Source organism: Haemorhous mexicanus, chromosome 8 (genome assembly GCF_027477595.1).
Source record: "Haemorhous mexicanus isolate bHaeMex1 chromosome 8, bHaeMex1.pri, whole genome shotgun sequence".
Taxonomy (NCBI): Eukaryota; Metazoa; Chordata; class Aves; order Passeriformes; family Fringillidae; genus Haemorhous; species Haemorhous mexicanus.
The window spans coordinates 30,320,017-30,554,221 of NC_082348.1; the positions used below are offsets into that span (position 1 = coordinate 30,320,017).

The 234,205-nt window shown below is 42.2% G+C and overlaps 6 protein-coding genes and 2 long non-coding RNA genes across 21 annotated transcripts; 4 read left to right on the plus strand and 4 right to left on the minus strand.

Annotated features, from left to right (window-relative positions):
* Positions 1 to 13,207: 13,207 nt before the first annotated feature.
* On the minus strand, positions 13,208 to 42,212 carry NAB1 (NGFI-A binding protein 1). Of its 6 annotated transcripts, none has more exons than XM_059853429.1 (9): positions 41,911 to 42,208; positions 39,432 to 39,557; positions 35,920 to 36,750; positions 27,487 to 27,620; positions 26,348 to 26,399; positions 20,855 to 20,965; positions 18,374 to 18,515; positions 17,002 to 17,151; positions 13,208 to 15,882 (listed from the first exon to the last, which is right to left on the minus strand). In XM_059853429.1, exons 3-9 carry the CDS (start codon positions 36,733 to 36,735, stop codon positions 15,791 to 15,793), a joined length of 1,497 nt encoding a protein of 498 aa, XP_059709412.1. In that variant the 5' UTR covers positions 36,736 to 36,750; positions 39,432 to 39,557; positions 41,911 to 42,208; the 3' UTR covers positions 13,208 to 15,790. The 6 variants fall into 6 exon arrangements, with proteins under 6 accessions (XP_059709412.1, XP_059709411.1, XP_059709414.1 ...); XM_059853428.1 differs by lacking the exon at positions 41,911 to 42,208 and adding an exon at positions 40,480 to 40,562; XM_059853431.1 differs by lacking the exon at positions 39,432 to 39,557 and having other exon boundaries at positions 17,026 to 17,151; positions 41,911 to 42,212.
* A 1,609-nt stretch (positions 42,213 to 43,821) lies between these two features.
* On the minus strand, positions 43,822 to 64,893 carry LOC132330732 (uncharacterized). The gene is made up of 5 exons (XR_009487406.1): positions 64,693 to 64,893; positions 60,226 to 60,324; positions 58,596 to 58,742; positions 52,079 to 52,255; positions 43,822 to 45,520 (listed from the first exon to the last, which is right to left on the minus strand). It is a non-coding gene; the product is annotated as an uncharacterized LOC132330732 (long non-coding RNA).
* On the plus strand, positions 64,810 to 80,185 carry NEMP2 (nuclear envelope integral membrane protein 2). Its single transcript, XM_059853433.1, has 9 exons — positions 64,810 to 65,065; positions 67,491 to 67,606; positions 69,067 to 69,295; positions 69,469 to 69,541; positions 70,546 to 70,639; positions 71,347 to 71,461; positions 72,111 to 72,336; positions 74,523 to 74,699; positions 76,726 to 80,185. The coding sequence occupies exons 1-9, from the start codon at positions 64,936 to 64,938 to the stop codon at positions 76,949 to 76,951; spliced, it is 1,386 nt and encodes a 461-aa protein (XP_059709416.1). The 5' UTR covers positions 64,810 to 64,935; the 3' UTR covers positions 76,952 to 80,185.
* Positions 80,186 to 123,802, minus strand: MFSD6 (major facilitator superfamily domain containing 6). 2 transcript variants are annotated; one of them, XM_059853424.1, is made up of 8 exons: positions 123,710 to 123,802; positions 115,046 to 115,100; positions 98,899 to 100,495; positions 93,751 to 93,848; positions 87,506 to 87,667; positions 86,841 to 86,939; positions 84,778 to 85,058; positions 80,186 to 82,388 (listed from the first exon to the last, which is right to left on the minus strand). In XM_059853424.1, the coding sequence occupies exons 3-8, from the start codon at positions 100,440 to 100,442 to the stop codon at positions 82,206 to 82,208; spliced, it is 2,367 nt and encodes a 788-aa protein (XP_059709407.1). In that variant the 5' UTR covers positions 100,443 to 100,495; positions 115,046 to 115,100; positions 123,710 to 123,802; the 3' UTR covers positions 80,186 to 82,205. The 2 variants fall into 2 exon arrangements, with proteins under 2 accessions (XP_059709407.1, XP_059709408.1); XM_059853425.1 differs by lacking the exons at positions 115,046 to 115,100; positions 123,710 to 123,802 and adding an exon at positions 108,494 to 108,634.
* LOC132330733 (uncharacterized) lies at positions 118,336 to 123,785 on the plus strand. The gene is made up of 3 exons (XR_009487407.1): positions 118,336 to 118,684; positions 122,754 to 122,869; positions 123,652 to 123,785. It is a non-coding gene; the product is annotated as an uncharacterized LOC132330733 (long non-coding RNA).
* Positions 123,803 to 127,250: 3,448 nt separating the features above from the next.
* On the plus strand, positions 127,251 to 162,833 carry HIBCH (3-hydroxyisobutyryl-CoA hydrolase). 3 transcript variants are annotated; one of them, XM_059853435.1, is made up of 14 exons: positions 127,251 to 127,510; positions 128,558 to 128,600; positions 129,401 to 129,541; positions 130,528 to 130,612; positions 131,528 to 131,608; positions 133,609 to 133,661; positions 143,799 to 143,877; positions 148,066 to 148,193; positions 148,865 to 148,951; positions 150,115 to 150,173; positions 150,859 to 150,940; positions 155,426 to 155,545; positions 156,701 to 156,734; positions 160,848 to 162,833. In XM_059853435.1, exons 1-14 carry the CDS (start codon positions 127,392 to 127,394, stop codon positions 160,961 to 160,963), a joined length of 1,227 nt encoding a protein of 408 aa, XP_059709418.1. In that variant the 5' UTR covers positions 127,251 to 127,391; the 3' UTR covers positions 160,964 to 162,833. The 3 variants fall into 3 exon arrangements, with proteins under 3 accessions (XP_059709418.1, XP_059709417.1, XP_059709419.1); XM_059853434.1 differs by having other exon boundaries at positions 127,265 to 127,510; positions 148,048 to 148,193; XM_059853436.1 differs by lacking the exon at positions 127,251 to 127,510 and adding an exon at positions 127,616 to 127,690 and having other exon boundaries at positions 148,048 to 148,193.
* A 2-nt stretch (positions 162,834 to 162,835) lies between these two features.
* Positions 162,836 to 176,014, minus strand: C8H2orf88 (chromosome 8 C2orf88 homolog). 6 transcript variants are annotated; one of them, XM_059853438.1, is made up of 3 exons: positions 175,877 to 176,008; positions 170,516 to 170,588; positions 162,836 to 166,550 (listed from the first exon to the last, which is right to left on the minus strand). In XM_059853438.1, exon 3 carries the CDS (start codon positions 166,389 to 166,391, stop codon positions 166,128 to 166,130), a length of 264 nt encoding a protein of 87 aa, XP_059709421.1. In that variant the 5' UTR covers positions 166,392 to 166,550; positions 170,516 to 170,588; positions 175,877 to 176,008; the 3' UTR covers positions 162,836 to 166,127. The 6 variants fall into 6 exon arrangements, with proteins under 6 accessions (XP_059709421.1, XP_059709422.1, XP_059709423.1 ...); XM_059853439.1 differs by lacking the exon at positions 175,877 to 176,008 and adding an exon at positions 175,703 to 175,865; XM_059853440.1 differs by lacking the exon at positions 175,877 to 176,008 and adding an exon at positions 174,583 to 174,604.
* Positions 176,015 to 201,186: 25,172 nt separating this feature from the next.
* MSTN (myostatin) lies at positions 201,187 to 207,820 on the plus strand. Its single transcript, XM_059853443.1, has 3 exons — positions 201,187 to 201,666; positions 203,486 to 203,859; positions 205,933 to 207,820. The coding sequence occupies exons 1-3, from the start codon at positions 201,294 to 201,296 to the stop codon at positions 206,311 to 206,313; spliced, it is 1,128 nt and encodes a 375-aa protein (XP_059709426.1). The 5' UTR covers positions 201,187 to 201,293; the 3' UTR covers positions 206,314 to 207,820.
* Positions 207,821 to 234,205: the final 26,385 nt, after the last annotated feature.

Genomic DNA, 234,205 nt, shown 5'->3' on the forward strand with positions numbered 1-234,205 from the left:
AAGTCAATGCAATGGCATATAAGGCTTTAAAATATGCATTGGGTTTTCCTGAGTAAATCAGCATTTACATGATGAGAGCACAGGGGGAAATCCTCTAGACACCACTGAGGAATTTGTTCATTTGTCATTACTGAGTTTTGATAAATGCTCCTTAATGTGTTTCCTACACTCCTGGAAGTTGCCATCGTTTTACACGGACTGGGTGTGCCCCAGCCTCAGGAGAGATGTGCTGTAGCAGGCAGCCCCAGCAAAGAGCTGTCACTCCTGTGGGTAACAGTCAGAGCATCCTGTTCCCCCCTCCTCCTCACAGCCCAGTCATCAGCACAACATCCCTAGACGTGCCAGCAATACAGAGGCAAGGATTGTTTCCACTGCATCCCAGTGTGAGGACGAGCCATGGAGCACCCTGACCCTCATGTTTTGCTCTCTTTGCACTGCTGAAGAAAAGGAGAGCATTTGGGGGATGCAGAGCCTGGCTCTGCCACAGCAGCTGTCTCACAAACCAGGCAGTTCTTACTGCAGGAACCCCCTGCATTTTGTCTGTTGGAGTAATTTGTGTAGGAATGATGACACTGTCATTAAGGGTAGATGTTAATAGCGATATCTACACAAAGAGTGTAATTTCAGCTGCTCTGTTCAGGCTGTAGCCCACAAACATCAATAAGCAGGGTGAATAAATCCACACATGTCCCTGTGGGATCACTCCCCTGACTTGCTTTTCATCCTAAACCCTGCTGAACTAAAAGCTACAGTCACCTCCACTGCAACCTGGTATTTAGGCTTGTGGAAACACAATAAATCTTTACATTCAGAGAAAGGGCTCCAGCACTCCGTGACCTCAGGCACAGCCACTGCTCCCATCCTCTTTGTGGCCAAGAGCCCAGGGTTCCCCAGCCAGCCATGCCAAACCTGCCAGGCACTGCAAGGGCACCGAGGGCTATCAGCGTTTCTGCTTTGCTTTTCACCTGAGCTTCTCTGTTCAGGGGCTCTGTAACAGCCATTAATAACTACTCTGAGCAGTGTGGTGGTTTGGGATGGGTTTGGGCTTTGGAGGGAGAGTGGAGCACAGCAGTTCAGTGGGATCCAGCTTTCTCCATGCCTGCATCTCTTCCCCTCGCTCAGGCGGAAAACAACAGCTGTGATAAGAGGGGGAGCAGCATCGCCCAGTCCCTACTCCCACTCACACCGGGAAGAAAACAGCCTGCTTTCAGTTCCTCTCACTTCTGTCGGCTTCCAGCAGTGCCGGGCTGCCAGCGAGGCAAGAAGTCATGTCAGCAGAGCGGGTGCAACCCTAGAGCTAAGGGGAGGTCACTGGTTAAACATCTCATTGATTCTCTTCCAAGGACAGGAATTACAGAGTGCCTGTGGCGCTTGTAAATTGTCATTGCTGAGGGATGAAGTTCACCTGTAGTAGCCAGCCATGAGCAGAGACTTTGTCAGAGTCAATGATTAGTTATTTATTTCCCCGGATTTCTACAATACTAAGGTGCCACCCATGCAAAAAGCTCTGGGCTCAGTGCCATGATTTAAAACATGCACATCCACCCCCTGTCAGCCTCACCCCCAGCAACACCCAGCTGTGAGCCTTGGGTGGGGAGAAAGAGAAGGAGGGGAAAAAAATAAAAGGAGAAAAGCAAAATGCAATCCCCTTGGCCAGCCCACCCTTCTCTGGGAAGAACAGGGCCTCCTTCTAATGCTCAGTTACCTATATCCTCTCAGGACACAGGGCAACCCCAGCAGCCTGGTGCTAGCTAACAGCACTGCCACAGCCTTACCCTTTCAGCCAGGCTTGGCCAGGGCCTCCTCACATCCCTGCAGGTCACAGGAATGCAGGTGGTGGGGCCAAGAACAAGGATCTCTAAATCCTGATTTGTGAGCAGCTAAACCAGGATGGGAGACCGTCTGCAAGGCGAGGGAGAGCTTCTTCTCAAGCCAGGAAAGGGAACAGTGCCTCTTAATATAGCAAGGGGAGTAATATAAAAAGAGTCTTCCCTATCTCCCACCTCCCATCCCTCCTACATCCTGACTAATTTTAGTGCCTGGATACACCCCGGCATGTAGAAAACCATTAGGGTTGCCAAACGCCTGTTTCAGGAGACAATTTACATATACAAAATAATTTTGGTTTTGTTTGCTGCTCCTCACTGGAGCACCTGTGGCTAAGGCTGGCCAGCAACCCTGCTGAGAGCTCCTGAAGTTCCAGCAAACTTTGCCTGTTGGCTGGGAGCAGACTGGGCGTCCTGGCCCCAAATCCCAGGAGGCCTCTCTGGTCCTGGCCATGCCTCCAGGTGTGCTGGTGGCCAGGCTGCAGGGACATAGGGAAGGGCCCTATCGGGTCCCTGCCTGCCCTGGTACCTGCCAGGGGACAAAGGGGGGATGTTTAATGGGTCATGGCCGCACAACACCACGGCTGGCAGCAACGCAGAGTCTTTGATTTTGGAGTGAGGACAGCGAGACCCCAGCTGTGGTGGGCTGAGGAAACCTCCCCTCCCACACCAGCTCTGTGTCCCAGGGAGAGACATTAGTCAGAGCCACAAGGTGAGGTCACAGAGTCACATACTGAGACCACAGGGCCTGTTTACATGCAGCTCTGGAAAAAGCCTGAGCAAAGAAAACCCTTCTTTTTGGAAGAAATCCTGCAGCTTCCCCACTTTTCAGTGGTGGCCAGCATCCCCCTCCTAGTCCCAGTGGAGCAAAGCTCTTGACCTGTCCCCTGGTACAGGGCACATCTGCCAGAGCATCTCTCCATCCCAAGAGGCTGCGCACTGAGGACCCCAAGCTAAGGACTGCTGTTCCTTAATTTTTGGTCAAACTAGGTATTTTCTGTCACAAAGGCACTCACAACAGAATTCAGCTGTTGGTGAAACATGCATACTGATGAAAGCTGCCACTTTATAAATGAAGGCTCCTCCATTAAAAAAAAAATCTTATTTTATGGAGTTTCATTCTAATAATATTATTTTTACCTATTAAATTGCATGTCAGAAGTAGTTACTCTATCATGTCATATTATGACAGGAATAATAGTTGAAATATTCTCCTTTTACTTGCCATTACAATCACAAAGAGCAGCTGTTATCTGGTGCTGTTCAAGACATCTTTTCTTTGTTCTAGATCAAAGTGGCTCTTGTTTGTGCCCCAGCAAAGTCGTCAAACCATTTCGTTACAACATGAACATGAGCCACTTTGATCTAGAAACAAAGGCAAGGGAGATTAATCAGTATCTAGCCAAACCACTCTTAATTAAAAAATTAAAAATAAGGATAGCTGAAGCTCTTACATCATACTATGATGTGTAGGTAATTGTAAGGCATGTAATGCACTGCCTTTACAGGGATGACACAGAAATTGGAATGGCAAAACATCCACACACACTAAGCCGATTTTCCTCAAGCATTCTAAAATTTAAAAAAAATTTAGAATAAAATAATTTTTAAAATAATAATTAGAAAAATATTTCCCCAAAATTCCAGTTTATGAAAAACTGAAAATATTTGGGTTTGTTCTAATTCAGCAGCTACAGATTATTTTCCTTTGTGACATTTTGTAAGAATCCTGAAATCCAACCCCAAACTTTATCTCTCTATCATATGTTGGGTTTATAGAACACCATCTTCACATAATGTCTGCTGAAGCCTGATTTGGTTGGTGATGTGTTATTACAGAAGTTTGCTGAATTCTTTCTGAACCAGCTGATCTCCAAGGACAAAAAGAAATATCAGATTTAGTAAATCCAGAATATTTCAAAGGCATGTTTCTGTCTCATCAAGAAGGTCCTAGATAATCTCAGATTTTTCTTCAAATTTACAATACATTTATAAATTAAAATCGCAAAACAAATTATCATAATACTTTGATAAAAATATTTGTGCATTATTTTATTAGGTTTTTAAAAGGTAAAAAGACATTCCTGAATCCTCAATTTCTAGATCAAAAGATTGCAGGTTTAGGGATGAAGTAATTTTTCCTTGTTTTTCTCATCAGCTACTGGCCACCTCTTTTGCTGAGTAGGAGAAAGAAGAGCCCCAGCAGTTCCACTGTGCAGAAGCCTTGCTGGAGGCTGCCGTGGCAGCAGGAAAAGTCTGAAGGACCAGGGGTTTGTGTTTTCCTCTGGTGGTCCTTAATAAACTCTGTCTGCTGCCCCTCTGCTTTCCCTTTGATTTGCTGTCCCTCAGCCTTGATCACTGCTTTTATTTATGTGAACCCAAAGCCACATATTTTAAAGGACTGCCTCAGCACTCCAGCAGATGCAAAGCACAACAGCTGGATATTAATGCAGCTTGGCATCACAACCATTTGGGGCCTTTTTTTCCCCTGAATTAATGTTCTACCATATTACAACAAGGAAACAGTTTCTCTTCTTTTATTACCATCCTATCCCTGAGCCAAGTATTAAATAAGACTTAATTTAATTAGTTCTTATATTTTCTCCCCTTGCAAGATTATTCAGTAACACGAGGTTCCTACCCAGCTCCCTTTCTTGCAGGCAGATAGAAATCCTGCTGATGGTGGTGGGAACACTCCAGACACCTAATTTACATGCAAGACGGATTAGTGGGTTATGAAAAGTAGAGATATTTTCAACCAGTCCTGTGGTTCACCTTTTGCTTTGCCACACATTCCCAAGCTGCTCTGCTCTCCCTGCCCTTCTGCAGTGTGTGGGGATGCCCCCAGCTTCAGACCTCACTCCCAGCACCACCAGACTTGTCCCACCTTTGGGACAGCTCCAGAAAAATGAAAGCTGTGAACGGTAGATTCAAGGGTTATATCCTGGCATCCCCTTATCCTGCTGGCATTGCTTCTTTCCCTCACTCCCAGCTTTTCTCCGCAGACTAGATGAGCCAGTTTTCCTCAAACTGGTGTTTTGAAGGGAGGAAATGCCTCTGGTCTCCACTCCTAAGCACATTCCTCTTTAGAGGGGACCACGGGTGTTCTCAGACTCCCTGGACATTTGGATCTAGGTGACATCCTGCTAGCTCCTTTGTCAGTCTGCCCACCAAACCCCTGGCTGGACATCAGGACTGGAGCATCTACTGCATTCCCATACTCCACCACTAAAATACCCAATTGCTGCCCCAACAGATCAACTCTCATTCCATCAAGGGGAGGCTTCTGCTGGGATTTGAAGTCACAGAGTCACTGCTGTATGTGCCCAAGGTAGGACCTGACCAAGGGGGACCTAGAGGGATGGGACTGCTGGAACAGAGATCTCCAAGGGGCACAAGCTGCATCAACATGGGTTGGAGCAAGCCTGAGTCTCATCCCAAATCTCATCTTGAGTGGTAACAGCAGTGAAACAGGGCTGTGCCTCCAAGTGAGCCCTACACTGTCCCTGGCACTTGCTCTGGGCAGTGAGCTGTAACAGCAGCTGCCGAGGTTGCTGCTGAAGGGTTTGACACCACTCACATTTGAACACTGCTGATCTTGGCTCACCACCTTGATCCAGCCCTTGGGTGACCAGGAGCAGCAACACATGCCTGGCAGCCTAGAGAAGATCTGGCTTTTGAAATCCTGCAGATGTTTTGACTTAGGAGTGCACATCTCATCCTTTTTAGGCACAATAAATAAGTGACACGTTGTGATTAGTCACTCAATATCAATTGATGTTCACAGCCAGCTTGGATGGAGCACAGAAAGAAAAGCCCTTGCAAGGAGCCCTCGGGAAGGGGATGCACAGTGTTATGTCACACAGGTCATCTTTAAGGAAGAAAAAACCTGTCCCAGGCTTATTAGCTAGGCAGTGCCTGCTCCATGAAGCACAGGCTTTCAGCCAAAAATGGGGAACATCACCTTGAAGCAACAAATTACAGCAAAACCCAGAGCCTCAGGACAAACGCAACCAAGAGAATGAGCAGGTCCCAGCTCTGAGGGTTTCATTCAGTCCAGAGCAGAAAACCCATGGGCTGAGTCAGGCTGTGAGTCACATCCATCGATTTCCCAGCACTCTTGCCACCAGGCTTGCCTGAGCAGGGGCTACAGCCTGCCTGCTGCTTGCTCAGCCCCCAGCACCCACCTCAGCTCTGCCTCTGAGCACTCTGCCTGCAGGAGACTGAGAGCAACACTCCCACAGAGGAGCAAGAATTCTGGCCATGGGCAGTGTCAGGAGGAGACATCAAATGGCAGCAGCACTATAAGGGGAAGGGAGAGATTGATGGGAAGGGTGAAGAGGCAGAAGAAGCCTGGGCAGGAGTGGGTGTCTGGTCCAGGTACTGGTGACAGCGCACCAGGAGGCTTTGGAGTCTGAGAAAAGCACTCTGCAAAAGGAAAAACACATTCGAGCAGCGAGGTGAAAGGTCTGGAAAAAGCGGCGAGCGAGAGAGAAGGAGTAGGAGGAAACGTGGGCGTAGAAGTAGGTGGTGCCACATAGCAAGTTTCTGATGTAGCCGGGAAAGGCATCCAGAGCTCCCAATTTCCAGGCCCACACCTTCACCAGGAGACCATCTGTGCTCTCCCAGGGGGAAGGAGCCCCTGGGTCAGGCAAGAGCGTTTTCCTCATTCTGCAAAAAATAGCAGGCAGTGCCGAGGCGCGGAACAGCGCCGCTTCCCAGGGTTCCTGCGCTGGCAGTGACGCTCCCAGCTGGGTCTGTGCCTGCAGAACCCACTCTGGGAGAACTGCATCACTGCTCTGGGACCTGCCATACTCACCTGCCTCCTGAAATGGCGTCCCTGCTGATGTTTTAAAAGCACTAGATGATAGCTTGGCGTTTTTTCTCCCAGTGCACAGCCATAGGTAATCCAATTCCTTCCTTTGGAGCACTTCAATCAGGATTTTAGGTTGGACTTTTTTTCTGTTTTAAGATTGTCTTTCAATAAGAGAGTCATTCCTCCAGATTCTGTTGAATGCAGACTAGAGCAAAGCAACGAAACAGTACAGTGGTGGCTCTCTTTCCATTTTTTCTTTTTCCCTCCAGCCTTAATTGAAAGGAAAATTCTAACAATTCTGAATAGAGCTTCCTTTTTCTGGTATCATTTGTGTTTGTGAAAGCAGGCAGAACACTCACCTGTTTCCCCAAGTCCTGATGCTGGGGTACCATGGGGAGGACTCACAGGCAGAGTCAGGAATGCCTTCAGTGCAGTGCTCAGCTGCAGTGAGGGCACATCACCATTGCATTGGCCTCACTCCCTGCAGGGCCCCATCCAGCACAGCCTTGAACACTTCCAGGGATGGGACACTCTCATCTTCTCTGGGCAGCCTATGACAGAGCCTCATGGGGAGCAATTCCTTCCTAATAACTAATCTTAACCTGCCCTCTGTCAGTCTGAAGCCATTACCCCTTGTCCTGTCACTACCTACCCTTTCCAACAGTCCCTCTTTAGCTCTCCTGTAGGTCCTCTTTAGGTATTGAAAGGCTGCTATAAGGGTCCTCAAAGCTTCCTCTCTTCCAGGCTGAACTATCTCAGCCCATCTTCATTGGAGAGGTGGCCCAGCCCTTTGACCACATTTGTGGCTGTCCTCTGAACTCATTCCATCAGGTGCATGTCCTGAGGTTTAGGTGTGCGAGATCAGGAGACTGAAATAAGGTGCAGTGGTTATGAAAGTTGAGATGTAGCTCATCTACAAAAAACAAGGCACCTCTGGCAGGCACTTCATTGCACCCCATGGGGTTGGGAGCTGGGTCAGCAGCAGATGAGACACATCCAACCCCTTTCCCAGCATGGCTGCAGAACTGCCCAGAACCCCTAACAATGCACACATCAAAGTGCTTTGCAAATACCACAACCCATGAGAAGCAAAACATGTCCCATTACTTTAACAAAGAGTGTGTAGAGCAGGGGGAGTGATGGCTGAGCCAGCCTCGCTGCCAGGCAGGGGCAGGACACAAGGAACCCAGGCAGTGTCAGTCCCTCAGTGTCCCCTGCCAGCAGCACACACCTCCTGGGTGCACAGGGCTGCCAGAAGCTCCAGCACAGCCACAGCAAGGAGCAGACCAAATCAGCCTCTCGCCACCCCATGGGAACGCAAACTTTTGACACCATTGCAGAGCACCCTTCAATGTGAGCTGTGTATTTGCATGTCTCTGCCCTCTCCCTGTGAAATGCAGGGGCCAGTTTTTGCTGTGTTACCTGTAATAAACATTTAATGCCATGCATTCAGGATCCCTTGTTTGCCCTGTAGAAAGTTTCTCTTCATGCATCAGACTTGGAGAACAAAGCCTGGACTGTTTAGCCGCAGGATTTAACCACCTGTTGTAATACCTTGTTGATCTAATCTTTTGTTTTAATTAAAAGGCTTTCAGTTGGGTTTGAAGGATTTTTTCCACCATGTACCCAATGCCAGCTTGCCACCTGCTTCACTGGCTCTGTCTTGGCTGTGGAGTTCTCATCGATCCTTTCATTGCCTCCAAAGGCATGGAAATGGATAGAAAACAAACAAATCCACCTCAGCAAGCGTTCAGCCTGACACCCAGCACTGTCTGGCCACTGCTGGGCACAGCAAAGGGTGAAATGAAACAGCTGCCACAAGTGGGGAGCCAACAAAGCAATATGCAGAGTGTCTGCTGCTCTCCAGGCCAGCTCATCTCTATTTGAGGGAAGAAACCTTTGGACAGCGAGATGGGATCCCAGTCCACCAACACCCAGGAGATTGCTTTGGTCACCAAGAGAAAGATGTTTGTGTGAGGTTGAGATGTAAACTTGGTTTCAAGCTCTGACATGAATTCTCCTCTATCTCATAATTAAAACATACACAGCTACTCAGGAATCTCCTGCAGTGGATGCGTACTTTAAGATGACCACTTTGAATATAATTTTGACTTTTTTCCTCCACAGATTTAAATAAAATCCAGACTCCACCAACCAGCAGAATTAGTTTTAGGCTTTTGAGTAGGTCACTTCAGAAGAGGAAAATCAGCAAATCAAAAAACAATATTTCAGAAAATGCCCCCCCCCCCCCACCCCACCCACTCCCTGCACCTGCAGCCATGCAGCGGTGCTGCCTTCCCCAGCCAGCCACAGCAGCTCCTTGGTAAGGTACACTCCATTCTCCTTCCCATTCACAATTCTTTGTTCCTATCAAGCTTCAAAAGCTTTTCTTGTCCTACTGAGGAGCACAGTGACAAGCCCTTCAAAACTGGCCACATGCCTAACACACCAAAATCATTTGAAAACTCTGTATTCACACTGTTTCTGGCACTTCACTTCTGCCAGTGCTACCAATACAGCAGGGAATCCAGCATGGGCCCAACCATCCCTATGGAGGCACCTTCAGCTCACACAGCCACCACCACCTGTGAGAATGAAACTTTATCCAAGAAGAGAGCAAGCAAGGCTTTGGGAACATCGAGTGGCTGCATTTTTCCTTGCCTTTCCTCTGCTTTGGCAAAGAGGCACGTCAAAAGCCAAAACACCTTCAGTGCCATCACCACCCATAGGATCCAACACTCTCCTCTGCTTCCCCGGAGGTGGCTGCTACTGGGAAGCAGTAGGTCTGGCCAGTGGGAAAAGAGGACACAGGGAGGTGGCAGCTCCGAGCCCGGCACGCCGCGCCGCCGAGACCTGTCAGGATGTGTCACAACACGCAGCGTGTCGTGCCTCACCGCTCTGTCGAGCAACAAGCCGGAAAAAAAGGGAACAAAAAAAAAAGGATTCGGATCTAATACATGAGTGGGCCGGTATGTGCAAGAGAGATGAATATGAAGTAAAACATGCTGGATGCTACAGTAATAACCGGGCGCACTCGGAGAGGCTGGAAGGGAGCCAGGGAGGGGAGATACGAGAGGGATGCTCTGAGCTCAGTCTGTGCGTGGCAGAGAAGCTGCAGCTCCTGAATGAGTGCAAGGCGGATCCCGAGGCTGCTGTGTGGGCGTCAGGCTGACACCGCTCCACCAAAACCAGTGGGAGCCCATGTCAACCCCAGGCTGGGGCTGTGCCCCCTGCCAGGCTCAGCAGTTGGTTCACCAGACACCCAGAGTGTGGGGGGAAAGCTGGATATTGTCCTTTAAAAATAAGGTGGTTCTTGTGCATGTGTCAAGTCCAGTGAACTGGGGCGCCAAGCACAGAGATGGGTGACCTCAACAGGTCCCTGCGAAACACAAGAATGTGTCCCCCAATATTTCTATAGTAAGGGTGGGACCAGCTCACACTTCTTTTTATGGCAATGCTGAACCTAAGGGTCCCTCTGGTAGCAGCTTTGTGTCCATGCAAATCCCATTTTGGTGACCAGTGGGAGGAGAACAGAGGTCGCAGCCAGGCACCCATTGCCAAGCAGCATCCCTGCCTGCTGGGAGGAAGGGCTGCCTTGCCCAGGTCCCGTGGGCGTTCACATGGCCCCTTCGCAGCAGCCAAGCACACATTTACGAAGAGCAGACTTCTAACGGCATGGGGATGAGTCATTACGGGGTTTCAAAATGCGTAAATATGGTCACATCCTAATTCAGTGTGTCACAACGAGCTACCCTGCATCTGCGGGTTACTCGGCTCCACAGAAACCTCGGAAATTCCTGCCCAACCTTATGATGCAAAAATTCATCTAAATTCGTGTCACTGCATGCAGAGAGTTAATGCGGTTTTTTTTTTTTTTTTTTTAAATTTTGGCACTGGATTTCAATGGAGGCTTATCTGCAGTGTTACAACCCGGTACTGCTATGTTTTGCATCACAAATTTACAACCGAGTAATAAGTAAACACAAGAATTTTTGGCTTGGATTTTCCAAGGTGATTAAATAATTTTCTAAATAGCTTTGAGAATGAAGCTGTCTGAAATCCCCAAGGTAATAGGAAATTGACTGCATCCCCATACGCTCCATAGACTTAGGAGGAATTCAAATTTACTGAGAAGTAATATAAAATATTTAAGAAAGCAAATAGAATTGAATAAAACCTCTTACAATGTAAATTAAATCTGCCCAAACCAGCAGTGATTACCTTTGCTGCCATGGCTCCTCCAGAAACTCAGTATGTGCCCTGGGCTCCACACGGCCCCTGCCTCACCAGCACCCATCACAGACGGTGTGCACCTCAAACAAATATGATTTGACGACTTCCAAATATTTTTTTTAGTGGTCAAAAGCAGTATTTGTTGCACACTTACCCAAAGAACAGGAAGACAGGAGCATCAGGACTCAGGCTGAGTGGTGGTTTTGGAGTCAGCAGGTGTCTGGAACACCATCTGATGACCCAAAGATTTGGCAGTAGCCTACGTTAGGGCTTCCCAAGCTTTCCCACAGTGGGAACCACCTCCAGCATCCCCCTCAGCCCTGAAGCACTGCCAGCTCACCCAGGCACGGCCAGTCAGCTGGAGCCCTGTCCTCGGCTGAGAGCCACAGCCCAAAACCACGTGTGGAGCGGCCTCGCCCGTGCCCGGGGCTGCAGGTGCAGGTGAGGGGCAGGGCAAGCCGCCCCACCTGGGGCCATCATCCCGGCTCAGCCAGGCAGGGGGAGCCCAGAGCCACCAGGGGAAGGGCTCTGGGAAGCCATCCCTCCTGAGCAGCTCGAGGAAATTCATATTTCATGTTCTGCTCCTTCTCTGCCCACGGAGTTCTTTCTCGTGGTGGTGCGTAGGTGTATGTGAGGGATTTATCCTTTCCCCACTGAATCACTGCAGCACAACATCTTTTCAACCCTTCTGTACAGCACAAAAGAGCCTCTCGGCATTTCTCCTCATTTTCCTGCTTAAGGAGACAGCCAGCAAGCTCCACTGTGCGACCCGCTTGCACCCCAGCTCCAGGCTGGGAACAACACGAGTCCTGCTAGCTCTGGCTGGGGGCAGACACCCCTCCTTCTGCCAGCCGACACCCCAGAGCCACATCCTGATGCCAGCATGAAGGTGCCTGGAATGATGCTGCTTGTTCAGCTGGAAAACAGCTCCACACTGAAGGGAAGGAGCAGAGCAGGGTGCACGGAGCGTGCTGTGCTCCCCTCACAGCCTCAGGGGCCCAGATCCAAACCAGAGCTCCCAAATCCCAATTGCCACAGTTACAAGCCTTCCTGCTTTAACCAGGACGCTTCCATCAGGTCTGATACTGGTGCTGTGCATGAGTTCTCTGCATTTTGAAAGGAAAATGGGGAGGAAATGAGTTCTGCAGTTGTTACTCATTGCCGTGAGTGAGGCCCAGCCACAGACGAGGGCCTTCCTAGCTGACCCTCATATCAACTGCTTCTTTAGGAAAAGAGAAGAGCTTTGGCAGGGAGCCAGCAATAAAATCTAGATTTTGGCTGTACCTCCTGAAGCTTCAAGTGAGCATTAATGACCCCTCTATCCAACAGTGCTTTCCAGCCAAGGATGTCACAGCTTTGTAGGACACTGACTCTGTGGGCAGGCCTCAAGCAAACCTGTGGGCTCCAGCAGCACGGTACCCTTCCAGAACCACTGGCATCTTACTGAACTTGGGCAGCCACTGCTCAGCCACCAGCAAATTAGAAAAAATAGACATCTAAAGGTTTTCCAGTCATACTTGTGTGCAGCTTGACAGACCAATAAAATGGCTGTTCCCCCCCATCCTTGTACCTTCAACACAAGAGTGTGTAGCTGCTCCCTCCTCTTTCCCAGAACAGGGCAAGATTGCACTGAAGTGCAAGGTAAAAGCCAGCAAACACTGAGCCACTGGTGCAGAATTCCCATGTTTACCCTCCCCTGGACCTGGAGAAGGCAGGGAGATTGCACCTACTCTGACCCCATCTCTGCTTCACACCACTCCTGACTTCCATGCCATCTCAGCAGTCTGGATGTTTTGAAGGTTTATGCAGGGGCTGTCCCTCCTGCCCCCTGACTTCTCTTTGAAGTTTTTGCAGCTTTTCCCTTTTTGAACCTCACCTCCCCTCCAGTTTCTGCACCCTAACAACCTCCCAGCAGAAAGCAAGTTGGGACAGGGTGGATCACCAAGGCTCCCTGATTCCCAAAGAGCACTCACACACGCCTGCCATCCCATCCTAGCAGCTCTGTGCTGATTGCAACCCCGCGCAAACTGGAGCGCACACAAAAGCAGGAGCGCAGGAGGTGGGAAGGGAACTCAGCACCTCAGTGCTGAAGACCCTGCCCAGGTTTTAGTTCCTCCCTCCTGCCTGGCCCACTGAGCCCTGCAGGCTGTGCACATAATGAGGCCACCCTTAAATGAGGATTCAACCACAAGAGCAGGAAAAGGCTTCCTCCACTGAGAGCTGCAGTTCGAGGTACTCCCTCCTCCCCTACCCCACCCGCCCTGCCAAAATTAACATCTTTTAGAAAACACAATTAAAAAAACCAAAAAGGACAAACCCTGGGGAAACTAAAGAGTTCTCACGGTGAATTTTATTTTGTAAGCAACAATATAAACATGTGAATAAAACAGGCATCATTTGCAGGGCTGGATTTTGATCCAGAGTATCCTGGATCTAGCAACCCTTCCCGAGCAGACGAAGGCAAGCCTTTACCTGCGACTCCAGAGGCTGGCCAGGATGCAGTCCACCAAGACCTTTGTCATGGAAAGACCAATGCTTGAGTATTTGCTGTTACCAAACGTATGTGCAATCTTGGAATGTACCTCCCACCTCCCCCACCCGAGGATAAAAATAAAAATAAAAATCATACAGCTGCAAACCAGTAAAAAAAATTGCTTCCAGCTTATTGAGACTGAAATGGCCTGTTGGACTATGAACTGAAATATCATTCGGGAGATAACCAACTGGTCGTGACACAAAGTACTGTATTTACAACTCAAAAATATAACTGTTATAGACTTTAATTTATAGCAAATTTAATACATTAGTGTTTACAAAATAAATTCTGGACTGGACTGAAACAGTGTGCTGCTTAGCAAGTTCTTTTTCCTTCCTCTCACTTTAACTGAAGAGACCAGCAAGCTTAAGAGCTTCTTCCGTGACCCACACACAACTTTTGATGGTGTCAGATGTTGGAGAAAACCAAATGTTTCCTGCATCTCTAAAGGTTTGCTGCTTGGTACCTTCTATTGCTCAAGCTGTACAGTTCAAACCTTAAACTGTCCTTTAACAAGTTCCATACACGTCTCAGGAAAACTACTCAGGTACTAACCAGGGCACTGGTTAATGTTACAAACTAAAGAAACGTCCGTGCTACTAACTCACACAACAGGAAAGAGGAAATATAACTACACATTCAATCTCTTATGCCTAAACAGCAAAGCTGCGAACTCCATTGCTTAAAGAAAGATACTTCAGTAAGTGAAACAGTACCATACAGTTCAAGAAACATTTTTTTTTTAAAAAAACCAAACATTTTAATAGTATAAAAAGTTGTTTTACTGGTGTTTCTACTATAAAGCTTTGTTCCACAAATCAAGTGATAAAATAATTAGATATGTTTACAGTGATAAGAGACTGCAGTGTAGACATTTCAGTTCACGTTTTGCTGAGCGTTTCAGTACAACAGAGACTGACTGGTTTGTTAATACACACCTAGGACACAGAGCAAACTGCAGACATGGAGTGCACACCTGAATAGGGAAGTTTTACCCTCTGACATGGTAACTCACTTTCTTCAGCTCTCCCTTTCCCCTCCAGAACACGTCGTAAGCACAAACTGTGTTGGGAAATGGAGGCATATAACTGTCCTGACTGCAGAGCAGCACAGAGGAAAGATGGATGCACACAAACACACCATGGAAAATTCCAAAGTTATATGCCAACTACTCCTCCTTAGATAAAATGACATCTTCAAAAGTGAACATGTACAAAAAATAAAAAATGTCAAATAAATAAAGAATACAGATGTTAATTAATCACATACATAAAGAAACATATTGGCATACTGTATGCAGTATACAGTATATTCATAGAATCATGTGGGCTGGACAGCACTTAGTAAGGAGTTTCGTGCTGAAGACAACTCCTGTCTCTCCTCCAAAAAATCTTATGGTTTCTGGATATGAAGTGCAACCTTTTACACTGATGCATAAATGCTGCACCGTTTCTCATCTTTGCCACACTTGGGATGCCTTTTTTTTTTTTTTTTTTTAAGATCCACAGAGAAGTCCAAGAAGTTATAATGGTCTGTCTGAATGACAATTTTTGCAGCCCTGTCCATACTACTTGGTCTCTCGAGTTTCCTACCAAATGAAATTTAGTAATTGTATGGTACCTCAATCCCCAGTTTTTCCTGAGGAAATGGGAGCCAATCATATGGACTCTTCCATCCTCTAACTGGCATTTCCCACACTCCTGAGCTGTGTGTAGGTATTATGCTGTGAGTGTGTTACACAAAGGCTGCTGGAACCATTGGAAGTGATGTAGCCATAGTTAAGTGTCAAGTACATCTGCTATGATACAGAATCAGGGTCTAGGTCTATCAAATGCTATATCCACATAACATTTTAAACCATGAAAATATTGTATGCATTTTCCTTTTTCTACAAATATTGTTGCAAACTTGCTGTTAATTGTGTCACGAGGTTTGCATTCCTAATTCTCCAATGATTTTTAATTCAAATGTTTAACAACCATATCTACGCTAGGTACACTGAAAGTAGACATTGAAATTTCAAGTAAAATGAACTGTAGCCACATCTACTGGACTCAATACACGTCCCGACATCTAGATTTACTTTGATAAGTTATACAAATACATAATACATTCTTAAATAATGAAGACCCACAATATTAATTTGTGAATCTTCCCACGTTATAAAACCACTTTTACAGGAATGTTTATCCACCTGTATTACTGTTTTAGTTGCAGTGTCTCTTGCTTTCCTGTTTCCACAGATTACTGTACCAGTTCTTAGGCTTTGGCTATTGAAATCTCTTATTTGAATGAGGCAACACTGGTTATTAAGGCTGTTTTTTTTTCTCTTGTGAAGTTTCATTCTTTACTATGACACTGTTTTCCAGAGCAGAATGACTATCTTGTGTCTTCAGGTTCTGTTTTTATGACCTTCCTTTCAATGTTGTTAAAAGCTGAATGAGGAAAATCCTTTAATATACCAAGGCCTTCTGCATTGAGAAAAGAAAGAAAGAAGGAAAGAAATAAAGATGTTAAAATACTGTTTGGAAACAAGTATGTTTTGTTCTTAAATCAACAAAAAGGTCCAAGAACCACATGGACACAAACAGATGAAGCAATAAATTCTGCCTCCTCCTCCTGGTCTTTAACCCAGCTGGGTTAGAACCACCTCAGTTACACTGCAGTTGATGACAGAGGAGCATCACAGATTCACTTCAACCCCTCTGGCAGCAGGGGTTAATGGAGATGCACTCTGCACTTGCATTTTGAGAAGGAACAGGTAAAAATCCCCTACTGGAGATTTCACTAAGTGAATTAGCACTGGGATTGGGACAAATCTGCAAAAGAGGTGAGCCAAGACTGCAGTATCCCAAAGTGAAACGGACAAGATTCCGCCTGGTTTTCAAAACACCTACTTTTGCACCTTGTCTTTCAAATAACCTCTTCCCCACTGCATCTTTCAAAGTCAGGTGGGATTATATTATTGCTCCTAAAGTTGCAAGAGTCTCAAGAACTCCTGGCTTTAGCTCAGTGCACTGAGTATTACACTGAAGCTACCCAAAGAGAGTTCACAAAGGTTTTTTGCTCTCTTCTATCAAACTTAGAGTGGGTTTCTCCCAATGACAGAGGTAAATTACAAGGCTGGCAGTGAGCAGAGGTCAGTGAATGAGAAACCCAGGTGGCAAAGACTTACTGCATGATTTGTATGATTTCAAAGCAGAGAAACAGTGCTAGGTCCTTAGAAATCAAAATAAAGACATCTTCTTTATAAAAAGCCTGATTCTATTATCAGAATGAAGCCATGTCATAATCATGTTGCTGTCACTGTGATGCAGTTTAAGTATTTAATAGCAGTAATTTGGGTCAATACCAAGGACAGACACATGCCAGGACTTGATTATGTGATTGCAGCTACTGCATCCCCTGAACTTTTCCCAAATAATACTCAATCTGACTCTAGATTAGCAAGTAACACTCCTCTTGGAGTTTCCTCCAAAGCCTTGGCATGGTTACACACACTGCATGCCAGCCTGCCTTCCTGGCTGCTTCACTCAGAGACATCAGAGAAAATAAGGAGTGGTGGGTAATTTCTCAGGGGCAGCACTAACCCGAGGACTGGGACTTTGCCTCACCGCTGGGGTAAAGCCGGATCAAGTCACTGCACAGAGATTTCCCAACGTGCTGCTCTCCATCAAGTGAAATGTGCTGCATCTGTCTGCTTGGCAGGCTGGGCATCCGGAGGTTCAGTGGTCTTTCACCTACAAGTTGTTCACAGTGAGACATTGATGCATTAAAAGAAAATCAGTACGAAAAAACAGAGACTTAAACACATGGTAATTCTATCAGCAAAAATGCATCCTAGATTCCAGCTGCTCAGGGAAGTTTTCTAGCAAAACAGAGCTTATGTAAATATATTGCTTGCAGACTACTTCACAGGCACTGCTAGGAAGGGACACTCAGCCAGACCAAAAAATAAAAAAAAAAAAATTTTAAAACCCTTTATTTTGCTCAAAAATCCTCTTGAGATACAAAAATTTTCCTCTCCCACTGCACAACCCCTCCGAGATCAAAAAAATTTCCAGTTCCCCTGCACAATGGCCAAATGGCACAAAGAAGCTTGCTGGGCCAAGGAAAGCTGGATCCACAAACCTATTCTTCATGATTACTTCTGTACCTCATTGCTTGACTAATTCATACAAATGAAAATCTGGTTTTTAACACTTAATTGTCTTGATTCCCTTAGTTGTCCCTCTACTGCTTCTTTTCAACCCCCTTAGAAAAACTAGAATTTAAAAAACAGACAAAAGAACTTCTGGTTGTATTTCTTGTTTGCAACATTTTGTCTCAATTCACAACAGTAAAAAAAGTGATCTAAACAGAAATGCTCAGGCAAAACAAACATTCCTAAAATTAATTCAAGACAAGGAATAGCCCGTTGGTAAATCAAAGAGAACCACAGAACTGTAAGCTTTTTGAAGAATAACAAGCCACTAAGAACATCATCAGAACATGCTTAGTGCTAAGTAATTTACATAGCCAGCTCCTCAGGTTTTGTTCCTAGACTGCACAAACAGGTAAACAAAAAGGGGTACCAACTATATTACCTCCTTTATTTTCAATTTCTCAAAGCAAGAACACAAATGAAATGCAACACTCTGCTCTGTTTTCAAAACTGAGGATAAAGCTAGAGCAACGTCCTGCTCTCAGTAACAGCAGTGCACCCAACCTCCTGCCCTCCCCACGTTATCCCTGGGGAAGGCAGTTTGCCCAGATGCACAACAGGAACAGAACAGAACCCAAGCATGCATCTGATTGCATTATTTACACAGAAAGCACTTCAGGGCAGAGAGAGATCTTGTCTTGTCCATTCAGCGCTCAGGGCTCTACATGAGATAAACACCACCACTGACAGAGGTTGCATAACATCAAATGTCTCTGCTGGCAGCACTGTGTGCCTGGGAGCTATGGGAGCTACCATACCTTGTCCATCAGCATTATCTAATGACATGCCATTGGGGCTGTGCTCTTCAGAGTTCTGCCTGTAACACCCTGTGGAAAGACGTCTCTCTAACGCTGCCTGGTTGCAGAGAAACTCCATCTGTTTTGCCATCACCTTTTCCGACTGCAATTGAAACAAAAAAAGATTTCTCTCTATATACATACATAGAGCAAGTCAAAACACAGGGGGAAAAACAGGATCAGATGAAAAGACTAACAGCCTAGATAGTGGTTTTTGTTGACTCATATGTACAGATGTGTGTTTTACGGTTTCTTCAAAACTATGAAGCAAACAAAATATTTTTGCACCCATAGAGATTTTCATAATGTACATCTGAGTCACTCAAGAATACTTAAAATCCAAGCTGTTGTAGTTCATCTACTCAGAAATGCAACATTAAATTCTGTTCTTCAAAAACACACAAAAAACGCTTCCTGCACTTTAGGACTGCGGGTTACGTGAAGAGAATCTCAAGAAAAGCAAAAAAGAAATGTCTTAATTATCCAGTTAGCTCTGTTAGCTCAAATATATGCCTTCACAAAGTATTCCAGAAAGTATTCCAAAAGCAATGGCAACATCTGCTAAAAACTTATGCCAAGATTTCACCAGACATCTTGGAATCTTTATTTTAGGAAACAGCACTACACAAGCTTAAAAATCTGCCATTCTGAAAGTGTAGGATGACAGTATGTTTGTGGGGGATAAAGGTGTGAAATGTCTGTCTAGAAGAAGAACAAGACCTATACACCTCTAGAGAGTGGAGCTAAACAATCCAGTGCAACGTGGGAGGAAATGGCGTCTGAATGTTTGTCATTGACTTTAATGCCAAGAAAATTCTAACTTTCACTATAATCTTGTTCTTGAGAGAATGTAAATAAGCATCTTGCAAAAATAAGAAGAAAATCACAAGTCAAGAAAGTTGATTTAGAAGAGCCACAATGAACATAAGAACAGAAAGTACACGAACTTAACATGTACAATTGATAGGAAAAATTGATTTCTCTTCCAGGTAATGCTGTAATTGTTTCAACTGCTGCAGAGATCTACTCATTGCAGAGCATTTCACTTTTCATGGGAGATGCTGAAAGCCCTGACTTCCCACAAAAGGCTGCTTGCTCAGCATAGCTCAATAATTTGAACAGGTACAATGACAGCCTAACAGACCAGCAAACCCTGGGCTTCTCCAGCCTGTGGTGACCCTGACAGCAGGGCAATGGCACGGCCAGCATTTACATACTCTGGCTCAGAGCTCATCAGGGTCTGCAAAAGAACACTGACAACTCCAGCCCTGTCTTGGGAGGAAGGTAAAAGGAGAAACTGTTTTCAAACAGTTTACTTACAAGTGTAGTTTAACTTTGCTATTCAGTCACTCCTGTTACCAACTTTTGAACTACACAGTAATTTTTAAAAAGAATAAAACATTTCTCATTCATGCCATCTTTGTTGTTTGCTTGGGATAAAACCAGAATTTTAAACTTCAATTATGCTTCTGATCACCACAGAAAAACCTGTAGAGTTGCAGATACATTTAAGCGTGAATTAAATCTGTAGTCCATTGTTATATGGCAACGACCAACAAAATCTTTGAAGCATATACAAAACAAGCTCATGTAATTATTCTGTGACATCAGAATATGTGGTGTAACTGCATTTGATGTATCCCAGATTTGTGTGACTGAGCACTACTTTGCAATAGAAGAAGGTAAATGAAAGGGTAACACATCCATTCTCAGAAAACAGGAAGGTTTTCCTAAACGTTTTTCCTAAACGTAATCTTACGTGCAAATTTGGTGATTACATTTGCCCAAATCAGCTACACAAAACAAATTTGTTGCAACTTAGCATGAAATCCCTCCTTGGCAAGAACTGGCGGTAGGAGATGGGTATTTTGCCTCGAGGCTGGGATACACTACAGAAAAGACAAAGAAAAAATTGGCAACCTGTCTTCATTTATACAAAGCTTTCTGTCTGCTCAAGAACACTGCACTTCCACCAGGCTAGGTGCTGTTTAGGAAGCCAATTTATCCTCTCAGATCCAGAGGTTTGCTTATCTCCTAAACACATTGGCCCTTCTCCTTGTAAGACATGTCAGCAGAGAGGACTCCAAGATCGCCTACTCTATTCCTCTCGGCTCAGAAACTTGAGCTTTCCATTTATAGCGGGGAACGCAAGGAACACAGCACAGCCTGTACCAATACTACCCTACTTGCTCCCAACAGGCAACCACAGATTTTCAAGCCTACTATGCTGCATCTTACCTCCTTGGAACTAACAAGGGCAAAGCTGTAGTACTGTGACAGAACAGTTTCGGGAGGTAAACCCAAATTAAGAGTGATGCAATCACAGCTACGCTAGGTAGCCTTTTAAAACGGATGGGAATTAATTTAGTCATCAAAACAACATCAAAATCAGTGTACAAATACATAGCCTGTATTATTCACAATGCAGCGTAGCTGGTTTACCTGGGAATTAAGAGCTGTTGGGTCTTCACTCTTTCCTTTAGCCAAAGCAAGTGGCATTTTGTCTTGCTGGTAGAGCGTCTGGACTGTGTCCTGGAAATCAGGATAACCATCCTATTGAGCATAAAGAGAAACCAAACCAAGAGGGACATATTACTATTCTTTCTTTACTGTCTATGTACACATAGAAGAAAAAAAAAAAAACCAACCTAAAAATCACATTCCTGAACTTCTGTGAAAATTCTGGACTGCAATTTACATGTTTGTGCTATCCATTTCATTTAAGTTTGTGCATAAAACACACCCAGCCCCTCCACAGCAACTGCTATATACCTAATATGGCACAGAAAATCTCATCTCTCTCAAGTTTCAGCTGAATCCAGACTACCCTTGTTACTCACACTAAACTAGCTTACATTCAGCCTTGACAGGCAGATTTAGGCCTATGGTTTCTGTCACTTTTCAGGAATCAAGTTTATATGTAGGCAAGGATATATACTAACCTTGTGAAACTGAGAAAAGCCTCCTGAAATTCAACATATTTCACACAGAACCTACACTTGTATCACAAAATGAAATATCACCATTTCAGAAGTACAGTGAAAAATTTACAGACTATGAGAAAGCATGATTCAATAATTCTTCCAGTCTGAAATTCTTATGACATGCAAATCTCTTCTGCAGCTTGCATATGTATCAATAAAGCAAATAAAGTTCCTGTGAAAGCCTGCCAGACTCCATTAAGACAATCACTGAAGCAAAGGTTCAAAATGAAGGGTTTATCTATCTCGGTGTTATAAAACGAAAGCTCATGTGCACTAGAGGAACATCCAGAAATGTTTACAAAAGCACAGTACAGGTAACTCTGGTAAAATGGGAGAGGAAGCCAGAGATCTTAAGACAGACCCAAACCTGAGAATAATGACATCTGTCACTGAGGTTCTACAGACCTCGGTCTCAAAACCACACTAAATTAGATATATTTGCCCTGCAGATTCCAAAGACACATACATGTCAATAATTACATTTTCAACAATAGATGGACAAAAGGGTTACTGCCCAAGGAAAATAGAAGTGATCTTTCAGAAAAAATACAGGGGAAGTACTATGAGGTTCCCTCCACTAGCAGGCTCCCCACTGACCTGCAGAGCAGGGGTCTGACCCAAGGCAGATGGCCAGGACCTCAGTGCAAAGAATAATAATATTCTTTATGCTCAGGGAAACACCTTAAAATCTGTCAGAATGCTGCATATTGCTTTTAAACACCCAACATACTCCCTCAAAGAACAAATAAACACAACAGCTATGCAAAAACCTCACAGCCAGGTTAACTGCCACAAAGCTCCAGCCTAAGCTGGAAACAAAGGCTTTGCAGCACATTTCCATGAGAACTGACCACTTCTGTAGTTAAGACCTGAATCTGTTTGGGAGAGAATGATTGTGTGTAGGAAGATGAGAAGCTCAACACACAAAACCCTTTCACTCAGGATCCTATTTTTGCAACAAAACAGGTAACACATTTCTTCACCACACATTTGTGATCGCCTGCCTATCCCAAACCAGGCTGTTTCCCAAAGGCACCTCTGGCTGCCTGCTGCTGTGCCAGCCCCCCCTCAGTCAGGCAGGTAACTCCTGGAGGATGACACGTTCTGGATCACCCTCCCAGAGCCCTTCCCACTGCTGCCTGTCCCCAGTGCCCTGTGGGATAAGGAGCAGGCTGCTCCAAGCACCAACCTGCTCTGCCCCATGGTTGCCTGGAGGCCCTCCTGCATGCACTGCAGCATTTTTGTTTTCCCATGCTGCTGCTTAGTTGTTTTCCAAGCGGTTTTGTGCAGCAGATGTTCCCAGTCCCACATGTGCTTTTTCGCTCCCTCTAATGACATTTTTCCTATGAAAACAGTACCTTCTACTGCTTTTGCTGTTTTTGTGAAAAAAACAAATCCCACACTTTGGTTTTCTTTTTCAGCCTTCTCAGAAATAGCGGAGGTGGGGCTTTTCTCTCCTCTTCCTCCACCCATACTGGCAGCAAGGGAAGACATTTCCTTGCAGCCTCTGCTCAGGTCTCCCTGCCTGTGCCCCCTGACTCCCACTGAGCTTCGGGAAATGAGTTTTTGAAAGCTCTTCCCACCCCTCTTGTTCATATAAATGAAGACACAGACACACAAAGTAATTTCTTCAGACGACAGACAGCAAGAATATTTTTAAAAACTCTCATTTTTTCCTCTCTAGGCTGTTCATGCAGACTCTGAAGGGGAACTTTGTCAACCCCAATAGTGATGAAGAGCCTCTTCCTCCACTTCTGCCTGATGTATCTGTGACTTGTTTTGGTTTCTAGGCTGGTGCCACAACAGCTCACTGCTCTGAGTGGTGCTGGAACTGAGTCAGGGAAGATGACAAAATAAGGGGTGCCCCAGCCACACAACACCTAAGCAGGATTGATCCTTGCTCTGCAGGAGGATGTGCCATTTCCACCCCTATTTGCCTGTCCTGCTCTTTGTCAAGAGCAGATTTAGGAACTACAACTCTTTTTTTATAATCTGCTCCCAAATACCAATTCACTCCACTCCTTTTTTCACTCCCTCCACACCTTTAGTCTGTCATTTGCCTGGAATTTTTTCCCCTTCTCCTCTTTACACTTCACTCCCACAGCTCACCCACCCACTCAACGAATAAGAGGGGGAGAGCTCACAGGGGAAGAGAAAGGCTTTTACAGGTAATTTAATGTAATTCATGGCACATTGTTTCTTTGTAATGCTTGTGCAAGTTTCATATTCATGAAAGGGATACATTTACAATGTGGCTGCAGATTGACAGAGCTGCAGCATGCACACACAGCTCTGCTGGCTCTGCTCAAGGATGACCTTCAGAGCCTCTCTGGAGGCTTTTTTAAGTGTTATTACATTTCAGGAAATTAACTCATCTTTTTTTTAAGTAATCTTTTACACTATGCAAACAGGCTGTGAAGTCTTTTCAAATTGAAGCCCCAGTAATTTTAGGCCATGCTTCACAGAGACATTAATGATTAATAGTTAAAGGAATGGTGAATCAAAATACAGAGTTCAGCCTTAAAACAGAAAGGCAAAAAAAAAATTTCTTCTCAAATAAAAAAAAAAAAGAAAAAAAAAAAAGAAAAAGAAAACCAGAAAAGAGCTAGTTATAACAACAAAAAATATACCCCATGTTCAGATCTTTTCTGTATTTTCATCATGGTGAACAAACAGATCCACAATGAAGCATTACAACTCCAAAAACAGTGTAAGGAATTCTTACCCAGAACAGAAGGAAAAATCTGCATTTGCTACCATTTTCCTTTTTACTTTCACCTTTCCAAAAATAACCAAACCAAAACATAACCAAAAAGATCCCTGAACTGATTACTGAAAAAAGGACTTTTTACTTTAAAAAAAAAAAAAAAATGCAAGCACCAGGAACCCAAAACAGCAGTGATCTACTGTGTCATACTGCATCTTTTTTACATTTCATTGAAGTAAAGCCCAAAATTCACAGTGCACCTCAAATCCAAAATGCACTGAAACAATGCTTTACTCCTCCTTAGAACACTCCCAAAGTTGTGAAGAAAAAAGACATTTCTACTGATAACAATATGGGTAATTTCAAAATTAATAATGCTATGCTATCAGATTGAAGATTCAATTCGATTTAATTTTCAATTTCTTATTTTGGAAAAATGACCTATTTCTGAAACAGTCATTTGTACAGTTAGGACATGAAATTTTCACAGGCATTTTAAAATATAACTGGCGATTTTAGATAAAACAAGAACCAAGTAAATATCCTTTCTCAGAATTATTGAACTATAAAGTATATAAAAGAAGCAGGCCTTTCAGACTTTTAAGATTTCACCACGCAGAAAATAGGAGAATACACATCCCCTAAGGCTGTCCAGATTTCCTGCTCTCCAGAAGACCCTGAGTTTCAGCTTGTATTTTTCAGGGTTTTAATTTTACACTTTCTTTCAATGAAGATCCTGTAAAAAACAGCACCTCCCTTGCAGTGTGTCATTTTAGACACTTGCTCATCATCAGTTATTACTGAATGAAGGAAAAACTTTCTAATGCTGAAATCCAAGTCACTGAAATACTATTTCAAGCAGACGAGTGGCAGCTCCCCACCAACTCCTACAAATTAGGGCTGGACTGAACAAAAGAGAGGAGACTCAAGCAACCATCCTACAGCATGGTGGTCAAGGCTGTTGATAAAGGTGAAGCTGGATAAAATCATGTAATGCAGCTTTTCCCTGCTCTTTTTTGTGGATCAAAGAACAAGCAGAGGTCAAAAGCAAACCCTGACACACAAAAACGACATTGCTGACTTATCCAAGCTACCAGTGAATCCTCATTGCACATGTGTATTTTGCACTACATAAACTCAAAACTACAGCTGTATATGGACTGATGGAACTTCACAAGTAAGATGAACTCTTCTATACCTGTTCAAAACTGCCTTTTCGAAACTAACTGCTCTCACCAGGGTTTGCCTCACAGCAAAAAGCCTTTGTACAGGTGAAAGCACTGCAGCACTGAAAAAAAACTTAAAGCCTTACCACATAGAGTGCATCATTTATCACAGAATGCATTGCATATGAGAAACACATTTCAGAATGTGTTGCAATTTTCCTCTACAGTTAGAGAATACATCACCTATCTGTGTCACATACAAATCTAGCTCATATTCTAACACACATTGAACCTACACCTTTTTGAGTAGATAGTACAATAAAAAACACCCACATTGCTAGAGATAAATTAGATACCCACGTAACAGTGAAACAGTAATTTGTTTAAAATACAAATTGTAAAGAAAGGTCTGCTATTCACTCTTTACAAGAAATTCCCATCATCTCCCTAAGCAACATCTTGTGCAAGTGTATACATGAGCCATGTATGTCTGCATTTGACACAAAACTCATTACAAAAAGCTGTAATTTAATATCTACAGGCACAACCTCTTGTGTTGAGATATATACCTTTTAGTTAGTTTTTGACATTTCAATATGATCTGTGTCCTAATTTATGGCTCAGCCAGAGATGGCTAATATTCTGCCATCAGTCCTTATCCAGAACTCTGTATTTTGGACATGATCAACAGCTGACTCCAGTGAATTAGGCAAGCCCCACCTGATGCTGACTGAAAAGCAGCAGGCCTTATGGGAAGACATCTCCTACAGTGCTTGAGCTTATTCCACCACAGGAAGTCAGTCAGTCCCATTCCTCCCCTCCTACTCACTCTGAGTGCAAAACACAGAGTATCTTTACCATTAAACAAATCCTACTCTTTACCCCTGCTCCTACAGGTTTCTCCATCAAACACTTACACTTACAGAGACACTGGTGATGTTTTCCCACCCTCTCTCTCTCATACCCATCAACTGTCTATCAAATGTTTTTCTGACAAATTTCCTTAAGACAGATCCCTTCAAAACAAAGCTGAATTTCAGCACACACAGGTCAAAATACAGAAGTCACATTACTGTACCTCTATCTTGATTCTCTTTGGTGACAGCTCATCCCTTTCTCCACATTTAGATCTACAAGAGAAGATACATTCATGATCAGTAAACAGCACATTAACCCCGATCACCAGAAATAATGAAAAGGAGTCATGGAAAAAAAACCAGATCAGGGAAGAACAAGATGCACAAAAAAGCCTCCAGTTCAATTTGACATGGTAGTGAAAGTCATTCAAGTATAGGAACACAAGTATTTTGTGCTGCTTTCAGAAGCATCAAGAGATTAATGGATTCTTCCTTCCAAAGAGGAAGGAAAGCACAGAAAATTACATAAATGCCCTTGGCATTGCTTACCCAGGATGGTTGTATATTTATATGAATCTCTATGGAAGAAAGGGGAGCAAAGGAAAACTTTCTAGAAGGGTAGCAAAATGTATTTTGAAAGGACATTACATTACAGGCAAGGGAATCAGCATTTAAAAATCTAAGAAAAGTATCAAGATATTCAGTCATACTTACTAATGCTAAGGTTTTAATTGTATTTAAAAGCTGTTAAGCCTCTGTCACCATTTCATAACAGCAGTTCATCTGACAGAACAGTAACAAGTGAAATTAGGACTCAGCTTCAGTTCCTTTAAAGGAAGCTTGTAAGCCACTCCCCTTAACCTTATCTTTTTGGCTAACAAGACAAATCTGTATATGGAAAAAAGGAAATTGATGCATTGAGCATCTCTGGCTACTCTGCCAACATACATTATCCTCAAAACACACTAATGCTTCAAATGCTTGAAATACCAGCCTCTCAAATGCCTCTTAATAGGCACTAGCCTCAAAATACTTGCAAAACTAGAGAGCAAATAAAAAGGTAATTCAAGACAGTTGAATCCTATCAGTCTATAAACTTCAGGACTCGAATAGCCTTTCCCTCTTTCCTCAGGAGAACCCATTGCTAACTGAAGAGCAAGAAGGAAGTGTCTCTAGTGCTTCAAAAGAAATGGTATCAGCCTGCTTAATTCCTGAAAGAAAAGACCCTCTGAATTAACAAAAGCCTTACTTGGTGGTCCTGTAGGTCAAGAAGGAAGTGTCTCTAGTGCTTCAGAAGAAATGCTACCAGCCTGCTTAGTTCCCCAAAAGTGAAGACCCTGTGAGCTAAGGAAAGCCTTACTTGGTGGTCCTGTAGGTGTACTTGTAGGTGACCTCCCGAGAGATCTGCCGGGCCAGTGCGAAGAGCTCATCCCTCCTGGTCAGCAAGGCGTTATCTTTCACACACAGCTGGGCAGCTGCTTCATTAACTGTGAGCTGCAAACCAAACACACAGCCACTCAGGATCTTCATACTTTCACCTACTGTGATTGTAAAAGTACCTCTTCTGAAATAATAATAAATTTTGATCACAAGTAAGATTACCTATAATTTTACACTAAACTCTGGAGAGTTTCTTCAGTTTATTTATACCCCTTACTAAACCAGGTAACCTCTTTGGGAAGAGGAAAGATATGAATGTAGTTGGTTCATAAAGTAAAACATTATTGTAAGACTGTCTCAATGTGCACTGCTTTTGCTTCATCCCAGCACTAATTAAATCTCAGTATAAAACAGTAGCTCTGAACGTTCACAGTGTTTGGCTCCCAAAGCCTGGCTTACAGGGAATACTATTTTTATAAACGCAATATGCCCAGGACTTGGGGGAAAAAAAAAAAAAAACAACCACCCTGACAGTGTGGGTACAGATGGCTTTCCCTTGTGAATACAGAATAAATTCTGTAGAAGGTGATGGTTTAAGAAACGATTAAACTTTTTTTAGCTATGTTTCTCACCCTCGTGTTTGTGAGGACTATCTTCAGACATGAATCAAATGTAACTTGTTTCAAGGATGTTTTCCTGAGCCTGCCAGGACACATTTCTAGTGCCTCTGCTGCTGGCAAAAGATTCATAAAAAAGTGGGGGGGGGAGGAAAAGCCTGAAATTGAGGCTCAAAATGGTTTTGCAATGCTCTTCAGAAGCCTATAGGAAGTTGTGATTCTGTCATGAATTATATCAGCTTAAAAATACTGCTGTCCAAGAAGCCTATGGTCAGCAGTATGGACACAACATTATTAATGCCATGAGACACAAATCGAGATGCTGGACAGGCTATTCCAAGCTCCTTCTACAGCAAGCAGGGCTTGAAGAGGCTTTCTCACTTTCTCCTCAGCTGAAGAACAGCCAGAATGTGTAATGAGGCATTAACAGCAAGAGGCCAAGAGAATACTACAGGTGTTTTTACCAAGTGCCCACAGCTCTTTCTACCATTTTACTTTTAGAAATTAACCTGCTTTGAACAGGCTTGGCTTCTGGCAAAGGAGCACAGCTGCTTGGGAGCTACTGTCAACAGTATAGCCTGTATCTGTCCCAGGCTGGTGATACTGCAGAGCAGCTTGATTTCCACAGCACACTCAGCACATCCATGATGGATGGAGACGTGCCATCCTGACCCTGCACCTGGCAGCAGCGGGAGCGGCTGTGCAGGTGGCACAGCACCCGTGTGACCTCACACCCAACTGCTGCTCCCGCAGACCAGCAGCTCTGCACTGACAGGTGTCCCTGGGAGAAGGACAGGAACTCCTTCCTTCACTTCCCCCTCACCCTGCTGTCTGCCACCCTGCAGGGTCACCTGTCAATTAAAGCAGAGGCCAGCAGCTCAGCCGCACCGCTGCACGCTCCATCCCTGAAGGATGGAAACTGTCACAGGATGTGAACCACACACAGCCACACTGTCCCCTGTCACAGGACATGAACCACACACAGCCACGCTGTCCACTGTCACAGGGTGTGAACCACACACAGCCACACTGTCCCCTGTCACAGGGTGTGAACCACACACAGCCACGCTGTCCACTGTCACAGGACATGAACCACACACAGCCACACTGTCCACTGTCACAGGACATGAACCACACACAGCCACACTGTCCCCTGTCACAGGACATGAACCACACACAGCCACGCTGTCCCCTGTCACAGGACATGAACACACAGCCACGCTGTCCACTGTCACAGGGTGTGAACCACACACAGCCACGCTGTCCACTGTCACAGGGTGTGAACCACACACAGCCACGCTGTCCACTGTCATAGGACATGAACACAGCCACGCTGTCCACTGTCACAGGGTGTGAACCACACACAGCCACGCTGTCCACTGTCACAGGGTGTGAACCACACACAGCCACGCTGTCCACTGTCACAGGACATGAACAACACACAGCCACACTGTCCACTGTCACAGGACATGAACCACACACAGCCACACTGTCCCCTGTCACAGGACATGAACCACACACAGCCACGCTGTCCACTGTCACAGGGTGTGAACCACACACAGCCACGCTGTCCACTGTCACAGGACATGAACACAGCCACTCTGTCCACTGTCACAGCACATGAACCACACACAGCCATGCTGTCCACTGTCACAGGACATGAACAACACACAGCCACGCTGTCCACTGTCACAGGACATGAACCACACACAGCCACGCTGTCCCCTGTCACAGGACATGAACCACACACAGCCACGCTGTCCACTGTCACAGGACATGAACACACAGCCACACTGTCCACTGTCACAGGACATGAACCACACACAGCCACACTGTCCACTGTCACAGGACATGAACACACAGCCACGCTGTCCACTGTCACAGGGTGTGAACCACACACAGCCACGCTGTCCACTGTCACAGGACATGAACCACACACAGCCACACTGTCCACTGTCACAGGACATGAACACACAGCCACGCTGTCCACTGTCACAGGGTGTGAACCACACACAGCCACGCTGTCCACTGTCACAGGGTGTGAACCACACACAGCCACGCTGTCCACTGTCACAGGACATGAACCACACACAGCCACACTGTCCCCTGTCACAGGACATGAACCACACACAGCCACGCTGTCCACTGTCACAGGACATGAACCACACACAGCCACGCTGTCCACTGTCACAGGGCGTGAACCACACACAGCCACGCTGTCCACTGTCACAGGACATGAACCACACACAGCCACACTGTCCCCTGTCACAGGACATGAACCACACACAGCCACACTGTCCACTGTCACAGGACATGAACACACAGCCACGCTGTCCACTGTCACAGGACACGAACACACAGCCACGCTGTCCACTGTCACAGGACATGAATGCACAGCCATGCTGTCCACTGTCACAGGACATGAACACACAGCCATGCTGTCCACTGTCACAGGACATGAACCACACACAGCCATGCTGTCCACTGTCACAGGACATGAACCACACACAGCCACGCTGTCCCCTGTCACAGGACATGAACCACACACAGCCACGCTGTCCACTGTCACAGGACATGAACCACACACAGCCACGCTGTTCCACTGTCACAGGACATGAACCACACACAGCCACGCTGTCCCCTGTCACAGGACATGAACCACACACAGCCACGCTGTCCACTGTCACAGGACATGAACCACACACAGCCACGCTGTTCCACTGTCACAGGGTGTGAACCACACACAGCCACGCTGTCCACTGTCACAGGACATGAACCACACACAGCCACACTGTCCACTGTCACAGGGTGTGAACCACACACAGCCACGCTGTCCCCTGTCACAGGACATGAACCACACACAGCCACGCTGTCCACTGTCACAGGACATGAACCACACACAGCCATGCTGTCCCCTGTCACAGGACATGAACCACACACAGCCACGCTGTCCACTGTCACAGGACATGAACCACACACAGCCATGCTGTCCCCTGTCACAGGACATGAACCACACACAGCCATGCTGTCCACTGTCACAGGACATGAACCACACACAGCCATGCTGTCCACTGTCACAGGGCGTGAACCACACACAGCCACGCTGTCCACTGTCACAGGACATGAACCACACACAGCCACACTGTCCACTGTCACAGGACATGAACCACACACAGCCACGCTGTCCACTGTCACAGGACATGAACCACACACAGCCACACTGTCCACTGTCACAGGACATGAACCACACACAGCCATGCTGTCCACTGTCACAGGACATGAACCACACACAGCCACACTGTCCACTGTCACAGGACATGAATGCACAGCCATGCTGTCCACTGTCACAGGACATGAACACACAGCCATGCTGTCCACTGTCACAGGACATGAACCACACACAGCCACGCTGTCCCCTGTCACAGGACATGAACACACAGCCACGCTGTCCACTGTCACAGGACATGAACCACACACAGCCACGCTGTCCCCTGTCACAGGACATGAACCACACACAGCCACGCTGTCCACTGTCACAGGACATGAACCACACACAGCCACGCTGTCCCCTGTCACAGGGCGTGAACCACACACAGCCACGCTGTCCACTGTCACAGGGTGTGAACCACACACAGCCACGCTGTCCACTGTCACAGGACATGAACACACAGCCACGCTGTCCACTGTCACAGGACATGAACCATACACAGCCACACTGTCCCCTGTCACAGGACATGAACACACAGCCACGCTGTCCACTGTCACAAGGCTTGGCGGCATCCAAACTATCAAAAACTTATTTTGCCCAACACAACACCTGTTCTCCAGGAAGGTTGAGAAAACAAAAAACATGTATTAAGAAGAGCTGAGATTCTTCTCTCAGTGGCTTGTGCAGTATTTCTAGTAAAACCTCACACAGAACTGCTGCTCCTAATTCAGAAGCAATTTTTCCTGTGTTTAGCCTAAAAGCCTCTGATCTCAGTAGGGCACCTCCTAAATGCTAGTCAGAGCACAAACTTGTATTTAACAGGTGAACTAGGTATGTTGCCTGATCCTTTGGTCTCTGTACAGATAAAAACCCCAAATCTCACAGAGATCAGATGTACAAGGGCTTAACCTGAACATGTTACTATGTTTGTACAATACTAGCTACTAAAAAACCCAAACTATTGCCCCTTAGACAGGAGCAGCTGTTCCACAATGTCTGTCTTTCCAGAAAAAAAAAACAATGGGGAGAAAGATACAGTATAAGATTAATACAACACCGATTAAAATAATTACCATCCAAAGCAGGCATTAATTTCTGTAACACTGATAGCTATTACTTTGCCAAGGATGAATAATACAGCTAATGCTTACAAAATAATTTGAGATATTTTTTATCCCTCCAAGTGTTGAAAGGTTGCAAAGAGCTAAAATGACTGAAAATGCTTTGGGTATTTGTAGGCAAATGCTGTTTATCCTAATATGTGAGAAAAGCCAAATGTTTATTTGCTTGTTTTTCCTGGTTTCTCTTTCAGGTCACATTCAGATTTACTGAATTGAAGTGCATCATGAATTTCTGCCTTTTCAGGAGGCATAATACTGCAGATACAAAGCATTGCATGCCTAAAAATAAAGAATGTGTTTGCTGGAAGCCTTAAGGACATGGAGCAGCACAGAACCATACAGGAGAGGGATGGGTATATTTCCATCTGATGGGGTTCACAGACTCCTCCACTAGAAACCACATAACTAAATACCAAACCCTACTGTTTTGGTGAGTCAGCAAAAGAAAAGGAAGAAACCAAGCTAGACAAAATTCATTGCTTGTTTTTCTAATTCCACTGAACGGGATTTTTTTTTTTTTTCCTTTTATAGGTACTGAGACAAAGACTGAAATATTAAAATGCAAATTACAAACTTGACTCAATTTTGCAGGGGTCATCGAGTTCAGGGGCATGCCTTGTACTCACCCCTGCTCCAGTCCAGCTTTCAGCATTAAGTGCTCTCTGTGTTTGAAAAGCTGTGTAACACTGAAACAATGGGATGGATTAAGGACAATGTGTTTATTACTTTTGGAACGCCTTTGGAAGATTTTATGTCAGGTTAATGCTTTATGCAAATACTCCTACCAGGAGCACACACCTCCAAACCAGCCCAGTGTCTGCAGCTCTCACAGGCCTCTAATGGCTGCTCCAGCCCTCTGAGACACTTCAGTGCTCATTCTGAAACAAAACATTCTCACTAATTCACCACTGATAATTCTACCGTGTTTGATCTTAATTTGTACCCAACTCCCCCCTGCTTGAGGAGCCAGAGATACCCTAATTTTACATTAAAAAGCTAACCATTACTTAAGCTTTCTAAATTCACAGTGAAGTTTATTCAGCTGTTCCTTGCCAGCTGCAAGGAGAAACCTTGAACTGTGAAGCAGAATGACAGCTCTGGAATGTATTAACATGTGCAGAAAAACAGTCTCTGGACCTGCAGGAACTTACCTCCCTGGTTGTTTAAGGTCCTTCCCTCTGAGCAGCAAATTCCTTAAGCCATCAGAACCAAAAACACACCAAGGCTGAGTTTATGAAAAGCAAACTCTGGTTTAGCAGATTTTAAACCAAAAAAATTTGATCTCATTGCTGCTATTTATTTTCTGCCTTAAACAGAAAATGAAGGCAAAACAGTTCAAGGCAAAACTTTGTGAAATGCAGCCTCTTTAAGCCAAGAGTAAACTAATTACAAGCAAATTCTTCTTGCTTGCATGTGTGCAGTTCCCATCAAGTTCAGTGAGGCCCCACATGCGTAAGTGAGGCATAAGTCAACCACAGACTCCTTTGATCTTGTGCCCTTAATCACAATAGCGATAGAAATATTTCCTAAAGCCAAACCATGCTCTCATTCCATTTTTAAACGTGGTTTTACAATGATGTAGTAAAGATCTGTAGTGCAATACTAAAAAAAATGAACAAGGTAGAGCAGTTGTCCTTTCTCCCAGTTCACTGCTATCCCACCCCTTCAATTACCACTCCAGTGTTCATCCCCCCAGTTCTGCAGAGCCACTTCTGAGCCTACACAAAAGGTGCTCCTGGAGCCCACCTTCCAGTACACTGCTGGATGCCAGAAAATTATCCTACAAGTAGTCTGCGCAGATTTCAGAGCATTTTCTGCATTCTGCAGCTGCTACCCCAGAGAGAGGTTGTGAAAGCACACAGCCACACGTTGTTGTACACCTCAACTGCCTCCATCCTCAGGTGAGGAGAACCCCCTTTCTCTGAATCCTGAATCTGCAGCCATGTATACAGGGCATCTACACAATTAATCCTTTCAAATACTGCCTCCATCTCACACACAACTTGTTCTTTTATGAGGGAGACTTCCACAAGGTCAGGGGAGTAAGATGAGATCTCGTCTTGTACAGTGGATGAATTCATAGATTCTAAGTGTTTGACATAAAGCCACAGAGCACATAAGTGTAAGCTGCACAGCTAGAACTGTGTGGTAGGAATGTGGCTGACTATGTGGAAGTGTCTCCCCAGTCTGCAGTAAAAGCCCTTGTCAAGTCACTGCCGGTGATGTGCAGTTGCCTTATAAATGTAAATATGTAAACAAAAATGTAAAGAAATACGCCTTGTTTCCTTCTGCCCTTCTACTCAGAAACATAAAGACAACTCAGTCTTATGCTATGGATCACACACCTACAAAACTTCTTCTTGAAGCAAAAAAAGGCTAAAACCAGTACAGTTTTTTGGCACTCCTGTAACATAAACACTGCCTTTCCTTTTGGGAGCTAAGCCTTACATGCCAAATTTTAAATCCAACTGAAATTTTGCAATCACCGTTAACTGTGAAAATGCTGATGCAGCATTCATATCAACAGTGTTTTGGCAGAGCTCTGAATTAATGTTTGTTCTCCTCTTGTACAGTACTTTGGCACTAGGAAACAACTCCCCACACAGACACACCTATTGCGTTACAACACATGCAGTGTGAGCCTCAGGAATGCCACCGGAGGAGCAAGGGAGGCCCTCAGGAACTTTCAAAGGCAAGAGGGAAGAGATGCTTCTCAGGGATGAATAGACAAACATTCATGTTACAACCAACCATCAATACTGGAGACATCCTTTCCTTTCCTTTCCTCCTCACGCAGTCCACACCTCACCTGACAGGCTTAAGGCCACTAAGCCCAAAAAAGCCCACAGGTTGTATAATTGAGCTTCATCCCAATTCAAACAAACAAACAAAAAAACCAATCCATGCCACTGGGTGTAGGGACCTCATTGACAGAATCCTTTGCATCTCAAGTGCACAAGCTACAGGGCAGAGTCTTGAGGTGAGGGAAGACAGCAGAGGGTAGTAATCACATCAGACACAAGGAAGTTACTGATCTTCCAAACAAGTCTCTCAAAGCTGTAAGGAAATACCATGACAGACCATCTTTAAGAATGTACCAAATCCTTAGAATCTCCAAGGCCATGCTCAGGGTGATACTGGTTGCTATTTGGGTGCCAAACTCTCTAAACCTTCTGTCTGACAGGCCACACCAGCAAGCAAGCAGTCTGATGACACCAAATCACCACGAGCACACACACACACCTCCATGTGCACACACACACACCTCTCCACAAAAGGAGACCTGGACTGCACTTGAGATTTCCATGTCAGGCCAGGCCTGCCTACAGCACTCAATGCACAACTTTCAGACACACAACTCTCATCACTCAGCAAGAAGTGCCCACAGAAGAAGTGGACCCTGTAAACACATCTTGTCAAGGGTGTAGGAATGGGGAGGAAGCCCAGTTCCACTCAAGCTGTTTTACCTCGTGGAGGGTGAGATGCTTGCCATCCTTTCTTTTCGAGTCAAATCTGCCATATATTGCACTGTACTTCCTGATCTCCTCCTCTTTGTGAGGGTCATCGTCACTCATCTCAAAGATGTGACCAATCATCTTTGCCAGTTTCTTATTTGTTTTCAGTAACTCCTTGACTTCATTGGAGTCGCTTTTGGGCAGGGAGGGAACCATACGTTCTACACACTCAGCAACTGACAGAGCAGCAGCAGCATCCAAGGTCTCGCTGTTTTCCTTTGGTGAGGCTGGAGAGCCAAGGTCAGCCGGGGAAAGGCTGTGCTCACTCTCTGTGGTGTGGTGTCCTTGCCAGAGCCTGGGCTCGCTGCTGCTCTGCAGTGATAAGCTCCCCACATCAGATTTGCTCGTGCCCACGCTCTGCACGCACGTCGTGGCAGCGCATTTCGGAATCTTCAGGTGAGGCTCTCTGGTGCTGCTGTTCCTCTCGTAACTGCTGCAGGATATCCCCAGCCACGCAGGAGACCCTTCTGGCAGCTTATAGATTGGAATGCTGCTGACTGGTAAGGAGGTGAGAGGCTGGTTAAAAAGGCCAGGGTTTGTCACCCAGTCCCTCAAAGCCTTCTGCAGCCTTCGGACATGAAGTGGCTTGCTAGCCATGCCCACGAGAGCCATTATCTCCAAAAACTCCTCTTCACCTGCTTCACAGAGCTGCTGGACATCATCACCACCCTGCTGAATGAAGGCATCAAAGTAGAATAAGAGATTTGCTTTTTGTAGTATTCGATACAGCTGCAGTTCTCCAAGGGTTCTGGGCAGAGCTGACGCCATCACGGACGACAGAACCTGCAAATAGCAAGAACAGAGAGAGATGAGCACCAAAGCACCAACACCAGATGTGCTGTCCCACCGCCCAGCTTTCCACAGGGCTGTCAACTCAGAGGACAGCATCTCTTTCTCTCATTACAAGAACACCCACAGAAATGAATAAGGGGCAAAAGCTCTATTTTTTGACTTGTTAACTTAATGGAAACATTTTTGAAAGAGACCAAATCAGCAGATAGTTGTGATGCACCTACGAAAAGATGATTCAAACACAAAGCCGGCTTGTTTTCAACATTCCTACTTCATGTTTGTTCCCAAGAATGTCAGCCAATATCACTCACACAGATTCTACCCAATTCTCTTTTATATCTTAAGGTCAAAATGATCACAAAACACATTCTGAAGAATTACAGAATAGTCGATTCCCTGAAGAAAAAAAATCTCATCAGTTTCAATTCTTCTTAACTGTCGCATCATTTTCCCCCACAGAAAGTGTGGAGGACTGTAAAAGGAAAACAAAGAAGAAGAGTGCTTCACAGAAGCCCAGAGGATTAATGGAGCTGGGTCACTAAAGGAGTGTTCAAGAACCAAGTATTTCTACAGTTTTACCTGTTTCATGTAAAAAGGATCTAATGCCGCTGCCGATCTTAATTATGGCAGCAACAGCTGCAGACAAAGCTAAAATACTGATGGACTCCAACACATACAGTTTAAAAACCTTAGTTTGAATTCACCTGCCCGTTTCATTTGCTAACAAGGCTGCCTGTCATTGACACTTGAGAAATGAAACACCACTCAGCAAAACAGCAATTGTGCTCAAAGGCTCCCACCAGACAGATCTCTGCAGTGTTCAGCTCTTACAGCGGCAGGAAAAACCATGTGCACAAGTTTCAACTTCATAAACCCCTTATCCAGTTATAGCACAACTAATAAACTCCTCAGAGAATTCTAGGATCTCACACACACACCTCTTCACTCTGTGGTGGCTTTCACGGAAACAAGCAGATAATTTCCAGTATTACTGTATTACACTAAACCACCAATCAATAAGGTCTAAAGCATGTAATTTATAGTTGGTTGAGAAAGTAACAGAACTAAAACACTGAGCAGTTCTGCTAACATTGCTCTGGCTCTACTATCACACTGGACTTGAAAAAACACACAGCAGTAACCTAAAAAACAACACCTACATAAAGATTTGCACACACCAGGGAAAAAGTATTTTAATACTGTGCAACTCCCCTTCCTCCAAAACTGCAAAGCAAGCAAATACGTTTGCTATGGGGCATTAGGAGATTGGTTATCAAAAGTAAAAGTGAGAAATTATATTCACAGTACGTGCTTTTGCATATTGTAAAACATGAAAAAAATTGTAAAAAAAATGGTTTGGGTACTTTTGTAGATCTTTCACAATATAAGCCTTTTCTTCAGCAAGTCAAACATACACATAAAACAAGCAGAGCCCAACTTCTATTCAGGAGGCATCTGAAGACCAGGCTTTTGCCGCAAAATTCTGATTTAATTCTACTAGAGAAAAATAAAATCAGGAGGCCAAGAGAAACTTCCCAGAAATGTATGTAGCAGCAACGGGATACTGACAGTCAATCTCTTCAGGAAGATGAAGCCCAGGGGAAATAAAAAAAAAGACTCAAAACATACAAAACCCCCAAACCACCAGCTGAACATATCATTCCGGATATGTGTGCCAGTATGTGTAAAGCAGAAGGGCAGTAATAGCAGTTCAGATTCAAACAGCTACCTCAAGGAGCTGCTAGTGAGCTTAAGAGCTAATAAACTACCCACTTTGGAACTCAGGGTGAAACTGTAAATACTTAAGAGCTACATATTTTAGAAACACAGTTTGGCTTGCAGAAAGAATAGTTAACTGCAGGATATCAACCAAGTACTGCCAACACTCAAAGATTCAAGAAACAAGGAAAATTAAGAAAATCACTTAAAGGTAACCCCCTTTACAGGCACAGAATTCACTGTTTTTAAAATTAATTTCACTGAATTTCTTAGAAAAATCCTCCTATTCTTAACAAAATTTGTGAAGATAACCAAAAGTAACAGCTTATGGTTTAGTGGCATTCCAGTAAACTATTCCTACCCTCCCATTTCAAATGATGCTGACTTTTTACCATCAATACCACAAATTAACTTATATAACTTTTAAAAGAAGGCCCATTTCCTCTGGAAGTTATTCATCTTTGCACAAAATCTACATAAATCTACATAAATGGACTTTGTGCAGAGAGCTAAATTGAATTTTGGGAGGACGGTGGCAGTGAAATTACACACAGCCCAAGAGCTCCAGGCAAGCCAAGGAACTGAACTCATTTTTCCAGCCCACAGGCTGGAAGAGCAGCACCAGTCCACGAGCAGCCTTTACCTAGAGGCTTCTAATCAACAAATCTCCTCATGACAGATAAAACTGGATTAATATGTACTATGGAGGCATCAGCAGAGAGTCCACGGTTCAGACTGTGTTGAGATTTGCATTTAAAGCAAGCCTGAAATCCCTTTGTTTTGTACTTTAAAGACCCATTCTGTTTTTCAATTTCAGTGCAGTAACTCCTGAGAGGGCCGAGCAATTTTTCCATGTACGACTGCTACCGATTTCTGCAGAGAAGGCATTTTCAAACACTCCACCCTTTAACCTCTTTTCTCCTTGCATTAAACAGAGTTCCTCCAGCACTCACCTCAATGCCATCCCAAGTTATTTCTAAGCTGTGCCAAGGGGAAGGCTCCCTGCCCTTTCCGAGACGGCCTCTCCCAGCTACTCTGCTTCTCCAGACACGAGCGCTCCGGTCCCTATGCTAGACCACCTGCAGGAGTGAGACGAGGCTTAGGAAGGGGACAAGCAACAAGCAAGGACTGCTGAGAAAGCAGCACAGCACTGCCTGAGCCAGAGGAGATTGTCAACCCAAAGGACACCTGGTGCTGCTGCTGCTGGCTCTGCTCACCCGGCTGGCCACACAAAGCCTTAGCACACCCACTCAAGTCTCAGCGCCCCACATCTTTCAGGTGACCTTTAAGCTGTATCTAAGAGACCTGAAATACTGCTTTCCACCACTGTTCTCGTTTCTTAGTGCACTGGGGACTGTGCTTTTGGGGCAAAGGGTGAGCACAAGAAGAGGTTACACAATGAGAAGACACAGGGAGAGCTCACAGCCAGGACACTTGTGTCTGCTCCTCACCAGGAAGAGCATCTTGGATAAGACCCTGGGGCACCATGTGTGATCCTCCTCTCCTGCAGCCTACTCAATAAGTCTTAGGCCATCTAATCTGTGATCCCAAACCAACCTGGTTCAGGAGTAACAGCCTGGTCATGTCCTCTGGCAAATCCTAAGAAGCCAGCCGGAACGATCTGCTGCCTGAGGAGTGAGCAGGTACATCTAACACAACTGCAAACCCTTTCTCCAGCAAGAGGCAGGAATGCAAAGCTGGCACGGGGAGGTCTACAGGAATAAATGAACACAGCCACAGCACTTCAGCTACTTCTCCCTCTTCTTTGCTTGCTGTCCATACCAGTGAGAAGTGTCAGAACACACAGGGAAGAGCAACCATCTCTTACATTTTTCACATATAGAACAAAGAAGCCAGAAAACTCCCCACAGCAGACAAAACTGTTTAAAATAAACACAAGGCTGCATACGGTTATAGCCACGGGAGAACCAGGAAATCACAAGTTAGATTTTCACTCAGCCTTTGCAACCCACAACCATGCATTCTGATTTTCCACATTACCTCATTCACATGCACAGCCCATCACCCCACACGCCATGCCCTCCTCTCCAAACGCTGGCTGTCACCTTAACTCTGACCACAAACATAACTCCTGGGAAAAAGGAAAACAAAAACCACAGAGCCACCACAGAGCACTCTTAAATATTTGCAAACAGCTAGCACAGGAATCACAACCTATTCCTGCTCCCTCTGTCAAGACAGCGGGGCAGCGGCAGCCCCGCTCAGCTCAGCACCCTGAACCATGGGAAAGCACCGGCTCCTTCCCCGCCGTGCCCGCTCCGAGCCCGGAGCCGCACACTTCCCGGAGGGGGCAGGAAGATGCGCGGCTGAAGTAGGCAGGTGCTGGATGTGGGTGAAGCACAGGGAGAAGGAAAACTAGGGAGCTGTGGGATGTACGTATGGGACAAGGGTTTCCTGAGCAGCTTTTCTGCTTTTTAAGGCTGCACGGGAAGTAAAAGCAACCGAGCAACTCGAACCGATTGTAGAGATTTTATTTCAGGTGAATTCTAATTGAGCTGTCACCAATTAAATTAGGAATACAAGGAGAAAATGTGAAACATCACATCCCCGTATTTTAGGCAAAAGTGATTATTTCATAATGTATCTTGATCACTTTGGGCGTTTTGAAAAGTCTCTGAAGACAAACTGGGTTTGGGTTTGAGAGCTGGCTGCTTTGCATATTCATTACATTTCTGCAGCATTTCCAAAGGACTTTTAGCAGGAGGAGAAAATTACATGTAGCTGCAGAAGAGAGACTTCGCAAATTAAATAGTCTTGTCTAGCTCTGAGATGTGCCAAAATACAGCCGATGAGTGAGCTCCGCGTTTACGTACAAACCCATACCTCGCCTCTAATGAGAAACTCGAAACGTGCAGACACCCTCCGCGTAAGGACGAGACCAGCGCACAAATACCTCCAGAGCAGGGTCCCGGGTCCCGCACCGAGGGATGAAGCTCCCGGGAAGGAAACCCCCACGGCGGGCACGGACGGGCAGCTGCGGTCCCGCACAAAGTTCGCGGCCACGGAGCCCGGTGACAGGAACCTTCCCGGGGCTCCTTCTCCGTCGGGGCTGCCCCGCGGGGCGCCGCCGCGCCCGCACAACCGCTCCCGTCCGCGCCGGGGAGAGGCGCGGCCCCGCAGAGCCCGGGGGGCGCCCGGTGCCCCGCCGCCCCTGGCCGGGACCCCGCCGGAGCGGCCGCCGCCGGGGCGCCGCCTCCGCCCGGCCCGGCCGCGCCGTCCCGCCCGCCGCCCCCGCCCCGCGGCCCCCCCGCCCCGCGGCGCACACGGCGGGGACGCTTCTGCACTTTCCTCCCACTTCCCCGTCCCCCCCGCGCCAGATTTCTCCGGGAATCACCCACGCCCGCTCCTTCCGGCCGTGCCCCGCGGCGCCGGCGCCGCGCTGCCCGCGTCCCCCGGCCGCCCCGCACGTACTCTGCAGTTGGCCGCCGCCGCCGGCTGCCCGGGGCTCCCCTCGGTGCCGTCCCGGGGCCGCAGACTCAGCCCCGCCGAAGTTCCTGCCCGCGCCCCCCCCGCCCAGGCTCCTCCTTTCCCATCGACGGGGCGGGTGGGCGAGCCTGTCCCCGTCCCCGCCACCGCCGGGGGGGCGCGCGGCCGCCCCGCCGAACCTCGCCTCGTCGCGGCCGCGCCTTCGCCGTGCGCGGGGGCCGAGCGGGCGGCAGGGAGGGAAGGAAGGAGGGGAAGGGAGGGGAGGGAAGGAGGGGAAGGGAAGGGAAGGGAAGGCAGGGAGGGAGGGAGCGGCCCCCGCCCCCCCCGTTCGCCGCCCCCTCCCGCGCGGTCACATGGGGAGAGCCCGCGCGCGCTCCGCCGCCCGCCCACGCGCGGCCGCCGCGTGACGCAGCGCCCGGCGGGGGCGGCACCGGCAGCGGCAGCGCCCCCCCGCGGCCGGAGCGCGCCGGGGCCGCGACCCCCCCCGCCGGTGCCGCCCCCGCGGGAATCGCGCGGCTCCCGACGGCCCTGCCTTGGGAAAAACGCCCGGGAACCGCGCGGGGCCGCCCTGCCGGGGCGGGCACACCGCCCCCGGGACGGCCGGGGGGCAGAAAGGGCCGGCCTGGGGTGCGACACGCAGAAACTGGTGCGAAAGTACCGAGTGTCAATTGGAGCAAGAAGAAATGGGAGCGTGTAGAGAATTGGTTAAACTATGAGTTTTTAAGTAAGTAATGTTTCAGTGATAAAATTAAGTAATAATAAATTAAGTAACTCATAATTAGTGCCGATAACAATAGAAAAAAAACATTACATGTGTGGAAAAAAATAGCAAGTGGGGGGGAAAAAAGCCAATAAAATAGGCTTGTCTTGTAGGCAATGTCCAGCTCTGCCTAGAGCTGGGAATACCTTTCACACAGGGTTTCTTTTCCTTTTCCCTTCCCTTCTGATCCATACTTTGGCTGTTTGGCTGAGCAGGGTCAGGGAAGGCAGGAGGCAAACAGCTTGGTAAACAGCTCCAAACAAAACCAAATTTCTCCTTCAGTTTTTCCAATAGAAGGCTGAGGCTTTGAAGCACTTCTGTCAAATCACATAAAAACGTCTAAAAATTAAAAAATTATCTAGGAACAAAGTTTTAAAAAGTTCTAAGCACGCAGGATGCATTCTGGAGCTGGGGAAACACATGTGCCCTTTTTCCATAGCCTTTTCCTTTTGCAACACCCGAGCTCTCAGAACTTGCATTCCTGCACGGTGTATTTCCCAGTTTCCCGGTGAGCTGTGACCCGGGATGGTGTCGGGCCTGCTGGCGCTGGTGGGTGTCACACAGGAGCCCTCTGTGTGTCCCTGGGCTGCCCACGCGGGCACGGCGCGCACGGGGGGCGGCTGGCGGCAGCTCCGTCTGCATTGCACACCCTGACCTGGGCCAGGCACGCTGCTCCCCAGCCTGCTGGCAGGGCCGTGCCCCAAAGCAGCGCTTGCCCAACCCGAAATCACCCCGCGGGTGAAGCTGCCGGCACGGAAGGGATGATGCCTGAGGGAAAATAGCCTGGAGGAACAGGCAGCACCTGCCCCAGGAGCCCCTCTGCAGAGCAGAGTGTCGGTCAGCCCAGCTTTTCCCCAGAACTGGGGTGACTGGGGCTGTCCCATCGTCCTTGGAGTGTGATCCCAAAGATCCCAGTATCCCAGTGGGGCAGATGAGGAGGCAGAGGCAGATTTTCTCCATGGCATGCTGAGGTTCCCATGAGAAAACTCCATTGCGCATTGCCCAGCAAAACCACAAAAATGTTCACAGCACTGCCTCCCCTCCACCCACTCAAAATGTTTTTGCATATGCCTCTAGGCACTACAATCATGGTAATTAAAGCTGTAAAATATTATTAGTATCACACTTCTAGAGACTTTTCGTCCTAAATGCTTTATATACCATGCTACAGAAATTCAGCCACTCCCATGGAAAAAAAAAGGAGCAGGAACAATGCACACCAAGGTGGAAAGACAAATTTTAACCAGGGGTGCCCAACACCAATCCCTTCTACCAGAAGTTGTTCCTGGAACGTTGCTGAAGTCCACCCAGGACAATGCTGTGATGCAGGGGTAGTGCATGCCTGGAGCTGTGAGTGTGTCCTAGGGACAGGGAGACAAACACCACTGCTCTAGGAGCAGTCCAATGGATTTGTGGAGATTCTCACACCACTTAGCTCTGCTTCCATGGGCTGCCAGTGAGTGAGGTGCAACTCAGCCCTGCACTGGGCTACTGAATATATCAAGGCAAGTGTAGGAAAGGGTTGAAGAGACTCTAGTCTCCACTGCAGTGTGTCCTTAGGAACATATCTGCTCCAGTCTGGCATCTCACTCTGGGGAAGAGGAATAGAACAAACGTGCTCTGCCGTCTCCCTTCACCAGCAGATCTGAGAATGCTGGGCAAAAAGCCAGTGGCAGCCAACAAATTGAGATTTCCCCAGCAAAAAAAAAAAAACAAAAAAACCCACAAAAAACCAGGGAAGTGTTTCTAAAGCGCTTTTAGCACTGTCCTATCATTAACACTCAAACACTTTCCTGTCTAGGTACTGTTTCTGCTTACATCCCACAGAGGACACACAAGCTCTGAGTCTGCTCCCTCTCCCACATGTCCTGACATCTGGAGGTAAAAGTGTCCTTCAGATGTTGCCCTGCACAAATGGGAAGGGAGGGATGGATAGAGTTGGGTTACTTTTATAGCCATTCAATTCAGTATTGAAATGGTTGTAGTGTACTGAGAGTACAGGTAGGTAAAAGCAAAAAATTGTAACACTAAGTGAATAAAACACTAAAAAAAGATGAAGGTGATAGAACTTCACTTCTATTTCAGATCTCATTTCCTTCCAAAAATGCTTACAAGCTAGGGAATAAGTGCCAAAATTTAATGTCCTTACCTAGTGTGGACTACCTAGTCTGATCTTCATGACAGAGGCCCTGCAGAGTGCTGGAAAGCTTGTGATGAACCATTCCAGTGTAATGTATAAAGAGCACACACACCCTTGCACCCACATAAACCCACCCAACCTTCTACCCATGCTTTTTCTACCACCATGCCAAGGTACCTGAGTGGAAATCATTACAATTCTGGCCAATTCTACGGAGTGATTTGGTCCCTGGGGACCTCCAAAGAGTGAGGAACGGGTTCACCTGTGGCACACGCAGACTTCCAGGCAGACGCGTTCTGCCACTCCTCGAGGGCTCCCCGCAGCCAGTGCTGCCCCAGCGGGCTCGGCCAGGGGCAGAACATGCCCTGCCATGGAACATTTGCAAGGCTGAGCTGAGCAGGGTGGGGAGGTGGAAGGGTTAGAGAGGGGGAAGCCAGAGATGTGCCGTCGCCTCCAGGCAGCTGGGAGCGCCTCCGCAGAAGCGGCTCCGTCCTTCCCCGCCCGGCACACAGACCTGGCTGGTGCAGTCTGACACACTGATGTTCTGTCTGATTAAAGGAAAAGGAGATTGGAATCACACATGGCACAGGGACACTTTCATAATGTACAGAAGAAGTCAGCAGATGATCAGTTCTCTATTTCCTCCGATTCCCCAGATTGTGAGATTGATGAGGAATCTGAGTAGGGTAGGAGCGCTGCAGAATCAAAGGGAAAGGAAAAAAAAAATCAGCAGTGAGCAATTATATTCAAGGAGACAAGACAGTAAGTCAGACCCAGAGGCAACTCCAAGGCTGCTAACACAGCAGCTGGTGTTGCAGAACATCTCCATGGTCAGTCCCAACCTCCCTGACTGCCACTGGAGGAGTGGAGGGGTGCTGGAGCACAGGAGCACAGTGCAGGGGCGTAGGTGCAGCCTTGCCCCAGTTTGCCTCCTCCTAGCAGGTCACAGCTGCTGGCTGGGGCACAACACACACAAGTACTGCTGAAAATGCATGTTGAAGCATATTTCTCAGGGAGGCTATTAATACCTGTGTAGAAAACACTGGAATTGCTTGCTGTTAATAGAGAAGAATGCATTGCATAAAAGGCAAATTTCCTGAGCTGTCATTGAGAAGGCTGCAGGGTCTAGTGGCTGTACCACGTAGCTGGGGACAGAGACAGCTGCATTCTCTTTCTAGCTCTCCTTTGCTGACATTGGACAAGTTATTTCACCTTGCAGCACCTCAGTTTCCCCATCTGGATATTAGGATAATGATTTGACTGCTTCCTCAGTGAAGCAATGCTAGATCTGCTGATGAAGAGGGTCAGAGGCAAGTATTATTATTTAGCATCATAAATATTCATACCATTGTGCAATGGGCAGGACTTGCTGAACAGACGACAGCCCTTGTTAAAGATCAGAAAGTTTACAGTGTCTAACACACTGCACCTATAAATTCATCCAATGCAACAAAGAACAAATATGGAGCTGCATATATTTTTGGCAGCTACACCATCTGACTGAATGCATGCTTGGGAAAAGAGTTTTGAAGAAGAGCTTGCATGCTTGGAGCATATAAATCCAAAAGTGGCTTCAAATTAAAAGGAGAGTACCCCAGACACACAGAAGGGCTGCGCAGGATCAGGTGGAGCAGAGCTTCCACGAGAAAAAAAAAGGTATCCAAACTTGATAGGATGGTGCAAGCTCGGAGAGTAGGGTCAGGGCTGAGTAGCAGAGGAAGTTATCTCATCAACATGGCAAGGGATATCTTTCTATTGATTTTCAAATGAATAGATTTTATGGCCAGGAGCAACTGTTTAAAATCGTAAATCATCATAATCTCACCTCTTGTACCCTGGAGATCAAAGAATTTCATCTAGTCATTTGAATTACATTAATCCTATGTAAATAAAACAGTGCACTAATTATAATCAGTTGGAAGATACAGATGCATCACAAAGACCTGAGCATACAGTTAATACAAAAAGACTTTTAATAAAATTTAGCCTTTAGTCTTCATGAAAACAGGCAGAAACATGGAAATTACTCCATTTTAGGGTTGTGCCTGTGTGATATTTTGGTTATGGCCATTTCAGCAGCTTGGCAAACACAGGTCCTGCTGCCATTCTCCCTGGAGGCACAGGTCCCAGTGCTTCCTCAGCTGGAGGCAGGGCAGGGCTGCACAACAGGCAGCTCATGGCACTCAGGCACTGCTTGTTGGCCACCACACAGCCCCACAGCCTTTGTTGTGAGGGTCAGAAGGTGCTGGCACACACTGTACTTTGGTGTCACCTCAGCACTTGGGAAGCAGAGCTGGGACATGCGCTGAAACAGGGAACTCCAGAACTGAACATCTTCACAGCTTCAGCCTGTGTCTGACAAAGAGCTTCGTCTGAAAAGCACAGGGAGGAGAAGGAGGAACAACTCCTGAGAAGCCAAAATATACTATTTCAACACTTTCAAAATAGCAGGGCTGAACTTTTTGCTTTGAAACGACCTGTTTCTCATTTAAAAAGCACTCAAAAATATAAAAACAATAATAACAGAAAAAAAATTGCTTTTGAGAGCTCAGCATGCTGAGTATTGTGGTGATGCTGGAATCATCATTTTGGCTTGGACTCACTGCTTTAGTCAAACAAAAATTACAGACAGAAACACAGTAATAGTGCATGTGACAGTTTGACTTCTGTGCCTTTCAGCCATAAACCCAAAAAGGCAATTATTTGCCCAGTCCTAATAGAGATCAAGTGGGAGGAAAAAAAAAAAAAAAAGGAGAAAATAACACTGTCTGTGTGCACACACCTAGTGGTAGTTTTGCTAGGGTGAGGCTTGTAAGAGACCTCTAAGAAACGACCAGAAGGCACCAAAGGACTCAAGACCCTCCCTGCTGCTGACCGCCACCCCTCCCTCTCCAGCCCCATCCCGCATCCCAAGCAAAGCAATCCAGCCACCACAACACAAGCAAGCCAGGTGTCAGTGAAAGCTACCAACCTCAAAACTCAGGTGTGCAATGAGGGGAGCATAAAGCCACCCCCTGAGCCGCTGGGTTATTGCCAAGGCATCACTCAGGACCCTCCTTCAGGGCAAAACTGGTTTGTTATTTAATTCTTGGTCCATAAATCCAGCGAGGGGAAGCCAGGAGCCAGGGGCTGCAGCGTGAGCGACAGCGCACACGGCTCTGCACCCCCTGAGTGGGAGTTTGGCCTCACAGCAGGCACTCAGATCTCATCAGGAGCCCAAGGGGCTTTGCAGTTTGGGACTTTAATCTTTTAATCTGGCTCTCTCCTGCTGCTCGTGGGCGTGGAGCGCGCGGTGGTGGGAGAGGCATCCCTCCGGTGCCTCTCCCTCACTTGCTGTGGATCCCTCCATGCAGGGGATCCGTGTTTAGGACAAGAAATGGAAACCAAGACTGTGAGGTGGCAAGAGGCCAAGGCATCACCCCAGGGAAAGGGCTTTCAGCACATGGGGTGACAAGGCAGCCCAGTTTTCCTGAGATGAGGCAAGTCAAGGCCAGCTACCAGAGGTCTCCATAATGTGAAGGTGGAGACATGAGCACCAGGCAATAATTAAAAAATTGTAACCTGGAAATAAAAATACATAAGTGCAAATGGGGGTGTGTGCTTGCAGCTGAGACCAGGTAGCTGTTGGTGCCCTCTGAAATTCCTCCCCTCACTCCCAGAGCAACATTCCTAACTCCTCACAGGTGAGCCTGCTGCATGCTTGCTCTGCAGCTTGGTACCAGCCTTTCGCCACTGACATTTAGAGCCAGAGGGCAAAATCCTGATGTTGCAGAGGTCAGGAAGCCATTCACCACTTTGCCATGGCTAAGTAGACATCTGAATCCATGCTGAAGCCTCTCAGAAAAAGAAACTGGCTTTCAAACATGCTGTGCATTTGTATATACATACCCAAATACCTAAATGTTAGATGCAAGAATTTAAATACTCTGTGCCTCAGTTTATCCATCTCTCACTGGTGGCTGAGGGTTGTTCATATCACAGCATTTTAGGAAGCCAAGCACTGACAAAGAATCCCAAAGTCTACAGGTGAAAGCCTGCAGGAGAGGGGAGTGATGACTACCCTCCTTTTTCAAGTAAGGAGAAGGCTTCTGTGCCTTCCAGCTCCTCTCTTGGCAGAGATCTGTGTGTAGGCAGTGGTCATAATCAGGAAGTGCCTCCTCCAATTTACAGCTGGTGGTACCACCTGTGCCTCTCCAATTCCAGCCAAAACAACCACCTCCTCAAACCCACTTGTAAGGAAGGGCAGAGGATCCAGCTCTGACAGCTCAGAGGGAAAAGCAAGGCTCAGGTTTAAGTGCTGACATTTTCCCTAGATGTGTACCACTGCCTACCAGCATTTTCTTCTTGTGAAAAACAATTACAGTGCCTGCTGAGAGAAGGTGGTCCCACTGTGCCATAACAGCAAGCAGCTGATAAGTGATAGGGTAGACAGGGGACAACAAGAGAAGGGGAAGACATTCAAATTTTGCTGGGTCAATGAGCAACCAACTCATTGCCTGTATGGCAGCTGGAATGCAAGAAAGTGGAGTCATTACTCATCATTTCAAGTCTGTCAAGGATTTACTTTCTGGAAGAAAACCAGTGGGTTAGTGACTGCTGGGGAGGCAGGGAACATTTCTGTACAACTGAGACAGAGCTGTGTATATGGGATATGCCTCACTGGTATTATCCTTCTGTCTCCTGTGCTGGTCTTTGTTTGCCAGGTCCCTCCTGGCCTTCATCATGGTTGGAGCCATCTCCCTGCCAGTGCAGCGTCTCAAAAACCAGTTCTGGATTAGCACTCATGGCTTTAATCCACTCTGCACCTCGAATGGTGCTCTTTTACTTTGGAAACTGGAAACCCGAGGAGATTATAAATAACAGAAATCTGTAAGAACTACACCTCTGGCCAGCCAAAACTAATACAGAAAGGGAAATCTCACTGTTCCCATCAATGGAACTAACAGCAGGGCTTCCCACACTTCCATTGCTGAGATGGTCTGGACAAAAAAGAATGGAGGCCACTACCTTATGAGATGGCATTCATCCTGGGGGCCCTAATTTTTCTAAAAATGCATCCCTTGTGTGAAATATACTGTGTTCCTGCTCTGGTCTCTCTCACAGAACTCCAGTTGACTTCTCTGAAGTGCACAGGACCAAGAGGCACTTATTTTCAGATTTACTAAATGCCTACATTTCCAGTTAATCTGGAGCTGTGGGTGCCAAAACCTCAAGAGAGTCACTTACCCTTATTGCAAATATCATCTCAGCCTCTCTAATGCCACTGGAAGAGTAATAACCTTTTAGAGAAGACTTAAGGGCACTCTAAAAGCTATATACAGAAAAAAAGATCAGAATGAAAGCCAACAGCTTCTGACATCAAATGTTTCCTTTCAGTATTTTCTCCTTTTGATTAGCTATTTCTTTTCATTTACATCCCATAGTCTCAAAAAGTTATTTTTGAGTTATCTGTTTGCTGCAGATTTCCTGTAGAGGCCCAACTATCTACTCAGCTTTGAGAAAATACCCTGCTGCTGCTTGGTCCTGCAATTGCTTCCATATGAACCTAAGGCAGGCAGGTTCTCATCTTCCATTTAGAATTTTTTTTTTTTTAATGGATGATGAAAGCAGAAACAATTGAGCCATACAGCTCCCTAAAGCTTTTGATGTTCAGCTTCCCCAGTCCAGCACCATGGTGACACACCAGCTCAGGGAACATCACTGCACAACAACAAAGAAACATACACTTTGCATTTTACAGAAAGTGCTCTTCACATGGCAAAACATCTGTCCAAACCTCTAAAGCAGGCAGTTTGCTGTCTTTTCAGGCAGCCCTGATGCAATGCCTACAAGTCACTCTCTTTGGAAAAGAGGCAGTGTTATTTTTTCTGCTAAACTCTCTATCTGTTCATCAAAGCCCCTGTACAGGCCATGCATTGAAGAGGTGGATGTGGGCCCCTTCCAGCTTAGACAATACTGTGATTCTGTCCCTGCTGAATTCACACATTCACACCCAATCCCCTGAAACTGGGGTTGTCTTGTCACTGGGATCCAGCACCAGGGGGTTCTGACCCATCCTTGTCAGATATCCTGGTGCTACTGACACACAGAACATTTATGGTTTATTTATGGTTTATTTTTCTCTAATCCATCAAGACATGTGTGATCACCTCAGATCCTTGCATCAAAGCAACACCCCCTGGGACAGCTGGAAGCACACAACACACATCACCAGCTCCAACAGCTGTCCCCAGTGCCACCAGTGGTCACTCCGTGGGATCTAGAGTTAGGAGTCCCACTGCTTTCTTCCTGTAGCTGCTTCCTGGAGGCAGACCAGCAAACTTTGCCTTTTCCTGACACACAGCCCAGGTGGTGGTGCCTTAGAGAGCACCAGTGACAGCTGGAGGACAGGGAGCAAAGACTAGCCTTGTGATCTGTCACAAAGTGACTGCTGGCCAACACAGACATGTGAGACCTGGGCTTTAGCAACAAGCAAGCAAAAACCAAGCCTGCAGCTTTGCTTTCCTCTGTGCATCACTGAGAAGGGTCACATACAAATAAAACCCCACTGAATACACTGAAATACAGCTGAAATACACACAGAACAGAACCTCTTCCAAAGGGTTTGCTAAGAAAACAAATCAGAAAAGACATGGTCACCTTTGTGTGAATGGCTGCAAAATTGACTCCAATAATGGCTTTATAGGCCTTTCTCTTTCCAAAATTCACTGCCATCTTTTCAAAGACAGAACAATATATGATCTGGTTAAGGTGCTGATCCATCCCAAGGTGATGAATACTACCAGGGCTGGGAGCTTCATCCCTTACCTAACATTTCCTGTAATGAAACTTTCTGGCTAAACTTTGACATGGAAAATTTAAATCCAAATAATTAGGCTGAGTTACCTTGAGTTGTTGCATCTACTTACCTGTTCTGAGAAGTCTTGTGTCACCATCCTCACTGTGGAAGACATTAAAATTGTACACCCACTACCTTCAGGAGGAGGGATAAGTTGGTCTGGTGTTACCCAAAAGAAACAGAGAGCTGGAGATCTAACATGATCAAGTGTTTTTGACAACAGATGAAATTTTTTTTTGGTAATGAGCAATTTTGCTCATTCTGTAAGCCTTTTCTTCACTGAAACTTATTTTTAGCACTGGCAGGACCTAGCTCATTAGCATACACAGAAGATTTTACAGTAAATTAGTACCACTGCTCGTTACAACATGTGTGATTTTGCCACCTTCTAAAAGTAGGACAGCTTTAATTTTACCTGTTTTGAGGTTGTTACTGACACTTCACATGTTCTGTTAGGGGGAAGATCAGATGGCAGATCCTACACCATGCTGGGTGTAGAAGGAATAAGCTGAATGGCCAAAGGTTGCTGCTGCATTTCTCTTTTCCATTGTCTTTCCTCCAGAGGGAACTGGTTAGAGAGAGGATGAAATGACTGGGGGAAAAAAAAATGTGTGAAAAAGGGAACCTGAAAAAAGGTAGCAATGAGAGATCATTAGAAAACTCTTGAACAGTGAGAATGTTTCAGATTTGTTGAGAAACAGAACTATTCATCTCTGTGCCACGTGCAAAGTCACTGAACTACACTGTTTTCCTCAGCTAAACACCAGCTTAATCATACATATTTCAGTCATGTAAGCAATTAAAAATAATTGTTTTCCCTCAGCTGGTTGTTTTTTTCCCCACAAAATACTGTCAAAAATGGCACATGTTTCTCCTCTTGCTTGAATTTACTTTATTTGTGCCAAAATTAATTTCTGACCTCTAATATATGCTCCAAAAAGTGGTGACTGAAATAGAAAGCAAGACTTTCCATCTGATTAAATGTTTTTATGGTTTTTGGTCACACAAGACCCACTGCCTAGCGCTTTCCTGCAATTCCTTCTCAGCGTTCAGAAATTCCTGATCAACAAGAAGCACATCTGGGAAGCCCAACCACAGCATTTCAGGGAAAAGAAACTAAAAGGAGAAGGATTTCAGAAGTGACAGCGGCATAAGAGATAAATACGGAAAAAAAAGTTGGAAGGCCAGCCTAGCACTTACCTACAGATCCCAGCAGTAGTTCCAGGCAGGATTTATTCTAGCAATAAAAATACCTGGGGGATATCTTAACAGGACAGAAGTGGCAGCACTGGCAGAGCTGAGTTACACAAACACAGTGTCACCTTCTCCCTGCCTGCCTGGATCTCTCTGGGTACAGGCACGGAACAGGTTCTGTGGGATCACAAATGGCCAATTTTGTTAGCAGAAGATTTGGGAGCAGATGAAAGCTTGGGTCCACCATCCCCCAACATACCTGCCAGAGAAGCTGAGCTGGTACAGGGTGGGGAAATTAACTGTGCTAGATAAAGGAGTGGTTTTAAAATCTCCTTTTGCCTGGAGCACTGAAGAAACCAAGAGAAGGAATAGCAGCTCTGCAAGGGATGCAGCTGCATGCCACTCCTTTTTGAGGGTTAGCTGTGCTTCTCCACTCTTGCCTCTTGAATTCTTCCCCAGGGAATTAGAAGCTGGAGGAAAATTAGGGGGTTTTATTTATTTATTTTCCCCAACCCATTGTGCAGCATTCTTTATCTGTGATCTAATAACTCTTCTAGCATTCGTAACTTGTGTGATTTCAACCAGAGGAAAAATGCGATAGGATTTTGCATGACTCATGGGTCTTGTGAAATGCTTTCAAACAGCTCATCTTTCAAGCTTTTTACTCTGATTGAAACAGGGTAAAAACCCAAACTCTGTAAAATGGTCTGCACACAAAGTTTCTGCAAAGCATGCTGATTTTTAAAGGTGATTTTCATCTGAATATACAAACTATTCTGGAAAATCTGACAAATATCTACCTAGTTAAGCCCACAAAGGTGTGTTTGTACATTCTTGGGTACATTCTTACATACCTGCCCAGAGCTTCAGGCTTTTATCTTTTTTTTTTTCCTTCCCCTTCTTTAAAATCAAGGCCAAATTTTCAACTGGCAAAGCAGATCTGCAGATTGGGCTTTGCTGAGCCAATGGGAACTGTTACCTGAAGCTTGCACAGAGTTACACTGCTCTCAGTTCTGCTGCCACTCTCAGTGGTGTGAACCCACACAGGGCCACCAGAAATCTGATTGCCAAAAATCATTCAGCTTTGCTACCAGTGAGCAACTGCCATATGGATTTCCCTTTCCACTGAGCTCTGATGTGCCTGAATCCCTTCTCCTACTCCCTTACCTCATTAGAGCTTATGACAGAAAGGCAGGTCATTGCCTGGAGCTCCTTGAGAAGCAAAGCACAGCTGCAAGCTCCTCATGCCTTTCCATCAGCATTTTTGTGGCACAGCAGCAATGCTCTGAGCATCACAGGCACTGAGCCTGACTGCTGCTTGCTTCCAAAACCCACTGCACCCTCCCAAGTTGTATGTCCTCTTCTTTGATCTTTCCATCCATCCCTTTGGTCACCAGAACAGGAGCTTTGAGCTCTTTAGTTTTCAAATGCCTGCATTGTTTATGGCATTGCCAACCTCAGCCAAGGGCTTGGCAGCTTTCCCTGGGACAGAGAGGCTCTGTGGGGAGGCGATGGACTCGGGAGGCACAGGAGGGAGCAGAGGCATGTCCCTGAAAGTCATCCTTCAGTGCATCTTGGAGAAAGGAAAGCTGAGACCAACACACGGAGTGACATCTGAAAACCCTCTCCCACGCTGGGGAGAGTTGTTGTGCTGCTGTTCCAAGTTACTCCTCTTACAAGGCTTACTAATAACAACAATTAGAAGTAGTAATAATAATAATAATGGAACAAATTTGGGGTTCTGATGATCATTCAGCAGGGAGTGAAACATATCACAACTGTCTCTCTTAGAAGTGCTGGGAAAACTTGTCATAGTTAAGGATTAAAGTACCAGGCAGATGTGACATTTGATATCTGAACTGCCATCAGACAGGAAATTGCATGTTAAGTTGCATTGTTATCCATGTTAATAATAATACTAACGAAAGAAAAAAAGAAAAAAATAAGACAGATCTAACAGTAAGCACTGTGTGCTGTAGCCCTTGACACCCAGGGATGATTCCTGTAGCACAGCATCCCTTTGGAGCCAGCTCTGTGGCTGGGGATGTGAGCAGGCTTCACGTGGGCCTCCTGTACCACTGCAAGTGGTAGTTCCAGGCAGGAGTTTCCAGGCCACACCACGAACCAAGGAAAACCTCAGACACTTTTCAAAACAAATGAAAGTCATCTCTTCCTTCATTTCCCCTAAATGCTTGTCTCTGAAATGTTTTGCTGCATTTGCCTCAGCCTTTCAATGCTGGAAAGGCTGTAGCACAGCAGTAGCAAGCTGTGTGGACTGAGTTCTGGCAGAGTTAGATGGAGCAGGAAGGAAGTTAAAGGGGAAAAAGTTTCACATTTCATTAGACAAGTATTTCCTATAATGCGGAAACAGGATTTGACAGAATTTTTTGTGTTTTAAGCTTTTTATACCTCTCTTAATAAAAACTAAGCTCCTTTTCTCCTCCTGCCACAGTGTATCATGCCTCAGATAAAATCCCTTCAAAGAACAACATGCACACACAGTATAATCTGACATTATTCCAGTGCTACAGGGAACATCTTGAACATAATTACACCACATGGAAGTTGACTGGCTATGAGAAAAACACACAAAAAAGCTTTCAAAACAAATCTGTAAACACATTTATGCTCCCAATAGCCATGATAAATCCAATTAAACAGCCAGGAAACAAACTGTCACTGAAGAAGTTAATTCAGTTTCTGTGGCAGCGAATATTCCATCTTTAAGGAACAAATCCTAGTTCCAAACTGCCTGAGGGTCATGATTTTATAGTCAAGCCTCACTTGAGAGGACCAATAGCCAAACCAAGACTCTTTAAGCCCAGCTCACCCATATCCCATCCATGCTGGCACTGCATTGCCTGACCCTCACTCTGCCTAGCCCTGGCATCACCTTCTCTCTGGGCCATTTAGGGCTTTCAGGATCTCTCCTTGCCTCTAATACAAAAAGGTCCTGCAGATCCACATGCCATGCTCCACACAATACCAGTTTGACATTCTGCTCCCAATTCACTGAAAACATAAAGTGAAAATAACTGAGAAGAAATTATTTCAGCCTAAAAGTGAATTTCCTGCTAATACCAGCAGTGAACAAGGGAGGAATGCTGCCTTTGGACTGGGAAGGGCATGGTGTTTTGCAGCATTAGGGAACAAGAGACCCTGACTGAAGAACATCTGCTCCTGAGGAACACCAAACAATCCACAGCAAGGTTTGCACTGGCTACCTGTTAGCCACACTGGAAATATAAATCCTACTCAATCAGAAACAGCACAGTAGCTGTAACACCATTGCTTTGCATCAAAACAATTTAAATGTCATCGATATTTCTCATGAGGGGGCAAATTCCATTTGTGAGTGCTCAGAACAAGAGCAGCAGCAGCTGGTCTGGTTCCCCACTGGAAGATGGTCCCAGCTGCAGCACATCAGTGGAGACCCAGAGGGTTGTGTTCCACAACAGTGGAGACCCAGTGTGGAACATCTCAGCACTCAGCCCCACTGCTGGGCATCCTAATCACTCATTAACCACCTAGGTAAGACCTCAAAGCTCAACAGCTAACTATCCTTCAAATGAAGGGAGTCGGTGGACCCAAAAGTGTTCTACCTTTCTGCTGGGAAGAGCTGAGGAACACCCCAGCCATTGCTCCCCCACAGTTTCCCTGTTCCTGTTTCACCCTGTTTTTAAGTCCTGTGCACATGATGGGTCACCCTTCCACAACCTTCCCATTTTTCTTCTTCAAAGGTTTGAAGCCCCCATTTTCAGTGGTTGTAGCAATGGTCTCTCCCAGGGCTGTGGTGCTATGACTCACAGCAAAAGAAAATAATATAGCACCTGGCTTGGATGCACAGCTTGGAAGCAAAACCAACAACAGGGAACATTTGCAGGGCAACACATGCCTACAGAACATTGGACAGTGATTTAGAGCACTGCAAGTTTTGGCCACTTAGAGATGTTTTAGAAGTTTCTTAATACTCAGCAAGTGGCAATACTCTGTCTTAAGGCATCCTGTGGCCACACATGATCAGCTTAGTGAACATGGGTGTTTTGGGCTGGAAGGAAGATGCTCTTGCTGACAGCAGGCAGTGTGGATTGGAAGGGCAAGAGCAGAGCTGTGACCACCTGCCTGTGGAGTAGGATGTTTCTGCCCTGGCCTGATGCCAGCAGGAGCTGCTTTTTCCCTGCTGTCTTTGAACACAGCTGTGGATATTTTTATCCCTGTCCTTTCTACGTGTGGAAAAGCATCTGCTAGCATCCTACCTCCCTACAAGGATTATAGACACTTAGATAACAACAAATTAAGAAACGGACAAGCATTAGCTGTGTGATTCCAGCCTGCTGAGTTTATTTGGGCATACAGGCTGCTGAAGCCACACCTGCCTGGCTCAGACACCATCTGAATGTTTGCAGAGCTGCTGGACACCTTGAGCAATAATGACGGGCCCAAGGGCTTTATGAGTATTTCCAGGTGTGTCTAAGTTGTTTCTGACCTCCTCAGACTGCAGCCTGTTTGGCTTACAGAGCTGGCAGGATCCCTGGTGTGTTTGCTACTGGAGCTCCTTTGAAGCAGGGAACGGTGTTTGCAAGCTCACTCTGGCATGTCTCCACACCGAGGAAGCTTGCTCGGAGCTGGGAGGTGCCAAAGGTCCAAGTCAGCTGGCAAATAACACCTGCCTAGGGATGCTTTCCTTTGGACATGCAGTTCTGGGAACAGACTTAAAGTTTAATGACACAGAAGAAAAGCTCTTTTTTCCAGACCATGCTGGTTTTGAAATTAACAGTTTAAATTTTTTTTTTTTCTTTCCAGGAGTGAAAGAAGAAATCCAAGCCAGAAGTTCAGTCCTCAGTTAACTTTAACACTTTGACATAAATATTTTATATCTTTGTGCATTCATATCCATAGTATAGAACTGGAAAGGCCAGAGGAATGCTGTGCAATTAAAAAAGCTGGAGTGCTTGGAAAGGAGTTTTGACTTTCAGCCTGGAGTCACGCTTGTGCCTGCATCTCTTGTGTATTTTCAGCATTATATACATACATAATCCAGCATCCTAATCCTGAGCCAGATTCCTCCAGTCACCTGTGCCTCAGAGGAGCCTGGTACTGATGCCACAACCTTTGGCAGATTTATAACAACACTGAACGTGGCTCCACATCCAGAGGAAATTGGAACATGAGACAAGGCTGGTCGTGAGTAGATGGTAGGAACCACCATCTACTCACCACCCAGGTGAGGACCAGCCCAGCATCAGCCCTCACTTTCAGAAGGTGTTCTCACCCCACACTGTGGTAAACTGGACAGCAGATAAACCAGGCTGTCTCCCTGCTCAGCAGGAAGGACGTGTCCTTCCCCCTTCCCAAACAGCCAAGGAGAACTTACAGCTCTCACTAACACCTTGCCCTGCTAATGACATGAACTGGACTCTCCCACCCTTTCACACTCTGGTGATGTGCCTACAGCCAGGAAAAGCCAGATTTTCACACAGGCTCAGCACCAGAGGAATCCACTCACTCCAACAGAGTCAGGACACAGAGAGAGAAAAGTGCAAAGCTGTAAAGCTCCTGGACAAGTCCTACTGCAAGGGCATTTGGCAAGTACCTTTGTTGCATTTGGCACCAGATCAGAAAACTAAACCCTGCTAATACTTTGAAGAGAAAGGCTCTCTCCTCACCTTGCCACACTATTTCTTTAAGTTATCCCTTCTCATCCTGTCAGAATAGATGCCAGAGCTGGAAATACTCACTTTGTGAAGAGGATGAATCAGGGAAAAGCGCTTGTTTTCTTCTGTGACTTTCTTGAAGATTCTCTGGCCACTGTCAGAGGCAGGAGCCCAGGCTTGTTCAACCTTTCCTCTGAGTCAGCATAGCAAGTCTTTACCTTCACTTGCTGTCTGGCACGAAAGGAGAAGAAAAGCATTTGTTCTCTGCTGTAGTCACCGTCACAAAGATCCTGTTGCTGTCAGCAAGAGCTAGTACAGATGTCAGGAGAGGCCAAAATGACTCCATCAGGGAATATTTGTTAAAATCTATTTGGGGCACATCCTGCATTCCTCAAGTACCTGCAGGAATTGCTGTGACTAGCAGGGGCAAAATGACTCTACATCCTATCCTGGCTCTCCCTGCCCAGACATCCATACATGCACCAAGTATGGCTCGCTTATCAGCATTTTACAAAAAGAGAGCCCTTTAAACAAATTACCTTGTTTTACAGAAAGACACTGGAAAGCTGCCTGTGAGTAATGTACAATGTAAATCCATTAACCAGGCAAAGCACCTGGCATATCTCTGCCTAATCATTCCATAGCATTTATTTCTTTGTCTCTCCCATGTTTGTACTCAAATAGAACAAATGCAGCAGTCAAAAAATACTGAGCTGGTGAGGGGGAAAAAAAGTCATTAAGCATCCTGTTCAGAAGTGCACAGAAAATGTGTAATGACAGAGGACTGTACTGAAAGCAGGAAAAGTAGGAATTTAAGAAGGCCAGGCATCCTGGGAAGGGAGGGGAGCATGCCAAGGCAGTGTGCTCTGCCAGCCACAGGAATTGTGCACCAGTGGATTCCATGTGGGTGCAGGCGCTCAGCGGTGCGGCCGTAAGGAACAGCGAGCTGTGCAAAGAAATCATCAACCTGACCAGGCAGGCTCTGAGAGAGCAAGGAGCTATTTCAGTAGGTTGGATGTGCCTGGTTATGGCCGTGCCAGTGGCCACCTGCCTGAGCTGGACCTGGCAGAGCTCACACAAAGAAAATAGGAAGCAGCAAGACACTCAAAAACTTAACAGGTCAAGCAGCAGTGGAGAGCCACAGGTTGCCTTTGTGTTGTACCCAAGAGCTGGAAAACATCATCAGAACCTTCTTAATAAAAAACAGCCTCCTTTCATTTAAAAGGGCTTGACAAGCTCCTTTGACAATACAGAGATTAATCCTGAAGGTAGTTGAGCACACCAGGGCTAAAATTTAATTTCAAGAAATGCTGTAAAGAGAATAATTCTTTTTACGTTTGTTTAACAGTATAAGCAATTCATTCTTCCAAGAGTGATTGGTCAAATCCCAGGATAATTACTAAAGGCTACTGTATAAATGTGGAAACAACAGTCAGTATAAAGATAAATCTGAAGGCACAAGACAGACAGACATGCACTTATCCATAAATAAAACATTGCTCTCATGGCCTCCTTACAAAACCATACCACCTTCTGTTTCTCATAGCAAACACAGGGGGTTGACTACGTCTGTTAGTTTTCTTTCCTTCCCAGGCTCTCAAGGTTTGTTTTTAAATGAAATACAGAAGGATGCTTTGAATTTCATGACAGTGGGCAAGCCCTCTTTCTCCACAGGAGGGATGCAGCAATAAAACTGGTCCTGCCAGGTGCTGACCTGCCTGTCTGTATGGGGTGAGGGTTGTTCAGCTGCAGTGAAGCCCAGGAGTCTGAGATTCAGTCAGGATGTCAACATCAGGGGTAGATTCCAAAGCATCTGGAATCAAAAGGAAACAACAGATTTAGGTAACTACTAAGCTGAGCCACGCATCAGCCAGTGGCCCAAGAGCCAAAAGTGCTGATTTCTGAGTCAGCACATACTACTGGCATGCTCTCTTCTGGCATCTCCATCCACCAGCCTAGTTTTGCTTTCCAGAGGGAATGTCCCTCCCCAGCACACTGGCACAGACACAGGCTCACTCACAGCAACACCCCCATCCATCCATCCCACATCCAGCACAGTTTTCCATAGGACAACACATTCCATTCTGGGGTTTTATGGGTAAGCAGTGACCCACCATAACTCTGTTTTCTCTTGGGACCATTCCCCACAGAAAAATCCATGTAAGGTATTAGTGCTGCACAGCAGCACAGGGCACTCTCACAGCTGCTCTTAGGCTGCATCAAGGCTCCTTTACAGGTGCAACAAGATCCCTTATGCTTGTAAGCAGGGGTTCAGAGGCTCTTGAAAAATTAAGCCTTTAACCTATTAATCAGTGCAAATTTAAGATAATAAATAAGAGCCTGTGGTCAAAAAGCCCCAAATGCTTCTCTCTCACAGATTCACAGCAAAGAAGGAATCCAGTCAGATTTGTATCACTGCTTCCTTGCTCTATAAATAGCTGCAACTGCCATTCTAAAAATAAACCAGATAAATATTTAAGGCCCACTGCTACTTAACTTACTGTTATGCTTACATACTGCTTACTGTTGTGTAAGTCAGGAGAAATATCAATGAGATCCATAATTTCACACCCAAAGCTTTGCTGAAGTCAGAGGGAAGGACTGGTTTTGCAGTGATTACAGAAAAGTCCTTCCATGAACACTTCACCATCAGCTTTCCTTCCTCTGACCTACAGATCCCTTTGACAGCCATGGGAAAATGAGCATAAGGGGAAATGCCAAGAAAGCTGCTACAGTCCTTTTGCCTAATGCATAAGATGGATAAATATTTTTTTTTAAAGGGCACCTCTGTCCTATTTAATTTTTAAGCTTAGCCTGAACAAGGACTGCAAGAGATACCTGCTCCCTAGAGCAGTTTAGGAGAAAGCACTCTGCTGGAATTTTCTATCTAGCTTGGTATCTATACTTGTCAAATAAAACAGTGATTACTATAAAACTACTGTAAAAATAAGCAGCTATACTTTTCTTTTGTAGACAATTCGTCTGTCCCCAAAATAACTCAGTATTTTGCCCATGAAATACTTCAGACTAATGCACTTCTGAAAAAAACAGCTGGAGATGAACAAAATAGTCTCAAATAGCTCTTCTATCTAAATTTAACTCCAAGACACCATTTTACATCAAATAAAAAGACAACATAATGTACCTGATAATGAATCGCATTATTTGTGAGGGCACTAACAGAACACAAATTATTTGTGTTACTAGAATAAACATTCAACAGAATCCACCAAAACATGTGAAACTATTTCAAGGAAAATACAGTCATTCTCCATCCTGAATAAACCAAAGGGAAAAAAACAACCCAACCCAACCAAAACCAACCCAAACTGTTCTTGAGCACGCACAGGTATTGTGTTAATCTGATTACATGGGAAAACTAAAGACTCAAAGGCTGCCTATTTTGCTATTTTCCCTTGCTTTTCCAGGAAACCAAATATTAAGTACCTGGCTTACAAACCTCCAGCAGTTGATCCCGCTTCCTCTGACGTTCACCTCCTACGAATGACACAATCCAACACCCACATACCAGCTCTAAGAAATCAGGAGTGCTGTTGCTTCAACAAACCCCCATGCACTTGGGGCTAGCCAAAGAAAGATGAAACACCCTGGAACTCTGCAAACAAATTATACCCACTGCTGACGTAAGGAGGGGGAAGGGAGGGCAAAGGGGAAAAAAGAAAAATTGAATAATCCAGAGGAAGCATCCTTAGTCATCCAGAGCAACGTGTTGAGATTTTAACAGCACACCTGGAAATTGAAAGCCTCTATTAGCTCTAGCTAGAAAGCAAAGAGCAGGCTGCAAGTGGGCAATGAGCATTACCTCGTGGGGTGGGAAGGGGACTCGAGTGCCTTCTCCCCAGCCTGGTTTGCAGGTGCTGCAGGGAAGTGGGGCTGCCTCCAACAGCATGAGAGCCTAAGGCAGGCAGGGCTTTGGGGAGCACAGAGGAGCTCCCTCCTCACCCTACACAGCTGTTGCCTATTTCTGCTGCACAGGCCACATAAAGCATCAGCAGGGAGCACCTGGGGCCTTTGTGGAAAAACATGGATTAACAGCACGGAGAGGATTTGGTATCCCATCTAATACTGCAGACAGCTTTTACACACCTAGATGAGGGCATTGTGCATGATGTTGAGTGTTTTAGGGGTCAGAGTGTATGGGGTGGCAGGACTCCAAAAGCCTGGGAGGAAAACACATGCTGTGGACATGGCCTCTGCACTGCTCCCCTTCCTCCTTCCCCATTACTAAAGTGTCAATTTGTCATGCATGGAGCTTGAGAGCTCTGCATGCTGCATCCCAGGAATGTCCCCCATCGCTGGGACCAACAGCATTGCTGCCTGCCACAGCCAAGTCTTCCCTTGAGTGCTCCCAGCCTCAAGGAAGTTCTCACTCAATTTTCCACAGCTGGGAAGGGCAGAGCTGGCCTGCACCTATAAATGACCTCGCCCTTCTCCCACTATCTTGAATTATATTTGTGAGCAAACAGGTAAAAATATGGCCTTTAAGCTCAGAACCCCAGCTTTGGCCTAAGCACCACCACCACCATTTAGGAAACCGGGCAAACAAATGGGAAGAAAGGAAAATGCTGCATAATTACTCAGAGCCACCCTGAAAGGAGGGCTGTTACCAAAACCACTGAGGTTCTTTTATTGAGGATTTCTTACTGCAGTAGAACAGTGCCTAATAGCTGCTATATCCTGCTTGAGCGAGTATATTCTCCTCGGAAATCAAGCAAAGGTTTCTAATAGTTTTTGACAGAGTGTGGTCCCCTAAAGCTACATTTTCTGTCTGATTCATGCTGACTAACTGTAACCCTACGACAGTTATTGAAAGTTAATTAGCAGTGAAGTGCTAAGAGCTCTAAAAATGAAAATACAAGCGAGAACTGAATGCAGAGTGTCTCCCTTCCCAGAAAAAATACTGTCAAGAAGGTTAACCTAACCGAAAAAACATTGCAAGTTGAAAATGTGAGAGGGATTCCTCTAATAACTTGGCTGTGATGGTCCCTTGCTATGTAGACACACTGCTGAGAGGTAACACATTCCTAAGGGTTTATCAGGGACGTAAGGAACAAACCCCAGTATTTCTTTCTTAATTAACTTTGCTAGAGGAAGTGCCTGGAAAGTTACATAGAGACAACACCCAAGTTACATAAAGACAAAGATATAAATCAATTACTGCTTCCTCTGGGGACTCAAGTTTGTCAGATGTTGCACACGCTATCAAATCCCAACTATTTTTGCCCTTACCCTTCACTTCCTCAGTGTTTGCAAGGAAAAATCCACAGTTAGATGTGAGCCCAGCCAGCACCGAGCGGGCGTAGGAGGTGAGGCGAGGAGAGCCACAGCCCTGCACCACCCACTCCCTGCAGATGTAAGCGCCGAGACAAGGTGTGAGGCAGTGGGCAGCACCCTTCAGGTGTTAAAAAAGCCCATCCTGGCACCCCCAGAAGTTGGATACAGCCCTAAACAATAAAAAAATAAAACTAAAAGCAACCTTCACACAGAGAAGGGGCATTGTTTTAAGAACAAGGAAAAGAACGCTTTGGAGCAAAGCAAGTAGGTTGGAAAAGCCAAATGTAGGGCTCAGTATAAAAATAGACAACAGTGATGCCAGAATGCCTTGGCAAAACTGTGTTTATTGATTTTCATAGAATAGGAAAAAAGCTCCAGCCCTTTCCACCCCTGACTGGTGACTGTGACTCACTAACAATCTAAAATGACTGCAGTGAGCAAGCGGGGACTGAGCTGAGCCGGACCTCGCTCACGTCTTCACAGGGTTGACAGGGGAACAGCGTCCTGCTCCTGGCTCTCCCTTGTGGCTGCCCAGAATAGCTGCGGATGTTCACCTCTATCACAACAGCTAACATCACCTCGTTCAGGCAGGTCCTCTGGGCGGACAGTGGGGCTGATTACTGTGAGGTTCAGTGTCTGGCTCAGGCACCGCTGCCTGCCGGCACTGCTGACCTGGGGACCTTTCCGTGGGGCTGGGAACTGGGTGTGTAAGGAGGACAACATCCACCGTCCCCGTTCAGCTGGCTGACCGCCTGGGTTGAGGCCTGCAAGTGTCACAAGCTGTCCACCTTTGGTTTAGGAGAGATTTTATACCTTTGCTGGGCAGCCAACGCTCTCACTCTAAAGGGGATCACAATGCAAGGACACGCTTGGGCTCAGCTGTTACCTTCGCTGATTTTCCTCCTCCATTCCAAGCGCACCTTCTCAACCCCAGGGAGGCGGAAGAGGAGCGGAGGGCGGGGTGTCACCCTCCAGACGGGTCCCTCGGCCCCCGCACAAGCTCTGGGTGCTGCGGGTGGAGCCCCGGGCCGCCGGCGGCCCCGCGGGGGGAGCGGGCAGCGGGGCCGCACCGCCCCTGCCCCGCCCTTCGCCGGCCGCGAGGGCCGAGCCTGGAGCCGGCGGCGGCCGCATGGCTCCGGCGTGGCCGCCCCGCCGCTGGCAGCGCCCACGGGCCCGCCCGGGGCCGGGGCTGTTCCTGCTGCTTGTCCGGCTGGCGCTGCCCGGGGCGGCCGCGGGCAGCGGGGAGGCTCCGCCAGCAGGTACTGCCCGTTCCCTCCCGGCCCCGGGGCAGGGCGGGTGCTCACAGGCCGGGGGTTCCTCAGCCCATCCCTACGGGAGCGGGGACTCGCTCCGCTCCCGCTGTCCCTGGGCCCCGCGGCCCCCGCTGCCGCCCAACATGGCGCTGCCCGGCTGACGGGCCGGGGCCCCTCGTCCCGCCGGCAGCTGCAGCGGAGCCGGGGCAGCCGCGGCCTGAGGCGCTTTGCCATGTCCCCCTGTTCTCGCTCGCAGTTCGGGTCCAGCAGGACGACTCCGCGCCGTGGCCGGCGGGCTAGGGGCGCTGGAACCGGCCCGGACGAGCCCGCACACGGACAAAGGGACCGCGGCGCGCAGAGGGCGGGCGCGTCCCGCCCGCTCCAGCGGCGGGGCCGGGAGCTGCCTCTGGCTCTGCGACTCCCTCTGGTTTCCTCAGGAGCTCGGGACAGGGGAATCGGGTGCCGAACAGATCTTTTATTAACATATTTGAGGGCAGGCAAACCCCTGAAGGCTGTGCTCAGTTGTAGTAGCAATAAGGAACTCGATAACCGGCTTCCTCCTTCCTTTGACGTTCTCGAGTCTTAGGCATCCTCCGGGTTCTGCAGCACAAGCTGATGGCTCATAATTTCGAATTTCTTTGCTTGCAGTCTCAGAATTTGAGATTTACTCTATGTGTGTGTCCTCCCAATAGCCTAACCCAGCACCACCTCAGAGATACCTGTTCAGAGGCATCTCTCCTTTTGGAACACCATTGTTTCACTCTGTGGAGCTGATGCAATATCTCAAGCAGCTGTTTTTTCTCAAGAAAATTGTCTTAAAACTATGGGTAGTAAGAAAATACTCGCCAGCCTTGCACGTGGATGACATTGCTGTTGACACGGATGGATACTTTTTATCCTTAGCAGCAGGAAATCCTAAGGTGTTCATCTTCAGGGGAGGTGTGGACACTCTGGGCTGTGTTCTGGCCCTGCCTGGTGCTGGATTATCCTGGTTTTACACCTGGGTAGTGCCCAGCCTCACCTCCCTGCTGCTTCAGTGAGAAATAATCCTTCTGCAGCATCGTGCGAGGACTTTTGTGAAAGTGCCTGTCTAGAGGTACAGCCAGTGCTTGTCTGAGTGGCTGTGCTCCCTCCCACTGGATTTGCCACGGATGAAAATTAATCTGATGGGTAATTTTTCCACAAGAAAAAAATGCCCAAATTTTAAGGTTAAACCAGTTTAGTAGGATCACGTGTGGACAATAATTCTGTAATGCTATAATAAATCTAAGCAAGAACTATAATAAACCTGAGTAAGAACATCCACACAGTATTTTTCATTGGCTTAACTAAATTTGTTAAAATATAATTTAGCCTAATTTCATCATCCTTATAGAGACACAGCAAGTTTTTACCTGCAAACAGCATCTCCTTGTCTGGGTTGAGATTGCACATACCCATTTTGTTGCTCTGAGTGCATGACAGTGTGTTAGCAGTTATTACTGAGCTTGGCTGAGACCTACATTTTCTATTCAGTAAGCTATATGAGTCCCTCTGTTCGGATGTGTAATTATTTCCTCTATGCTTCTCTTTAATTATGTTCTTGAAACACGTTGGTAATGCACTGTAGGGTATACTTTACACATGTATATAGATCAGAATGTATCTAAAACTTTGCTCCATTAATCTTTTTGGTCCATTTCTGCTCAAAAGTGCAATCTTAATTCCGAAGATCATAGGGGCTTATGAGGTTTCAGGAGGGTTAGAACAATTCACATCTCTAATTCAACAATTTATAGTGAGCTGTCAGTGTAGTTCCCTTATTACATGCCATGGCTGGACTGGGACAGGAGAAAAAATGTTCTAAAAAGAAGAGTTGAGTGATTTAACATCAGAAACATTTCTGAGGAGTATGACTTTTGTGATCAGCAGCCGTGTCATGTGCTAAATGACTGTGTTAATATGTAAGTCTGTTTACCTGCTCAGACTCCCACAGTTGCATTCACCACTGGTACAGGGAACTCTGGTGGAGTTACACCCACTCATGCCAGCAGTGAATTTGGCCCAGAGGCCCTATTCCAGTGCCATCAGAACACTGAAGCCAAGCTTTTCTGGATTACATTTTGTAAAAATACCACCCTGTTTTGGGGTTTTTTTTGGTTTTTTTTTTGTTTTGTTTGTTTTTTGGTTTTGTGGGTTTTTTTGTTTTTGTTTTTGTGTTGTTTTTTTTTGTGGGGGTTTTTTTTTTTGTTTGTTTGTTTTGTTTTTTTTTTTTTTCCAAAGGTGTTGCAGTTTACTTTGGAGCCTAAATGACTTGATTAAAAGTCCAATTTGAATTTCCATCTAAATCATACTGAACATGTTTCTGTCAGCATTTCCAACAATGAAATGGACTATAATTAGACATTTGTATTTGACACATGCCTAAAATTAACTTTTTTGTTCCCCCCAGGTAAAAACTGCAGCTTATTGCAGGAACTGGATGTCATCCAGAAGCAGGATGAAAACTGTTACTGCTATGTGCAAAACAGAACCTTTCACTTACAGTACCTGTGGTCAACTATCCAGGTGAGAGGCTGTTCTGGGGGTCAGTCAGTACATTTCATGTGAGCTTTCCCAGCCAGTTAGCAGGATCAGGGCAGCGTCTCTATGGAATTAAATAGCTGGGGCCATGATAAAGTGCAGCATTATGATTCTCCAGTTGGAATGCAGTGAGGTTTGGTCTCTGCCTTAGAGTACGATGGTGCCACAAAATTAATTTACAATTGTGTATTATTTTCTTGCACACATTTTCTGTTGATGGATCACTGTTAGCCTCTGAAACAAATGCTTCTGCCTATCACAGCTGCCTTTATGGAACTTCTAAATCTGAGGCCTGTATGCAGTTCTGGGTCTCTCTCACCACAGCACACCCACGTGTAGGAACCAAAGGCTTGTTAGGTTGTGACTGATGAACAAACAGCAGCAGCAGCGTGTTCTCCTGAGTAGCAGAGGGTCATCTTACAAGACACACACTTAGAGATTAGTTTGAAGCAAATACAAATCCCTTCAAGAGTGGAAGCAGTAACAGCTAAAGGAGTGAGCTAACCACCTCTCTGGCTCCTTTTCTTTCCTGAGAAGTACGTCTCCAGACAAAGGAGGGAAACTGTTTTGTTTTGTCTCTGTTGGAGGACTTTTCTCTCAGGTATAAGAAAGTGGAACATCTCTTTGTCTGTTCCCAGGACTGTTTTCCTCAGGAACATGTTGCAGGTGCTTTTATGAATGGTAGCATCCTCCAGGTGGTAAAACCCTCCATCAGTCACACAGACTTTCCTGGAGTCAGTGTTTAAAAGCAGGAAGTTCAGATTTTTTCCACAACAAACTGCTTGCTGACACATTGTCTCCTTTCCCAGTACAAACCTGGTTTATTACCCATTGCATCACTTTTTTGCAGATAGGTCTTTGTTGTCTAGTAGGCCCTAAAGAATGTTGTATCAGAGTCCTCAGGAAAATCACCTCAACTTAGAGGATGGACAAGATCTTTTACCAGTTTGGTGGAGAAGGGCACTGGGAACCAGCAAAAAAAACCCAAAATACCCAACAGGAATGTGCTTCTATTTAAATTTCTGGTTAGGCTATCTTTCATGTTCCTCATCCCTCTTATGTCTCCAACATGAAGATTGCATTATAAAGAAAAGCAAGTCAAGTTTAGGAGGGGAAGGACGAGGGGTATGAACAACTCAAAAAACTAACTGTGGTCAGTCAGCTATTACTAGCTTTGTTAGAAATTTGTGTGTGGGCAAGTGTCACAGTAAAACCAAATCCACTGTGCTTTTGGATGGATTGAGGCCCCTCCACTGAACTTCACTGCTGGTGAGTTCTCTGAATTACCCTGTAAGGTATTAATTGTAAACAATTAATCTTTGCATAATATAAATAACCAATACTAAACAATTAAGATTGATTTTCGTTACCACATGCAGTATAGTTCACAGAAGCCCACAGTGATTCTGAGCTGCTTCTCTGTGTATTCTGTTCTTTGTTTCCAGATCAAAGTTAACAGCAGAGAAAGGTTCCGGTTTGAGCCTATTTCAGAAAAAAACAACTGTCAGAATTCAGAAACTGTTTTTGAGTTTGTTGCATGTGCTGTTCAGATCCTCTGGAAGCCAGAGACATGTACAGAAACTTTCCTGAGCATAAAACAATATGGAGAGGACATTTGTTTCAAAATACAGCCCTTCAAAATTGAACCATACGTTGTGCGGGTGAAAAGAGAAAGTAAGTACCAAATCTTTGAGTTCTGATTACAGATGGCTGGGTATTGCCAGTGCTACTGAATGTACCATCTTTTCTGTAAGAAGCTTGGGACTTTTCTGTTGATATTTTATATAATCAGCATTTCAGATTGAATTAGTCTAAAGTCAATTTCTATTTCTTTCCCCCTTTTTTAGTGCTAGATGGAAAGCTCTTGTTTTTGTTTGTAGCTGGAATTTTTCTGTTCCATTTTGCAAACAGCCTGAGCAGGTGAGTACTGGCTGCTTTTGACCTTCTTTCCCAAAGCCTGTGCATCTTTGGTCTGTTTTCTAAGCTGAAGAGGCAGTTCTTTGGGAAAGTGAAATAAGGAACTGAATATATATTTAAAACTTCCTCATACCATTTGTGTTTGGACAGATTGTGACATATCTTGGAGTGCCTAACTCTGTTTATCAATCAGCTGTGTTTGGGTTTTTATATCCAAACTCCCTGCACTGGGGGACACCAAGACAATCAATCCTCAGTGGGCAAGTGTGTGGATCAGAAAAGCCCTTTTTCCCTTTTGTAGACCACTGAGGATAGCTGAATGCTAAATAATGCTTATTATTAATGATGCCTTTCCTTGGGGGGAAATATTTAGGACAAAGTCATCAGGGGCCTCTTCTGCCTCCACCTTTGTGCCAGCCTTTCTTCTGATGCACAGTTTTCATAGCACGTAAGGGAGGATACCCACTTGTTACAGCAAAATATATACCCACAACTTCAAAGCAAAGTGAGTCACAAAATAATTGTCAGGAGGCACCTCTAAAACAAGCAGGGCAGCAATAGGTTTTATAGCATTAACTCTGAATTAAGATGATGGAATTTATAAATGCATATGCTTAGGAAAAAAAAACTTGTAGGTTTGTGGAGGGTTTTCTGCATTTTAAATTAAAATAAAACTTCTCTTGCAGTGCAGAACCATATTGGTTATTTCATTTTCTTCTGTGTACTAGAGACTGGAAGGTCAATGCAATCAGAAGTAGCGTGAGCTTTAAAAAACCCCAGCATAGTCTCTTAACCTCTAACAACTCCAGTGACCTTAAGTATCTGCTGGGAATTTTTCCTTACACAGATTTAATAGCTGAACTGGGCCTGCTTACCATATAACTACAACTCTAACTTACAGCTGGTTTAAGTTCTTATTGAACATTACTGCTGTTTTTACAAATGTTGGCATCTTAACCAATTACAAATTATACATCTCACTATATTCTCTCTTGTTCTCTTCACAGGAGTGCCAAGTTCTTTTACCTTTCTGGAGTAATTCTGGGTATTCTTGCTCTGCTAGTCTTTGTCCTGTTGACACTTAAAAGGTTTATTCCAAGGGTAAATCTACATTTATAAAATAAAATAATAAAATAATATTTTATAAATACATTTATAAAATAAAATCATAAAACAAGAAGTGACAGTACAGAGCCAGATTCTGACCTTGTTCTGGTTTTGTGGCCAGGAAACTGCACTGAAATGACTGCAGGATTGCTTGAATCAAGTAATTAGAGTTAGGTCAGAGTTAAGTTCTATTTAGCTTCCTCCTGAGTTTAAACTGAACAGGCATTGGTGATGTACTAGAAGAGTTCATTCTGAAACATAAATTATTTTCATTGAACTGGAGCTAAGCTTACCTTTGAACCTGTGAATCAATCTAAATAAAAACACAGTGGCAACTGAGATTCTCTTCCATTCACCAAAGACAATTCATTGTAAGGCAGATGGGAATTTTTCCTTTAGTTTTATAAAGCCTGTGCATTCCCATAATATTGCTGAGATATGTTAATTGGGAACACATGTCAGTAGGGTTATACTTTGACATTAGGACATGATACACAAATACAGGGATGCAGTTGCTCTCCTTGGAATTGATACTGTGTTGTAGCATGCAGAGGACTGTGCAGTTGAAGTCTCAAACCCTTTAGGTCTAAAGAATTTCACATTGTTTTTTGCCTGTGAGTTCCTTTGGAAACAATGGTCCTGATTCTGGCTTGAATTTTTTTATGAAGCTCTTTTTACTTCTTTTTTTTTTTAATTTCTAGCACAGTACCTTCTGGATTTTAATGAGTGGCTCCTTGATGGTCTCTCTCTATTTTATTTATTGCTTCAAAGAGAATATCCAGTGGTTGTGGTCTGAACATAAAAACTACCTGTTGGGTAAGAAAATTACCAAGAAATGTGCTGCAGATTTTGGTTTAATTTAGTGGTCAGATGAATACCTGCCCATATAAAAAGAAAGGCAAGTGACTCATATAGAGTTCTATTTTCTCCTAAGCCATAGATGTTGAAATATTCTAAAGGTTCCTAACCTACTCAAACGAGTGTTTACTCACATTGTATCATTATATAAAGAGTTTGATGTAGAGGACTAGTTCTGAGAGCAGCTTTTGCTTGCATTATTTGTTCATTTATTTGCTGTTGTTCCGTACTTTCCCTGCAAGAGCAAAAGGGCAGCTCCTCTGCTTTGCAGTTTGCTGGATGTGGGAAATGGATGCACCCATTGGGAATGGGATGTGGCTGCAGGGGCTGCCAAACCTATTGATCTGGCACCTGCCTCAGCATGGTCATGTGGACAGCATTCATGTGCAGCCCACAGCACTGGCTAACAGCTGTTCAGAGACAACCTTGTGAGCTCTTGGCACACTTTGGAAATAGAAAGCACATCATAAAACATCATGCAGTTGCCTGTAAGACAACACAAGAACCAGCAGGCTGCACTTCTCAGCAGCTGCCAGCTTTGTGAAGCAAAGTAAAGTTTATAGGGGTAGTTTGCATCTTTTCTCCATGTCCTTTTCTGTTCCTGCAGGGTATTTTCTGGCTGTTGGGATTACCAGCTTTGCCATTTGCTATCAGCATGGGCCGCTGACCACGGAGCTCAGCATAACCTTGTTCACATGGACACTCCAGTTAACAGCCTTTGTCCTGATCTACTTTGGTGTCACCATCCCTCAAGTTGCATATGCAGTCATAGCAGTCAGCCTCTGCTCCAAAGGCCTGTGTTACCCCCTGGGTGCTGCCTGTCATGTTGCCAGGTCTGTGTCTGTTTGTGAATGTTCAAGTCCTGGGAGAATCAGGAAATACTGGAAGCTGATCATAAAAAAAACCCTACACTTCAATAATGGTGTAGGAATTTCTAGTACTAGTTCAGAATTTTGCCAAATGTAAAACTGCCTTAGGAAAGGTTTAAGGTGCAGAGACACAGAAATTATTTTCCAGTCGGCAGTTTTAAGCACGAGTTTTGTTCTGTGGATAATGGAGAAGTGTGATTGTGTTCTTAAGGACAAATGTAGCACCTTCTAGTCCACAGCATATGGCAACCAGAACATTTCTGTTTGATTGATGAGACTGCAGCAATACTGCCTTGGTTTGACGTGTAGTGAGAGAAGCTGCAGGGAACCCATATGGAATCTTAGGGATAAAACACTGTACCATCACCAAGGATGCAGCTGTTCAAAAGTGACAGTCCTTGGAGGTTGAAGAGAGTGCAGAAACTAAAATCACATGTCCACAAAATAGCATTCTCCATTATTTTAGTTTTTTCCCTGTCATTCATAGAAGCAATCTATCAGAACCATGGAGATATTCCTCAGTATTCCTAGAGGCCCATTTTCATTGTGGAATTGCACAGGAGCTGTTTGCAGTGGGTAGACCTTGCTGAGTGTTTGCAGTAGTAATACAGGAACAACGTCTTTGCTCATCCTTGAATCTGAAGTACGTTGTAGCACAAGTGCAATGCTCAAATGAAGATTCTAAAAAGCCCTGCCAATTGACATCTGTTTTTTACCTTCAGTCATGGATGGCATCCAGCTTCAGAGTCTTTAGTACAGACTGTTCCATAGCTGTGGACTCTGCAGAACTGCAGAGAAGTAGGAAGAGGCAAAGGCTAGAACTGGCATAACCAGAAGAATAAAAAACAAATAATCTGGGGTTGGTTTTTTTTTATACACTGTTCTTATACCGTTTACTTTTTAAGAACATACTGCTTTAGTCTTGTCTTCTCTTTTTACACGCTGAAGTATGAAGTGGCCTGAGTTGAAGCTTTTTTATTTTAGGTAGAATTTGTCATTTGTTGTAGACCAATTTTTGCCTGCAGCTGAAGAGCAACAGCTGTTTCAAAAGCAACATGTAAGATCAGCACCTGTTGTAAACAGGTTCAGAACACTCTGGAATCAGTATGATGTGGCCACAAATTTTACTTTTACTTTCAAGTTTTACTCTGAAACACTGTAGTTTATTCTTTATGTAGTTCTTTCTTTTTGGTTTTCATGAACTGATGTGTCTATAAAAAATACACCTCTGAAAGTAATCTCTCTTAGGAGAATGATAAGGACTTCCAAATTTTTCTGTTTCAAAATCCTTAAGCCACAGCACCAAACTGTGAGGCCACAATGCCAGATATACAGTTAGAGCAGCAAATATATCAAAATAATTTAGAGTCTTGCGTGGATCTCACTGAGCCAGCAAGACCCGTCACCATTTGACCTAAACAATGACTACAGTTCTCTGCTTTAAAGAGATACAAGGAGGAAAGTTAAATGCTGCTGATGTTGGAGCAGGTGTTTTTATACAGAGCTGAAAGTTTTATGGGCATCCAGCCCTTGCTTATCTTAACTCATCACAACATTTAAATTGAAAGCAGTCGACAGAAGGAAACAGAACATGGCACACTTTCTAATTTATATCTAATTATATTATACATCGCTATGCAGCTGCTAAAAAACCATCAGATTGTAAGCATTTTGGCCTCAGACTACTCAGTTTTGTAATTCAGAGCAAGATTTAAGAGAAGCTAGCTAGTAAACAACATGAACAACTCACAACAGGCTTAGAGCATTGCTTATCTTTGAAGTACTATGTGCAGACTGAGTTTTGATTCAGCCCATGTCACTGCACAGACACATTTTGCATTTTGCACCTAAAAATGGCTGAGCAAGCAGCCATCTCTTTTAATTCTGTGAGATTTTAGTCTGTGCATACACAATAAGGACCTGATCTAATGCTTATTACACATAATGTGAAATTCTACAGCTTTGGTTAAGACCTAGGGTAAGCAGGCTAGCAAACATTACATACCTTGCCCTCAAATGTAAGAATGCAGCTTGTTCTCTTAAAAGGGTAGAGGTGACTAATGCATGTTAATAGCAGGTATAGAGAAAAAGGGCAGATAATTACATGGCAGAAGACTTTATAAATACTGGTTATTTTAATTTTGTTCTAGAAAAATGAAGCATCATTTCAAATCAAAAAAATTGGTGTTTAAATACCTTACTGAAGAGGAGTACCGAGAACAAGGTGAGAGTGAAACGATCAGAGCTCTGGAGGAGCTGCGCTCCTTCTGCAGGAGCCCTGACTTCCCATCATGGATAGCTGTATCCAAACTCCAGGCTCCACACAGGTAAGAAAACTTGGCTTCTCTAAAACAGGAAATACATTGCACACCTAAACACATTACAGACCTAAATGCCACTTCAGGCACTGTTCCAGGTGTGTTTATCTTGCATATCCCACTCAGGACCACAGCCACACCTCTCAAGGGTATTGCTCGCTGGTGGCATTAAATTTCTGTTTGTTCCTCCCTGACCACAAATTACTCTTAGGAATTTGCAGACCTTCACAGCTGATTCATGGTCATAGAACTTAAAGGCTTCCTACTGTGCCTCTGTAAGCTCTTGCAGTGACCCTGGTGGCTCTCTAACCAGTGAAATTGCCCTGCTTCAGGTTTTAGAGCAATGCATTTTTCTGTGGTGTAAAACTGGGGCACGGTGAAGATACATACTCAAACATTACTATATTAAGCTCTCCAACTGCAAATCTGCACAGTCAGGGAATCCTATTATTGAAGTATCACTATCTAAGTCTATATACAGAGAAAGAAATCAATACCTGCAACGAGCAAGAAGAACAGGTAGAAGAGCTGTGCCATGTATAGCTTAAGACATAAACCTAAGACAAATATAGTTCAGGAAGGGTCAAGCAAGCAAAGCCAGAAAACCCTGCAGAATATAAAATTAATCATAACAGTGTATTCCCATCAAAACAAAAACTTGAAGAGATCAGAAGCAAAGTTTCATATATTAGCCAGCCACAAAGACTTAGTCCTTGCCACAGAACCAAGTGTCATGATTTTAAAGGAACCCCAGTCAGCTAGGAATTTATTCAGTAACAAGTTAAACCCAGTTTCAGAACCTACATCTTCCTTGGACTGGCATGCAGAGAGTCTCTCTGCCAGGTTTTATAGATTTACTGTTAAACAGTCTTACTTTCTAAGCTGCTTGCCTTCCTTAGAATGATGGAGAGATAAAAAAGTGAAAGCTTACTGTTGTATTGTAAAACTAAATACCACCATATGTACAAAACAACTTGAGACACACATTTTCTAGCCATCATTTCATTAATAGAGGTGTTATAGACTGTTCTCTGGTTGTGAAAAGGGAAATGAAAAGGAGAACCAACAGCAATCAGATTTGGAGAACCCCTCCCAGCTCCCATTAAGCATCAGACTGTGGTTCATCCCAAGGCAAACCCGTTCCCATTTAGACTAACAGAGCTTCCAAGAACAGTGAGGTGACGACATTCATCTCACAGAAATGTTAAGTCTGAAATGTAAATTATTGATCAGTTTACCAGAACTCCAGAATGTAGTTGCATTTCCTTTTTCATACATTTCTCTGATGCTGTCGACACTTACCCAGGTGTCAGAACTGCCGTCTGTTCCCACACTCTTGCCAGAAACCTCCAGCTTTGTTCTCTCTCCTCAATGGAGTTGCCCACTGAAAGGAAGATTTGTGGGGGATTGCAGTATAGGGACAGTGCTAAGTTCTGCTTTGTTCTGGCATTCACTTGTAGCAGCTGCAGAATTCCCAGTCTGCAGCTCCAGCTGCACTAGAGGCAGGAATTCTTCGGGAAGACTTGAGCTCAGCTTGCCCACAGGGCATGCACAGCACCAGCAACAAGGTGACTACATACAACGTAGGAGTGCAGAATTCTTGCCATTTTTTTCCTTTCATTAGCAATATCAACACACCTGAATTCTTACAGCCTTTGTCTCAAATATGCTACAGCTCTAATTTATTTTTAGAAGCTAAAGTACCAACTACCCCACTGTACAAATGCTTAGTCTGGATTACCCTGCAAGTACTGACAAGATGTGAAAACGAAGTTAGATCTTCTTGCTTAGTCACAAGACCTTGCAGATGGTTTCCAGAAGAGCAGAAATTACTTCTACAGAAAATACTGAAAAGATGAGCTGGGAAAACCAATCTTTGCGTTGTTGCCATCCGTTATTGGAACTTCCCCTCATCTGCACTGCCTGTGGGGATGTCCTTACAACACTCCCTCCTAAATAGCAATACCCTAGGAATTTACAGTATTGCTTCTTTGAATTTCTCAGTTGATAACTTCTCCCTTTCAAAATGTGTCAGGTTTGCAGCTTTTGTTCTGGGCTCTCCCCACGTCTCACCTGCAGAAACAAAGGCGCATGATGAGCAGTATGGCATTGGGAGCTTCTTCCTGGAAGAGCAGCTCTTTGAGACCAGGGCACAGTTTGAGCAAGAGGAGCCAGCTAATTCTGTCCACGAAGAAGATGAGGAGAACGAAAATGAAATGCATACACAAATTCCATTTCCATATGCTACTGAGCTGCTTTGAGAAATAACAACAACAAAAGAGACAGAAAACACACTTCTCCTAGAAAGGGAGGATACAGAATGAGAACTCACACTTGGCCTTTTCTTGTGGTTGCTGGTGGACAAAGAAGGATTTTTGAAAAAAACTCTTTTCTGTATCACCAATGTTACCTGATTACCATAGGGGCTGTTCAAGTGAAGAGCAATCTCATGCTATGGCTATTTTCACTAGGGAAACAAACATTGTGTATTTCCAAGGCAAGTACTGGAGACAGCCTGTCCACCAGGATGCCTTCTTTTACCAAGAACACTACCTCTAGTAAACAGAGAATCTGTTCTGGCCCTTTCCATCATCAAGTCCTCTGTGCTGAGCACTAGAGGGAGGAAAAGCCATTTTTAATACTCCCTTTTACTAAGTACCCTCTGTGTCAAGACTTCTGATAATGCTTTTAGAGTGTTGATAAACTGTGTTCGTTGTTTGTGAGACTTTTATAGAGAGTTGATGCAGCTGAACGAGGTTTGTTTCCTCTTCTGGCTGGGCTGGTCTGTTAGCTTCATCCTGCCTCTGCCTTCAGTTTTGCTCCTTGCTCCTCAGAATGCTGCCTGATTTTTCACCCTCTGCCCATATTATTCCATTCTTGACCTCTGCTGTAGTTACACTGCATTTTGTTCTTTCCAAGTCTTTGTTTATTTACATACTTTCTTCCCTCTTGTACAGATCTTCTGCTAACCTTTCTCTAGCCCTCTGCTTCTCCACCTCTGACAAGGGTTTAGGAGAGGTTTTCCATCCCTAAACATTTTTGCTATTGCCTTCAGTTTCAGTGTCAGCTTACCTCAGGCAGGTGCTGCTGTCTATTCCAGGCCTCTGCAGAGCTCCAGAAAGGCCACAAAGGCTGAGGCTGTTTCAGCTGCTTGGAGAAACTGCTATTAGTAGAGCCAGAGTGCTGCTGTGAGCCTGAACTGGGAATGCAGATAACCCACACAGAGCTCCACTGGCCTCAGAGTACTCAGTAGTTTGTTCACTGAGTTAAGAAGCAGAAAATCATTCCTGGCAAAATAGTGAGGGAAGATACCTGACTTTTACCTTCCCCTTCTCAGCTGTCTGTGGGACTTCTCACAGGAGAAGTGGAGAGGACCAGAGAGAAATTCAGGCAGTCACGTGTCTGAATTAGGTAGTACACAGTCCTAGGCTAAGGAGTAGTGGGTGTACAGATGTAATTGCTTTCTTTTGTTCTTTAGACTATCCCTCCCTGTATTCTTCTGTTCTCACTTTGCTGTTTTCCTTTCCTGTCTTACAAACTGCAGAAAACAAGAGACCATGAATTCTGATTCATTTGCCATCTGATCTCACAAACCCACCGGGAACTGTAAGCAATGGGGAGCAGTTGGTGCTCAAGAAAGGCATGTCAGACTGGGATCTATCTGTTTAAAAGGGCTGTTTGTTCTTTGTAACATGCCTGGTGGTGCAGCATAACTTCAGCAGTGCAGGTGCTGTCCTGGGTGCTCCCTGTCCATCACTGCAGCAGGGACAAAACCCGTTACCTCCAATGGTGCTAAGAAGTGTGGCCATACCATAATCCAAGAGCTCTGTGTCACAAAGGACTCCGAGTTGGTGCTTGAAAGCCTTAAAGCCTTACTGATGTGGTCTTTTCTCCTTTATATTGCTTCAGCTTTGCTTAAGTTTAAAAGAAGCACTTCCATTTGACAGAACAGAGACACTTAACACCCTTTAGTGCCATAAAATTTTAAGTACCTATGCAGAATCTAAAGCATGTTAGCAGAGAAAAGCCATGTCAAGCAGGTGATCCAAAATGCACATGCTGTTAAGTCAAGAACACCCAAAAACAGAGCAAGGGTTCTGTTTAGGAAGGCTACTAGCAGCAAGACTCACCCTTAAGAGAGGCTGGTGCTACCAAATCCACAGCTAAATTGCCACCCACACTTGGGAAGTCAGGTTTGGCTTGGGGGGCTCTGGCAATAGCAACAGCCAGTTGTGAAAACAGAGGAAGGCTCATTGTCTTGGCTGGTTTGGGAGAAGGGGGGAAACTCCCCCCTGAACAATGACCATAGACCAAATCAGATTTATTTTATCTTTGTGTCACCATCATGAAAATAGAGGACTTAAAATCATTACAGATTAGGCAAAGGATACTCAAAGAGATGTCTTAATGTTTTTTGCATGTTCTGAAGTACAGAGGTTTTTTTCAGTGTACTTTATAGTTAGCCAAGAGCTCCCATCCAAGCAATTTGAGGCCAAGGAAAAGAATCAGATTTGTCTGAGCTTAAATATAGTTTTCCTGGATGTCCTCTCTTTAGTGAGGTAGTGATGATCACCCTTCTATAATATGGAGGCATATCAATACATGACATGTATTTACATACAATAGCCCAGATTATACATTAAGGTAGTATTTTACCTAAGCAATATGTTAAATGGAAAAGCCTTCACCCCCCCCCTTAGTTTAGGTAAATACATGTTTTAAAAGAATTCCAGGTACACCTACTTCAACAAGGAAAAAAGTTAAAAAGCAATAAAAATTAAATAAAAATCAACTCACGCCGTATGTAGCTGTGAGATCCATTGTTGGCAGGGATGGGTAAATACTACCCCAAAGCAGAGCAGGAAATTATTAAATGCATGAAAAACAGAATGGCAGCAACAGGAGAAAGATGATGGCTACCTTAGTGGGTAGCTAACAGTGACATTAAAAATCCTCCCAAGCCTGTTCCAACACTGAAAGGGTTTCATAAACAAAACCCACCCAAACCAGCTGCTGTCACTGGAGCCCTGTTCACTTGCACAGTGCTCCTGTGATATGTGGAGATGACACAGCCTTACTGAAACACAATTGTTACGTACTGTTGTTTTGGTTTTCAGCTAGAAAATCTAGGAACAGAATCTAGGCATTAATCCATTGCCCTCTTACAAAAGCCTTTATCCCTTAACAAAGGATGTTACATTTTTCTCTGGTCTCTGCAGTGTTCACAGTGATGCCCTGCACTCCTTCACACATTGGTTTGTGTCCCTCACAGTCCCCGCACCCCACAGAAGGGAACTGGTGCCCAAGTCAGATTTTATTATCAAACACTATTTTAACACAGTGCAAGAGTAGTTCCCAGGCTCTTGGTTCAGCATCCTCCAGTGACTTTAGTAAAAGGTCATTACCACTGAATTATTTTCACTTCAGGTTGGTTATGTTCACTGCTGACGCTAATATAAACAAATAAAATAAAAGTTCATGTTGATACTATTAAATATGTTATGGATATTTTATATTTCTTACCACAGTTTTTACAGTTTCACAAATATCAAAATCCAGGTGTACATGTCCATTTTGCAACATAGAATGACCATACAATTCCAAAAAGAGCAGGCATTTCAAATACACAATTCTGAAGTGTAAACACAGTGTACAAGCTCTTCACTTCACAATCCAGGTGCTATGCAGTAGCAGCTGAGGTAACACCATACAGCATGAACTCAACAAATGGTTGGTTAGCCTCAAGATGATTTTTAGCATCCTTCTGTCCCGTCACCTGTTCAGTCTTTAGTTCTCCCCCAAGTTATACAAACATACAATAAATACATTTCTGATTTTAAAGGACACTTAGACAAGTCATGAGGATTTATGTGAGTACAGTACATTTAAGTTCAAGTGCAAAAAAAGTAACTAGTGGCTAGTCATCGATGTTTCTTTTTGTTGTCTATGGTGTTGGTCCCAGGCACTGCCAGAACGTGGGTTGTTCTAAAAGCACAGCTAAAGCACAGCTATGGGACACCCCTTCAGTCAAGCTAACAGATGTCAAAGTGGGTAAACCTGTGCACCCCCCTTCCTGCTCAGCTATTGCCACCTTCCTCTCCCTGACTCTGGGCTCCTGCTGGCCTTGCCTCTGGCTCAGCTCAGTCCCCCAGACCTTGCCCATGGAAGGCCTCACACCCCACACACATCTCACTTCCAGGAGGGCAGCTGAGCAGTGCTCCCTCAGTCCCATGGGAGCAGAGTGCTCAGGATTTCCTGGGAACAAGCTGCTAGTCTAAGAACATGGGCCAAAACACTCCTGACTAACCCCCCCCGACTCTTCCCTGAGCCCCAGGATTTCCCTCCAGCAGCAATTTTCACTATGCACCAGACGAGCTGGCTGCAGACAGTATTAAGAAGCATAACAAAACATAATCCAAAGTCCTCCAGTGTCTTGACATTGGGCAAAGTAACTTCCTAAACATACTGCAGCTGAGTTACATTTGCTTCCTCCTGAGAATCTCTCACTCTACTTGATTTCTGCATCCACTACTTTGCCCCTATAATCCTAAACATTGAAGATTTTTAGGTGATTCCTCCCTACTCCCCCACCTTCCCTAGGCACTTAAAGCTTACTGTTTTCTTAATAAATAACCATAATAACTACACTGCATTAAATAAACCCCTGTATAGATGATGAAATAAAAAACCCAAAAAGATCACTAATCAATCTCAGGCTGTGCAATCTGGATCAAAGATTCTTGTCTCAATATAACATCAAACCATAAATTACCCAGATGCACACAACCTTGTGCCCACCTGCAGGGCAACAAGCACAGAGGGTAACTTCTTCAGAAGCCTTCCTCCAACTTTTGTGTTGCACTAAAACGCCAGTTCAAAACCTTTGCTTTGCAGAACTAAACTTCTATCTCAAACAACAAAACATTAGCTTCAAAAACATATTCTGTGAATATGCATGTGGTTTACTTCATCCCTCACCATAATATTAAGATACACTTTCTTAAGCTATTCTGTTTCTGAGAAATCTTTCCAGAGACACTTTCATGACATTGCTAGAATTATTAGATCTGGTATTTTCTGATAGACTATTCAGGGAAATTCAGTGTCTCTCTTAAAAAGCCATTTAATTTTGATTTGGGAATAAATTTAAAGGAAAAAAAAAAAGATCCAATCGAGTCAGACACACTGTGCCTCAACAAATGAGTAGTGAACTCCCTTTCTTCCACAGATGACAAAGAAATTTCATAGCACTTGACTCAGCTTTAGCAAAGCAGCTGAGAATCCTTCCTACCATTATATCTGGCCACATCACTTCCCTCGAGAATCCGACCTTTTGGCTTCCCTGCTCATGTTGCTCTGTGTAGTCATATGAATATTCTTTATATAGTTAAAAGCTTGCACTGCATCACGTTATGACTGTTAAGATGAAGAAGTCCTACTTTTGAGCTCCTACTCCAGCGTTTCCCAGGTGAGAAGCAGAGTTCCATGCACTGGATTTGGTAAGATGAGCACATCTCAGGGCCCTGCAGCAGCAGGCTGAGCATCATGACCCGACACCACATGGCTGCCATCTGCTTGGGAACCTGATGGTGCTGCAGGGGTTGGTGCCAAACAACTTCTGGACTGCTCAGAATCTGCTGGATTTTGGGGTTGTCTTGCTGAGCTGGCTGATGAAGCACTGCGATTCTCATTGGTTTTCTACAAAAAGGGGAAAGGATTGCATGCCAGAAGTCAACATAAATCCTCAGGACACTGTCCCCACTGGCACCCCCCAGATGCATTCAGGCACTGCTGGAACGTCACAAGGCACTTGCTTTGAATGCCCACAACATAACGAGTCAAATTTAAAGCAGCAAAGCAAAAGTACTACATTTAAATCCAGATGACACTAATAGCAGGCAGACAGCAGCTTACCTTCCAGATCTTTTCCTAACTGCACTTTCCCAAGAAGCATGCAAAAAACAAACTTGTGTTTCAAGGGGAAAAAAACAATTAACTAGTCTTCAAAGTGTTTAGACAAGATAATTCTTATGACTAAGCAAGTCTGTAACTTTTTTTCATGCTTCTCAACTACAGTTTTTCTCAGTTGATCCCCACCCTCCCCAAGACATTGCTCAGACTCTCTGACTGGCAGAATTTTTGCTGTGTTGACGTACAAATCTATGCAGTCTTCTCAAACAAGCCTTATCAGGGAACATAAGAGCACATTTAAACACCAGTTACATTCCCAGGGCTGAAAGAGCAAATCTCCACACTAACACATTTCAATAGAAGGTGATGCACTGCCTATGACTATTGTTTTGCACTGAAGCATAGAGAGTAAGGCTAGTATGTCCTTTTGTTTGAAGGACCATGAGCAAGCAGAAGCAAAACTAATCCAGAATCTTAATGAAATAGGAAGGAATCATTTTTGTCACTAATTCTCTGTGCACTGATTCTCCTTCCAAATGATCTATTTTCATTTTAAGGAGGCTATTTAACAAATTTGGTAAGAGAGCTTGACAGCCTTTTCCTGGTTTCAGTATTTTAATATCATCAGCCTAAAATAAATGACTGAGCACAAAACCTGAAATATTTTGAAGCAAGTTTGTCCTCTTGGAGCACTGAAGAAGGGATGAGAAATTTTGGAGAATACACATGATGAAGAAAATGATACCATTTTCTTGGTGCACTGAATTTTGGCAGATTAACAAGAAGTACTTTTTTATCAGCACTGTATTTTTAAAGGAATAAAAGCATTGTGAAGAGAACATGTGCCATAGAGAACAGGCACAAAAGCCCTCCTGGCACTGCACAGTGCTCAGGGAAGCAGCTGGGTTGTGTCTGGCAGTGCTGGACAAGTCACTCTCAGACACCACAGACCTGCAAAACATTATTTTCTTGCCATGCCCATTGCCTGAGCTCTGTGTAACTTCTTTGCTCCAATTTAACAGAGGGCAGCTTACACTCATCAAGACCCTGAGTACATCTGCAATGGGAAACTGAGCAGTTTGTTTGGACACATTACTTTGATGTAATATGTAGGAGACCTTGTGATATCTTCAGCTCACATTCTTTGACTCTGGAAAGGTCAAAACCAATCAAAAACCCCAGCCAACCTAAAGCACGCCTCTAATGCATTTCCAAGAATAAAGTCAAGTAAGAAAGGCAGGAGGTCACTGACCAGGTGAAATTCCTACACCCAGCTCTGCTGATTCACACTCATATCCCAAATTACCCATTTCTAAAGACAGCACTTGTGGAAAAAGCATTTCTGTGTTTACGCCTACTGGGTGCAAGAAGGAACCTCACCCACCCTGAACTTCAGACAGGTAAACACAGGGCTGAGACTGACCAGGCTGTTCCAAACCCTGACTGACAGCACCTCCCTACTTGGCTTTGCAGTGTGCTCCAGCTCCAGTTGGAAAGGCATGGCCAGAGCATTACAAGTTCAAGATCCAAGCCCATCCAAGCACTGAGGCAGCTGTTACAAGCTGCTCTGTGGAGAAACTGAACAGAAGGGTAATGGTGCACAGTAAGCACCTGCCACCAGATATTTTAAGTCCAAGGATAGCTCTTATCTGGTCTAACTCTAGGTAAAAAAGAGATTAACTTCACTTGAAAAGAAGGTTTTGTATCAAATCAGCAGCTGTCTGGCACGCAGCAGCCACATACATGTCTGACAGCATCATCTAAGGAAGCAAAACTAAATGAAATTAATTTTACAGTCTGTTAAGCAGCTGTGCATCTTCATGTTCAATTATCACCTTGTAAGTTTTACAAAACCCATGACCTGCAGATTCCAACTAATAGGAAAAGAAATGTAAACTTAAAGGGAATACAAATATATCCAAGTCTGTAAAAAAGAGTCCCTTTCTATGTCCCTTCTCCTACCATCTTTAGGAAGATTCTACTTGCAAAGTTATTCCTGCTACATTATACATAGAAAACAACTCTATTTCATGCAGTATTTCAACTACTGTGTCACAAGTCCAGTTTTACTACAAGCTGACAGAAAATACCTACCAGGTACTAACAGATTTACAGAGCTATAAAGGTCTTAAAGCAGCTAAATTACATAAGAGCTTCCTGAACATTAGAAGATTACCTGTAAAGGCTGATTCTCAGGAGTGGGATTGGTTTTGGATAGTTTAACCATCTCTTTTATCTGGTAGACAGCATAAGCTAAGGTGACCCATGGAGAAGAACTGATGCCCCAGGCAGGCTTGTTCACATCCTCTTGCTCTTCCTGGTGTTTAGTTTTCTTTGGAGGGAGTCTGGGCTCAGCCCGAGGCATGATATCTTCCGACTGCTGCTGCACAAGGTCAATGGTTGCTATGGGAACAGGACTGGAAGGCACTGGGATCCTTTCCGCCAGCATTGTCTTCTCTGAAGTTGAAAACAAAATCATCACTGGCAAAGCCAACAAGCTTAAAAAAGAACAACCCTGAGGCAGACAATGAGCATGAAGTGTTCCTTGCTTTCACACTGTGGTTATCAGTGCCCTGGAAGCAGAGCACTGGCACAGCCACCAGGAGCCAGACACGGCACAGGCTGGTTAGGGCAACGTGGCTGCTGTGCTGCTGCACGGGGGCTGAGGAGCATGAAAAACTCCAGCTGGTCCCAGCAAAGAGTTCCTATGGAGTTAGGCACTTAGTGAGACAAGAATTAAGGATGGTGACACACTGGAAGACACAAAGGATCTGTCAAAGAGTTTCAGGTAAAGGAAGAAATCCTCCCAAAAGACCTTTACATCTCAGGTCTTCCAATAAACTGTAATAGTTTTTGTAACTATCTTGAAATAGTCATCCATAAAATGACTGCCATGACCCAACCCAGCACGCCTTACAATCCTGAACAGCCAGAGTATTCATACAAAAAAATAATTTAAAATATTTTTAGTAACTGGGAGTTATTTTCAGTAATACCTCTGTGCTTTCTGTAAAAAACACGTTCTGTAAATTTTGAAAAAATTTTTTTTTCCAAAGAAAATATTTTACAGATTAACAAGATCTTTCTTTCAAAATTATAAAATTACTTTAACACATTTGGTTTACAAACTCCTAGACAGTACTGGATATTTTAAGCAAGGGCTGGATGTTCTCAAGGAGTGAAGAAACGAGGAGACTAATCCTGCACACACTTGACCACATGCTTCATTTTACTCATCCAACTGGTCTGCCTGAAAGCAGCCTAATTACTGTCATGTTTAAATTAACATACACACTGTTAAATGTGTAGTGTGTATTAAATGCAAACCAAAGACAGAAACAAAGAGAACAAGGCCACTATGAACAAACTGGCCTTTTGTAGATTTGTGTGTAATTAACTGAATGCTGATGGGAAAGTGAAGCAGCAAACAGCCTTTTCACCTTTCCATTTTTTGCTATTATCATTTGAACACAGGTGAAGAAAATACTAGCAAAATATATATTTGAACACTTCAGTATAGGCAGCTTGATAACTAGTTTATTTAATATTCCAGCTAAAGAAAACTAACTTTCATTTCATATTCAAAACTCATACTGGAAAGTATGTGGGTATGAAGCAGCTCAAAAATTCATGACTTTTCACAGTTAGCCAGAGTTTTATTGTCTTTGTAAAAATTATAGTCACAGTAAACCCCTAACTTTGCTCCAAGTATTCAGTTTCTGGTTAACCTTTATATTGACAAAGATAGAGATTAAAAAGTTCAAGTTGCTCCAGAGAGGAGATATCTCAGGTTAAAAAAAAAAAACTATAAAATTTTTTGTCCTCTGAAGCCACTTCTATAATTTCTAGCAGGTGTCTTTGACTGGCAGAATATGAGAGCACAAAGTGGGATTGAGGTGACCTTAACAAATTGATGCAACTGAGATGACTCACTACAGCTGTGAGGACTAACCTAAGGATTCTCAGAACTCAGAGGACATACAGGCAGCAAAATTGATCATGCTTTCCTTCTGTGGACACTCAAGAGCTCAATGCTGCCTTTCCTGCAGCAGCATCCCACTTCAATTTCTTCATTGCTCAGGACAAAAACTTCCCACTTGAAAATGAACTGTTTTGTCAAAATCCAAGACACCAAACATACAAAAGTAAAGGTGCAGGAGCAGCTACAGAGAGATCTTTATTCCACTGCTTCTAATTCTGTAGTGTCTCTGTGACATGAATATTTACATGAATATTTACCTTCTTCTTCATCAGGAACCAACATCCACTGGATCAGTGCAAACAGAAGCAGAATCACTAAACAAGCCATCCCTATTCCTCTGAATGTGGCAGCAGGACCTGTAATGAGATTTTTTTTTTTCCTAAATTGAGAACCTACTTACTTAATAAAATAAAATGAGTCAGCATTATGTGCTTCTTGGCTATGTATTGCCCATGCAGACTCTTATTAGCTTGTTTCATTACATTTTCCTCCCCCATCACTTCTTCAACAGGCTTTGTAAAGGATTTTTAAGCAAGTAATTAGATTCTCATTTGTTCATGAAGAGGCTTTATAGTATCAACCTATTCTCTCCCAAAGGATTCATTCATCGAACAGATGAGGTCAGGTATTCGACACAAGAATGGAAATATCTAGGTGTAACATACTGAATCAATCTGGACACTGACAGAACAAAGCCATGAGCAATTTGGTCTGAATGCAGTGCTGACCCTGCTTTGATCAGGGGCCAGGACTGGAGATCTTAGGGCCCTCCCCAGCCTGAGAAGTTCTATGATCCTGTGATCCATACAAAGTGCATAACTCTTTAACATGTAACAATACCTACAGCATAAATAAGTTTAAAGCAGTATTCGGTAAAACCAGAATAAATAAAACTAAAAATTTCAATATTACTTTTGCTTACCAAAGTAATTGACCAAAACCCCTCCAACCATGGCTCCACATCCTCTGCCCAGCCCCAGGTGCAGACCTTGCAGGATTCCCTGTGCCGACGTCCTCAGCTCCGGAGGCACAGCCGCGCTCAGGTACGAGATGCAGGCTGCCCAGATAGCTGCATGGGTGACACCTGCAGAAACAGACAGCACAGGAGCACCAGGGCCACAGGGTGCCAACACAACATCTGAGCAACTGCACTCACCAGCTGGAGCACAGGGAGAGAAAAACAACAAAAACTCTCCAGTGACAAATGTCTGTGAAGTACAAATCGGCTTTTGGTAATGTGATACTGGCAACCAAGCCACAAAGAGACAGGAGTTGTCCTGTCTCCCTCTCAGCTCTTTCTCCCTCCAAGATGACCTCAGCTCTCTTCTGGAGACACAGTCCCCAGGGAGACAAGTCTCCCTGCCAGATTCACTGTGCCTTCCTAGTGACCCAGGGCCTTTGGAATACAGTCCCAATTTCACAAGCTGCAGGCAATTAAAGCATTGATGCCTCTCAGCAGTCTCCTTACCACCACAGTGAAGGCAGCACAAAGGTCATAAAATCCAGACACTATCAGAGATATCCATGCCTTTTCAGAAGCAAGGATTCATCCCCTCCTGCCCTTCTCACAGGGCAGGAAAAAACACAGCACCTCCCAAGCAAACTCTTGCTGAACTCAATACCAACACACTCTGCATTTAGCACAGAATGGTCCAGATGAGAACAGCACACAAGCTCCTCGGGGTAAGCCTAAGACATCACTTTCCATGGCTGCTGAGAGGCAGTGCCTCCCTCCTGCTGCAGCTGCATCCTGCCCTGTGCCTGATCCTGCGTGGGTGCTGCCACCACTTCACCCACTCCTGCAGCAGCCATCCTCAGTGCCACCAACCACGGCCCCACGACAGCCCCAGTCCTCAGTGCCACCAACCACAGCCCCACAACAGCCCCAGTCCTCAGTGCCACCACCCACAGCCCCATGACAGCCCCAGTCCTCAGTGCCACCAACCACGGCCCCACAACAGCCCCAGTCCTCAGTGCCACCACCCACAGCCCCATGACAGCCCCAGTCCTCAGTGCCACCAACCATGGCCCCACGACAGCCCCAGTCCTCAGTGCCACCAACCATGGCCCCACAACAGCCCCAGTCCTCAGTGCCACCACCCACAGCCCCACAACAGCCCCAGTCCTCAGTGCCACCACCCACAGCCCCACAACAGCCCCAGTCCTCAGTGCCATCACCCACAGCCCCACGACAGCCCCAGTCCTCAGTGCCACCAACCATGGCCCCACGACAGCCCCAGTCCTCAGTGCCACCACCCACAGCCCCACGACAGCCCCAGTCCTCAGTGCCACCAACCACGGCCCCACAACAGCCCCAGTCCTCAGTGCCACCAACCACGGCCCCACAACAGCCCCAGTCCTCAGTGCCACCACCCACAGCCCCACGACAGCCCCAGTCCTCAGTGCCACCAACCATGGCCCCACAACAGCCCCAGTCCTCAGTGCCACCACCCACAGCCCCACAACAGCCCCAGTCCTCAGTGCCACCAACCATGGCCCCATGACAGCCCCAGTCCTCAGTGCCACCACCCACAGCCCCACAACAGCCCCAGTCCTCAGTGCCACCACCCACGGCCCCATGGCCACCCCAGCCCCCAGCAGAGACCATGCCAGTGTCTATCCAGCACATGGCCAGCAGATTTGGGGTTGGGAACACTTTTTCCTCCTCCAGGAGAGCTAAGGGACAGCCAGCACATGACCCTCAGCTGGGAGGCTGGTTGCAGGTGGAGCCCTCTCCTTGGAGCACCTGCCTGAGGGCCTGTGTGGAGTGGGAAAGGACAGGAAAAGGCAGGGTTGTAGAGAAGTTAGAAAAACAAAACAGTTTTGTACTGCATCACACATTAAATAAGACTGAACTATTTTGCCACCCTCAGATTGAGTGGGAATTTTTTTCCCTTATTTCAGAGGTATTAAAAATAGTCATCACAGTTTACCAATTCCTAAGCTCTACTGCCTCAGTTTTAAACAAATATTGGCACAACTGATGATTCAGTCAACATGCTTCTGTCCTCTACACTTGACTTAGTAATGAACAGTTGGACAATCAATAATTACTTAGACATTTAGGCTGAAGACTCCTAAGAGCAAGAAAACACATTTTCATAACATAAGGAAGAATGTGGATTTTGCTTAGGTAAAAAGAGCAATAGCACTATATGACATTGACATAGTGCAGGTACACACATATTAGATGTCTACCAGGCTATCCAGGTCAAATTCACTCAAAATCAAACCCAGAACTCCTCAAGCTTTGTGTGTTAACATATGTAATATGTGCATGTATCTCTCTCTCAAGGTTTTGGTACTAGTACATCTCCAGTACTGAAAAACAAAAAGCTTGCATTAAAATGAGTCTGTATTACCTTACCATTAAGAGTTTAAGGCTTTAAAACTCACAGATTTTCTATGCAAAAAGCTTAAGAGTTTTAAAACTCACTGAGTCTCTGCCTTCTTTAATGCAGATCCATGGACACATTGCAAATAGCAACCAAGAGCTGTCCCAATAAGAAAGCAGAGCTAATTTAAAATAGGTAAAGTGGTTTTGGTTTAGAAAATACATCAATTAACATAAAACATGCACTTTCACTGGCTGTTAGGAACAAGTCAATTCTTAAAGCCAGACAAATAAAAAACACATCAGAAATTATTTGAACTGAGTTTGTTTGAACACAAAAGGCCATAACTTAACCAACAGGTTATTGGATGTTTTCATCCTCAGCAGAGCAAGCCCCACTAGAACACAGTGTTCTCAGTTTCTCTGAAAACAAATCCATACCTTTTAATCAGCTCACTACACTTGCCTTTAAAGGCACAGCCTTTTTATTTTAGTATGTGTACATTATTAATGTGATTTTTATTATTTATACAACAATAAGTATTTGAAACAGTTTTTACCACAACTCACATAAGAAGTCTGGTCTGGATTACTGTTACTGCTAACCACAACTCTTTTTAAAAGAAGTTGCTCACTATATATATTGTGACATTATTTGCTAAAACCACTAACCACCATTTCATCATCTGCACAACAGTTCCAACAAGTGCAGCAACCCTAGAGTGATGCTTGTAATTTTAGTGAATTTAGGATAATTCATATGTAAACCGTGAGCTGAAGATTTGGCGATCCAAATTTATTTCAAGAGAAATATGCATCATAATTATTGTCAGCCAAAGGTCAAACTCTTTGCTCTCTAGACAGAACTGTGTTGCTGGAACATCAGTAGGAGTCACTTCTTAGAATAGTACTTGTTTTGGAGTTTGCTGAGTAACTGCCAAGCGAAAACAGCTCATTTTCAGGTTAACAAGATGGTTTTGTAATTTAGAAAAAATTCCTGTCATGCAAATTGGTGAGCTAGCATGGCTGTTAACAGAGAACCTGGACCAGTGCCCTGGAACAATAAATTGCAGCTAACTAGCATAGCAAAACTTTATCTGCTAAGTGCCAAATGAACAAGATTGCTTGTGTGCAATATATAGATATATATGCTTTACAAGGATGTCTTGAAATCTTCAGTTAGTACAGATTCAGCCTCAACTCTTATTTTCATACATTGCTTGTGCAAGTCAATACAGCATAGTGGTTGAAAACTTTGGATTGAGAAGTGAGTTTAAATCTCCTCATTTACTTCTTTGAGAGTGCAATGCAATGAGAGCTGTCCTCATCCCATCTACAAACAGCAGCTGGAACACAGCATGGTTCTTATTACAATCAATAGATGCAGTCTGCAGAGTCATCTTCCAGAAAGGTCTCCATGCCCTTCAGCAACAGCACATGGGGATAATCCTGCTTGTATTGCAGAAACATATTAAACAGAAAAATAAATTTTTTACAGAAGTCAACTAAAACTTCTGTTAGCCTTAAAGCCCTCAAGCTGAGGGGTTTACATGGAATGTGACAGCTTCCTGGGAAAAAGTTCTGCACAATCAGAGCAAGGACTTCACCGAGGGGTTTCAAAGACCCACAACTTGATGGCCCACATGGTGCCCACATGTTGTACACAATCTACTCAGTTTTTGGTTTTCAAAATTTCTAATCCTTACATAGAGATAACAGCTACAACTCTTGCTTCCCCTCTGTCAACAAGCTCACTTAAAAATAAGAGCTTCCACTTCACCTAATTTCATTAGGGTATCACTTCTTACTGCCACTGATAATACAGTGATTATGTAGGAGAGAAAGCAGAGCCCAAAGAAACAGGACTTGGAACTGCTGCAGAAAAAACCCAGAACTCCAGAAAAGATGAAAACTGGTAAGAGCAGGAAGGGAATGAATAAAGGACGGGGGTGGGGGGGAGTCAGCAGTACTTCTAAAAAGACAACCTTGATCCCCCATTTAGCAACACTGAATGGGATGACTGGAATCCCACAAATGCAGTGGCAGTGGTTAGGCCCACACGGGGCACCCATGGACATCAGGGACCAACAAATGACATCTGGAAAGGGCCCACAGAACACAGACACCTGGGGCTGGCTGGGGGAGCTGTGCGTGGGCTTGGTTTGGGTTCAGCGCTCTCATTTGCTGACTATAAATAACTGCAAATAGCCAGATGAACCAAGGAGCCCATGATTCAGCAGTGGCTAGACATGGTAACATCTGGCAGATACATTTATGACAAAGTAGTATTTTGAAGGTCCTTGTTTTTTCTTCAAATCTCAATTCCTGAGGATTTGTGTACTGTGTACTCTTGCTGTATGCAAAGGCAAACCTATGTATTGTGCAATTCATACTGAAATTTCAGCAGAATAAAAACTACATTCAAAGTACAAGACACTTCCTTTTCAGCCATGACTTATAGGATGCTTCCAGGCACAAACTTATGGCTGTACAGGTGAAACCAAAAGGGTTTTTTCCTGTATTTTGATATGGGATATCTTTAAAACAGGATTACCTAAAAAGCAACATCCAAAACTTTCTATTCATCATTTGTTTTCCCTAGATGTTTGAGCAGGTGGGAGTATAACACATACTCATTCTTCAGGTTCTTTCTAACACATTCCTATTTTAACACTTGGTATGAACAATGAAGAATTAATTCAGTAGTTGTGGTTTGGGGGCTTTTTTTTAATATCAAAATTCAGAAGCTTGCTGTTGTGGCAATTATAATACGATAAACTGGTTTTGTTAGCTTGGAACATTAAGCAGCCAGGACACAAATGGATCTCTCTGTGTGTATATAGAGATCCACACAGTGCTCTCTAATGGCATTTTGTAACTCGAAGTCTACCCTACAAAGATTTCTGTAAGTATAGCAGAAAAAGTTAATTTAAATTCAAGTTATGCTGCATACAGAATAATAAAACTTCTAAGTATAATCTGAGGAAAAAAAATTGAAATATTATTGTATAAAACCAAAATACTGGCTTTAAAAAGATGGTAAGAAACGGTTCTCTTCAAATACTGAAGAAATAGAAAGTAAAACAGTTCCACTTTTTCATGGCTTTGAGAAGTGGTGCCCACCACAAAAAAAGGTCACAAAAAGACAACAAAAAGGTCATAAAAACTAAGCTAGAGCAATGTATACTTTAACATTGCAATGAAGTTCTTACAGGCTTCTACAACAGGATTTGAAAACAGGACTCCAGTTACTTGTCAATAGACCACACCTCTGTCCTTGTAAATAAGTTTGTGAAAGGGCATAGCTCTTCAAGAAGTTCTCTTAGCATTGAGAAAGCATTGAGAGAATTTCTGCTCTAGCTATTAAAACAAAAATTCTATCATCTAAAAGTACTGATGGAAGTGAAAAACTGAAATATTTAACAGAGACAGAATGACCCAGGCTATGTTTGGAGGTTTTCTGCGGCATCCTTTCAAGGACTGCAACCTCTGGCATTTAATGACGTTCCCATTTATCACCAAACAGGATTTGCAGTAGGTGTGTACCCTTGCAGCTCATGCTTCTGTCTCTTTGTTTATTTAGAGGGTGTGTTGGTCTCACACAGTTCTGTTTGAATAAATAGAGAACTGTGCACAATCAAATGCACACCCACCCTTTTGACGTCAAATATTCCCCAGGATAAACAGTAATGGTTTATGTGTTTTATGAACCTGCATCTTCTGGGGTATTTGTGGTCAAAACAACAGAGAAATACCAGATTTTTTTACTTAATCACAGCTCACTTGAAAACAAGAGAAATGGGAGCACCTGATCTCGTGCTGGAAGCTCTTACCTTGGAGCACTTCCATCGGAAGAACGGTCCAGGCATTTTCCAGGTACGAGATGTAGATGTATCGTGCTGTGTTACAGGCAAGGCCAATATAAAGCACTCTAAAGGAAACAGAGGAAGGAGAAGTCAGCACAGTCTGCACTTTCCCTTTCTGGTATGTTATAATTCAGCTTACTGATTTAGAAGTTGTTTGCATGCATACTGTTTACCAGTCTAAAGCATTTGCTCAACAGAAAATATATCCTTCAAGTCCTACACCCAAACATAAACCCTCCTCCTGCCCATTCAATACATTCAAAATCCTAAAAGGAAAAAAATAAATCAAAGAGACAGCAAACCCACTGAGCTTTTAATTGAGCTCTGTAGTTCTATGCCACACTCTAAATGGGATTGTGTTCCAGAGAGAGAATTTCTGAGTGCATTCAACATCCTTTCCAAACAACCTGCTTTTCTAATCATCCAGAGATTCATTCTGCCATTTCAATGAAAGCCTGGAGCAGGTTTGTATTAAAGGAATTAATTTTAACCCAATTAATATAAGTTTATAGTCCCAGTATCTGCAAACTGCTCAGAACTACTCTAAAACACATCCCACAGAAGCAATATGGTTTATAACAACATGCCTCAGGATAAAACTTAGCCATCCTGCTGAAAAGCAGCAGATGCTGCATCTCAGAATTTAGAGGAAAAAAAAAAACCCAAAAACCCTTACAACAGCTTTTAAACAATGAAATACAAAGACTATTTGTGAAGTGCATTTCCCATTGCACATTTAACCTGATGACTCTTCCCTTCCAGTTTTTAGATTTAACATAGCTTCCCTCTGGGGTGCTCATTCATCCAGCTATCTTCCTCTTATTTTTAGATGGATCTTGGGAAACAAAGACTTAATTGAAAACATGTTTACAGCTTGAAAAAGGGTGCTATTGCAACCTTTAAAGATTTTTTTCAGGGATGAGGATAATTTGTTGTCCCAACAGGGCTTGTTGTTTGAACCCTGGTTTGGCATAAGTGAAATAAATGCAATTGATAATTAAGGTGAAGCACTGACCTGGTGAAAGGGCTCTTTATTCTTTGCGCTGCTTTTTCAGTTAGTTTTTCTACAAATGCACACTGAGAATTAATTAAATAGTACAGAGCCACTGGAAAATCTAGAGTGAGACACTATCACAAAAACACAGCATCTTGTCAACATCTGAGGTCTCCAAACACACATGTTGACAGTAAAAAATCCAGTACCAGAGTTTTTATCATGTCAGTGATATCAAAAAAGGCCCGTGCATTTCACAACAACATGAATTTACTTTCAACAAGTAGGGCAAGCTGGCAGGAAGTCATCCCCCCTCAGTCATAGATCAAACCAAGCTGTGCTGCTTCCAGATACATGTGAGGTCCATGAATAGCTGGTTTAAGCTGCCTTTAGGCAACAAAAGCCCAAGCATTCAAGCAAGAAAACATGGGAAGCCATGAAAAAGTTCACTGTTATACAATAATGAGAACAAACTTGTTCTTTGTGCTGTGAATCATAAATTTCATCTCATCCTTTAATTAATGCCTTCTGTTCCAAACAAATAACTTGGTTCCTTTCATAGCCACAACTTAATGTAGCTCTTATGTACAAGCACATTTCTGAAATGTATTAGGACACATCAGCCTCAAAAGGTAACCAAAGTCACAAGGTCTGCAGGCTCCTGTCTCCATTCCCCTACTAGAGAGGCCCAGGGTGATGCATGCTCTCAGGAATACAATGGAATGGCCTTACCCTATGTATTTTTTTTTTCCCCAGCTGCAGTACAGATGCATCTCTGTGTTTAGGATGAGCTCTACACAGCTTAATTTCACTTTTGTCTAGCAAAAACTTTGTCTGTTCACCAAGAACTGTCTTCCTATCTTAGCTGTTCCCTAATACAGCCAGACCAGAGACATGACCTCCTGCTGCTTCACAGTTCTTCCATCATCACTAACCACTCACCTACCTGTGTTTTTCCAGCATGTTACATTTGCAGAAAGATTTGGATTTGGAGTTTAGGAGCAGCAATTTAGTCAGGTTCTACCTCTTAATTTGTTAGAATATATGTACAGAATTTTAGGTAAATTACAGTTTATGAAGATTTCTATAAATATGGTTTTGGAGGGGTACGTCACACAATAACTTTTGTATATTTACAGAGATTTTTCAAAAATGCATATATAAAAATCATTTAGGTTCCTTATCAGACCTAAATGGAAAATGTAAACAGATGTTCCTTATGAACCCTACATGCAGCACCCACACTGACACCATACTCACTTCACAGGTTAAACATTTAAAGCACTGAATCTATATTTGTGACAAGGAGTCTAAGCTGTTTACAGCCATGACTACCAGCCTCTGCTTCCCATAAAAGCTCACACGCTGGAACTGTGGTCAGACAAACACATTCTAGCTGAACCTCAAGTAGGAAGTTATTTTCAGAGCTTGACATCATCTTCTTAAGTGACTAGCAGTTCTGACTGCTTCTACACCAGGTGGGGTCTAAATATTTCATAGCCAGTTTTGGACATTTTTTTGCTCATAGTATCATAGGATGGTTTGGGTTGGAAGGGACCTTAAAGATCATCTTGTTCCAAGCCCTCTGCCATAGGCAGGGACACCATTCATTAGGCCAGGTTGTTCAAAGCCCATCCAGCCTGGTCTTGAACACTCTCAGGGATGGGGCAGCCACAGCTTCTGTGGGCAGCCTGTGCCAGGGCCTCACCCCTCACAGCAAAGAACTTCTTCCTAATATCCTCTCAAAGAAACACTAGAAGCACTGCACAAGTGTATGAATTGTAGAGCTAATGAAGTCAGAAGTTGGGCATTTTAATCAGCAGATATTTAATATGGTAATGTGCAAAACACTTGGACAATAATTTGAACATTAGTTTTAAAAAACTGGGAAAACACAAGAGGTTTCAAACTGTTGTAAGGGTTTTCTATGCCTCCACATACAATGGTAGAAACAGAAAGATTTTTAAGACTTGAAAAGGGAAACTGAACTTCTGTCTGACAAGGTGTAAAGCCTATTTCCTTGCAGTTCTGCTAAGGACATTTAATAGCATTTTTTCCTGCGACTGTGACAATGCATGCAATTCTGGTACTCATGCCTGCCTTCAAACACTGAGCACAGAAAGAAAAATTGATTGATAATATTCAAATACTGCAGAAAGAATGTCTACTACATCTAGAAGTCAAACAACCCATTAGAAAGGAATTTTGAGCTATTAAAAATAGATAAAACATCATCACCAAATGATTCTGGCTAAGGATATGGAGTTGGAGGCTATTGGAATTTTATTCCTAATAGGAAAATTATTATCTGCACTAGAAGGCAGCAGACAACACATATACAGAACTCTAAAAGATGGTCAGCTATGAACTCCTATCCATATTTCTTTGGGGAAGAAAAAACAAAGGTTGCTCCTCTCAAACACACAAAGTTCAGAAAGCACAAGGCGGCAGGCCACCAGGAGGAGTCATCTCAAACTGTGATGACTAAACACAAGCAAGCATTAGATAACACTAAAATATGACTAATGTGCATTTCCCAGGTGTAGGAATGTAGAATGCTGTTTCATAGCAAACAGGGACTAGTGTTTAAACAATTCAATCTTGATCCAATCTTGGCTTCACAGATTTAGCAGTGCCAAAAAGAAGAAAAAAAAAAAAAAAGGGGGAGCTAATCCCCTATACCATCCTTCCTTTCACTGGCCAATGCTCCCATCCCCTCCATTTAATCTTATTCACAATCCTACCACTCTTTTGGTTTTCATTCTTTAGTTGAAGTCTAAGCCTGAATTTTGTACTATAATATACATTGAAAGAGCATACCCAAGCTATCTTTAGCTATGAAGACTGTGATCTGTTCTCACCACTCCTCCATCATCACATCCTTCCTCCAGGCTTTGCATGCAAGGTGTCATTTTCTCTTACTAATTATTGTCAAATTCAGAGATTAAGACTGACTCTAAGTAAAGAGACCCTCCTCAGTTTCAAGTAAGAAAGAACTTCATCTTCTAAGTAATCTCTCAAATTATTGTGCTAAACATCTCAAACATTTTTAGTAGAGGGCAAATGAATAAAAATATTCATCCCAATAAAAGCAAAACAAAGAGCAAGACCTTAGAACAGAATACACAAGAAGAACAGTGCAAACATCTTAAAAATACTTACATCTCAATGACTGTGTAATTATAAACTGGGTGTTTGGACAGGATATGATGCTAACAACACACAGCTCTGAACTTACATGCACAGAATACCTGAGTAAATATTAAAAAAAACACCTTTGCAGCTTCATTAACTCAGGTTTTCCCCATCTTTCCTCCCCTGTGCTTTCTTTAAAGAGTAGAAGAGGGATTTAGAACATGTGGCTATTAAGTCAATTTAGTGAATTTACTGGAAACCAATGTTAACTAACATGCTGGAAGCAGTCGCTTTCACTTACACAAGGCAAAACCAACAGGACAAGCCCTGCAGCCATCTCACTTCATAGCTGACACACACTGCTGCAACTGAAGGAGGAGAGCAAGCCCTGAACTAGTAAATGACACTGCCAGGCTGCAACCTCATTCTGCCAACACCCAGAGTCTGATTACAAGGCCATGTACACAGGAGGTGCTCACCTCATTTCCTCAGCTCAGCTTCTCCCCACTCAGCCTGCAGCTGACACCTTTCCAGGCTACTGTGGGGGCAACAGACTGCCCTGCAAGGGGAACCAGGCTAAAGCAGGAGGTTTGCAGAATGCTGCTACTCACAGGAAAAAAACTGAAAAACTAATGGTATTTGTATGTCAAAACAGACAACCCCTGAGTGGGTGGCAATTTGTAAAGATCTCAGAGCGATGCATCAGGGAACAAGAATATCTTCTGGAACCTTCTGCAAAAGGCATGTTAGTATGTGCTTTATGCCAGGCATAAAGCACATACTAACATGCAATTCAAATGCAAAGCAAGCATTTCAGAGCATTTTCAACTCTAGAAATAACAAAAAAAATCCATCATGTGAGCCACGTAACTGAGGAAGAATCAAAAAAAAAAAAAGATTAGCTTGAGTTTCACTTTGTAGCACAAGGGCTGAGCCTGAGAGTCACCATTTTTTGTACAGCTCTTTAATGATTGCTGCCATCTTACCTGATGTGACCAACCAATTCAATGAGTTTGTGGCTGAAGAAATAGGCAGTCAGCTCAGACACGTGACTGAGCACAGAACAAACTCCAAAGAGAGTGGTGGTGCCATTCAGGTCTTCCAAGTGCCAGTACAGAAAGGTGAACACAAAGCCATATCCAAAGCCCATGAACCAGGCCACAAAGAGCACGGAGCCATACTGGATACTGCACAGCAGTTTAATTAGGTCCCAAAAACTGAAAGACTGTGACTGGCTCAAACTGGTAGGAGTGTTATCTGAAGATTCATTGGAGGCATTTCTGTCCACCTGTGAGATCTCGACCTCTTTTCTCTTATTTTCATCTTGCTTGAAGTGTGCATAATGAAATCGGAACTGGGTGGCCACGATTAGAGCCATTGTCATGAGGACACCAAAAACAATGAAAACGATCCTGTAGTTCTTGTACTCTGGAGCTTTACATCCTTGGCCTTCAATGGCAACTTCTGTGTGAGTATAGTCAATGCCAATTCCCACAGAGAGCATGGCCAGCCCCCAGCCCAGAGACCCCCACATCCGCTGCAATCCATAGCGGTCCCTGTGTTTGCCAAGGTACTGCAGAGTTATGGTGTCCACAATGGTAACAGAGGAAGCACTGAAAAATTCTCCTATTATGACAACCAGCAGAATGAGTAGAAAGATGGCCTCTACTTCTTGTTGATCATAAACGAGCACAGCTTGGTCAGAAGGCATCGGCTTTGTGCTGATAGAAGCTGGGGTGGTGCTCAGAGTTGTGTTCCCTAGTGAGGCTGGGCTAGTGGTGGTGCTTTGCAAAATCAAATGGGTACTGTTCTCCAAGGTAAAATCCTCACCGTTGCTCTGTGTGGGTACTAGGAATGTTATTTCAGGATTAGGCGTCCCTGTTGTTTCCAAAGTGACTGAACTGGAAGTGACCAGGTCTCTCCTCCCACGAACTTTCGGGGATGCAGCACTCACCGTGGTTAGTGAAGGAGACATGGAGGAGTTTTGCAGGATTGTTGTTAAAAGGCTGCTTGCGTTAGTGGGATGTGCAGGGGGAAGGCCCTTTGGTACACACCTTAAGGTGGCTGGTCTCACAAACCCAATGCCCAGGTTGAACAAAACCCAGCATAAAAGCGAAAACAGGAGGACAATCTTGCCTTTCTTGAAGCGATCTGCCACCACTCCCCAGAAGGGAGCACTGCAAAACTCAATAAAGTACCTGATGCCCACCAGAAGTCCACTCTGACTGGGGGTCATACCCAGCTGCTTGTAGTACACGGGCAGCAAGGGGTAGAGAGAGCCATATGCAGAATAGAAGAAAAAATAAAAGACCTTTGAGATCAGAAGATCATTGTTTATTTTGACACAGTGCTTTTCTAACCAATCCAGCTCTTCATCGGGGGCAGTGGTTGTCTCTGTCGAAGGGGATTCATTATTGGGTGGCAAGTCCTGATCCTTGGAAATGCCATTGAAAGGATCAGCAAGCACATACTTTCTCTTCTGTTCTTCTTCATCATCGGTTAGAATGGCCACCTTATCATCAGCTGCCATGGTTTACCACAAGCATCCAGGATCTGGTGGACTCTCAAGGAACTAGGGCTACCCTGTGAACAAATAAAACAGGGTGGTTAAGGTACACAGGGGAGCAGACCTGCAATGCCAGCTATCAAGGACAAAGACAGTTTCTTTCTTGTAAGTAACATTCCTGAGCAATAAATGCAGTATGCAGGGTGGAGAAGGCCATTTGTCTAGACTAGTGGTACATGGTAGCACCAATAAAAATGTGTTTTATGACCAATTCTGTGAAGTTCTCCCAGCATCGGTTTTTATACTGTGCAACAAAACATCTTTCACGTTTAGGACAGGGAATAACTTATATATTCAGAGTTATTGTGGCAATTAAGTGCTAGCATTTGCAAGTTCTCCTCTTTCAAGTTGGCTTTTCTCCTCCAAGGCTAACTGCTTTATTTCCAGTATTCCCTCCTATGCCAAAGGATAGTCATGATTTTGTAATTAAGCAATACAGCCATATATACCCAGGTTATTTTGATTATCAAAACATATTTTCCCATGCCTCATGATGGCCTGCAAAAGGCTCATCACTCTCTTGAAAAACATTTTTCCAAGCACTCCACAACTACAGCAGAAATTGATGGGAGGCTTGAGCTTCTACGCTGAATGGGAAGAGGTGGGAATTAGGATGGGGCTTTAAGATCAAAATTAGGGTAACAATCTCAAAGACATCAAAGACCTGGGAGCAAATAAACAGACACAGGCCCTGTAAAGGTATCTTCAAGTCAAATTCTGAAATGGAAAAGAGGTGGACCAGGAGGTAACAGCACTGCAGCTGCCTGCACTTATCTTCTGCAGAAGTGCCTGCAAAATTTATAAGCAACACTAAAAAATAAACACTCCTCAGACTTTGAGTGACCAGCCAGCTTTCACATTTAAAACCAACCCATTCCAATAAAGTAGCCTAGCTAAGAAAAGCTTCCTTTCCAAAGATCAAAAACCAGCTCTGCCAGTAGGCTATCAGCTCCAAATCATTATTAAAAAACTAGTTTTGCTCTACTGGTACCTTTAAAGTTAACCTAATAAGATTAGTTCATGTTCACTGGGAGAAAATTAAACACTTTATATATTTTGGGTTTGTAATCCTTTGCTGTTTGGATTAGTATTACTATCACAGAGGAACTTTTTCAAGGACCAATATTTGAAAGGAGAACCAGAAGAACCTGAAATTTCTTGAAGAGCACTCTTGATCTTGACCTGCTCAAGGAATCTGAAGTTGTACAGGATGATCCTGCTGAGTTCCTTCTAACTCATGATATTATATCATTCTATGATATTCTGTACTTTATTTCAAGTAGAAGAGGACAATGAAATAAGTCTTCCATTACTCATCTGAAAGCACAATATCATCCCCTTAAAATTAGTCATGCAGCAGTATGTTCAGTGCCTTTAAATTAATTATAATTCATCATTATTTAGTACTGACAATGGATTTGGAATGGATTATTTAATACTGACAAAGGCTAATAAAAGAGAAGAGACTAACATTCACTAGTATGTTAAATTAATTGTTCCCTATTGATTCAACATATGTGTAACAGTTGACAACAAGCCATGGGTATTTCTAAAAACAACAGTTCATGAGAATCATCTAAACCTTACACAGTTCAGTGAAAGACATGTCTAAAAATACCATCATTAAAATCCCAAACACTCATAAGGTTTGATTATGTTTTTTACTTTCAAATGTCATTTCTATGGGATACTATCTATGAGGATCTCTGGTTTCACTTAGGGAGAAAAGGCCACATACAATCTTGGAACCTTAAATATTCATGTATTCAAGGTCAGAAGTAAATGAAAACCATGCCAGCATATACACAGAGATTCAAGTTTTTTCTTCCAGTTTCTTCAGAGACAATTCCAATTAAATTTAAAAAAAAGTATTTCAACTGTCAAAAGATTAGACAGTCCCAATTAAGTTGTTAGAACAGTCAAATATGAAAGCACATTTTCTTGCTCTTACCTGTTACCATCAAAACCCACATGAATCAAAACCCAGCAGCTGTCTAGTGAGATCCTGCAATTTTTGGTTCAGCCAACCACATCCACCTGACAGGTGGAAGAACTGTGGGGTTTTTGCTCATATCTATATCCCTAAAACAAGCCCTTCTAATGAGTAAATTAGATCAGTCATCATCTGTGCTCTTATTTTCTCTATGCCTTCTCTTTCTTTGACAACAAAGACTCCAGATCTTGTGCAGGGCCCCACTTATGTCAAGGGGATGTAGCTGAGCTTTCAGTATATGCTCATCTGTTTACAGCAACTCGCTTGCTTGCTGCATCAGAGCTTTACAGCATTTACTTCTGAAGAATAGATTTCCTGTTCCCCAGACATGACAAGACAGAACTCACATTTTAATCACGTGGATATTTTAGGACAACTTCTTTGTAAGTACAGCTTAAAATCATCCTCATTTAAACAAGTTTATTCCTGTATATGAGCTCTGAACCATCTGGTTTCATATAAATACTGAAGGCTTTTGGAGCAATTACTATTAATTTTGTTTCCCTTTTCTCTTGAAGTGGAATTTCAATTCTTTATGTTGTATGAATAGTGAGTACATATCAAATTATGATACTGTTAATCTTTAAACTCTTCAGTGGCTGCATATTCTCCTCCCCTCCGTAATTTATATCAGCCTCAGCATCCATCTTCTAATGCATTGCATTGGCATAATCCAAAAGATCTACTCCTGCTCTTCTGACCAGAACATCCTGGGTTAGAATGCTATGAAAGTGTATTCCAGAATAATTTCAGTAAATATTTTTCCACACTAAGAGCTTCATTGAATGTTATTAATAATACAAAATATACTCTTCAGAAATGTAACAGCATCAAAAGTGGTAGGAGCCATATGGCATTCTTTATTGTTTTGATCACTAGTTTGTTTAGGAGTCAGGTTTTTGAAAGTCATATTAAGCAATGTTTTAAATTCTAAAAATAAATTACTGAGAACAAGAAAATGAACAGAGTATTGTTACTGAAAAAAATCTACAAAAACCCTGAACCAATGGGGATTTCCTTCTATGACAAAATCCTGTGCCAATCAGGGACTGAACGTGCAGCAAATGAGACAGATGGAAAAACCAATATACTTCTCATTGATAAGAGACTATTTATCTATTGGTTATTTTAACCATTGCCTTCAAATACTGTATCTTTACTTTGCAAATACTTTTCTAGTGTACAAGACAGTAAGAAGACAAGCACAACTGAGAACGAACAACAGAGAACAGGAGTAAGGAAGAAAGGTTAAAATAGTTAACAGATGGACTTTAGAGTGAGTATAAATTTGAAACTCGTTTGAGGTTGAAGAGAACACAACATTTTGGTAGAGGCCTACTGAATGTAATCAGCTCTGCCAGGACAAAAGAGATCAGAGAGGCTGCAGAGTGGTACCCTCCCTCTAAAAGCAGGAATAATGGTTTGGAGGTGTTGCCCCCAAACTTAGGGTTCAGAAACACACAAGAAAGCCCTAAGATGTAAACTGGAAAGAACTCCTCCAAGAATCCTGAGAAAGCCCTGCAAAGGGCAAAGGAAGAGGCGTAGCAAGGGCACAGCACAGCAGCACGTGTGTCACAAGACAGCACTTCGGTCCTCCAACTAACAGAGAGCTTTTATCCTGACAGAGGTTTACATTTCCAAACCACTACAGAACTCAGAACTGCGAACCAAGCCCTTGTTTCCCAGCCATCCCATCAGCCCTCCAGGGCTACAATGGGAAGAGAGCTCAGTGAGCCCTGAAGTGCCGATTGCCCCCCAGCCGCGATCCCAGCGTGCCGGGCTGGGAGCGCACACCCCTCGCTCGCAGCCGCACGGGAAGCGCGGCAGACCCAGCGCGCTCAGAGCGGGGATTATCTGTGAGATCACCCCTCCTCTGAACCTCTTTGGGCACAAACAAGTGCGTGTGCTTCTCCTCACATACCAAGAATGCACTTGTTAACCACAAGGCTCTTCTCCCTTCAAGATTTGCACAGATAGGATTTTTTTTAATGTAAGTCGAGACGATTATTTTTTCTGAGTTTCCTGATGCAGACCGCTGTCACCTGCTTTAATACCTATTCCTCCAGCAAGTCAAAATCCACTTTTAAACCCTTACATCTAGAACGTGTTTTTTATCCAGTCACCTCCTGCAAACAGATACAACTTCCCTGCAGACTTGCACCTTTAAGCAGATATCTTGGGAATGGAGGAAGAACTATTTGTCCCAAGAAATTCAGTGATGACAGCGCAGTGGTCATTTTAAAAACTGTAATAAGTCTTTTTGGCAGGTAGGTAGAAAGAGGGTATTCTACATTTAGTTAAGTATCTTCTTGGCATTCTTGCTTTTATTCCTTAAATCGATCCTCATTTAGTCTGTCTCTCCTAATAATTAACAGGATTTCAAGATCAGAAAGGATAAAAAGCTAATCTACTCAAGACAACCTGACATTAAAAAAATAAAAACAAAACAAAAGAAAAACAAAGAAAAATAATAATACAGTATACTAAAAACTCAGCTCTCCCCTTGGAGTCACTCTTCCCAAAACTTTGGACAAAAAAACCCCGTCGCTTTGAACTATATCTCAAATTAAAAAAAAAAGGAAAAAAAAAAGTCAGTCAAGAGATCAGCCTGGGGTAGCAAATCCCTAAACCTCTCGGGGAAAATACCATGGTACTTACAGAACCAGGCATTGAAACTTCATTTGCAGACCAAGAGAAAGTTAGATTTGAGGTGAAAGCGTACTGTTGTTCTAAAATAAAGTCTAATTCAGCATAAATATCCCATTCACTAGGCTTTGAGAATTAAAATATAATTAAGACTCACAAAGCTGAGACTCAAAATCTGGGTTTGAACGTATGTGAATGTTAAAAGACAAACCACCAAAATAACCTGTGACAGTTCGCGAGAAGACAGTGCAAATGATCAAGAGAGGCTTAACCCATAAATACCTAAAAAAATTACTCACTGTAGAAGATTTCTATTTATACAGCCTCAGAAAACATACTCAGAACAGGAATGATCAATTAATCTCTGAAACAACGCAGCTGTAGGAACAGAGCAGGCCAGCTATCTGCTTGCACTGTGCAGATAAATCAAAGCCAGCCAGAATGGCATCACATTTTAGTTGACCCCTTCCAGCCTTTCACTGACTAGAAAACTCATTTTGTAGCAAATACATTAAAGTCCACATGAAGTTTTCATATAAACATTTTAAAATCTGTTAATAAAAAACACGTTTCTTCAAAACACTTTAAGTCACTAAGTATTGTTTGATCAAGAACAGGTCTGCTTGAGAAGGAGACTTGAAAACTACACAAAGGCTCACTTGACTCATCCCCCAGCTAGTGAAACTGCCACGAGTGCATCCATCACACAGCTCATGCACACCACCTCCTCCTCAGCCCCCCTGCCCCATCAATGCAAGCTCCAACCTTTGGGTCAAATACTTTCTGCTCCACTATCTGTGCAGCAGCTCCAGAAGGAAGCCCTGCACACAGCAGGCCTACAAGGCACCGCTGCAGTAGCCATAAATAATAGACCATGCTTTCCATTTTCAAGCAAGTTTCACCCCTAAGGAGCAGCCTGGTGCTGTCGCCTGCATCCACGCCAAAAAGGAGGAGAATGTTATGCAAACAACTTCCATCATGACAGAGAAGTGCCTAGACTTCATTCACTCTTGCATCACCAAGAGTTCCCAAGCCTCTCCCAGACAAGCCAACCTCCAGGCGGAGCCCTTAGATGGGCTGTTCCCTGCCAAGCCATCCAGAACAACGCCCACAGGTTGCCCCACCTGCCCCACATCATCCCCTGCACTCTAAAGGTAAGCAGTTCCTCCTGTGAGGCCCCAGCATGAGCACCTGACTGAATTTATAAAATCAGAATTAAGTCACATAGAGTGAATTTGTGCTGTGAAATGTGCTTGTTTCAACTGCAAAGCAAGACAAAAGTGTTGTAACATTAACCAACATAATTAAGGTTTCCATGAAAGTGAAACCACCTTGTCCTACAGCACTTCAAACTGCTTTATTTTGTGTTGCTGATATGCACTTACTTAATGTGTTGGGCTGTAGGTTTTTCTGCTTCTTCAAAATGGATATAAAAACTCTACACATGGAGACATTTAGCCAATTAGATTGGGAGATAACAGTATGTCTGAAATATGTCAAGATCAGATTTATAATAGGTTTAATGCACTTAAGATAGGTCTGAAGTTGCTACAATAGTGCTAGTATTAACATTAAACTGAAGAATACTATGAATCCTCATATATTAAAGAAAAGCCATTAAAATCACATCTTAGGACTCCTGCATTCCAATCTTATTTTCCATTTAATACGCACATCAAGATCTCTGAGTAGACTCTATTTGTTAAAGAGCTTGTTTATAGCTGGTATCAGCCTCCAGTTTTTTTAACCAGTTTTCCAGTTGTCAACTGCCTCCAAGGTTTTCACTTGATTAATGATGGTAATTTCCAAGTGTGCTTTCAGCTCCAAACCAGGCAAGTGCCCAGGGCATTCCAGGAGCACAGTGCTGCCAGTGCTGGGGAGGGACAAGGGCACCCAGCTGCCCCACCAAGCCTGGCAGCAGCAGCAGTCCTGGTCTGCTGCAGGACAGCAAGGCCTTCCTGGCCATTCCTGCCTCTGGCACCAATCTGCAGATGGATCATGCCACCAGCTCACACACCATTATATAAACTCAGGCCTACTGTGGCGTAGCTGAAGATTAAGATGAATTTTAGACTGCATTCAAGCTGTGCCCTAGTACCAGCTATGTTACTGATAAATCACAGCTTCCTCCCATGAGCTCCTCACTTCGTCTGCTTCTACTCTCATTTTCACTCCTGTTTGATATTTAAGTCTTCTTATGATTTTTAGTGGACTTATGACTACTACCACAAATACTACCCTTAAAGGGATGATTGTTTTCTTTTCTCCTACTCCTTGGGGGGTCTTCAGAGAACACAAACAACAAAATACATCTCACCTTTGTCCACTATTTCTACCCAGTGAAATGAAAAACACACACAAAATAACCAAGCTAGGAAACTAGCATTTTGTAATCTCTTTCCTTGGACATTACCAACTAGTGGACAACAAGACCTAATATATCTTAGTAATGTAATAATGTTTGGAGAAGTTTTTACTGAAATACTTCAGCACTATGTTTATTCAGCTGTTATCTTCTGAGCTAGTTTATCCAACCAAGTTAATCACTCCTCAACACTGCACTTTTTCACTAACACAACATTTAAAAAGAGCCTGCTGCTAAAACTTTAGAGCCGCTGAACAGACACGGATTTAAAACTCCATCTAACTTAGAACATCGCAGGCATCCGTAGCAGCTATGGCACCTTCAGCGCTGACTTCCTAAATAAGTATCTGTTCCTACGCTTGTTCAATAAACAGACGAGCAACCGACAACTCGCTTACTAAACCCCACGGTATTTTAAGGATGTGAGGGCTCTGGATCCGAGTGATAGCCACACGTAACGCCACGCCTGGATGCTGGCGGCAAGGAGAAGTGCGGGGATGCCTGTGCAGCAGCTCCCGTGGGACACGGCCCGGCCACCGGCCACCTCCGGGACTGCGACTCTGTCACCGGGGAGGGCAAGGGGTATTACACGGTTCGCTTCAACCACGATGCTGAGCTTCAGGAGAAGCGAGCCGGCACCCCACCGAGGTCGGCACCCACCACAGCGGCCGTCAAGGCTGACACAACCGGCCGGCTCCGGGGAGGCGCAGCTGACCGGCCCCGGCGCGGCAGGAAACGCCGCTGGGGAAAAGCTGCGGCGCGGGCCCATGGGCAGCATCCCGGGCGGCTGCGGGGACGAGGCCCGCCGCCCCGGTGGGAGGGCACCGGAGCCGGTGCCGGGGCAGACGCCGGGGGGGAACGGCCTCCCCATCCCGGTGCGCCACAGCCGGCCCCGGCCGCCCCGCGGGGCCGGTCCCCGCGGAGCGCGGGCAGAGGAGGCGGCGGCGCCCTGCCGGGCGGCCCTGGCTGCCGGCCCGGCCCCCCGCGCACCGCGGGGCCGCGCTGACTCACCTCGCCCGGGGGCGGCTCCGGGGGGGCGCTCGGCCGGGAGCATCGCAGCCCCTTCCCTGCCGCCACGGCTGCTGCGGGCGGCGGCTCCGCGCACCTCCCGCTCCCCCGGCCACGCCGCCGCCGCCGCCGCGCAGGGGCGCTGCGGGGAGGGACGGAGCCGCCCCCCGCCCCGCCGCGGGGGGGCCGCGCAGCGCCCGGCAACGCCTCCGCGGGGCCCGCGGCCCGGCCCGGCCCGGCCCTCCCTGCGCGGGCACGGGCGCTGCGCTCACGCGCCGCGGACGGCTGCCGGCTCCGCACCTCTGCTGGGACACGGCAGGGCCTTGGGCTTAGAAACACTGCTTGGGCAGCGTCCTGGGCCCCAAGAGCCGAATGACATTGACAGCGCTTCCTGCTCGTCACAAGTTCCAAACGCGTATTACAGCATAAAGAATTAATTACCATAGTGCCTTTCACAGCCACTAGCATCACCTCTTCAGTAATACTGCCTCTGGATTTGCACACAAATAAAATTCCCTAAATGTTTAAAATAACAACAACATAAACTTCCCCACACGTTAATTACTGAGGCAGAAAATGGGAAGGGAGGGTAACTCCTGAGCAACAGCTGAGTCGTGCTGCAATATTAAAAGGTCAGCGATGTTAAACTAAAGTAGGGGAATAGTCACGAAGTGAAAGGCCAGCCAGAGATTTGGGGTGTTTATCATCCCTGAACCGAGCAGGAGATCCTGAAGCTGTTTGAGGATTAAGCGCAAATGATGGTGTTCTTTACACAAGAGTTCACTTTGGGCCCTAGTCCAAGCAGGTTGATAAAATGAAGAAGCTCCACTGGCCAGCTCTCCCAGTGGCACAGCACTGTGCCACTTCTACCCAGGATAGTGACATGATTGCACACGTTGTTAACTGGGATACCACAGAACAAACACATCACTACTTGCATCTTATTTTGCACCTCCCTTTTCTGAGGGAGGATCCCCCTTTTTTCAAAGAATCAAACATAATTTGCATTATTTTGCCCAAGGGAAGAAATTGAGAGAAAACTACAAGCTTGCATGATTGAGGCAGATGAACAGGAACAGAGGCCCGACAGGCATTCGACCCACTTAATTTAGTTCTCTCCGAAGTGCAAGGGATTCCAGGTGGAAGGCAATGCTCTCTCCAGTTGTTCCCCTGCCACGGCGACACACCAAAGGGGCACGGACTCTGTGTGGATTCCCCTGCCACAGTGGACAGCGTCCCAGTAACATCCTGCCTACCTCTACACTAAAGGCTTCTCCTGAAGGAGGCAGGAGACAAACGCTGAATTTCCTACGGGACCTGACCTGGGGCAGAAGAAGGCTTGTTTATCATCTGTCTCTGGAAGGATTTTCAGAACTCATCATCTCTGAGAATCTCCCCCACGGCTAATTAACCACAAAGAGAAACCATGTCTGGGACCAGGAGTGCAGGCCTCCTGTAATCTTGCAGAATTCAGCGACAGACAATTATCAGCTCATGTAGTGGGGCTTTTACTACAAAATGGCACTGTAAATAAACCAGATCTAAGCTCCAAACAAAATTATTTCATCTTGATGGAGACTATTCTGGCAAATGACTAGAAAAGCTTTTAGGGAGAACATGTAATTCAAATAATTTGTAGCACTCATTGTTTGTCAACTGAAAAGGAAAAGCAGATCTTTGTAGTCACAGACTACATTTACTGAAGTCTTAAAAGCAGTTTTTCTCTAATCTCTGATAACTTCACTGTTGCCCATCACACTAGGAATGTGACCATCTTCTGCAGCCTTGTTTGCAGCTGTTTTTCCTTGTAGCTGTGTTTTTAAATACTTGCATTGTAATCATCCCCCATCCTTCTACTTGGTCTCATAGGTGCCAGTGTCATTTCCTTAATAAAAATTTTTAAAAATTAAATATTTAAACACTCTTTGAATAGAGGAATCAAGACCAAATACATAACATTTCTTTGTAGGCTGCTGTATAACCCGATATGTGAACAAGATATTACAGCTGAGGACCAGAGAATAGAATATGACCAATAAAGAGTGATGTACAATGTTTTATACATACATATAAAAAATGGTTTCTTACTGAGTTTAAAAGCCCAATCCATCCACAACTGAGTGTGGTGAGGTGAGTGTTGTGAAAAGCCTGAGCACAGAACAGCATTATTCCAGCCTGACAAGCTGCTCTAGCCTGGGCAGAACTGAACATAACAGGGGCTCTGCATGGTTATTTCTTTCAGCCAGGCTGTGTGTAAACAGCTGGATTGCAGCCTGTTACAAATTACTCTACTTGCTCAGAGAGTTTTTTCAGCTAGGAAAATGAGGATTAGGAAAAATGGACAAACTGCTGCGCTGCTCACAAATTGTCCTAATGTATCTGTCACAAATATTGCTAGTCAAAGCACTCCTCAGAGAAAAGGAAATGTGGTTTAAAGTTACTTAAGTATAAAGTTGGGTTTTTTCTTTAAATAGTTGATAGTATGAAACAAAACAAAAAGCTAAGTAAGGTGTAAAATACATTCAAGTTCTTGAAATACCTCTTTTTCAAAAACCTCAAGCTCTGCATGACAGTAAAATGGGATATATAAATGTGATATACCAAAAACCAATCTTTTTCTCTTAGCTAAGACAGTGACACTAATCAATATGTACATGACCACTGGATATTCTAAAATTCAGAAGTCATACTTTCTAAAATGAATATAAATCATACATAAAAATGCCATATAAAAACCTCTGTACTATAAACACCTGGGTTAACTTATCCATGCCTTTGAATTTCTGTGGGATTTTGTTTCAATGCATATGTTATTTTATAAAGATTTTGATTTGTGTTCTCCATACAACTTTACCATATATTCTGGTGAGAATGCTTGCCAGAAATAGTTACAAATGTTTAATGGCTTAAAAACAAAAGAACCAAATTTAATGTCTAAAAGAAAGCACCAAATAAACTGAAAAATTAAAGCAAAGTAGTTATCTTTTAAAAGTAAAATAAAATTAATTACAAATACCTGCTAGACTGCACATAGCTAACCAGTAGACTATGTAGACTGATAGTAGACTTTGCTTGAAAAGGACAAGGTGGTGTCAGCTGACTCCATGATTTGTTCCTTAGGTTAGAGAGGAAATAAAGCCATTATAGTTTCTAGGAGCTTAAATTTTCATGTTTAGAAAAACTTACTGGTTTCTTTAATGAGCTGGAACTGTACTTTGAAATCAAGAATTTCTGGTTGATATAAAATATTCTCCTGTTCTTTGGCAGCTTTTAACTCTGAGCCAAAAAACAAACAATCATTTACATCAGTCAGATTAGAAAGATAAATTGAAGGTGAGATTTATGCTGCTAGGACTTGCTCCAGAATACAATGAAGTCAACAGAAAAGCATTCCCTTCCATGAGACCTTTAATATATTTTGCATAAGATAAAAACTACTTTTTATAGTCAATCCTTTGCTAGGAGAGGTATTGTATTAAGGCAGCTATGACATTCATTTCTTCCTCTAGTGGAAGTTCTTTATAATACAACAGTTTGTACATTTCCCAGGGTAAATCTGAGAAGACTTTAAATTAGTATGAGGAACAGGGTGACTTTTCCTTACTTCTTCAAAGACTAAAAGCAGTTATGTTACCAGTTAGAGAAAAATCCCAACAGAGGAACTGAGAAACAGTCACCAAGTGAATCAGCAAAGCAGGCACAGCTGCAGCAATGTTAATGGTAACCAGGGACAAAATATTCACAGCCACCAAGACAACCAGTGCAGTGGTCTGTCTGGTTTGGCAGGCAAACAGAGTATTCAATTCCTCTGAATTTTAATCTAACACTTTTAGAAGCGTTACATTCATTAGCTAAGGGAGAGCAATGCACAAAAGCAAAGACAGAAACTGTGCATACTGTGACTAGCTTTACTGTGTGGGTATACACCAACTTTTTAACTTTTTCCTACTAGGTAGGCTTTTTTTTTCCCCCCCTTGAATTCAGATTTGTCTTTGCATGATGTCTGCTTATACAGTAATCAGCCTTTTCTCACCTCAAGACCTTTGAACCCACTGGCAGATATTAAATTTGGTGGGCACAAAGATTAAGTTCCTACAACATAGTGCAGGAAAGAAAGGCAGGACAGTGCCCTCCACGGGAGGAAATTCCAGGGCAGGAACTCCACAGTGTCAAGTGCTCATTTGTCCAGTGACTCTTTGTGAATCACTCTTTGTGCCTGAGCAGCAGTGAAGAACTTGGAGGCAGGTAAGGGACTAGAGGAGGGAACCGGAGAGAAAGAGGAGGAAACAGGTGAGACATTTAAAGTGGTGACACAAGGGAATGCAAGGAACTTGCATTTGTAAAAATACAAATACACAAACCCGTAGGAAATACAACTTCATTGGTTTTGATATCCACAGAATAAATGTTTAAGTTGGGCTGCTGATGACATTAATGCATTGAATAGGTGCAAAAATGTGATGTCCTTGACCCTGTCACGACCCTCCAGACTGGGAAACATGCAAAGCCCTGCTGACCCTGTAGCCCAGGCAGAAGCTAGAGACAATTTATGCAATTTATCCACTGAACCTGCAATGAATTCTGCATTGGCCTGTCTTCACAGAGGGAAGGAAGCTTGACTGGCCAGAGCTTAGAGATGGATCTACTTAGACCCTCCGGAGTTCATAGTGCAGGGGGTCCCAAGAAAAATATTCAACTTTTAAAACTTTAAAGGATAGCTCCCACATGCTTGTACATTTTATTCTAAATAAACACTAGAAATGTTAAAATTAAAATGCAAAATGAGTAGGGCAGGCAAAGCAGTTAAAAATGTGACACATCCTCCTACCTCCTCTGCCCACTATGTCCTTGCACAATGAGTCCTTACTTCTACATGACTTTAGTAAAACAAGTGTATGGTTGTTATGCTGTGTTCTGAGTGTACCAAGTACCTCCTGAGCCTCATGTGTCTGATGACTGCAGGTATGTGACCAAGGGACGGCAAACTGATCGCTTCTCTCTGATCCCTAGGAGCTCCCTTCAGTCCCCTCTGAGAGCAAGGGGTTGAACACCAGCATTCCAGCAAGAAATTCTTTACTATTACTGGCCTTTACATCCACAAAAGAAATGCATATAGGGTCAGATATCCCTGCTTTCCTAATTACTAGGCAATGACCTGAGGTCAATGGGAATTTGAGTTCTCAGCTCTTAAAAACATTACATTTCTAACAATAACTTATAAAGGAAATACCATACCACTGCATGGCAAAATATTCCCTGACCAAAAGAAATTTAAATTGAGGTTCCATATTCTACAAATGGAAAAACTATTACCTTTGATTTTATACAGCACTACATATTCTTCTCTTTTAACAAAAGGACTAGCTCTCACAATTTATATGGCTTTAAAAAAATGGTGATAACTCAGAGCACTTTTCATTTGAACTGCTTTTTGTCTCTTTGTTTTAATCAGATGCAAGTACAGCCATGTAGTCTTATCTCCCTGCTTAAATTCCTATTTTCTACAACGTAGCTTTGTAAACCTGAAGCAAGACTAAGGCATTTTTGTTTAGTGCCTGGAAACTTAAGTGACACAAGCAGTGAAATAATCTTTTGTACTGAGGAACACATTGCAGCAAATTCTGACCAAGTCTAGCTGCTGATTTCAGAGGCCTCACATCTGACTCTCTCTAGAGCTGAATTTGCCTCATTATAAATAAAAGCAGTAATTAGCACTTTTCTTACAGAAGGGAGTCACAGCCAAGCCATCTAGCCTCTTTTCCCAGAAAGCACATTGATCTTTTTATTCTGTATTTCCTCTCAGGACCTCCAACATAACTGATGGGTTGATCTTTTAATTTCTTGGTTAATAGGAGAACCTTTGTGCAATACTAGTAGTTGAATTTAGTTTCTAGATGAATTTCAAATGGGTCCCTCCCCTCAAAGTGTGAAAACAATGAGCAATTTACTGATGCCCTTCTCAAATTCGAGATGATATCCTCACTGTAAAGAACAAAGGACCTGAGTACTTAAGTCTCAGTAAGAGGATTGCCACAGACTTCAGTTACTGCTTTGAGTCCCAGTGTATCTCTGATCAAAAGTGATTGTGAAATAAATAGAAACTTTTTTGACAAATTGAAGAACTCAGCTATTGAAAATGTGCTTAGGAGAGGTAAACTATATTGCCAGTCATGGCATGGAATAATAATAGCAGATTTAATGCTCTCTGATAATATTAGAGGACAAAGTTACATTATTTTTTCAATTTTTGTATTCTCTTTTCTGGTTGCAAAGAAAAGTCTGTAATAACATCTAAAATATTTCTTGGATGTTTTCTTTTTAGGGCTATAAGTGAGATAAAGTACTTCATGTAAAGGTACAAATTGTTTCAGAAATAATGTACACAGCTATTTACTTGTTTCATACGATATCCCAGTTATCACAATGCATTTAAGACAGCATATTGTAGTATTCTCAGTGGAAAGTTTCAGAACATCTGTTTATTTCAGAGTCTGGAACTGAAGATAAAAATAAGACAAGCAAAATCTCAGAAGATATTAATAGTTACAGACTTACCAAGCTCATTAATAAATTCATTGGATTCTTCCACAGCAATGTTTCTCTTTCTAACCTGGAAACAAAATTATTGACAGTAAAAAAAAAACCAACATATGTTTAGCTTTTCAACAGAATGCTAATTTAGGTCTTAAGGACCTGATTCTGCAGTGTGTACTGGCCAAAAGTTCTACTACAACAACTGGGATCAGACTTCAAGCAAAGACCAGGTGCTACATGAGTGCTTTGTGTTTGGCAAGGGTTGAGAATAGACAGCTTCTTTCTGCAAGTTGCTATGATATAGCTACTGTGATATAGCCTGGTTTCAGGAAGCAGCTCCTCTTTAAGGCTGAAACATATCTTTGAGAAAGTTTGCTCCTTCCATTTAATGTCTTCATTTACCCACAGTTACCAAAGCATCTTTCTCAGGTTTTTTTCCAACAGAATTTTAGAGTCAGGTATAAGAAAATGGACCTCAGGTATTTGTATATGGCTGGGGGAACACCACCACTCCCAGGTATCAGGTTTCAGTGCAGGACAGCTACTCGTTTTCCCGAAGTCCGTTTGGAAGAGTTGGCAGGATCTAAATGACCTTACAAAGGAATTTCTCAAACAGAAACAAAGGGATATTGAACTGCTTCCCAGTTCTGAATTTTTCACTGTCTTATTAGACAAGGTCAAGCTTCCAACCATATGCTATGGCACCTCACTAAAGGTGTTTTGGAGGCAAAGTGGAAAAAGGGAGCAAATTTGATAAATGCTATCAATTCAGAGTACACAAGTACTGCCAGAAAAACCGTGGTGGAAAAGTTAAACATTCTGATTTAGTGTCTCTGCAGTGTATAAAAGAGTAACTGCCTCTGGTGTTTTAGCTTTGCAGTGAGGAACAGCAAAGTGCCTCCTGCTCACGTCACTGAGCTGCGAGCTCCCAGGGACCGGGCTGGACGTCCCCTGTGCTTGGCCCCGTGAGCAAAAGTGCCACTGATTCCAGCTGGCTGTTCCCCCTGCTGCACAAAGAGCACGGGCTCCTCTGCAGTGGCTAATAAAGCATTTCAAATGGAGCATTTCTACTCTAGGAGACAGCTGGAATCTCAATCCACCTCTAAATTTTTCAGTGAAGCTTTTACAGTATTTCCATTGTCTTAGTCTCTTGCAGATTGTGATCTATTTATAACAGCTCAGCTATTTCTAAACCTCAAGCAGACAGAAAACTGATGCATCACTGCAAGGATATGCCTTTGAAATGGCTGGGTGGGAAAAGAAAAAAAAAATCCAAAACACAGGAAGGCAACAAAAGTAGAAAAAAATAGTCTTTGTCTATGTAACACTATTAACATTCTTACCCTTTTGTATCTCCTGACTTCCTAAATCAGCACATCAACTATGAATTCTAAGTACCTGTGCTTTTTAAAGTCATTTACTAATTCCTTTTCTTCTTTCCCTTCTCTTCCCCTATAAATAGCTCTATAAATAGTTGAGTAAAGGCCTGTTGCCTGCAGATGTAGACGATTTTATCTGCTTTTCAGATGTACAACCTAGCTCCCTGAGGACTTCTTGTATTGCCACAGCATGCTGTTAACTCTTTGTTACCAGAAGGTTCAAAACTGTCAAAGCACCTGTGAGGGAGGAAAAAACATTAATTACATGTGCAAAACCAATTGCAAAGTAAGGAATAATTCTATTTTATTTTTAGCTTTTTTTTTTTTCACTTGAAGAGAAATTCAGATATAGATTTTGTTAATATTTACAGGGAAAAAAATCAGGATGTTCTCCTCCTTTCAATAAGATTATGTTAGTGTTAGAAAGGTTCGAGGAAGGATGCTCAGAAGTTTGGACTGACTTCTCTGCCTGGAACAACTGAGTAGTCTAGTATTCACCAGTCAAATAAAGAGGCTAATTAGCCTCTTTAAAAAAAGTCCTGAATTGGAGAAGGTAAATTCATTTAATCTTTCTTCTCATACATGGAAAATGAAACATCAAATCAAGCTATGAGGAGACCTGTCCAAAACTTGCAAAGATACTGTGGATGCTAAAGGTTTGTCAAGTGCCAGCAAAGGAACATGCACAGAAGAGAAATCCCCAGGTTACTGGATTTTTTGTTTCCAAGACCTGTAATCTTCTGGGGAGCAACTAAAAGATACCAGAATAACAATAAATTAATAGTTCTCAAAATTTTTGTATCACAATTTATTTCCCCTTCAGTTTTTCAAAATATCTTACATTCTTATAATGAAATGTTTCAAGGTTTTGCAGCTCTCCTTTGGGCCACAGGTGGTTTCATCAGCCCTGCAGTTCCCTGGGCCACCATGCAGTAAATATCACTAATCCTCATACTTTGCCTTAAGAATTGCTTACAGATGTACTGAGTTGGAAAAGAATTTTTCCTTTTCCAGAATGGCAGAGCCCTTCTTATTTATTTAAAGCAGCAGCATTTCCTATCTGAGTGACAGAAGGAGAAGCCAGAGCAAGCTATCAGCAACTGGCCCCTCCTTGTCCTCAGCTGTATCTGAGTCACAAAAGCAGCAGTCAGATGTTCCTCGTGTCTTCCATAGCCTTGGTCACTGACAGCAGGAACAGCAGGGAATGTTAAGGAAAGCCTAAGGTCTCTGTTCCTTCTTTCTTTGTAGTATGAGTGCTGAATAACATAACTACAGAGAGTGCAAATGCCATCAGCTCTGAACTGTAGGGGGGTTTTGTTGTTCAGGTTGAAGTGGAATAAAAAAGTTAAACAATTAAACTAAACACTGTGGAGTACAATTGTGAATCAGCCCTCCTGAAGCCTAAAAACCCCTTCAGACAGCACTCTCATAAGTAAGACTTCTAATCTTGAAAATTCTCCAGGAAACTGTGTTATTTATAATTTTCATTGGCAAAAATGAAAATGTGGATAGACACAAATGTACATGACACATAGGTTGTATCTCTACCTCGCATGTTTCACTTCCTAAATTAGTAACTTAAGCATAAACAAGCATTCCAAATACTAATACTGGAAAAGAATTTCAAAGACTTCAGACTGCAATACATTTTAAATTTTGGTTCATCAGCAACAAATTTTAAGTCAATGCAGTATCACTAAAATAGAATGCAGTAATTAGTTTACAAAACCTGCATTATCTTACTCATCTTTAAGTTTATGAGCTAAACAAAACTGGTAAACCTTTGGACTTGAGCAGGGTGGGGTGATCTTGCAACAACAGTGGCTGAACAAATATACACAGTTCATACGGAAAAGGTGCAAGAGGAGGAAATGGATATTGGAAGGCTGGTTACTAATTAACCCAGGCCTATTTTGGAAAGGGAGAGAGAAATTGAACAAAACTACAGTTTCAATTTAGCTATTTCCTGAGCTAAAGCTCTTTTGAAACACATCTGAATTACAGGTTTTTTTTTTCTGAGATAAGCCTACAGTACTCACAGTCTAAGTATCAGATAAGTGTGAAAGATTCTAACAGATCTGCAAAGAGTTCCTCCTCTTGGAAGAGTGAAGGTTACACAGTGGGGGTCACTGCAGTCAAGTTTCTGGGTGCTGAAGTCACGTCTTGAAGGGAGAATGTTTTCCTTCACCTCCCAGAATGATGACACATATTCCAGAGAGAGCTGCTCCGGTTGTTACTCTGCAGTGACAAAGTCACAACCCCTTGTTGCAGTCATTCTGTGGTGAGTAATTATGGTACCTACAAGCACTAGGACTGATTGCTGTGAATAACTAATAAAAGCAAATGAATCCCTGGGAAAAAGGTGATTGCAAATACCCTACAACCACCTGAAATGACATACTGGGGTGCATAACGGAGTGTGGGATTTTTTATTTCTGTAAATATAAATAGTAAGCTTTTTTTCTTTACTTAAAAAGTAAAGAAGGTGGGAAATTCTTAGATAGGTGGGAAATTTCCTCAGAAGACAAGACAAATGGAGAGACTCCTGTGAAAATGAGCGTGGCTGAGTGAGCACATTTTAGGACATGGAGTATTTGTTTGTCCTGTGCTAAAAAAATAGGCTCATTGCCTTCTGCAGAACTGGGCAACAGGTGGCAGAGTTAGAGGCCCACATGTAAAGCCATGGTCAAATTATTTGCTTGGAAAGAAAAAGTATACATTCCTTGTAACACAGGCCCTTTTAAATATGAGTTTATAACAGTTCACAGAACAGTTTTCTTTAAAATATAACTGGAAAATATATTCCATGTGTTGGTTTGCAAAGCAACACAGAAATTCAAAGCATCTGAACCTTCTTCCTGTGGATCCCATAATCCTGGGTCATTGTGCTATGTGGCTTTTTAGTGGTACATGCACTGCAAACATACAGATAAACTGTATTTATGTTTTAGCTCACTAATAGGGGCAATGACAAGATGCCATTTGTTATCACCAGTGTATGGTGCCCTACTGTGTCATCTAAAAGGTTAATGTTGCTATTACAATGAAACAGGTTACTTTCTTTACTTCACAGAAGTGAGAACTAAAACAGAAGAGTGAAAAAGCAACAAAGTCTTTTCTCATTGCCTGCTTCTTCAGACGATTCCAAATACTCTGAAAATTGTATGTTGCTCTTGTAATAGAGGTGACAGAGAGCTGGACCTGCAAAATTCAGCTGTCTCTTACTAGGAAGGGAACTGGTCAATTGGTGAATATTCCAAAAGGCTCACAAGAGCTAAGGGATGCTAGTGGTGACACAGAAGAGGAAATGCCCAGTTCAAGTGTGTTTCATGATTCTCCTGCTCAGTCATGGGGGAAAAAAATCTATTAACATTTCAAACTGGAAATTAATTTCTCTCTCTCCTTTTTGTTTTTACATAAAGTCTCTGCTTTCTTATAAAATTATTTAAAATTAGCATAAAACAAACAAAGAATGTCTTAGTGCTGGCCAGAACTTCCTGTTCTTAATTTTTAAGCTATAAATGCCAATAAAATCACTTTTCAAAAGTCTTACATTTACAGAATAGTGTCTCAGACTAATTCTACATGGTACAACTTCTCCTAGGCAGAAGCACAGCCTTTAATTACATGCTTTAATTATGTGCAGGTCCCAGATTGAAGCCCTGCTGTTAACTCCTGCAGTTAACTGTACAATAAAGCACCTTCTCACTCCTAGAGCCTGAAGAAGTGCTCTTAGCAACAGCTCTATGAGGGAGTGCCTGCATTTTTCTTGGCAGACAGAGGTGTGTCAAAGTATGACTCAATCACCTTGAGTTCCATGTTATTTCTGAAATAATTATATATCTTTCCATGCAGAGCTGCTAGCAGCATGAGCCTGCTATGGCAGAGACACAGAGTGATGGATTGTCTGGGTCTGGACAGGAGAACCACTGGCACCATGAAATCCATGGAGCAGATGCAAGACTGAGATTACAGAGAGGAGCTAATGAGACTAGAAATCATGTATTTCCTTTGGAACAATTTAAATCTATGCTGTGCCCTGCCACAGCTGCCACTGCCTTTCTTCACTGAGCCCTATATCCCTAGGGGAAGTATATCCTCTCAGTAAGTGCTCAAGGAACCAAGTACTCTGTCCCTGTCACTGCCATTGCAAGTTTGTTTATGATCCAGGGTGACCATATTTCTTTGTTAAAAAAAAAAACAAAGACAAACACTCTCCTTCTGACTTGCTACACATCCTTCTGCCAGGTTAATCATTGCACACAGAGCTGATAAACTGAGTTGCATTGAAACTCATGGTTACCCCATACTGGACACTAATAATTTATACTTTGAACAGAATATATCTGCAACAGTGAGTGATAGATGCTTGTTTAATAGCTTAAAGGCCTCTGTTTATTCTACTGACCTATTTTCCCCCTCATTATTAAGTTTTTCCACTCTGCTCTGCTGTACTTTGCATCACTGTGGCATTAAGTGAGATATCTTTCCCTAGGCAATATTCAAGTCATTATTTTACAAACAGTTTTCACTGTACTCCAGGATGAAATCAAACAGAAAGAAATTTTGAAAAATATTCATAATATTGATTTTTAAAACAAAATGCACATCTTTTCAAGTGAAAATAACACTCGTGTGAGGTGCCAGACTAGAAACATAGAAAGGTTTGAATACACCACATCCATCTAATAAGATATTGACTGTCACAGTCAGCCAGACTGCACTGCTGAAGAGCCTCACTTTAATTTAGAGTAACAAATTCTTGAAATAAACATCTGAGGTCCTCAATTCCCTGGTCTGCCAGAAAGCTACTAATTTGCATCAAATGCTTTTGTCCTTAATTCATATGATTCTGATGGAGACAAAATAGGTAACTAGTCATTTACTATAACCCCTGAGAAGGAAGCAGATGGTTCAAGACCAAAGTGTGCGACATTCCAGCTGAACAACAGACAGAACAGGGAGGCCAAGAGGAATCTTACATACAGGACTGAGCTCCTAAAATAGATTTTTAATGATTCTAAAGATTTGAGTGATTTTTCCCTTTTTTTCCCCCCCTGCTTCTCAAGTAGTATAATTCTACCACGACAGATAAATCATACAATCGTACAAGAAAAAATTCAGGCTAATGGTAGCTGGCAAGATAAGCATACAATCTGCATTTAAAATCTGATGTACTTTCATTGATATAAAAGGTAGGAAAAGCACTACCTCCAAAGTTAACTGAACCAATGCTAAATATGAGGTAGAATTACAAGCAAGCCAACAGTGCTTCAAAATACTACTGACAAAGGAATTGTTGCAATGTTTTAAAGTAAATGAGTCAAGTGACATGAACTTAATATTTGGAATATTGTTCCTCCTCAGGCTGGGTATGTGATTCCAGTAGATTATAATTATCAGCTACATAAGATTCAGTGAAAGGTTAGAAGGATATATTTAAAATATTATTCACCAGTCATAAATAAGGCTTTTAAAACATCAGGATAATTAGTTCCATTAAAGTTACATCTCCATTGATAGGGCTCTACCTCTTGCTAGCACAAGTCCATCAGCTGATTTGTCTGTTGTGTCACACAGAAATGTGTTAATTAGGCTTATTCATAACTTCCTTTGTTTCAGAGCCAAAAAGTTATGCCTACATTTGCCTTCCAACATAAAGGTAAAATTCACAGAGCTACAGAGACAGGCTGTGGAGGAAGGCACTGAAGTCAGCCCAGTTCCCAGGCTTGAGGCTTCTACTCACTATGAGAAAATTACATGCTCGGCACAATTTATTTTTTTTTTTTCCAGGTATCTCCAGTACTTTCAGAGTCAAATTCATTATTTGGCTGTTATGAATCATTAAAGACCACATCCTGGTAGAAGATTCTGCATCAGTAACATATATGGAAGGTCTGATGCATGGGTAGAGTTTTGGCTTGAGAAGAATGTGTGCAGGTTAGTCCTGTGAGGACAATGCTGAGGAGGATTATATATTGAAAAATCTGTATTTCAGATAGCTAAGTCAAACCAAATCAGAAACACAGCTGTTGAGGACCCTTGGTTCTTGGAGTCTATCAGAGAGATTCCTTAAGAAACAGCACTACCACTTTGCACTCTGTACCAGTGTATAGTTCCTTACTAGTTCCACTGCTATTTTCATGTAATACAAGCAAAGCACCTCAAATAACAACCAGTTAACACAAATAAGCTTGATTTTAATTTTGTATAGAAGCACACCGAGTAAATCTTGAATTAACTGATATTCTGGGACAGTGCTATTTCAAGAGGTCCAACAGGGACAGTATTTTGAAATACAGACCCACATGGTGTGAAAACCACATGCCTTTTTCTCTTCCTACATACAGGCAGCTCTGACTCTCACAGAATCAAGCACACACATTGAGAGCAGAACAGCAGACGTGATGACAAAATGAGATGCAATACAGATATCATTTCCTAACAGACTCCTGAAGGCTGGAAGGTAAGCTTCCCTGCCATCACTTGCTTCATTCCCTGCTTCATCCTTTCCAGACCTGGGAGACTCAGGAACTGATTATACAGCTTGATTACACACCCTCAGCAGTGAGATATCTTTGGGATATTTTTTTGGTCCACTAGAAGTTAACTGTCCTACCATGAAAAAATGCACTTTCCTCTAGCCCCATTCCCACACACACTCCCTACAGCTATTTCCACCCACGCTACAGCTCTTTTTAACTGTGTTTAAAAAGCTGAGAGCGAGAGAAATGTGCTGCTGCTGGTGGTGCTCCTCCTCCTCAGGTGGGCGGGTTGGTAGCTGGTCAGTTTTCTGCAGCATTTCTCATTGCTAAATGCGTGGGAGGCTGAGAGCAGAAAGGGAAGGAAGCGGTCCTCTTAGGAAGGGAGGCGTATCGAAGCGAGTGGGAAGCAAATAGCCCCTTCCCACCTGCACATGTGTAATTATATGCAATTGAAAAACGCACACAATAGATTTGCAAGCAGAGCTTTCCAAGCTGTAGTCCTAAAAGGTATCAAACAGCTTGGGTCTCAAAGCCAAAGTCGGGGGTGACCAGATCTCTGGGAAGACAGCATTTTTCACCCACTGAGAACAGGCTCGTGGGGAGGAAAAGGAGGAGGGAAGAGGGCGTTCCTTACAGTTATGGCTTTGTACGTAGGTGGAGGGTGGTTCGGGGAGAGGAGTGACAGATTGCTGGTGGCAGCAGGGAAGAAAGATGTGGGAGGGTGTTTGCCCAGGGTCCCGTCTCACCCAGGGGGTTCTGGCAGGGTGGCTGCAGCACGAGTGCTATGTCTAAGCCGGGCTGGTGGGAGGAGAGGAACTCACTTCTGGACGGACCTCGCTTGGATCCTCTCTCGTCTCATCATCGACACGGCAGCATCTGCAGCAGCACACAGCCACTCCCACACTTTCCCCGGTGCTCTCTGAGGCCGAAAGAAAAGTAAAACTATTTCACTCACACAGTTTCATTATGGATTTGCTTTCAGCCTTTTCCAAACACTTTCTAGTTCCCCACTGATAAGATGAAAATTAACTGGTAAAGAAAAAAAAAAAGAAAAAGAATAGTTGATTTTTTTTCCCCTCCTTCACACGCTCTCTTGTTACAGGAGAAATTCACTACTGTATGCCATTAGCTGTATGCCCTCATCCCAAATCGATGACTGCAGATGTTCTGTGAATGCACGATCCGAAAGGTCTCTGACCAAAAGCCCTGGGGAAGGCATGCTGTTCACATGAGATGACTCAGGTTACAGACAAAAGCAAAAATTTGTTTCTCCATATTACATAGGTGTTTCAGTCCTTCTCTGGGTTGGGCTGCTGTCAGAGAGTGAAGAAACAGATTTGTTTTCTTCCTGAGTCTATTTCTTCTCTCAGTGATGTCCCTGGAAGACTCTACTGCAGACATGAGCCTTTACTATGAGGTAGCCAAGCTGGCACAAGGAAATTTCAACCTGTGTCACTTGTTTTCAAGGGCTGTCAGCTGAGTCTGGGCTGAGAAATAACAATGTGAGGATTGTTTGACAGCACAGTAATAACCAGTCAGCAGGCATGAACTGGAAATTTTCCCATTCTGTTCCTCAAACCTTCACAGACTCATTTTCCCTTAACCTTCACAGGTTGTAGGGATGCACTTAATACCCACACATACAGAAATGAGATGCCAGCTGTTAGACCAGCAGAGGAAAAAGACTGAATTTACAGCAAACCTGGAAACAGCAGCATAGGACATGATGAAGCACTTGTACCATTTATTATCTGGTCTTGGTCAACTACTCTGGGAGCTCTCAGAGGCAAATGTGAGGCACAAATTAATGATTAACTAGGGGTGTACAGGTGGCACACAGAATGCAGCTGAGCTGCTGCTGGAATCCTTCTTGAGAGCAAGAGCTCCCGCATTCTAAAGTTACATGTTTTTTCTGGAAAAGAAACAAAAAAAAACCTAGAAAAACCCACCCAAACCAGAAACAAAACCTGAAAACATCTGCTCAACTCTACAGACCTCCTACAGTCTGCAAGTTGTTTTCTCTTTTCAAACCTGCTGAAGGTGCTGCCAGGAAACTTCTCCAGGGAGAGGAATTACAACCTGCTTATCCTTCTGGCTACTGCACTTAGACTCTCAGTTCCTGGCTTGGTCCAGTGTTGTGCAGCCCTCTTTGCCAATAGCAAAATAATCCATAAACTCCCCGGTTAAAGATCACCTCATTCTGCTCATTCTCAGCCAACTCCATTATTTTCACTCTTTTGCCACCGCCTACTTAGAAAAGTATTTTATTACTTTTTAGAAAGTATTTTCACTTAGATATTCCACTCTGAAAAAAATGGGGTGTGCAGGAGGACTATTGAAAAATAAGATGATATCTTGAGTTGCTTTTTGGACAGGATTGCAGTCAGCTAAATGGATGTGAAAAAATAGCAATTTTCCAACACTTACGAATCCTCTGCCCCTAAAAAAACTATAGGTAAATTCAAGCCATCACCAGAAGGTTTAAAAATGAAGCCTCAAGGAAGATGGCTCTTATGCTACCACCCCTTCTTCTTAAAACTACTTTAAAAAAAAAAAAAAAGGAAAGATTTTAAAGAAAACATTAAATATAAATTCAGTGTCAGCACCGTGGAGAGAAATCAGTAGATGTCTCAAGGCAAGGCTTGCTGTTACTTAATTGTTACTAAAGGAGGAGGCCCACCTGTGTCCTAAATCAGACCTACAGCTGGAAGACCACAAAGGGTTTACACCATTGCTTGCAGTGAGGACAGGAGGAGAACACATCAAAATCAGCATAAGTAAAAGATGAATCAGATCACCAGCTTCTATTTTGGACCCCCAGAAACAGACATCCCATATAATCATGTCCTGATCACAGCCTTGCCCATGTGCAGGTGGAATTTATTAGGAGATTTCCAGGGCTCTCAAACAGCCTCCACCTGCTCTTACCCAAGGTTAGCTTCCACACACCCCTCTCTTCATTTTCACAATGACACTAACAAAGAGATTATCCCACAGAAAAGTTCTTTTCATGTTTGTCTGTGAAATGGAGAGACTTTCACTCACAGGAAATGAGAAACAAAAATGTTACCTGCTTATCAAACCCTCTAATTAGCAATGCCTGGATGAGAGCTGCAGAGTTATCCTCAAAAACATATTTTAAAATAATTATGTAAGTCAGGGTTCAGGATTGCCAGCTGTGATAATTTGGTGTCATTTAGCCTGGTTTAGATTTAATTGCATGGCACTTGATATAGTGCAGCATATAGGGCTGTCTGCACACAAAATGACACCAATAAGCTGCATCATTGATTATCATAGAACCTGTAGGTGAAAGTTGGAATAGTCAGGATTGCCTAATGAATTCTTGCAATTAATCAGTTTGCAGTAGACAGTCTCCCAGTGCCTGCAAAAGCACCTCATGTCCTGTTCCCAGTTATTTTTTGTTCACATTGTACAAGACTGAAAACTGAGACTGCGTTAATACAGGAACGTTCTGTATTTTTTTTTTTTGTGCCTATTTAGTTTGATTAAAATGTTTACAACCAGATTTAATATACTCTGAGAGTCACTGCAACGGAAATGCCAACACAGATGACGCTGATATAAGCCGGGGCTGAATCATTTTAGAAATAAAGAGCAAGGTTGCCCTCTGGAGACTTCTCTAGAAGTGCTTCTGAGACCTAGGACCTTTTTTTTTCTTCTTCCAGAAAAATAAATTTACTAAAAGATTTTAAGACTTTTTTTTTTCTTTTAAATTCAAAAGTGAGCCAAGGCAGCTGATGCTAAGAGCTTGTTACACCAAGATGTGATGAAGCTACATTTCAACCTAATGCACTGTATTGTCATTTACCCCATGGTTCATCGTGTCTTTTCAATAGCAGTCTCATGTTGCTATGTGCCAGCATTAAAAAAAAAAAAAAAACGGTCATGGAATGGTCTTAGCTACTGAAATTTAAGTGAATTTTGTATTATTGACACCTAGTGTAAAAAATTCGCCAGTCCCTTGATATTTTATTTTTTTTTAAAAAGGCAATTTTCACAGTTGCAGTTTCTGAGTCTATTTATGCTGAACGCACAGGCTGTGTTTGGGCTCACCGTCGTCTGTAGCTACTGTTGGGGCAGTAAACGTGCTAGTTCTAAATGTAAATGTAAATACACGTTCTCCATGTATTTACATTTACATAAACACATGTTCTCCCTGTACTTACATTTACATAAACACATGTTCTCCCTGTATTTACCTTCAGGGATAAGCAGTTCTTAGTGGGATGTTACACTAGTGGCTCCTTAATCCCACCTCACCCGCTGTCCGTGTGTCAGCAGCTGCGAGGGCAGCACAGGTGTGCCTGGTGTTTCAGGTGCAAAGGGTGAAGAGAAGCCGGGAGAGCAGAAATTAAGAAACCAGTCTTACTGCTGAAAATAACAAACAGCCTGCATGGAGTTGCGGCGCAAGAAGTTCAGCTCTGAGGGCAGTTTGGCAATGCGAGCTTTCCCCACCTTCAGCAGCCAGCCCCACGGCCGATGTTACTGCTGCCACACGCGGCATTGCTCGCTTCACCGGCCAAGGAGCGGCATCTCCAGATGCCCTCAGACGACGCGGCCTTACCCAGGACGGGGAGCAGCTCCCTTTCGCTGCCCAGGTAAGACATCTGCCCTGGGTACTGCAAAAGGGCCGCTCGGGGTGGCGAGCGGGAGGCCGCCCCTCATGAGCCGCCGCTGCCGCTGCGAGCGCCGCGCATGCGCCCCGCGCTGTGCCGCGCTCGGAGCCGGGGAGGGAGCGGGGCCGCCATGGCGGGCCGGGCGCTGCAGGCGCTGCCCAGGTAACGGGGGCCGCGCTGAGGGGCGGCGGCGGCGGCGGCGGCGGCGGGGAGCGAGGGGAGCGCCGGCCGAGCCGGCCGGGGATGGCAGTCCCGCAGCTGCTGCGAGTTATAGTTCGGGCCTAGATCAACCAGGCCTTCGCTAACTTTCACCTTCAAAAACAAGCATGCGATTAAAAACCAGCGTAGTGTGCCGCGGCACTAACGCATAACGCGGAGTTGGCTGGGTTTGTGCGCTGAAGTGGCTGAAAGGTGAAGTTTCTCCCTCCAGCTCTGCTGTGTGGCCAGCACAGCCTTCCTCAGTGGCCATTAATAAATTACAGCCTCCCTGCTCAAAGCCTGTGGCGTGTTCACAAAGTTTGACAGCCCGGGTCTCTCCTGTCACCCGCAAAAACACGAGCACTGTGGAGCTCTTACACAAACCTTGTGTAAATGTATGTGAAATGTGTACACATGAGGGCAGGCTTGTGTTATTGCAGCTTTTGGAAATAGACGAAGGTTTTGACAAGACTTTTTTTTAAATGTCAGCATTTAAACGTGCCCGCGAAGAGGCTGTAAATCTTTAAAAGACACACACTGTCAGTCATATCTCCAGTCCCTCAGTCCTGGTCTCTTCAGGTTCTCCCTAAATTAAAAACATTAGTAGCTGACATTGGTATCTGCTGTTTATTTACTAATAAGCAAAGAATTTCCTACTGTTTCAATAACAAAATTTTGCCCTAATTTAATTGGTTCTTATGAGGAGAATGTCAAGCAGTTGTGTTCCCAAATTTTTCTGCCACTGCTTTGCTTAACCTGGCAGTCAGATATTTGGGGAATTGCGTGGCTGGTTTATGGTTTTGACTGGTTTTTTTAATGGTTTTTTTTCAGGCTGAGGGCACTCAACAGGCTGCAAGTAATATTGCAACATTTGGTAAGGACAGCATCATGTTTGATTGAGTTGGAAGCTTTCAGGACCCTTTAACTCCCCTGAGGCACACAGCACATGCAGCTTCTGTGTCTGCACACAGTGGTTCTGCACACTGACATTTATTGCTCAGGCATGGTATTGCCCGCATCTTTGAGCACTTGGTTGCAGGTGTCTGCTATACTGTAATTAAAGCTCGATTGTTTTGGCTTTACTTTATAGATATTTCTTTAGTTTAGAGATAGTTTCTGTGTTAGCTTCTGTAAATTCCTTAAATGTCATCCCACTGTGTGAAAACAGTTGAGAGGAATTGTTTTCTACTGTTAAAAGTTACTTAAAGACAAAGCAGGGTGTACATTTGGGTTTGCAGCATCAAACTACCAGTAAGGATACATGGAACTGTCATTGTTCTAATTGTTCAGAATGTCAGTTTTAAGGAACCATGGATTTGTGTTTTATTAGTAGGGTGGGGAATTTTTTGTTTGTTTGATTTGGTTTTTTTGTGTGTTTATGTTGTAAAGTTTATCTAACTGAACTCAAAATGTTGTTGTAAAACAGTGTGTGGTCCAAAATCTTGTCTGAGTTCTAATACTCTGAGGTTCTCAAAGTAGTTTCCAAAGAACTGTTTAGGAAATGCAAATAGAGGTACACAGGGAAAAAACTTAGCATACAATTCCAGAATGCATGTTTTGTGATCCTTGATAGTGTGTTTTGAGAATATATTTCCATAAACACTTTTGTAAATGTGTTACTCAAGTTACCTAACTGATGACATTTGCTTTATTTATTTGTTTTTGCATGCACAGAAAATGTCTAAGCAGACAGACTCAGCAGAAGAAGTGTTGTTGGAAAAGAAAGGAGGTGCAGGAATAATAACTCTGAATAGACCCAAGGCTCTCAATGCACTAAATCTGTCTATGATCAAAAAAATTTATCCTCAGATAAAGGTTAGTAGCTCCACTTCTACCCATCCACTCTGCATATGTTATTTGAAACCAGTTTTAAAATGGAGTTAGACACTTCTTAGTGTACTGATTTCAAGGATGAAAGTTTGTGTGAGTACAGTGAGCTCAGATTTATAGCATGGGAAAAACCAGGCAGTGTCAAGGAAGTTAGAAAGAGGAGACACATCGAAGAACAAGCTATCAGACAGAGTTAAATTTAGCATCTTCATAGGTAAATGCACATCCATGTTAATACCAGGACTGAGCTAAGAGCAAGCAGTGCTCAGCATTTCTGTGTTCCTTTTGGCAGCACCCACCTGGTCAGCTGGCACAAATTTCAGCCCATACAGTGGTGTTGCCTCTTGGTGGAGTGCAGTAGCACTGTATGGTATTGCACAAGAGTGCAATGCCATTTTCATGGCTGAAAATAAAAGGAGCAGCCACTAGGAAGCAGGGGGCTGTCAGTGTCATTCCTTAAATGAGAACTCATGGGTTTGCAGGCACTGTTTCTACAAGCTAGTGTAGTACCATGAGATTTTAAGCATGAAAATAGTCTCTTTTCATTTAATGATGCTGTTTATCATATGCACACAGTCAAATTCATTAGATACCAATATTTGTGGGATAACTGTCTGATGCCTTCTGGCTTTTATTAAACATTTTTGAAGCACAGTCTGAAAAGGTGTCATTTTTTGATTTCTGTTGGGCCCCGTTTTGTGGGGTGCTGCCTTTCTTCAGAGGCTGAGAGCTGTGCACAGGTGTTTTTCTGAAATAGGAAAGGCAGCTCTGCTGATCTCTGCTCTCATGGCTGAATAGGATGCAGAAGTGGCAGAAAGACTTTTAGATTTCAAACTTCAGTTTAGGACAATCTGTTTTCAAGTATGGTTTGATATGCTTTTTGGAAAAGTGAAGAGTTATAGACACTAAACAGAACAAGCATTATTTACACAGATTTTAGTCTTATGTGGAAATACTTACTTATTTTTTAGACATGGGAGCAAGATCCTGAAACTTTTCTAATAATTATAAAGGGAACTGGAGGAAAAGCTTTTTGTGCTGGGGGTGACATCCGAGGTAAGGACTATCCTCACTTAAATATTTGATGTCTTTCCAGTCACTACTTTGTGTTGATTTCCTTTGCTTACTGTGACTTGGGTAAGCAACATCTTGCTACACAAGAGTAAGAGATCAGTTGTGCTGACTCTTAGGACACCTTGATGTGCAGATGCTGTTTAAGGTATTTGTCAGGAGACAACTGTCAGGACAGTGTATAAAAGAGTAAAAATTACCTTTTTATGAATAACTGATAATAGCAGCCAGTCATTCCAGGAGGAGAGGGTTCTTGTCTCTACATTTCTCTTCCCAGATATTCATTACTGACAGCTTCTTGCCAAGAAATTTGAAGGGCCCTAACAGGTAGCTCTGATAGTATTGGATAATTTGTGTCCAATATTTTAGATGACTAGATACAGGTCTGACAAGGATGATCAGTGTATCTGTGATTATTTTTTAGCAGTGAACTGCAGGAAATCTCCAAAGTATCAAAATTAACGAAGTTGTTGTAAACTCTATGTAAACAAGCAGCCCAGGTTATTGTTATTACAATATATAAAAAGATATTTTTATGTCATGCTCTAATTGGCTTCTCATTTTTAGTATTTAGAGTCTTCAGAGTAGTCAGTTTTAAGTGACTGTTCTAAATGTTGGTGAGAAAAATATCACAAATGAGTACTAGACATTAGGAGGGGTTAGAAAATGGACCATACTCTCACAAGTATGTGACAAAGTGTCCAGCAAAATACAGTTAAATCAAATTTGAGACTTATGTTCATATTTAAATTTGAGCAAATTTTCTCAAATATAATAAAGCAGGATTAACTAGGCCTCTATTTGCTGTAGGAAAAGACCCAACTTATGAGGCATTATTTTCTTTTACTTGTGTTTTCTATTAAACTTACAATTATCTTTGGAATTTTTATTTCTCTTAAGCCATCACAGAAGCGGGAAAAGTTGGAGATAAACTGATACAAGATTTCTTCATAGGGGAATACAGACTGAACAATGCCATTGGTATGTTAACAGCAATTTCTGAAACAGTACAGTTCTCATAACACTGGTTTCAAATGTTAATTTATCTCTTTGATAATTTGTTAAAGACTGTGGTAACATCAGAGAAGTAGTAATTTATTTTTTTACCAAGTTCAAAACCAGTAATATAAAATATCCCATTTTTACACCTTGCATGCAGAATGTGTTTCTTTTGTTTGAGTTATTGTGACAGCTACTTTATCCCATCCCGTTGTTCTGGTTAGTTCTGTTTCCTCTGTGGAAGAATTAGTTTTAGCTGCAGACACTGCAGTTCTGACCTAAGTATCATTGATCTGCTTCAAAGAAGACCTGAGGTAAAAACAGATGTGTGGAAAATCATTAATATTCAGTCAGAAAGCAAAAGATGAAATTATATAAAGGCTTTCCATTTAAATAGACTGCATGAAGACTAGGGCTGCATAACTCAGGAGTGAGCTGCCTTAATTTATTGCAAAGACACTGGCTGAAGTTTACTGGAGTAAAGAATATTAAAAAACAATATTAATTCTTTAGGGTAAAAGTCAAGAGTTGAAGGTTTTGATGAGAAGAAACTACTCCAAACATATTTTAATTGAATACAGTTTCAGTTTTACAATATGGTGTCCTGTGTTAGTCACTACAGGAGGAGAGGTGCTGTTGCTTGCCTTGACAGAAGAGCACAGCTATTAGAGTAGTTCCTGAAAAGTTACTTTTACTTTGTTTGACTTGAGTTTCAGGACTGAGCATGCTTGTCATGTACCTTTCTTTTCTTCACCAGTACAAGGCAAAAAAATACTTTAAGGTTTCAGATAGTTGGGGAAAAAATAGTATTACCTTGCCAGTTGAACTTGATGATGATTCTGTTGCAAGGGTACATAATTTAAAAGTCTGTTTTCTTTTTAAATTTTTTTTAATTATTAGGTGTTCAATATCTCTAATGCATGTGATTACAAAACCTAGATTTTTTGCTAGCTTTAGTATGACTGTATTTCTTTAAACCTGAGATTTCTGCTAAAAATATTTATTTATAGCTTACAATTATTTATAGCTTATTTTACAGCTTAGAAATACAGGGGGAACTGCTTTCACAGCATTGCAATGGGAAAGGCTTGCTGCTACAGAAACTTGTTTCAGGGGGTAGCATCTACAGCCTGTGCACTAGCTTGTATGTTCATATAAGAACAAAGTTCAAAATACAGTTCTCGTAACATTTTCTAACTACTAATTTGAAGGATTGAACAGCCTTTTCAAATAGTTTATTTTAAACAAGAGTCCATATAGTTGTTATAGGAAAACTCAAAACATAGTTGCAAGGGATACCTGTATCAGCAATCTCTTTGGACTGTAATTCTGACCTGAAAACACTGAATAAAAGGCAGCTGTTACATTCACAGTGAAGTTCTGAGTCTTTCCATGAGTGGTAATTGAAAGCATTGGGTTTAGTTTTATGCCTTGTAAAGGGCCTAACAGATGAAGTTGGTAATTCAGGACATTGTCATCTGAACCTGCCTGCAGCACATTCAGGGCTGCATGCAAGAGCATGCTTGCATTGCAGAATTTATAGTCACATTGTGGCTGGAACCCACCCATACTTCTGGCTTTGTAATAAAGCACTGAAGGGCTGGAACACACCCCCTGCTCTTAATCCAGACTGTGAGAGGGGGTGAAAGGGCATCTGCTGTGTCCCAACATCAGACAAAGCTATTTGTACTGGCTAAACTGTCAGGTACTCACATAACAAACAGTGCTGTGCTTGATACTTGTAAAATGCTCTCTTACAACACTCACAATCCAGTAAATCAGAAATGGTGCTTCTTTTCATTACTTAAGAATTACATTAGGTACCTTCATTGTAAGAGGATAATGTGTTTAATGCTTAAATTCCCTTTTATTTTCTGCTGCTCTTGCTGAAGTAAGATATAGGGAAACCCGTCATGTGGCAGGTAGTCACAGATCCACTCTTGAAAAAGATGGATGATTGTTTTCCTTGATGTTTTTTACAGGCACCTGCAAGAAGCCATATGTGGCACTTATTGATGGCATTACAATGGGAGGGGTAAGTTAAGGACCTTACCTGATACCTGATAGATTGTTTTCAAGTCATCTCATATTGTGTCTGTGAGTTGAATGAAGCACACACAAGGCATTTCCAGCCTGTCAGCTGAAGAACGAACATCATAATCTGAACCTTTGTCTCTTGCTTGTCAGGCTACACTGGTGCCCTTCTAGGGCCCCTGCTGTTCCTTGATTGCTAAAGTGCTTTCTCTAGGAAAGGAGCAGAAGCCCCTCACTGCTGGAAATAGCCCTCACAAAGGTTCCCAGAATACCTAGGGGGAGTTTATATATCATACAAAATCTGAGAACAGTTCTCCATTCTAAGTGTATTAAAAATAGAATTATATAAAAATACATTTAAAGAGCAGCTCTTTGAGAAATTGGGGAAATTCTAAGCTACACCTTAGCGGACATTCATGAGTTCAGTATTTTTCCAGAAAATAATCTGGAAATGCATCTACTTTCTTACCTCTGTAGTACTTTTAAAACATCATTTGTGGGATACTGATTCCACACACAACTCACCCTGGGCTGCACCTTATTACTAAAGCAACAAAGAGAAGATTCCATCATATTGCTATTTATACTCAGTGTTAATAATTTTTTCAGCAATTGCTGTCTGTAAACAACATAAGTAGATAACAGGGCAATGCCATGCTTTTTTTACATGCTAAAATTCTGTTTTAGTGAGTTTCACATCTGTAGGATATATTTGTACCACCTCAGAGAGTGGATTAAAATAATCTTCATTTATTTTTAACACTGAGTTTAACAGTGAAGCCTGCCTGCCATGCCACTGCTTAGATTTGTATTGTTTTCTGGCATGCCCCTATGATGTGGGTGTAGTGTCTATTTAAATAAAGTTTGTCAAAGAGAGATGGGAGAAGTGGAGCACTACATGATCCATGACCTGTCATGACTTTTTCCTTTTCATCTTTCCTTACACATTTCATTTGTCTGTTGTGCTCTTCTCAGCTTTTGATCTAAACATGTAGTAGCTCTCTTGCCCCTTGCTTTTTTGGTACCAAGCCCCAAAGATCTCACTAGAGAGCCATTCCCTCCAGCCTAGCATACATACATTGTTTCCAGCATAAAGGGGACTTTTTCTGTAGCTCTTCTTGCAGAAAAAGTGCTTTATTGACCATAGGAGTCCTGAAGGCTCGTAGATAAGAGATAGGGAGTCCATTTATTTTATGGACTTTTGAACAATAGAATGGAAAGCTATGAATGAGCAAAACTGCCCAGCAGCCAATATCTTTCAAAAGGTCCTGCAGATGTCTTGTTATGACTGTGGCCTGAGAAGGAATAGACCTTTGTCCTTTGAAAAGAAAGTGTATTTTTGGACTGAAAAGAACATAATGGAGTCAGATGATTCTGCATTACTAAGATTCTTTATGAGTTCTCTTTCCTCTAAAGAGCTTTTAAAAGATAGCAATTAGCCTGAAACTTTATTTTGGGTAACCAGATTTTAGTGCAGGATAGCCAAATTTCAGTGGGACTGTGACACAATTTAACTGCCATTAGGGTTTGATTGACAACTTAACTTGCTAATCATATACTAGAAGTATCATCTTTACTTGGGGGTAGGGGATTAGATTTTGACTCAGAAAGTATGCAGCCTAATTTAGGAAAAATAAGTTTAAAAAATCACAGAAGTGTGTTAGAATAGTATAGCTTGTATAGTAAAAGTTGCTATGGTGCACAGATGCCACAGATCTGTGATAGTAAAACCTGGAATTTTATCCAAAAAATGAACTGGTTCTACTTCATTATTGGCTAGGGGCTGGCTGATGGTTTTGGGACCTTCATTAGCCAACAGATGGGGCTGTGGAGCTTGTTCCCAGCACCTTCTTGTCTGTTCTCCTGTAGTTCATCAGAAATTGATATTCAATATAAATTTATCTTTTCATCTTTTTGTACTTACTTGAAGCAGTAAGTTCAGATTTGTAAGACACATTTGTTAGAAGCAAAGGTGACTGCAGTTTACTGAAAAATACTGAAATGAGTTATAAATACCCCATTTACTGCTAAAGGATGTGCTGGGTTGAAAGGAACACTGGGCACACACTCTCACATTGCTAAAAACTAGTTCAGATTTAGCTTATTTCTATATGTAAATTTTCTTTTCCTTGAAATTAAGTACCTGAACAGTTGACAAGAAATTCAGATGTTGGGGCTTTAAAAAATATTGTTTGCAAATAACATCCTAAGTTTGGTCTTCTGGTTTTAGAAAAGTCACAGTCTTGTCTTAAGTTCTTTGGAGATGAATAGAGGTGATTTATAAGATCAGGCCAAAGCTATGGTTTTAAAAAAGGCTTTGGCACAAAGTAAGTTACTGCATCACATACCCTCTCTGACAGACAAAAAGATTCATAAAATTGTTTTTGAGACCTGTTTCAGAACCAAATAAAGAACACTAGACAGACTGAGTGGTGGCTTTTCAATGATTTGGCTTGGAATTCAAGGAGACTGTTTGACAGAGGGAAAAGACAGAAAAACTGGGCATAGTCTTTGGAAGTTGGTGAAAATGGTCAAGGTCACTGGAATCACTTAATACAGTTTAAAAATCTGTAAAAAAACTTGAGTAGCTTTTCAAAATGAGAAGTACATTTTCAAGAGGAAAGGCTTTTTAAACTTTTAGTTTATAGAAGAATCTGTAACAGCATGAATGAAGTGCCCTTTTTTGTACTATCATATTCTAGAGCCTGCAGGATTTAGAAACTTCCTGAGCCAGACTTTATTTCAGAACCACAGTGCTAAATAACCATCAGTGGTCACACTCACCCCTCTGTACATCTCCTACTTTTTGACAAACAAGTAGGCTTGCTGTTCAGAAAAGCCTCAGATTTCACAGTTGAATGTTGTGCTTTATGAAAAGCAACTTGTTGCTCTTTCTGGCCTATTGTCTAATTGCTAGAGGAATCTGCCTTTCCTTTTAAATCAAGTCTCATGACCTGACAGCACATCTACCAATAGTTACAAACATCTACATTTCCACTTTAGCAGGATTTGGGCAACAATCCTTATTAAATTAATATTTGTTCTCAAGTAAAATAGTAGTGATGTCATAAGCAGCTTGTATGTTGTCCATTTTAGTACACAAAGGGGCTGGAGCTGACCAATAACTGTCTTTGTCCTTTCCCATTTTTATCCTGCACAGATTGTGCAGCTGTAACTCTTCAGGAATGTTCCTTTCACTAACAACATATATCTAGTCATATAAGTTGTGTGCATGTAACTTCTATTCAGAAGTGTGGATAGCAGCATTTGACACTAACATTCAAAAACTAGGAAACATTAGGATTAAAATCTCACTTTTTTGCCAATGTGTGATGCAATTTTTAATTACAGGAATGTGCATTTACAAGTGGATATTGCCCACAGAAAAAAAGCTATTCAGCTATTCGTCTGTGGTTTAATTTGGGGTGCAAATTTTATTGCACATCAATGGAATACTGCATAATAGTTATATATATATATTTATATTTATATATATATATATATACATGTATATATATATACATGTATATATATATACATGTATATATATGGGGCTTGGGCTGACTAGCTGCAGCATATGAAAGCTCACCAAATACTATGATTTTACATAGTACTTCTCTACTGTAATGGATATTATTACCCCTTTAGGCCTTTGTAAAGCTAGGAAACCAGAACCTAGGAATGTCAGTACTTCTTGGGACTTCTCCCAATTCTTTTTCTTCCTTTTTGTAAGTATGTCATGCCTCTTGTCAGCCATCACGCTCTGGAACATCTTTGGTTTTGTTTTAATTTATACTCTAAAATCTGCCCTGGAGTAAAAGTAATTGTCATCCTAAACCTAGATAAGCTGCTTTCCAGTCCTCTCTCTGCCTCTCCTCCTCTGCCCCTCCCTCGTGCCTGTGTACCACAGAGAAGCTTGTGGCCTCTTTTGTTGCCAGTGCTTCAAAGCTGAAGGCAGCTTTTACTGTGAAATAAAATACAGATTTTACAAGTACAAACAAATAGTTTTGAGATTGACTTGTGCACCACTTGCCTCCTGCAATATGGGGTGTTGTTTCAGTGCTGAGGCAATCCTAAGGAAGGGTTCACTCCTTGCTGCTGTTCCAGTCCCTTTGCCATCTGGCCACGCTGCTCTGCCTGCTTAGCTCTGGTGTGTGATCCCAGGGATAAATGGTGCTCTCCATTTTGTGGCTAATCGGACTAGAATGGCAGCAGCTCTTGACATCAACAGAATGAGCATTCAGTGGTTCTGTCATTTGCACATGATGTTATTCCCCAAAGGGGACGCATAAAGCACTGTCTTGAATACAAGTATTTGAAATTATAGCTCAGAACTGGTACAGTAAGTAAAACTCCTTTTCTCTCCCTCTCCTTGCTCTACGATGACTGAGATTTTTGCTGGCTTCTGCACAGATTTGTTCTTTCCATTTTTGCCAAACTCTTGCATGCTGCAAGTCTCTCTATTTTTCTCTAATTCTAGGCCTTCGTGTACCTACCTAGCCTCATATTGAGGGTTATCTCATTATTCCCCTCCCCTTCCCTTTATTATAGATCAAAGAGTAAATATTCTAAAAGGAATTCTCTTTGCCTGCTTCTCCATCCTTTCATATTTCTGCTCATTTTCCTCAATTCCTGAGGAATTTTCTCATTTTCTCCTTGAGTTGTAAGACTTTCAATTGGTCTTACACTTTCCAAGCACTTTTTTCAGCCAACTAGAACATCATTACAAAAATCCTCGGGATTCACTCCTGTTATCCTAAATAACTGTGCCACTGTTTAAATAAAGTTCTGATGCACATACCTGTCTTTAAGAACAAGAAGTGTTTCTTCAATTTTAAGATAAAAGCTAAAAACTCAGTTATGCACTGATGCAAGGTGCTGGAACAGGTTCCCTCTCACTTGTCTGCCCTCCCTGCAGACATCAAGACTTGATGAGCTGGACACAGGGATTTCTTGTAGTAGCTAAATTGTTAGGTGATACAGATGAAAAAATCTTCCAGAGTTTTAGAAACAAAACTGCATTTGCTATCTTTTTTTCTGAATACACATGGCCTGCTATGTATAAAAAAACAAAATTGGAATAAAAAGAATACTTTCAAATGTGAAACTAGAAAAAGTTGCACTTCTTACCAATTAAGAGCTCTAGGCTTTTCAGATCCAGGTCTTCTTACATCTTCTCTTTTCTTTCTGTTGTAGCACAGGTCTTGTGACCATAAAATATTGTGCAGATTATGATAGCTACCCTAGTAAAAATTGTTTGTGATGACTGAAAACTAGGGATATTAAAAAGTCAATCTAAATCTTGTTGATAAAGGACACTCACTGTAGCAGCATAGAATGGCCCATGTGTCTTTTCCCCTAAGTTTCCTTGTAAGAAGAACGTGACCTAAATGATTACTATTCATGTAGTTGGCTGAATTTATTTAAATACTTAGGGGGCAGAAGAACAAGTCTGAGACATCAGATATTACTAGAGATGATCTGTCTCCAGTCAGCTTGTTGAGCTTCCATGTGTCTGTAGCAATTTGGACTGAGACTCTCTAATACATAATCAGTATTTGGAAATAAATATTTTTAATTTAAATTACATAACATCAATATTTTATGTTTTAAAATACCACACTAAATTATTGAAATGTTCACAATAGCCCCTGTTTTTAATTATATTTTTAAAACACTTGCATGGAGTTGATTTGTATGTCAGCAGCCAAAGAAGGTGATATTCTGTGTCCAGATTGATCTGTCACACTGCATTGCTCTGGCTCATTATGTCATCTTGTCTGTTAGTATCTACAGATGAAAATGGATTATACTCTTCGGAGTGGGCCATAACATTAATGATAAACAAAGATTAATTTTGATTCAGTTTAAGATTCATTGTGTCTGGATGCAGGGGGTAATGCTCTTACATCCATGATTTTTGATCCCCTGTAGCTATAAGCTCCTGCTGCTTTCTGAATCAATTCCACTCACTCACTTTGCCTTTGAAAACATTTTTGCTGCACCTTGGCTATTTTTGCACATTTGTATGCAGACATATTTACCGTTTATTGTGTTATGCTCAGTTATGCTCAATTGATTGCTACATTTCTTTTTGGTTCTAGCTCTACCAGAAGCTATTCTACATTTTCAACTGCTCATGCAGTTGAAAATGTAGAAGTGTAGTCACTTGATGGGAGCTGTTACAAAAGGACTTTTCACTGCAGTCAGTATTGGTATTATCATAACACTGCTTACTCAAACAGACACAAAATTATTTACCAGCCTGGTGAAGGTGACACAAGCAACATCCCTGAAGACCTTTTCTGTTTATGTTTCTTTTATTCTTACTGCCTGAGCATTCCTAGGCAGTGATTCCTTTACATTGTGAGTAGGTTATTTAGTAAATAGCCAAGTGTAATGTGGTTTTGCTGTGACACAGGTCTGCTTTTCTACATGTGACCAGGAAGGGAGTATTTCTTTCCCTCTGTATAGTTCTCTGTTGTGGTGGCCCTCAATTTCTGAATAACTTCTCTAAATTCTTTGATTTACTAAAGGTGGGTTGTTCTCAGTTCAGTATAATGCAGCCTTTGGGACACAAAAGAGTCACAGTAGTTGTATTTAATTTCTGCATCTGCTGGTCATGTTGTTTTTCATTAGAAGAATACTTGTAACGGGGTTCTGTATCCATCATGGGAAAAAAAAATGGAAATCAGTGATGAAGTTTCTATACACAGTCACATAATGACTTTTGAAATACAACATTGAGTGGGCAGTCTTGTATGGGAAATAGAACTCAGATAGTCTACATTCTTTTTTATAAGCTTGTTGATGAATTCAGACTGTACTGCCTGTAAAATGATGTGCCTCCCTGAGATATGCTGAGACTAACACAACCCCATGCTATGAAGAAGCTACTGGGAAGAAAATCAACTTTATCTCAGCCAAAACCAGACCAGCAGTTTAAATTGGTTGCTTGTTAATTTCTGTATTGTCCTTCACTTCTAATCTCATTCTGTATGTACCCTTTACAAAATTCAGCTGTCATTGAAAAAAGAAGTTTCCAGCAGTAAAAGCCCAATTGACCATAGGAGTGTATTACCCTGGAGAAGTCTGAAGGAAGACATCAGCTTTAGTATATAAGATCATGAAAAGTAGAACTCTTGACAGTGCAGAATAAAGTGTATTTTAATAAAGATATTATAGTTATTAAGACTTTTATGTGTAAATGCTGGAAGTACCTGGTGAAGTGAACACTAAAGATTTTTAATGGCGTGAAGGGCCTTCCTAGGGGGGGACTCCAGCTATGTAAGAGTTCAGCTAAATGAAAACAAAAAAAATTAGAAAATCCAGAAATGAAAGAGGAATGCATTTAGACTTCTGACTGGTTTTTCTTTACACAGGATGTACTAAACTAATGAGTATTTGTCCTTTGTGTTAGATCTAGAAGGTTAAACCTGCAGTGGTATGCTAACCACTTGGGAAATTACAAATAAACAAAAGAGCACATGAGTAAAGAAATTACTGGGATTTGCACCATTAACTGATTTTTCTTTCAAAATTTTATTTCAGTACTGGATTATTTAGAAATGATCTTCAAAGAAGCAAGAACATATTTGCACCTCATTTCTTTATAATGAATAAAAAGAAAATACAGTTTTAGTCTCTTAAATATACATCTGAAATAAGGCTGTACAAAACTTGAAGGTTATCTAGAAACAAACCCAGTTATGGCTAAAGCACTTGAGAAAGTGAAATCTGATTTAAATACTTCTTTCAAAAGAAAATTACGTCTTTCAGTTTTCTATTATTAGAACCCGCCATTTATTTTTATCACTCTAAAAAAAGAACAAGCTTGGAAGAAAAGCTCCCTTCATGGAATTCACACTCAGATCTCTGGTACTTAATACTCAAGCCAAAATTTTGAATCCTTAAACAAAATTCTGATTGTCAAGAAAACAACCCAGAAAAAACGCTCTGAGATAGATGGTATTTGTATTTTTAGATATGGGATTGGAAAATACTAATTTAAGCATTAGAAAGACCAAAATGGGCATGATTGTTATTTCATTATCTTTAGAAAAAAGGCATAGTTATTGCTGAACATGCATAAAAATAACAGCAGGCTTTACTTAATGCAGTGAAAATATGCTATTATGACATTAAAGAAGCTGGAAGTGGTGAAGTCACATTTCCATTTCATTAAAGAGTTCTGGAGCTGTTTTAAGAGAGAAAGCAGCTTTTCCCACAGCTTTGCATTTTCAGGACAACTAAACACAGGCCCATTGCTCTTGCTGCTGCACAGATGAGATCTGATCAGTGCTCAGGGAAAGGGCTGAAGGACAGATAAGGGGTGAGACTGGGTTTTGCCCTGTGCAAATAAGATTCAGATGTTTGCTCAAATCCCATTTGCCTCCCTGGAACAGCAGTGCTCCGTGTGAATACATTTGGATTAGTTCCTGAATATAAAATTGAGTTTGATAACCACTCACCCTATGGGTGTATTTCTCAGGAAATTAAACTGGAATCTTAAAAGCTTCATACATTTATATTAAAACCTGAGAGTTCCAGATAGTCATTACACAGAGGAAACTTGAAAATATCTTTAGATTTAGTTGTGTATCACTCTAGTGGAATAAATTAATTTCTTCTTGGGCAGAATTGTAATAGAGGCCAGGGAAGGGTGAGAGAAAATTTACTTTATATTAAATTGAGAAAGCTTTTAAAAATTTTTGACATAAAATCCAACCAAAGATCTCTGTAGATAAGAAAAGAAAATGAAGTTCTATTCTTACCTTGAAAACCTGTCAAATACATAGTGCTTGTTCAAGGGAGTATCACCCAATTAATCCCACTGTTTATGATGGGAAGTATGAAATACTGTGAAGCTGTTTGTGAGGACTAATAGCCTTATTTGGGTAAAGTACCCTTTTTCTAGTATTTGAACAATTTAAAATGTTGTTTAAAATCTATTATATATCCTCATCAGACACTGGCTTATTTTGGCCAATGATTTTTAAGATACCTTAGTTTTAACATGAAACATGGATGGCTGGAAAGACTTGGTAAAGGGAAAATTAACACTGAGGAAGGGAAGTAAACTGAAATGGTGGAAAGGATGAAAGGGAGAATATTTGTGTGAAATAACAATTTGTGAATTATTCAGCAGAGGTCTTGTCTCCAGGCAGGATCAAACACACACTTCTATTGACAAGTATAATGTAGGTAACCTTTGAGAAATGAGACCTCAGTATGTATGTTGTGGTTGTGCCCTATAATCTAGGCATTCTTGGATTACATTGAATATTTTTGTTTTATTTGTCAGTTTGCTTCTTGAAGATTTACCTAAATTCAATTTATTTTGTACCAAGTGAATTCTTTTTTAACTAGGACTTATTGCTGCTCACTACCTAAATCCAAAAATAGGGCATAGACAACACCAGAAACTCTTCTGCTTTTGAGGGAAGGATTTCATCGTGACAGGCTGCTAGAGAACTGTGCTAGATACTTAGAAATGGGAATACTATTACTGACTAGGTGAACACAAGTGCCTAGGATAAATAACTTAGTTCCTAACCATGTATTTTGAATTTGAATCAATAGTGCTGAAGGCTTTTTCTCCTTGAAGTATTTCTGTGTTTATAATGTAGGTAATTATCACATTAGAAGAATAGTTAATTATTAATCCTTTTGAAAGTATTAGGATGGCAACTTTGTGAAATTTATGTATTTTTCAAAAGTATTGGGGTTTTTTTTTTTGGTGGTGATTTGAAGTACGTGCAAAAATTATATATGGAGTAACATTAGCAAAAGAATGTAAACTCCCTTAGTAGTCCAGTGGAGATAACAGAGTCACTCATGGCTTTTTGAACTTATTCTCTGTATGACTCACCCATCTTTCAAAGCATAGAAAAAGCTATTTCAGCCAAATGATGAAGATAATAGAATGTTTATTAGTGTTTGAACCATAAAAGCTCTTCTAATATTTTGTTGAGCTGCACATGGTAAGTCTAGTATTATTTAAATTATAAAGCAAAACAAGAGGTATGTTACATAGAATTATTATTTTAATGGTTATTTTCATGATTAATCATTACCATCATTGTGGTTATGATTATTTTTATCAGTAATTTCATAACTGTGTTCTTTGCCTGTGTAGGGAGTTGGTGTCTCAGTCCATGGACATTTTCGAGTTGCTACAGAAAAGACTGTTTTTGCCATGCCAGAAACAGCAATAGGTGAGTGCTTTAAGAAATTATCAAATGTTAATGTGTTTAGGGTTTCACTGTTTGTGTAATCAGGGTGAAATGTCTTTGACTGAATGCTTTGGTAGTAGGGAAACTATTTTAAAAGGGAATTGGAGATGACCATATATGGAAGGTATTTTCTGTTAAATTATCAGAAACTTCTGTGTGTTCTGGGAGTTGATCATCGAGCCTCTTGACTGTGTAGACTGACACAAAGGATGTCAGGATGAAAATATTTTTAAAAAGAACTAAGTTTTGCTACAGATTGGGGAAGATAAAGTCTGAAGCTCCCAGTGCAGGTACACCAGCTCTACCTTGGGAGTTCTGTAGGAGTCAAATTGGGTGTACCACAAGCTGCTCTGCAATGTTAATGAGGCAGATTTTGGAATTCCAGCTTTTCTTGTAGATTATTAATGTAGACCCATTACAACTGTGCACAGATTGTGCCTAGGCAAGATCACAGTGTCTTCAGTGCCACCTTTTTTTGTTTTAAACAGCAACATGTACCTTATGTTTTCTAATGTTTGATCCAGTTTCTTTGTCAATTCTGAGGGGTACAAAAAAGAAATGTATCCCAGAGCTACATAAAGATACAGGTATGGCTCAAGAAAAATGAGTCAGATTAAAGGAAACTCTCCTGATGCAACTGTCAAGCACAATAAAGCATAATAAACCACCCAAATACAAGCAAGCTCGTTACCATTTTAATTCCTGAGAGAAATAGTAGAGCAATTCCTGCTAGCTGATAAATGTAATTTTTCTGAACAAGTAAAGTTGGGATGAAAACCAAAAACTATTTCTGCCCTCCAAGTATTGTTTTTTTGCTGAAGAAAAGCTTAGTAAACTAAACTTAAGCTTTAATACAACATGAGTTTTCTAAGCTCTGAAGTTAATAATCAGTTGTTGTATATGAAAACTATTTGAAGTTAACAATTTGTATTTGTCTTTTTTTAACTAAATGGAGGTTATTCTAATAATAAAAGCACCTTCACTTTCTTCTTCAAAGGGAAAGAAATGAGTAGTTTTATATTAACAAGAACAATGTACTTTACACAGATTTATTGTGTTGACAAGGACTTATTTAAACAAAAATAGACAGTGAAGATGTGAAGGAAAAGCTTAGGACTTGTTTAGGAAAGAAAGTAATTAAACCCCTTTTAGGATCACTTAGAAGTAAAACCACTGAAATGTGTTCGGATTTAAAGGCTTAGCTGTTTTGATCTCTGTGGTGTGTGTTTAAAATGTCTGGCTCTCTAGATACTGTATTAATTATTTTTTTCATGTGCTCACTTATTTCAGTAGGCATGACACCTTTGCTGTGAAATGAAAACAAAGCATTCATTCAGCTGCTCTGTTTTCTCACAATTATTCTGCATTTGTACAGCACTATAAATAAAAGGATATAGATAAATATGCCACTTAGCAACTAGAAAGAAAAGGCTGTTCTAGACTGTAGGAGTTTGACATAGATAAGATGAAGCACTGGGAAGCAGCACAGAAGTAGGAAGGTGTGGAAAAACCACTGGTGGGGAGAATAAAAGATCAATGTATAAGGTATGGGCTTTGAGGTGATGTGACACTAATAATGGATGATTTCTTGCACATCCCTGCTAAGTTTTTAGCTTTCTAGAAGTCAATACTAATAAATTCCCAACCCTCTCTGCCAGACAAGATAAGAGTGTAGCAGCACTGCCTTTCTTCTGCCTGGCAAATGCAGAGTTGCACCTTTGGGAGAGCACAGAGCAGAGCATGTTGCACCTGTGTGAGAGCACAGACTGCAAGTCAGCACTACAGGCATAGGCTCATGGCCTGGGCAGCCCAGCAGTAACACAGCTCTTCTCTAACTTCACCAGTTGAGAATTGAAATTGAGAAATGATTGCTAAATGCTAACAAAAAACCAAAAATCAGGTATGGAATACATTAGGAGAACCCCAGCAGCAAAGCGAAACATATGGGAAGTGTTACTGAGAGAAGGGCAATATGTAGAACACGGACAACAGGAGTAAAATTATAAGAGAAAAAGGAAGACTGGAAAATTGAAAAGGATACAGTGGAAGCTGTAGCAGACTATGCAACCAAATAAGTTTAAGGTGGATTAGGTAGACCGTCAATAATCCTGTTTGTAAATTCCTTAATTAAAGAAACCTTCATTCAATTTAGGTTTATTTGTCTCTAAGGCTACTTAAGCTAATCAACCTCACAGTTTATTTAGAACTGATTTCCTGTGTATGGCCAAGTGGAAGGACACTATGGATCCCAACAGAAAGATGTTTTTCCTCTGGAAATGTGTTGGAGTGTGGGGAGAGCAGTAGTCCAGCATCAATATTATTTTAAGTGTAGCAAAAAGAAAAAGTATCCTTGCTGTTGTTGTTCTGGTGGATTGAGAGAATAGTGTAATTGCCTTTTTGCTTTAGAGGGCATTTTTAAGATAGGTTTTACCTTTAAGTGAGGTTGGGTTTGGTTTTTTTATTGCAGTAGAAGGATATCCAAGGGGAGACAGATGAATAGAAACATAAAACTAAATAGAAGTCTTGGCATCACTGTTGTGATAGCTCAAGCTGAGAAGGTAGAATGTAGAATAGACTATTTGAAAATGTGAGTACAGATGAAAAAAGGTAAGTGATGAATTGGAGTTAATACAGCTTAGGGCTTTTAAAGGCTATCAGCAAGGCATTCAGCATTTCAGAAGAGCTGCATGTCTCAGTAGCCTGAGAGCTGAGGGATAAATCAATTAATGACAGCACACACATCAGTGGGAAGAGAATACTACAGCTGTAACTGATAGGAAGTGACTCCTAAACCCAACCTTTTGATGTAGTAGAAGCAGCAGAACAAAAAGAGGACCAGGAGGGAACCAGAGGAGAAGTTGAGTTGGGTTAGATATTAAGATTATTAAGAGGGAAACACTGAGGAGAAGCTGTCTGAAAGAAACCTCCCCTTACTACATCCAAGAGGGAGGACTATTCAGGGAGCACTAATTTCTCATGTCTCAAAATACTTGGAATAGAGTCTTTCTGTAATACACACATTGACTGTTGTGAACAAAAGTAATTACATGTGAGTGAAAAATTACCATCTTCTATCAGAACCCAAATTAAACTCCTTAGGTACATCTGAATTTTTCCAGTTAATATCTCTTCTTTGGCAACTGCCTTACAAGTTTTTTATTGCTCATTTGTATTCTTTTTCATTTGTTTTCATGATTAATTTGATTCATTCTCTGAAAGTGAAAAAACAATACACCACACCTTTCATTTCTTTAGAAGACTTCAGTTTCATGAATGCACCACTGGCATGATTTCAAGGTAGTAACTGGACCCTGCTTCTATGCATTCAGATTCCTGAAACCAAGACTAAATAATGAAATCAATAGCTAAACTAAAGTTTTCTCAAGTGTAGGTACGTTTAAAAAGATGTCTAAAGTTATTTTTTGGCAATCAATTTATATAATAGAAGGTAGATACTTTCCAATACAACTTTTGAAAGTATTTGAAATTCCAGTCACAGCTTTTAATTCTTAAAAAAAATTACCCTGATCTGTAGATTTTAAAAACTATAGAGTTACTATACTTCAGAGTTTAATATTATTTTTTAATTTTAGCTTAGTCACAATCCTGTCAAAGAGCCAAGTACTGTCAGCATGTTGTGCCTCCACCTTCAGGAAGACCCTATCAATATTGTTGATCTGTTATTAAATTCTTAGCCCCAAAATTTGTTCAAACTAAGCTGTGCAAGAGGCACTTCATCAGTGTTTAATATTTTGATCATAATAAAAGATTTCATTGAAAAAGCAGCATCCAGTTTGAGCTTGCACAAATGATTTCACAATTCTTTGGGTCACTTCTGTTTCCTTGCTCAGAATACACTTGATTTTTCAAGCACCTAAAATTGTCTCAAGTTGTTGGCAAATAGAATAAATTTTCTCCTTTGGTATATGTTTGTAAAGTATGTGCCAGTGGAAAAGATGAAGTTTGGAAAGTGTTCAAGAGTTTGCTTTTAGGAAGGGTTTTGATGCCAGAAATGTCAAGCCAAGTCAAGGAGAAATTTGGGCAAGGTTGCTGTGCCTATGTAAGGAAGATGAGGCAAAAAAAAAATTGCTGCTAGTGGTGATTAGTAGAAGATCTCCTCCCTTCACTTGTGTTTTGTGTTGTTGATTGCAGGCCTTTTCCCTGATGTAGGTGGAGGGTATTTCCTGCCAAGGCTCTCAGGAAAGATTGGCTATTACCTTGCGCTGACGGGCTGCAGGCTGAAAGGAAGAGATGTGCTGAGAGTTGGCATCGCTACACATTTTGTAGAATCTGAAAAGGTAAGGTGCCAGCAGTGCTGGCCAGGGCACTGCCCACAGCCACACTGGGAGCTCTGGGGTTTTAGCACCCCAGTACCCTGTTACCAGCACCCATGTCTGCAGAGGTGCACTTACATTAGCTGCCCGTGCCCTGCAAGCAGGCATGGTGAGACACTCTCAAGCTGTCCTTCTAACACTTGCCAGCTGGTGACAGCTTTGCTTGAAGGAAGGAGCAAATGGTGCTGTTTTTACAATTCCACTGTTGGAAGGGCATGATCCACTCAGCAGAATGAAGTGGCTTAAAAAATTGTGCCATTTAAACAGCAGTGTATGAAACTAGAGATTTGTACAGCTGCAAAGTTTGCAGTGATGGTAACACTCCATTAAAATGTTCTTTCCTCTCAGGCTGGTGCAGCCTGGCTTTACCTGCTGCAGCTCTAGCACTGCTTTAGGGGGCTGCTTGGGAAGCAGTTTTTTGCTGGTCACTGCAGACATAATTAAATTGGGGCAGTCCAGCACTGACACATGAACTCTGTTCCTTGTGTTGTTTGCTTTGTACTTCTTTAAGGTCTGTCAGAAAGTTGGGGAGAATGAGGGAGTGTTGATGTATGTATATCCTACTATTACCATAGTAATAACCCAAGTAGTATGTTTTGTTTTACTTATTTATAATTAAATCTTATTTTTAACAGCTACCTGCCTTGGAGAAAGACCTGATAGCGCTGAAATCTCCTTCAAAAGAAAAAATTGCAGATTTATTGAACTCTTACCATGTGAAGGTAATCTGAAATTATTGAAATCAAGCAAAATCGTAAAATATATGTAGACATTATTTTTTTATCCATGTTACTGATTATCTTTTTCTATGTTTGAAAATAATGACCTTCAAACTCATTGCACTCTCTCCATAATACTTGTGTTAGCCCCATGTAACAATGGGCATGAAAAGAAAAGGTTTTGCCTTTACAATCAGTGGCTATTTTAACTCTTTTGATGTGCATTGCAGTTCTCTTTCAAAAGAAAACCTCTAGAGTCAAACCAGTATTCAGTGTTGCTCAGTCAATTACTCTGCTGTTGTTCAGCTTTAAAATGAGCTGTGTCTACTCTTGTTATTTCTGTTTTGTAATTACTAAGTTCATAAATAAGATTAATTGGAAAAATAAATGGGATAAGCTAATTTACATCACAGTACTGATTATTTTGACAAAACAGAATGCTGTGAAATAGGAGTGATTATATGTTGCAGTACCCTGCTTTACAAGACTACACTGAATGGAAAAGGAAACTTTATTTTTAGTTATCAGAGCTGAAATGCCAGGGAACCTTCTCAGCTTCAGCTGCTGTTCCTGAAACATCTGCTTATGTCCCAAACCCGTTAATGCCAGAAGATGTGAAACATTTGACAGCCTTCCCACAGAAGGCAAATGGATCTATCACACACTTTTTATGTCTAAATAAAACTTTATAAAATGATATAGAAAAGGGAAGGAAGAGAAATGCCTTTTTTTCCCCTTGGTCATTAAAAAAGCCTAAATATAAACCTGTATATTTTTAAAGATGATGAAAGGTTGTTTTTAAGAATAATCTCTGATTCTTGAGTAGATTTGTTTGCACTGACATTCTTAGTGTATTGCACGGAAGTGTTTTGATAAGTAATCAGAATTACTTGTGTACAAGATAACCACCCAGACAAACGTGCATACAGAGTAGCTCAGAGCAAGCACTGCAGTATGAGGCAACATCTCTAACAGTCACAGGATAGTGCCAAGTTCATATATACACACTGCAAACTTTTAATTCCTTAAAAATTGCTCTCTTATGAACTTTAGGTGTTCATTTATGATACAGTATTTCTGGAACACAAGTCAGTGAAATTTTTTGCTACTGATACACTTTCCAGTCTAAAATAGCAAAGTAAAATACTTATTTGCTTTTTAAATAGTGCACAATTGATCAAGAAAAGGAGTTTGCACTTGATGAACATAAGGAGAAGATTAACAGGTATTCAGTAATCTTTTAAAAAATTTTATTCTTGTGTGTAGAAAACATGAAGTTCAATCTAATAACAGTATTTCACAGATCAGGTGAGAGAAATTACCTCCAAGTTTAAGTAACCTTTTGTCTTTAGGGAGCTTTATCCTGAAGCTCATTAAATATTTCACTCATCAGTACATTAAATGCTTGGACAGAGTAACCTGATTCATAGCCTATGGCACATTTAAATGAACATTTTCTGTAGATATTGGATGGGAATTTGTGAGAGCAACTATTCCATTGAACAGGAAGTGCAACCTGACACATTTACAATACTCATTGGGTAAAGGCCAAGGATAGCTTGGAACTTGAGGAAAGGAGAAATAAGTGAGAGTGATAAGAAAGAGCTAAATCTCTGCAAGAAGGATGGCAGTAGCTACATTTAGAGATAAAAGATGCTGACAGCAAACCAGTAGTATGGAGCTGATAGCTAAAGATTTACTATGTTATAAAAATACAGCTAAGACTGATGGTAGTAATTGAAGTTTTTAGATAAATACCAGAGTTTGTTAGTAAGGTTTATTGAAACACTAGAGATTTGTAAAGGAAAAGGAGATGCCCAAATTACTTGAAACTGAACAACATGGAAGGCATTGCTAAGAAAAGCCACAGAGACTGAAGCAGCTTGTTAACTGATTTTTTTTTCTTCTAGCCTTTTTTCAGCAAATAGTATGGAAGAAATTGTTAAAAAGTTAAAGCAAGATGGTTCTCCTTTTGCCATGAAGCAGCTAGAGGTAAAGTCTCCTGTGTCATTTTTGTTAGAGATTTCAAGTATGCTTCTATGGTTTCTTATCATGGGGCAGACTTTAGTTACCTATAGGGCTTTGGGCTGAGACCCTCAGGTTCTCACACACAGTCCTGAGGGGTTCTCAGTAGTTCTACTCTGAGAAGGGTATTCCTCTAAAATCACACAATTTTAGATGGTGAGCACCATCATGTGGGGCAGAAAATTGTAATTCAGTAAAAAACCCAAACTCCCCTTTCCTTTCCCCTCCCCACAGTCATGGGGTTGTTGGGAACAAGTGTTCCCTTCTCATTATATTGCCAAGGCTTGGAATAAAACAGTGCCAGAACAGTGTTGTTGTTTTTTCTTCCATTCCAGGTATCTCATTTGGGTAAACAGCAAAAAAATCTATAATCACAAAGTATTTTTTGATCTTTCTAATGCATTTCTGAGTGTTGGATGTAGTCACTTCTCAAGAAACATGCAGCAATGCTACACACATAATTCATACTTCAGCCTCAAAAGCAAGAAGCAACTTACATTCATTTATAAATAATGTGTGTATTTTCTTTTTTTCCTTTGAAGTATCTTCGTTCAGGTGCCTTGTAAAAGTTTTGTATGGAGCTAGTGAAATATTCCAACTGGATAGAACTGAAGTGTTTCTCCACCAAAAGGGTCGTTTTAACTTTAGTTACAGCTCACAGAAGAAATCCTCCTTTCATAGTAAAATAAAACATCCATCCTCTCTGACTTTGATATGAGCAGAAGGAATTTTATAAGGTAGTATTCACATTAGCCACCCTGTCACTTTTAAAAAAAAAATTAATTCAGAATGTAACACATTGTCACTGGAACTATCAAACAGTTTTTGAGAAAGGAAGTTCTAAGACTATTTTTTGTGCCAACCAGTACATCTAGTACACTGCTAGAAGTTTAGCATATGTCTATAAAAGCAAAATTGAATACAAGGGAAAGCTGATTTCTTCCCCTACTATTCCAAGTTTCATTGGATAAAGAAGTCAAATAAGTTGGTGCCAGAATAAAAATGTTATCTGTTCATATTATATTGATTAGGTTCAGTGGATGTTGAAAACAACAAAGAATTATTTGTTCTTTTTCCTTATTATGATAGTACATTTCTTTAACAGTTTTTATTCAGAACTTAAAACTAAGTTATCTATTGATGACTAAATTAGGTCATCTACTTCAAAGTTATGATTTTGTGTAACTGATTTTTTTAAATTCCTGAACAACAACAAAAAAGGGCTATTTTAATACTTCTTCAGTTCTCTTGTGTCTTTAATAGGACTTTATAACAACTTTTTTCTTTCGTGTGATTCATAAATGAATATCCTTGGAGTTGACCAGAGTTTCAGAACAATTGTCTGCTCTGTTCAAGAAATAATACTCTGTTAGTATGACTTGCTTCAGTCCATACAGAAATTCGTGGGAAAAACCCCATGAAACAAATCCCACATTTTCTAGCAGATGCAAGACTTTAGTGTGAACAAATACTTAAATTTCAGAGGAGTTTCTGACAGCACACATGCTGTGCTAAGCAGTAGGATTAGGCAAGGTTGTGAAACCAAGGTTTCACTTTAGAGTCCAGGTACAGGAACAGCAGCAGATCCACCTGATAAATATCATAGCAGCTGGTTTAGTAACAGCAATGTCTATGCATATTATCCTGTTTTGTGCCTGTATTTATTATATGTATAAGCGAGTTTATGGAATAAGCCCTAACTGAAATTTTAATGCAAATATCCTAATTTGGAGGTACCCCTTGGTACATCCACCTTGGATCAACAAGGTTAATAAAATGGAACTCCTAGTTCCACAATAATCCAAGTATGCTGTGAACCATGCTATCCCATGTAGCCTGGTCTCTTTGACCTACAATACTCCTGCTTTTTACTTTCAAGACATGCTTACTTGGCAGGCTCTCATGTACCTGATACTGAAATATTACATGAAGAAGAATATAAAGTTGTTAAAATTCTACTTGAGAATGGCTTCATGATTTACACCACACTTTGAATCCAGCTACAAACAGGTAGAAAGCCAGAGAACTAACACTTTGAACTCAGTAGTTTTCAAACCTTTAACTTTGTAGTGCTTCTTTGTTTTGAGGATTTACGTGAGCCAGAAAGCTTTAATCTGAGGGGCAGGTGTGCCATTTCTAGTGGGATGAAGTAAATGCAAGGTCTAAACCTGAAAAGCATCAGATACTTGACTTGGTTTTCACATAAGTAAGTGATGGATGTCTTCATCTATTGCAAGGGGGGTGATGCACTGGACCTCTGGGAGGTTTTGGGGTTTTTAAGTGAAAGAAAGTCACTACTCCTACTTTTATGCTTGTGAGGGAATCTGCTGTGTCAGTGCCACTTAATTCAGTCACCTTCTGTTATCATTTTATTGGTGTTCAGTCTACTGCAAATTCAGCTTAGAGCTTTTGGGATCATTGTGTCAAAATCAAGATAGTTTGAAAGATACTGGAATAGATGTCAAATACTTCTATTAAGACTTCTTTGCATCTTAGTACTCCCCATTCCAGCCTATCCTGTCTCTTTTCCAGGCTTGTTCCCTAGCACCAATCCCCTCCTCTTTGTACAGAGAATGTATTTATAGCTACACTGGTGACTCATTTTTCTGCAATTACACCTACCCATTTTCCTGCCGTGTTCCTCTTCCTCCAGCTTGATTTATGTCAGTACCTCCTCCACCTTCAGCCTCATTGATATGCCAAGATAACCAGTCTAGTGCATCTAGCAGCTGCCTTAAGTGCTGTTTTCAGATCTTCCCCATGCCAGTGCTTGCTTTGACAAGAACTTGCCATGGCCATTTCCCCCCTGGAGCCATCTGGCTGTACCATGCATAGCATTTAACCTGGTCTGAGCAAAGGCTTCCTAATCTAAATGACAGAATGTGGAATTAAAGCAGGAAAGGTCAGCTGAAAGATAAGGCCAGCAAGAGCATCTTAAAGGAAATAAGGGGTCCAGTTAAAAGCTGCCACCCATCTGGGACCTACAGAGTGATGTAGTTAAAGGCACAGCAGATTTCTTTATCTTCTGAAAGGCAGCTCATTGTTGAAGAGCTTGACCAGAACTGGGGAACTGTTGGCACTTGGAGCCAGTGTTGGCTCGTTCTTTGCCAGCTCCTCTCTCGAGCACAGTGATTAGATGTGAGTTACAGAATGACAGAGCCAGTGCTTTGAAGGCACAATTCCACACACTCCTGCTTGTGTAGCAATCATATGTTTTCCAGCTTAACTAGGCAAAATGGGTCACTGCTGTATCAGCTGGTGTCTGGAGGGATGAAGGGTAAGTGGGAGCTAGAAAATAGTGTTGCTGATGATGACTGGAAACCTGCCATTTCAGGCTGTGGTAAGGAGCCTAATGTCTGCAATGAAAATAATGTAAAGAGGCAAAGCATACCATCTGCTGCTTTTTAATAGTGATAAAAACATTCTAATTATCAGGAAATGTCTGTTGTATTGTACCATGAATGATACATATCTTTTATTTGGGTTTACAGAGAAGGGAGGATTGTGTTTAGAGTAAGAAAACAGTGATAAGCAACAATAAGATGTAGCTCCTTTTCCCCACAACCCCATGAAGCTTTAAAGCTCAGTTCTTCTTTTTAACTAGGATTTTTGTCTTTCTCCCCATTTTCCCCTACTGTTTACTGGCATGCAGTTCACCAAAGGATACTCCTGAGAGCCAGATTTACAGCATTTGTTTGTGTGCTTTACAAGAATCCTGTCTGTGGTACAATATTTATAGCCTGTGCTTCTGTTAAAAAAAGGCAAGACCTCCAAGCTTCCTATCAGCAGAGTAATTTAGGGCTAGACTACTTCAGTGTCTATCAATCCTATACAAGAGACCTGGATAAATATGTTTGGTTTATTCTAATATTTTCTTCCACAGATTTCTTCTTTGCATATCGTTTGGTCTTTGCCAATGATTGTGAAGCAATGACTTGAAGTTTGTTGCCAATCTCTCTATTACTACCTCATTACTCTGTTGTACCAAATAAAACTTACATGCTAAGCAATACTAATATCACCTACAAGATCAGTAAATCTAAGAGTAATTCACACTGAAAATATATATATGTATGATATTAAAAAACAAAGTATAATTGCTTGTAACAGTTGCCTTCACTTATCAAAAGATTCTCCTTGAAAATGTCTTTCAAACTACAGTAATTTTTCTGGCTAGTAGTAATTTTATCTCAAATGATGGGGCCTTAGGAGTTCTAGGTTTTCCACAAATGATGGCACACATCCCAAAGATCTTGCTGATCAAAGCTTATGCAGGAAAGTTCATTTAATGTGACAGCTTGGTGGGAGGAAGCAGGAGGAATAGGTGTCACAGGGGGAGCTCAGGGAGAGGAGAGCCATAATTTACTTCACAAAGTTTGAAATGCACAAAAGACAGACTTGCAGAAGTGTTCAAATTGAAGAAAATAAAAATAATGTTAATGTCCTCCCCAGACTCTTAATAAGATGTCACCTACATCTTTAAAGCTGACTCTCAGACAGCTCAGAGAAGGAGCTTCCATGAGCTTACAGGAGGTACTCCGGATGGAATATAGACTGAGCCAAGCGTGCATGGTAAGCAACAGCTGAGCCCCTTGTCCCTTTCCAGCCACAGGGGGGAACAGTTTACCGGAGACTAAAAACTTTATGTAGATTTCATCAAGAGTTTGTATTTTATAGGTTTTCATTTTCAGTATCATCTTTGTGTGTTGGCTGTCACTTTTTTCTCGTTTCATGGTATTGTATGGTATGCAAAGGACACTACATTAATGATGGTCAGGTGGGAATGTAGAAGGCTTCAATTAAAAAAATATGAAAACATTATTATATAGATAGCTTCATATTTGGATTGTAGTTTTAAAACTGGTGTTCTTGAACTGGTTTTCTATTCAAATTACTTAGCCCTGAGTGCCTTATTTCCCAGCAGCAGGGTGCAAATAGTTGTTTATCACTGCCTTTCAAGAGTGTTGTCTATGAAAAATTTATCACAGCAAGAGATTTTAGTGCTATTTGTACTAAGTGCTGAGTACTTGGATAGCATATGAGAAAGTGATCCTTGCAGTGGAACAGAGCTGCTAACTGAATTACCTGAACAAATGCCTTATGGGGTTTGCCATGGCATCCTCATTATTAGTTTTGTCACACTTTAAAATAAGGGTTTTATGTGTCCAATCAAATTATTTGTGATAGCCCAAGTAAATACCTAAAGAAGTGAAAATCGTCTAATTCTGATGTTCTAATGCCTGACTAAAACTAAGATTGTGGCTCCGTTACTTCATTAAGCATGCTTAGGGATTTAAGTGTTACATTACCCTTTGTAAAAAAGAATTGGATGTTTACAGGATTCCATTTAACTGCAAAGTGTTCCAAGTATGCAGAATACATCACAATTCCTGAAGACTGGCCTTTCTCAAAAGAATTTCCGATACTACCCACTGTAACCCCATTATGTGAACCTCTTTAGAAAAAAGATCTGAGGTGTTACACAGAGAGAACTTGGACTGTGGCACAGCTACAGGTCAACAAACTGATTTTAAGAGATGTGGCTGCATTTAAGCAAGAAGATACAGAGTTCTTTAATAAGTAAAGACAAAGTAGGCCTAGAAAAGAACAGTACAAGTGGGATTTAACGGAATCTTGAGAACTTGCATTTCAAGCAGAAGTGGGATAGGGAAAGATGGGATAAATAGAAACTGTCATGTTACAGCTTTCTTTTTTATAATCTTTCAGAAAGGCCATGACTTCTATGAAGGAGTTCGAGCAGGTAAGTATCCACACCAGAAACACTCCTCAAGCTTAACAGCACACAAATTCACAGCTGTGGTGCTTCTTTGGAAATCACTACAAGTGCTTGCAGCAACAGCCCAGAAAAAACTTCCCAGCTTTCCATAGGTTTGGCTTATTGGACTTCTGTGTGACCAAAATTTGCTCTTGTTCCAAAGCACAAGAGCCATGTTGTTTCTTTGTGCAATCTCAGTTCCCTAACGTTATTTATCCACCTGGTTGCCCCATTTCATATTTAACACTCACAGTACTGAGTAGCTGCATCCATCACTTGTGTCCAGGTTTAGTGTTGCCACAGAGCTGGTTCAGCCAGCTACACAATGCTTTGAGACTCAAAATCAAAAACAACTGTTTGCATAGAAAACTGTTAGAACAAAGATTTACTTTCCCCCACGTCCAGAATATCTTTGAATGGAAGTGTCTTACTACTAAACAACTATATATGTAAACTTTAACTAATTCAGCATTTTAATGCATTGGTCAAGAGTGGTAGAGGTAAAAGTAGAGCAATGGCTCAGCAAGTTCGTCCAGGGGACAGACTTCAAGCCTGTCCTTGATCCTGCTGCTGATTCACTGTGCAGTTTTTCAAACCCAAAGTCACATCTGTTAGGAGCTGTAGCAGTTATTTATGTACTGTTCATCACGAGATGAAATAAAGCACAGGTTTTTTCCAAGGAGCTTACAGTACAAGGCATTTGGATGGATAACTTTTGGTTGGACTTATAATTCACACAGTTACATACTCAAGTATTATTACCTCCTCCTCATTGTTTTATATCTGTCTTTATAAGCAGTATAAATTCCACTTGAGGAATGGATATTAGTTGGAGTGGCTGCTATTAGTAACACTGTACTAAAGATAGCCTGGGGTGAGAGATGCAAAATTCATTCATACAGCATGGGGAAGGTTTCTGACTTTAATTAATTAGTCTTTAGCACTTACCAGCAGACACTCCTTTGAAGAATTTACCGCACATGGTGAGAAGTGGTTTTCATTATGTTGGTAATGGGGACAAGGGTACATTAAAATCCTGTTCCTGGTATATAGTCTAGATCAGCAGATAAGCTGCTGAAATGTAGTTATTGAGGAAGTGACAAACTCCCTGAGAGTCAGAGGAGCACCAACTGAATTTCTCCTTCCAAGGCACAAGGTCATGAAACCATCTGGGACTGCAGTACAGTACAAAGGCAAATCCCTTGTCAGTATGGCCAGGAAATACACAAACTGCTTGTAAAGAGAGAGGCTGCAAGAACAGCAGTTGAGAAACTTCTCTTTTATACAGGGTGATGTAGCAAAAGTGTAACAATATCAGGGGAAGGAAAAAAACCCACCAAAGATCCAACTGCCCCGAGGGAACTGCTTTTAATAAGAATTTGTTTTGTTCCTGAAGCGCTTTTGTTCTCTGCTTACTGCATAGATCTTGTTCTCAAGTTTTCAGTCTTAGCATTGTTTCTCTTGTTGCAGAGGAGTGTAGAATCTGACTCAAGATCACTTTTGTAGTTTGGTCTAATTTCATAAAAATCATTATCCATCAATGTGCTGAGCATCCTTTTTAACAGGAAGGGAGATCATTAAGTACATCACAGGACCAACCATTGTGAATAAAATTGATAAAAGTGTTACTATTAGCTCTCTCTTTCTTAAAGCCTTACATTACAAGCATTTAGGAGCCAGTTCTTTGACCCTCTGTACCACAAAAAGATCTACCATCAAAAGAAGTTGAGTTACAACAATCAGATTTTAGTTTAAGAATGTTTCTCGGCAGCCAATGGCCACAGGTCAGGTTTTACTAATACCTTTCATCTGCTTCAAACCATAATTTTAAATGGCTTTCTAGGGAGTAGTTTTAAAGCTTTTTAAACCTGCTTTGACCGGAGGTCAAAATTTCTTTTTATTTTTAGCCAGTTTTCTTTCAACCTGAAAATCTACTGTGGCAGTCTTCCCTGTTTATGATTCCTGTGGTTGGAGTGATTAAAGAAAAGCCAAAACTCTTAAAGCGTAAAACACATGGATCATATTTCATCAGCATTTTCCTGTAAAATGGTACATGTGGACTTGGAACACATTAGGTATCAATTTTTCACCTTGATTAATAGAATAATTTGTCAGCTAAGAAATGCATAGGTCTGGGGAGTTGCCAAGAATTGTTTTTCAAATCTTACTGCCTAAGAAAAGTGGTCACTTTTGGAGTCAGTGCTCAAACACGCCCAGGTAGGACACAATCTCAGCAGCAAATATCTGTTAATTCACCCTCCTGACTCTTAGTGCAGGAATGTGCACTTGAAATGGAACTGTAAAGGTCTTCTACATCTTGCTGATGCTGCAAAGATGATATTTCTGTGCAGCTTCTGCCACCTCCCCTGCAGGGCTGGCAGATGTGAGCTGTACCTTGGGCACCCCAGGGTCCTGCACGAGCTGAGGGATTTTATGGCAACAAACAGAATGTCAGGGGCTTGGAAATACCAGAGTTTTGACTGTGCTGGAAGAAGCACTAACTGAAGTCCAGTTAAAGTCACTGCTACTGAACAGAAGGGTTTGGGATTTGGATTTAAAAAGGTGAAACACAAGAACAAACCCTTTACACGATGTCTGTGCCCAGTTACTTTTATCATAATGAATTCTCTCAGCCTACTTAGAAGTCTCCAGGATTTCTGTTTTCTTAATGATTGATCTCAAGCTGGAGAGATACAAAATATGAAGAAGTCAATGCAGAAAGGGAATATTTTCATTATTCTACTAGAAAACAAATATTTTTTTAATAAGCACGATCTCTAGGTAGGTATTCTTTTAACTGAACATAACATTCCACCCCCTTACACATTCCTCATCTTGGATATTTCTAGTTCACTCAATAAGAACAAACTCAGTTTAGAAAAACATAACAACTTACCCAAAAATAGCTTGGAAATATCTGATCTCTGTGAGTGTCATAGTTCACCTGCCTTTAAAACCATCCTCCTCTAAACTCTTTGTAAGAAAACAAACAAATAAAAGCCATTCTCAGGAGAAAAATTGGAAATGTGCTCCCTCTTCCTGCCCATCCTCTCTTACATACTGTGGGCTGTGTTGTCAGGAGGTTCCCCCAGGCCACAGGTGCATCTCCAAATCAGGTGCTGATCTCCCTCCTCTGAAGGGAATGAGGGTTCTGAGGGTTGTTAGCAATCAGTGCATCCTAGAGAGCCACAGTTCTTACAGCTGTTCTTCTTTAAATGATAAAAATTTCACATTTTCAAGAGCACCTTTATGGGTTTCTTAAAGCCTGAGGGGTGCTTGGAAGGATGCTCTGGAATTCTCTTCATACTGGTAATTTTTACACACAAATTAACTCCCTCTTGTTTTATTGTTTTCTAATGCAGCCATTGCTGACATGCCTTCAGCCTTCCTGTGACACAGGGAATGTTCTTTGGGAATTGGCATTTTCTTGTTAGCCTTTTACATGTGATTCATTCAGTGGTAGTTTTTATCTTCAGTGATGTATTACCCAGGCTGCAGCATAAAGTCTGTGTACTAAGGTTATACAGATTGTCACAGTTAAATCTACCCAGGCCTCAGCAGAGCTGTCAGTATTTACAAATGAACACCCTCAGTTCCCACAAAGATACCCTGCTTTACTCTCTCCTCGTGAGTTATTTCATCATTAATGTGATGTGTTTAAATTAGCTTTAGGCACTTAGCACCACTGAGTCATCTCCTGTACTCTCCCAAGAGTCAGATTTTGCACAGAGGTGTGAAAGCCTTGTCCAAAAGCAGCACCTTAAAGTGCCCCTCACAGGCTCCCATGAAGTGTAAGCCAAGAGTGGCACGTCTGACTAAACCACTCATTTCAGGTCTGTTCCTTCAGATCTTGGGCTGCTCTGAAGTGACTCACTGTTCCTTGTGTCATCCAGCAACTCCCAGAGACATCTCTGGGCAGGTCACACTCAGGAGCTGGTTAGGGTAGAAACATCTGTGTTCCAGAACTCTGCCTTCTCCAGAGCACACAGCCTTGTCTCCTCCATGAATCACTGCAGTGATCTGTCTTGTTGCAGTCTTAAGTCACTTGAATTAGAGGAAGTTATGAGTAACTTTGGTGTTTCTCTGTTCACCTGGCAGTGCTGATTGACAAAGACCAGTCCCCCAAATGGAAGCCAGCTGCTCTGGAAGAAGTCAGCGATGAATTTGTGGACAATTGTTTTAAACCACTGGGAAACGACGATCTCAAGCTGTAAAGATCAAACCTATTGACATCTTATCTATCTGCTTAGTTCTGTGATACAAAAATTAACTGCAGTGTGATCAATTTGGACAAGACTTTTTTAGCTAGCCTGAGATTCACAAGTTTTTTTTTTCTTTTTTTTTTTTTTTGCATTCAGGAACATTCTCTGTAATAAGAAAATAATTGTATCTCTGGTTAATAATGGGAAAAATCACTTCAAGGCAAATTGTTATTTTTACTGCTTTACACAGTGATTAACATTTAATTTTTTGCATCAACTCTTAGTTTAGGAGGAGCCCTTGGGGAAAAGAGCACAGTTTAAGGGGTGACCTAATAAGCAAAAAGTCAAGAGACCTTTTATGCGTTGGCTTTGTCACTGATCTGGTAAATTGGGATTGTGCCACAGATTCTTCTGTGTACAATGAAGATAAAATATGATTAAACCTTTAATTCAGTCAGAGCTACAAAGGAAAATGCAAGACAGAATCCATAGTGTTAAATATCCTTTTAAATAAAAGCTCAGACTGATATATTATTAGTCTGAGAACAAGAAATTTTTCTATTGATTAAACATTTGTCGTTTTTCAGCCTTGCTGTGTGATGTAAACATTGTTTCAAATGTGAGAATCTCGCCAGAGCCTGAAGCACGCTTCTCTTTGCTTGCATAGCCCACTTTGTAAAATGTCATTATGTCTGATTCAACTGCATAGTCAGTATTTCATTATTTCAGAAAATGGCTGGTTTTTCTTAGTCTTACAGTGGTGAAGAAACGTGTGCCTCAAACCTTGCTGTGAGCACCAAGCAGCAATTTCCAGTGCATGCAAGGTGGTGGGGTTCTGATGCTGATAAGACATGAAGTTACACAACATAACCAGAACCCCTTGCTACAAGTATTTGTGGGAGGGAAATTATTTTTTCTTTTGTATACAAACAGCTACTGATCTTTCTTCAACATTTTGCCTTCTTTTTTATGCTTCTTCAGAGCACGTAGCAGTTCCTTCCTGCTTACTTCTACACTTACATGCAGGTCACAGGTACAAATTTTGGCTTCTCTGAAGACCAAAGGAAGAAAACTTCTGTTCCAGTGCCATAGTCTGCAGTGGGGAATGAAAAGGTCAGAGCTGCAGCAGAACCATTATGGAGTTTTCAGTGCTGGGCAGTTCTTATGACCAACAGCAATGGTCTGCAATGGCTTAAGGCTCCTTCCTTTCCTGGAGCTGTTGTCTGGAAACAAAGTCCAGGAAATTCAGCCATCAAGGTGAACGTCCAAGAGTGACTTTCAAAAAATCAGAGCTGAGCAAATGGAGAGCTAGATCAAGAAAAAATGGCACCTTGCTTTGGCACTAGAGTCTTGTAAGATAAAATTATTAAAATTTCAGCTGCGAGTTTATGTTACCGTGGACATACTTGTTATGGGACTGTCCTTGAGTTTAGTTCCAAAAGTAATTGAGATTTCATTAAAACCTCTAGGGTAATTCTGAAAGTGTCACATGACTTTCTACCTCAAGCTGGTCCCATAAGAAGTGCAAATCTCCCCCTGTGTTATTTAAAATTTTTACATTTTACATTCATAAACAATTGCTATTTTAAATATATTTTTTCAAGATTTGTTATCTTAATAATTCCATTATTTTTGTATAAAAGGAGCAATATTCAGCCAGCTATATTAAAGGAAAAACACAGTAATTCCCAGGGAGTAGGGATCATGCTTCCTCTGATTGTACAAGATCTTAGGAAGAACATACTTTTGAATTAATAAACTTTGACTTGCTTCAGTTGCTTCCAGAATGTATGTGAACAGGAATTATCCCAAGCTCAAGGTAACAAGATCCTGTCCAATCTTTGCAATCTTGTGTTTTTTTCAAATAAAAAGCATACAAGCAGATGGTAAGTTGAATTTTATTTGGTCCACAAGAAAATATTTTCCACAAAAAATATTGTAAAAATATATTGTAGTGTGTTTTATTTGGGAATACTCATGTGCCTTAGTCCAGAAACGTCAACTTTACAAAGTTGTGCTGCAGTTAATGTATTTTGAACCATTATTAGAATAGCAAGTCAGTCACATCATACCCACTCAGATTAATCTTGTTTCCTGGAGAAAATATAAAGCAAATGTATTTTTAACTCCTAAATAGAAGTAAACAGTTTTGCAGAGTATGCCAGTCCCAAACAGGAGTGCCTTTATTACACAAAATGAAGTCAAAGAATCAATGGTAACTTAGCTGGAATCCCACTGTCAGTGGCTCTAAAACTCTAGCACAGCTTAGCATACATTTATTTTGGTGAAGAAGTCTTTATTTCTACAGTGTGTTAGTATTGAGCCTATTAAATGTACAGCAGAGCTCTGGAGAGAGATCTCCCTCCATCTCTTACCAGAATGTAGCACTGAACAGATTTGTTTTCTGTTAAGGGTAAGTGCATTACTTATAAGGACAGCATCCTGTAAAAGAGATGATTTTCCTAGTGAGAAGCAGCCTCCCTGTTGTTTGCTTTCCATTTGCTGCATGCCTTCCCTGAGGTGCCAGTGTCATGGAAAGCATCCTAAAGCAGCTGGAATTGCACTTGGGCCACTCTGGAGCTTCAGGCACCAGTGAGGGCTGAGGTTGGTGGCTGCAGGTGAGGGACTGGCTGGGCCACCAAGCAGCTGGTGCTGAGTCAGCCCGTGGGCAGCTCTGGGGCAGGCAGGGCAGCACCCCCAGGGGAGCAGTGCCAGGGGCACGTTCAGGGTGCCTGGGTGAGCCCTCCTCCAGGGAAATGCCTCCCTCCTCCAGGGAGTGCTGATCACAGGGGATGCTCTGGTGGAACCTCGGCTGTGCTGTAACTCTGCCTTGCTGTTGGACTGTGCAGTGGCAACCTGCCAGCAGGGAACTGCTCTCAGAAGGACATCTGATATTCCTGAAGAGTGTCAGGTGCTAAGGCTACATCCAGAGGAAGGATTTGAGACGTGGCAACAGGAAGCACTGCAGCACCTCGCTGCCTGTAAGTGCCCTGTACAAGGGGCAGGGCAGATCCACCTCAAGGTGCTCTGGCAGTGAGTGCAGTTTTCTACCTGCTCCTCACCTGCCTATCCAGCAATGGCTGTGCAGCTTTGGCTTTTTAATTTTAATTAATGTGGTTAGCAGTGTTCACATTCTCAAGTCCACACTCATGTGAGAAAGGTTGGCCCTTTTTTTCTTTTTTGTAATAAAGCCTTATTTTAGCTAGAATAAGAATATTAGTATTCTTTAATACTGTGATTAAGCAATATCCAGTTGATATGTACTGACCTGATCAGTGTTTTGGCTTTGCTTTCTAACTCACACTAATATATGGAAGTATTTTAAAGCAAACACAGTATGATCAAATATGTGCTGTAGAACTTGAAGGAATGTCACTTATCAGGAGAATTTAAGTGAACCATAAAACCTTAGTCCCACTTTGCAAATGGCTTTGAAGATGACTACGTAACTTCAAAGAGGACGACATTACAGCATAAGCTGATTTTGTTCCCTTTTCAGCAAAAGCCTGAGAACAGCCTTAATAGCAGGTCACTGGGAATCCAGTCTGGTCACTGGGATTTAATGGCAGCCTTGTGCTGTGTCACAGAGAAGCATTTTTCACCCTTCATTCCTGATAAAACCACTTCCCCATATAGGTCAGTTTCAAATACCTAAGTTTGTGTCACAGCATTTTCAAAACAGCTCAATTCATAGACTCTACAGCATTTGACACAGTCCTCTTTCTGATTGCTTCCCGTTGCTTGAAAAATCATGCTTTGGATCATTTACTAGAACTATGTGTACCTTGTAAAAATACTAACAGCTCTAGCCAATATGGAAAGCATTTCTCTATAAAATGAAAACAAAATGGAAAACATTTTGATCTAGGAAAAAAAGAACTATGTCTTTGTAACTGGGCATCACAGAGAAAGGAACAAACAGGTGGTAAAAGCCAAGCTGTTAGAAGGCCTTCACTTTGTGTAAAACATGAGCAACATTGTACCTTTGGGATGAATACAAAGAATCCATCGGTGTCCCGATGTGTTAAGTGCCAGCTGTGAGTGCAGTGGGTCAGGCTGTGAGTCCTGGGCAAGCAGGGAGCAGCGTGTGGATGCTCTGGGGGAGAAATGCAGCCCTTGAGCTTTGGCCCTAAGGCTTGGTCCCTGACTCTGCACTCAGGGCACTGCTCAGGGCTGGGGCTCCTGCTGCCATTGCCATGGACAGGTTTTCCAGTGGGGAAGCAGCAGTGTACAGAAGCTGAAGGAAGATGTCCTGTCCCAAGGGTGGTGCTACAGAGTGGAATTGCAGTGTAATGCAGCCACAGCTGCCAAGAAGCAAACTGTCCTAAAGCACTGCCACACCTTTGAAGTTCCTTTCACTAGTTACCATCAGTAGTTTTTGCACATCTCTCTGGGTTACAGTAAAACAGCAAAACCAAATCCTCCCAAACTGGTACCCTAACACAAAAAACCTAAACAAAGCTAAAAAACCAAACAGCTTTGGTCTGAACACAGCACCAGATGTCATTAACCTATCTTACTGCAGGGTTTTAGAGACAAGCTCTCATACATTTACAGAAGCATCTGTTAATGATAATGCACTGCTTATCGACACTGGCACATTTCTCACTGGTTCACTTCCATGGAAGGTGAATAGCATCATCATCCAAATGGCTCCCTAAATACTGCTGGGGTTTGCAAAGCGCCTCCCATCACCTTCATCATTTTGTGATTTTACAGACTTACTTAGGTCACAGAATCAAAAGTAAAATTTATGATTGCAGTAACCTTTGCTACATGCAGACCTTGATTTCACTTTAGCGAAACGCAGACGGATTCACCAAGCACAGAGAGTTGATCTCACCTACAGAAAGACCACTGATCTTTTTTGCAGAACACAGAAATAATCCACGTTTTGTCCTCCGTGGCAGGGCTTGTGGAGGCGCAGGGCAGCCACAGTCTTCTCATCTCCTTTTAACGCTAATTCCTGCTCACATCCAGCACGTACAAAGACAGAGTACACTCAACACACGGCTGACAACAAATGTCACTTGATGAACGGGTTCTACTGCAACCCAAGTAGTTTGTTAGCAATCTAGGCTCAAAGGCAGACTTTCTCAGGCTCTCCCTGCAGACACCTCCCCATGGTGATGCTCAGAGGACAGCAGGGGCTGCTCTCTCTGTGCTGGCAGGAGGCTCAGGGCACGTCGCTCTCAATGAAGGGGATGTCGCTGTACTTGCTCTCGGTCACTGCCCACTGCTTGACCGCCTGCTCGAGGATCTCTCGCGACAGCCGGTGCGCGTAGTCCAGCACGATGGCACTCGAGGGGCCCTTCTCCTCCGCCTGCACCGCCAGCAGCGACGACTTCTCCCCAGCGCAGCCCTCGCTGCCTGCCCCAATCCTCTCATCCTGCACAGCGTGGGAACCTTGGAAGGCGGCCTTGGATTTGATGCATCCCATGGTACATTGGAAAATGCAGCCGCACAAGTCAGTTCAGCAGCATGCTGTGATAACCTGGAAGTGGTTCCCTTGTTTGATGCAGTGTCGCTGCTGCTTGCCAGTGGCTCCAGTTATTTTCAAAGGACAGCACATCTCCTTTTGTGCTTCTTCCGAGGAAATCTGTCAAAACAGTGTTTCATACAAAGGCAATAAATACGTTACCATTCTCAGTGAGCTCAAAGGAAACCTAAATTCACTACAGGCGCTTGGAGAAGCGGCTTAAGTAAATCTCCGCCCAGCGTGCGTAAAATGTTTTTATCGGTAACATCCATCTACTACAAGGAGGCAAAGTTTGACCTGAATTCACGCTGCCTTTGAATGCAATTCCCAGTATGGGATGTAGGCCATCTAGGAATGTAAAAGCCTTCAAAAAAAAAATAAAGTCTGTTTCTTCCAAGCTGACAATGCGTTACGCTTCTCCTGAAACCACAAATGCTGTTCAGGGACTGGTGCTGCTGGAAATAAACACCAAAACCACCCCACAACCACCATAGCCAGAGTCCTGTGTCATGGCTGTCACACGCCCTCTGGGCACAGTGACACTAATTCCCAGTGTCATTCTGCTGTTGCTCAAAGAAGCTGAAGCAGGGCAACCACCAGAAGGTATTCACAAGGAACAAGAGCTGGTTTTGTTTTTTCCCTGGAGAGGGTAGGGAAAGCAGCAGCAGCCTGCTGTGATCAAGGCAGTTCCAACAGAGTCAGAGCACCATTCTCACTAGAGCAGGACAACTTTACACCCAGAGAAGGGAAAGTGACCAACAAAACACCTGGCAGAGTCCCGTTCAAGTCCTCAAGATCCAGAATTGGTCAACTCCAAATCTGGGTTTTTGTTTACTGGCCTACAAAGCTGTTTCTGGGGCTACTTCCTCTCAGGCGAAGCAGAATCTCACGATACGCCTGACTTTGCCTGGCATGGGCTTACCCACTTATCAGAGTTAACAGACTGCCAGCCAAAATAAAGACTGCACAGCACAGAAACCAACTGTTCCCTGCAGCTTCACCCAATGACGTTGTACTAAGGTCAGCCAAAGTTAAAGATTTTTTGTAAATAGCCTTTGAAAACACAATCATGGCAAAGATGTTAAGCCTTATTTATTTCCTTTATACGCTGGAGGAAATAGGGGCTCCCATCCAGTAACCTGATCACAGGCAGATATTTGCAGAGGAAATCTATCCCATTTGCAGGCAAATGGTGCTTCATAGATAGGATGGGACTTCCCCAGTTCTCCCTCAGGAGAACCAGATTGCTGGGACGAGCTCCTGTCCTCTCTTTGCTGCTTCCTGAAAACCACTGCTACCTGTTTGTAAGGCTGAAGTGCAGCATAGAAGGAGTGGCTGGTGCTCCTGGCAGGAAGTCACTCCTAAAGGGCTCCAGAAACCACCAAGTCCACACAAACAATACCACACCTTTAGCTTTGTAGCAGGACATTTCAGCATTGTAGAGGAATGTTTGTAGACCACCTCAGCAAAGTTCAGTGAGTCTCTGTGCACAGTGACCTGTGCAGCACATGCCCGGAGCTCTGGGACAGGCACTGTAGTCCACAGCCTGTAACACCAGCCCTGCTGCCAAGGGCTGACCTCTACTTGCAGTTTTACCCAACACAAAGCAGAGCCAAGCTATCAGATTTTTATTCCAATAACTCATCATTAAACGAGTACAGACTGGATGGATAACTTGCCATGAGATGAGTAAACAGCAGGATTCCCTTCACTGCACAAAAACCTACATTTATCCCTATGTCTATACCCATCTATCCATCACATACACTCATCAAACTTAACATGCCTCCAGACCAGAGGCCGAGGAGAGGCTTGAAAGCAATTCAGGCAGCTGAATAATTCAAAGCTTTAATAGTAATATCTTGTGCATGTCTAATTTCAATATTTACCATCAATAGAACATTAATACTAATCACTTCCACTTGCTCTTCTGGACAAATATGTAGATCCAAGTACCACTGACAGCAGGTACCACCCAGCACTGCTGATGCCTGAAAGCTGCAGTCTTGATCCAGCCAAGGTAATACACAGCTGCAATGTATTTTTATCAGAGTTTATCCTTGATACTGTCCTGAAAATAGACTATTCAGATTTGGATTTTTTTATCCAAGTCTGGAGCTACAGTTTTCCTTTTTATTTTTTTAAAAGCTTTTTCATGGAGGTCTGTTAAATAGAAGCTATCTTTAGTTAGGATTTTATCATTGCTTTAATGTTTCCCTCGTGCAGCTGGAGATTTCTGTTAGGGGACACCAGCAGATGAGTTAGTGTCTAATGGAAAGGACAGAATGTGAGTAGAGGGGGCATAAAATTCTCCTTAAAGCAGGTAGGGAGAAATTCTCTAAGGTCAGCATCTTCCTCTGCAGAACTCACCACCTGTACTCCTTTACCTGGGCCAAGTCAAGTGTTCCTGGGACTGTCTTACACAGAGGACAGGCTGGCTCTAAAGCTTGCAGACAGCAAGGCAATTCACAATACAATTCACCTGATCCAAATCAGTTGAGCTTCAAAGCCAAGTTCTGCACCCTAGTTTAGATTCTCACCTGTTGCTCATTTCATTCTTTCCAAGCTCAGTACTTTGCAAGCCCCTGCAGTGAGGGTTACAGTTTGCCCGGTCTACTGGAGTTAATAATTGCTGGCACAGAAATCATTGCAAATGAAGCTGCCCTCAACCTTCTGGCTGCTTCCTTGTTTTGCTGACAGCCCTCGCCTGCACACACATGGTGAAATGCTGTTTAAGTCCTCTCTGCCTAACTCATCTCCAGGGTGTTAAGTTCTGACAGATTTTAACATCTCTACCTTTCTACACAATGCTCAGACCCTGAGAGGGGAAAGCCCAACCAATTAAAGCAGCTCATTTTACTCCCAGCACAATGCTGCATCCTGTAACTGCAGGAGGCAAACCTGTGTGACAGGAGCCTGTTTCTGTCAGTGCCCAAGCCCTGCTCTGTGGCCAGCTGTGCCTCAGCCATCACTGCATGGATGGTTTGGGGCTCAGGCCAAGAGCTCTGCAGTTCCTCATGAGCCAAAGCCCCTGGGCTTAGCTGGAGCCAGGGGTCAGCGAGCTCTGCTTGCTCTGCTCACTCTCAACCAGGAGCTAAAGCACCATCAGAAACCAGAACTCATCTTCTCTTTTTAGAGACACATTTTACAGTCGGTTAAACGCTGATTTATTCATCTGAAAAATACAGGCTACTAGTTGTGCTCAATTTTACTGGATGTACAGTCAAAATGTTTTTAAATGCTTCATTTAACTTCAGCACAACACTGTGTATGGCTTCAATGGAAGTCTTGAAAACAATCAATTCCATATTGGAATTGGAAGTTCCCAAGGATAAGTTCAGATGTTTTTTTCACCTAACACTTTATTTACTGTGGTAATACTAGGAGAGAGAAAATATTGAGGGGGTGGTAGCTGAACTCAGCAGGCACACTAGGGCTAAGCAGTCTCTTTGCCAGCCTGGCAAAGTGTTTCCTGCCAAGGTAAGTTCATTTCTAACTACTGAAGGAAACAAAAAGATGGTGAAAGGATCTGCAATTCACTATTAGACAATCTAAAATAGAAGAAAAAAACCCCATTAATTACATAACTGCAATTTTTAAAAACAAACAGGATTTTTTTAAAGGATTAAAATAATCAATAAAAATAACTGCAAAAAGGTAAATGTGATATCAAAGATTAAGGGTTTCACTGGCCTCTGGAATACACCAGCATATGATGAAAACAGGCAGCAGAGAAAGCATTTTGCTGTTATGCAACATCTGTAGCCATCATAAGCAGGTGAGTTCCTGCTATCATCTACATGTTTTCCATCCATGAGAACCTCAGGAAAAAACCTTGAAGTTCAATATAACGCTATAAGAAACTGCTTTCTGCAACCCTTTATGTTACAGCAGTCACCAGATTAAAAATAAGTCAAAGTTTTCAAAATAGCTTCAAAATATGCAGCTTTTCCCAGCTGAAGGCAGCAAGTAATTCCTGCTGTGACAGAGCCAAACTTTTTGGTTCAAATATGACTCCTCCTCCAGCAGGGAGGCTTTCAGTTTTCCCCTGGGTATCTGCAGGAGAAGCTCAGAGTGCCACTTACCAGAACCACATCTGCTTGTAACAGGTTGTCCCCTCATCCCCAGGAGAGCACAGACAGCTTCACGTCTGGGACTCTGCAAAGGGAACCCAGGAACAGAGCTTAGCACTCTCCAGGATGTCAGAGGTGCACAATATTCCCCACCAAGGGGATGAATCCGTAGTGCTGGCCTTGCCCAAGGCTGCCTGCCTTTTCTCCCACACAGAACTTGACTTTGACAAAGGTAAAAGGATGATACAGCACTTCATAAATTAGATTGAATGACAGGCTGCAACAATTTATACACAGCACCTAATGCTGGGCTCAGAGTGGGGCCCTGCTCGGGCAAGTGGCTCCTGACCATCTTTAGGATGCCAACCTCTTCCCACAGCAAGTCCAGGTCAGGGGGATTTCAGCAAGGATATGGGAAGGGTATTGAGCCCATCTGTTGCCTAACCTCAAAAGTTCTCTCCCGTTTTCCCTTCTCCCTCTCAAAGCTTCTACTGAGACCCAGACCTGGATCATCCAAGGACACAGGGAGAACAGTCAGACAATCCCAGTGCTGCCATTATCATGGAAACAATAAACTCTGGAACAAAGCTATTCAAAGTTGGACTTTGGGCAGGTGACCTGCCTGCAGAGGTAACCAAACAGCACTCAGGCATCTGCATCTCTGAACTGCCTCCAATCACTTAAAATATTCACACCCTCCATGTAATAACAGAGAGGAAACCCAGAACACCCCCTCTCCCTGCCAAGGTGGGCTGTAATTCAGAAGCACTCATGGCACTGGCCTTGGGATCCTCTGCAGCTGGGAGCAGAGCAGCAGCACACAACTGGCAGAGGGATGAATCATTCACTCAGTGCACAGCATCCCCTCCATCCCTGCAGGACTCAGAGCTCCCTGTGCAAAGCAGCCTCAGGCAGGGGCTCCCAGAGCAGTCCAACCCACCAGGCCTTCAGTTCTGCTCTCCTGAACATCCAGCTTCCTGCAAATCCTACAGGGGAGATGCACTGCATAACATTTATTATAACAAGTCCTAATTGTAGGAAAAGGAAGTTTTAAACAGCTACAGTTACTTTAAGACAAGCACAATACCAAAGATTCTGCTGCCTCAGGCAATCACTGATACCCAAATATCCCACAACAGCTCAGGACATGAAAAGCAAAAATGGAGCTCTCATTCCTCTCAGAGCCATCCCCTCCCTCTCCTGTCGCTTAGTGCCAACAAGAGATAAGAGCTACAGATTGGAAAACGCTGGATGCAGCAACTGCAAACAACTGCTGGGCAGGATTAGCATGGAAGGGAAAGTCTCCTGGTTATCTGTCTCAAGGAACATCCTGGAATTTCAAAGGCTTGGGTTTTCCCCCCTCCATGGCCAGAATGGATAAAGCTTTTCCAGGCTTCTAAGCTAGTTTCTAACTGAATGAGGGAATTATACATTTGCTTTCCAAATCAGGCAGACCTCTAGTTTACTTTAAGAGGTTTTTCAGTAAGAGCACAGCTGATCACAGAATCATAAATTTGGTTTGGTTGGAAAAGGCCTTTCAGATCAAGTCCTACCATTATCCCAGCACTGCCCTGTCCACAGCTAAAACCTGTCCCTAAGGGCCACATCTCCACATTCTGGCAGCCTGTTCCAATACTGAATCACCCTTGCAGTGAAGAATCTTTGCTAATATCCAACCTAAACCTCTCCTGGCACAACCTGAGGTAATTTCCTCTGGATCTATTGCTTGTTACCTGAGAGAAGAGACTGAGCCCCACCTGCCTACAACCTCCTTTCTCAGAGCACTGAGTTATTTAATGGAAGCAATTTCCATGTCAAATTTCATCTCTCAAGCACTTTAGCAATGCAGTTAAGGAACACGAAAATCTTCAAACTAGAGGGAAAAACAAGAGAGAAGAAAATGTTTTTTCTTACTTCACTTTATGATTTACATGCACAGTGCAAGTGGGGTGGTTTTGCTGCTAAATAGTACAGCTGTATCGATGTGAGTTTTTATGCTGACAAACTCTGGAACTCTAAAACTAGCATTGACTTAAAATAAAAATTTAAAAAGGCAAAAGCCCCCATAAAATCAAGAAACAGTCTAGCCCCTCCCTAAAACACACAACCACAGAAGCCAGGAACAAAAACAATAGCTTTCTGCACTATTCTAGCAATCTTACCCAAGCTCTGGGAGCAGCAAACCAAGATGAAATACCAAAAGAAACCTTTGGGTGAAAATACCAGTAGTTCAGAGAACAGCAATGCCAGTAGGTACAGCCCTCAGCAGCCACAGTGTTATTCTTCATCCAGGAAGAAGTCTTGTTAAAAACAAAGAACACTGTGTGCTTGGTAGCTGTCTAATTCCATGAAAGTAAAACTGTACCCAGTTGGCCTGTCCTGAAATCCTCCGTCCTGTGCAGCAGTTTATTCACCAGAGCTGCACACGCAGTGTGGAGTGCCCCTGTTCAACAACACAGCTCAGGGGGCAGCCCAGAAGCCACTGGAGAACAGGATGCTAAAAACCTCTTAAAGGTTCTGTTGATATTTTATCTCAGCTGCTGGTCCAAACAGCTGTACAGACTGCTGTTAGTCCAAATTTGGACAGAAATGCTCACAATGTATTGATGGTTTTTCCCCCAATGTCTCAGCACACATGCACGCACCAGTACAGACTCTGCCAGACCATGGACAAGAGGAAACATTAATTTAATGTTTAATTTCCTACCTCCACAGGAACAAGAGAAGGATGCCTACCATTGATGGAGGCCTGTTTTCTAGGTGGGTAACAGTGAACCAATGGATTTCCTTAGCAATTAAGGCAATTAAGGCCTTGGAGTGAGGCTGGAGAAGAAAGGGCATGAAGAAGATTCAGGCCTTCTCAGAATCTCCATCTGCAGGAAGCCTAGCCAAGATTTAAGGAATCCAACTACAGAAACTATAGAGGAATGCCTTTGGAAGGGAAAGCTAATAGTGATAGAGGAGATCCAAAACTCTCCAAGACCCCAAACACAAAATAATGCTCAAAATTGGTGAGTGAACAGAAACAAAATACCAGAAACAGAGAGAAAGTTTTTGACCTAGATGTACAGCTGTTTCCTTGCCCTGCATAGCACCAGAGGATGCAGGTTCAACATTTCTTTCAGCAAAACCCACAGGTCTTGTAATTATCAACCCCTCCCATCTGTACTAGCTGCAAATCCGTGGTCTGGAGGCCATCCCCACAGCAGGGGAAAACACAAAGCACACCAGCAAAGGGGTCAGAGACACTGGCCAAGTCCTACACTGAGGACAGGCTGCTCTAAGGCACAGCACTGGGCCCAGACAGTGCAGCCTCGTGGTTTATTACAAAGCTCCAACACTGCAATGAACTAGAGTGGAAACAGGAAATTTTCCTACATGTACCACAAAACTTCATCCCAACAACTCAATTATGGAGTCACAGGCTTCCTACTAACAGTCCTCTTCAGGAACACATTGAAACATAAAGCTACTAACTCTCAGACTAAGGCTCAGGATCTAGCCCGGTTTGTAAAGGTGCATTACTGTCCTCCACAGGTGCCTGGCAGAGACAGAGCTGCAGACAATGAAAAGGGATGCACAAATCTTTACAAGCAAGAAAAGCCCCTCCTGCAGCTATTGCTGGCTGCTGCCCAGCCTGGGGATCCTGCCAGCAGGAACTGAGGAGCAGCAGCAGCTAGGGCAGCGGATCGGTGTCTCAGGCTGACGGGGTCGGGTTTTATTGTAGTGGATGTCACAAGATTCAACAACGAACATATGGAGCTGCAGAGCATAAGGTATGAGTGAGGGACACTGCCTGCCTTTGTGACACCCTCAGGAAGCTGAAGGCTCCACTGGATTAACACAAATGAAAGTCAGAGGGAAGGAGATGGTCAAGATCTGCCCAAAATGAACCACAGAAGAGCACAATAAAGGCAGCACACAGCCCCATTTAATCTCCAGAAGCCCATTATGAAAAGGGAAATGGGAATTAGGAATGCACCAGGAAAGCCATTTTTCCACATCTCACATAGGAAGGCACAGGAAAACACAGGCCCACATTTTAAATCACAACTATGCTACTACTGATTTGCACAAACCGAGGAGTAAGAGGACAAAGTGAGGAGTTAACAACCAGATGCTCCAGCTGTACAAAAGCTGCCCTGAATTGCAACCAAGAACTATGTCAGCCTTAAAAATCACTGTCTCACGGCTCTCCCCCGGTGTTGGTTTCCTTGAATTCCATCCCTCCTGACGTGCCAGCTCCTGCTCCCAGCAGCTGCCGCCTTCGCGCCTGGCAAGCGGGAAGGCCGGCAGCCAGGCGAGGCAGGCGTGCCCGCACAGCCCGGCACCGCGGCCAGCCCTGTCCCCAGGACCCTGCCCACGGAAACACCTTGTCCCCAGGGACAGGAGCGTCCTGAGGCTCTGCCCAACCCCTTGGGCAACTTGTACAAAGCAAGGTGATTTTAAAGCAAGAACGTTCTCAGCAGAACGTGATGTTCAGAAGAAAACTAATTTGTATGTACTTGAAGGTTAAAAATGCCACTTTGTTAAGGCTACGGGATAAATCCCCGCATCTTTTCCTTTTTTAAAATTACTATATTTAGAAAACTAATTTGGACTGCTACTTACTGAACTATGAGAAAGCATAAAATATTTCAGAATCTTTGCCATGACGGGTCTTGCATTATTAAATCTGTATTTTATAACATGGCAGATGAAGGTAACCTGCTCTGCGTAAGGGTCAGTGTGGAAGCCTGGAGAGGTACTCATGGCAAAGCACGGGCTGACAGACCCTCACATCACCTCGGCCGGCAAATACAGTAGCCTCACGCCTTCCCCACGGCAGAAACGGCGCTTGGAGAGAACCAGCCACGCCGTTCACCTTCCCACTCCGCCTCGCTCTCACTGCTGCCCGTAGCACCACCTTTCCTCAGGGTACCCAGCGGGAGCGGCACCTCCGCTGTGCTCAGTTCGGAGGAGTCCGTGGCCGGCAACCTCGCTGCGAGAGGATGGGAGGAGTAAGGCAGCACGGCCGGCCGTCCTGACAAACCCCACCTCAGAGCACGGCTCCGTCTCCCGGCTCTCCGGCACGACACCATCCCGAGGCGCCTGAAGGCCAGCGCTGCCCACGGCCGGGCTCGCCCCGCGGGTGCGGCCGCGCATCCCCGCTCCCTCCCGGCCCGGGCGCGGCTCGGGGCGATGGAGCCGGGCACATACCGGCGCGGCGGGGCGGTGTCCGTGCGAGCAGCATGCTGGAAGCGTGGCCCCGCCGCGCACGGTCCCCGGCCGCCGAGCTGCCCCTTCCTCCGGCGGTGCCCGCGGGATCCGGCCCTCGTCCCACCGACGCCGCCGCCTCCTCCGGGCTCCTGAACGGCAAAGACGCAAACCCACCGTCAAAGTCCATGCTGGGAGCGCCTCCCGGCCCCCGCCCGGCCCCGCGGCGCTCGCACAGGTAGCGCCGGGAGGGGCCCCGCTCCCGCCGCCGCTCCCGCCGCTCCGCCGGGCGCTCCCCGCCCTCCCCGGGGCGGCGGCGGCGGGGCCGGGCGGGGCCGGGGGCGGGAGCGGCGCCGTGGCCCCGAGCTGTTCCCCGCCGGCACCTGCGCCCGCCCCGCATCCCCCGAGCGCCCCCGGCCCCGGCGCTCCTGCCCCGCCCGGGCACAGCGGCGCTTCAGCGCGGCACCGGCCCTGCCATTTAAAATAAGGGAAAAAGGGGAAAAAAATCACCCAGGCAGGAAAACCGCCTCTCATTGGCTTCTCCTCCTTTAAATCCTCCTCCCTCTCTACTCGGCCCTAGTGAGGCACATCTGGAGTGCTGTGTCCAGGTCTGGGCTCCTCGGCACAAAACACCAGGAGCTACTGGAGGGGGTCCGGCAGAGGGCACAGATGATGAGGGATCTGGAGCACTCTCTTACAAGGAGAGACTGCGGGAGCTGGACCAGTTTAGTCCAGAGAAGAAGAGAGGGAGAGGGGATCTCATTAATGCATATAAGTATCTCAAAGGCAGGTGCCAAGAGGATGGTGCCAGACTCTTTTCAGTGGTGCCCAGCTACAGGATGAGAAGCAGTGGCCACAAACTAAAGCACAAGTTCCACCTCAACATGAGGAAGAACTTTACACTGAAGGCACCAGAGCACTGGAACAGTTTCCCAGTGAGGTCACAGAGTCTGCTTCTCCAGAGACATTCCAAACCCACCTGGGTGCATTCCTGTACCCCTGCTCCAGGTGACCCTGCCTTGGCAGGAGGCTGGATGCTCTCCAGAGGCCTTTCCAACAACTCTAACAATTCTGTGAAATGTGGAAAAGATGTTCAAAGAGTGGAGTTGCCATATAAAAGCTTAGGGCCATCACCATTGCATGTTCCCCTCAGCCCTGGGACAGCACTGAGGTGCCAGAACACATTGAGCACAAAAGGACTGGCGAGCTTTAAAGCAAAGAAAACAGTGGAAAAGACTGGGGGAGAGGCCTGGGTGATGCTTCTCTGATTTTATCCTGTCAGGCAGCATCAAATCATGTACAACCACAGAGAAGTATTAATTATAACAAAGCATTTTAGGAAACACCCCCATTCCAAAGGAAAGCTTCCAGAATGAAAGCTAAGCAAACTAAAATAGCACTTTCAATTTTTCAAAAATAAAAGCTGTGCTAAAACTGAAAACTATTTTGTAAGAGAGGCTGCAAACAGACACCCTAGGTAAAGCATTCTTGCTTTTGGGGAGTTCTTGACACCCAAACTGCTGTACAATAGACACAAGCATGCCTGGGCATCCCCTCTGTGAGGCTGCCACAGAGCTCGTGCCTGGCTGGGGCTGGCAAACAGCACCCCAGGACTCGCAGGAGTCTCCTGGCCCTGATGGGGACAGGCCTAGGGACACAAGGCTCATGCTGGCCCCGGCTTGTCCAACAGCAACAGGCTAAAAGCCAGAGGTGCTGCAGGGCTGGGCACTGTGCTCGTGCCCCTCACTGCAGTCAGCACTCACTTTCAGTGCCTGTGCTGAGCTCTGGCTAAGTCTCCCATCTATTTAGGCAGGTTTTATAGAATCAGAGAATCATTTAGATTGGAGAGGACCTCCAAGGTCATCAAGTCCAACTGATAACTGGCACTGCCAAGTCCACCACACCACTAAAACATGTCCCTTAGTGCCACACCTACACAGATTTTCAATACCTCCAGGGATGGTGACTCCACAACTGCCCTGTGCAGATTGTTACAATGCTTGGCCATCCCTTTGATGAAGGAATTTTTTCTAATATTCAACCTAAACCTCTCCTGGCACAACTGAGGCCATTTCTCCTGGGTCTGTTGCTGTTATTTGGGAGAAGAGGCCAAGCCATCTCACTACAGCCTCCTTTCAGGTAGTTCTAGGGAGCAGTAAGGTCTCCCCCAAGCTTGCTTTTCTCCAGACTGAACACCCCCAGCTCCCTCAGCCCCTCCTCACATGGCTGACTCTCCAGCCCCTTCACCCAGCTCTGTTGCCTGCTCCTGGGCACACTGCAGCACTCAAGGATTATTTCCAAGCAGGTCTCCAGTTGTCAAGTAGGTTTCTAACACATTTCCAGTCAGTCATTGCCTTGCCAAGGAATTCCTTGCAGTGCTTTCAAAGCCAAAGAAAACACTGCACTGGAAACATCCATCAAGGGAAGCACCACTGTAACTGTAGCTGCTGGTCACAGATTATGCATTGCATGCTGGAGGAGCTGTGCAGGGCCAGCAGAGCCAGGGGATAGACAGGCACACAAAAATAAGAACAACATCCCTCTGCTCCTCCAGTGGTTGGGAAACTCTCCCTAGCCTGGAAAGCTGGGAGACAGGGAGCCACCCCTGCACACACCACCAATAAAATCCAGCAGCTCCTTGTATGAAAGGGCTGCTGCTTCAGTTTTTGTGACCACCCAACAGCAGCACACAATATTACACTCATTACTTGCAAACAGCCCACCTGTGAATTAAAAACCCCACATCTTTTACTAATTACTGCCTTGGGGCCTGGAGAAAGCATTGTGCTGCCAAGTGCTGGGTGCAGGGTTTGCACACACTGCGTGTGCTGTGGCATTTCATCCAGCTCTGCTGGGAACCACGCTCCCTTAGAGACCAAAGGCAGAGTTTCTGGGACTGGGGTGCAACAGGAGACCAAAGCTCAACCCATAGTAGCAGGTCCCAGGGCAGGCAACCTCAGGCCCTCACAGGTGTGATTTATAAGTGACAAGTTCCCCAGGCAGGATTAAGGCCCTTGGGCACTCAGCACGTGCTGCAAGGGTTTGCAGGGGCAGGTCTGAGGAGCTCGACCCAAAACCTGTTAAAGCTGGTGACACCGTGCCCTCTGGTCTCAAGGAGCTTTGACTTGGGACCTGCTGACCTTGGCAGATCTTGTGCAAATGTTTTATTACTGTTTTAGCTCATCTGTAGGTGGCCAGAGGGAAAAAATCAAATGAATTCCTAGCCCTGAGAATTAAAACAAGATGGAGTACCTTGCATTAACACAGTGGTATTGCTACAACAGTGACTTTTAAACTACATCCTGTTTTTAAACAAGAATCTTGTAACTAAATTATAAATACCTTTGTATAGGCTTATGCCTACTGTGCTCTTTATTATTCTAGCCTGGTTTCTAATGCAAGTTTCTACTTTTATCTTCAGCTTTTAAATGAATGCAGCTCCCACTGAGCAGCTTGGTGCCGTGGGGCAGACATTCCACAGGCTGCAAGCACAGCTGGTGCCTGACTGGATCACTTCACTGCATCCCAACAGATAACAGCCTGGTCTAGTGCACTGCTCATCTCCTGTGCCACCACCCAACAAGCCTTGTCATGAGCAGCACCTCAGTGTGATGTGGCAGGGACAGGGAGCTAAGGAGAGGGAGATACATGTGACAAGAATCTCGAGCCCATATTTATTTCTGGGTGCCAAAACAGATTGAATATTTTATTAGCTGTGGAGTTTGCAAGACAGCTGATTATGTTGGGCTGAGGCAAAGCAGTCAGAGTTTTTAAATGCAGAGCATCCATTTGAAATGACTACAGCCAGGCATGGGCTAGGCAGCCAATGAAATATTTAGCTTGCAAAGCATTTCAGTGTGCAAGGCTGGGGCCAGACATGGGTGCTGTGATGTTGGAAACCACAATATCCAAATCTGAGGTGCTGCAGCCCTCAACATGGAGGCCTCAAAGGTGCAGCAGTTGCCCAGGGAGTGGGGCTATGGGGCTTCAAGGTCCCCTCCCTGTGTCAGGGTGCAGGAACCCTTGCTGGGCATGGACTAGTTTGGGAGGGCACAGGCATCAAAGCCTTTCCTGCAACTCAACTTGCCAGATAATGCTGCCTCTTTCACCCCTCTCCCAAATTTCAGTGGCTGAAAGCATTTTCCTGTAGTGGTAAGGAAGGCACTCTCCCCTCCAGAAGAAATAGTTTTAAAGCAAGTTTGACTTTTGTTGTCATAAGACCTGGTATTTATTTTATTAGCTATTTTTATTCATTATTTGCTTATTGGAGTTGGCTAGTTCTTCCTATAACACAGCCCAAACCCTCTAAATTCTTGGCATGCCCCACTCTGTGTGCACGTGTTCACTCCAGAGTGATGTGGGTGCAGCATCAGTCCAGCTGCAATGAGGGAAACTGGCCACAGAAATCAGGGAATGGTGTTATCATTGGAACTGCTGGAATGGTACCCAGACTGAAAGGTTCAGCTGTGCTGAAGCTTCAGAGGAACCTGGGTAAGAAACTGCTAACCTGCTTCTTTTGGGTTAAAATTTGTTACTTAACAACCTCTGCACCAGATGGCAAAGTTTTAATGAGGTTGTCCAAGGCTAACAGAATAAATGAAATCTGGTTTGTCCCTCCCTCTGACACAATTTCACAGTTCCTGCCCTTGCTACCCTTCACAGTTCCTCCATGTCTGTGAATCTCTCTCCAAGCCTTCAGTTCTCTTCTCTGTCTCACACACCCACAATATCCTACTCTCATTTCTGGACTACTCACATGCTCTTCTGCCTCAGCTCCCTCCCATTTCACCTGTAAATAGTGCCCAATTTCCAGCAACCCCAGCTTTTTTCCACATCCTCTGACCTGTGTGGTTGGCAGCAGTAGCACCTGCTCAGGTTGGGCCAAGGTGCTGCTCAGATGCTCAGTCCATCCATCCTGCTCACCACAGATGCTGGGTCAGATTCTCCCTGCCTTTCCAACAGAAAGCAGAGAAAATACAATCCTTTTTCCCAAGCAGTGCTTAAGTTCATTTAAGAACCCACTGACAACCCCCTGATGTGGCATTCAAAAAAGGACAACAAAACTCCATGAATTTACCCAAATCCAACCACCAATTCAATCCCTAGTCAGAGGTCACTGGCTGAAACACTTGCTCTGTTTCTCAATTCATTTTTTAACTACACAAACAGACCCTGGTACTAGGGAGGGCTTCCCTGAGGCACATATTTCTAATTCAGCTGAAGAGTTAAAGGGAAGCCATGACAAGCATTCTCTGCCCCAGGAGCTCCCCCAGCCTGCCCACAGCCACATGGTGACTCCACCAAATCTATTTCTATGTGCAGTAATCCACTAACTGCACGGGTTGGAAAATGTGGCACAGTCTGAGAAAAATCAATATAAAGTCCAAAGAGGTATAAAGCCCTGAAAGTTTTTGTTATTGACTAAAACCTCCTAGTAATCCAAAAGCCTTGAAGTTGTACCTGATATGCTGTGAATACCTTCTAATAAGTACTTTGGTAGAGTTTCAGAATCAAGCCCATGATGCAAAGGTCACTGCAGCACAGCTTTATAGACTAAGGAACCACCATCTAAATAAAGGCATTATTTTCAAAAACTTTGCACATGGCAAGGGTGTTCTTTTCCTCAGCTATGGATTTTTCTTTTGTTTACCTAATTCTCCTTTCATTATACACTGCTCTCAGCTGCTCCTGCTGTTCTACAAGATTTACCAAAGCCTTTTCTCAGAGCTGTTATTATCTTAAAATATTTCCTTGGTGTTTGCAACCAGGTTGATTAAAAGTAAGGACAAATATGATTGCAGGATGCCCCAGCACATGCCATGGCAGTCCCTCAGTGCTGCCCTAGTTTTCAACTCTGTTACTACCAGAAGTTCATGACAGTGGGGATTGCAGGACTGCTCCAAACCTTAGGGCACAACATTGATTTCTAGATCATGATTATTTTTGGAATGCCCCATCCTCCTGCTCTCAAAAAAATGTTTGATAGCTTTTACATTTAAGTTAAAGTACAATAGAATATAGATGTAAAGTCTATTTCCACTTTCTCGTATGAAGAGATCCTGAATATCTAAAATAGTTTTAACACGTTGCTATTAGTTTTACTTCTTTTGGTGTTAGCTGGATGTGCATATACTGCTATAACTCAAAGGAAAAACACAAAATCAGTGTGTGCACTGAACTCTGTACCCAGTAAAGAACTCCCAGCACTTTGGGATTATCACAGTGAGACATTTGGGGAAGGACTTAGTTTTTTCGTTTGTTTTTTTTTTTTTTTTTTCTTTTAATGATAAAAGGCCTCATTTAGCAGCAGAATTTGAAGAACATGCTCAGTTTCACTCATGTACTTACACTGCAGTGTGTCCTGCAGGACTTCATTGGATAGGGGCTGAGTTGCAGAAATAAATTTTACCCAGTCAGCAACACCTGTGCAAAGATATTTAGAACTGCTTAAGTCACTGTATTTGCAAAATTTTCCAGGAAAAAAACCCATTATCTACTTAGAATTTGTCTAGATGCTTGAAAATGTGCTAAGAAGATAATTATGACAAAGTTACACTATAAAGGCACTCTGCTCAAAAAAATGAGATAGAATACGTGGGCATTTTTTTCTCCCATAGAACAACCTATACTTAGCATCAAAGTGAAAAAGAAGAAACCAGAATCACAGAATTATTTAGGATGGGAAGCTTCTAAGCTAATCAAGAAGAGGATTAAAATAAATGACATGTTTCTACGCAGCACAAATGTTTATCCAACTGAATGTAATAGCTGTTAGATCCTGTTGTTCCAATTTGTGTAATTAACCCAGAAACTATTTGAAAATTTCTAATGGAAATCTATTTGGGCAAATTTAGGAATCTTTAAAATGAAATTTTGGCTCCTGGGGCTTTCCAGGTTTAGTGTCCTGGAATGGACAGTGGTGCTGACTCCCTGTGACTCTCCAAACTCTCCCCAAGGGCAGTGAGGTCAGTGTCTCTGAGTAACCACAGAGCAAAGACACCCAGAGAATTCAGAAGCAGGCAAGAAATTGAGTATTAATTCTGACTGGAGGTGACAGTTTTCCAGAAGAAGGGAATTTCTTCCAGCAGGGGGAGATTGCAGCGAGCCCGACCTGGGCTCTGCACGGCCAGAGGAGCGCAGCCTGCTCCCCTGCTCCCCCTGACCTCGGCTCCAGGGCTGATCTCGAGGCCATAGCAAGAACTAGGGTTGTTTTTCCCCAAGAAACCTTTCTGCATGATGGCTCCTTCTGTGGTGTCCACAGAAGCCGGGTGCTAGATCACCACAGCAGCACTGCACGTTCACCATGGAGCAAACAGAAAGAGCAGCAATGACCCTCCCTGGGAGCTCTGTCTGGGGAAGAGGCAGCTCTAGCTCGAGTTCAGTCTGTTTATGAAACTGGAGGTTGTGTTTGGCAGGAGTCAGCAGTGGGCCTGAGCATGCACTGACTGAGAGAGGCAGAGTGCACAGCCAGGGCCCAGCAGCAGCCCTGGGGGCTCTGCAGCAGCCTGTGCTCTCAGGCACTTACCTCCAGCTGGGCAGAGACCACCCCCATCCCACGGGCAGGGCTGGAAAACATAAATAGATACAATAAATACCAAATCTTACTCACTTTTTTTTTCAAATAAGGAAGTATACCAGCCACAGAATATTCCTAATTTATATGCAAGTCCTCTTTTACTTCATTTTTTATCAGTACCTTACAGCACTAAGGCTGGAAACCTAGGCAGACATGCAAACTGCAGCCCTGGAAAACCCAGGCAGCAGCACAGCAAGAGGATTAACCAAACATGAGGCATTAGAATATTGCAAAGAGGATCAAAAGAGATCTGTGACTGAAAAGCCACCCACCAGAATTACAGTCAGCTGAGAAGCTGGACTGAGAGAAAGTGGGTAAATGTTTTGCATTTAGATGTCTCCTAGAATAAACTTAAACTTCAGGATGTGCACTGCAATATAACACCAGATCAGGCTTCCCTGAGACATGGAGATGCAAACAAAGCCACCTTCTTTCTACACTGAAAATCATAGCTTTGTGACAGTCAGATATTAGCTGGAAAAAAGCAAGAATCACATTGAAATATGGTCGCTGGCACGCCTAAAACAAAGAGCCCTGAGGGCAGCAACAAAGCAGTAGCTGTACAAAAACTGCCATACAAAAGGAAACAATGCAGAGGAGTAAGAGGAACTTAAGGCCTAATTTGCTACAACATTTCCGTCTCCAAAATAAAAGTCACTGTTGGTGTTCCCACTCCAAAATGATACTAAAATTAATTATTAAACAGGAAATTGCCTCCCAGCAGGGATGAAGACAGACATCACTGCAGGCGAGGCCGTGGCTCAGCAGAGCAGTGACACACTACAACCCTGCTCCTGCCAATTTGTGACATCTGTGGGCATCAATGTATTTAATGTAGGGAAGTCATGTGTTTCAGAGGAATGTTGTACCCACGTCTGCATCTCCAAATTTTCACAGTGAGATCAACATTTTTATGAGCAACAACTCCTCCCTTTCCCTCCTCCTCTGCTTTGCTTTCACAGCTTGCTTTGGCCATACCTGCCTACCTTTATGTCCATCCATAAACCTTTCCTTCCAATCCAGCAGGAGAGGGGAGGGCACGAGCAGCCAGGTGGGTGTATGGCTGTTAACTGAGCTTAACCCACCACATTATTTTATCCCAGCTTTGTTCAGAGTAAGGCATTCTGCCCCTAAGAGCTAGTTCTTCAGTAAGCCCCCAAACCAGGGGCGTTTCTCTCTCAGATCAGTTTCTCCACCTTGAAAGATGAAGCAGTACAAATATGTGGAAGGATGAACTCTTGCTGCCATGAGAGCAGTGGTGATGGCTTTTGCTGTTTTAAGAGCCTGGCCCACTTCTGTCAATGCTCCTCGAGGGCAGGCCTGCATCCCCCTGGCTTTCAGGGTTATCACAGGCAGCCCATAGAGAGAGCACCAAAGATTGTTCTGCCATGCAGAACTGGTCAGTGTGCTCAGGAGGTGGGCAGTAAAACTGGCTCCCTCTGAGCACAGGGCAAATGGATTTTCAAATGAGCCAGAAGAAATGAGCCAGAGGCTGCCTTAGAAAGAAGCTGAGGTAGTGACTCCCTGAGAGGATACATTAAAGCCAAGACAGGGGACTGAAGGATACAGATGCTGAGGAATTGCATCCCTTGGGGAGATTTATGGGTGACTGACTCTGAGCTATTGCTGCTGCTGAAAACTTCCATTTCCTTAAATTGCCTTGCTGGCTGAACTCAAGCCCTCTGTACTGCTCCTCATACACCAACATCACCTTTTGCAGCACTAATGGCAAATAAATTCCTTTACAAAGTCACAAAATGACTCCAATTGTCACTGAAATGAAAAGATAAATTTGAAATTAATTTTCAGAAGAGCCTAATTTACCAACAATGTCATCGTGATTACCTCACATAATAAATATTTTGATATCTCTAGACATTATTCAATACCCAAATGATCTTATCTGAGATACCATCCAATATTAAATGTCCTTTCCACTCCATCATTAGGTTTTTCAGCTGCATCATCTTCAAATCAGAACTCTTGTACACAGGGAAATTTATGACATTAAACAGATCAAACAGAAAGAAGCAATAATAGTTTTTAGAGGTCATAACTAGAAATATCACCTATAACCATATAATGGCAAAGAAGAAAATAACAAATTTAATTCATGCTATAGATAGATGCCCACACACATAACTTTGCAATCTGATTTCAAGAGAAAAAAATAACTTTTAACAGGAAAAACGTAATTTTTTGGGGGGACACAGCTGTGTGGAGGACAACATTACCAAAAGAAAAACTCTGCTGAAATAACGTTAGTTATGGATGGTCTGTGTAACACTCAATGCTCAGAGATTCAACAGAGCATGAGCTCACATTTTAGGAGCCATTTTGGAACTAGAGTTCTGCTTCAAGTCTCATTTTTCCCAATTTCTCATTAATTTTGTGCTACCCATTCCTATATTAAATATAGCAGTGGAAAGAACATTTCAGCTGTGGAGTTAGATGGCATAAGATTGCTACACATTTACTTCATTAAGGCAGGGCTTTGAAGGAAAGCTAATCTTGAGTGCATGTAAAAAAAAAAAAATGACTAAAAAGACTCAAAGTATTTGATCTGTTAATATGCATCATTCTAAACAGGCCATTGAAGCTTAAGATCATCTACTGCTAAAAAGATCTAAAAATTGAGAAAGCATGACTTGAATAGTAAAGGGTTTATGGAATAAGCTTTGGGATGGAAGAACACCAGGATGAATACCTCAGTTTTAGTGTTAACTGGGATACAGTGCTCACCTTTGACAGGTGGGGGGTGCACCTGTAGCTTTGGGACTGGCAGAGGCTGCTGAGCTGAGCCAGGGCTGGAGCTAGGGGCAGGTCAGACCTAGAGCAAAACCAAACATCCACAAGTACACTGTCATATGCCCTGAGAAGTGATGCCTAAGCACTGGGTTATGCAAAGACAAAGAGGGTTTAGGCTGAAAGAAAACTTGGATCTAAGGCAAAATCTTGTTTATAGAAGGCTGCCAAAAAGCCCCCAAGGCTTCAGAATTTATCTGTGGAAGTTTAATGGTGGGAGCTCCAATCTCCATCCATTTTCCAGCCAGGTCTGGCTTACAAAAGAGCATACCTTGGGCAGTATGAACTGATGCCTGGTTTGTTATCCAAGCAGAAGTGTATATGAGAAAAATGCCATGAGTATTACATGAGAATTAAACCTCTTTGGATAGGCCTCTGGCTGTTTTAGGGTGCAAATATCCTGGATCACATTGGTTTGGGATGTGGCTCTGAGTTTTAACAAGGACAGATATGCACAGACAAACACATGCACACACATGGAGTTTTGTAGCCTAATAATCTATAATCCAATAGCTCCTAAAACTGGAACATGCCTTGCAGGGGTTTTCAGTATGATTATATAGTTATGTTTTAATAAAGTAGTTAATATAGGAAAATAAAATAATCTCTGAGAGACAAATTTACAAAAAAACTAGGAAGGCCATTTGATCCCAGGTGATCTCCCAACAACACTATAGCTTAATATTAACTTTAATAACTTCTCCCTCTCTTTCTGGCTGTCCCTTCTTCCCCTTTCCCTCAAGTCAGAAGTCTGCTTTTTGATGTCTGAACGAAAGATTGCTCCTCTCACACAGTTTGAAGTTCAAGATCCTGCTTGTATGTGGCATGACCTCTTACTAGCTGGAAAACTGCACTCAAATACAGGCTTTGTGATGAGAGGCCAACAACTGGATGCAGTTTCCACAGCAAAACTTGTGTCACTTAGCTTCAAAACAAGCCTGTATTTAGTGAACTAAAGGAGTTGTTCAGTGGCACAGCTAAGAGCTCACAAACACACACAGTCTGACAAATTCTTTTCAGCCAGCATCAACAGTATCCACAGACAGACAGGCATTTCAAGCCTCGCTTCTTCTGAATCAGAGAGGATGAATCAGGATGAATAGTTTCAGCCAAACAAGAACATTTAGCGTTTTTATGTATCTCATCTAGGAGCAGCATCACATAGTATCAGTAAATAAATAAATAACTAACCCACAAATAAATGAATAAATGACAAAATATGATCCTTTGAGCTTCATCAGTCACATTTTCCTATACCAGAAAAAAGATCCTAGGCCACTCCATCTTGCTTATGGCTGTGAACCATTTCCTACCCTGTTTATTATAGCCTTAATTTTAATTAATAAAGGAGTTAATAAGATTTTTTTCTTCTGAAGTCCTTGTGTAGTATTTTTGGAGGCCCCCATCGAAGGAAGGAATGATGAATCTGACTCCATGTTCTTAGAAGGCTGATTTATTATTTTATGATGCTATATTATATAAAAGAATACTGTACTAAACTATACTGAAGGATAGAGAAAGGGCACTTAGAGAAGGTTAGAAGATCCTAATTAAAAACCCATGACTCTCTCCTCAGAATCTGACACAGCCCGACTGTGATTGGTCATTTAGTCAAAACAATTCAATGTTGGATAAACAATCTCCAACCACATTCCAAAGCAGCAAAAGACAGGAGAAGCAAATGAGATAACATTGTTTTCCTTTTCCTCTGAGGCTTCTCAGCTTCCCAGGAGAGGAATCCTGGGCAAGGGGATTTTTCCAGAAAATATGACTGTGACAGTCTTTGGATAGAACTGATGTAAAATATATTACATAGAGACCTGCACTCAGTAAAATAACTTTGAATAAAGATGTAGCTGTTGAATCCACTTCTGACATCCCCTGCAGGCTTACAATACAAGCACTCCACTCCAAACATACTGACAGGGACAATAAATTAATGACTTGCATTTATGAATATAACATTATTTCATGGCTGGTACATACACGCTGCTATCAAATCATACTGTCATAATATTTGTTTGATGTTCATATAAGGGCACAGTTAAGAAGAGAGTGTTCATCACCTTTTTATTAAGGTGACAAAAAAATGAGAACCATCTCTCACTTGGAAGAAGCTTGTTTGGAAATAATTTGAAACACTAGCCCTCTCAGGAGAGGCAGCAAAAATATCTCTTCTATCATCTTACAAGAGTAGCCTGTGAGCCACGTTAATCATCTTGGACTGAAATTTATAACAACATATGGAAGACCTGCCTCACTATTATTAGAAGTTGCAAGTTTCATATGTGTTCCTCAACTAATTTAAGGGTCACTCCTGCTTCGAACATTATACCCAAGTAATAAGTGCTATAACAGGTCATTTGCATTCAGGAAATTATTTTTGGAAGAAGCTCCTGCTTGATGCAAAAGGGCAAAGGACACTGGAAACTAAAGTCTAGAGTTGACTTCTCCTGGGCCCTGATCCACACAGCTTTTGCAAGCCCATATGATCTTTTAATTCAGTTTCAAAGGATTTTGATAAGATCGCCTTTGGAATATTTTGTCTTCTGTGATATTTTGCCAGGTTTTATTGGTATTTACTCATGGCTTTGTGTATGTGCTTCTTAAAGAACAGAAGTGCACACAAGATTTGATCTCTGCAACCAGCATTGTGACTTTCCTGTACCTTTACCATCCTTCAAATGTACTGTTATTTCATCTTTAGAAAGAAGAAAGCCACTTCATGTTATGATACCTCTGACTTGGACTCGTCTGTATTATAGGCATGAATAAAGAACTTAATGAAAAGCTGTCTGCATCCTTTTGGGTATTGATACAACTTCTCAGTTCTCCCTAGCAGAAAACTACAAGCAAGGTTTTGTGCTCCCCCCTGCAGTGAATTTGATGGTGTTAGAAATGTTTACACAGGCACATTGATGATGATACCATTGCACTGCAATTGTACACATACCTCACCCTTCTCCCCAAAATCAAAGCTCAGTCCTACAGCCATGAAAAGCCAGTTTGGAAGGTTCTCAGCCAATTACAAAAGTCATCACTGAGCATCAGTCAAGTGAACAAAGCCTGTTTATTTAAGCTCTGAAACACTTCTTTTTCCTCATGAATTTTCTTTAAATATAGTCATGCTGCTCCCACACTCAAGCATACAGCAGATGGAAAATAAATTTATTCTAGCTTATTTCCTGAACACTGAGCATGCTGCAGGAAAAATCACAGGTGGTGGTGTATACACTGGCTGCATGATACACCACTGGGTAGTAGTAAAAATATTGTTACATTTTACTTTTACCCCGTGAAGAAAAGTACATTTCAGATCTTCTAGAGGAAATAAAATCTTGTCTTTGAAAAATTTTGGGTTCTTATCTGCTGTTAAATTATATTTAAAGGGATGTATCTGATAAAAGTATTTAGTATTCTAATTATCACCCCAGTAAACTCAAGTGCAGTATTTAAAACTATTACATGACTTAAAAAACCTTAATAATACATTGTTTGCATGAATCTAAGCTATGCAAATCTGGTTTTAGATTCAAGACATTTACATGTTATAGAAGTAGACCCACCCAAAGTGGAATAACTTTGTGCTGCTTTTTAAGAGCCACAGTTCTCATGAGGTTTGGCCATAGCTAAATGGGAAGGACTTTGAGAAAAATGCTTTCATTCTGCCTTCCAGTCAGACAAACTTGTGGAGCAAACTGTTCAGCTGGGAGTACTCAGTCAGCCAAAGGAACAACTGAATTACCTGCAAAGCTTACAGGGCTTCATGTTTATTATTCTTTTAAAAAACGGTTATTATTTAATGAGCATGCCACTGTGGATAGCTTAATTAAAAACTTCTCTTCAACATGCAGGTGCTTTTTTTCATACCTTCCAAATACTGGTGTGTAGAATGAGTAAATATAGGACAGCTCTGGTTTATCTACATCTGTCTAATCTATGTTACCTTGCCAGAAACTCTGTAGACATTTGCAGAATATTGTTGATTACTTCATCTTCAGAGAAAGAAACTCCTTGCAGTGTAACCCTAGAGAAGGGAGACAAAAATGATACAGAGCTGCAGCAACAATACCTAAAAAGCAGAGCTATTTACTACAGAAAAAAACCCAACAAAAATAAATTATCTAAAGTTATGCATGGAAAAGAGAAGGAAGAAAAGAAATCACTGATTTCTCATAAAAATAAATAAATTTTTAAAAGGGTCTAATAGATCATATAATGGAATGGAAAGAAAAGACACTCCATAGGGGTTAAAAAGACAATACCTTATAGATAATGAGCTCATAGGAGATGCTACCATTGTAATGGACTTAGAGGACCCAGATTTACTGCAGTGTGCACCTCAAAGCTTGGAAAGGATTTCTGATCTCATCCTTGGAAACTAAAGCCAGACTTTAGCAGAGCTCAAGGTGTGAGGTGGCAGAGTCTTTTGCAGGCTTGCTGAGATTCCTTGAGGATTATGCAGTTTCCTAGAACCCATGATTTTGGTAATATAAAAAAGGACCTGGTTATATTCAAACAAGGACAGGTTATCTCTGATTTCACAGCCTCAGCCAAAATTGGTGAGATATTAATTAAACAGCAGAAAACTGAAAAGTACATATTTCTTAGAACATACAGCTTAAAGACAGTTTCCCTGGAAAACAAAAGACATTGATGAAAACCAGAAGAGAGAATGGAAAGGTAAAGAGGGAACAGCAGCTCAAGTAACAAAGTTTCCATTCCCTGTAGCCATGTTTCCCTTCATACCTTGAACCTGGTGAAAAAGAAGCCCATATATTTTAAGGAATTAGCAATTAGTAAGCACAGAAATATAAATCAACGGAATGTTAATGCTTAGGGCCCTAAATGGCTGCATTAAAACCAAGAATACAACCCTGAGAGTCAGCAATGAGATATTGGAAAGATATTTGCAGTACCTCATTACAAAAGCAAAGAAACCTTACCAGGCTTATCTTAAGGGGAATGAAAGCAACGTGAATTCCTGGCTCCCAAGGATTTTATAATGTGGATGCAAAGCCTGCTCTGCAGGCCTGAGACTCCTCAGACACTCACAAGAACTGCCCTAGCCCCATTAGCTTTTTGGTTGAGTACAACTCATTAAGAAGATTTGTGTTTTATTGTGGCTCTCTATTTAAACACCTGCTCTCACTGTATCATCTGTAGAGTGCCAAAAGAGATTTTCCAGGAAAACCCCAAACCAAATGCACTCTATTTTATTATGACTACTGGAAATTTGTGAATGGAGTACCTGGATGCAAACTGTGATGGATATTTCCCCAGTGCTGTGGGGGACAAATGAACCAGTGTAGATAAGACAAAAATTATTTAAGTTCTTTAGCCATGACTCAGATCAACCTTCATCACCAGCTGGGCTGAGCCAGTACCAGTGTATTTGGGCAAGCTAGTTCCAGATCCTCATTTTTGTCCTTGCCTTTGGTTCCCCTTTTTGGCATATCTCAGGAAAAAAAAAAAAAAGTGAGGAAGGTGTCTCTCAAGGCAAAGCTGGAAAATGTACTTGTCCTCAGATGAAATCTGACTTCCCCCAAATTAGAGCCCAAATAAAACACTCCAAGCTCCATTCACTGCTGGAAGATAGAAAAAATGTTTGTTTTGCATCACCACAACCTGCAGCTGGGAGAAGAGGAGCCACCATTCCCATGCTCCATGGCTGTTAGTTCACAAACCAGGCAGCTGCAAAGGGCATGTTGGTCTTCCCTTACCTCCTGGGAATGCTTGTGTTGTGTGTTCCTGTGCTGAAAGAGAAACTCCATGGGGACAGTGCTGTGAGAAAACAGGTGGAAACACCTCCCTGCACCATTGGCTGCTTTTTCTTATTCTGCACAGAAAGAGGAAAAGTTTGGCCAGGCCACCATGACCATTCTCACGTGAGGTGATCCTTTGGTGTGTTTCTGATAAGGGTGTGGGTTCCTTCATTGCCCTTCCTTCCAACACAAGCATCCAGCCAGCCACACTCTGGTCCTATTGCCTGGTGTTTTCCCAAGGAAGAAGGGTATGGGAAAGGTTGACTGTGATTTATACACTGCAGATGGCAAACACACTCATTGGAGAGGGAAGAGGTGCATAAAGCATGAAGGGTATGTTGTAGGAACTGCATGCTCATGCCAGCTCCCAAAGAGCAGCTCAACCCCAATGCCTGGCTCCAATGCTCCAGCTCAGGAAGATGGCTGTTTTCAGGAACTAAAACCCTTTCCAAATGCTGCAAACACTCAGAGTGTTCTGGGGCTCTAATCCTTTATAAGCTAACTAAAGGGAACACACTTCATACCTTGCTGTATGGAGAAATTATTGACAGATGTCACTTTCTCACTGTCTGCAAACCACAAATTACACCACTATAGTGAAAAACACTTTTCACTTAGATCCTCTCTAGAAAATAAAATTTAAATTCTGTGCTGTGCAGTGGGATTTGCTGGTATTCTGTTTCACTCTGGGCTAACACAGCTTGGGGGCATTCAAAGAGCTTCTTGAAACATAGCACATCATAATGCAAAACTAACATCCTTCCCCATGTAATATGCTTGTTGCAAATTACTCACAGAAGAGGCTACAAGATTGCTTAACACCTTTCCTCTTCTTGTTACTCTTTATTAGTTCTAAATGGCTGAAAAAACATGAAATAGGACTTGTAGCCCTATACAGTGATGTTGAAATTTAAAAAACCCCAAAACCTGTTAATCTGAGTTATTATTAAAAACTATTACTTTATATCAATATCAGGGGACTCTAAATGTTAGCCACAGTGCAAGATGTTCCTATCACTAAATAATTAGCATTTCTAACTACAGCATTATTCCTATATGAACTGTAAATACACATTTCATACCATTCCAGACCCATAATGAGATAAGTAATTCCTTCACATTATTTTGCTCCTGTGAGAAATATACATGATTTGTCAGGTAGCACAGCTGTGGAAAATACTTTGTGTCATCATGATCCCCTAGCTAATGCCTGATTGACTGATGTGAAGAAAGGGCTATATAGAAAGGAAATCTCATTTCTCTAACCAGCCAGTTCAATGAGAAAGCTTTTGAACAGAAACTGCTCTTTCACTTGAATGTCTAATTAAACATATCTATGTGGAATATATGTACACAAACCTATAACTACCTACAGGTGTACCAACATAGTAACTTTTAACACAGTTTAGGGTCTAGTGAAGCAATTTCTTTCTACCAATTTACCACACTGCTTTCTCAGAGTTACTCATATAAATCATTAGATACATCAATTAAGGTTTAGAATTAGAAAAGCAGGCAACTGCACAATTCAATAGTTATTCATTAATTTTCCTTTGTTTTAGAGGCTTTGGACAAAATGACAAAATGCTTTCATTTCTTAATGTTGAGCTACTTCATTACATTGTAGAAAGTGCAATAAAGTAATTTGATGTAGTCAATTTTATTTCCATTTTGCATTGCATTCCTAATTGTAACATCAATCTCTCTTATTAGTATGCTCTGGATAGCCTTAAGTTTGGTCAAGTGATTCTATTTTTAATTGATCATAACCTCAGCTTTGTATGCAGCAAGTCTTTTTTCTTCTCAAAACTTCAGAAGCAGATGTGAAGTTCCTCAGATTTATGTACTGGTACAAAGTTCACTCGACATAAAAAAGGCTTTGTGTGGTTATCACAAAGCCAGTAGTAAACAAATAACTCCATATCCGTTAATCTGGGTATCCATGGAAAATTTTTCTCCATTAACTCTTCCAGATCTACTCATTAAAAGCCATTCTCCAGCCTTCCTCATGCTGGGACATCTTAAAACCAAACTTTGAAGCAACAGCCACTGTAACAGTTTCAGATTTCCTGTGTGAATTTCAACTTTTTAAGCATCCTTTCAATCATTTGCATAGTCAACAGAGAGTATAAAACGTTTACATGATTTCCATGAATGTAGAGCATATAGCCATGGATACAGCAATAGTTGCTTCTAACTCTTCTAGAGTTCATTCTTAAGCAGTTTTATATCTCTGCAGAATGGTAGAGGGGGTTTGAAAGTCTTTTATGGAAGGTGAAAAACCCCCAAACAGGCAATCCCCTTGTGGTTTATCCTTGTTTCCTATCAAGCTGTTAGCTAATGCTGCCAACTAGCAGGATGGTGGAGAGAAAAACTTGAAATCCCAAGGATAAAAAACAAAAACCAAAAGCAAACTCGTAATTTTTAAAGCATCAGCCTTTAAAATTGTTAGGAATTGGAAGTGTCTGCTAGAGCAGCCAGAGGCAATTCCCAAGAGAAAAGGGCAGTAAAGCTAAAGCTTTAGCCAGTATAGGCAGCTTTCCTTCAGCTGATACTCTTATGTGATGCTTCATAATGGAGCTCATAAATGGGAACATCTTTACTGCATCAGCAGAGAGTGAACAACAAATAAAGAAAGATATAAATAAAGCAGGAAGAGTAAAAGCTGAGTTTCTTCTTGGATGCCCCAAAACCTTTAAACAGTTGTACTAGTTATGTGAAAGTCCTTCAAAGGTACCTATTTTATTTTAAAAACCTCAGCATTTGTGTTCTTTTCCTCCAAGTGAGAATCAAATACATCAAGAAATTTTACACAGTCTCTGATCTGCTCTTTGTCTTTTAAAACCCTAAAGCAGCTTATGTGATTTCCTGTCTCTGCATTATTTTGTACAGGGGTTTTCATAAAAACCTGATTCTTCAGGATCTAGTTTAAAAGAAGCAGCTTCCTCAGCCTTTTGTGCCTGATTTTGCCCATAATACAATTATGACATTTAGTGACTTTGTAGGGTTATACATTTGTAATATATTTTATCGTAAGAAATAGCTGATTAATTTTTTGTATAGGATTATTAAAAATTTACATTGCCAGCATTTCTAATGCCAGGGTTGAATCAGGTAGCCCAGCTCTAAGTTGTAAGTTTTACCTTTGCTGATGAATATGCCAGATTCAAAGGCCTGCTTGGATGACTGCAGATCTGAATGTTGCTTGATTTCCTGGAGAATGTTTTACCACCACTTTTCATTCAATCCTAGTGACATTTGCCTCAAATCAGCCTGTCTAAAGCTGACCATCGACCAGCACATGACAGAAAGGAAAGAAGCTTAATTTTGCCATAACTTCATCCTATTGATGGAATTCACCTTCCTCAAAGGTCTTTGCTTATGAGCCAGCAGGGCTGATTGACAGAGCTTCAAACTGGACTTGAAGGGAGAGGGGGTAACCAGGACTAGCAATGACAAGTTGTGGGATGACTTGCCAGGGTTAGAGGGTTGGGATACAAGTGAGAGCCCTGAGCTGGTGGCTACAGGAGACACTGGCTCTGCTGGAGCACACTTGAAATCTGCAGAGAAGAGCCAGGAGACTGTGAGGTGATCAGAGCCAAGATGGGAATGCCAGAGAGTTTGAACCTCCTATGCATTAAAAAGAAGAAAAAAGAAAAAGAACAAAAAAAGAAAAGAAAAGTAAAAAGAAAGAGGAAAAGCAAAAAGACTTCAGAGCAGCAGCCCTCGCTTCCCAGCAGCTGCTGTTCCAGAAGAACCCAGCAGAGGACAGGCCACTCACACAAAATCCCTGACCTCCTCGGGCGAAAATCCCTTCCGAAGAGCTGTGCCTCGGAGAAAATACAAGCATTCTTGCAGCTAATGATGCTGAGACAAAGTGCTGTGGTATTTCAAGCACTTTGATTGTGCAAATGCACAAGTGAAACCTCTCCAAGCACGGTAACAACTCCTGAGAGGAATCCAAGGTTTCCCATCAGCGATGCAGCAGCTGACACAGCTATTTTAAAAAGACACTGAAGATGAAAGTCAGGATGAATGTCAGGAATTTTAGGTAAAAGCAGAAAACCTACAACTGTAAAGAAAAGAACGAAAAGACAGCATCCATAAGAAGGGCAGAACCCTTAGAATTAAGTAGATATTTAATAGGGCTCTTTTACAAGATATAAGAAATATAGACAGCATAGTAAAGGAAACACAATAAAATCTTGAATACAAAAGAACTCAGAAAAACTGGAAGCTTTCACTATAACAGCATTCTTCCTTAAAAGCCTTTAATGAATTTAGTGTACTTCCCTATCTGTTTCTGGGTTCCATTTCAACTATTGTATCAGGTTGGTTCTGGAGCAAAGTCTACTGGAACACGCAGGAGAGGAAAAAGCAACAGGACATTTTTGGCCTAATTCCACAGGCACAATTATGCATGGCAACACAAAAGCTGCAAGCAGGAGAGAGATGGCCAGAAGCTGCAGGTAACCCTGTACAACTTCCCCAAAGCCTACATTCAGCAGCATCTCTTGGGCAAACTGAGAGGTGCATCATGGGCTGAAATGGCCACAGCAGCCCTTTACCACCAGTTTTGCCTGTTTCCCCCATTTTATTCATTGCACAATTGCATATCATGGCTTGTGAGACACTCCTTAGCAGGCAGGACTCACCATTGCAGCACTCACAGCTTCTGAGTGGAGGAAATAATTTGCCATTTTGTCCTGGTACTCAAACAATAGACCCTCAAAATCCCAAACCGCTGAATGTCTTGGGCATCCATACCCTGAGCCACACCTGCTCTTCTCCTGTGTGAAACAGGGTGTCTAGAAGTCAGAACTGGTAAAACCAATGTGGATTTCTTTCTTGGTAAGCTGAGGGAGTTAAATATTCACACCATCAACATCTGTGAAGTTGACTTCCAGTAGCTGATACAGCAGAATGTTTAGAAGGTTATGTATGACAATTTCTTTAGAGAAAAAAAATATATAACAGAAGACAAACTCTTTCAGGCCATTTGTTCCAGAGCAAGAACTCACATGAGTTACAGCTTTCATATTTTAGTTCATGATAATAAGTTTAAAAGTGGCTGTGTTTGCCTTACAGTAGAAGCATTTACATAATGTAATTGGGATGATGTTTCCATAGGCATTTTGTTATTGCAAGAGCTCTTTCTAGGTGTTTTATAGGCATGGTCTTATAGCTGTGTTTTGGTTCAAAGTAATGCATTTATCTTGTGATTCAGAGGGCTAAGAGAAAGCACCTGGTGAGCTGGACTCATAGTTAAGCACTTGAAACACCCTAACTCAAATACATTTTATGATACATCTGAATTTTTCTAATCAAATTTAACTGTTCCAAAGAAAATAACTGCACAAACATTATTTCCAGCTTATAGCAGCAAAGAGAGAGATGAGTCCAAAAAGATCTAAAATGGAGTTTTCTATCTATTGCATTTTGCTATTCTTGAATTTAGGCTTTGTGCTGACAAAAGTGAGAGAAAAGCTTACTCAATTAGTACCTTCCTCAGCAGCTCAGGAGGAATGTTATCTCTTCCTTATAAACAAATCAGGGAGAGAAGCCAAATGGTTCAGAGGTAGGACTTGACATCAACGGAAATAGCAATCACAGATTTACAGTGCATTTTGCAACACCTGCTTGTTTCTTCCAGTTCAGCCTCCTGAGGTGAATCAGTTATGAGAACTATTCCATTTAACTTGAACAACAGAATAAAGAAAAGTGAATTTCTGGTCCTGCAGAGAGGACTGTAAGGAAGTTTGAAAATGAAGCCCACAGCAGGATGAAGCCGTCCAGTTACTGGCAGGGTTATAACCCATGTCCCTTTCCTCCCCTGCCAGGAAAGCAGCTCCTTCATACTCCTGTAACTCTCCCTTTTCTCAGAAATGTCCTGGTTGCCTTCCATGTCCATTTGGTCCTCCCCCAGAACAAGCTGAGCTCTCAGCTGGCTGTCCCTGGGCGCTCTGGCTGGGCAGGGGTGACAGGCTGCGGACGCTCAGGGCGAGCGGCACGCTGAGCGCTGCCGGGGGAGCGTGAGCTCTCTGCCTAACGAGAGCCTGCCAAAAAGGATGGGTAATGCTTGGGCTCTGCTTGCCTTCTCCTCAGGGAGGCCATTAGTAATCTCCTTTTCCTCTGCACAGTCACTGTTTTTCCACATAACTTGCAGTTACAGCATGTCTTTGAAACCTCTTTATCAAATTTGCAGGGGTGGGTTTGGTTTCTTTTCCCTTTTTTTCAACTTTATTTTTCAAGGTTTTCCAAAAGCTCATAGTGGAATGGGGAAAGTAGAGGAGAAGTTGCCAGGTAGACAGATGTGTGTCTTTTTGCTTTTCAAAGGAACATTCTTGCAGGGCTTGATTTTGGGGGCCTGAGCCATGATCTTCGCATAGTCAGGATTGGGAATACTATTCACTATTGGCAGGCACAACGGGTAGAATGACACAAATCCCAAAGATAATATTAAAATGCCATAAAGTTCAGTAAGATGTGCATTTCATTTTTAACTCTTCTTTAGTTTTGCTAGTGATAATGTGTTAGGGTTTCGTTGTTGTTGGGGTTTTAAAAAAGATTTTCTTGCCTGGTAAATTTTAGAAGAACTTTGACCTGGTCTCTTCATCACTAATTTTTTTCTGTTCTATCACCTACTTCTGTAGTCATCACTTTTTATCACTAGTAGTCATCACAGTTTTTTCAAAAGCACTACAATGCCAGTCAGATAGAAAAATAAATCACATATTCTATTATTATTATCATCAAATAAATTAGATCCTACAGTAGCTCCTGATCAAGTGCAACTCTTTGTGCTCTTTCCTAAATTCTCAAAATTTAAGAGAAAAAAAGAATAAGCCAGCAACCAGAAAAGATAAAAAATATTCTACCAACAGACTAGAGTTATTCACGGTACATATGAAATGCACTTTATGAGGGAAATGGAAATATTGCTCTCTGTTATGCAGCTGCTGGTGAATTCTGGGGTGCTTTTGTCACCTCCAGACTCTGTGCCACCACTCCAGCTGCTATTGCTGCCTCCTAAACAGCGGTGCTCAGCAGGGTCTGTTTGCCACCACGTGTCACCTGAGCCCTTGCTCTGAGCTCCCTGGGGATTTGAGCTTACAGAGCTTACAGGAGAGGGCCTTGGCCCTGCAGCCATCACTAAATGCCGCACAGAAAGGAGCAAAGGGACTCTTGCTTGCAGATTAATGGACTCTCTGCAGAAGATTGGGAAAAGAACCTTGAAGCTCTGCATATTGATGCTCCCAGCCAGAGCAGGAGGACTGGCAGGAGAAGGAGCAGGTGAGGTCCCAGTGTGGCTGCAGAGCACAGCCCAAGAGGGTCACAGTGCTGAGGCACTCATGAGAGAGGCAAGAGAGGTTTTTAGCCATGATTTTTTAGCCATGGTCTGCCAGAACACTGAATTACTTTCATATCAATGACTGCATCATTATTTCCATCATTACTGATGGATCATTACCTTAAACTCTTTCTGGTGTGAAATCTGGTACCTGTCAAACTTCCCATTTGGGGTAGATTCCCTTCTAGAGCCATACGGTTAAGTTTAGTTTAAAATAAAGAAATAATTAAAACTAATTTTATTATGACATTAACTGTAGAAATAGTAAACAACCTCTAACTTAAATCCCCCCCAAAATTCACTAACAGGTCAGTGCTTTTCTGAATCAGAAAGATTCTTACTGTAAATCATCTTATGCATCTTCCACAAAAGCACATTTCCATCACTTGAAATGCACCAGGAGTCTGTTTTAAAGATGTTATAGGCATGACAGGCAGTTTCTTGTTCCAGTGAATCATGGCCCATTTGTGGTACCACATGCTGAAAGTGGCTGCATCATCTCTGTGTAAAACCCAAATGCTCAGGAGCTAAGGCAGCAAACTGCTTGCTTTAAACATGGGTTTTGGTTAAAATCAGAATATCAGGGTCTGACCCCAAAGCTATATGCCTGTGATGTGTGAGCATGATACATCTGTCACTTCATCAACTTTACATCAGGGCAGGACCACCAATTTCAATTGAATATTGTGATATATGTCACTGGTTAAGAGCTGAATATCAGGCTCAGGTCTGTGGTATACAGTGAATCTGCATGCCCTGGAGAGGTGATACAAAAAGAATATGAATTACCGGGCAGAAAAAAAAAAAATTTTGAGAGTTCTGTCCACATCTTTACATCTTTATTGGTATAAATCAATGTTTTTCCCCTGTGAACACATGCAAAACCCCTTGTCTGACATATTTTTAGGAGTACTCAGAATGGGAAAAGAAAAGAAACTCTGTGAGAAACTGAAAATTCAGTCCTAACTTAGGCAAACTTTGGCATATTGCATGAAATTCCAGGATTTCCCTTTGCTGTAATACACAGATTCCAAATATTCAAATATATACAATACATACCAATTCCAGGGTTTCTGTTTGCTGGGACATGCAGCCTGTGTTAAGCAGTAACCCCCTTATCCCCCTCACTCAAGTCTTACTTCAATATTTCAAGTCTTTTAATGCTTTCACTAATAATGAAAAAAGAAAGTCAAACTATTCCTGTGTAATATTAGAGTGAGTAGGTAAAGATATTCCTTAAATATACCTTTGCTACTAAAGATTCTTAATTTACTGCCCAGAATTCTGGTGACAGCGTGAAGAGGGGCAGACTCATTTTTCATTACTGACTGTTAATTCAGTAAAGGATTTGTTCTGTGGATTTTGATATATGCTAAAGGGGTAAACAAATAAGACAGGCATTTGTATAGTGTGAGATATGCACAAAACCTCCAACACTGCTTTAGCTAGTGTCTAGGAAAAAAAAACCCCAGTAAGGTTTTCTGAAATAGGAACTGCTGAATATATATCAGATGTTGAACAACATAAATTAGTACTCATTGCAATCCATTTCTAAAGTATAATTTTCCTGCCTGCTAAAAGAAACCCTTCGGGATTTTCTTTTAAATAGAACAAACTTTCAAGTCAGAAAGATTGGTAGAACCCTAAAGCAAGTTTAGAGCAAGGCTTCTCTTGATTCATAGTACAAGTATACAGTTGGTATAATATTTAAGAATGACAGTGCTGTCTTTCAGTACTGCTGCCCACAATACTTGGAAATATATCCTTTCAGAATGTGAAGGCATATCCTCTGCGAAGTACCCAGATAAATCAGTTCACCCTTGGCTGTAACTAAACGCTGTCTAGTGACTTGTGATCGACAGGGCTTTACCCTCTGACAGCCAGATTCATTGTTGGGACAGCAACCAATCGTCGGGTTTGACGACATGAGCCTAATCAAAGTTGGAGTATAAAAAGCCCCCTTGGAATATATAAGGTACACCAGCGTGGCAAGCTGTCTCTCAGATTGCATTTGCTTTCACGGATCTGTTTAGTACTGAAAGGGAAAGGGGGAGGGGGAAAAAAAGAAGGCAAAAGTGCTGCACTGAATGTGAGATCATGCAAAAGCTAGTGCTCTATGCTTCTATTTACCTGTTCATGCTGATTGCAGTTGATCTGGTGGCTCTTGATGACAGTAGTCAGCCCACAGAGAACGCTGAAAAGGACGGACTGTGCAATGCTTGTACGTGGAGACAGAATACAAAATCTTCCAGAATAGAAGCCATAAAAATTCAAATCCTCAGCAAACTGCGTCTGGAACAAGCTCCTAACATTAGCAGGGATGTTATTAAGCAACTTTTACCCAAGGCTCCTCCACTGCAGGAACTGATTGATCAGTATGATGTGCAGAGAGATGACAGTAGCGATGGCTCTTTGGAAGATGATGACTATCATGCCACCACCGAAACGATTATCACAATGCCTACAGAGTGTAAGTAACCCTGCTTCTTTTGCCTCCCACTGCCCCTCCGAGAGAGTTGTCTCCCTGCCGTAGAGCCACACAACTCCTCCTCAGGCTCTCCTAACAGGCTGCTGGCTGAATTCTGCTGGAGGGAGGGAGGAGAGCCTTAATTCTAAAGAATTGGAGCCAGGTTCAGATGACCGTGTGGCGATCCTTTGTTTTACTGTTCGGTTTTCAGCTCCTTATAATGTGTGTGCCCTGTAGCACTCAGGATTTGCCCATTGCTTTAGAAAGCAAAGGGAGATCTGCAGTTCAGTCAACTTCGTTATCTGCAGCACTCGGGGCATTTCCTCTCACAAATATAAAGTACAAGTGCAGATAACAAGAGAACTAAATTTTTGTGAGGGAGGTTTCACTGGCCAGTATTTTTAGAAGGAATAGAAACCAACAGAAATGCAGCTTAGAGCACTACACCTACCTAACTGCAACATGCTACAGCAAGTGCAAGCAGAGAGTTAAATTCTTGCCTCTTTGCTGATCCCATAAACTAGCACCACCCACCTCGGAGTTAAAACTATATATTTAAAGCAAATATGTGTGTAACAGATTAAATGTAAAAATGTCCGTGCTATAGCAATCAGCTCATGTAATCATGCCAAGGAAGAATGAAGGCATTTACTGAATGAGCAGATTCTGAGTTATCTTCTGAGTGCTAAACATCTGCTATGCCTCCTATCAAGTATCTTTTGCACAGCTAATACTGTAGTATCTTATGTTCTTCATCAGCTAAAGTATTCGACTATGGCAGCTGTTTTTTTAAATAACACTTATGAATATGATGTCAAAAAGGAAAAATATGACAGGACATATAAGGCATGTTAGCAGTTACGGATAACATTATGATATGCAGACTCGAATAATATCTGCTGCTCTCACCAGCTAAAAATGAACCCACAGACGAAAAAGTAAATTTTTCAGTGAAATTTCTCAACTTAGTAATTATTATGATGGGCACTTAGTAGCATTATTTTACTGCAGCCTTATTAAAGCTGGTCTGCCTACCTTTTTATTCCAAACTTTTATGTTCAAGGGTTTATAACTATTTTTAATCAAACTGCTACACATTTACAGTGACTGAAGAAAAGTCATTGTATTTCATTGCTCTGAGTTCATTTCCTACTTCTTATAAAAAGCCCTTGAGCTATTTTAAACGCACTAAAGAGACAGGTATCTTAAGTGATGAGATTTATGAATGTTAAAGTCCTGCACCATTTAGGATTAGTACTACCCATTTTATCCTGGCATGGAAAGATCTTGCCATGACTAGGTATGACAGCTGCATCGTAGGCTACAGGAAGGAGGAATGCAGCACTGCATGTGACTTTCCTCTAATATTCTTCAAATGAAAACAAAATGATCCTTATATTAATCCCCTCAATTATTTTCTTCCCACTGAGAAAAGAAATATAAGTGTTTGTGCAGTTTGCCCAGGGCTGTATGGTCTGCAGCAGGCTGAGGCTTTGGAGTAAATTAGAAATAGCTGGATCACTACACACGTGTTGAGTCAGCTTATGCAAAGTTGCTATTCTGCATGCTTTATGAAGGTCCTCAGGAGGTGACCAGCAGAAGTGAATTGGTAGGAGGTGATAGAGTAATTTTGTTGACATCCACTAAAGTTGTTGTAGGGTGTAAACCATAGAAAATGAATTCAGTTAAATCCACTTTGATACTGGTAATCTTTATAACATATTGTAATATTTTTTAATACAGTCTGAAAAAACTAGTCAGGTTTATATACGTATTTTTCTTGTTCTTTGTTCAGTAATCTGTTCTTTCCATTCATTTATAGCTGATTTTCTTGTACAAATGGAGGGAAAACCAAAATGTTGCTTCTTTAAGTTTAGCTCTAAAATACAATATAACAAAGTAGTAAAGGCACAATTGTGGATATACTTGAGGCAAGTCCAAAAACCTACAACGGTGTTTGTGCAGATCCTGAGACTTATTAAGCCCATGAAAGATGGTACAAGATATACTGGAATTCGATCTTTGAAACTTGACATGAACCCAGGCACCGGTATTTGGCAGAGTATTGATGTGAAGACAGTGTTGCAAAATTGGCTCAAACAGCCTGAATCCAATTTAGGCATCGAAATAAAAGCTTTTGATGAGAACGGACGGAATCTTGCTGTAACTTTCCCAGGACCGGGGGAAGATGGATTGGTAAGTCTATTTAGAAAAATCCCATTTCATTGAAAAGCATTTAAGTTCTGTTTTAAAAGATAAAATGGATGCATTGTTTAGGGAGTGGAAGATAAAAGGTCTGTGTATCCAATTCTTTCATTCTTTGCTCTCTGATCATGCCAAAAATCAATAGCTTTCCTCTGCCTCCATTTCCCTATCTAAAAAATCGAGAGAAATTGCAGCATTTCAGAGAGACATTGCAAGGCATTAACTACAAAAGGTTTTGGCAATTACTGATGGATGATGCTATCAAAGTAACATTGTTTTCAATTTTGAGAGCAAATACTGCTTGATAAGCAGCTATTTCACATAAAGTTAAAGAAAAGTCTTTAGAGTCTTTCACTGGTTAGGAAAGATGCCTCCAATATTGCTGAGAGGCAAGGGAGTTCCTACATACTCTCTTTGCATATATTTTCTATTAACAACAACAAAAATTGTCTCTTTATGAAGGTGAACTACAGATCTTCTTCATAATGTTAAGTCCTTTATGTTTCAGTATTTGGTAGAGTGTATCATTCTACCTATTAGCAGTGTCTGAATAGAGAAATTCTGCTTGAGACAGTAATCGAGTCATGATGATAAGAAAGTGCACCAAATAACTGATTTGTTTTTATAAGAACAGATGAATAAATTAAATCTGGAATGTACCTACAAGTACACCTGAAATAAACCTGAAGTGAAACTACAGCATTTCCATTGCTATTTGTTTCTGTAAATCACTAATCATCTACAAGCTAGACAAATTTCTAAACTTATCAAGTGATACCTCCTTTTGCATAAAGTATGCGGAATATTATTCTACTTTTACTTCTATGTAGTAGATGAATCTGTTGGTCACAGAAACATAGAAATATTTAGGTTGGAGAAGACCATGGTGTCCAACCATATTTATGCAAAATTTAACTTCACAGCAGTACAATATAATTTAAAAGTGTTTAAAAGAAAAACTCTGAGATATCTTAATTGTACATCCAATATAAATGTGGATCTCCTGTATTTGAAACAGGCCAGCTGGATATCATGATCAGGAATGTCCTCACCACCTCCATCCATTCAAATGATGATACATGGAGATAACCCATGGCTATCATCATCTATAAATAAAAATTTCAGTGGCAGAGCAGGGTTAGAGGCACAACTGATAATGGGAGAGGAAATCTCTCTTCCCCCCAGCTCCTCTCCAGCAGCTCCCAGTACAGGGGTGCTCCTTTCACCAACATCTCCCCATCTAATTTACCTTTGCAAAGGGCACTTCCAGCAGCTCCACAGCTCACAGGTATCTGGGGAGAAGGAAACCTGTGTAACAAAGTTAGCTGGGCTGTTATTCCTGAGGAATGGTCTCTATGGTATGGCCCCAGCAGGACCAAACCAACTCACGGGGCAGAAATCAGTGTGTGGAAGGCAGCAACTTTGGTGACTTTTTCAAAGTCGCAATTGTGGAGGTTGCAATTTCCTTCTAGTCTCAGTTGGTGACTGTGGAAACACACCTTCCATAGGAGGCATGTGGCTTAGGGATCCGCCAAAAGTACATTCCTGGCCACAGGACTCTTCCAGGAGTCAAAATCTTTAGCTGCCCCTCCAAATTCATTCAGTCATAGCATTCATTCAAGCATGGCAGCAATAGAGGAGCGACTTTCATCCTCCTTGGTCTGGACAAAAAACTTTCCTTGATATCCAGAAAGCCTGAATTCAATATGATTTAATGAAGGGAATTTCAGAAGGATTCACAAAAGCTCTTATTATGGAGTTTAAAACAAAGTAAAAGATCCACATCAAAAGTAAAAATCCAGCATCCTCCAAATTTCTGAAATGTTCTCATACCAGTTAATGAATGTTAGCACTGAGATAGTGGTGATTTCAGGGACAAATACTCAGGTATTAAAGCTCTGCATAGAGGAAACAGCAGGGAAATGCAGAGATAACTGTAACAATTACAGGTCAAATTTTGTTTGCAAACTTCATTTCAGAATATTAATCTGAAATATTTGCATGTTTTTAGTGAACTTGGGCTTACCTCAGAAATTATTCCAATTCCTTCTCCTCTTCTCGCAGAACCCATTTTTAGAGGTCAGAGTTACAGACACACCAAAACGCTCCCGCAGAGATTTCGGTCTCGACTGTGACGAGCACTCCACAGAATCCCGCTGCTGCCGCTACCCGCTGACGGTGGATTTCGAAGCGTTCGGCTGGGATTGGATTATCGCTCCTAAACGATACAAAGCCAACTACTGCTCCGGAGAGTGTGAATTTGTGTTTTTACAAAAGTACCCGCACACCCACCTGGTGCACCAAGCCAACCCCAGAGGCTCGGCAGGCCCTTGCTGCACGCCCACCAAGATGTCCCCCATCAACATGCTGTACTTCAACGGCAAAGAACAAATCATCTACGGCAAGATACCAGCCATGGTTGTAGATCGCTGCGGCTGCTCGTGAGATCCTCGCCGGATCCACTGCTTCACACATTGTGGAAGCTACCAAAAAAAAAAGGAAAAAAAAAAGGAAAAAGAAAAGAAAAAAAAAAAGGAGAAAAACAGAAAAAGTTATACCCCCTCACCAGTGTTTCAAACTGTGAAGTTATGTATGTACACAAGGCATTGCCGACCTCCTGTGTGCTACCAGCAGTAGTTACAGAACGTGAACTAAAGGACAATGTAATTACCTGATGGCTGCTTGTGAGCCAGCAAAAGAGAAAAGCTACAATCAAAATCACCGGATTTAATCCACAAAGTTCTCGCATTATGAGGGAATCAACATTCAGTCATTTGGATGCAAATTTATATGCAGGTTTCAGTACACATTGGTAATCAAAAGCAAGCTCCTTCTCACCTGAGGACAGAAGAAGCAGGCTTTTAGGTTCCTTTCTTCACAACTTCACTTAATATCATATTTACAGGAACACATATACCGGAACATACACCACTACACAATACCACCAGAACCATCCTTAAACACTTGAATATATAGAGCAGACTTATGAAATGTATCAGATGAAATTCCACATAAATGGACAAACCCTGAAATTAGGGATGGCATAGTGTATTTAGCGTGTTTCCATTCCTTTTTCTCATTAGTATGCTAGTAATCAATGGCAATGGTGCTACATAAGCAGGCTGAGTAAACAGAAAGATAGTTATATAAGCGAAGGAATTTAGGCTTAATAATGAATTTGCCCTATCCTCAGGTACACTGTTCAACATTCTCAAGAAATAGATATTTTTTAATTGAAAAGGAATAGTTTTCTAGACATGGAAAAACAGAAGGCAGCAGAGAAATCCAACATTCAAATTGCAATCCCACATTTTAACCTGCCTTTGCAACATTACCGTTTGCACTATGGTAAACCAATACAAATAGTTGGTTGCTACAGATATTGTTTAAAAACCACTTTGATATAACTGACTTGTGTAATATGTATGCATCAATATTTTGTAAATAAATGTTTATTTTTTAATCACTGTTGGTATATGTTCATCACAAAGAAAAGAATGGCTTTAACCTGTACTTTAGTTCAATAAACAAACCCCAATAATCTCTTCATAATATAATTTTCTGGATTTTAACACAAATAATATGTAGGAACAATGCAACAAAGTAAACCATATGTTGAGGATTATTCTACATTTTATATGTTTTTTACATTGGTATGAGCCATCTAGGATAAATGATGGCTGTTGACATGTTTATAAGGTTCTTTGGGTTACTGTTTTTATGGTCATTTTGATCCACAATTGAATTTCCATACTTTGAATGTTATGTTCATAAATAATAATGATACCACAGAAGATTGCTATTAAATGCATTTTATTATATTTAAAAGTTTGCAGCAAAGTATTTTCTGTATTTGAGTAAACATAGTACATGGATTTCCACACAAATTCTGTACATTTTCCTTATACTAAAAAATTGTTAATTGAAATTAAAAAGATCTATTTACTATAAAGTCCATTTTATTTCACATGTGAAATAGAACTGATAAACCAGGTGTTTGTTAAGACAACACAATCACTGTTAAAACATCTTCATGTTAGTATGATGCACGTTTTTGTTATATTCCAGAAATCAGTTTTGAATTTTCCTTTGTGTAAAACCACCCTAAAATTGCAAAACTGCTTGATTTTCCTCCCTTTCTCTTTTATAGATTTTCTGCCTCGGTGGTAAATATTTTGTATTGATTTTTTTTTTACTTTTTTAAAAAATTTGTATGTAAGGACATTAAAACTTAAAGTTTGAGTGACGAGGTTTGAAATTTAAAAGCAAACAGATTTTCTGCAATTTCTTTTGAATGATTAGGAGTTCTGCTAAAGCTGTGTCCAGGCATCAAGCAGATGTTCAGCTTCTCCCGATACAGTTCACCAGAGCAGGTCCCTGGGGCCCTTAAATACACTTTCAATTTAGTTTCCCACAAAACACCATCAGGCTAAATAAAAAATCTGAAAGCTTTTGGAATACAGACTCTCAGTGAAGCCACAGGAATTAGAAGTACAGCACAATTCCCCTCCTAAACAAAGTTACAGAATTAAGGGAGAAATCCTCTGTTTGTTGAAGTCAATGGCAAAACTTCCACTGGCTTTAACGGAGACCAACCTCTTGCCCTCTGACTTTTAACTCGTGACATTCAGGCACCAAGCACTGCCACCCTGCTCATGTGAACTATCAATAGCATCTCCTTGCACGAGGCTCTTAAACCATTCAGAGACTTCCAATTAACTTCCATATATCCTGTAGCTAAACATTCACTGCTTTAATTGGGCCAGTTCATATAGCAACAGCTGCAGAAATGCAGCAGCATGGATTTTGCAGATAGGGAACAAAGCCTATTCCCAGCCTGCACCCAAGTCCAGTTGCAAAACCTGCAGGATTGTTTTTACTCATGATAGGTAAAGCTAATGCAAATTCATTTACCCCCAAACAAGGGACCTCATTGGCTGCCTGGTAATAACTGAACCCTGCACAAAGGCCGTGCAAGAGTGATGGAATTTTTTATTCCTGGAATCAATGAAAGCAAAATTAAAGCAAGAAAATAAGTAGCATGAATTCCAAAAAGCATCTACTCCAACCAGCACTCCATCTTGACACTCAGACAAATTTTATTCCTTGTAAATTTTATGCAGTATGTGTCTTTTATATTTTGCCAAACTTGAAATGATCATAGAGCTCCCATGATTTAATATTGACTTTACATATAAGTGGCTACTCCTGGAACATGCTGTGGGCTTTGATCTTGTTGATTTAGCTGCTAAACAGTTCATTATTAATGTGTTTATTAACAATCAATTTAAGATGTCAGTGATTCCCTCTGTTCTTACTGTTACATCCTTTTATTTGCAAGACTCAGGTCTGAGAGACTTCAGCAGCATTTGTGAATATTTTGTATGGCTCTCAAACCTCACTGTTGAGCTGTGCATTCAGAGCAATGAAAATACCCAGTGAGGGATGATGTGTGAGGAACAGCATCATTTCCTTGCCTGGCATCGTAAGAATCCCAACAGGAATGAACCAGGTAGAGTCCAGCTTTGCAAGGCAGTGTCCCAGTGCCCCAAGATGCACGTGCACATCAGCAACAGGGCAGTTCCTCATCTCCATACTGCTCCAGTTCTTCCTCTTGGCTCTACTGCCCAGCCCTTTCCTTCCCTCCCAACAGAGCCAGTCCTTTTCCAGCGCGGTCTGACCCCCACCTCCCACCCAGCTTCAGTTACACTGTAACTCGAGGAGCGCTTCCCCTCCCATTTCACACAGCATCTCCCATCCCATCCCAACGGCCCCGTGCAGGGGGAACAGCCCCCTGCAGTACTGCCCTCCTGTCCCTGAAGCAGATCCAGTGCATTCTGCTCCTGCTGGATGCTGCAGTTAGGGAAGAAACTGTCCAATGTGCTCAACAGAGCCTGTGGGGAATTTAACAGCTGAACACAGAAGTCACCACCACTAAGCATAAATGCACTGCAATTTTTCACAGATGGACTGTTTTGCTAAATATGAGCAGATTTCAAAGGAAGAACTAAAGGCCAAATCCATTCACAGCTTTAGGTAGCTTCTCCTCAATTCTGTGGAGTCTAGGTTTGGGGTTTGTGGTTGTTCATTGGGCGTTTGGGGGTTTTTGAAGGCTTTTTTTGGGTGGTTTCTTTTTTTAATCAGACCTTGGATGCGAATGACCTATTTTGGCTAAACGTCTCAAAAAATAAATCTCTGCTTGAGATTAGGTTTGGACAGCTCAGTCCAGGCAGATAGATTTTGTTAAAGCTGCAGTATAACAAAGCAGGTTATTATAATCTGAAGCACTGGATGGACAAATTTAAAAACCAAAATATCCCACCTCAACTTATAAAGTTAGTACCTTTCAATAAAAAAAAAAAAATCAAGTTAGGAAACAGTACATTATGGGAGGAACAAGCTAGAAGATTTACAAACAATGCTGTACCTATGTAACTCAGCAAAATTGTCAGGAAGAACCTTAGGGATGTGTTTTAACTGACTCAAGTTAGCTCTGTGCTTCCAGTTGAGCCTCCTCCCAACAATGTTAACTGCAGCAAGCAGATATCTATACATTGATTTAACACCAGCAATGAAACCAGTAAATGCAACTGCATCTGCTTTTCTGTCAAGTCTTCCCCTGCAAGAAGTAAGACTATAACTCTGGCTTGAAATGCAAGTGTAATAGGTTTGAATCCATACAAATAAAATGGAAACAAAATGGAAAAATTAAAGCTCCAATTCTCCCATTTAATTTATAAAAGTCCTGACAAAATCCAAAGGAAAAAGTTAGGGCTGCAGGCCAACTTCTGAATTTGAATATGCAAGAAGTACTGCTCCACTCACTCTTGGCCACTTCTAAATAATCTCAAAAAAAAAAAGTGATAGTGCTAAAATCTGTTGTAGCAATCTTGCAAAGCAAAAAAGGAAATGGAGAAGTGCAAATGTACAGCTCATTCAACAGTGAATGACTCCAATTAATTACTAGGTGTATTGAAAAATTAAACAGAATTATTGTCTTTGGTGGCTAGACAGTGAATTTGAGGGTTGAAGAACTACTACAGTGACTATAAAACAAAGAAACTGCCTGTTTTTATCACTCCAGAATATAGATGAGAACAAGTAATGAAGCCCTCTGTAGATGAGGTATCATGATCAGCAACAAGCCTTGCAGCATTTTGGGTGTAAGTCTGGCTAATTCCCACCAGCCTTAGCTACTAAGGCTCTCTGAGGCTACAGGAAAAACTGTTCCTTTTCTTTACAAGCAGACATAACTCTCACACTAGACATGCTTTCAAAACAGTGCTTTCAGAAAATACAAAATAGCTTAGTGTCCATGAGTCAGCTTGTGATCTTGAACTTGTGCTCTTAGAGACTCTGTGCTCTAAATCTTATTGTGAATCACAAGTAGTCAGTGGTCCTAAAAGCCATTGCAATTTCTCCCCATAGAAATGCCTTTCACCTACAAGTCAATAACCAAGTAAGATTTCAAACCTGTAGCTTTCCCATTATATTTATCATACTTCCTCTGTACAAGAGAATCCCTCAAGAGCTGAAAGCATTCACCTTGAATGAATACCACCTGTGGAAAGGCAGAGGAACAAGCCCTGGCTCAGCAGTGCCCTTCCTGTTATTCCTGATGAAGCCTCTATGGCCTTGGGTGAGATCTTGTTAGCAACTCTGGTGAGGAAAGAATAAAAATGCTTGGTTTGGGCATTACGTTCCATGTTTCACCAGTAAAATTACCAGGAGCACTTAAAGGTTATGATGGTAAGGGAGGAATACCTGGGAAAGCATTATGGAGGCATTACTTGGTAGACAGCGTCCATTAAACTAAAAAAAACACAGTTTGGGAGACAGCTGCAACACAGACAGGACAATATACTGAAATCATGAAAGGTGTAACAGTCATTGCAAAGCAGTCATGTGCTAACAGTGGTCTGCTTCTATGCCTTTCAAGGAGCTGAATACAATATAAAAAGTGAAACTTAAAGCAGTTAAATAATTTAAGGGATGTAACCAAGGCAGCAAGAAAGATTTTATCTTCCCAAATCCAGGATGATACTGAAGGCATTTGCTAAACTTTTACTTCCTCTATCTTAAGAATGCTTAACCTGAAAAGGTCTGCTCTTTGCCAAAATTAAGAGATGTTTTACAGCAAATCTAACTTAAGTATAATGTGTTGCATCATAATTTGAATATGTAGCTATCAAAAATATAATTACTCATAACTTGGCTAATAGCTTGCAGTTAAGGTTCATGATTCATGCATTCTTTCTGCAGAAATCCTTATTAGTTTTTTACCTAGGAGAGGAGCAACTACCTTCCCAACCAAGCCATAGTATCAGGGAATTTGAGCATTATTTCAGGGCACTTTGTGGCATCCAACTAGGCATTCTTAAGCACCATACATACCAGCATGAAGAGCAAAGGTTTTCTTTACTCTTTAGCATCTGTGCATTTGAAGAGGAGGTTTATTCTGATTCCAAACAGCAACCATCTCTCCCTACTAACGTTTTCCCCATCACTTCCCCCCATGGTTATCCCTCAAACCAGCAAGGCTGCCATCTGGAGCAGCAGACCGAACACCTGGCTGTCACGCATTATGGCATCAGGTTGCAGCGCCAGGTGGTCGGAGGAGTGGGAGGCACGTCAAACACATGCCTTCAGGCTGAGCTCAGCTGCCTACTGTATGCTGCTGTCATGTGGGAAAGCTCAGCCTAGGTGCTGGTCCAGGGCAAAATGCCCATGGCTTCTCTGCTCTAGGTGACACCTACCACAATGTGCTGCTGGCTGGCCAGAGCTCTCCGCTCGCTTGTGCTGCTCACCTGCCACGGGCTGGGACAACAAATCTCACAGGATTCCACTCATGATCACTGTGTGCCCTGAGGTACCAAAGAACATGGGTTATTCAGACAAACAGCAGCATAACTTCATAATTATTGAGTCTTTTCCTTCTAGAAAGGAATTATTCTAAGAGCACCCTAAAATTGGGCTTTTCCCCAAGGCAGAAGTGCTCCTCTCATCATATCATGACATGCAGCTGCAGCATCAGAATTTTATAATCTGACCTGCAGTCAGATCTCACAGACCTAAGTCCTCACAACACCATGTATCAACAGTCACCAACACACTTGATAAATCAAACTAATAATATCTATTTAATCTGGTTTTTGCTACCATCCCATTTACAGTTACACATTTGCCTAAGGAGATAGAAAAGGCAGCTGCTCAAAATATTCTCTTTTGAGGCCACTATGTTAACTCTGAAATAGTCTCAGCATACTTTTCTTACCTTTATTGTTTAATAGCTTGTGACTTATTATTTTGTACTGCTGCACAATTTTTTTGTACTGCTGTATTTTCAGCTCTCCAATAACTACCAAACCTGGGAATACTACTAAAGCATCCTCACAGAACTCTTCTCTGCTTTCTAAGAGCATCTTACTCTTCTTATTCCCAAACAACTGTCTCAACTTTTCAACCAACACAGATCTAGACACAAGCTCTAGTTATCAGAAAATTATAAACCCAAAGCTGGCTATCACCTTAAGCATTAATTTACTGATCTATATTTTAAAATTGTAGTCTTAGGAACATTAAAAAAAAACCTAGAAAAGGTATTTTTGAAAAAAAGCACTTTTCCATTTAAACCATAGTTTTTAGCAGGGTATTACTCTGGAAATGGATCCTTACACCAAGTGGGGCCTTTTATCACAACTTCCATTTCATCACAGTGAAACACCTAATGCCTTGCTTTTATCAATGTACTCATGTGAAGACTACTGGCCTTAACAAAATGCTCTAGAAATCTGTAGCTGTCCTTGACTGCCCACTGCACTTGCACAAGACTTCATCTGAACAGAGTTGTAGTAATTGCTACTACCACGGGAACACGAATGACAAGCCTCATGGATAAAACAAATCATGTCTATAGAAGGCACAGTGCAATCCTCAGCACCCATGGTTTTGGTTGGACATGGCTAAACTTCAGGTCTTCATCTGAAAAACAACTGAAAAGTGGTTCCACAAATTTCTCTTGACGGTGGTTAAGAAGGAGCTTAGTTACAACAAAATGCAATTTCTCAGTTTTGGCCACGCAGCCTTCACGAGGCTTTTCCAGATCCGCTCCCACGGACCCTAATTCTGGTTTGGAAGCCAATTGTTCCTTGGCAGCGTTGCCATGGATCTCACTCAGAGATTTAGCAACACATTCTCCACCAGCTTACAGCAAACACCAACGTCTGCAGCTCACCCACAGCTTGCTTATACCACAATTTGGAAGTTATCCATATTAGATCCTTCCCATGATTCCCTTCCACAGGGAGTGTGGAATGCTGTGCCACATGAGACTGAGTTCTTGTAGCTGTACCTGCACTGCATTTTCACAACAAGAAGTACCAAAACACACAGTCATACACAGAGATAAACAGGCAGGAGGAATTAGGATTTCCCAGGCACTTGCAGAGCCACTGGGATCAAACTAATGTCCCCACCAAGGGAGACATCATGGGTATCTGTCACGAAGCATCTAACCAGGAAATCAGGAAGCCTCCTTCAAAGAACTGAAACTTCACAATTCCAGGTTAACATGGGAACTTTAACCACCCCCAGTACCTGCAGGAAAGGCAGTGCAGCAGGGCACCAGAAATCCTAGAGATTTCTGGAGGATGGTTGGGACAAGAAACTTTTCACTGGCACTGCTACTCATGCCCTGTTAAGAACGTGGTGACCCAGGGTAACTGTTCTGTCCCAACCCAAGCCATTCTGTGATTCTGTGACTGACACAGCAGGGGCAAAGGAAATGAGGGAGGCAGAATAACAGAGGAAAAGTTTTGGCAAAAATAAGGTTCTGTGGCATCAACATGGACATCAGAATCAGGCACCTTGAATTGCCAATATTTTTGATTATTGCCATCATGATGACAGGAAAGTAAATGTTTACTGGATCTGAAAAGCCCCTGTTCCACTGGTTCTACTGCACTGAAGCATCTCACTTTAAACTTTTATTCCATAGAGAAATACATTTTTGCTTGCTTTTCTCTTTGTTTAGGTTTCTTTAAAGTATGAAGAAGCCTTCCAAATTCCGTATTTTTTTTTTCTTCTCAAGCTATGGGAGAACTCTCCTGATAAAGTACTATCACCTAATGTGGATAAATAATTAGATAGCTCTTGGGGTAATGGGAGAATGGCACAGCCTCATTCACCAGGGTGGAGGAGGAATATTATTTTCATGCTTTGCAATTAATTTTGAAATCTCTCATCATTTTTTAGTGGTGGAGATCATGAGACTCCCAACAAGCACCCCAACTCTGTGAGCTGTGTGGACTTCAGACAATAAAGAAAGTTATGTAATTTTTTGGTAAAAATAATTACATTCTTTAATGATTTTTAAAACATATTGAACCTTTTCCAATAATGCTTGATCAGCATGAATAATTGGAAGAATTATTGGCATTATTACTAAAACAAGTCACAGAAAAATTAATTTTTTTCCCCTCTGCCCAGATGGTCATATTTAACCAAACAGGGAAATAATGAATAAAAACCCTTGGACTCAATAAGAAAATCCTGGACTGGAATCTGAATTTCAAGACCATTATTTTACAAGAGAGACAAAAGTCTTAAATACCAGGTTTCAGTTGTGCTAAAATACTCAAGCAATCTTTATTCTGTATATGTGGAAAGAATGTAAGAGAATATTGCCATTGTGATAGTTTGCTTTAACTACAGAGATTATTACAAATAGATGTATTTTATACCAGGATTTTTTTGGGAATACCAGAAAACCCACATGAGCAAATGGATGCAAACACACAAACATTGATTTGTACTGCAATTCAGAATCCAGGAGCCTAGATTTCTGGTTGGATGTTTTGTGTATGTCTTGGCCCCTTTTCCTTTGGCCATACCTGTCAACAACAAAGAAGTTCCACTCTCACTGTTAGGAAGACAGTGGAATTTGGCTGCTCAGAGGCAAATTTTTAGTTGGTCATTTAGAATATTTTTTTATATCTCACATATTTGTGTTCAAAGGACAATCTGACCGTGAATAAACCTTTAGGTGAGAAAGTGGCTTTAACACACAGCTTTGACTTCAGCATTATTCCATAGTTTCATTACTACTTGAGAGTTCAACAGAGCAGGCTATAATTTATAGTAAATTACACTTAAGACTACAAAATTCTGACAGTTTTACTCCTGTGTTGTTCAATGCACAAAGTGACCCTATCATGAGGCTGTTGACCTGGCACCCTTGGGAAGTACAGCAGATTTTTCTCAGCTAATGCATGGCCTCACTCAGCAGGACAGGGCAGGCTTGCTTTAAAAAAGGGCAGCACAACAACCCCATGTTCCTGTTACCCGAACTAATGGCACACAAATGAAGAAATGAGAAAGACATCAATTGAAATAAATACTGGAATAAAATTCTACCACGTGTTTGTCCCTTACAACTAACGCTTGCACCAAAACTGTCTATCATATAGCAGAATGATTGCCCCTTAATCAAAACCATCATTAGCTGTGTAGTTCAAAAATGTATTTTTCATATCACTGTGAGCATGAACTCTGACTGCCACAGACTGGGATACACATGCACTCTCACAAAGGGATACCCTGTTGTCTCCCATGCCACTGCTCAAAAACCCCAGACTGTTGCCAGATGCTAAAAGCAAACTTCATGACTTGTAGTAATCACAGTAGAGCCACATGAAATACCATACAAAAAAACAAAAACATAATTAAAAAAAAAAAGCACAGATAATTTAACAATATTAATTCCTTTATCAGTAGTTAATCTAATAATTTCCCCATTGAAAACAAAAAATATTAGATATACAGATTTTGATTCATGTATATAATATTTTAAATGACTTAACCAGAAAGTCCATCCTCCCTAAGTGTGTATTGTAAATACACATACACACCACCAATCAGAAGATGGAACTAACAAAAATAACCTTAATGAAAAATCGAAGCATTAAAGAGCTTCTATATCCAGCTGAAGACTTCACAATGAAATTAGGACAATCCTACGCTAATGGTACAGTCTCTGAAAGATTTTTCCATTCCTCTTTTCAGGAAACCCAGTATGAAATGCTGAGATCTGGAAATGTACTTCTGGCTACGATAGCTGTTCTTAATCCCATCAGTAGAGTTATGAAATTTGAAGCAGCCAACCTTTGTGTTACCCTAATTCACACTTCAATTCCCAGTTATCTCCTAAAACAAAACTATGCAAAAGTCTACCTTCAAGACTAAATCATAAAAACATTTAAAACTACCATGACCATAGAATGGGGAAAGGTGGGTTAGAAGCTAATCCATGCTCCAGACTTGCTCTTGGGGTGACTGTGACACTGGGAGGACACAAACAGCCTCATCTTCCTGCAATATCAGGTAATACACCCAATGTTTTCCTGAGTAATGTGATGAACTGACTATAAGCCCCATGGCTCACCCCCCTGAACTGCTGGGGGAAAAGGCAGAGAAAACTGGGAGGGAAGTTGAGCCTGTGAAGAAGGGAGGGCAGGGGAAAGGTGTTTTTAGGATTTGTTTTCATTTCTCATTACCCTATTCTGATTTGATTGATGATAAATTCAGCTCATTTCCTCAAGTCCCATCTGTTCTGCCCATGACTCTAATAGCTGTGAGATCTCCTTGCCCTTATGCCAGCCCATGAGCCTTTTATTATATTTTCTCTCCCCTGTCCAGATGAGGGGACAGAGCAAATTTGGTGGGCACCCAGCATCCAGCCAGGCTAAATTCACCACAGGTATGCAACACACTCAGATTATTGAACGTTCCAGAGAGATAAATATTAAATAATTTCTCCAACTCCTAATATGGACTACTTAGAGCACATAATAGATTTGTGAGCTTTAACTAGTGTTATAGTCCTGGATTAAATCAGAGTTCTTACTGAATGTGTACACTCCTGTAGCAGAAGTGTACACATTCTGTAAACCACCAAATGCCTTTGAGAAAAAATGAAATTTCCTACTGAATGAGAAGTGTAGACTATTTTAAGCCTTTCAGTGAGGATACACTAGTAATGGAAATACAGTTTGCTTTTGAAAGTACTATTCCAGAAGGTGAACTGACTTCAAAAGCAGTAGGAAACTGAAACACCCTAAAACATTTTTTCCTCCTCCCTCCACCACCATTATAGTTTACCACAGCAAAACTATTCTGTGGAGCCAATGTATCAGTGCACAATGGGGATCCCAGCTGTGGAAGCCCAAGGTCCAAACAAGCAACCTGAAATAAATCATGGCAGGGACAAGCCCAGTACTGTACCTTGAAGTGCTACATCTACCCTGAGCATAGCACTGCAAAGGTTCCCCCAGGGTTTGCTCTGTTTCTGAACACTCCTCTGTGATTTGGATAAAAAGCTGCCAGGGTGTTTCCTCGGAGACTTCACATCACCTCACAAGAATGCTGTTGACACCTAATCTCACAGCACAGAGCACCAGATATTTTCCAGTCTGTCCATTTCTCTGAAGCTCTTTGTCACCAGGTGATTACCACCCTATATTCAATTGGAAATTCAATTTTCATCCCTAGAGCTAAAAACCTATCAGGTGATAAAAAAACCAACTCATTGCTTCAAGAGCACTGCCACAGGTGCAGAGAATTCGTGCTACTCATCAAGAAGACAAACTGCTAACATTTCTTCAGTGTAAAACATTATCAGAGAGTCATTGCAGAATAACCTCTGCACATGGAAAATTGTTTTAAAGAAAGGCATATGTTAATTCTGGAAGAATTATTCCTTTCAAACATGACATACAGAAGAAAGGGAAGAATACCTAGCAAATATGAAACAACCCTTGATAGGACAAGGACGGCTAACACACCACCACCCACCATGACCTACCTTAAGAGTGGTCAGGCATGTTTTTGGGCAGTTGCCAGCTTCTTAGCCTTCCTCCAGAGCCTTCATGCAGTGTTTGGTAATTCTTGCCTTTCCACAAAGACACACAGTTTGTCTTATGTTGAGCACTGACAGACACTCAACAGTGATCCAGAGCTTTTAGCTTTTCTTCATATAATACCTACTGAAATTATTTGAATATGGTTAACTTGGAAGAAGTGTGCAGGTTTTTATACTACACTCTGTGCATAATGAAAAAGTGACAGTAAAAAAACTAAACCAAACCACATCAGTTTTTAAATCACCAGCAAGAAGCAGCTTGCAAAGTAAAATTACTTGAAAGAGAATGCAATTCTGCTATGTAAGTACAAAACTCCAGTAAACACAATTTTCCCTCATCCTTCCAGAAGTTTGTTGAAAAACATGGAGAGAGGTAGGAAGCAGAAACTTGAAAGATTCTTCAAAGATCCCTGTGTCCTTCTGAATCCTTCTCATGTAATGGGAAGTCTTCCTTGTGAAAGGAGACACCAGCTTTTCCATAGTGCACAGTTCCCCTACAGGCCATGAATAATCTGATACATTTCAACAGTGGTTTTCATCCTCCTGAATCCAGTGGTAATCCTATTTAAAATACAGAACGGATTTTCCAAGGTAATAAATTATCTATTATTAATGTAAGATGGTTTTGACAAGTTTGGCTTTACAAAATTTAGTACAGCTTTTTAAATACCTGGATAATTGGTTGGTTGTACTTTGATATCCTGCTTTCTTAGATTGACATTCTACTATTCAAGCAGAAACACAGCTCAGACAAGGCAGGACAATATCCTGCACTCTAAAGATGATGTTTATATTTCATTTGTTCACATTGTTACAGGTTGACCCAAACATTTAGAAACAGCTAAGAAACTAAAAACACCGGTGAAAAGCTGAACTACATTATATATTTAGCACTTGAAAAGTCATCTGTTTCCCAGGTCCAAAAGTCCGAGGCTAGAAGAAATATTTATTATTAAGAACCTCTCTTAGGTGTTCAAACCAATTGATTCTGTTCAAGTTTGCTTATGTAAGATATACTGAATTTAAAATTGTAATCCTCAGTTAGCTAGAGATGTTTTTGCTTTCTTGCTTTCCTTCTAGCCTCAGGAATATCACAATCTCTGCTGTGCAGGTTTGTATAAGGCTTATATGTTCTCAATCATAAAAATAGCTGCTCTGAATATAAGGAAGTACAAAAAAACCAAAAACCCAAGTCAACATGATGATATCACCAAAACTGAACATGTTTAGCATGAACCTAGTGAAGCTAAGAAATGCAGCTTGAAAACAAATTACTGCTAATTTTATAACTAGCTTTAGTCTAGCAACTGTCCCTTTCTGTCCTATATTAACTCTGCTGAAAGTTAATGCAGCATCTTCACAAGGTCCCAGTGCAGAAAGAGCAATACCAGAACACAATCATGAGCTGCTGCCACACTGCCTTGGTGAGTGACCCACTCCCAAACTCCACTGGGCACATGGGAGAGCAGCAGAAGCTACAAATTCAGGGGTAAGGCCTTTCATAGCTGTAGCTCAGAAGTTTAAACAGGTTTTAAAAAATTACCTGAAAACTCATTCAGCAGCCCAGAGCACTTTAGAGGGGTTTCTACAAATATACATTATTTACAAAGAAAAAAATAAACCTGGTTTTGTAAAGCTTTTTGCAAAGTCTGTTTGATGAGTTTATTTTAGTACTATTTCACATGGCTATCTTAATTTCAGCCACACCAAATGGATAATGAAAACCACTCAATATCATTGCCTTTCAGCTGTAGTTCTAGCTGAAGTATTAAGCTATCATATAACAGTGGCAGCGCTCCAGGCAGGGGAAAAGTGTTTTGCACCTGTTTACAAAGGTATTTAGGCATTATTCATCATTACCTTGACTCTACATCTGATTAAATACATTCATGCAAGATTCACTTTGCTTTATGCCTACTTCAATACCCTCTTACAGTCTTAGGCCTTTGTCAATGACAGGGAACCCCCAAAAACTCTTGCCATTTTTCTTTCCTGCATCACTGTGGTGGGTTGATCCTGGCTGGATGCCAGGTGCTCACCAAATCTGCTCTGTCACTCCCCTCCTCATCTGGACAGGGTAGACAAAGTGTAATACAAAATATAAGTAAAGGTTCATCATCTGAAAGGCAGGAAGAGATCACTCCCCCGTTGCCATCGCAGGCAAAACAGACAGGACGTGAGGAAATGAGCTGAAGTTATCACCAGTCAAATCAGAGTAGGACACTGCAGCACCCCCACTACCAAGACCATGCAAACCCAATCTTCTGTGATTCAAAGAACCTGTAATATGCATTCATTTAACATCTCCTTGAAGGTCTTTGAAGCCACCAAACATACATAAGCAAACTTCTCTTAGCTGCCCCTTTCCAACAGAAACCTCAGCCCTGAGGATTGTCTGCTGCTCCTGATCTTACTCAGGCATCATTCCAAGTACAGGCATGAAGGCAAAGGATGGTTTTACTTCTGCCAACACTCACTGATCCCTCTTCTCATTTTTTTATCACAATTGCTCTAGAAGTTTGAGTCAGGCTTGAGCTGTTTTGACAGTTACACAACTTGGGAATTGAAATCAAAAGTACAAACCAAACATGGTGACAAAATTTAGTTATTTTAGAGCCATGGTATGATGTAAGGAACTACTGGGAAAATTTAAAACTGATAGAGTTCCTTTGCTAAGCTTTGTCCAAAATATTGACATCATTGCTAAAAGAAAACAAACAAACAAACAAACAAACAAACAAACAAGACAGGAGGTTATTTGAGGAGCAAATTGGACCATAAAGAAAATGTAAGAATTTCATCCCAAGGTTTTGATCAATTCCAGTCAGCATTTACCAACTATGATCAATCTATTTTCCCTTAACATTTCAGAATATCTCCTGTTCTTATGGGAAGTGCTAAGAAAAAACCTAAATTATTTATAGAGGAAATTGGTCTTGAAAATGTTTTCTTTACACTGATCTGTATAAACAGCACATTTGCTAGATGCCTGCAATTAGATTTTCTTGGCATGAATATTCCTTTGGGTGTGACCGTACCTGGTTTGCCCTCCCTATTGCTTTAAAAGAGTAGTAGAGCTTTAGCTGCACTTCAGGAGGTTTGGCTAATTGGCTGTGGGGTTGTTTTAACAAGACAGACTTTTTTAGACTTCAGAGTTTTTAAACTGGGGTGATGGGGCAGGGTGGGTAGGCAGTCGTTGCAAATATATACAAATTTACTTTGAATGTATGTACATGTTTCAGCATAAATGAAATTTATTCCCCACAGACTTTCATCTATGGGATTCAAAGGCATTCTACATTGAGCTCCAGACAAAACAGTGCAATTTGAAGACTGAAGAGAGCAGACTACAAATCCTTTCGACAGTTCTGCATCAACAGGTAAAAATTTCATGCATAAATCTGATTCTAAACAGCAGCACCCAAAAAACTCCAAGGAACTGCTGAAGGGAAGCAGCATGGACTGTCTGAGCCTCAGAGGAACAGGACTTTAACACGTTCCTTGTTATTTGATAGCTAGTCTTAATATAGTTAGAAGAGTCTCAAACAGATGAAGGCTGACTTGATCAAGACAGGATTGGTAAAACTTACTACTTTTATGGAGTAGGCAAAAGACATGAAGGGTATGGAAAAGTTCTAGGAAAGAAAAGAAAACTCATTTTTCTCTGCATTGAAACACAAAAATCTTTCCACACAGCAAGCACAAAATTTAGTATGGTTCAGAAGAAAAAGGGGCTGGGGGGGGTGGGGGGGGGAAATCAATCATTTGGTTACATTGAAAGCCTAAAACTATCTTTGACAGAAACTTGAGAACATATCAAAATCTTATCACAACATAGGATATGAAATATTTTCCAGAAGATCCTTTCCATAACATCTCTTCCATTTGAGGCAACAGCCATATAGAAGATTCTACTGATTTAAAATTCCCAGTAGTGGGTGGGTGGTTTCTCAGTCCAGTGACACAACAGACACTGGTGAGAGTCCTCAAAGGCTGCCAGACTCTGATGGAGCTGTGGCTTTCCAGAGACCTGCCACTGGGAGCATCTGGAAAGGACAAGGACAGCAGGGACTCTGTCCTGTACCTACACTGAGCAGAGGGTGAGGAAACCACCAAACCAGCTGAATGGAAGAGGAGAAGCTGTCCAGTGAACATCTCCTTTAGGTGCTCTATGGGACAGAGACTAAAGAGTCTGCAGTGCTAAAAAAGGATTTGGTGCTAGTAAAGCAAGAACAGGACAATTAAGGATATGATCAGACCTGAGAGCAATGCAGCCCATAATATTCTTTGGAGTGAATGAGCTTTTTGAACAAGTCACTTAGCCAGCTCATCATCTTCATAGACAGTCAAAAGGAAAAACACCCACCCAACTCCTAAACCTGACAGCACTCAACAGTGGGAAAAAACCAGGAATACAGCAGGAGACAATCCTGCATGGTAACATCTCCACCCTAGCAATTCTCTTTAGGTGATTTTCTTAGCCCAGCAGCTCTGCCAAGGCAGTCAGGGAAGATGATACAGCCTAACACAGTTACAGGGGTCTGGTTTTGCTCCTGGCCACACACGAGCCACGTGGCTGTAGCTTACACCCCTTCCCAGGCCATATGCTTTAGCTGAGGTCCTAGCTTGACTCCAGGATGGCCAAGAGGGGGGAAAACCTCCCCAGTCTGTGTCCTGCTGGGCACTGGTCAGCACAAGAGCCAGAAGAGCCACAGGTGAGAGAAGGAGGTTGCTGCTCCCACTTCTGCCAGTGAAGACTTTGGCCCATGGCCACTGCTTGCCCTCAGTGGAAAGTTAAAACTCCAGAGTGGGAAGAAACAGGAAGGTTTTGCATCAGGCTGTTATTTGCCATGCCAGCAACAGCCAAAACAGATTAGTCAGTGTCCAAATTCACGAGCATGTCCTTCAGAGCCAGCTTCCCAGTTGTTCACCATTTATCTACTCCTCATCTCCTCTTAAGAGAGTGTTAACTGTTTCAAACCTTAAGTAAGTCACCCTCAGATTATTCATCTCAATTTCAGTTAAAGTGAGTATTACTGGCATGGCTGGTTTCCCCAAGAGCACAACAAAATTTTTGTGTAAAAATCCACCTGTCTCCACAACCAAATTAACAAAATACTTGTAAAGAAATGGAATTTAGAGCAGCCATTAAAGATAACATCCCATAATGATGATGAATTTTTGGAGAAGCTACAGATACTGCTACAGTTTCACTCTAATGAATTGCAATAATAATCTATTATTCTGGATAGACTACATAATCTCTTAAGTATGAGGAAGTTGGGGCTCTGAGAAAATTCACTTTAATGCTTTTTCTGAAATTTCTCAAGTATGTTTCCTGCAATGACTAGGATACCGGGACTGAAAACTACTTACAAAAACCCAACAAAACAAACAAACAAACAAAGAAACACCAAACAAAAAACAAACAAACAAACACCTTAATGCAAATTCACTTTTTTAAAAACATATTTTGGAATATTTAATTATCAGACTGTGTCTTTAACTAAATACAGCTGTAGAAGGAAATTTGAGTTTGGATTACTAAAGATACAGGTTGAGAAAGAAGAAAATGGTATCAATGAAGAAAAAACCAAAAAGAGAGAAGAAATAGGTAGGAGACTGGGTGAAATAGGAACAACCCTATTTCTTTCAACCTTAGATATGAAAGCTTTTACTGAGTGCTATAAAACTGAATTTAGAGTGCAACAAAGTTAATTAGGACAGAGAATGCTATGGGGAATGAAGCTATAGATGGAGAGTTTACAAAGAACATGCAGACAGCTGTGGGTAACAAAAGGAAAGAGCAAAAGTTATGGATGAGTAGGAGAAAAAAAAGAGTACATTCCTCCTCTACAGAGGGACAGGATGCAAGAAGCAGTAACAGCCAACAGAAAGCAAACTAGAGAATTTACTGGAGAAAAACAAAGTAGGGTAGCTTTGAGGGGCAAAGCACAAACAGCAGAGACTATTCACTGAACAAATATCAGGATTAAAAAGAATTCAAAATACAGACTAATTTATTAAATTGGTTTTTGATATTATGAAAAGTTAAATTTGATACTTAAGTTAATGGAAAGCAGTTGCATGTCATGCAAGGAAAAAAGTACAAAACATAAAAGAGCTAGAAAGATCACAGATGCACAAAATCATGGTTTATGCACCTCTGCAATATCTTGCTGTAAGTCACCTTCCATCTAAATAAAGCCTTTGCCACCTTATTCTAACAGATTACCTAAAACCATGATTTAATAAATGAAATGTTCCTCAGGTATTAAAATACATGGATTTCTTTTTCTGCATGAAAGTTTCCAGCAATTTGTGTCTCGTCTTGGCAACAGAACCTAGTACAAAACATAAAAGGATTTGCCAAAAGCTGATTTGCCAAAGCTCTTACAAATAAATTAACATAAACACTTGAAGATGCTTAGAAGATGGGAAGACATGTGAGTGTAGATGTGAAGAGTGAGTACAGAGCTCTTGTGCCTGTCAGGAGACAATCAGTGTGAAAAAAGCTATTTATACTTATTTACACAAACTAACTAAAAATAACAAATTTCCTTCTGAAATATATTTACAAATGAAATGAATTTTTTAAGTGTGTTGGTAATAGCAACTAGAAAGTACAAGAGAATTGCTTCAGATCACAGCTGTATTTTATGCAAATATTTACTATCACACACTGCAATTAGAAAAGCACATTGGTTACAGTAATAAAACTACACAAATGCTTATTTGCATTCTAAATGACAATCTGTTTTTAAATAAGAATGTGTCTGAATAGAGTACAGGCAAGAGAACTAATTTTTTTATTCTAAGTTAAAACCCATTAAAGCCACACTGAGTGGGATTACATAGGTATAGCTCACAGGAACACCTGGCTGTGTAGTTAGTGCAGGCTCCTTTCTAAGAAACAAGCAGAAGAGCACATTGAGCTAAATCTAGGGTCAAATATTTAAATTTATTTCAGATTTTTTCACAGATCAGAGAGAAAGATATAGTGATAGTTTGTGATAGTTTGAAAGCCTAAAGTTTAAAATGTCCTTCCAAGGTCTTCCATTGTGTTTTAGTGAAAAACTACTCTATCTGTATTGTATTAGACATGTATTTTAAATGTTTTTATGTAAAGAATAATTTTTTCAGTTTCTTTATTGGCAGTCTTTACTTTTTTAAGCTTCCTCAGCCGCACCAGAAAATGTCTGGTGCAGGGTCAGTGCAGATCTCCAAGCACCCTGACTCAGAAGGCAACAAAAAGAATCCCCTCAGGAGGTCAGAAAGTGCATCATAGTCATCTGTGTGTGCTCATACATGGATTGTTCCTATCTGGGACTGGAAGTACATTTCTTCTGCTACCAGAAAAGTCACCCACAAAACCTTCTCCTTGCCCTGCACCATGGTGAGCAGCTCACCTTCAGGCATGTCCCTTAATTAGTGAGAACATCACAGCACAGACCAACGCTGCTCTTTTGTTTCTATCTGCCAATGTTCTAGGAGACAAATATCTGATACAAACAACCTTTCAGGCTGTTAGACCAGACTAAGTGACCTCTTGAAAGAAGAGTTTAGCACACTCAGGCTAGCATCTGTACAAAGGTTCCCCATGTAGTACAGTTCAGCTTAGTATGAGGCACCCCAAGAGTGGAGAGAATCCAGTGTTAAACTGAACAGAAAGATGCCCCCAGCCACACTTCACCCTATTTGCATTGCACATATCTGACATGCAAATCCCATATTTAGAGAAGATTGTATCTGAAGTCTCCATATATTTGGCACATAGAGATATTGCCCACTATCTTGTTAAACACTGAGTGCTAACTACATGTTTTTCATTATAAGCAGCACTTAAATTTGCACAAGTCTACTTACAATTAAGATGCAATACCTTAATGAAAATTATAGTGTCTTTATTATAAAAAGATTTTCTAGTATAAAAAGGGGTAGAAAAAGAGTAACTGTTAGCACATGAGTTTTTAGTTGCTGCTCTTAAGGTTACAACAGAATCCCTAAGCAGGAGGAATGATTTATCTACATATATATGCACTTTAATTTGTGCTTCAATTGAGGCAAAAATCACATTAGCCCTTTTATACAGCTCATATTCTTCCAATTTTGTAATGAACCCTTTAGAAAATCTTCCTATACTGTTAGTTTGATCTTTTACCTTTTTTAATCTAAAAAAAACTATGGAAAGAAGTTCAACGAGGAATGAGAACAGTTGCTGATGCTTTCTCATTCCAGATCTGTTGCACACAGTTCACACTCATTCAGGGCTCAGATTAACCCAGTTCATTTTAAACAGGAGATAATTAAAAAAAAAAAAAATAGGCATAATAAATTACATTTCATCCAAAAGACTCTTAAAATGCTTTATAGACTCTACACACAGATCACTCCATCAGTCACTGAAAGCAAGAACCTCTGGGATGAAATGCAACAACTGTTCCACGGGGCACGGCAGAGGAGAGGAAGTGAGGAATACCAGCACATCGAATTGCAATTGCAGGGGGAATTTAGGTAGGAAGAATGTAATTACCCCGTTTGGAGCCTGGCCAGACCACGGGGGTTAACATCTTATAAAGAGCCCTCTGAGAATTTTAACAACCCCTAGTGCTCAGGACCTTTAATTTATATTAGCCCTCAGGAGCAAGGCTAACTGCTCTGCTCAACTGGGTTTGTGCGCTGCAGGAAATGGGGAAAATCAACTCTTAGCTGTTCTCTGCTTCCACCCAACCACTAAGCAGATTAATACTACTTAGGCTGCAACTTTTCATGAAAATGCAGCAGAAGGCAACAGGAATGAAAAGTGCACAGAATCAGAGCTGTTCTTAACTGATCTTTTTAAAGGCAGAGAGGAAAAAAAAGGTTTCCTACTCCAAAACATCCTAACTCCTCATACACAAAGCACTCGAGATCATCTCAGATGGTATAGCAATAAATAAACATTACAAAGAAATACAGGTCAGGAATACAACATCAGAAACACCTACTCCCTCTCCAACATCAGCCTCTGAGAAAGAACATGAAATTAAAGCATGTGTACAGATCTATCTTAAATGAAACTAACAGCTGTCACCAATTATTCTAATATATCTGATGCATGTACATTTTCATTTTTAAGAGAAAGAAAAGTAAAGGCAACAATGAAAATAGGAAAGATGAGTAGGCAAAAGAAATATAAACATGCAATTCATCATACTTTTTCGCTACTGTCACCTTAAAGCAATTTAAAAAAACAAAGTAGACTTGTTTCCAAGCTTCTTTCCTCTAAAATAAAATATCAAGTGAGGCTGTAATGGAGCACGACTTTTCACTCCCATTGAACCAAAAGCATTTGGAGCAAATTCTAAGAGACTGCCAAATATTCTTTGAAATAGTTTACATTATGCATCCGTACTCCAAAGAAGTGTCTTATTTTTCAACTAGGTTACACACAATTCAGAGTAATTTAACTTTTTTATTGTAGTCTAATGTAATGTAGTACAGATTTTTTTTACTTCATTGTTTTTAAACTTCTGAATGTCCTCAGGGTTGTATTTCCTTTGCCTTTAGGTGATTTATTTTGTTCACTTCAGACATGGCTAATAAAACTATCATGGTATTCTACATTATTTTATCTTAAAACCCCTTATTTGTTTTATCTTATAATGAGAAACTGAAAGAAGAAACAAGAGGCTTCTCCAAATCAAGCAAAGCAGAGCCCTTTGGCTTGTAAGTATTCCTTGGGCACAGCAGAGATGCTGTATATCACATGGACAACACTACTGCTGCAGGAGCTTTGTGATTTATGCTAATTAGCAAAGCCACCTTGACGAACAGAAAACAAAGGGCAGAACAGTTCAGTGCTGATGCAGATTTCCAACATTAGGTTTAAGTTTCACAGGAAATACCGAAGACCAGTGGTTACAGGAATCTCACAATGCTGGTACATATCTGGGAGTCCTCGCTGGAGGAACGTCAGTCAGAGGCACAAATCATGAGTGATTTGTATCATGCAGTCTTATCCCAGACTCACCAGCTCTGTGGGCTCTGGGGAATAGTGGACAGCCTCTGCTTTAAGAGGATTCACAGACCAGGACTTTTAACTACAGAAAAATCTTTGCAAAAGCACATCCTTCAGTCTTTTATGTAAGCCCATCATGCAAGACTGCTCCATATCCTGGCAGCTATAAGGGAGAATGTGTCTTGCTACAGGTGTTTATGTTCAAACAGCTCTCAGTACTGGATTGGTGTGCTCCTCTTCTCTTCCCCAAACAGCTCTGGTGTATTTCTCAAGGGTTGTTTAGGAGGCTAATATTTTTCATTGAGTCTCAAAGATTACATGATCTTTTATGAGTCCCTAAGAACTAGATTTTGAAAAGCATTTAGGCACATGAAACTTTTCACATGTGCTCATCCCTGACTTCTGAGCATTTAGATAAACTCCAGTGCTGGTTGAGAATCTGTCTCCCCTTCTTATGTTCAAAGATGACCAAACTCAGAAGAGCAAGCTTTGGAAGTCCATAAAAGGCAGAAATTTGTAACTCAAGAACTCAGAATGTGTTACAGAGTACAGATCTGCTCTGAGGTCGGAGTTCATTCCATGGACATAGAAACTGATACAAATAGGTAGGTTACTTTTACAGATGATATGTGTAACTTTGACTATGTAAAGAATTGGTCTGAGTTAAAAACTAATTCCTTTTCCATATCTGCAATGTAGTGCCCAGCTTGTTGGCAAATAAGAGCAAAAATCAGTGACTTAAGACATGGATTTATCCCTTTCTAATGATCACACCGAGCAAATTATCATGTACATAAATTAATCTCATGTTTTCACTTTTTACTTAACTAAAGCATCACAAGCTATGGAGCAATTTTTGTCCTCATGATTACCAGAAATGCTGTCCCTCCCAGTACCTCTAAGGAGGAGACCTGGAAGCATACACATTGCTTTCAAGCTATTTGTGCCTCACTTTGAACATAGTAAACGCTACACAAGCAAAGAAAGTGCTACACAGGTGATGAGAAAATACAGAACACTCTATGCAGACAACTCCAGGCTGGATTTAGGAGTTGTTCCAATTAGGTTCCTGCACAGCAAACAGCTACTAAGTGTTCCTCTGAACATGAAATGGATCATTAAAATAAGACTAATTGAAAAACGCATCAAAACTCACCCTGGCTCCAGAGGCTTAAACTGTAGAAATATCTATGCCATCAAAACACAAGTAAAATCTTTTCCATGCAACAACAATAAAAAGGAGCACTTGTGTGATTTGCAGGGTCAGCACTGCTAATTTATAGCAAGGCCATGGTGAACTGAGTACCCTTTTTGTATTTCTCAAAATACATACTATCCTACAGATGCAGCACACTGTGTCACAGATGCCCAATAATTAAACAACAGGGACAACTTCACGTAGTTGTTTGCTATGAGCTATTGAAAAACTAACAAAACCCAGCAGTTCTTAGGCTTAAGACAAGGTGCAGAAAAACAAGGACTGTATTTTGCCCCACTGGTTAAGGGGAACAAAAGTGGCCATGTATCTTAACACCTGGGAAAAGTCAGGGCACGCACAGCTGGCTGCGAGCTGGTCACACATTCCTGAGGTTACAATTACAGCTAGTGTTCTCAAACCAGCCTCACTGACAAGCAGTTGCAGATGGCCAAAACGCTTATGTATGGAAAGAGCTTTACTCAGCAAAATCTTAGAAAAATAATGCATCAATAGGAGCACTTGTATCTGTATATGGAGCACTTTCCCAGTGATGTTTTCTCCAGTTAGCCCACAGGTCATGTCATAGAAAGCTCCACAAAACAGGAAAACTTTTGTGTTGTACATCATATAGATCATTTGGTACCAGCATATAATTTCCCCAGTGTAGTTAAAATGGGGAAACTCCGTCAGTGTGTTCAGCTACCAGCCTTGCCAAGAGCCAGCCACACTGCCAGTCCTCTTCCCAATACTCCAGTTTGGTAAGGGCACAAAGGGGCATCATAAGGATCACTAGTGTACACAACTTCACACTCCTAACACTTGGGTGAACAGCTAGCAACACTGTAAAGAATGAAAACATGGGGGGGAAAAAAAAAAGTACTGTTTTCTCTTTCTTCAGCACTGACATTTAAAAAAATACACCTACATGAAGCCTTCTCTGAGGCTTACTGAAATCAGAATTCAAACATGATAAAAACTGAAAAATTACCTGCTTAGATATGGGAAGAGAAAATTAAGGTTTTTGTTATTTGCAAAACCATCCTTACAAGATACTTCTTTAAACCTTCAATTAAGGTTTTTGTTATTTGCAAAACCATCCTTACAAGATACTTATTTAAGGATGGGGTGATCATATAATTGGGTGCAATTTTTTGTGATGCTGAAAGCATGGACACTCAATGTAAAATAAACTACAGCAGTTATTACTGCGTTAAAATACAGGAGGAAAAAGATATTTAAGTTAAATATCCAAGATGCTTTTAATTAGTAGTCTTCAAGCTCCTGGAGTGTCTAGCAAAATTTATACAAGAATTGGTATAATAAAAATCATTAGACTTCACACCAAACACGGCCAGAACCAGCAATCAGGACAGCAATAACAACTGAAATCTGAACTAGGGCATTGATGATTATTTGCACCACTAAGTAAAAACCTCTTTCATAAGAAAAGAAGTGCTATCGTTTCCAGAACAGAATATGCAAAAATTGCATCAAAGTATAACATTTTAATTGCAAAATTTTTTCAATAAAAAAATGCAGTAGAAGAACAAACACACAAGAGTACTGCTTGTGCCTGCTGTTCCCTGAGCAAGAGCCCTGTTACTGCGATTAGTACAGGGCACCACATGAACATCCTTCTGCACATGATCAGCAAGACTAAAAGGTCACTATGGTTTTAATTTACTATTTGCTATAAAACTCATCTCTTAAACTGACTTTGCATATGTTTCTCAGTTATCACACATACTTTGAAGTCAACAAATCAGAGGTTAGATTGCAAATCACTCTGGGTAAACTTGCATTAATATTCTGTCCCAAACCAGCTGAGAGTAGAGGAGACCTCTCCAAAGCTTCTGGCTGTCCATTTTATTGGGCCTTACTCTGTACTCCCTGAGACAGGGATATGTCTCTCTCTGAAGGTTAGGGAATTTTGCCAGAGCAAAGAGTACAGGACCTGACCTCTTGAGCAGCAGTAGCCACATAGTTCTCTTAAAACTATTAACATTTGCAGACAACAAAACCTCATCATTAAAAAGATTTAAAATAAAATAATAAGTCTGAAACTCAGTTTTGTAGGTTCCTATTTGTGAAAATCCCTCAGTCTCCTAAAAGAGAATTTGTTGAGAGGTAAATTTGAGCCTGAATATTCCCTTCTGCATATTGAGCTTTTCAAAGATTATTTTATTCAGCTTGTAACTACCAGCACAAATGCTGATTCTAAATATATCTGCTGAACTCTAAATGACTTCTGTTTATAGAAATAGGACATAACAAGCTATTAAATCTTCCTTACAACAAACTGCAATGCCAAAATACTCGCTCCAGATTTCTGAGCTAGAGTTAAAAGACTTAGACTGGTAACCAGAAGAAAACTGGCAAGAGAGTTATTGCACTGTATTTTGTCATTCAAACATTTCTTTAAATGGACTAGATTTTTATTAGTTCTGCATCCAAAGAGCCTTAAAAAAAAAAACAAAAACAACAAAAAAAACAACCTTGTGGTGTTGAAACCTTCATTACTGATATGATTAAGGAATTTAACATAACCTTTGTTGCTACAGAGCACCTAAATAAACTCACAAGAAGCAGGACACAACAATAATGAAAAGATGCATAACTTCTGATGACTTGGATTAATATAGAGTAAGAAATTATATTGAGAACTCCACAAAAAGTTTGCAATCAGGCAAGAATGATCTGCACACACCCATTAAACATTAGGTTCATGCTCATCCTAGTCAAAATATAAGTGTAAATCTGAATTGCAGCATTTGGAGTTTTTACCCTTGTAAACTCTGCATCCCTCTCATGGCTGACTGAGCTGTTTCTTCAGTTTCCATAACCTACAAGTGGCTGGTGCACTATTAAGCATTTTCAGATTCCACAGTGAAGCTCACTAAGAGTATAGAACACTATTATTGCAAAAGGTCAGTATCCATTTTATTGCTGTTACAGCTGATGCATAGTCACAGTTGCTCATTTGCAAAAATAGATCAAAATCAAAATTTCAAAGCCACACTTTCTCAAGGAGCTGGCAGCATTTTCAGTTGCTCAAAGGTCATTGTAAATAAAGCATAGAAGATATGGCTCTCCTAAAGGCAATGGGATCTGGGACAACCACTTTTGGAAAAGGGCATTTTGAAGCTCAGTGTGAAGCCTCAGGGAAAGGTTCTGTAACTCTCTTGTGGGAGAAGTAACTGAGTGAACTCCTCTGATGAGGGAACCATTTCCTACAGTTCCACTTGTCTTAGTAAATATTAAATGGTTCCTGTTCTAAATTATACACACCTAAGGTATCAGGGAGCATCAGGAATGTTAACTGACTAAATAATATTTCTACTCTGTCTGCTTAAGGGAAGAATAGACCTCCAACAAAACATTCCCTTGAAATGATCTATTAACTACTAGTCTGTTTTGGCAAAGTCTAACAAGAATCATACCTAGATTTGCTCCTCACAAGCTGGAATTATTAGCCCTTCAAAAACTAATTTATATGAAAAACTCAAATTATTTCAAAAAGAATTTGCCTTTCCATTCTATTGAAGTGAGATGGCAGGAGTCTTAAATTTGCTTCATGGACATGAGAGGGTTTCTCCCTGCTCTCCCATTTGTTTTTTAATTGAGAAAATCAACTCTCTTACCTTTCATCAGGAACATCTCTAATTTATCTAATATAAGCAGTGTCAAGCTAATAAGAACTAAGGAAGACAATTAATTTTAATAATTTTGTATAATTTTAGATTTTTTACCTAAGCATCTTGAAATCCTCCATAAACTGTCTGACATTAGAATTAACACAATCTTAGTTCTACCAATGCATTTTTATTACTGCAATGACCTGATGAGCAAACACACACACGTAAATGCTTTATAAAGCATTCCTCTGTCAAAATGCTGGCCCCTTGTGAATATAGTAATTTATCAGGCATTTTTAGTGCTGAAGCAAAAAACATCAGTGATCTAAAATATGTAAAAAATGCAATGATTCAATTAATGCTGAGTTACTCCATGCATGAATGAACAATTTGAGCTGGGCTTGAATACAGTATTTTTAATAATGCAGCTGCCATATTCGTTGGTGTGTGCATTTCCTGAAAACTAATCTGCCAAACAAGTCCCAGAGCATGAATGTGCTGTGCTTCCGTCCTCCGAGGGTCACTCGGTAACGCTCCCCCACGCACGCCGGCTCACTGCAATGCTGCACGCTGCACAACACTCACAC

Excerpts from the sequence above, each read along its gene's own strand:
- NAB1 (XM_059853429.1), bottom strand. The coding sequence starts at position 36,735 with ATGGCGTCAGCTCTGCCCAGAACCCTTGGAGAACTGCAGCTGTATCGA. Across the intron at positions 20,966-26,347 it reads CAAAGAGAATCAAGATAGAG|GATGGTTATCCTGATTTCCA; the intron begins GTACAGTAATGT and ends TATGCTCAATAG. Across the intron at positions 17,152-18,373 it reads AGATAATGCTGATGGACAAG|GTGAAAGACCACTGAACCTC; the intron begins GTATGGTAGCTC and ends AACAACTTGTAG.
- NEMP2 (XM_059853433.1), top strand. The coding sequence starts at position 64,936 with ATGGCTCCGGCGTGGCCGCCCCGCCGCTGGCAGCGCCCACGGGCCCGC. Across the intron at positions 67,607-69,066 it reads ACCTGTGGTCAACTATCCAG|ATCAAAGTTAACAGCAGAGA; the intron begins GTGAGAGGCTGT and ends CTTTGTTTCCAG. Across the intron at positions 71,462-72,110 it reads ACATAAAAACTACCTGTTGG|GGTATTTTCTGGCTGTTGGG; the intron begins GTAAGAAAATTA and ends CTGTTCCTGCAG.
- MFSD6 (XM_059853424.1), bottom strand. The coding sequence starts at position 100,442 with ATGGCAGCTGATGATAAGGTGGCCATTCTAACCGATGATGAAGAAGAA. Across the intron at positions 87,668-93,750 it reads TCCGATGGAAGTGCTCCAAG|GTGTCACCCATGCAGCTATC; the intron begins GTAAGAGCTTCC and ends CTGTTTCTGCAG. Across the intron at positions 82,389-84,777 it reads CTGAGAATCAGCCTTTACAG|AAAACCAATGAGAATCGCAG; the intron begins GTAATCTTCTAA and ends CCCTTTTTGTAG.
- HIBCH (XM_059853434.1), top strand. The coding sequence starts at position 127,392 with ATGTTACTGCTGCCACACGCGGCATTGCTCGCTTCACCGGCCAAGGAG. Across the intron at positions 148,952-150,114 it reads TGAACTCTTACCATGTGAAG|TGCACAATTGATCAAGAAAA; the intron begins GTAATCTGAAAT and ends CTTTTTAAATAG. Across the intron at positions 155,546-156,700 it reads GACTGAGCCAAGCGTGCATG|AAAGGCCATGACTTCTATGA; the intron begins GTAAGCAACAGC and ends ATAATCTTTCAG.
- C8H2orf88 (XM_059853437.1), bottom strand. The coding sequence starts at position 175,648 with ATGCGCGGCCGCACCCGCGGGGCGAGCCCGGCCGTGGGCAGCGCTGGC. Across the intron at positions 170,589-175,540 it reads AGACGGAGCCGTGCTCTGAG|AGTCCCAGACGTGAAGCTGT; the intron begins GTGGGGTTTGTC and ends TTCCCTTTGCAG. Across the intron at positions 166,551-170,515 it reads TACAAGCAGATGTGGTTCTG|ATTTCCTCGGAAGAAGCACA; the intron begins GTAAGTGGCACT and ends CTGTTTTGACAG.
- MSTN (XM_059853443.1), top strand. The coding sequence starts at position 201,294 with ATGCAAAAGCTAGTGCTCTATGCTTCTATTTACCTGTTCATGCTGATT. Across the intron at positions 201,667-203,485 it reads TATCACAATGCCTACAGAGT|CTGATTTTCTTGTACAAATG; the intron begins GTAAGTAACCCT and ends ATTCATTTATAG. Across the intron at positions 203,860-205,932 it reads GACCGGGGGAAGATGGATTG|AACCCATTTTTAGAGGTCAG; the intron begins GTAAGTCTATTT and ends CTCTTCTCGCAG.